Source organism: Ovis aries, chromosome 1 (assembly GCF_016772045.2).
Source record: "Ovis aries strain OAR_USU_Benz2616 breed Rambouillet chromosome 1, ARS-UI_Ramb_v3.0, whole genome shotgun sequence".
Lineage (NCBI taxonomy): Eukaryota > Metazoa > Chordata > Mammalia > Artiodactyla > Bovidae > Ovis > Ovis aries.
Genome location: NC_056054.1, coordinates 94,210,796 through 94,467,155, shown reverse-complemented (window position 1 = coordinate 94,467,155; position 256,360 = coordinate 94,210,796). Strand labels below are relative to the sequence as shown.

At 44.0% G+C, this 256,360-nt stretch overlaps 2 protein-coding genes and 1 long non-coding RNA gene across 6 annotated transcripts; 1 reads left to right on the top strand and 2 right to left on the bottom strand.

Moving 5' to 3' along the window:
• Positions 1–21,603: 21,603 nt before the first annotated feature.
• On the bottom strand, positions 21,604–72,023 carry CD101 (CD101 molecule). Of its 4 annotated transcripts, XM_042253104.2 has the most exons (10): positions 71,910–72,023; positions 70,200–70,340; positions 52,575–52,955; positions 50,802–51,218; positions 46,611–46,997; positions 42,028–42,411; positions 40,920–41,324; positions 37,236–37,646; positions 33,016–33,411; positions 21,604–24,682 (listed from the first exon to the last, which is right to left on the bottom strand). In XM_042253104.2, exons 1-10 carry the CDS (start codon positions 71,977–71,979, stop codon positions 24,444–24,446), a joined length of 3,231 nt encoding a protein of 1,076 aa, XP_042109038.1. In that variant the 5' UTR covers positions 71,980–72,023; the 3' UTR covers positions 21,604–24,443. The 4 variants fall into 4 exon arrangements, with proteins under 4 accessions (XP_042109038.1, XP_027829364.2, XP_060257654.1 ...); XM_027973563.3 differs by lacking the exons at positions 70,200–70,340; positions 71,910–72,023 and adding an exon at positions 60,871–60,972; XM_060401671.1 differs by lacking the exon at positions 21,604–24,682 and having other exon boundaries at positions 31,633–33,411.
• LOC121820077 (uncharacterized) lies at positions 41,098–47,305 on the top strand. The gene is made up of 2 exons (XR_006060549.2): positions 41,098–41,209; positions 46,831–47,305. It is a non-coding gene; the product is annotated as an uncharacterized LOC121820077 (long non-coding RNA).
• An 87-nt stretch (positions 72,024–72,110) lies between the features above and the next one.
• Positions 72,111–155,794, bottom strand: PTGFRN (prostaglandin F2 receptor inhibitor). The gene is made up of 9 exons (XM_042253106.2): positions 155,437–155,794; positions 118,980–119,348; positions 115,775–116,188; positions 109,489–109,869; positions 97,786–98,211; positions 92,864–93,283; positions 83,301–83,408; positions 77,340–77,645; positions 72,111–75,571 (listed from the first exon to the last, which is right to left on the bottom strand). The coding sequence occupies exons 1-9, from the start codon at positions 155,483–155,485 to the stop codon at positions 75,405–75,407; spliced, it is 2,640 nt and encodes an 879-aa protein (XP_042109040.1). The 5' UTR covers positions 155,486–155,794; the 3' UTR covers positions 72,111–75,404.
• Between the last annotated feature and the right edge of the window lie 100,566 nt (positions 155,795–256,360).

Here is a 256,360-nt window from a genome sequence, read left to right as displayed (position 1 = left end):
TGCCTGGAGAATTCCAGGGACGGGGGAGCCTGGTGGGCTGCCATCTATGGGGTCGCACAGATTCGGATATGACTGAAGCGACTCAGCAGCAGCAGTAGCAGCAGGGGCTTTCCGGAGGAGGGAAGCTTTGCGAGGAAGGAACTGGTCGACTCTACCTTGCACGCATTTAAGACCTCGAGGCATCCCTAGAGGAAGCAGGCATTAGAGACTGCAGAGAGGAGCTCTACAAAGACTCTCTTCTTCCCGAGGCCGAGAGCTCCTAGAGCTTCGCGGTCTTAGGGATGCCAGCCGGGTCCTAGCGCTGGTGGGCGCTCCGCCTCCGCGCTCGAACGCTAGGGAGGGGAGTCCCAGAGAAGCCGCCGCCTCGGGAAGAGGCACTGGATTTGCATGTGGAGGCGAGGCGGGGTGCGAGTGAGGGCCGTTGGGGCGTCGTTTAGAGCTAAGCGGTGAACTGACATGTCTGTTGTAGAGCGGGCCTAAAGACTTCTCTAGAACCCACGACACAGTCCTTACCCCTACACGTCTGTCTTGACAACCTGGTGGGATGGCGCAGCATTTTAAAGACCCCGAGATTCAAAAGTTTGATTGAGTCCCCCCAGGTTAGAGAATTAGTGAGTGGGCAGTTGGCCGACGGTGCTCAGAAAACTGCCTCCTGTGTCTACTGTGTGTTCTCCAGGCACTCAGTGTAGGAGACCTGAGTTAGAAACGTCAGAGTGGAAACAACAGGAGCAATAGACCGCCTTTGGTGAAAGGGAGTTTTATACTGTACATTTTGTATTGTCAGACTTTTTCTATTAGTATGCGTTTGTAATATTAAAAATCGAGGGTGTAATTAAAAGAAAGGGGACTATTTGAAATCGTAATCGGATCTCTTAGTCAACAAAAAGGGAGGAGGAATAGGAATCAGACATGGCAAGAGAGACGGCTTAATCGTACAACTATTGAGGACCATATGTACAGACATATGGTGTGGCGTGTGTAACTGTATTTACAGAGACGGTAGGACAGGAGAATCTGCAAGTTCTGGGAAATCTGAGCTATATGGTGAATGTAAATGTCGTAGGGAGCCAGAGGACGGGAGACAAACCTGAGAACAAACAGTTCTTCTTGTTTATTAAGAATTAAACAAGTTCTTAATAAATAGCTTTTTGTATACCCAATGTGGACTAGGTGCTTAGGAAATATACAATCCATTTATTCACATATAAAGTTTAAAACGGCTGTTCTAACCACAAAGAACGTGTTCAGTATTTGGAGGAGACTGATCTAGCACATACTGAACACTTAAATAACAAGGTAATAGCATTTGAATGGCATGATGAGTGGACATCCCAGTAAACTCTTAGGATTAAAGATGTGTCAAAGCAAAGTAGAGTAAGTTTATACATAATTATCCCTTCTGAAACACCTATACATAAATGTAGAAATAGGAAAGGAGTAAAAAAACAAAGAGAGACAGTTTCATTATACCCAGGTTGTAATTCTTGCATTGAGAGACTTCTATTCATATATTTAATAAATGCTACACTTTGAGGGGGGTTCATGTTTGGGAATGCATGTAAGAATTAAAGATTTTAAAATTTAAAAAATAAAAAACTAAAAAAATAAAATAAATGCTATATTAGGAAAAGTAGACCATGAACATTGGATTTGCAGGACAAGGGGCATGATAATCTAATTATTTCTTTAAAAATGCCTTTTTGAAACAAGACAAAATCAGGGCATCTTAAATGTCCCGTTAAGGAGGGACCTCTTCCTTTTTCAAGTATTCAAGCTAGTGTCTCAGGTCAAACCCCATGAAAGGGTGCACAGCCAAATCACAGAATGGGGGATTATTTCTCCCATAAATTTGGTCACAGTCCATGGGGGTGCAAAGAGTCGGACACCACTGACTAACACACATAGAGAATTATACAATATACACTTTTCAAAATATATACATTAGTATGTGTATATTGTTTATATCCTTAATTAGCCTATAGACTCTTGGAGAGCCCTTTGGACACAATGTGCTTTATGGACCCTTATTTTGAGTAAAGTTGAGACTTTGAGTTTGTTTTGCTTTTAAACTTGATGTATTCAAAAATGAATGTGTAGGCTAGGTCCTAAAGCTCAGTGGTTTAAATCCACAGGTTAATGAGCCAATAAATTATTTGTGCATGGAGGTGGTCAGACATAAAGTATGTGACGGAATTGTTCTAAAACTCGGTTGTGGTAATGGCTGCACAACTATATACATTTCCTAAGACTCGGGGAACTATGCATTGTAAATAGGTGAATTCTATGGTGTCTGTTCTTCAGTAAAGCTGTTAAAAACAGTGTATAGGCAATACCAAAACATCTGCAAGGAAAAGAAAATCTCGGCTCAATCACCTAAATGTTTCAGCATCCTAAAGGCTCTTTAGTTTTAGATAGTATTAATCCTTAAGCAGACTGGTTCTCTGACCTGTGGAATAAAATCCAGAGTGGTACAAACACACATTTTAATTCCTGGGAAATAAAGCAGTTGGATATTATCTAGTCAGCATTGTGCTGTGTGGCATATATTAAACATGAAAGGCATCTATAAGATACTGGTGGTGAGGGTATCAGCTGGAAGTCACCCCTTGACTTTCTTGTCGCTGTCTGGTTTTTCAGTCACTAAGTCATATATGACTCTTTGTGACCCCATGAACTGCAGCACACCAGACTCCCCTGTCCTTCACTATCTCCTGGAGTTTGCTCTAACTCCTGTCCATTGAGTGAGTGATGGAAATAATCAGCAATTCTGTTTTAAGTTATTTGTAAAATTCACGTTCTATGCAACTGATGCCTCCCAAAATCTTGGCTTTCTCTGCCCACCGAAGCCAAATAAAAAGTATGGAGAGAGACTTTGGAGGAAATAGAAAGGTGGCTTTAATCCTCAGCATGTGGAGGGGAGACAAAGCAGACTCAAGCCCCCACTCCATGAGAAATCTGAGGGATTATATGGATGAAGGCTCGCAATCAGAGGTTGGTGATGACCAAAGATGTAAGAATCTCTCATTCTTCCTTTTGCATTGTTTCAAAAAAATGGTCACAGGCTGGCGTCAGGTAGCCTGGTAATTGGGTCCATCGTCTTCTGTGTATTGTACTGTGGCCTTCTTTCTATTAATGTAATGCAAAAAGAGAAAAACTACAAGGGATGATCTCCAAGAGAGTGCTGTAAACGTGAGCACCAGATATAGGATGTAATTAGCATAGAGTTAAAAGAAGTAGGTGCAGAATGTAGCTCGTGCAGCGCTAGAGGGCAGAAAAGCAAACTTAAGTTATAGACAATAATTAGGAATGGTTATAGTGAAAACTAGGAATGATCAAGCCTGCTCACTGTTCTCTCTGTCTTCTTTGTTCTCAGGAAAGAATAGAAAAACTCATTCCTCTTTTTCACCTTTTCACTGTTTTAAACATTAAGTTGTCCAAATATGCCTCTCCAATTAGCTGATAATCTAAGTTTATTGTGATTTTATATCCCTCTAGGTTTTTGCTCATTGCTTTGGGGTGGGGTGGGAGGGGTAACTAATTTTAAAGAGTAGGTAAAGGATTTTTTGTCCCTATGTAGCCTACTTCGGCAGTATATTTTGAGGTATGTGCTTTAAAAAAAAAAATTTATTTATTTATTTTTGGCTGTGCTAGGTCTTTGTTGCTTCATGTGGGCTTTCTCTAGCTGCAGCAAGCAGGGGTTACTCTCGAGTTGCAGTGCGCAGGCTCCCCATTGCAGTGGCTTCTCATGTTATGGAGCACAGGCTCAGTAGCTGTGGTTCCTGAGCTCTAAGGCATAGATAGGGTCAGTAGCTGTGACACATGGGTTTAGTTGCTCCGTGTATGAGGCATCTTCTGAGAGCAAGCGTAGAACCTGTGTCCCCTGCATTACAAGATGAATTCTTAACCATTGAACCACCAGGAAAGCCTTGAGAATAAGTGCTTTTACAGATAGCACTTATAAGTGATTTTAATTCACACAGCTACCCTGGGAGCAGGTATTCCTTTATCCCCATTTTAAAGAATGGAACACCAAAGTTTAGAGAGCTATTAGCCACTTTCTTACAGAGCCCCGCCTGAACTTTGGGACCAAAAGATTAATCTTTTCCTGGCTCAAAATCACAAAGCTGACATCAGACAGACCAGGAACTGGAAGTCACTTTGGAGGGACTCCTATCCCAGTTCTTGCCACCACAGTATTTTTAGGAAGCATAAATTGTTCAGTGATGCATTCAGACATTTAACCTATACATAGCCGAGCATTCAGATATTGTGTTACACAGATGCAGCTCAACAAACCCAAGGAAACTAAACAAACCAAGTCCTGCTGTTTTATAAATGATCACTAGGTAGCAGCATGTTAACGTAAAAACCGAACACAAGGTCCACTTCTGTGTTCACCCTCTTTAGTGATAAGCAGTGGTGATTCAGTTTCATTTTATTTTGTGCCTTTCAAATATATGACCATTTTAAACTTTACCATTGACAGAAGCATAGTCAAGATGAGACTATAGTAAGGACAAATTTGGTTATTTGGAAAAGGGAAGAGATTTTACAAATTCTTTTGTTGTGCCAATATTTTCTGTTAGGTTCCAAATGTCACTGGTGTTAAATTATTATCCCCAAAATGGCTCAAACCCGGCACCCCTTCTCTATTTGTGTTTTTCATTCAGTATACTAGTCAGTACTTTTTTTAGTAAATTTATAACGTTGTGCAACAATCATCACAATCTAGTTTTAGCCCATGTCCATCATCCCCAAAACTTCCCTCAAACCTGTGTATACTCAACCGACACAACACCCTTGTTCTCAATGAATTGAAGGTTTTTGCTTCATCTTGAGAAAGAATTCAGAGTGGTAGCAGGGAGATTAAGAATGTAAAGTGAGAATTTATTTAAACTGGAATATGCTCTCAGACATTTCATGGCAAATAGATGGGGAAACAGTGGCTGACTTTATTTTTCTGGGCTCCAAAATCATTGCAGATGGTGACTGCAGCCATGAAATTAAAAGATGCTTACTCCTTGGAAGGAAAGTTATGACCAACCTAGACAGCATATTGAAAAGCAGAGATATTACCTTGTCAACAAAGGTCGGTCTAGTCAAGGCTATGGTTTTTCCAGTGGTCATGTGTGGATGTGAGAGTTGGACTGTGAAGAAAGCTGAGCGCCAAAGAATGGATGCTTTTGAACTGTGGTGTTGGAGAAGACTCTTGAGAGTCCCTTGGACTGCAAGGATATCCAACCTGTCCGTCCTAAAGGAGATCAGTCCTGGGTGTTCATTGGAAGGACTGATGTTGAAGCTGAAACTCCAATACTTGGCCACCTCATGCGAAGAGCTGACTCATTGGAAAAGACCCTGATGCTGGGAGAGATTGAGAGCAGGAGGAGAAGGGGACGACAGAGAATGAAATGATTGGATGCATCACCGACTCAATGGACATGAGTTTGGATAAACTCCAGGAGTTGGTGATGGACAGGGAGGCCTGGCGTGCTGCGATTCATGGGGTCGCAAAGAGTTGGACACGACTGAGCGACTGAACTGAACTGAACTGATGCTCTCAGATGGAAAGGAGGCAGACGGGTGAGGAGTTGCTGTCCTGGGTTTCTGTGGCAAGCCAGTTTTGAGGGGCGTACAAATGAAGGGACGGGATATTTCACTGGAGAAGGAGGAGTTTGGGGATCACACTGTCATATTCCCTGATTTTCATCCCAGCTCCATCTTCCCAAAGGGAGGAGGGATTTTTGTCTTTATAGAAGCGTTGGGCTTCCCTGGTGGCTCAGTGGTGAAGAATCCTCCTGGCAGTGCAGGAGACACAGGTTAGATCTCTGGTCTGGGAAGACTGCGCAAGCCACAAGCCATGCACCACAATTACTGAAGCCTGCGTACCCTAGAGCACGACAAGAGGAGGCGCCACAGTGAGAAGCCTACCACAACTAGAGGGGAGCCCCTGCTTGCTGCAGCTAGAGAAAAGCCTGCACAGCAGCAAAGACCCGGCACAGCCAAAATACATAAATACCTAAAATTTTAAAAAAAAGAAGAAGAAGCAGCAGCACCGCAGTGTCAGTGCGTGATGGGTGCTTCTTATCTGCAAGCCTAATTTTACTGTAATGAGATCATAATGAGCAACAGGTTACATTCCTATGCAGGAGATTGCCACCTTCCCTCACCTTTCTTTGTATGTTTCCATGGCACTTATCATCCAACATCCGGTGTGTTTTCCTGTCAGTCTGGAGGTTTCTGCTTTTCTTTGTCTGCCCCTGGACCCCTGCTGTTTACAAGCTGTGATTTCCTGCCACCCAGTCCCTTCCCCCATTTCTCTGCTCACACCTAGCTACCTGCCTGCTGTAAGAAGCCCAACACCAAGGCCGCCACTGATCTGTTTTCTGTGTTTATAAATACGCCTTTGGGGAACATCTCTTATAAGTAGAGTTTATAGTATGCAGTCTGTTGCCTCTGTTTTCTTTCATTTAGCACAATGTTTTGGAAGTTCATCCATGTTGTAATGGACATCAGTGTTTCACTCTTTTTATGGCTGAATAGTATTCCATTATATTCATCACCAGTTGACAGATCTTTGGATTGTTTTCCCTTTGGATTTATTAGGAATAATGTTATGAACACTAACAAGTCTTTATGTGGGCATTTGTTTTCATTCCTCTTCCGTAGATACCTATGAGAGGAGTTGCTGGTCAGGTGGTAAGTTTATGTGTAACTTTTTAAGAAATTACCAAGCTGTTTTCCAAGTGGTGGTACCACTTTACAATCCCAGGAGCAACATATAAAGGTTCCAAGTTCTTCACATCCTTACCAACACTTGTTATTGTCTTTCTTTTTTATTATAGTCATTCTAGAGCTGTGAAGGGGTATCTTATGTCAGCCTTATTGTACATTTCCTAATGACTACTGAGGTTGAGCTCCTTTTCACATGCTTATTAGCCATCATCTTCATCTCTTTTATGTTGGTCTTGAAAGGCTTTTTCCTTTAAAGGTTTGTATGAAACAAGCCAAAAAGCAAAAATGACAATTGCTGTTGTTGTTGATCAGTCGCTCAGTCATGTCTGACTCTTTGCAACCCCATGGACTGCATACAGCACGCCAGGCTTTCCTGTCCTTCACCATCTCCTCGAGTTTGCTCAAACTCATGTCCATGGAATCCTTGATGCCATCCAACCATCTCATCCTCTGTTGTTCCCTTCTCCTCCTGCCTTCAATCTTTTCCAGCATCAGTGTCTTTTCCAGTGAGCCAGCTCTTCACATCAGGTGGCCAAAGTATTGGAGCTTCAGCACCAGCATCAGTCCTTCCAACGAATATTCAAGACTGATTTCCTTTAAGATTAACTGGTGTGATCTCCTTGCAGTCCAAGGAACTCTCAAGAGTCTTCTCCAACACCACAGTTCAAAAGCATCAATTCTTCAGTACTCAGCCTTCTTTATGGTCCAACTCTCACATGCATACATAACTACTGGAAAAACCATGGCTTTGACTATACGGACCTTTGTTGGCAAAGTGATATCTCTGCTTTTTAATATGCTGTCTAGGTTTGTCATAGCTTTTCTTCCAAGGGACAAACGTCCTCTAATTTCATGGCTGCAGTCACCATCTGCAGTGATTTTGGAGCCGAAGAAAATGAAGTCTGTCATTGTTTCCATTTTTCCCCATCTATTGCCACAAAGTGATGGGACCAGATGCCATGATCTTAGCTTTTTGAGTGTTGAGTTTTAAGCCAACTTTTTCACTCTCTTCTTTCACCTTCATCAGGAGGCTCTTTAGTTCCTCTTCACTTTCTGCCATTAGAGTGGCGTCATCTGCATATCTGAGGTTATTGATATTTCTCCTGGCAATCTTGAATCCAGCTTGAGCTTCATCTAGCCTGGCATTTTACATGTTATACCCTGCACATAAGTTAAATAAGCAGAGTGACAACATACAGCCTTGACGTACTCCTTTCCCAATTTGGAACCAGTCAATTTTTCTGTGTCTGGTTCTAAGTGTTGCTTCTTGACCTGCATACAGGTTTCTCAGGAGGCAGGTAATGTGGTCTGGTATTCCCATCTCTTGAAGAATTTTCCACAGTTTGTTTGGATCCCACACAGTGAAAGGCTTTAGTATAGTCAGTGAAGCAGAAATAGATGTTTTTCTGGAATCTCCTTGCTTTTTCTGTGATCCAACAGATGTTGGCAATTTGATCTCTGGCTCCTCAGCATTTTCTAAATCCAGCGTGTACATCTGGAAGTTCTTGCTTCATGTCCTGTTGAAGCCTAGCTTGAAGGATTTTGAGCATGACTTTGCTAGCATGTGAAATGAGTGCAATTATACAGTAGTCAGAACATTCTTTGGCATTGTCCTTCTTTGGGATTGGAATGAAAACTGACCTTTTCCAGTCCTGTGGCCATTGCTGAATTCCATCCTGTGGCCATTTTCCAAATTTGCTGGCATTAATTTTTATTAACTCAAGGAGACCAAAGAAATATTAATGCATAATGTTAATGTTTGTATATTAAGTAAGAAAATTGAATATATACTATAATGTAGTTCTGTGGGAAATATATATATATATATATATATATGTATATATATATATTTTGGCTGTGCCACCACATGACATTTGAGATCTTAGTTCCCTGACTAGTAATGGAACGCATGCCCCCTGCGATGGAAGTGCAGAGTCGTAATCACTGGACCACCAAGGAAGTCCCCTGTGAGAAATATTTTAACAAGCTATTAACTTTTTATAATTGAAGTATAGTTGATGTATAATGTTATATAAATCGCAGGTATACAATATAATTATTAACAATTTTAAAAGGTTATATTCTTTTTTTTTTTTTTATATTCTATAGTAATTATAAAATGTTGGCCATATTCCCTGTGTTATACAATATGTCCTTACAGCTTATTTTTTTTAATATTTGTATAATTAGTTTATTTGCCTGTGCCAGGTTGGTTCTTATTTGCAGCATGCAAACACTTAGTTGTGGCATGTGGGATCTAGTTCCTGGACCAGGGTTCAAACTCAGGCTTCCTGTACTGGGAGCTCAGAGTCTTAGCCAGTGAACCACCAGGGAAGTCTGCCTTGTAGCTTATTTTATACCTAATAGTTTGTACCTCCTACTCTCCTACCCCTGTGTTGCCCCTTACTTCTTCCATTTTTTCCACTGGTAACCACTAGTTTGTCCTCTATATCTGTGAGTCTGCTTCTTTTTTGTTATGTTCACTAATTTGTTGTATTTTTTAGATTCCACATATAAGTGATGCCCTACAATGTTTTTCTCTGACTTACTTTGCTTACCGTGATGCCATCCAAGTGCATCCAGGTTGCTGCAAATGGCAAAATTTTCATTCTTTTTTATGGTTGAGTAGTATTCCATTGCGGAAATGGCAGTGGCACTCCACTCCAGTACTCTTGCCTGGAAAATCCCATGGGGAGAGGAACCTCTTAGGCTGCAGTCCATGGGGTCGCTAAGAGTCAGACACGACTGAGCGACTTCAGTTTCACTTTTCACTTTCATGCATTGGAGAAGGCAATGGCACCCCACTCCAGTACTCTTGCCTGGAGAATCCCATGGACGGGGGAGCCTGGTCGGCTGCAGTCCATGGGGTCGCTAGGAGTTGAACACGACTGACTGACTTCACTTTCCCTTTTCACTTTCATGCATTGGAGAAGGAAATGGCAACCCACTCCAGTGTTCTTGCCTGGAGACTCCCAGGGACGAGGAGCCTCGTGGGCTGCCGTCTATGGGGTCGCACAGAGTCGGACATGACTGAAGTGACTTAGCAGCAGCAGCAGCAGTAGCAGTATTCCATTGTGTGTGTGTGTGTGTGTGTGTGTGTGTGTGTATCATATCTTCTTTTAACTTCTTTTAACAAACTATTAACTTCCAGGACTATATTCCATTTATATACCTCTGAGAGATTGGATTGGGTGCAGTTTTCATTTTCTACTGCTCACATGTATTGCTCTTATGACTTAGAAAAAATCCAATAAAGATCTTAAAAGCAGACACAAAGGAAAAATAACAAAGAAATACACAAAATTAATAATGATGCCAATTGAAAGTGGAAGGATTATTGGTAGTTTTTTTCTCTTTCTCCCCCTTTTACTATACAGCCTGCAGTATTATGATACTGTTGGGTAAAGTGACTGTGGGAACCACATCTCCACGCCTCACCACAGCCCCTCTTAAATCTGCTTAGTTCTTTTTTTTTTTTTTTTGGCTTAGTTCTTAATCTAGCTATTCAATCCTGACCTTCCAATAATTGATCCTTTATTTTATCTTTTAAAATTCATCCCATTTCCTTCTTGGTATCTAATTTCAATTTTATAGCAAAATCCCACTTCCCTTAACTCTATTCTAGTTATTATTTTGCTTAATTCTAACCATATCCTCAGTTCCAACTGTAAATATTACTAGAGAGCAAGGACATTTCTCACTTGTTTTCTAAGAACTTTACCTCTTTAGAAATTATAGGTAACCTAGAGTCTCAAGGTTATCTATAATTTCTAAAGAGGCAAAAGGTCCTAGAGTCTCAAGGATGGCACCCCACTCCAGTACTCTTGCCTGGAAAGTCCCATGGATGGAGGAGCCTGGTAGGCTGCAGTCCAGGGGGTCTCAAAGAGTCGGACACGACTGAGTGACTCACTTTGACTTTTCACTTTCATGCATTGGAGAAGGAAATAGCAACCCACCCCAGTGTTCTTGCCTGGAGAATCCCAGGGATGGGGGAGCCTGGTGGGCTGCCGTCTATGGGGCCGCACAGAGTGGGACACGACTGAAGTGACTTAGTGGCAGCAGCAGAGTCTCAAGGTATCTGAGGCTCTGAACTTGTTTGCTGGAGTTCACCCTGAGTTGCACTTCCTCTGGAAGGCAACAAATGACACTAGGGTAGATTCCATGTTCTCAAGTTGAGAATGAATACACTGCCCAGTGCTCCAAAGGCTTCCGCCAGGATGTTTTGAGCCTCACTAGTGGCAAAAGTACTGGAGTGGTTGCCATGCCCTCACCCAGGGGCTCTTCCTAACCCAAGGATCGAACCCACATCTCTTCTGTCTCCTGCATTGGCAGGCAGGTTCTTCACCACCAGTGCCGCCTGGAAGGCTACGGAGGTCCTTCCTAATTGATCTCTATCTCAGCGCCCTGTTTGTAGTCAGTTGTCTGCTTACCTGTTGGTTGTCTGTCTCCGCCATCAGTTACATAGGTAGGTGCCGAGAGAGCAGCTTCTGTTCTGCTCACCACTCACTATATACACAGGACATAGAATTTCAGTATATACCTTTTAAGTGAAATAAATTAAACCATAGAGTGGAAGAGACCCCGAAGTCACCTAGTGTGTCCTCCCAATTCCCTCCACATCTTTCCTTTCACATGAGTTCAAGATAGAAACTTCGAGTCACAGTAAATGCTGTATTTGGATATCTCAAAATGTCAATTAATTCTAAAGTATATTGAGTAGAAATCTGTCTTTCTGTCTGAAACTTCCCTTTACTTGTCATCTGGAGGTACACATAATAGACTTAATTCTTTTCAATGTCACTTTCAAATATTTGAATATGACTATCTCTTCCTCCCCACACTCCGCACATATTCTCATTCCTCAGAGATACTACTGCAACTGCTTCAATTACTTCTCCCCCCAACCAGACCCCCTCACCAGCATTTTTCAATGAATCTTTGCTTCATTTGAGGCATCTCAAATAGAATTCAGTATGAAGAATACTGTGGGGTAATTATCTCCCCCCCCTTTTTTTTAATATGACCACTTTATGTATGTAATAAAAGCTGCAAAAATTGTTTTCTCCCTTTTCCAACAAATGTCATGCTAGTAATTTATATCAAGAGTGCAATCAGCCAAAACCACTGGTTTCATTTCTCATGCATGTACTCAAGTCTTCCTACCTGGTGCATCTAATTGCTTGAACTTAACTATGGCTTCCATCTTTCATCTTGTTAGTTCTGATCCATCATTCTAACCTGTCTAGATCTCTCTGAATCTTGTTCCTGTCAGCTGACTTATTAGTGCTATCTCATGGCTCTTTGTCAACTGAACCCTTGACAGGCTTGCTCATTTTGACTTTATCCAAGTTGCCAGTAAAAATGCTGAACAACGCAGACACATTAGCACAACCTGGACAGATCTCTTCCAGGTAAACATGGCGCCTTTGACATCACACTCTGGGTTTGGTCAGTCAGGCATGGAGTCTCATTAATGCATATTGCTCCTTTTTGTTCAAATGCCTCACTGCAGGCCATTCACGTTCTATCTGTATAGCTATCCCTTGATGCCCCAGCCTGCAAAGCATAGGAGAAAAGGAAGTGAGGCAAATCTGGGTGGCTTTTTTTTTCTTGGTGAGCAGCACAGGAAGTAGCCTAGAAGCCGCAGGGGGATGTGGTTCTTCAGGATGAAGGCTTGTGCTTTGCACTGACCTAGTGATTCATTCAGTCACACCATCTCCTGTCTCATTGATTTGCCTCACAGCACCTCTCACTTCTCATATAATCTGCCACCTGCTACTTCTCTCTCTTGGTCCTCTCTCAAGATTTACATGCATTTGGATGAAGGCTAGGAAGTTCTAAGGGAGTGATTTGCTACAGTCCAAAGATGAGAAGAAGAAGAGCTAGTAATCCTTTTGATGAAGATCTGAGACAGCCTTCCTGGGTAGCCCAGGATATCCCCTTCAAAAGATGTAGCTCTTCTTAGCTCTTCAGTTCTTCTTTATACTTTCTCACCTTCCCTTTCCTGGACTGACTCCCACCTTACTCTAAGCAGAAGTTGACGGGTCTGTTTCCACACACAGTAGACGGAGCTTTCTCTACTATTCGGGAGACACAGTGAGCCTTGCCTCAGGGCCATGGGGCTGCTGCCTCTCTTGGCACCTGAAGGGTTTCTTCCTGAAACCTTTTTCCTTCAGAAGCCACCAGCACCTGGTGCAGGGCATCAAGAGAAGAGCTTGGATGGGGCCGGGGCTGTGAGGGTCTTCCTTCTGTACTTTGTGGCTTTAATTTCTGCTTTCTTGCTCTATGTGCTAATTGCCCATTTCTTCTCTCCCATTCCTCTTTTTTCCTCATTTTTCCCCCACTGCACCTCCTCCAACCCCTTGGTCCAGAAGAGACAAACCCGACATTAATGATTGGCTGTGGAGGATGATCTTCCAGGTTCTGTGTATTCTCACCCAGAGCTCTGCAATAAGCAGTCACTTTTCAGCCTGCAACTTTTTTCATGATGACATCATACCTGCCACTTCAATCATCACCTATTTGTGATGGAAGAGCTGAAGCATGGCTAAGTGGAAAGTGGGAAAATGCTGCAGGTTTGAATGGCTTTGCTTCTAAGTTGTACACCCTACCCATGTGTGTGCATGTGCAATAGAAAATACCAAACATGTAGCACTCAAATAACTTTCTCCATCTGACACATGTAAACAGGCATGAAGAGCTCAGGTACAGGGCAAACCGCAGTTCAGGTCATCACGTTGCACTGTCAGATCTGCTGTGGGCTTAACTGTGTTCCCTCGAATTCTTATGATGAAGCTCTGCATCTCAGTGTGAGGGTATTTGGAAGTGGGGCCACTGGGAGATAATTAGGTTTAAATGAGATCATGAGGATGGAGCCCTCGTGATCACATTAGTGTCCTTATAAGAAGAGATACCAGAGAGCCTCTGTCTGTCCATCTCTTTCTCTTAGTCCTGTGAGGACACAGTGATAAGTTGGCAGGAAAAGGACCCTTGCTAGCGACCTGGCACCTTGATCTGGGACTTCCAGCCTTCAGAACTGTGAGGGAATAAATTTCCATTGTTTAAGCCACCCAGTTTATGGTATTTGTTACGTCAGCCAGAGCAGACTAATACAAATTCCCAAGCTAATTATTTGCTTCCTGCCATAACATTTGTTTTCCAAATGTGCCATTTGCACTGAAATCTACATGTAAATTGAATTAGCTAATTAATACAGGTATAAAATACCTCAGGATAGGAGTCCCTGGTGACTTTATTTCCCATTAATTCCTGTATATTTATATGTCTTCCCTTGGAACTCCTGGATTAAACTATATCGGCTTCTTATTTAACTGTAAAGCACTCAGACAATTTTATCTAAATGTTCTCCTGTCCCTGTTACCTTGATATCCTGACTGTTTCCTGAAACTTTACACCTATCTATCCCTAAATTAGCCTCTTGGACTGTAGGCCAAAAAAAATGATCCCATTTTGTAGCAAAGCCCATGATTTCATTTCATTTCCATACCCTGTCTCTCTGCTGTTATGTTAAAAACTTAGGACTTAAAATGTAAGTAACTGGTTTCCTTTCAGGAAAAGGGTTAAAATGGCCAATTTCTCGATGATGATAAGGATGATATCTAATATTTACGAGTATTCATTTAATCCTTATGACAAATGCTATGAAGTAAGGGATATTCTGTCCATGTTTATGGATGAGGAAGTGAGGGAAAGAGATTAACCACCAAAAATTACACATCCAGTGAGTGATGTCATCAGGATTTGAATTTAGACATCTAAATCCAGATCTCACATTCCTGACTACTAAGCTACCAGATGTATTCATTGGGCATACCATCTAAAAAGACCCAAAAGTCAAAGTAGAAGACCCTAAGAGGGAGTTGTTAGCAGCCTGGATTTTGTTTCACTGCAGTTTACTTCTCAGGAGGATTTATCTATTTCTTTTGTATAGAAGGGTTACTAAATATCACCTTGCCATTTAGCCTTCTGTTGCCAGATAGGAAGTCTCCTGGTTTACTTCATTTGAAAGATTCATGCTTCATACCATACTGAATACTCTCCATCAATCAAGAAAAATGTTTAACAAACTCACAGACATAGAGAACACACTTGAGGTTGTCGAGGGCAGGTCGAGTAGAAGAGGAATGGATTGGGAGTTTGGGATTAAACTACTATATAGAGAATAAATAAACACAAGGTCCTACTGTATAGCACAAGAAACTATATTCACTATCCTGTGATAAACCATAATGGAAAAGAAAATGAAAAAAATATATATATGTTTAACAGAATCAATTTCCTGTATAGCAGAAATTAATACAACATTGTAAATCAATTATACTTCAATATAAATTTTAAAATAAAAATAAAAATTTTAAAAATTCACTTGTTTCAAATGAAGAGTTTAGATGTGTGTGTCAGGAGCTGACATTAGACAGAGCCAGTAACCCTCATTCATTATGGATGCTAAAGGCCAGTCCATAGGCACTTCAGACTTCTGTAACACTGCTCAATTTTTTGCTTCCATAGTGATGCTTTTTACACAAGCATCCTCATTTGCCAATTTTAAGGCTAGAAGATATTTGGCCCACACATGGGAAACAAAGGGCACCCTAACACTTGGATCCTTTTATTGGGCTGACTCTATCTTGGATATTGAGAACAGAAGAATCTTCAAACAATTTCCTACTGCTAGCAGTGTGGTACAAATAGCTGTTGTTGGACAGACCATTAAACAATACAAAGATTCCCTTAAGACAGACTTAAGAACTCATAACATCTGCCTTTAGTCATGGGAGACTGTAACAAAACATGCTCTCGTGTGTCTATTTGAACAGCATCATCAGGCGGCTCAGAGTAGCCATTTAATCAGCATGCACTGAGCTGAATGGAGATCTGTGGGAACCAGGGCAAAGAGGGCAATGGGATCCTCTGCTCCTCCAGGCCAAAGTGATCTCCCCTTTGTAGAGCTAACTGGCCTCAGAGAGCAAGTGGCAAAAAAGCACATGGCATTGTTTTCTGTCCCAACCATCCTCTTACTACCTTGTAAATATAGATCTTCGCTGGTGATCAGTGGAATCTCTACAGCTAGAGCAGGCATGCTGTGCCGGAGCATCATTTTTGGAGGCCAAGCTTGTGCTCTGCCCCTTAATGCCTGGTGACCTTAAGCATAATGTTTAACTTCTTTTTCCTGGTTTGTGGTTTAATCTCCATTTTTTGCAGGTTGGTCATAAAGATCCAGTCATCATCACTCATGAACCCCTTTCTTCTTTCCTCCTTGAGGAAATGGATGATGTCAGTTATTTCTGCATGGGAGCCTGGTGGGCTGCCGTCTACGGGGTCGCACAGAGCTGGACACGACTGAAGCAACTTAGCAGCAGCAGCAGCAGCTCCTAGTGTATGTCTTGGCTTATGTTAGACATCAAAAAGTGCTTGTAAAATGCGTGTCTCGTTTCTCGCATATTTTAAATACCTCTCTATATGTTGGTCATCTAGTTGATTCTTAAATGTTCTTTTAAAGAGAAAGATTTTTTTTTTAACTCAGGTCTAGGGTTATTTACATATAAGCTATCTGTTAAGTTATGTATTAGTATTATTAGTATTAAGTTCAGTTATTTACATACAATAAAGTACTCAGTCTTAAGAGGACTCATTCTTAAGTAAATTTTTACATCTCCATGCAATCATGGAACCACTACTCAGATAAAGATAATAAAAAGCAATTCAGTTGCTTCAGAAGTTTCCTTCATGCTATTTGTAGTCAAGGCTCCCCTTGCTAGGGAAAATCATTATTCTGACTTCTGTCACCGTAGATTCGTTTTGCTCATTCTTAGACTATGTACCTTGCTGGGTCTGGATTCCTTCATTCAACAGTGCTGTGAGATTCATCCATATTGTCATGTACATCAGTAGTTTGTTCATTTTTTCCACTGTGCAGTATTCTGTGGTTTATATAAACTGTAATTAATCCACTCACCTAATGATGGACAATGAGTTTGTTTCCAGTTTTTAGCAATGACGAATAAAGCTATAAGTATACTTGTGTACATCTTTTGGTGCATGTAGGCATTCATTTCTCTTGGGTAAATGCAAGGAATGGAATTACTAGGTCATAGGGAGAAGGCAATGGCAACCCACTCCAGTGTTCTTGCCTGGAGAATCCCAGGGTCGGGGGAGCCTGGTGGGCTGCTGTCTATGGGGTCGCACAGAGTCAGACACGACTGAAGCGACTTAGCAGCAGCAGCAGGGTCATTGTATGTTTACTTTTATTAGAAACTACCAAATAATTTTACAAACTAGTTGTACAGACTTATACTCTCCTCAGCAATGTATTGAATTCCAGTTCCTCCAAATTCTTACATGAGCATTTCCTTTTTTTCAGTTTTATTTTTTGACCACACTGTGTGGCATGTGGGATCCCTCGTTCCCCAACCAGGGATAGAACCTTTACCCCCTGCATCGGAAGCATGGAGTCAAGCACTGGGCCAGCAGGGAAGCCCCTGTCTTACGAGCATTTGATATTGTCAGTCTTTACAGTTTTAGCCATCTTGATGTAATGAATTTGAGTTTTCATTTGAGGGTTATTTATAACTTATGAACTTATTAATAATTCCTTTTCCAATGTGGTCCTCCATCTTAGTAAGTGGTTTAATGTGATAAATATGCTTCTAGTCAAAACATCTCTATCTGGCAGTCAGAGCTGCAGAATGAGGTGCAGAAGGAGACTTGAATTCAAACGTGACATGGTAGGAACTCCAAATTTCTAACAAGTAAATTAAATGTAAAATCGAGTATTGAAAGATAAAGTAAATAGAACACCAGTTAAGATAATGAACAATGTAACTCTCTCTTGTCCGTACACTTATCAGTAGGAAGTTTGGTTAACAAATATTTACTAAACGCTTCCCAGGTGGCTCTGTGGTAAGAAAAAGAAAATCTGCTTGCCAATATTGGAGCCATGTGTTCAATCCCTGGGTCAGGAAGATCCCCTGGAGGAGGAAGTGGCAACCCACTCCAGTATTCTTGCCTAGAGAAATCCCATGGACAGAGGAGCCTGCTGGGCTAAAGACCATGAAGTTGCAAAGAGCTGGACAAGACTGAGTGACTAAGCACACATATTAGCTACCTCTGTGAGCTTGATAGAATACTTGAAAGTTTCTGATAATTTTGTTCAGTGCTCAAAACCTTCACAAAATTGGTATTATCTTCATTATATAACTTGGGAAAGCAGAGATCGTTTGCTGAGGTTGACTACCTTGCTTTACCGTGGTACAAGCACAGCACTCACCCCAAACCCCCTCCATCACCCAAGCTGCTGCTTTTTTTAAGTTTATTTATTTTTAATTGAAGGATAATTGCTTACAATATTGTGTTGGTTTCTGCCATACATCAGCATGAATCAGCCATAGGTATACATACGTCCCCTCCCTCTTGAACCTCCCTCCCACCTCTCAGCCCATCTCACCCTTTAGGTAGTCACAGAGTACCAGTTTGAATTCCCTGAGTCATACAGCCAGTCATCCATACTGGCTATCTCTTTTACATATGGTAGTGTATATGTCTCCATGCCACTCTCTCCGTTCATCCTATCCTCTCCTTCTCCCACCCTCCTGCCGCCTTCTGGTCCACAAATCTGTTCTCTATGTCTGCGTCTCCATTAAGCTGTTGCTTTGTCAGTCCTCCTAAAGGACCACTGTTCTTTCCCTACTAAATAACACTCAAATGACCCACCTTGTCCACCAAATAAGGTCCAAGTTCTTTTTAAAGAAAAGTTATTGGAGTATAGTTGGTTTACAATTTGTGTTAATTTCAGGGGTACAGCAAAATGAATCAGTTATACATATACATATATCCACTCTTTTTAAGATTAAATAATCTGAAATAAGCCATTACAAAGTAATCCCATATAAGCCATTACAGAGTACTGAGTAGAGTTTCTTGTCCTACATATGTGTGTGTGCTAAGTCACTTCAGTTCTGTCTGACTCCTTTGTGACCCTATGAACTGTAGCCTACCAGGCTCCTCTGTCCATGGGATTCTCCAGGGAAGACTACTAGAGTGGGTTGCCACGCCCTCCTCCAGGGGATCTTCCTAACCCAGGGATTGAACCCTCATGCCCTATGTCTCCTGCATTGACAGGCAGGTTCTTTACTGCTAGCGCCACCTGGGAAGCCCCTTGTGCCATATCAGTTCAATTCAGTTCAGTTCAGTCGCTCAGTCGTGTCCAACTCTTTGCGACCCCATGAATCGCAGCATGCCAGGCCTCCCTGTCCATCACCAACTCCCAGAGTTCACTCAGACTCACGTCCATCAAGTCAGTGATGCCATCCAACCATCTCATCCTCTGTTGTCCCCTTCTCCTCCTGCCTCCAATTCCCTCCCAGCATCAGAATCTTTTCCAATGAGTCAACTCTTTGCATGAGGTGGCCAAAGTACTGGAGTTTCAGCTTTAGCATCATTCCTTCCAAAGAAATCCCAGGGCTGATCTCCTTCAGAATGGACTGGTTGGATCTCCTTGCAGTCCAAGGGACTCTCAAGAGTCGTCTCCAACACCGCAGTTCAAAAGCATCCATTCTGCGGTGCTCAGCCTTCTTCACAGTCCAACTCTCACATCCATACATGACCACTGGAAAAACCATAGCCTTGACTAGATGGACCTTAGTCGGCAAAGTAATGTCTCTGCTTTTCAATATGCTATTTAGGTTGGTCATAACTTTTAGAAGGTCCTGATTAGTTGTTGTTGTTATTTAGTTGCTAAATTGTGTCTCACTTTTCTGCAATCCCATGGACTGTGTAGCCCACCAACCTCCTCTGTCCATGGGATTTCCCAGGCAAGAATACTGAAGTGAGTTGCCATTTCCTTCTCCAGGGGATCTTCCCCCATCCAGGGATCAAACCAAAGTCTCCTGCATTGTCAGGCGGATTCTGTACCACTGAGCCACCACAGAAGTACTTCTTATTAGTTACCTATTTTATATATAGTAGAGTGTGTGTGCGTCAATCCCAAACTTCCAGTTTAAGGTCCAAGTTCTTACCCATGTACACAATCTCTTTTCCTGCCCCTCCCCACCCTTAGTTAGAGTTTGTTACATTTCCATGTTTGTCTCTCATTTCTCCCCTTCATAAATCTGACCCTTAAAATCAAACCAAAGATACTCTACACGCTGTGCTCTACATGGAACTATCTCTGCCCTCAGACTACTGTTTACTCCAACTCCTATCAAAATATTTCCTGACATTTTGAAAGTTTAAATGACACCTCTTTTGTGAAATTGTCTCTGATTTCTCATTGCCCACAGCACTTCACTGCACTGAGGGGGAGGTAAAAATTGAAACCTAGCATGATAGAAGTCTGAACTGAGCCTACCAGGAATGCCAATTTCTCCAGACCTGTCTGATGAGTGGGGAGCCTCCCACGAGCACAATCTGCATGATGCACCTGCAGGAGAAAGGGGGCCTGTGATGAAGACGTTTCAGGGCTTCCTGGGAGCTGAGAATGGGGAGTGAAGAGCACAGTGCGAGGTTTGTTTCCCATATTGGTTCCAGATTGGCCAGCGTTTAGGCCCTATAGAGAAAAAGGAGACGATGAGTGAATGCTAAGGGAGCAGTGTTCACAGGAGAATCTTTAGAGATATGGGGGCAGAAGCAACCTTGGATCTGTCTGCAATCCAAACAGAGTGTCATGCAAAGACAGAATGAGGTTGGGCACTCTCCCAATCTTAGAGTCCAACTTTGGCATCTCGTGGGCTCCAGCATTGCAGGGGGAGCCCATAGATCTGATCAGAGCAGTGGGAAGTCCTGTGGGAAGGGACTTGTCTGTGAGTTCATCTGAATTCCCAGAATCTGATGGAAGCCTCACAAGTGCTTTAAGAATGCTTAATAGATGGCCAAGACTCTGTGTAAGGACTTCCCTGTAGCTCAAATGGTAAGAATCTGCCTGCGATGCAGGAGACCAGAGTTCAATCCCTGGGTCAGGAAGATCCTCTGGAGAAGGAAATGGCAATCCACTCCAGTATTCGTGCCTGGACAATTCCACGGACAGAGAAGCCTGGCCGGCTGCAGTTCATGGGGTCACAAAGAGTCAGACACAACTGAGTGACTAACACACACACACACACACACACACACACACACACAGAAGACTCCGTGTAAACCTGGGGCAAAAGCCTGTAGAGTTTGGATTATTAGTGTTGATTCAATTTCATTTATGTGCACAGACAAGGAAGGCCTGAAAAAACTTGGGTTATGCAGATGTTCATTTATGACTTGAAATGGTTTAAAACTTATCTTCATGTAAGTATCTGATTTGATCACCTCATAACAGCCATATGAGGCGGAATTAATTATCACTAGATTTTTCTGATATTAGTGGATTTGCGCACAGTATTGGTTGTGGAAAGAGTCTAGACTTACTGTCAGCAGGCCTAATATTGAGCCCTTTCTCTTCTACATATGACTGGGTGATCCTGGATAAACCCAACCTCTCTGAGCTTTAATTTCTTACCGGCAGGAGAAGAATAACAGTTCATTTCGCATGGGGATGCTGTGGACCTCTGAGATGATGAATAACTCCTGCGCAGTTGTGAGAAATTGTCATGGCACATGACTTTCTACCAATGGCGTTCCCCTTCTGCCATGAATCAGTTGTTTCCGTCACTCCAAATCTTTGTTGTGACGACATTTCCATACATGTCTCAAGAGACTGAAAATACCAAAAGGAATGTATTCAGGCCTTATTCCTCTGTGTCATCTCATCCTGCAACTTAGGATGGTGTGGAATACCTCAGGGTGATGTGTTTCTCATCCTCAGTGGGAATGTGCAGGAAAGGATTCATGCTTCACTCATTCAGAACTACTTGGACTAGACACCAATCCGGAGAGCCTAAAATTATTTATTAAAGTCATCAGCTATATAACAGAGACAGATATAACTGCTCAAATCAAGCTTCCTAGGAACATAATACATGGCTAAGATAGAACATAAGCTACTGAAAGAGAGCAGGGAGTGGCCGGTTTTTTCCATGAAGGGTCAGATAGTAAACATTTTAGGTTACTGTGGCAACCACTTTATTCAGCCATTATATCATATCAGCAGCCATAGATAATATGTAGGCAAATGAGAGTGTCCATATTCCAACAAACTGCATTTTGAAAAACAGGTGGTGGATCCGCTTTTGGCCTGCAGGCTACAGGTAGCCAACTCCTGAGGCAGAGGTTTGTCCCGTTGCCCAGGAGGATTTACTGACACAAGAAGCCAAAGCGGTGACATAAAAAAGTTGAAGTCACTGAGTGAAAGTAAAGATCTCTGTGAAGTTTAAAAAACTAAAAAGAACAAGCCCATAATCAGAGAGAGTCCATATAAAATGCCTACTGAATTGGATAAAAACAAATTTTATTCTAAAAAATTTCGGAGAGGTAAAAAGAAGACACACAGGTTTTAGCTGCCAGGAAACTACTGTGGGCCAAACAGCATGATGTGACTTCTTAGAAAATCTAACGCGCTCCAGCCTCCATTAAGGAAAGCAGAGCATCCAGAACAAAACAAGGTGATCATCCCAGGGGGGTGGGGCTATGTCTGCCCAACTCACAATAGCAACCTTCACACCCAGGAAGCGCTCACTGGACAATAAATCTGTTCCAGGTGGAGCAGTTAGATATCTGAGTGTCTGTTGTGTGCAATCTCCGTGCTGAATTCAAATGTGAAGAACTGCTGTTTGAGCTGAGAGCTGAAAGGCAGTATCCAGGTAATGTGGGAGAACAGTGTTTGGGGGAAAGAGTACCTGGGCAGGGGCAGCACTAGAATCTACTCTGATTCTCTGATGGAGCTCCATTCCACTCTTTCCCTTCAATATCCAATTAAAATAAAAGTTTCTGGAAAAAAATGGTGGGGGTATGGAAGGCATCACACTTTCTAAGATATCTTAACATTAGCTTTGTTTTTGGAAAATATTGTTCCCTTCACCTGAGAGAGAAGAAATAAATGCACTGACCTGTTTAAGAAAACATTTGGAATACTTCAAATAGGGCTACAAAGGAAGATGAATTCAAAAAACCCATAGGTCTGCAGTGGGAGTTCTCATAGTCACCCATAATCCCCTTGCAAAGGAACTAATTACGTTTGGAGAAGACGTGTGTGCCTGATAAAATAATTAAAAATAAATTGCTCTCCTTGGAAATCCAAATTAACGAGTGTTAGAGCAACCCTGTTGGTCACATAGATAATAAATAGACATGTTTTCTCAAGTCTGTTAGGTGGCCCTGATTGATTTCCAATTCTGGCTACAACAGGGCCTGAGCAGCTTTTGAAACAAAGGTGAGGGGACCTCAGGCTCAGTGGGGACAGTTGATATCTCTTAGGGGATGGTGGCTGAAAGTCATCAGCCATGATACTCCCCATCCCCCAGCCCCTGACTTTTCCTGGCTGAGAATAGTGGACGCAGAGGAGCCAGTTTGACCCACTACTTCCCCAGAGCTCCTAGTCACTGCCAGAGCAGGGCAGGAGAGAAGCACTGCTAATCCTCTGCCCTCACAAACCTACCACAGCCCCTTTTCCTGCCACTCAGTGCTGTCAGGTCAAGGAAAACAAGGCCTTTGGCTAAGAAGAGCCAGGAGCCAGATGGACCTTTGGGTATGGGAGGAAAGGGAGATTTGAGGCCTTGGGGAGCTGACTGAAGCACTGTTGCAAAAATTAAAAAAAATTTTTTTTTTACCAATGACTTACTAAGTCTTATGGAGAAAAAAGAAGAAAGAAAGGCTACAAAATACTTTATCATTCCATTAAGGAACCCATATTGATTAAGCACCTACTATGCCGAGCTTGCTTGTGAGTAGCTAGCTTTCAGAGTAGGGATGGCGATGGGGTGGAGGAGAAGATGGGATTTCTGTCTTCAGGGTTGTCACAGTCTGGTTGGGAGGCACATTTGATGCGAATGAAGGGCACATTCCCAACTTCTCTTGCCTTGCTGGCTTCAGGTCCTCTCCTATGCCTCTGATTTGGAGGCAAAGATCACCTAAAGCCAGGGTGGCTGGACCGCTGAGTATTCTCCAGAGAATCAGTGACCTAAGAGAGCAAGGTGGAAGAAGCATGGTCCTGGAATCTGCCATAGGATCTCACTTCATCCCCAGCAGCTGAGTGAGGGAGGTACTCTTCTCCTTACAGGTCTTCTGGATGAGGAGCCCAAGCCTTGGGAGGTGTGGCAAATGTAAGACCTAGCTCCTGGGGGCGGAGAAGGCAATGGCATCCCACTCCAGTACTCTTGCCTGAAAAATCCCATGGACGGAGGAGCCTGGTAGGCTGCAGTCCATGAGGTCGCGAAGAGTCAGACACGACTGAGCGACTTCATTTTGAATTTTCACTTTCATGCATTGGAGAAGGAAATGGCAACCCACTCCAGTGTTCTTGCCTGGAGAATCCCAGGAACAGGGGAGCCTGGTAGGCTACCATCTATGGGGTCGCACAGAGTTGGACACGACTGAAGCGACTTAGCAGCAGCAGCAGCAGCTCCTGGGAAAATGCAAGGGGGTGATTAGATGAAATACAAAGAAACTCTTAACTGTTTCTGGAACCACAAACAAGCTCAATACATGTTTCCTCTGAGTCCTGGGTAGTTTACCCCAGGCCACAGACTCAGAGAAGGACAGAACCAGGGGGCACGCCTATCTTGGGCAGTCCAGTTCCAAAGTCTTTCCTCTTTGTGGGCACCTCTCAGGATTCAACTGTCTTCATCATGGTTGTCTCCCATCCTGTTTGTGGTCCAGCCTCCAGCCCCTTTCAAGTTCACCCAGAGGCTCTGTTCTTTCTGCACGCTTAGACTCAGAGCTGACAACTTCTTGGCCTTGCAGTACAGGCAAAGGAGGGATATGAGCAGAAAGAGGAGTATGACGAAGGGGCAGATGAATAGGAAATAGACTAAAGGTGCTGACGAACAGATCCTGGAAGGAAACGTGGACTCTGTACCAAAAAGGAAGAAAATAAAGAGAATCATTAGTCTCCAGCTTATTTGTACTCATCAATTATAAACACTTCTGGGATTTATTGTTACAGGAAACTATATGTACAAATAACAGGGCCAGATAGCAGGGGGCCCCTTAAATCACACTCGAGGAGCCAAGGAAAGGGAGTTGGGAGAAGAAGGCTCTAGGGCGGCTTCTTCCAGCCCAACTCCCCCTCACCCAGCAATTTCCAACCACCAGAGGTTCTGGTGACCTACTTAAAACTAACAGCCAGAAATGAAAACAAAACAAAAAAGAAAACCTCTCCTTTAATCTTCTTTCCTCAGAAAAGATATCTATAATTCAACCCTCGTTCCCAACTCTGTTGCCGATCCTGAATTTTTAACTGAGTTATTCCCACTGCTGCTTCTGAAACACACACACAAGCACGTGCGTGCACACACACACACAGACACACACACACACATTCTACACTGTCCTTATATAACAAGAGTACCCACAAACAAGAAACACCATCGCTTCCTAAATCTCCAAATTGCCCTCTCATCCCCTGACAGCCCTGCCTCAACCCCATTCAGCCCCTTCACCTCTTCCTCTTACTGCTGCCTCTACCTGGTGAGCTCTCTGATCCCCTATCATATCCTCATCTGTCACATCCTATAGCTTCTGGGTCCTGCCGGCCTCACTCTCCATCACGTTGGCCTTCCTACCTTGCCTCAGGCACAGTTTTCCTCTTCTTTCTATCCTCTGCCCACACATACCTTTGTTTAGACTTCTTTCATTCCCTTTTAACCATCTTTGTCATCACAGTGACTCCAGTAGGTCTCACAGTGTCCTTTGTTTCTATAGCCCCTACAGTGCCTAGCACATGTGCCTTGATAATGCTTACTGATCTGAATTAAACTGGCTGGCCTGCAACCTCATGGGCAAAGGCTACTATACAAAGGCATGCTGAAGCATCTGGCAGCTGCAGCCCGCGGGGAAGTGCTATCAGCACATAGACTCGCAGAGCACACACCAGCAGCCCCGAGGGGTTCCTGGCCCAGCTACCAGGAAAGTAAAGGCGAGCGGACAGGGATTTAGTCTCTCAGTGCAGAAAGACACACGCTTAAAGAGACACCAACTATTAAATGCAGTTTTCCAACTACGTTTATTTACAACAGGATATTCAAAATCAGGGCTGTTCTGAAAAATCTGATATTAATGGTAGCTGTGCTTTTATTGGAAAATTGCAATGACCTAAGCACTTTCTTCTTCAGAGGTAAAACTATAGGATTCATGGGATGACAGATGCTTAGAGATGAAGACAACAGGTTGAGATGTCCTTGTGACCAACCTCATGCTGCAAGAATTCCATTTTTGGCATTGCTAATACATTTTGTACCTTGAAAAATGTCTCTTTGTGGGAAGTCAAGAAAGAATCTAAACGTGGGTACAGCTCCTGTATTTGTAAACTTCCGGAGGAGAAGCCCCATGTCTTACGCATCTTTTCCTCCCATGTAGCACTTTGTTCACAGGTCATCAGTGGAGATTAAAGAATGAGACAATTGCATGAGTGATCTGCACACACAGGAACTCAGGGGTCACTGCCATGATGTTCCCCAGAGTACAGATCATCTCTGAACATAAGGCTGGCAGCTTTAAACAGGGCTGACAAGCAGCTACAAGGGTTTACTCCCTGGCTTTTCTCTGGACTCATTTATATTCTCCACCCTAAATCTAATTTTTGGTTTTAAAAGGGTGGGCAATGATAAAGCTAGATTTTGAATTCTTTCTCACTCCTTTTCACATCCTTCCTGACTCTTCTCTCCAAGGCCCTCCTATAATAATTCTTCTAGGTCTTATCTGAGTACATTTGAAAGCATATAGTTAAGAAAAAGGTACAGAATGCAATGTTAAAAAAGAATGGTGCTATAGAGACCAACAAGCACGAGTTCTGGCCTTGCTACTTCACAGTATCAACTTTGTCTCAAAGATAGCTGGGTTCAAATCATGGCTCTACAACTTACCATTATTGACTTTGGACACGTTACTTGTCCTCTCTTTCTAATCATTAGTTTCCTTGTCAATCAAATGAGGATAATAATTTCCAGAGTTATAATGAGATAATGCTTAGTAAAGCATTAAACAGTGCTTGGCACATTTGTTGAATCAACAAAGAATAAATATCAGCTAGAAAGCTACGAACAAAGTTAGGAAAATCACAAGCAAGTTTTCCCCAGGAGACTAGGCAGAAAAGAAGGCTGCAGGCCTGGCTCTGTCCTTCCACAGCCCAAGCCTCTCCCTTAAATCTCTGATCTCTCTGTCCCCAGGGCAGGGAGACATTCAGTTGAGAGTCAAATGATTACTTGTGAGACTCTGGCTTCCTTTTCCAACCATGGGAAGCAGAGAATTGGGAGGTAAGAGTCCCACGGCACCCATGTGTTGCTGTTGCTAGGATGGAGACATGCTGATGGGAAACAGGGCCGGCACAGAGAAGGTGGAAAGAAACTTGGCTCTTGGATTTTTCTGCCACTGAGACTCTAACCTTCAGCATGAAGGGACTGCCAGAGGGCCTGACTATATAAATGGGGAGGAGGCTGCTTGACTTCGAGCAACCTGTCATCCAAGGACAACAAAACTGACCCCTCACAGTGCTGAATTGGCCCACAGCTAGAAGCTGTCAGCTCCAGTGCTTCTAAATGACCTCTCCTGGGAGGGCAGCACTTGCTCTGGGTCCCACAGTCACTGTTCCCACCATCTGCCTCTCACCCATATCTGGATGAGCATTAGTGACATTCAAAACCATTAGGTCTTGGCATTTTGAAGCAATCCGAGTAAATGCCCTGTGCTCCAAGCACAAGGCCTGTAAGGCAGAGCCAAAAGTGTAATGAGAATGCTTTATCACAAGGTTTAGTTTGTAACTTGTTTCTACCTTGCAGCCAAGCATATCATGAGGAGTGTTCTTGTCTGATACTACCCCAGATAGACTGACTTTGGGCTTCCCCGGTGGGCTAGTGGTAAAGAACTAGCCAGCCAATGCAGGAGATATAAGAGATGCAGGTTCTATCCCTAGGTTGGGAAGATCCCCTGGAGGAGGGTATAACAACCCACTCTAGTATTATTGTTTGGAGAATCCCAAGGACAGAGGAGCCTGGCAGGCTACAGTCCATAGCATCGCAAAGAGTCGGATACAACCGAAGCAACTTAGCATGCACACATGCATACAGACTTTGGAGAAGAAAGGTTGAGGATAATGAGGGGACTATCACCTCCCCCGCAACCCCAGCCCACGCTTGGGCAACTGACATGCCAGGTGTGGCCACGCGGGAGAGGTGGCTCCTGCCAAGAACTGAAGGCAAGGTTAGGTAATGTGATACAAGCACATCCCAGAATAAATGAGCCCCTGACAGCATTGGTTTTAACTCCATTAAGACTCGCTTGCCCATTCTTTCATCAGGCATTTGTTGAACTGAGAGCTATGTGCCAGTCCTTGTTGAAAGCACCGGGGTAGCATTGATAAATGACATGTCCTCTCCAGAAACATCAGTGTGATAGGGGCTCAAGACTCCTATGAGGACTTGCTTTCTAAACATATCCTTACCACCCAAAAGCTGGGAAATAGTAACAAACACCATACTACCACAAATAATCCAGCACCCAGAAAGCCTTATAACCTTGCCTATTAATTAAGCAGAGAATTCTCTAGAAGGAGATACAAAATGACTCAGGTAGTTGTTAGCCCCTGCGTTGCCTTAGTCATAGCTAAGAAAGTAAGATGGAGAGGAAAATGCAAGGTGAGATCCACCAGGGAAACACTTCTCCATTTCCTGCCTTCACAGGAGTCACATGCTTCATAGTTTTATTAAGTAGCCCCAAACTAACCCAACCCAGTAATGACAGAGATGGTAGAAAACCATTTGAGAAGTGAGAACCGGTAGCCTATTGTATTTGACCTGAACTTTATTAATATACAGAGCTGGTCCTGACCAGGAGGGCAGCTATACTGATTCAGTAAGTGTATTTGAGCATCTTCTGTGTGCCAGGCACTGTGCTAGGGCTGAGAACAAGACACTCAGTCTTTGCCTTCCCAGAAGGTATTGTCTGGCCCTGATGATGGATGTTAAACAAGCGTGATGACTAAGAGACAAAAGTAAGTCACTGAGAATGTAGCAGTTAAGCTGGTTGGTGAAGGATTAGGAAGTGTTGACCAGGGACAGATAACATGAAGGAGAATTCCAATCAGGAGGTGGTATAAATTCACTCAAGATGTTGGACTGTCAATCATATCCACTCTCTTCTAAGCTTCCTCTTCTGATTCTCCAATGGCTCTGTTCTCTCTAGAATATAAACATGCTCAAGTCCCTACTAACTTCAAACCAAAACAGAACAAAGCAAAGCTTCAGTGAACCTCTTGCCTTTTGTTCTTGTCTTCTCTCCCTTTACATCAGAGCTCTTGAAGGACTTTCTTGGCGGTCTCATGGTTAAGAACCCACCTTTCAATGCAGGGGACATGAGTTTGATCCCTGGTTGGGGAACTAAGATCCCATATGCTGTAGCGCAACTAAGTCCACACACTGCAACAAGAAGTCCTTGCACCGCAACTGGAGAAAGCCCACAAACCTCAGTGAAGGCCCAGTGCAGCCACACACACACACACACACACACACACACACACACACGCAAGCTCTTAAAAGCATGAGCTGGATTTGATGTGTCCACTTTTTCCCTGCAGTCTCATTTTACTACTTTTCTGTGATTGTCCTATGTTGTCAAACCCAAGGATATTTTCCTATTTTTCTCTTAATTGATCTCTTTGCACTAGCTGAATCTGTTGGCTCTCCCTTTCTTCTTGATACCCTTGCCGCTTTTGGTGTCTGTGATACCACCAAACCCCAGTTCTCCTATCTCTGGCTACTCCTTCCATTCTTCACAGGCTTCTCTTCTGCAATCCTCTGAGAAATAGTGGCATCTCAGGGGTCCATCCTTGGGCATCATTATAGGCTGTAAGTTGATGATTTCTAATCTATAACTCTGGCAGAGATCTCACTTGGAAATTCCATAGTTTATTGGATAGATCTCCCTAGATAACTCACTGGTACTCCAAACTCAATTCCAGCCCAACTTACTCAAAATTGAACTAATCTTCTTTAGATCCTTTTCTTACATTACCTCATCTAGTGACTGTCCCCACTATACCAGAAACCTGGTATTTATTCTTGATTCTCTTCTTCTGCTCATTCAACCCTCCACATACATACATAGGCATGTGATCTCAGTCACTTTAGTCATGTCCAACTCTTCATGACCCCACGCACTATAGCCTGTCAGGCTCCTCTGCCTGCAGGATTCTCCAGGTAAGAATACTGGAGAGGGTTGCTGCGCCCTCCTCTAGGGGATCTTCCCAACCCAGGATTGAACCCGTGTCTCCTGCATCTCCTGCTTTGCAGGCGGGTTCTTTACTGCTGAGCCACTGGGGAAGCCACATACAGATAATCAGTCTCTAAATCCTGAAGACGCCATCTCCTAATATGGAATGCAGAGTGCTGTCCTCTCAGCCCTCATGGGCACTGACTTCATTTGGGCCTTCATCTTGTCTCTCCTGGGCCCCTACAGTCAATTTCAAATAGTTCTCCCGGCTCTGTGCCTGCCTCCCTTCCAATTCACTTTTAACATTGCTCCCAGGGGGAGCTTTCTAAAATGCAAATCTGACATGTCACTACCCTGCTTGAATTTGTTCAATGACACTCTGTAACTTCCATGATAAAGCTCACCTCTCCTGGCTCTGTACAGAGAACCCATTTGACAACAGTACCCTTTCCATTTCCTGAGTCTCCTCTCTTGCCATCCTACCACAATTTCTCTGATCATCTTGCATATCCTTTCCTTTTCCCAAAACATGTGCTTTCCTTTGTACAGGCCCCATGCTCTGGGAACATTCCCAGATCTCCTCCCCACCTAGCCCTGCCGCTGCTCCCTCCTTAGTATCCTGAGACTACTTCAGTCATGACTCCTATCACGTTGGACTCTCCTTCCCCTACCAGCCTCAGCTCTGTGGGAACAGACTCCATAATACATTGTTTTATGTGCCCTTAGAATCTCAGTCCATGGGGTCGCTAAGAGTCGGACACGACTGAGCGACTTCACTTTCACTTTTCACTTGCATGCGTTGGAGAAGGAAATGGCAACTCACTCCAGTGTTCTTGCCTGGAGGATCCCAAGGATGGGGGAGCCTGGTGGGCTGCCGTCTATGGGGTCGCACAGAGTCGGACATGACTGAAGCGACTTAGCAGCAGCAGCAGAATCTCATACGGTTATTTATTGAACAAATTAAAATATCTTGCCACATAAATGGATATATACAAATGTAGATGTGTGTGTGTGTTAGCATGTCTGGAGGCATAAGGGGAAACTGAGGTAACATTTGTTAAGCACTTACAACGTGCCAGGGACTGTGCTAGATGCTTCATATGCATTTGTGTTACGACCCTCATTTTATGAGAAAGCTGAGTAACCAGGGGACGGCTTCACAGCTAGTAGGGAGGTGACAGAGCAACAATTTGAGCCTAGGCTTCTCTGATTCCAAATACTGGAATTTCTATTATCCCACACTGTCTCCCCAAATACCGGAAAGGAACAGTCAGGTAGAGGAAGTGAGATGCTGTATTATAAAGATTGACTTGGGAACACGGAACTATACTTACAATGAAAACCCTCAGGTTCTTATGGCACAGGCTTCTAAGCGCCTTCACTTGTGAAGAATACAAAGACCATTTGGTTTGTAATGCTTTTTTTTTTCAGAGTTCATTTTTTCAAAAAACCTTACACCTGCTTTCTAAGAATTCCACAAAGATGAGCAGTATACACACACACACACACACACACACACACACACACACACACACACACACTTGCTGTGAACAATCCCATCTGTCTCAGGAGGGATGTGCTTTTTAGTCATAGAATATATGCTTTTTATAGTTATTATCTATTTATTCTACTACAGAAACTGCTGAATCTACAGAGCCCAGGAATTCCAGTGGGAAAACATGCACAGAATATGCTCAGGGTGGGGACTTCCTACAATTGTTGGAATGGAAGAAAAGCTGATAGGAAAATCAGCTCTGCTTGGAAACTTGGGAAAAGATCCTGCTGAAGAACAGTCAGGGAGAGAGAGTAATGGACTCCGGGGAACAGGTTAGATAACTCTGATTTCCACTCCAGAAGCCTTGCTGGGGCTGGGATGCAACTATTACTAGTCTGAGACAATGCCATTCATTCTCAGTAGCCCTTGTTCCCACCTATGGACTGTCTCCAAAGCTAGCTGACACTGTAAGGAGGTCATCTTTATTGATGCTTTTTACTCTTCCTGGCGTGGGGCACCAAGACCACATCCCTGCCTCTCCAGTGATCCTCTCTTACTGCAAGCGCAACCTATAGCTCAGCTCTCGCCTTCTTCTTAAACCCCACCAGAAAGAAGTTGCTCGAAGGATGAGCAGGCTATGACATCTACCCCCTCATTGATCACCTGGGAAGATTCAGTGGTCTGGCTGGAGGAATTTTTTGCTTAATGAATGCCTGTTATATGCTTGGCACTGCACTGGCTGGAAGGAACCCCTCTTCTCCTTCACAACCTCTTATTCTGCATGCCTCCTGAAGCTGAGTGCTCAGCAGAAGAGACTGACCATCCACACAGAGATGATCATTGTGGCCAATGGTCTCAAGTACCTGCATTTTTGCTAGAGCCTGTAAACAAGTTCTATGGGGCACACTTCCTCCTGTGATTTCAATTAGGAGAGACACACCCACTGACTATCATGATCAAAGATCTGGTAGTTTGTTGCGCACATCAGTAAGAAGCTTGGCACTTATTTATTGAGAAAGACTTTTTGTTTGTGTGGTTGGTTTTTGCCTCAGGGAGCATCAGGGAGCGTTTAGATGTAGCTGATTTTGGTTGAACAAGGTTACAGACAAAGTCAGCATGTCTCTATTCCTCACCCCACTCTCACCACCGGTCAGTATTCTGAGATCAGAGTGTCAGCTAAGAGACAAAGCTGTCTGCTTCAAACATTATTTGGTTACTTAAAGGGATACAATATTGATGGCTTTTTTGTTTATGAGGGGAAGTGGGGGAGGAGGTCAGATGCCCTTGACATTTAAACATCCATGCCAAAACCTCATGTAACCTTGTCTGTCTGAATGAGTTACTATTGAGAGAAATGGAGAAGTCATTTTCTTTCTGTAAACTGTGTTCAGCCTGAGAGGAAGCAAAACATAGCAGGGCAGGAAGGCATAGGAGCAGAGACAGAGATTCTCCTGACTGCGAGCCGTGGCAGATGAACCTCTGGTTACCTGGCCGCAGCACCCTGAGCACCACAGGCTGTGACTCGTCTGATGCTTGGCTGACCCACTTGCTTGGGTTGCTGTGGAGCCGCCACTCCGCCACCTTGCACCAGTATTTTCCAGCATCCTTCATCTCCACCCGCTGTAGAGCCAGGACAAAGTCGGCAGCGGATGAGCGGTAAGAGTGCAGGCGCTGCCTGAGCCCCTCTTCACCATATTCCAGCAAGCCATCACGCTGCAGGTGCACCAACATCCTGCTTCCAGAATCTTCTCTCTGCCGGTACCACATCACAGAGAACAGGGAGGCAGGGTTGATGGCACCCTCCAGGCTGCAGCAGATGGTCGCCTCACTGTGCTCGGAGGCATTTTCTGTCCGGGACACTTTGGAGATGCGCACCTTACTTTCTAGGAAACAAAACAGCAGTGAATTTGAGAGGAAGCCAGACTCCAGATTGGACACCTCCTCTGAAAAAACTACTTTTCGTTGAAGTGATGCTGTCTGATAACCTTTAGATATCAGGTCCTTCATCTTTAACACTTTGCCTTGACCCCTGTCCTTCTTCCATATCTGCCAGAACATCCTCTGCTGTGAATCAAACCAGCCACTTTCATTCTTCAGCCCACCTCTTGTCCACTGGCCCTGTCACTGAAAACCACCCAGGTTTGCGGGAAGCTCTGCCCTGCTGCTTTTATCAATACTTCTCCCAGGTCAACTCTCCCTTCGGCTACTTAGAAAGGTCATCTGAAACTTCCAGTCCTCTCCTCAAGTCCTGTATTCCACCACTACCCCCCCCCTTTTTTTTTTTAGCAAACTACCCTCTTCCCATATACCTAGATATTAACCTCTGGTATGGACACAGGAAGAGAGGAGGTTAGGTGAGAGACTGAACATTTTCATACATGTGTTAGAACATCACTCAAGGGACTTCCCTGGTGGTCCAGTGGTTGAGAATTCATCCTGCAATGCAGGGGACACAGGTTCAATCTCTGGTGGGAAGACAAATATCGCACATACCACAGGGCAGCTAAGCCCAGGAGCTCTAACTACTGAGGCCACACCAAAAGATCTTGTGTGCAGCAACTAAGATACCACAGCCAAATAAAAATTTTTTTTTAAAAGAATACCATTCAAGGAGACTATTTACATGACTAGATTAGATTATGTTTTTAACAGATTTTGACATTTGCTTTTTTCTAAATGTTCCCCTGTTAAGCAGCAGGTGAGGACCTGAGGCTAGAGGAGTCACAAACAAAATAAAGAAATTATGTTGTTGTTGTTCAGTCACTAAGTCTTATCCAACTCTTTGTGACCCCATAGACTATAGCCAGAGAAGGCAATGGCACCCCATTCCAGTACTGTTGCCTGGAAAATCCCATGGATGGAGGAACCTGGAAAGCTGCAGTCCATGGGGTCACTGAGGGTCAGACACGACTAGCGACTTCACTTTCACTTTTCACTTTCATGCATTGGAGAAGGAAACAGCAACCCACTCCAGTGTTCTTGCCTGGAGAATCCCAGGGACAGGGCAGCCTGGTGGGCTGCCGTCTATGGGGTCGCACGGAGTCAGACACGACTGAAGCGACTTAGCAGCAGCAGCAGACTATATCATGTCCATCTCCTCCGTCCCCCACTATCTCTTGGAGTTTGCTCAAATTCATGTCCACTTAGTCTGTGATACTATCTAACCATATCATCCTCTGCTGCCCCCTTCTCTTTTTGCCTTCAATCTCTCCCAGCATCAGAGTCTTTTCCAATATGCTTGCTAAGTCACTTCAGTCATGTCTGATTCTTTTGCGACCCCATGGACTGTAACCCATCAGGCTTCTCTGTCCATGAATTCTCCAGGTAAGAATACTAGAGTGGGTTGCCATTTCCTTCTCCAGAGGATTTTCCTGACCCAGGGATCAAACCTGCATCTCATATGTCTCCTGCATTGGCAGGTGAGTTCTTTACCACTAGCACCACCTAGGAAGCCCCCTTTTCCAACGAGTATGTGCTAAATTTTCATCTCTACTACAAACATATTTATTGGTCTATCTTTAAAAGATTAACTGTGTCTGCTCCTAGATTCTTTTATAGTTACATCTTTACTCTCTCCTCTTTGTAGAGAAGTGTGTGAAATATTAGTTGACATGGTACTGTCTCTGCTTTCTCACCTCAAATTACTCTCTACCTTATTGCCATCAGCTTTCCAATCCAATCACTATGTTCTGGCCTAGGTTCCCTCCCAGTAAAGGCGCAATTTCCCAACTCGAGACCTTCCAGGATTTTCTGTTCTCTCTGCAGTTTTTGTCACCAAAACCAATTTTCTTCCGAAATCCTCTCCTCCTTTGATTTCAGAGAAAACATCCCCGCCCCCTCCTACAGCTCTGACCAGTCCTTCTCAGTGTCTTTCCCTGGGGCCTCCTCCTTACCTTACTTCCTACACCAGGGTAACCAGCTAGCTAACCCGAGCCAGCCACACCCAGCCCACAATTATGTTTTATTTGACATCTTCAGTATTTTAAAAAGAATTTGAATTCATTATGGACAGTCTCAAAATGGGTGACGCTGCCGAAAAAAGAGCTCAGGCATTTCTTGATAGACTAAAAGATTGGACAGCACTGGTCCCTCATTTCTGAACAGGAAGCACTGACTTGAGCTAAGAAATGGTGTGCAATTCATTTTTTTTTTCATGATTTTTTTGATGTGGGCCACTCTTAAAGTCTTTATTGAATTTTTTATGATATTGCTTCTGTTTTATGTTTTGGTTTTTTGGCCAGGAGGCATATGGGATCTTAGTTACCTGACCAGGGGTGGAACCCACACCCCCTGCATGGGAAGGCAAAGTTTTATTCACTGAACCACCAGGCAGGTCCCTTGGTGTGCACTTTTTAAAGGGGTGGGCACACATTATCAAGATTCAGCCTGGACAATTGGAAGAAAGGGATGCCAGCCACATAGATGGAGCACTGAGTGGGCCTAAGCCTTGTGGGACTGAGCAGCAACAACAGAAAGCCTGTGGGATGGCCCAGATGATAGACAGTATCATGATGGTACGGGACATGAAGATGATTAGGAACAAGTGGAGTGTGAGGGTCTCCGGGGCAGCCGAGCAGAAATGTGCAACAGGCAGTTGAGTGGCAAGGCCTGGAGTTCAGGAGATGGGGGCTAAGCGTAAAACACTTAGCGCTTGTTTCACTGAAGGTGGTAGTCGGAATCCAGGCAGTGTTTAGGAGGTTCTGAAGGGAGCAGAGAGTAAGAATAAAAATGGGTTCATGTGTCCCTGAGGAATGCGCACATTGAGCAGGGAGAGGAAGAAGGGCCTGAAGGGCATGGAGAAGGGGAGCCAGAGCAGAAGGAAGAGACCCTCGCACTCAGCTACTGTTTTGCCCCTACTGCTCCCAACTGACTGTGAGCTCCTCAAGACTCTGCCTTATTTATCTGTGGAGCCCTAATTGCCTAACACAAAGCAATGTTCATTATAATCTTACTTTTTGATGTTACGTTGAAAATAGAATTTTAAGTGCCAAACTAGATTAACTTATTTGCATTGTGCTTTTGGATCTCCACCAGTTCCCGAACCTTAGATGTGACATTCATTTAATTTTAATCAACATTGGAGGTGACCTAACTAATGCTGACAGATCTAATCAACCCTGCCCACGTTTAGACCACGGCACTCTTGGACCAATGCAAATGAATGGAACTTCTATTTCATTTTTAAAGATCTCCTGAGGGGAGGAGATGCCCTCAGTAAGCCATTCCAACAGTTAACTACTCTTATTTGCCTTATGTTGAGGCAGCCGTATGTTGAAAAGCAATCTCTCCACATATCCCTATAGAGTTGTACAGTTTCTGTTCACAGTGGGAGAAATATGCTTTGTATTACTCTTTCTCTGCCAAATTATAGTAGAGCCCCACTGGAATGACACAGCTTGTTATTATAGAGAGCTGGAGATACGATACCCTGGGTAGCTGCATAGACCAGGCTGCCAGGCTGAGAAGCCAACCATTCAAAGGGATCTTGTTCCCATTTAAACTTCTCCAAATCTGAGACTGACTCACCGGAAATGACTCCTACTCCTCTGGTGGGCTATTCCGTCCTGCAGTCACTGTGCTGGTGGCCACTGTCCCTATGACTCTCGGTCATATTTTCACCCGCATATTATCATCCCATAGAACTGTTGCCCAAGAGAAGGGGGTCATTCTACAGAAAGATGCTAGAGAATATACTTGCAAGGTTTACCTGTGGGCCTGAGTTTCAATTCTGTGAGACCTGATGTCTGTTCTCCAAGCTTGTGCCACGTGCTATTTGTAGACCAGAGCCATTCCTCCACAGCACAGCGATATTTGCCCTGATCGCTGTCTTCCACATTCAGAATGTGTAGCTGAAACAAGTCTTGGGAAACTTTCTCGGCGTGGAATTTCTGTTTTCTCTGTGTGGTCTGAAATTCATCCCCATATTTTACTATGTGGTTGTGGTCCACTTCCAGGATCCTCAGCCAGGGTGCATCGGTGGAAATGGGAGAGAAGTACCAAGTCACGACCAACTGGAGGTTTCCAGGGGATTGGGACAGGATGCTACACTCTATGTCAGTGTTGGAGTTGATGGAGATCTCTTGGACTTGACTGCTTGAATTCACCTTCAGTTTGCTCTCTAAATGAGAAGAACAGTACAATTACTTTTGTTACTTGGCTAGAAAATAGAACTTGAAAGTAGAAGGGACATTAGAGGTCAACTAAGGCCATAGCTCCTTGGAGAAGGAAATGGCAACCCACTCCAGTATTCTTGCCTGAAAAATCCCATGGACAGAGGAGCCTGATGAGCTATAGTCCATGGGGTCGCAAAGAGTCAGACATGACTTAGCAACTAAACAAGGCCATAGCTCCTAGATCTACCAGATGTGTGAATTCTCTCTTTAGTAGCCCCACCAACTGCTCATGCAGCCTCTGAACAACTCACTAACAAAGCACCCATTCCATCTTTGGACATGCTGCCACTAGAGAATTCTTTCCAATATCAAGGTGAATCTTACTTTTTCATAATTTCCACCCACTGGTCCTAGTTCTACCCTGCCCTAAGAGTGGAATGGGGAGGGGAGGGCAGGGAGGAAGTATCAAGCCAGAAAGCCAATCTCTCCCACATGAAAATGCTTCAATATTAGATAACTAAAAAGGACCTACTGTATAGCCCCAGGAACTATATTCAACATCCTATAAAAAATCATACAGGAAAAGAACATATACACATAAAACTGAATCACTTTGCTGTATACCAGAAACTAACACAACATTGTTAATCAACAATATTCCAGTATAAAATAAAATTTAAAAAAGAAAATTCTTCAATATTTAGGCACAGACATCTTCTCTTTTAGAGCACCTCATAAATCAAATTGAGAGAAAGTGGCCCTTGGATGCTTTGTCTGGGTGTTTGCTATCCAGAATACTCCTTGACCCATAATTTGCCCAAGTCTAGTTGTACCTGCCTGCAGATATGGGTAAACAAGAGGAAGCTGTATGTTCACTATTAAAACTGAATGTCTCTTTGCAGTCACTCAACTCTGGGAACATTGTATGGATAGGGAGTCAACTATCCTTTAACCCCAGAGCTTTTCTGCTTTGTCAGAAGATGAATGGCAAAACCTGGCTTCTAAATCTTATTCTTATCTTCTTGCTGACATCACAAATTATACTTTTGTGCCCGCTTACTGATGCTGCCAGTAGGTCTCTTTACTCCTCCTTCAACAAACATTTATTAATGCATACTATTTTATGTGCCAGACTATTCCAGGCTCAGTGGATCCCTCCCCTCAGTTTCTGCCTAGAGGGAGAGACTAATACTGGGACAGAGGCTGAGAGATTATAGGATTGTGTCACCCAAGCAGGACAGAAGTCTGCAAAAGTGACTATCAGAGCACATAGCAGGACTGTGTAACCCAAATATGGGAGTGAGGCTTCCTGGAGGAGATATCTCTAAGCTAAGTCTTAAGGGTTAATAGGAATTAAGCTGATGGAGAAGAGGTAAAGGAATTCCATGCAAAAGAAGCAACTTGAACAAAGACTAAACATGAGAGAGAGCGTAGCGTGTTGGAGGAACTGCAAGTAATTCAGTGCGGCTGGAGCTCAAATTCAAGATGGAAAGTGGAAAGAGATGGTGCTGGGAAGACATAAATATTCCAGATCACAAAGGACCTTGCCTGCTATGTAACGCAAGTTTGAACAGGAGTTGGATGTAGTTGAGTAGTGGATGACTCAGGTTTCTTGCTTGGATCACTGATGGGTGGTGGGGACATAGAGAATGATATCAGAGGAGTAGCTTTGGCAGGATGGTAATGGTGTTTTTATGTTCTGACATGTTGAGTGTAGACATGTCTTGAAGGCAATTGCATGAGTCTGGAGATCAGAAGAGAAGTCATTCAAGATAGTGAATTTGGGAGTTGTCAATATATAGCATAAATCCCTGGGTAGGAATAAACCTACTTCGGGAGACTGTATAGAATGAGAAGAGAGAAAGTTGAGAATGAAGCCCAAAGGGCTGAGTCAGTGCAAGAGGAGGACTCTGCAAAAGAGAATGAGAAGCAGCCATGAGAGGGCTAGGAAGGAAACCAAGAAAATCTTGTGTCACAAGGCCATGGAAAAAGAAGTTTTAAGAAGAAAGGACTGAACCAACAATTTGAAATACATCAGAAAAGACAAGTAAATTAAGGCATGAGTTAACCAACAAGGAGATGACTACTGTAACCAAAACTATTGCTCAGTAGCTGAGAGAATGATGGTTACCATGTTTGAATATCTGCTTGGTTTGTCAGACACTGCACTAGGAACATGTCAGCATCTTTAAATTGCACATCAGCAATTTACCCATGGAGTCAATAGGCTTGGACAGATTCTTGATCTGTCGGTCGGCTGCACAGGCAGGGACCAAGATCTAAGTGATGTCAAAGCCTCTTGAACACTCCACCTTAAGAGGATGGAAATCAGGAAAGAAGATACTGGCACAGCAGAATTTGGGAAGTTGTGTCTTACTTTTCATCTCTATGCTCTATTACCAATTGTATGTTGACTATAATCATAAATTCTCTAATTCTTATACATTAACACATCAAAATGAATGGCTAAGTGTACTGAACGGAATTTGCATTATCCATACCACTAGGAGAGACATTCTAAACATTTAATGACTGGCCAGGCACAGGCAGGGACCAATCTGAAGGAATGCCCCAGCACTGGAGCTGATCCTGGAAGCCCCCTGCTGTGCCGTGTGGTGTCCAGCTGCTGAGCGGTGGAGACTTACAGGATATGAGGAAGGGGCCACAGTTATTATTAGTGTGGAACTATTCCAATGTTTCAAAAACCAGTGTGGCCATTTCGTGCATATTAGCTCTATGTTAATCTAGATCACTTTGCATGTGTGTGTGTGTGGGGGGGGGGTGGGTATGTTTTTTATTCTGGTTAATTTTTTAAAAATTGAAACATAGTTGATTTACAATGTTTCAGGAGTACAGAAAAGTGATTTATATGTTCTTTTTCAGATTCTTTTCCATTATAGGTTACTCTAACCTGTTGAATATAGTTCCCTGTGGTATACAGCAGGTCCTTGTTGTTTATCCACTTTACATATACTAGTGAGCATCTGTTAATGTTGTTGCTGTTCATTCACTGAGTTGTGTCCGACTCTTTGTGACCCCATCGACCGCTTTCCTATCCCTTACCATCTCCCAGAGTTTGTCCAAGTTCATATCCACTAAATCTGTTAATACCAAATTCCTAATTTATCCCTACCCCGCTTCCTGGATATCACTTATATATTATACTTACTTATAGTACAAACATGGGGAGAAATTATTTTATGCTTTAATTCCATAACTTTCCCCAAACGGGAAGAATGTTTTTCAAAAAAGCGGGATTAATTTCAAGTAGTGTTAACCTGGTAAAGTGACAATGATCCTTAGTGGGTGAGAGGTAGCAGAAGCCTTCACAGGACTATTTCTTGACAGAGAATTTCTGTCATAAACTTCTACTTTACACTGATAAACTCCTGCTTCTTCCTCAGTGGCATCATGGATTAGGAGCCGAGAATGAAATGGAGACTGTGAAATCTTCGTCTTCCTTTGGAACTGGGGTAGGCAGCTCCCCCATTCAATAGTGCCATTGTGGGTGATTTGAAGAAACAGATCAAAGGCTCGAGATCTGGCTGGCTGGAACAGCCATGTCACGGTGAGTGGAACCCTGAGGTCAGAGTAGCCAACCCTCACTATGCAGGACAGGTCAAAGGTGTTGGTTAATTTCACTTGTGGTAGACGGCTCATCAGACTAACTTGCAAACTTGACTCTGTGGGCAGAAACACAAAACATGATTTCTAACATGTTTATCAAATCGAGGTACAGTGCTTCTAAGTTTTCCTAGTTATCACCTCTTCACACTGAACCATGTGTTCACACACTGGGAGTATCAAATATTTGGGGGTAGAAATTGATTCACAGTACAGGCTGTCCTGAATTCTGACCCCAGTTTTCTAAAGTTGAACCTCCTGTAAGAGTGTTCTCAGCAGAGACAACAAACAGGCAGTGTTTCTCCAGTCCACTGCTTAGACAGCTGCTACTGAGGGGGTGGGGCGCCCAGCCCTGCTGGCCGGCCTCCTTCCCTTACCCCGCTGCTGGGTGAACTATCACTGTTTTACACTTGCTACTGGAGATTCCGCAATCCCAGGCTGCAGCTGTCAGAAGCCTGAAGGTATGAGGCTCCGCTTCACTTGGCATATCTCTTTTCTAAGTCTACTCCAAATGATTCGATTTTGTTGTTAGCCTTGAATAACAACTTATAAGTTGCACCCTAAAGACCATCTTTATAAAGATGACTAAACTTCAGAGACCAGTTGGCAGACTCGGTAACCAGAGACCCTGCTCTGTATTCTGGGGTATACGTACTGTAACTAGAGGATTCAGGATGACATGCAATCAAACTCCATGGCATCCCACTACAGAAGGAAGATACTGACGATATGCAAGTTCAGCAAAGGCTTTCCCTGACTCACCGAGGGGCTTTACAGTGATCGACACCATCTGAGTCCAGCTCTGGTCTCTGGCCTGGCTCCGGGTCCTCTCAGACACTCTGCACTCGTACATGCCACTGTCTGTGATGGTGGTGGAGGTGATCTCAAGTCGGAAGGTGGCCCAGTCCGTTTTCTCCAGCCTTGCATTTCTGAGGTTATCGAGTTCCCCATATGAAGCACCGAGCTTCACAGTGCCATCCTGCTCCATGCCAGCCACAAACACCGGCTGTGTTTGGTTTTGTGGGACATGCCACCAGGCCACAGTCAGGAGATTCTCAGCTCCATCTGCCTTGCAGAGAAGGGTTAACACCTCTCCTTCCCACACTGCTTGCTGCCGGTTCTTGGTAGACACGACCACATTTCTTGCTGTGGATTACAGGTTTTAGAATAAAAAGGTATTTTGAGTAAATGAAAAGTTTTCTATTAAACAGTGAACTCTCATTAATTAAGACTTGACTACTTTGAGACAAATCCAATCAAATTGTTCACTCTTGTATCATCCCCCAGAATAAAAGATTTAATCAACACTTAAATAGTAGAAATGGCAGAAAGAACACCAGAAGAACTAATTTACATGTGAACAATTTACAGTTGGCCCTAAGTTTTAGTGATTTTTTCCTTAGGAACATCTAGTTGGGAAAACACATGGTAATATTTTGTTAAATTAATTAGAGTTGGTGTATGAGAGTGAAAGTAATGAAGCTGTGTTTATTTCAATGTTTAGTTTTCTGGAATTCAGACTTTCACAGTTCAGAATGACTTTCCCCTCCTTACTTATCTTTCCCTAATTAGTATGTATCTGAACAGTGAAAAAGTACTGTTAATTATATTTCTGTTCAAAATACTGCCATTAAAAAACAATTACTTGAAGAGGGCGTGGAGAAAAGAGAATCCCCTTACACTGTTGGTAGGAATATAAACTGATACAGACCCTATGGAGAACACTATGGAGGTTCCTTAAAACACGGAAAATAGAACTATTGTGTGACTCCAAAATCCCACTCCTGGGCACATACCCAGAGAAAACCATAATTACAACAGATACACGCACCCCAGTGCTCACTGCAGCACCATTTACAATAGGCAAGACATGGAAGCAACCTAAATGTCCATTAACAGAGAAATGGGTGAGGACATGCGGCACACATATACATGTAATATCACTCGGCCATAAACAGGGATGAAGCTGCGCCACTTGCAGAGACTGGGACGGACCGAGAGCTGTCATACAGCATGAAGAAAGTCAGAAGTTGAAGAACAAACACTGTGTATTAATGCATATATGTGGAACCTAGAAAAATAGTACGGATGAACCTATTTGCAAAGCAGAAATAAGCACATAGATGTAGAGAACAAGCATATGGACACCAAGACGGGAAACAAGGGGTGGGATGAATTGGGAGACTGGGATTGACTTATACACACTACTATGTATAAGGACCTCTGTGGGGGCACAGAGAACTCTACTCAATGCTCTGTGGTGACAAAGAGGGGATATATGTATAGGTATAGCTGATTAGGTTTTCTGTATGGCAGAAACTAGCACAAAATTGTAAAGCAACTAAACTCCAATAAAATTTTTTTTAATTAAAAATTTCTTCTTTTAAAAATTATTTGGGGGAAAATGTATGCATATATAAATATATATATACTATAAATACAGATATACTTCCCCCTCAAGTATTTAAAAAAAAATATATATATATACACCTATACACACACACACACACACACACACACACACACACACATATATATACATTTCTCTTTTTCAAATCATATATTCATTCATATATATTGTTGGCTGAAGGGAGAGCCTTCCTATACCTGAACTACAGTGTAAAACAGTAAGTGTTAAGTCTGGCTCCCAGATGGAAAATTCAAGATGATCAGAAATGTGGACATCCTTTCAACAGATACTTCCTGTGAGAGGCCTTGTCCTGGGTGCTTTGTGGGCAATGCAAAGATCCCTCAAGCTCATGCATCCTAGGCAGCCCAGCCTCATGCTTAAGGCCAAGGTCCCTGGAGTTATTATAGAATTACCCTGGACAACAAAGTGAACCTCCCTGAGCCTCAATTTTCTTTCCTGTAAAGGAAAGAAGGTAATAATAGCGCCTCACTTTTGCACTGTGAGAAGACTAAGTGAACAGCACATGCAAAAGGCTTACCCTGCTGGCAAGGAAAAGTGCCCAGCAAAAGTGAGCTACTAGCATTAGTGTGTAATGATAGTCCCTTCATGAGAGCAGAGGTGTTCAAAGTCAGAAAAGGAAAGTAAAATGAATTTTTTTTAATTTATATTTTCTAGACTCGTGGGATCTTAGTTCCCTGACCAGGGATTGAAACTGGGCCCTCAGCAGTGAGAGCACGAAATCCTAATCATTGAACCACCAGGGAATTTCCAGGAAAACAAAACAGAACTGGCTTTTGAAATCTTAATAGTATCTAAATGAATTTGCAGATTGATCTTCTCTGCTGAGGAAGAGTTCTGTCTTTAACAGCTTTATGGATGAACACAATGTTACCAAGACAGAAAGAAGGCTAATGTCCACAAATTAATATATATCTACCTATTACATATATATGTATATAACATAACATATATATACATATATAAACCTTGCTTCCAAATTTGGGGTATTAGAAGCATTATTACACTTAATTTTTTTGAAGTTAAAAATAGACTCATAACTAAAGTCTCAAAATTAGAGGGGAAATTATTAGTCACAATCTTACACTTCAAGTATAACCATTATGATAGGTTTCGAGCAGTTTCAGTTTGAAAGAAAAACTGTGGTTTCCTTACTTTATTGTGGTCATTGCTATCTCCGAGTTAGAAGTGACACACTCACCAGGCATGTGTAAGGTGGGCATGCACAGTGGTAGGGAAGTACCCTCTTCTGTTTAAAACATTCAGGGGATGATAAAACTGCTCATACTTGAAGTAACGGTCTGCGTTTCAAAACCAAATGTTCAATAGGATCTTTAATAAATCTGTTACTAACTTTTTCTGTTTCTCCATAAAAAGAAACAGGTTGGACTCCGGCCTGCACAAAGTATTATTTTTAGCTTGGGCAGACCACCTACTTGATAAGCTTGTGATCTATGTGCCCCAAAGCACACATTTTGGTCCCTTTGGCACAGATTCCTATGTCCTGAGTTTACGAAAGGTTTATAGTTCTGCTCCAGTGGAGATAGATACACAAGGTTGAGATTTAGCTCTGTGTAAATAGGTAAACACGCCTACATAGTTTTTTCTTAATCCTAGCAAGAAAGACCAAATGTTTAGTGTAAAAACTAACACCAACACACTTCCTGGCTCACCAATCTAGGCCGAAGCTGTGCATCTTCACTCCAAGCAAATGGGGTGATGGAGAAGAGCATGGAAGTGTTTGTGTCTATGGAGATGCCTCCAATAAGCGAGTACAACAAGGACATCTTCATTTTGGGTTTGTTATTTATTTATTTTTTGGTTTTTGCTTTGGGGCAATTCATCTTTCTAGACTTTGAATTTAATACTCAGCCCAGAAAATCATAGTATTGCTTGTGGATTTATCAGTTTTCTCTCCACACAAAAAGCACTGATTATTCAAACATGCTTAAGGTCACACAGCCTTCAGAAACTTAACAGGAGCTGAATGGCCTTCCAGATAATCACACCCAGCCTATCTGACCCAGATAGGCATCTCGCCACATCACAGCAACATGCAGGCAATAGAGTCTGCCCACTCTCACTTCTTTTCTTACTCTGAGTCATGGGTTGATGCAGAATTAAGACTAAGTATCATTCCCTGTATCAGGTTAAGAACACAGAGAACTGACGAAAGACACTTGAAAGATGCTGAAAAAGTGGGAGGGGTAATGTGGGTGTTTATTTCTCAGGAAAGAGGCAAGTATAAGCTCTTTTCTCTTAATCTACTCAAAATAGACACACACACAAGGAGACAGGGGGCTTCATGAACGCAGGTATTCTCGGCTGAAAGAAAACCCAACACACCAATCAGAAATAATAGCAAATAGAATCAAGAATCTAAGATGGCAAGAAGGGACTTAACGACAGTGAAATTAGATTATTTTATAGCTGAGGAAGCTGAGAATTAGTAAGGCGAAGTACATGGAGTATTCATGGTCACAGACCATTTATCGGCTTAGGAGTAGGACTCAGGTCTTCAGCTATATGGGTGCGTGCTCAATCAATTTATTTGTGTCCAGCTCTTTGTGACCCCATGGACTGTAGCCCACCAGGCTCCTCTGTCCATGGGATTTTCAGAGAAGAATACTAGAGTGGCTTTCCATTTCCTCCTATAGGGGATCTTCCCAACCCAGGGATCAAACCTGAGTCTCCTGGTTTCCTGCACTGCAGACGGATTCTTTACCCACTAAACCATCTGGGAAGCCCCCAGGTTTTCAGCTAGTTTGGGTGCTTCCCTTTATTCCACTCCACCTCAAAGTGACCTGATTGATACCTGACTTCAGGAGACCTCCCCTGTGTCCATGAAGGTATCCAGTACTCACAAAGGAGGACGTTGAAATGCAGCCCAGCCATGTCTGGCCCCAGCTTCACATACCTGCTTGCTTCCAAAGGTGCACAAAGCTGTCTGGCGACTGTTTGTTCTGCAGCACCTGCCAGGAGCCCATCTGGGCTCTTGTTACCTCTGCCACTGCACATCTGTATGCACCTTCATCCTCTGGGCCCACAGAGAAGATCTTGAGAGAGAAAGACTTGGGGCTTAACTTTGAAACCTGGAGCTGTCCTTGACTTGCTCTTTCTTGGTAATCTTTCTTCAGATCCAGAACTCCGCCAGCATCAATGTGGGCCGTTTCAACATCATTGAAGAACCAAGTGGCCTGAAGGTGTGGGTCCTGGCCACCACCCATGACCAGGCAAACCAGTTCTAAGGATTTTCCTTCACGTACCGTGCTCTCAGCTCTAATGTTGACTTGAAAATCTCTCACTAGGAAACAAAAGCAAGGCAGATATTTAGAGAGGCCATTGCACCTATTCCTTTAATACCAGAGAGAGATGCGATCTCCTATCAGGATAGTACAGGGATTGAATTTAATGTGGGAGATCAGAGATAGGCCAAAGAAATGCCTAGAATCAAAAATGCCCTTGACTATTTTTTAAATCATCTGGAAAGAACAACATATGTGATCTTCTGAATGCAATACTATTAAGCAAGATGAATGCATGGATGTGTAAAGTACATAGTAATGTATATTTTAAAATAAAATATTTTATACTATGTTGAACTGACATAAATTGTGATTTCTTGCTCTCATTTTTGGATGAGAACATCCAATGGAATTTTCCTAAGTTAAAAGCATATGTGATATATGGCAAATCCACAGCTAACAGCACACTTAACAGGGAAAACTGAAAGCTTTTCGTCTAATATCAAGAATAAGACAAGGATGATTACCCTCACCACTTCTATTCAACGTGGTATTGGAAGTCCTAGCCAGAGCAATTAGACAGAAAAAGAAATTAAAAGCATCTACATTGGAAGAAAAGAAGAAAGACTCACTGCTGGCAGATGACATGTTCTTACATATAGGAATCAAAAGAAAAAAGGAAAAAAAAAAAAACCATCAAACTCCACCAAGAAGCTGTTAAAACTAATAAAGAATTTCAGTAAAGCTGCAGCATACAAAATCAACACTTGAAAAAATCAGTTAAATCTCTATATTAACAGTAAACTATCAAAAAAAAATCAGAAAACAATCCCAAAACAATCCTATCAAAGAGAAGAACATACTTAAGGATAAATTTAACCAAGGAGGTAAAGAGATGTACAATGAAAACTGTAGAATACTGATGAAAGAAACTGAAGATGAAACAAATAAATGAAAAGATATCCCATGTTCATGGGTCAGAAAAATTAATATTATTAAAATGCTCATATCACCCAAAGCAATCTACAGATTCATTGCAATCCCTATCAAAATTCTAATAGCATTTTGAAATAGATAAAAACAATTCTGAAATTCATATGGAACCACAAAAGACCCTGACTGGCCAAAGAATTTTGAGCAAGAGTGGTAGGTTTCACATTAGCTGTTTTCAAAAGGCATTACAAAGCCACAGTAATCAAAACTATGATACTGGCATTAAGACATATAAACCAATGAAACAGGATAGAGAACCCAGAAATAAATCCATGAATCTTTGTCAATTAATCTTCAATAAGGGTTCCAAGAACACACAACAGGGAAAAGATAGTCTCTTCAATAAATGGTGTTGAACCAACTGGATATCCATATGCAGAAGAATAAAGTTGGATCCCTATCTCACAGCATATTTAAAAAAAAAAAAAACTCAAAATGAATTGAAGATTTAAACCCAAGACCTGAAATTGAGAAACTACTAGAAGAAAATGAAAGGGGGACTTCCTTGGTGGTCCAGGGATTAAGGCTCTATGCTTCTACCGCAGGGGGCATGGGTTTGACCCCTGGTCAGGGAACTAAGATCCCACATGTCATGCAGCATGGCCAAAGAAAAAAAGAAAAGAAAAGAAAAGGGAAACCTTCCTGACATTAGTTTGGGCCATGGTTTTCTGGATATGACCCCACAAGCACAGGCAACAAAAGCAAAAATAGACAAGTAGAATTGCATCAAACCAAAAAGATTCTATACACAAAAGAAACAATCAGCAGAGTGAGGAGACAATCTATAAAATGGGAGAAAATATTTGCAAACCATGTATTCAAAAGAGGTTCCTATTCAAAATGTATAAGAAACTCATATAAGTTAATAGCAAAAAATTCCAAATAAGTTGACATAAAAATGAAAAACGATCTGACTAGGTATTCTCAAAAGAAGACATACAAATGGCTAAAAATATGGAAAGGAAGATGCTTATCACTAATCACCAGGGAAATGTAAATCGAAGCCACAAGATATCACGTCACATGTTAGAATGGCTGTCATCAAGAGGCCAAAGATAGCAAGGGTTGGTGAGGAAGGAGAAGAAAAAAGAACCTTTGTATACTGTTGGTAGGAATGTAAATTGGTATGATCATTATTGAAAACGGTATGGAGGTTCCTCAAAAACTAAACGTAGAACTTCCACATAACCCAGCAATCCCCACTTCAGGGAACATATTCAAAGCAAACGACACAGCGTCTCAAAGAGATACCTGCTCTATGTTCATTACTCATAATATCCAAGATACGGAAGCAACACAAGTGACTACCAAAGGGTAAGCGGACGAAGAAAATGTATACATCCACAATGGGCTATCATTGAGCCATGAGAAAAAAGGAAATCTTACTCTTTTCAAAAACATGGATCAACCTGGAGGACATTTTGCTATGCGAAATAAGCCAGACACAGAAAGACTGTGGAAACTAAAGATGTTGAACACGTGGAAGCAGAGAGTAGACCCCTGGTTGCCAGGGCTTGTGGGAGTGGGGTAAATGGGGAGACGTTGGTCAAAGAGTACACAGTTTCAGTTATGCAGGATGGATAAGTTCTGGAGATCTAATGCTTACAGTTAGTAATACTGTGCGGCGTTACCTGAAATTTGCTAAGAAAGTAGATCTTAAGTGTCGCCACATACACGACGCAACCATGTGAGGCGATGGATATGCTAACGAACTTGATCATAGTCACTTCACAATGCAAACAGATATCCAAACGCAGTACTGTACACCTTAAACATATACAAATTTTCACTGATTTAAATAAATAAATTTTAAAAATAAAGACTTTTACATTAAAAAAAATCTTTTTCAAAGAAAGGGGGAAAAAAGCATACATGTGTCTCCACAAGACTCCCCGTGTATAATTTGGACATATAACGCCATCAGGACAGTTTTTAATGGAACAAAATAATACTCCTCTTTAAGATAGAAAAAAGAAAACTTCAATCAACCATCACTGGATCATTGCTGTTAGCATGAATGTTTATGGTTTTAGATCTCCTCCTAGTGGACCAAAGCTCATGTGGAGAGACCAGGAATTACAATGGAGGCTTCCTGCTTGCTCTGGTGAAAATGCCAATGAATCACGAAGAGTGAAATTGTTGCAAGGTAAAGGAGTCAGGCAGAGGGAGCACTGACAAGGCTTCGCATTGGAAACTGGGGCTATTCTGAGGCCCAACTGACTGTGGTGAGAGGGCCTTGGAGAGACACACCTGTCTTCAAACACCAGCTCCACTTCTCACCAGCTGAGCAAGCTTAGGCGGACCATTAGCTGGGGCTTTGGGTCGTGTTTCGAAAAGTGGAATTTGACAACTTGCTCTGAGGCTGGTTGTTAGGACTACGTTAGATAATGCAGCTGAAGTGCTTACACAGAGCCTGGCAAAAATGGCAACAAAACTATTTCCCTGTATGGTTTGTGGAATCTAACTAACAGTCAACAGATGTTGTCCCATATAAAACCTCCCGTGGACATAGCCTGTGGACAGAGCCCCAGATGAGTATCTTTCTTATTTATGCTCCAAAAATGACAAAAGCAAAATTTATCCAAACTTTCTAAACAATCTTGTTTTATATTCAACCAAAGATTTTAAAATAAAAATTGGGAGTTCCCTAATGGTTCTGTGGTTAAGACTCCATTTCTGGTGGCCCTGTGGTTAAGACTCCAGGCTTTCACTGCCGAGGGCATTGATTTAGTTCCTTGTTAGGAAGCTAAGATCCCGCAAGACATGTGGCACAGCCAAAAAAAGGGGGAAAAAACCCCCAAAGAAACAGAAAGATATTCCCCAAATACCCACCACTAGCATACTAATGAAGTTCCTGAGAAGATAATTACCTGCCGGCTGGACCCTGAGGGTTGTTTGATCTGTCTGCTTTTTCGTGATGGAAGTCCAGGTTTCATCAGGATCCTGAATCCATTCAGTTGCCTCACAGAACAGCTGACCTTGGTCCGAGGGCTGGAGCCTCCCCATGGACAGCCTGAAGGTAGTGATCCCAAGCTTGTCGAGGCGCACATCACCAGCTGCAAACCTCTCTGTAAACAAGGGCCCAGGGAGCAACGTAAAATCTTTGGAGAGGGAAATAATCTTGCTGGCTTGGCTTCCTTCTCCATCCTTCATCAGGTACCAGGTGATGGAGAGGTGGGTGTGTTGAGCTGTGGCTTTGGACACCTCACAGGTAAGTTCCAACCGCTCACCTTCCTCCTTGTTTAGAGTCTGGGGCGCCATGGCCACCGAGAGGGTATCTGGAATAACTGGACAGAGAGGAATGACGGTAATTGACTTAGTATCAATTAGAGGCTTAGTTAGACTAGCCTCTCTAGATGAAGGTGGTGGCCTGACCCACCATCTGTAAAGTACATTCTTTGAGTTGGCTTCCCATCAGCCATATGCTTTACCTATTACCAACAGGAACACTGGCATCTATGTACATACAGTCTACGGAACCTGGCAAAGCTCTTGGTTCGCTGTTATGTTTTTAGCATAGTCTGTAACCCATTTAGCTACTCAGACACAGGTTTTAAATGGGAAAAGCACCCGGAGCTAGAAGACCTATATTCTGATCCTATATTTGTCCCTATTTGACTCCATGAACTGGAACAAGTCACTTGTTTGGGCCTTCACCCGCTCCTTTATAAAATAAAGTTTGGAAATAATCTGTTATAGTTTCTCTTTCAGGGCCAAAATTCAACCCTTACCAAAGTTTTGATAACCATCCTATACCCTAACATTCTCTTCCTCCTCAAAGGAGATCACTCAGCCTAAGTTTATGTGAAAGCAACATTTAGATTCAACAATGAATGTTTATTGAGCCTCTACTCAGTGCTAACCACTATGCTAGGGAGTGAAGTAAATGTTCTCTTACATTGCTCAGGGTAAGATCAGAGACGGTCATATAAGAAGCCGATTACCACATAAACTGAGTGGGTGCTAATAACAGTGGTGTGAATAGAACCACAAGAAGGAACAAAGATGGGAATATTGCCTGCAACAGTCAGAACAGGTTTCACAGGAGAGGAAATGTTTAAACTGGGTTTGAAAGTATATGTAGGAGTTTGCTAGGCTGAAAAGAAAGTGATAAGATATTCTAGGCAAAGGGACAAAACAGTAATTTCAAATATGATCCTTGCCACATAGGAAAATACACCAGAGAATGGTAGTTTGAGAATAACTATTTCCACACTAATGACTTACTTCCTATGATATTCAGTTCGGTTCAGTCGCTCAGTCGTGTTATATATAAATGTATTATATCAATACCAGCTCTTCTATCAAGCTAATATTCTGCTTCCAAGAAGAGACACGAGAACTCTCAAAACTTTGTCTAATGCTTTGTTATACTATCAACTATGGATAGCTGTGGGCAAGGCCTAGGAATACCACATCATATCTAACTCTTCATGACAAACTTGATTGGGAAAATGAATTGAGAGTTTTAGAGAAGATGAGATATCTATCTGTGACAAACTCCAAAATATCCAGAAGGGTTCATGGGCTCTTTTGCTAAAACAAGCAGAACAATATAAAGCCATGTCACAGTGCAAGGCATTGTGATGATGGAGACTCTGGTTTGTCAGGGGTTGGCTAGCAAAGAAGGGCACACAGCTTACCAGTAACAGTAGTCTTCGCACTGTAGGTCCCGTAGTATTTTTCATCAGTGTTGGGTGTGAAACACTCATACTCGCCAGTATCCTTCATCTGGAGCTTGGAAATGTGCAAAAAGACTGAGTTACCCTGGACCCTCTCCACGTAGATTTCCCTACTTTTTACCCGCTTTGCATACACTACATAAGAGAAGGTGTCGTCCATGGTGCTAATGATCTGGATTTCTTGTGTCGGGGCTGTCGGCAGGTAAACAGACCACTGGAAATTCTGCTCAGAAGGTCCTTGGTGGCCAGTTACATTGCAGCCGATGCTGATGGGGTAACCTTCAGCTCTGAATAGCGGTCCTTTCTGAACTGTTACTTCTCGCTGGCCAATGCTGAGCTTAGCTTGCAAGTAGGAGAAAGAAAAGGGAATAAAAATAGATTAGTGCTCCAGTTCCCAATGTGCCACAATATGTAGCTCCCTGTATTACAATTCTAGAAAATGAGATCACAGGTTATTAGCTGTAATCAACTCAAATGTTCAATACCTTCTTCAGGCTGAGGAGCAGTGGAATGGCTTGATGAGTTAATTGTTCTTTTATAATTCTGATTTCTAGAGTAATCTCTAGTCTCTTAAAAAAGAATAGCTTCATCAGTGTAGCATGACCACTTCTATAAAATGCACCTACTTACCTAAGTGCACCTGAAGTAAATATGATGCATGATAATTCACCTTTTATGTTATTTTATGGAAAAATTCTCAGTATACTTCCTCGAGCCTCCAGTTCTTACGGACCTGCCATTGAGCTGTCCTAACAGAAATGATTGCTACTGTATAGGTGACCAAGCTACTTGGGAGACCACTCCATGGCGCTGGCCCTGGTGCTATGACTTTTCCCACTGGTTGGTTGGAACTGTTTGTAGCTCCCGGTGGGGTCTGGTGCAAGATTAGCTAAACTTAGCATCTGAAGAAGCAGCAGTAACTCCTTTCTATACCATAGAGGGTTTTTCATTTTGTAATTTTTTAAAGAGCCACTACAGCTTTATTGAAAAGCTTCATAAAAGATGACTGTCAAGTCCAACAGGATCCGGGATCAGACTTAGTTTAGTTGCTCTCTTATTTAAAGCTTTCAGTTGGGATCATAGTGGAATGCTTCACGTTAGGACAAATCTCAAGTATTAGGTTTAAAGGAGAAAATATTATTTAGGAAATAAATATTTCCTTTGACATACACATTTTCAAAATCAAGACTTTTTAAGAAATTAAAGTGTATTATTTCTTATGTTAAAGTGTTTATTTCTTACGTTAACATTAAACGTTTATTTTGTGTTACAGGAAGAACAATGAACAAGTGATAGAGAGACCACAAAGGTGAGCTAGGTCTTTCACTCAGGGCCTAGGGCCCAGGGGAAAGACATCAGAAGAGTCCAACGGGGGTGGTTACTGGTATTACGGAATCACAGAGTGGAGTTCATAAGCAGGAATGGAAGAAGCAAGAGCATCTGCTGAATTTTGTGAATCCACAAGGACAAAGAGTAAGGGAGACCAGATTGGAGAAAAAAGTGAGAGAAAGGAAAAATGACATTACAGAGACCATGGTAAGGCTAAATTTAGAAATTTTAGAATGAAAACAATTCTGGTAGGAGGGGACCCGCAAAAACAGGGAGAAAGCGTAACTGGTCACGATGTAGTCAACTAAAAATTGCATATGGATACAATCAATGCAAAACTGGGAAACAAACATCCAATCAATCAACCAACTGTATACATTTCTGGTAATCATTTAAAATATACTAATTTATTCATAAATCCCAGTTAAATGTGAGACATATACATTAGGCTTTTTTTTGTAATAAGCACTTAGGAATAGAAGTTAGAAACTATGAGAAAAAATTTTGTTACGTTAATTTTTTTCAAAACAGGACTTTTTACTGAAGTATAGTTGATTTACAATGTTGTGGTAGTTTTAAGTGTACAGCAAAGTGATTCAGTTAACATACTCATATATCTATTCTTTTTCAAATTCTTTTCCATTATAGGTTATTATGGGATAGTGACTATAGTTCCCTATGCCATACAGTAGAAAAAATTTTTAATATTATTTACCAAAAAATTATTCTACAGAGGCAATTTAAAACATTGTCAGCAATGCTAGCCATTCTTAGACATACATCTTAAAGAAATGTGAGCACTGCTCCAGCTTACACATGGAAAAGCATCCACAGCAGCACTGTTCATTGCAACCCCAAACTGGAGACTACCTATATGTCCATCAGCAGTAGAACAGGCAGGCTGTGGTACAGTCATAAAACGGAATCTTATACAGAAACGAAAGTGAGTGAATTGCAGCTGGTTGCAGAAACATGGATCACTGTGTTTAAGGAAGGATACTGAACACTTAGAACCTTTTTGACTATATACAAAATGAATATAAAATTTAAAGAAAGGCAAAAAACCCCCACACTGTATTGTTTAGTGATGCAAACGTAAGAAGTTAAACATTTTTTTTTTTTAAATAAAGCTAAGAAGTAGTTATCATGGAAGCCAGTAAAATGATTGTGTGTGTATCTGGTGGGGCACACAGCAAGGTAGATGGGTGATTCTAGGGTCCTAGCAATGTTCTATTTCTTCCCCTGCATAGTGATTACATGGGTCTTACTTTTTCCTTATTTATTAAATTTCGTAGCTGTGTTTTATTAACTTTCCTTTGTAATTAATTAAGTTTGGGCTGTGTTGGGTCTCGTTGCTACAAGCAGGCTTTCTCCACATGTGGTGAGAGGCGGCTAATCTTTAACTGCGGTGTCTGAGCTTCTCATTGCAGTGGTTCCTCTTGTTGCCAAGCAGGGGCTCTAGAGCATGGGTTCACTTGTTGTGGCATGTGGGCTTAGTTGCCCTTGCAGCACGTGGAATCTTCCCCAATAAGAGATCGAACCCATGTCCCCTGCCTTGGCAGGTGGATTCTTAACCACTGGACTACCAGGGAAGTCCCTTTTCTTGTGCGTTATATTTGCACAGTAAAAATGTTTTTAAAAATATGATTTCTGAGGTACCACCAATATGTTTATGTCAGGGGATGTTTCCACAATGTTATTTTTTATGCCTAGGCGGCATTTACCCCACATTTTTTATGACTTTTCAGAGAAATGGGTACATTCAAAACATTTTATTGTGAAAAGTAGTACTTTATTTTCTTCTGTTTCAGTTGCTAATTCAATTAATATTTACCCAAAGCGTCTGCCTGCAATGCGGGAGACCTGGGTTCAATCCCTGGGTTAGGAAGATCCCCTGGAGAAGGAAATGGCAACCCACTCCAGCACTCTTGCCTGGAAAACTCCATGGACTGAGGAGCCTGGTAGGCTACAGTCCATGGGGCCACAAAGAGTTGGACACGACTGAGTGACTTCACTCACTCACTCAACCAGTTATAGTATTTCTGATGCTTCAAGGACTAAGATATGAAGATGAGTTTAGGATAGTCTCTGACTTCTCGACTTTACAGTTTAGTCAAGTAGGGTGGTTGTCATCTCTCCTGGAAAGATATATGATAAATGTTCTTTGAGGAATTTGAAGGAAGGAGAGATTACATCTTAGGGGAGGAAAATAAGTAAGGTGTATGGAAGAGAGAGTATTAAAAATGGACCTTGAAGAAGGTTATGACAATTTAAGTGGAGAGAAAGAGTATTTTTCAGTGAAGGAGACTTCATGAAAAGACTGTATAAGTAGTAATCAAAAGAATTGTTCAGGAAATAGGGAGTCATTAGTTGGATTCGGGGGTGGGTTACAAAAAGATTAATAGAAAGAGGTAAGATTGGGCAGGAATTTTGAGTCCAAAGCATGAAGGGCTTAACTGTCATGTTTAAAAGGTTGGGCTTGATTGATAGACAATGGGGAACCCACTGAAAGTGTTTTAAAATTCTTAGTAAAATTAACCTGATGGTGTGTAGGAAGATGGAGTTAGAAATAGATATCAGATAATTACAGAAGCTCAGGAGATAAGCGATGAAGGCAGTAGAAATGGAAAGAAAGGGTCTATAATTTGAGAGCCACTGTGGAGATAAATCTATAGAGTTTTTCAGCATCTTAGATGCTTGGAGGTCAAAGGGGTGGATGGAAGACAAGAGGAAATCAAAGATGATACCAGGTTTTGTAAGGGTGACTGGGAGTAACAGTACTATTAACAGGAATAAGGCTATCAGGAAGAGGTACTATTATGTGTTCAGGGGTGAAGGAGAAGATAAAGAATTTAATCTTGGAAACATTAAATTAGAGTACTATGGAATAAACAAGAAGGAAATCCAGCAAATATTTAGAAATATTATTGAAATAAATGTCAATATCTGTGTCTCTTTCTTTACTTTAAAATCTACTCTTTGAAAATATTTGTCATCTAGTTATCTTAAGAACTCTGTGATATTCCCATATTTAGCAATTGCAAAGTTGTAAATGTTGGAGCCAGACTTGAACTTGGATTTCCAAATGTCAAATTCCTGACTGTCTCCATTGCTTCTTCACTGCTTCCTGTAAATGCCTGTTTGTAACTAAGGAGAGTTCTGGGCTGTAGATGCTGATTAAGTCATTTACACGTTAAGTAGTGGAAAATGTTAGGGGATATAAGAAGAGAGCTAAAGAGAGATTATTAGGGGATCTCTCTATGTAGGAAATAAGATGAGAAACGCATGCTACAGAAAGAAGAATCAGGGAGGTGGGAGGGTAGCCAGGGCACTGCAGCTTGAAAACCAAAGGAGCAAAATGTCCCAAGAAGAAAGAGCTTGTCAGCACTGCTGAATGATGCTGAGAGGGTCAGGATTCAAAAGGCAGAGAAGTGTCCTTTTAATTTGATGATGAGGATGTCGGTGGTGATCTTTGTAAAAGAGATTTCAAGAGAGCAGAAGCAGAACATTTCAAGGGTAAGAAGCAACTGCAAGAAGCTTAAACTAAACTACTTCAAGAAGTTTCATGTAGAAGAGAAGAATAGGGTGATAGTTAGAAAGAGCAGCTCAATGGGGCAGAGCAGTGAGGGCAGATGGACATGGGTGCCTCTGCATGTTTATGGGCAGAGGAGATGCAGAGGGGAGAGATGGATGAAGCCAGAGAGATGACGATGAATGCAGTAAGGTCTTAGTGGAAGCATGAGGTCAAGAACTTGATTGGGAGGGTACCACTTTCTCAGGAAAGTGAAGGAGACAATGTGAAGGATTCATAGGTATTATGGGGGTACAAAGGAATGATGGACAGAGGCCAGTTCAAACGGTCATGCATGGGGAATCATACACTTGAAGCATCTTATTATAAATCTATTTTCCGTGGGATGTTGCACATATCTCTCCTCCAAAAGAGGAAAACACCTTAGAGGACTGGCCTGTTGCTTTCTCTTTTAATGGACAGAGGGTTAGGTACCTCTGGACAGCAGATTCTTGCTGACTGATGCACACACAGCTTAACAATGACATACTGCATCAGAGTCACACTTTTGATACATGAGGAATTTCCTGATGGTATTGGCTTTTTTCAAAAACATCACTGGCTTTGCCAAATTTTCTATTTCAGTGTTATTTGAATTGAAGTTATTTGATTGAACTATATAAAATGGTCAACACCTGACCATTTTTGATATACAAAAACAGCAACTTCAAATACTTCCACCTTATACAAAACCTAGTTGGAGAACATCAAACACAGCAAACAACTTCTTTTTCTTTACCCATACAAAATCTCTGCATGCTTGGAGGCTGAAAGCATTTTCATCCATAATTTAGTGGATTTTTTTTTTCATGAATACAGTCTTAGTAGGACAAACAGTATGCCCTCCCCAGGACCCTCCCAAGTTAATGACTTTTATTTGTAGGGCAGCTAGTTAGGGTGAGGGGTGACAGACCAAGAGGACAAAGTTAAGTCCAAGGACTCATCTATCCATGACTTTAACCTCATCTGGCCCCATATTCTAACAGGATTCATCAGTCTTTACATATTTTTTTGAACTTTTAATTTTATATTGGGTTATAGCCAGTTAAACAATGTTGTGACAGTTTCAGGTGACTAGTGAAGGGACTCAGTCATACATATTTACATTTACATATTTATTTTTTAAAATTAATTAGGACTAGGTAAACATTTGCTAAGCAATACAAGTGCTCAACGGATCATCCATCATTTAGTTTATTGCCTTAATTTCTCCCCTCTGTATTTGTAATGGCAAATATCAGGCTTGCAACATCTTTTTCAAGTTACTTTCTGATTAATGTGTTTTTCACATAAAAACTGTGGCTCTACCCAAAATTAGTATTTATGCAATCTAAATTTAGAAAAATAAATATATAACCCAGTTTAGGTAATGGTTCAAATGATCTAGGAAAAGCCTGGCAGCTTCCCCTTTTTGAACCTTGGTTACTTTCCTTTTCCCAGGCCCCCATCCACCCACCCCACCAAAAAAAAAAAAAAAAAAGACACAGAATTTGCAACCATTTGACTTGTTGCACAATGTAAGCCCAGTTTCCCCATATGCAAGCCAAACACACAGTTCAGAGACACAAGGCACAGACACTTGAGAATCACACTCAGATACCTGAATAGGACAAGTAGGAACATGCCAGGCAAGTCCCCAAAGGACCCCCCAGTCCTCCTAGTCATCAGTGCCTGCGAAGCCAGTCTGGCGGGCAGCAATTAACGAGCATCTGGTCCCAATAACTTCCCCTGCAGGCTGTCTATCACCTCCATCAGGCCCCATATCTGACTTTCCCCTCTCACTACCCAATGTCCTTTGAGACATGCTGCTGCTGCTGCTGCTACTAAGTCACTTCAGTTGTGTCCAACTCTGTGCGACCCCATAGATGGCAGCCCACCAGGTTCCCCCGTCCCTGGGATTCTCCAGGCAAGGACACTGGAGTGGGTTGCCATTTCCCTCTCCAATGCATGAAAGTGAAAAGGGAAAGTGACGTCACTCAGTCCTGTCCAACTCTTTGCAACCCCATGGACTGCAGCCCATCAGGTTCCTCCGTCCATGGGATTTTCCAGGCAAGAGTACTGGAGTGGGGTGCCATTGCCTTCTCCATTTGAGACATGAGCCCAGTTCAATTCAAGCCAAGGATTTCTTAAGCGTCCCTTTGAGCTGAATGCAGCACCCTTTTTGTCTATTAGCCACAGCCTTGGTTACTCTAAGCTCTTTTAGTTCCCCTATTGTCCAAATCCCTTCACTAATTCCATCTAGTCACTCTAAAGCAGAAGTTTTAAACCTGAGTCCACATGGGGGATTAAAGGGTTTGTAAACTTGGGTGGAAAAACACCCTACATCTTTATTTTCACTAACCTTAATGGAAATTCAGTATTTTCTTCAGCTATGAAGGTAGACAACAAACCAAGATATTTTCATATCACATCTATTGCGGAGTCTTGAAATATTATTCACACTCATTACTAAATTGAAATTTGGTGGTTAATAGACTACCTCTAGATCTTATCATATAATGAATAAAAGAAAATAAATGACTACATCATGATTTACTTTAAAATATTTTGATAACTGCATTTCAATCTGATTTTTCCCTATAATCTTATATGTTTTAATTTATGTATTTAAAAACTGTTCTAAGATGGGGGTGAAGATGAGCTTCACCAGATGCTCAATGAACCCATAGCACTAAAAAGTACCTGCTCCCTGCTCTGTCTGCTCTGAAACTATTTCATGCCCTTCCTGGTTCATCTGTTCTCCATCACCCCCAAATTTCTACTTCCTCCACCCTGTTCAACCATATACAAATGCCCCTATGCTCATTGAGGCCCTTCCACATGCCCCTCAGCAGAGCCATGTGACTCTTCCTGCCCCCTTCTCAGTTTTACAGTAGTCAACGCCCACTTCAGCTCACAGGTGAAGTCAGAACCTTCTTTCAAGTTAGCCTAAAACTATTACGTGCTCTCATAAGCCTTTCATCTAGCCACATCCCCAAGGTGTATTAATCTAGACAAGCTCTTATCAGGCATCCCCGGTCAGTCTGAAGGGTTAAGCCTCATCCTATCTCCAGGAATCAGTTAGCGCAAGAAAATAAGGTGAAGGCAGGGCCAGCAAAACTGGCAGATCTAGCAACACACACAAATATAAAAACCAATGGGATCAGGTTCACAGGACTCAACCAAGCATTGCACCACCTGGATCTCAAGGTCATCTAGGTAGCCAAGAACATCATCAAAAGTCAAAATGATTGCCAGCACCAGAGATGTGTGCCATTGTTGTCCCTATAGAGACCAAACTGTCCCATTTTATCACCTTACAGTCTCTGTTTGACTAGTTCCTGTGACAACAGCAACATACAGAATTATGACACTTACTCAGAAAAAGAAAAAATGATGCCACATGTGGGAAGCGTGCCATTTGGACCGATGTAGACCTTTCCTGGTGGTGTCACTGAAGTTGCTCAGACGCTGAGTGACAAATGCTGTGCTCTCACTACAAAGATAAAGAGGAAGCAATGGTGCGGTTTCCAGCCCACTGAGAAGCAGAGATGGCCTGCAAAGGGCAATACAGTTTGCTTTATATGGCTCTTTGATAATCATTCCAATTCGGTGTGAAAAGTTATCTTCATGGGCAGGTAACCATATATAGATACAAATAAGAAAAGATGGCCTCCTCCTGGCTAAATATATATAATTAGGTAATAATGAGGGAATTAAAGTAGACAGAATAAATAAAACAATCAAGAAGAAATGTTCTCTTCTTAGCCCTTATCTTGCCTCCCATCTTGGGAGGAAAGGGTTGAAAAAAGAGAGAAACACAGCTGGAAGACAGGGACCTGGGGAAACATGAGGTGGCGGTGATGCCGGCATGCTCTAGAATCAGGCTGCCTGGGTGTGCACACAGACTATGTTTTTAGTAGTTGATCTTAGAAAAGTTAGTTAACATTTCCTAACTCTCATCTACACAATAGAGATACTGTGTACATCCCATAAGATTGCTGTGAGAATTGAATGAACTAATTCACTGAAAGTGAAACATCAGAAAAACATCTAGTACATAGGAAGTGCCCAGTGGATATCAAGGAACATTTACGGGAATCTTCAGCTGCTCAGTGTGGACCTGGCCACTAAGGATGGCCCTGAATCCAGGCCAAATTAATCCTAGTACCTGAAAACAAGACTGTACAAGGGACAAGCTTACTAAGGATGTTAGTTCTCCAGACCAAGCCTCTATTTAGATATGTCAGGAATGGTCTGGTATGCTTCAGGCCACAGTTACAGCAGATCCCTGCTCCATCCATCCACCGACCCATCCAACGATTTCTTTTTTTAATCTTCTGGGTGCTGTGGTAGGTGCTGCACATACTGGGTTGGACAAAATGTTTCTTTTTGACCAACTCAATACAAAGTCTTTGTTCTCAGGAAGCTTCCACTTACTCAGATAACCACAAGGTAATTTTGCAAGCACAACAATCAATGGGGTACCTCAAGGGAGTCTGGGAAGTGAGTGGGTGAGAGGAAGGGTCAGGATTGGTTGGGTCACCTGAGGCAACCAGGGAGGAAGGTTGGGGGGGTGGCCGGTGAGGTGTGATTGAAGAGACAATCCAGCATGGATTGTGATGCATCAGCTGTGCCCTCTTGGAGTAAAGTTAAAGGCTGGTGTGAAGGGAGAAGGTTCTATGGAGGTGGGCTGGGACAGACCTGAGTTGGCCATGCACGCCAGGCCTAAGAAATTGGTCTTAACCTTATAGAAAAGGGAAGCTATTAAGAGGTTGCTTGTTGGTTTGTTTTTTAAGTAGGAAAATGGCCTGGTCATGTTTTTCTTTTAAGCTGAGGACCAAGATGAGGAAGGGAGGCAAGGGTAGAAGGAGGAAGGCCAGATACAGCCTTTCGCAATTTTCTGTAGGAGCAATGGTAAGGGCCTGAATTAGGGCATTTAACATAAAGACAGAGCTGGAAGAGATGATGAGGTCATGAAATACTTCACGGAGCACCTGCTTTAGGATAAGCACCTTACCAAGTGCCAGAGACACACATGGAAAAGTGCAGCCTCTGATCTTAGGAAATTTTGATGGTGGAGCCTGGTGCAGGTAAACAGGAAAGAAAGAAGAACATGACTGGCTATCACATAAGGTAAATTCAGGGAGGCCCGCTAGGAGAAATACAGGTGGCAAAGAGACATGGAGAACTGAAGAAGAGAAAGAATGTATCTAATTTGAGTAGAATGGGAAGTCAGGAATCTTCAGGGAAAAGGTGGCATTTTATGATTTATTTTCCCAGGGGGAATTAGAGTAGGGTAGGGTAAGATTCTACAAGCTTTCATCTGGAAGCCTATAACTTAAAAAAAAATTATTTATTGGCCATGCCACACAGCACGTGGGATCCTAGTTTCCTGAACAGGGATCGAACCCCTGCCCCTTGTAGTGGAAGCATGGACTCTTAACTACTGGGCCACTGCGGAAGTCCTCGAAGCCTCTAACTAACTTCTTTTTTAATTTTAATATTTTCTTTCCAAGTTTTAAAAAATTGAGATAGAACTGACACATTACACTGTATTAGTTGAGCTTCCCTGGTGGATCAGTCAGTAAAGAATCTGCCTACAGTGCAGAAGACCTAGGTTCAGTCCCTGGGTCAGGAAGATCCCCTGAAGAAAAAAATGGCAGCTCACTCAAGTATTCTTGCCTGGAAAATCCCGTGGACAGAGGGGCCATGGGATCGCAAGAGTTGGACACAACTTGGCAACTAAACCACCAGCCGCCACCACCACCACCGTTCCAGTTTTAGGTGTACAACACACTGACCGCCCTTTGGTTTTATTCATAAGCAAGGACACCGAACAACAACCACCCTTCTCCATGACAACATGCAAATACTAACATCTTCAGTTAAAAGGCCCTGTGCTTTCCTTTTTAAGGTACTATGCAGTGCTTGGGGGATAAAAGAGGTAAAAAAAAAAATGGGCCCTGCCCTCCAGGAAATTGGAATCTAGTTTGATAAAGAACTGTAGATAAGAAACGGTAGGGAGGGGGGTTCAGGATTGGGAACTCATGTACACCCATGGCTGATTCATGTCAATGTATGGCAAAACCAATACAGTATTGTAAAGCAAAATAAAAATTAAAAAAAAGAAAGAAAGAAAGGAAGAAAGAAACTGTAGTCATGGAAGGCAGCCTGTGTTGGGTATCCATTTTATGACTCAGGCAGGACTACTGCAGGCAGGGGGCAGCCAGAGGTCATTCAGAAAAGGCTGATTTATGTGGTTTATGTTAGGTCTTTGGAGATCTGGAATGATTCAAATAGGGAAGAGAGAAGAAAGGACATTCCCTAGGGAGAAATGAAATGTACAAAGATACTGAGGCAGGGATATACAGGTTGCATTCAGGGAACAATTAAAGGGCAGCTTACCTGGAAAGGTGATTTCAAAATACTTCTCCAGGTGGTTAACTATAGTATCAGTAGGGCTTGAACTACAAGAATTTTTTTTTCACCATTTAAGTTGTAGAAGTCATGGGTTATGCCCTAGGCTCCAAAGTTAACTGTATCAGTTAGCTATTGCTGCATAACAAATAGCAAGCTTTGGTGGCATACAGTAATAGTACAGATTTTTGTTCACAAGCCTAAGGATCAGCTGATGGGAGCTGGATGGTCTAGGATGGCCTTACCTTGGATCCCTCTCACAGTCCTCGGATAGGCTAGCCTGGGCACATTTTCGCAGTAATGTCAGGGGTCCAAAAGGACTAGCAGAAATACATCAGTACTTTTAAAAGATTCTGCTTGCATCATGACCACTAACATCCTCAGATCAAAGCAAGTCACATGGCCAAGTTCAAAAGCAAGAGATGGGTTAACAGACTCCATCTCTTGAGTGAAGGAAGCAGCAAAGTGGCAGAGCAAAAGAAGCAGAAGGGAACTGGGGCCATCAATGCAATCAATCTGCTACACGCACTGAACAGAGAATTATGTTAGAAATCAGCGCTGACCACAGAGACAGTCATTGCCAATAATGCAGAGGACCCTGTATTCCTGAAATACACACAGCTAAGTAGCGAAGTGAAAGTTACTCAGTCGTGTCTGATTCTTTGAGATCCCGTGGACTATACAGTCCATGGAATTCTCCAGGCTAGAATACTGACGTGGGTAGCCTTTCCCTTCCCCAGGGGATCTTCCCAACCCAGGGACTGAACCCAGGTCTCCCACATTGCAGGCAGATTCTTTACCAGCTGAGCCACAAGGGAAGCCCAAGAATACTGGAGTGGGTAGCCTATCCCTTCTCCAGTGGATCTTTCCGACTCAGGAATCGAACTGGGGTCTCCCACATTGCAGGCAGATTATTTACCAACTGAGCTACCAGGGAAGCCCAACTAAGTAACGCTATAGCAATTTTTCACTCCTGGCTTTTGCCAATTTTTTTTCTTTCCATGTTAGCGGCTCTGGTTTCTGCCAGAATTTAACATTGACAGGGTGATGCTGCTTCTTTTCTGGAAGGAAAAAAGAAGCTTTATGTTATTAAGGGGAAAAGAAAAAATGAGAAGAAAGAAAAAATAGAGCCAGCGAGAGAGACAGTTATTCTATTACCTTGGGAATCACTGTAGTGCATGGCAACTGTATCAGTTGAAAGGAATGTAAAAATGGAATTCCTAATTCAGATGGAGGGACAGGGCCAGTGATAGTCAAAGCAACATAATGATGTACTAAAGAAAAAAGTCTTTTCTTAAGTTCCTAGAAGATTAATTAAAAGTGATATTTTTTTTTCAGGTTTGACATGTTCAAATATTAATTCCACAAAATGACAAAAATTGCAAGTATCACGGATTCCTAGCCTAAGCATTCAGGCCTAAGAAATATTTAAATGAAGACCTTTTACATGTCAAGTTCTGTGTGAGGCATTTTCACATATGAAGTGTTACAGAATAGCTTACGTCATTAATCCCATTTTATAGATGAGAAAACCGAGGCTCGGAGGAATCCATTAACTTGGCTAAGATTGTACAGCTAGGAATGGGTGCATTCTGCGGCTGCCTTCTCACTTTTGGCTCAGTGCCCTTTCTGTTATACTTTCTAGCTTGCCATTCACGATTTTCAGAAGGCAGAGTATGTGGGACAGTGAATGACAGGAGGACAGAAAAGAAGATCCTGAAGGGGTGAGCAGAAAGCTGGCCCTTTCCCTACTTGAGCTCCTGCAATTTAGGTCAGTGATTGCTACCCACATGGGTGTAGGTCTTACCAAGGTACAGGGAAGCCCCGGGTTCTGAGCCTTGTTCCTCCATGCATGGAACGGCACTGTGAACTCAATCAATCAGTCCCTCATACAGGGAAACTGAGGCTTAGAGCGGACTGGGTACAACTTGGGTCCTATGATGGAGAACAACTCTCACGTCCTTTACTTCTCACCAGCCTGACTTCACCAGGAGCTGACAATTAGCTAACTGAGGCTGAGTTTTTCAAGGTGGGTGGCAACTCCTATCTGTGGGGGAAACCTTAAGTAGATTCCTGTGGGCAGAGGCAAAGACCAGGGCACAAGAAGGGCATTTCCTAGCCACACAATCTAGGCAGGTTAGTTGATTCCTCTGAGCCTCAGTTTTCTCATCTGTAAAACGGGATTAGCTAATACCTATCACGTGGTGTTGGAGAAGACTCTTGGGAGTTCCTTGGACTGCAAGGAGATCCAACCAGTCCATCCTAAAGGAGATCAGTCCTGGGTGTTCTTTGGAAGGAATGGTGCTGAAGCTGAAACTCCAGTACTTTGGCCATCTGATGCGAAGAGCTGACTCATTGGAAAAGACTGTGATGCTGGGAGGGATTGGGGGCAGGAGGAGAAGGGGGACGACAGAGGATGAGATGGCTGGATGGAATCACTGACTCGATGGATGTGAGTGAGTCTGAGTGAACTCCGGGAGTTGGTGATTGACAGCGAGACCTGGTGTGCTGCGATTCATGGGGTCACAAGGAGTCGGACACGACTGGGTGACTGAACTGATCACATAGTGAACGTGAGTTATTCTATAATACTGTAAATGTGAAAGGAAAGGGGGGTGAAGGAGGAGATGGGGACTAGGAGCTGGTGGCAGCAGAGAAAGAGCAACAGGTGGGACTCCCAGGCCATCCTCTGGGTTCAGATATACCCTTGGGAAGAGCTACTTCTTCAAGCCCATATCAGGGAGTAACTGACAATGAGTTCTGATTTTAAAACAAGAAGCGGGTATGGAGGAGTGCTCAAAATAGGCCCCAAAGGAAGAAGAAAGGGGGAGAAGGGACAGGAAGTCTGCTTTATCTGGGCTTTAGGTACAGGTGTGCCCCTGACACAGATGCCCCTTCAGGGTCTCCTTGGCCCATAAAGCAGCCCAGGTGCCTACTCCCTTACTAGTCACCTTTTCACCATAGTTTCAAACTGCCTCCTCTTCCCTCCCCTCTTCAAATCTGTGAGTTTCCCCATATTCTGTATTCTGCTTGATTTCCTAACTAGCCAGCACTTGAGCCCACCGTGATCTGGGCTTGACTTCACCCAAACAGCCAAGATCACAGCCATGGGCAGTGTTCAGCTCTCCCTTGACTTGGTCCTGTGGCATGAGGTATGACCGACCATTGGCATACCTGCTCGGAATTCTGTCCTTCTCGGATACCGCGGTCCTGCCGGGATTTTCCCTCCCCGCTTCGGAAGTTCCTTCCCAGTGAAGCCCTTTCTCCTCACGCTGCTTCCCATCTCATGCCCTGTCTGTATACTGACAATCACTAATCTGTCTCCACCCCCAACTTCTCCCGTAAGCTCCAGGCCGATTATCTAACTGTGCTGAACATTTCCACCTGTAGGTCCTGCAGAAAACTCAAACTTGCGTCCAAAGCTAAAATCATTGTTTCCTCCTTCACTGGTACTGTTGTTCATAGTGGTTGAGTGCACCAACATCCACCCAGACCCGTGGCTGGCCTCCACATTCCACATCTACTTATACAGTCCTGCCAGTTCTTCCTAAAACCTTTAATGAATTCACTGTAGCTGCTGCTGTCACAACTGAGAGCTGTGATTTTTCACCTGGATTAATGTAGTTCAGTTCATCTTCCAGCCTTGCCTGCACCCAGCCCCCACTCTGCTAATCTAAAATGCAAACATAGCCACACACTCTCCTGAATAAAGACTTTCAGGGGTTTCCCTGTGGTCCAGTGGCTAAGAGTCCGCCTTGCAGTGCATGGGACACAGGTTCGATCTCTGGTCTGGGAAGATCCTGCATGCCGCGGAGCAGCTAACGTAGGCCACAGTTACTGAAGCCCGAGCATCCCAGAGCCTGTGCTCCACAAGAAGAGAAGCCACGGCAACGAGAAGCCCAGACACAGGAACAAAGAGTGAGACCCTGTTCACCACAACTAGAGAAAGCCTGCGTGCAGCAATGGAGATCCACCACAGCCAAAAAATAAAATAAATCTTATGCCTTGCCCCCGCCCCCCCAAACTTCTAGATGACCAAGTCCCATCTCCTGGACTGGATCTTCATGAGCTGGTGCTTGAGAACTCTCCCATCACCTCACCTTTCAGACACAGAACCACTGTGTTTCTTTGAATGGGTCTTAATATCCTCTCATACTGTCCCCTCTGCTTGAATGGGTCTTAACATCCTCTCTAATTTTGCATATACTATCCCCTCTGCTAAGAACCCTCCCTACCTGATATATGCCTACTTATTTAAAAAATTTAAAATTTGGGTTTGCGTCTCCTATGCAAAACCTTTCTTGACACCTTAGAAAGTGCACCGCTCCTTCCTCTATCTCTGCCATGAACTGCTATAATTTAACTTATTACACATAATAAAATGAATGATTTACATGCCCATGCCCTCTCCTATAAGTCCATGAATTTCCTAAGGGCAGGAATCAGTTCTTACTCATCTTTCTATCTCTTCAAAAAATATTGAATGGCTAAAACAGTCAGACACTGTAGCCGGTGCAGTGATTTAGAACATGTACACACTTTGGAGCCAGAAAGACCTAGGTTCAAATCTTGAGCAAATTAGTTTCCTTAAGCCTCGATTTCCTCATCTCTAAGAATGGGGACAATAATAGGAGAAACTCCACTATCTGACACAATTAGAGCTATCAGTTGATCAATTAACAGAAATGTCAGGTAAAGATGAGAATTATCAAGACATTCATGTATTTTAAAAATTTTATTTTCACTTCAATCATATAGTATGTATTTGCTCAACAATCTCTTGATACAGGCCCAGGTCTATTATCTGGAGTCTCCTCTCTTTTTTTTGCATAAACTAAACCTATCTCCTCTTCTACAACTTTCAGGTTTGATTTCTTTAAAACGGAGTAGGAATTAACAACAACAAAAAAACCAACGTTTGTAAAGTCAATGGAGTACAGATCTTCCTATGCTTTTGTGATTTATAAAAACGTAAATTGTTTATAGTTGTTTTGCCTGGACTTAAATTGACAGCACTGAAAAAAAAAAGCAATTTGCCTCTATCTAGTCTTTTCAGGGAATTCATCTCCTTTTCATCAACACATCTTTCTCTGGCACTCATATTTCATTGATTTACATATTATTCAACGAAATTATATAATCAAAGTAACCAGTACTGGTGGCACAAATACACTGGCAAACAGAACAGAAAGGACTCAGGTGAGCATTACTCCCCACCCCTAGTGGAGCCGAGCCAACCAGGTGTACAAGCCCCAAGCAGTGAGTGTATTAATCATGTCATTTTATTTCTGGTTTTTGATGCTTTGACATCCAGAGCCTGGAGACACTGCTCCTCTCAGGACTGACCAGTTCCTAGAAAAAGGAAGTCATTGCGATTTGCCTGTGAGCATGCCTTCCATCAGCTGGTAAAGAATCTGCCTGCAATGCAGGAGACCCCGGTTCGATTCCTGGGTTGGGAAGATCCCCTGGAGAAGTAAACAGCTACTCACTCCAGTATACTGGCCTGGAGAATTCCATGGACTGTATAGTCCATGGGGTTGCAAAGAGTCAGACAGGACTGATCAACTTTCATTTTTTCACTTTCACGCCTTCTGTGTGCAAACCCCTCCTCCACTGAGCTCTTACACTCAGGACCACTGTTTCCTGCTCAGATCACCCCAAGGCCAGGAACCAGATGTGTTGAGGGGAGCAGGGGAATAGCTGGAGTATTAAATTAGGCATACGCAGACCATGACCTATTGAACAAGGAGGCACAAACCACCCACATCGGGTCAGCAAGTTGCTCCCTCAGCATCTGAACCCCCACCCTGAGGAAGTGAAACCCAGGGTCATTTTGATTGAAGGCGCAGTTTCAATAGACTCACACAAAGAAAGTTAAGTCATAAGATTTATTACTTACAGACCCCAGAAACCAGGGCTGGGGGACCAGCAAGCCAGGGGAAAGGCAGTCCTGCGACATCCCAGGTGTCCAGTGAGCAGGAGATAGCAGGCTAAAAAGCACCTATTACTTGTCAGGTGGCTGCGGTGGAGGCTGCAGGCTCAACTCAAAAGGGTTATTTTAAAAGGAGCCTGGGGAAAAGCAAAGTGGGGACGTGGGGCAGGAACCGTAAGCTCAGGTCCTTATCTAAACGTTCAGGCTTTGGCTGTGAGCAGCACTTTTATCCTGTAAAATCCTAGGCAGCAACACAAAATAGCTGTTTTCTCAACACACGTGATAACTAGGGACACTTGCTATGCCCCAGAATCTGCTGAAATTCTCCAAACTAATCAATCCGAAGCCAGCTTACCCTGACTTGCCTGTTCCTTCCTGTGAAAACCAAAACAAGGGCTGCAGTCCATGCTTTTCTCTTGCTCCCTCTGCTGCCTGAGGGACGCTGGCGCTTCCCCGTGTGGTCCCTGGGGTGTGGTGTGACTCCTCTTCCTGGGATCTGTGAGTGAAAAAAGCTATCTTCTCAATGGGTGGCCCTGCTTCACCGAAATAATAAAACCTGTATTTTGAAGCGGTGTGCTATGCACACTGGTCTGTGGGTAAGAGGACATGGGGTGGCTGTTAGCTGGAAGATCCAGTTACATGAAGAGCACGTAAGAAATCTGCAGTGGTCACCTCGGGTGACCTGAGGCTCTTGCCCGGGTGAGAGTGCATGCATACGCATGCTCAGTCAGGTCTGGCACCTTGCGGCAAGAGTACTAGAGTGGGGCGCCATTCCCTCTTCCAGGGGATCTTCCCAGCCCAGGGACTGAACCCGTGTCTCCTGCATCTCCTGCACTGGCAGGCAGATTCTTGACTGCTTGAACCACCTGGGAAGCCCTTGTGCCCTCGCCCAGGTGCACAGCACATCAAAGCATCCCAGTGTTAGCTACTGTCACAGTGGGAAGAGGTCCCTGCCCTCGGGCCACTTTCAGACGACCAGAGCATCTGTCAGGGGTCTCTCTTCTAGCCTAGAGGGGCAGATAAAGGCTCCCTGTGAGACTAGACACAGAAGCAGGAGTTGGAACAGGTGGAAAGAGGTTTCTGGATGAGCCAACAGCAGCTGCCAAGCCCTCTAGGAAAGGACATAAGTGGGAGGTTTTCTGTGCTGAACACAATGCCTTGGCCACAGGAGTTGTGTGAGCAAGTTTTTATTTTTCTTTTAATATAAACTGAGGCAGGTACAGGCTCAGCAAGAGGTGTGGGACTGCTGCCGACCAGCTCTGACTGTGTCAGTGTTTTGATGTGAGCAGAATCTTCCCTCTTCGTGGAGAAGCATGCAGTGTTGGGTCATTTCCCACGGGACAGCGTTCATTGTGCATTCATAAACCTCTAGTCCCTACTATGGGGTTTCCCTGGTGGCTCAGTGGTAAAGAATTTGCCTGCCAATGCAGGAGATGTGGGTTCGATCCCTGGTCTGAGAAGATCTCCTGGAGAGGGAAATGGCAACCCACTCTAGTATTCTTGCCTGGGAAATCCCATGGACAGAGAAGCCTAGCGGGCTACAGTCCATGGAGTCAAAAAAAAGCTGGACACAACTTGGCAACTAAAAACAAGTCCCTTCCATATGCCTGGACTGGGGCCAAGCCCCAGGCGAAGTTGGTTAACGAGGACACAGACCCAGCCTCTGAACACCTCACAAGTGAGGTGGTCGGTCCCTGCCCAAGACACAAATAGGGAAGGCTGGCCGAGGCTGAGCGGCTGCTCCTGGGGCCAACAGGGAGGTGGGAGCCCCAGCACTCTCTCCTATCCTGGACTCAGAAGCCAGCAGCCTGGGGAAAGGATTGTTTTTACATAATACAGGGGCCTGTATGGACCTGTATGGACCTGTTTGGCTCCAGACTGGGTCATGAGTCAGAAAAGCTGTTCTGTTCCAGGCACGACATGGTCACAGAACTTGGGTGTGTTTCCTCATCCGCAGAGAGGAACAGCCTCTAACTTCTCTCTTTCCTGGCAAGGGTCCTATAAGGTCGTGAGAATGCAGGGAGAGACCTAGAGACCATCCTCAGCAGGGGGGCCCAGCCCTCACCTTTCCACTTGGTGGAAATCTCACTACTGGTCCTGTTAAATCCATTTCTTCTTTTATCTTTGGTGAACATCTACAACACTTTCACGGGACTCCAAGAGATGAGGAGGTGCTCAAGTGGCAAGGGAATTCAGCCACAGTCCCTTAGGCGGAGGAGATGAAAGGTTAACAGAGGCTGAGATCAAGTTCCTCACACAACTTCAGTTTAAATTAAACTTCCTTTAATGAAATAAAAAACAAACGGTGCATTGCATAATATTTTGTGGTCACAGTATAAAACAATACAATTAGTTCATATAACATTGGATATGGACAAAAATACACAAGACCCTTTCTTTTGTCTATGTAAAATTCGGCAGATCTGTATGTGCCACGCTAAAAAAGAAAGAAAATCAACTTTTTTTCTCCTAGTGATCTGCACATAATATTTATCACTGAGAATTTGGTCAAACAGCGGAGGAGAACTTACCCAAATCCCAGTTCCCTTCTTCCTCTGTTGTCATCGGTGAAGGTTAAAAAAAAAAAAGGGTTTTCTGAAAGTAGCAAGTTGTGTAGTATTGCTTATTATTCCTGCTAAAGAGGCTCAGTCTTTGGCGCACAGATGTCAGTGACAAAATCATGGCTGCAGGCAGTCTGCAAAGCAAGAAGCAAGAGCCACCAGGGAAAACAGACAAGGGTCTGGGCAGGAGAAGCCACTTTGACCAGGATCTTAGGGAAAGCCACATAGATAGGAGGGGAGAAAACACACAAATAAATACGTTTCTAAATTAAGATTTTAAATCCAGTTGGTGAGTCAGAGTTCCACTGTCCCATGAAAAATCTGAAAAGTTGTTAAAAAGTCAGAGCTGGCATTTTCTTTTTTTTAGAAAAGTGAAAAGTATATGTAAACATTATAAAGTAAACAACAGAAAGGACTTTGCAGGTGTTTATCTGAATATAGCTTAGGCTCTTTCTGGGGATATTTTTATGATCAGAAGAGGAAAAAAAAAAAGTCAAACTCTCTATCAAGTTTCTTTGTGTTACGCAGTGCACTTTCATCCGTGGCAGTCGTGGCTGGGTCCTTGCCTTCAGGCCAGTGCTTCTGCGGTAACCTTTTCCAGAAGAGCACTCAGCAGGGGGCCCTATTTGGTATAACAAGAGTACATCTCACACTCTGACCAGGGCACATGTTCCAGCCACGTTCACGTCCCTGGAAGGAAGGAGGTCCTTGGTACAACGCCCTGTGACTTCCTACTTTGTGCCAGCCCAGTGGATGCAGGGCGGGGCTAGGGGCTCAGTAGATGCCCTAAAAGCCCCAGCCTCGAACTGCAACAGCAGTGTGAAAGGAAAAGGTACAGTGTGTGAGCACGTGTTTCCTTTACTGCCTCTGGTGGTCTGCTGCGACCCGTCCACGCTTTTACATACACCTGGGGCCACCGGGTCACATCCAAAGCCAAGTATCCTTTCCTCCTTCCGAGGGCCTGCACTACAACAATCCTGAACCTTCTTTGAGGAGGCTGATCACTGTGAGGGCTCAGAGGGCACTGGCTGTTCTGAATGCAGCATCTGTGTCTATTTCCTGTTTGCACAATCACCTGTGACTCACCTCCTCTGAGACGGCACAGTTAGGAAACGGCATGTAGGAAATACCCGAATCTAGAGCTATCACAGCCTCTTCCCCTCCCCCTGGTCTTTCGTGCTCTGGTAGAGCGGACCTGCGGTACGTCTTCCCACCACAGATGCTAGGCCCGGAATTCCTCTGTTCTGTTACCATTAGTACAGAATCTAGTTTCAATTAAATGAGGGGTCCCCTCGGTGGGCAAAACCAAAAGGAAAAATTTGGTGGCAATCTGCCGTCTGCGGGGTGACTTGGTGATATGCACAGAACGAATCCTGGGCAACAAAGGAGGGAAGTAGAAGGGAACATGGTTGGGAGCAGTCCAGCTTGTCCGGCCCATTGTGACAGAGAGCCGCACGTGAACGGCCATCATTTTGTATTACTTTATTGCTCAAAACAAACGAATCTTTTTTTCCCTTTTGGAAGACAAAGTGGTATTAGGTCCTTCAGAGCCAGGGTAAAAGCACGCAGAATGCAATGTGGGGACTGAGTAACCAGTGAGCCTCAGGAAACCCCACTGGGATGCTTCTGAAAGGCCAGCGCTGCTGCGTAGGGGCAAGACACAGATCTTTCTGGGACCACTGTCCTACTCCTGGTGCGAGTGATCGGGCAAAGCGGACCACTCTCAGATCTACTTTGTAGGCTGTTCACACAGCAATAAATTGCTGGGTTTCCTTTGTGTTCCTAATAGGAAACCAAACACACCACAAAGTATACCCTTTCTCACTAACCCCCTGCAGGGGATTTTTTAAAAGACTTGAAGGACTGACAAGGTCACAGAAAATGCATGGTTCTTCTGGGTAATTTCTGATTCTGTGAAGTCAGTCTTGCAAGCAGCAATTTGACTTCACATTAAAGAGCCCAAGTGGTTCGTGAAGGACATGGGGTGTCAGTGGTTCCCCCTGAAGACCTACAAGGCTTTAGCCTCTCACAAAAGGCGGGACAGGGAAGAGAGGTGGCTCTGTCCACCTGACACACCCCTGCACCACTGACCCTCTGGCACAAACTGCAGAAATCGAACTTCCAGGATATCCCCCTTCTGCAATCTCTGGGGCCCCCTGAGGCATGGTACCCTCGAACTATGGGAGTGACTGTTCCTTTCCTTGTCTCCGACGTCTTCTTTGCAGGCCTTCTCACTGCCCTGGACAGAGGGGGCTGTGCATTTTTCTTCATACTCATTCTTAAGGCTAAGGTGGCAAGATAAGGTGCTTGGTGGAGAGCCAAATTCTCAATTCCAGGGCCATTTCAGCACTCGCACATAAAGCAAATACGAAAGAAGTGGAAAGGGGCAGAGAAGCAGAAAACCAAAAAACAAAATGCATTTGGGCTTGATAGGAAGTTACGGACTGCAGGTTTAGATTTTAAATGTCGCCTAAACCCCCTGGAAAATAGGGGGTGGGGAGGGCAGTAAAAGCCACACATTAGCCTTCAGCACTGGTCTGTGTTGTCCTCGGCCGGGGCAGAGGGTCGCCTTCCGCAGCTCTCTTAGCACGTGCCTCCGACTCGGAAGGCGTACGGATCTCACCCGAGACAAAGAACTCTGAACGCCTTCACCCCTTTCTCACTGCAACCCCTCAAAACAAAAGGTAGAAACACACACAAGTCAGAGATCTATAAGCCAGTAGGAGAAAAAAACTAGAGGTTAACCATTAAAAAGCCGCCATCGGGAAAACACACACTCGATTGTTCCATCAGAAAGTGCCGTGGGAAGAAGAGCCGTGTGCTGGTAAACATGTCTGCGCTCAGGACTTGACATGCAGAAAAGAGAGAGCGCCGAGTCCCACCTGAGATTAGAGAGGACTGGTTTTTAGTGTAACACACTTCGCGCTAAAAGATTGCTGTCCTCATCTCGCCCGAACCGCTCCTCGACCGTCCCTCGGTCTCGGCCTTTCTGGCACCAACTAGTCCATCTCCATGGACATGAGCCGGCGGCGCTCTCGCCGGGTCTCCTGGACTTCCTTCTTGCAGCACCAGTGGGAGCTGCAGTACCCAATGAGGCAGGACAGGAGCCCGATGGCCGCGGACAGGCCGATGCCAATCAGCAGCGGGTACTTGAAGGCGTTCAGCACTGGGAGGGAGAGACCAGAGGGACAGAATTAGTGATGCAAATCGCCGGGTGCTGGGGGGTGGTGGGGAGAGCTCAGGGAAGACCACTGCCTCCCCCCTTCCACTGCCCGGGGTCTCCCCTAGGAGTCTGACCTCAGGGGTCTTGCACCTAGCACAGGGCTTGAGACAAGAGCAGCTCAGCCATAGGTGTTCAAAAATAAGCAAATATATCCCCACCTAATTCCATAGCAGGCGGGGCGGGGGGTAGGGGCGGTGGGGGTGGGGGGGGGGGGTGGAGGGAACCCAGAAAAAAAAAATTTCCTTCCATATCTCTGAATGTCAACTTGCTTTTTAGGGTTTTGGCAGGAGATTGATTTTTAAAAGTCAGTATAAGGGCACCACACATTCAGCAGCAGATGCATCCTTAAAAAAAAACTTCATAAATCAATTCTATGCATCAGATAACTGAAGTGTACTAGGGGAGCTATTTTAAGTAACACTATAGTAAATTATCTAGCAAAGTGAATAATCACTCCCTGCTTGTTCAGTAAATCTGGATTTTCATATGGAATGACTTCAAGCAAGACATTTCTAAGAGGCAAATATGGTATCACTGACTAAGTTGCAGGAACACATACAGTTCAGATCCTGCACCTACAAAGTCCCTGTCCCCCAAATAACCAGCAAACCTTGGATGGAAGCTGGCACCATGGTTGTCTGCCTGCCATTTAGCACAACAGCCCCATGAGAGATTATTATCCCATTTAACAAGAGAGGACACAAAGGATTAGAAAGACTAAGTCGACTGTGGAAGAGCTGGGGCTCCAATTCCAGTCCCCACCAAACTGACACATCGTCAGCGAAACGCACTTGACGGCTCCTACTTAATCCTTCCAGGCACCTGGACTTGGATTCTGTCCATGACTTTTTTCAATTTATACTCTGACACTTTCTGCAGAGAAGACAAGTTTTCCGTTAACCAAGGAAAATGTGCCCCCACTCCAGGAGGCTCAGAGAGCAGAAGGGTGGGGAGAGGGCCCCCTGACCACTTAGGCTGACTGGTGGTCAGTGTGAGCCAACAAGGCGGGGAGCTCCCCCTCCTATCTCAGGGTTCTGTGAAGAACTCTCCCTGTGCAAGTGAATGGGAGGAGCCCCCTTTCACCAAAAGTAGGACCAGTAAGGAGCTTTCCCAGATGGCTCAGTGGGCAAAGAATCCACTTGCAATGCAGGAGACAAGGAGACTCGGGGTTCGATCCCTGGGTCAGGAAGATCCCCCAAAGGAGGAAATGGCAACTCACTCCAGTATTCTTGCCTGAAAAAGCCCATGGACAGAGAAGCCTGGTGCGCTGCAATACATGGGTTCTCAAAGAGTCAGACACGACTGAGTGACTAGCACAGCACAGGACCAGTAGAAGGGTGAAAGGGGCAGGAACTCACTCACAGCCCCTCCAAGAGACCTTGACCCGCTCTCTGGATGTTGTTCTCTGCCCCTGCCTGGCAGAATCCATGCCAACCCTAGGATACAACAAAGTGACTATGTCTAGAATTTATAGAATGCATTGAAAATCTGTCCAGTAAGTTTGAAAAATCATTTCCCAGTGGTGCCTCCAGCACACCTGGTACCTAAGCTGGGAAAACAGCAAGGGCTGAGTGTGCACGCCTGAGCCAGGCCAGAGAGAAAGCAGGCACATTCCTCAAAGGGTGAGAACCTGGATCCCATCAGCGGTGGCAAAGCGTGCGGAGAAGACATTCCCCAAACACTGAGAAGGTTATTTGTGTGTCATTCTTACCATCCATCTTCACAGTTATAAAGATGGGCTTGGACTGGATCTCTGCCTCCTTCTGCCAGGAGCCTGTGGGTGCCTTCACCCACGGAGTCACGGAGCAGTAGTAGTTGCCAAAGTCCTGGTCCTCGGAGCCGTGCACTTGCAGCAGGAATTCCAGCATGCTCATGCGCTCCAGGCTGAGGCTGCTCTTCCAGTCCCTCTGGGCCGTGTTCACAATCCCCTTCCGATCCAGTGACGATAGGAGGACAGGAGCCTTGTCCAGGCCAAAAGAGTGCACCGCAAACCAGGACACGTCAAAGGCCATATCGTCTACGGATGACCAAGCCAAAACCCTGGGATCAGTGGCACAGGCAGAAGTTCCAAGTATGGATAACACACCTCAGGTGGGGTTAGTGGTGAAGAACCGGCCTGCCTAATGCAGGAGACATAAGAGACCTGGGTTTAATCCCTGGGTTGGGAAGATCCCCTGGAGAAGGGCACGGCAACCCACTCCAGTATTCTTGCCTGGACAATCCCATGGACAGAAGAGCCTGGCAGGCTACACTCCACAGTGTTGCAAAGAGTCAGACACAACTGAAGCCTGACTGGGGGCCAGCACGGCTCTGGGGACCTTAGGTGTCCCCGAATCCTCTCAACAACCGTACATGAAGGTACGGTCACATTTTCTAATCTCTGGAGGGACCCATTAACCTTGTTTGAGATCACACAGCCAGGAGTTTGCAGAGCATGTGGCTTAACCCAGGAGTTCAACTGCAGAATCCAGCCTTTTAACCAGGCCACTGCCACCACCCAGCTGAAGGAGCACAGCCCCCACATGTCTCCTCTACAGAACTTGGGATGGAAAGCTGGTGTGTGGTGACATAGAATGCTCTCTCCCCCAAAAGAAAGCAGGGCCCTTCAGCATTTCAGGCAGAAGAACCCAAGACTGGAAGGACACTAGTTGTAAGCAACAATACAGACATAAAGTGAATCGTTCAGAGACTCTGTATGATTTCAATATCGTTAGATCATGAAATTTTTGCAACTTGTTTTATGTCCCTGGATATGTTCCAGTGTCTCCTAGTTTATAGTCCATGGGAACTTGAGTAGAATCGGTATTCTAGTATTGCATGAAAATTGTATAAATCTTATTTATGTTGAATTGGCTCAAAAAAAAAAAAAAGATACAAGCTTTCAGTTATAAGATAAATAAACAGTACTGATGTGGTATACACATGATGACGATAGCTAACACTGCTCCGTGATGTATATGAACATTAAGAGAATAAATTCTAAGAGTTTTCATTACAGGGGAAAAAACACTTTTTCGTATCTATGTGAGATGCTGGATGTCCACTAAACTTATTGTGATAATCATTTCATGATGTATTTAAGTGAAATCATTATGCTGGGTACCTTAAACGTGTACAGGGATGTATGTCAATTTTATCTTAATAAAACTGGAAGGAAAAACGGAAAAAAATAATAAAGTGAATCGTACAAAATGGAGAGTTGTAAACAGTTTAGATTGTATCATTCACTGTGATTTTTTTCCCCCCTGAAGTGCTTAAGTTCAAAACAAGAGGAAAAAAATGTCAAGCTGAGAAAATTGAACACGGTTTAACAGTCCCAGTGAGTAATCCTGTGGAATCGTAAAGTACTCTGCAAAATTAAGGTTCTAACAGCCTCAAATAAATTAATGTGGGCACAAGAGTAAGATGACTTTGGCACAAGTGGTAATTCTCATCGAACGTGGAAATAAGAGTGCACATCCTAAGCCTCTGACCTCTTCTTCTGACAGTTACCAAGTGATACCAGCTGTGTCGGGTCTGAGAGTCACCCAGCAGGCAAGAAAGCAGGCCACAAACACTGCTTTATCTTAAATTCACTTGACAAGACTTTCTATACAAATGTTAAATGACACAATTTTTATTAAACAAAAAGTAATATCCATTTAGTAAAAATACACTAATAACCTCAAAAAGCACATTATAAGGCAAATAAATCATATTCAGATGCTTACACAGAGAAAAAGAATGTAAGCAAAATTAAAAGCAAGAATTTTTTTTCTTTTTTTCAGGGCGGGGCACCACGTCTCTCAGCTTGTGGGGTATTAGTTCCCTGACCAGGGATAGAACCCTGCAGTGGTTAAGCACGGAGTCCTCACCACCGGACCACCAAGGAATTCCCCCAAAGTGAGAATTTCTACAAAATTGTTCAAATGATAATTCCTTTTCAACTCACAATAAAAATGTTAAGTGCCCAGTTGCTTTAGTCATGTCCGACTCGGCGATCCCGTGGATTGTAGCCTGCCAGGCTCCTCTGTCCATGGGATTCTCCAGGCAAGAATATTGGAGTGGATAGCCTAACATGTTAATGGCTGCAGGCAAATCTCAACTCTACAAGTGATGTCAGCTCTCTACTCTGAGGCACCAAAATGTCATTTTTTTCCTTCCCATCAACCCACCGAGGCACTTAAGCAAAACATTTGATTGTTCCCAGCGTGCAGGCCATCTCTTGCCAAATGACCAACTCCCTGAGGGCAGAGGGCGTGCGGTCAATGTCCTCACATCCTGGCCAGTGCCTGGGCAGAGTAGATCACTCCCAGGTCCTCAATGAAAACCAGCTCAGCGCTGCTGTCACCTGCAGACACGGGGTGTTACTGAAGGCAGAGAGTCACAGCTGTGTCCGTATTACTTGTGCCCGGACTCTAACCCCTGTCCCACCATGCCTTACAGTATGGTGGCCAGGCTGTAGAGTCAGGCTACTCAGGCTAGAATCCTAGCTCTCAGCCGTGTGACCTGGTTGAGTCACTTAAGTTCACAGTGAGTCAGTTTCCTCCTCTCTAAAAGGAAATTACAAGAGCACCCACGGTTAGTCACCTGTATAAAATGCTTAAAATAACACCCGGAAGGTAGTAAGTGCACAGTAAAAGGTGGCCGCCATGAACATCCTTATCTCTGCAGTTCAGCATACACACTCTGTACTAGGAGATGCTCTGACGGGAAGGGCACTGCCGCCTGCAGCAGGTGTTCCTGGCACTCGGCCCTGACCAGCTGGAGCGCTGGGCTCCCAACTGCTCTAGGTGTCGGCTGCTAAGCTCTCACACCTGAACCCTTCTCCAGTGGGCTGTCCTTAGCTGTCAGAAGCCACCTCCAGGAGAGCCCCCCTGGAGGTGAGGAAACGCCACCCCTCCCCAGCCATTCACTGTGGGCAACGACCAACAACTGGGGAGGGCAGGTATAAGAGCCTTAGCTCAACAAGGTCACGTTCTGTGGTATAGCCCATGCTCTGGGGCGCACCATAGGGGGTCACACTTGTTCTGAATTCCGATCTTGGCCTGGCTTCTTTCCTAGCTCTCCCTTGATTCCCTCAGTCCCTCGTAGTTTCCTCCTGAGGGCACATCTTCAATTAATCACTCGAACGCTTGTCTCAGGCTTTGCTTCTAGGGAATCCGACTTAAGACCCCGCCTCTAAAGAGCTGTGATCCTCCCCACCCCTCCCCCTGCGCTGGCACTTGGCCCACTTGGGCCACAAGTCCTTTCCAGAAGACAATTCCTTCATAGCCCATAGGAAACGTGAGGAAAAATGAAACCACAACTTGTGTTTAATTATTCAGAATCTTGTACCCATGTAGTTCAAGAGTGCAAAGTTCTAGAAAATTGTGATGTGTAAGATAACAGCTACCTATAGCTTTTGTAATTACATTGCAATTACCTATGAAAGTGAAAGTGAAAGTGAAGTCGCTCAGTCGTGTCCGACTCTTTGTGACCCTATGGACTGTAGCCTACCAGGCTCCTCCACCCATGGGATTCTCCAGGCAAGAGTACTGGAGTGGGTTGCCGTTTCCTTCTCCAATAGCTTTTACAATTACATTGGAGGGAAAGACTTACGTTAAGGGCACAATTGGTGACCCATTAATTTATAAGAAAGACATTGAAATGTTACATTTTTATATATTTATAAATGAGCTTAATTTTTTTAATTTTTTATAAACAGAAGGATTGTTGGGGAGGGATAGTTAGGGAGGACATATACACTCTGTTATATTTTAAATGGATAACCAACAAGAATCTAGGTGGCTGGTGCTCAATTGTGTCCAACTCTCTGCAACCCCAAGGACTGTAGCCCACTAGCCTCCTTTGTTCATGGGATTCTCTAGGCAAGAATATTGCAGTGGACCTACTATAGAGTATATGCAACTCTGTTCAATGTTACGTGGCAACTTGGATAGAAGAGGAGTTTGGGAGAGAATGGATACATGTATACGTATGGCTGAGTCCCTTCACTGCTCACTTGACACTATCACAACATTGCTTGTTAATTGGCTATAAACCAAAACAAAATAAAAAGTTTAAAAAACATTTTTTATAAATAAAGTTTAGAGGCAAAAATAGTATTAAATTATTTTAACTTTTGCAAAGGACCTCCCTGCTCCCCCTTTCCTGGCAGCCTCCCACAGGAGTAGTGGCTCCTTCCTGACCAGAGGACAGAGCTGACCGATCTTTGTTTTGGATGTTTTTTTTTTTTTTCTTTTCCTTTTCTTACATTTTCCATAAACGCTTCTCCTTTTTTTTTTTTTTTTTTTTTTAACCTGTAAAGCTCAATCATATTTAAGTTCCTGACAAGAGTCAATCTTGGTATCAATCAACTTGTGCAGGGTTCAGTAAACTGTAGCCTGCAGGTCAAGCCAGCCCACCACCTGTTTCTGTAAATAAAAGTTTCACTGGAACACAGCCAGGCCCATTTGTTTATTCTCTTTGGCTGCTTTCCCTCTACAACAGCAGAGCAGAGTAACTGCCTCAGAGATCATATGGCCCACAGAGTCAAAAAAACTGAAAATACTCCCTACCTGGGTCCCTTCAGAAGAGGTTTGCTGACCCTGAGCTAGACGCACCTGGACCTCCAGCTGGGGGCCATGCGGGAGTCAGACCTCAGTGGGTGGAGGCCTGGGCCTCTGCTCCTGTTGGTCCCTCAAGATCAACTACAGCCCGCTCTCAGTTTATGGACGGCTTGCCGTTAACACAGAATGAAGACCTGCTCCATTTCTACCCCAGGGCCACATGTCCAGTGGTCTCCGCAAAGAACTCAGCGAGCTCTGCACAATTTGGCCTTTTCAAGGTGCAAATCTGTGTGAGGTCATCAATCTGCCTATGATGGAGAAGGCAGTTCAAGACACCGGAGGTAAGAGCATGGGCAGCCCCTAGGCAGGGAGTCAGGGTCTCCACAGGCTCTGCAGAAGGCAGAGACACACCTGCAGACATTTAATATTCTTTCAAACCCCGAGGATCTAAGTGAGAAGCACAGCACCTCATACTAAGGGCGCCAAGCAGAAAAGGTGTAAGGCTGCTGGCCCACAACTCTTGAGCATCCTGTTGGCCCTGCTAATATCTTCTGCAAAGAAAAGATTTACAAAGATTTCCTAAAAGTTTAAACTGCAATAGCATACCCTGGTTACTTGCCACTCATTTACTCTGCTTTGTATTTCTCCAGTGTTAATCACTATCTGATATTACACATATGGTGATTTCTTTCTTATCTGTTTAATAAACTAGGCTGCAAGCTCCATGAAAGTAGATGTAGAATATTTTGATCATGCCTCTCTAATCCCAGTATCTAGAACAGCATCTGTTTATAGGAGTTCAACAACTATTTGAAGGAATAATCGAAAGACAAAATGGAAGGGAGCTGGACTCTTCCAGTGGGTTGCAAATCAGCCTGAATTAGCCCCTGAAGTGGCCACTGGATCACCATGAGAACTTACATTCAAATGTCTAGCTGTGTTTCCAAACCATCTAACAGATAGTGGCATCCATTTTAACAAGTCCTCAGTAAATATTTACTGAATACAAAGGACCGAGCTAGGCACTTTGGAAATAAATAGCCAATCCAATCCCTGACCTTCACATCTGTAACACAGTGGGGATGATATAAGTAACACTTAGAAAAGCCATATGAGGAAGGGGAAAGGATGGAGAGAGGTACCTGGATCCAAGGCTGCTCCTTCGACAGTGATGATACAGAACAATTTAATGAGATCTCCCCGGATGACCGACGGCGTGTCCGAATGCACAGAGGCATTGAATATAGGACCTGGAAGAAAGTAACATCACTTCATGATCCTCTTTCTCACTTTTGTTTAAATCTCATTCTTGGTGCACAAATGTGCATCCAAATGTGGGCTCCCTTTCCCTTGGAACTGGGCTAGAAATCCACAAAACAGGTTTTTAAGTCCACAAAATAGATTTTTAAGGATGTTTTTCTTCTCTGCAGAGAGACATGAATTAAGCTACTTCCAGCTGAGCTTTACCTTAAGATTCCAACCATAGTCTCATTTCGAGACCACCCCACCTCCCATCCTGGTACAGTCGGGGATGTTTCTGGCTCCACACAGTTCACTTCCAGGCCAGAACGGCTCAGAGATCAGAGGGCTTGGGACTAAGTCAGGGACGCTTTTGGTCTCAACAGACTGAGTAGCTTCATTGTGCCGGGTACTGGCAATGGGCCCTGTTGTTACGAGGCTGACATCCAGCAGGGAGATGGGCAGGCCAACAATGATGATGTTGCTACAAGGTTCAGCTGAAGGCGATTCCAATCTGCTGGGGGAAACTGAGGCAGCTTGGAAATTCCTTTTAAATACCACTCAGACAGGACCTGTCCTGCCTGCTTCACTGGAATCCTCCCTCAACACCCAGTTCACTTTTATAAACGACCCCTTTACTTCTCCCAAAGGCCAGAAGATGGTTCTACACAAACCATGCTGACTCCTCGTAGTATCACTGATTCACTGCAAGGCAGGGCTGTTTCAAGTTTGTAAGTTGTAAGGTAATGAGCGTATGTGTGGGCAAGAAAATATGAAGGGTAAAGTAAAAATAATTTAGGGCTAGAAGTTAATAATATTTACCATAGAGTCAGTTGGATGCATTTGACTGTAGGGATAATTATCATTGTGTTGTTTCATTACTAGGCACAAATAAATGACTTATTATATCAAAAAAACGTATGCCTTGTATGGAAGAAATCTGTGGCTCCAATCCCCTCCTGAGGCAGAGAGAGGGGCTAGGTACTGCATTCTTTGGTTTTAACCCTTTGACAGCTTACTTCTTAGGTGAGATTTAGCAGCTTTAAGCTAATCTGATCCTAAGAGCTCAACAGTTACCATATCCCAATTCTAACATCTAGGAATAGGCAAGCCTGAAGATGATTCCAGAATACCAATGCTATAGGATTTCCCTTGCGTTTTCTTGAAAACTAAGATAGATGGCCCTGGACACTGATTCTGAAACTCATTCGAAGCTAAGAATGTACATGTAACTACCTTTAAAATCAGATTATCAGGAAGGAAAAGGTACTTTTTAACATCCAAAAGAAATGACTGTGAGAAAGAGAGTAAAAGGTCATGTGAACCAATGAGGCAAAGAATTGAAAAGGCTATACTTTTATTTCAACATGAGTAGTAAGATGAATTCAACAGAGGGTTTTTCTAACACCGAGGTCACGAGTAATCTGTGTTTTGCTGGGAGAAAGGCGAAGGATGGTCGGAGAGCATGGAAACCTTGAGGCATCAGACGGCTCTGGTGGGTTCTGCTGAGCACTCAGATTGGGCCTAGAGGATGGAGGACACAACAGAATGGCAGTTCCAGGACACAGGGAATGGGATGAAAGCGAAAAGGACAAGGAAACTTCACCCCCTTCTGGGCATCACGTCCCTCAATTAACTCGGCTCTCGGCCACGGTTTGCTCAGGTCCTTACCACCCTGGATTTGCTCTGTTTATAGCAGTGAGGTGGGAAAGGATTACGCCCGTTGCTCTGAGCTGGCTCAGTGGTGATGACTGGGGGGACTTCATGCCATTTATGGTCATCTATGAGGACAGGTTAGTAGCAACCATGGTGAGCAATGGGGACTAAATTTTTTTTCTCCAACTAGAAATTTCATGGTTAAAAATAGAACTATACTATGGGGCTTTCTTAAAGTGTTCCAGGCGCCTTCTCAGAGAACACAAGATAATAAAACACAAGGAGAGCCTCATAGTGGATTCCGGTTCCTCTTTACTTAATTAGAAACAGCAAAGAAATTTGGACATATTTTCTTTACCTTATTTGGACAAATTTCCCTACCTAATTTGGACAGATTTCACTCTCTTTCCTTTACATTTCCAAAGAAACCCAAAATGCCTTCTGGCTCACAAGTCACAGCTCTCATTTCTCCTCGTGGCCGTGGGAACAACAGAGGATCTGCGCCATTCTCACCACACAGACGAGGACCAAGAAGAGGCCTGCATTGTGGACTGTTCACAGCGGTGGATTTCCTTTGGACGAAATCAGCAACTCACTGTTAATACGGGTCATTATCCCAGGCTTAGAAATGTTTTTATTATGGTCAATTTCTGGGTAATGCTGCTTTTGTGAGGGAATGTGTCTGGTTAACTTCACAGATGACAAATTATGGCACAGATAATCTAAGTGAACAACTAGGGCCACTACATGTCCCCAGATTCCTATCTGTAGAGTACACGGACCACTTAACTTTTAAACACAAACATGGACACAAACCGTGCTCCAACTCTAGCCCCTAAGAAAAGACTGTAAAGGACAGTATTTCTGTGAAAGCCCAAACTGCAGACCATCTGCATGTCATCAGCAGGGAAGTGGTTAGCCAAATTCTAGCAGGTGTAGTCATTAAAACTGGTATTGACCTATAATTTTTTATAACATGGAAAATGCTTATCTTATAATGTTAAAGTGGGGGAAAGCAGGTCATAAAATTGCATATACAGCCTGATTTCAAAGTCATGAAGAAAACACGTAAGGGAAAAATTCTAAGATAACAAATACACTAATTAGCAGTCTTTGGTAAAATGAAGGGTGATTGGGTGATTCTTCCTTGTATTTTATTTCCAAACTTCTCTATTAAGAAGAAAAATGTTATTATTATTCTTTTAACATCAAATATTAAATATTTAACATCATCATATTTAAACCATATAACCACATTTAAACCCCTGATACTTTGAGTCAGAAGATGTCACAACTCAGTAAGGCCCCTTGGGGAAACACGGTCGTTATACCAAGAGGTAAGTGTGCTGAAAACAGAGGACAAAAAGGTGGGCAGGAAAGACCTCTCTGTTACATGTATTTTACTGTGTGCCAATGATTTTTAGGAAGTGAAAGCTCTTCAGTGTCAAGTCAATATTCTCATGGAGCTATTCAGGGCTATTGCAATGTGCTAGGTGTTGGATTTGATGCAGCTCCTCTTAATCAAACTGTGAACCCATGACAACTCCATGGATTTAATAAAGCAAAAACCTTAAGCAGTCTATTCAACCTGTAAGCTACAGTGATTTTATCTGTTATGATGAGATTTAAAGAACTGGGTAAGTAGATTCAATACCTATTCCTCACCTAGAAATACATATAAAAGATTTTATGTCTCCCTTCTTCCTCGTAATAGTTTTAAAGAAACATCAAATAACAAATATAAAACAAAATGGAATAAAATCCTATAGACAATAAAAACAGAGAACCCAAAGAACAAATACCCACATATTCATCTGAATCTCAATAGTCAGAGAGAAAGCATTTGATAACACCCAACACTAATTCGTAATAAAACATTCAACAGATTAGGGATGAAAGAAAACTTCCTCAACTCAATATTTGCTGTCTATGAAATACCCATAGCTAGCAAGATACTTAAAAGACACTTAACAGGAAAAATTCCCTCAAGATCAGGAAATAGACAAGGATTCCACTTGCGCCACTACTGTTCAACACTTGACTAGAGATTCCAGCCAGGACAATTAAGCAAGACAAGTAATTAGAAGGCACTAAGGGAAACTGAATATAAGAAGTAAAACTACCTCTATGCGCAGATGACATGGTCCTGCATTTAAAAAGCCTAAGCCACCGACAAAAACAACAACAACAAACTATTAGGACTAATAAACAATTACAGCAAGGTTGCAGGATATAAGGCCAATTTATAGAAGTCAGTTCAGTTTCTATACACTCACAATAAATAAGCTGAAAAGGAAATTAGGAAAGCAATTAATTTACAGTTGCATCAACAATAAAATACCTAGGACAAATTTAATGAAAGAAGTTCAACATTTGTATGCTGGAAACTACAAACACCATTGAAAAATTTTAAAAGACCCGAATAAATGGGAAGACATCTCATGTTTATGGATTAGAAAACCATAGTGTCAAATGGTAATACTCTCCAAACTGATTTACAAATTTGGCACAATCCCTATCAAAGTCCTAGTTATCTTTTTTGCAGATATTAATGAGCCGATCTTAAAATTCATTTGGAAATGCAAGCGGCCCATAAAGCCAAAACAACTTTGAAAAACAACAAAAGCAGAAGAGTCACACTTATTTCAAAACTTACTAGAAAGCTATAGTAATGAAACACTGTGATTCTGGTACAGGAAAAGATACAAGGATCAACAGAATAGAACTGAAAGTTCAGAAATAAATCCTTTTATTTATGGTTAAATTATTTTTGACAAGTGTACCAAAGTCAGTGGGGGAAAGAATATAGACTTTTTAACAAATGGTGCCAGGACAACTAAGTATTCATACCACAGACAAAAATTAACTCAAAATGGATCAGAGCCTTGAATGTTTGAGCTAAAACTGTAAAACTCTTAGAGGAAACCAGAGGTGTAAATCCTCACAGCCATGGATTAGGCAATGGTTTCTTAGATATGACACCAAACCCACAAGCAACAAAAATAAACTAGAGATAAATTGGACTTCATCAAAATTAAAAACTTGGGTGCTTCAAAGGACACAATTAAGAAAGTGAAAAGACTACACACAGAATAGGTATTTTCAAATCACATATTTTGTTAAAGGACTTTTGTATTCAAACTATGAAAAGCTCCACTAGCCAACAATAAAAAAAAAGTCAATTAAAAAAGGGGTAAATGGTGTGAATAGAAATCTCTACAGAGAAGATACACATATGACCAAGAACTGTTAATATCTGAAAAGATGCTCAACATCAACAGTCATTAAGGAAATGCAAATTAAAACCACAAAGAAATACTACTTCATATACACTTGTTGCTGTTTAGTCACTAAGTCGTGTCTGACTCTTTTTATGACCCCGTGGACGGTAGCCTGCCAGGGGCCTCTGTCCATGGGATATCCCAGGCAAGTATACTGGGGTGGGTTGCCATTTCTTCTCCAGGGGATCTTCCCCAATCCAGGGATCCAATCCTCATCTCTTATGTCTCCTGCATTGGCAGGCAGGTTCTTTACCACTGAGCCACGAGGGAAGCCCTCACATATACTAGGTTGGCTATAATTAAATTTAAAAAAAGATGGAGAATAGCAATAACTAACCCGTGAGAATGAGGACAAATTGGAACCCTTACACATTGCTGGTGGGAATGCAAAATGTTGCAGCTGCTTTGGAAAAATATTTGGCAATTCCTCAAAGAATTAAAGAGTTACCTTATGACCCAGCATCACTCCTAGGGGAGAAATGAAAATTTAATGTCTACACAAAAACTTGTACACTAACATTTATTCAGCATATTATTATTATAATGGCCAAAGGACGGAAACAATCTAAAGGTACATGGACTGATCAACAGCTAAACAAAATGCGGCATATTCTCACACTGGAATATTATTCAGCAACAAAAGGAATGAGTTATTGACACATGATATAATATGATAGACCCTGAAAAAATGCTTCAGCAGAAGAAGACAATACAAAAGCCCACATGCACGTTTCAAATCATATGAAATGTTTAAAAAGGCAAATCTATAGAGACAAACAGCGGAACAGCGGTTGCTAGAGGTAGAGGTGGGAGTGATTATTAACAGGCACAGAGTGTGCTTTTTTGGAATGGTTAAAAAGTTCTAGAATTAGATACTAGCAATGGTTGTACAATATATATCTGTGAATATACTAAAAACCATTGAATTGATATTTTGAATGGGTGAATTTTATGGTATATTAACCTTATTTCAATAAAGCTATTATTAGAAAATAAATAAGAGACACTTGTATTTTCTCTGTTCTTTCCAATTCCAAGGGTTTAAAATCAATATTCACTCTTTATTAATCTAAAGGTTGAGAGATGATTAGATGCCAGAACAGAAGCTAACACAACACTGTAAAGCAATTATCCTCCAGTTAAAAAAGTGAAAAAAACAAAAAAAAGACTATTAGATGCCAGAAGATTACTTCACTATACACTATAAAAAGTTACAATAATACAAAATGCTACTAAAATAAAACAAACCTAAGGTTTAGTTTATCTTTAATATAAATGCAATTCAACAAATATCTTGCATTCATTGTACTGATTCAATTAACACTTGAATCTTTATAGGTGAGTATGATTTTACACATCTAGAAATTTCTAACTGGAATCCAGGGCAGATTTAGTGAAAACATTCAGTGTTGAACTCAAAAGTGATGATCCTTCACTTTGATATTCTAAATAAGATTGGGAATTTAAAAATTTTAAATCATTTACCTGCTGAAACACACGCAGATTTGTCAGAGGAGCTTAATGAATTATACAGATGAATAAGAAACATTTCCATTTGAGAATATGGATGCATGCTATTAATAAAAAAGAGTAGATCTTCCCAACTTAAGGCATAAAAACATTTGACTTACCAAAAGATAAATTATTCAGAACAGACACCAAAATGCTCCTGTTTTAATTAACCCTTTCATAACACTGCTAATAATTACTCTTAACAAAGCAGATTGACAAGACACAGTCACATATACCACCAGAGCTCTGGAGACTCGACTAATTGGAAATCCTTTCCTAATCCAAAAGCAAAGGTGAGGCCCAAGGTTGGGATACTCACTCGTGTATGGAAATATTGCTGTGATAAATCAGACCAAGAATAGCACCTACCACCTTCAGTCCTAGGGACCTCAAAGAGTGAAAGCTATGGGCTGGATAAAACTTGGGTCTTAGCTTTGAATCTTTCACTCTTGGCAAGTCATTTAATCCCTCTAGAGGCCCAGTTCCCTCTTATCTTTATACTCTGCCATGTTCCCTGAAGGATTTGACATAGCCGTGTGTCAACTGATCTGTTTTAAAAATGAGGGGGTTGGGTTTCCCTGAGAGGCCAGTGGTTAAGAATCTGCCTTGCAACGCAGGGGATATGAGTTCAGTCCCTGGCCTGGGAAGATTGCACATGCCGCAGGGCAACTAAGCCTGTGCTCCACAACTACAGAACCTGTGCTCTAGAGCTGGGGAACCGCAATTACTGCAGCCTGCACGCCTACACCCTGTGCTCTGCAACAAGAGAAGCCGCCACAGGGAGAAGGTCACGCAGGGCAACTAGCTAGAGAACAGCTAGAGAACAGCCCCCACTCTCCACAACTAAACAAAGCCTGTGTACGGCAACAAAGGCACAGCACAACCAAAAATAAATACACAAATACTGGGGGAGTAAATGAGGGTCAAAGTAAAGGTAGTATGTTCACACAAAAACCTGCACCCAGATGCTCACAGCAGCATCACTCAGAATAATCAAGGACTGGAAACTCTCAAATGTCCGTTAGCTGATGAACAGATAAACAAAATGCGGTGTACTCACGTAACAGAATATTATTCAGTCATAAAAATGAAGTGCTAATGATTTATTTTGCATGAAATGCTCAAGTACCAAAAGGAGGGAATATGTGATTTTCCTGTGTTTGATTCTTTAAAAAACAATCAGTAGTATTTGTAGTTGTGAGTTATACAGGTTTATGTGAAGAGAGCACAGTTTGCTATAGCCACCAAAAAAAAAAAAAGCCTTGCTAACACTTTCCAAGCACTTTGAGATTCCTAAACTTATTTTCTGATATACAAAATGTGGTATTTACTGGCATTATTTTGCATTTCTCAAGACAAAAATGACATTAAGTAAAAGCTGTGTGTAAATTTGATTCACAGGTACTTAAAAATTTAAACCTGCAAATGAAACAAAAGGTCCCCAATATTCAGACAATGATATTTTCTTTTTCTGACTATGAGTTTATATCTCATTTATTTTATAAATGGTTTAGTTAAAGCAGGCTTCAATGGCGGCTCAGATGGTAAAGAATCTGCCAGCAGTGCAGGAGACCTGGGTTCAATCCCTGAGTTGGGAAGATCCCCTGGAGAAGGGAATGGCAACCCACTCCAGTATTATTGCCTGGAGAATCCACTGGACAGAGGAGCCTGGTCCACTACTGTCCATGGGGTCGCAAAGAGTTGGACACGACTGAGCAACTAACTCTCCTTTTCTTCTTTAAAGCACTGTTCCTTTTGACATTCAAGTTTTCATTGTACTACATTTTTCATGTAAGACCAAATCCAGAACTTTTACAGTGCTTTTTTCCTCTCAGTGCTGCTAAAAAGAAAAAGCAGCTAACATTTTGAATTTACAACACGCCAAAGATGACACAGAAATTATTACATTTATTTTTGTTCTTGTTAAAACTCTATGAGCAACATTTACCAAGATAGCATGTTAAATTACTGGCATTCTCTAGGTACTAAATAAAAGGCTGCAACTCTCTAACATTTATATATATATATATATATATATATACATATACAACATTCCCTAGTGGTCCAATGGTTAGGATTCTTGCTTTCACTGCTGAGGGCACAGGTTCAATTCCTGGTTAGGGAGCTAAGATCCAACAAGCTGCAAGGCACAACCAAAAAAATATAGACATAGAACAACAACAACAAAAAGAGTAATTAAAAAAAAAAAACCCAGAACGAAGTACTGATATATATTATTACAATGTGGATGACTCTTGAAAACATGCTACATGAAAAAAGCCAGACACAAGACTATATACTACATTCCATTTATGTGAAATGTCCAGAATAGGCAAGTTCATAGAGACAGAAAGGAAGTACGTGGTTGCCAGGGGACAGGAGGTTGGGGAGCAGAGGGGGAGGACTGAAGGGTGTTAGCTAAGGGTGCAGGTTTCTATTGATTGTCATGAAAATGTTCTATAATTGATAGTGGTGATGGTTATACAACTCTGTGAATATACTATACATTTATATTTATAGTGTAGTATAAATATTGGGTTGACCAAAAAAGCTTGATTGGGTTTTTTCTGTAACATCTTATGGAAAAACTTGAATGGACTTTTTGGCCAACCCAATACTCTAGTATAGTATTTAAATACTAAATATACTATGGTATAGTATATTCGCTGTTGGCTCAGTGGTAAAGAATCCTCCAGCACATGTAGGAGACTCGGGGTCAATCCCTGGGTTGGGAGGATGACTTGGGGAAGGAAATGGCAACCTACTCTAGCATTCTTGCCTGGGAAATCCCATGCACAGAGGAGCCAGGTGGGCTAGAGTCCATGGGGTCACCAAGAGTCAGACACGACTGAGCACACACATAGTATGTTTAAATACATACTATATATTTAGATGGGTAAACTGCATGACATGTGAATTACTTCTCAATTAAGCGGTTTAAAAAAATTGAAGACATTGGATCAAAACCCTCGGGTCTCTTCCAGTCAGTCTATGACTTACCAAGTTTCCCTGCTCACCTGAGGTTTGGAAGTCTATCTCAATAGGATTGGAGAGACTGGTTGCTGCTTCTCGCCACAGGCTGCCCCTGACAGGAGACCAGGCTGTCACCACACAGCGGTACAGGCCTGCATCTGAGACCTGAGTCTGGTACATTCGATAGCGAAATTCATCTTCCTGCACTTTCTCTAACACAACACCATCCACCCGCGATGCATCTGTCCAGTTCTCCAGCTTCACCACGGAATCCTGGTCCAGGGAGATGATGTACTTGGTTTCGTTGGGACTGGAGAGGTCCCCAACAGGTTTCTCAGCCGTGATGAGAACAGAGTAGCGTGGCGACTTAATATTTTTGGAAGACACTTTGCAAGTCATCTCGAATGTATTTCCAGCAGCGAAGAAAGGCTTGGGTTGCCTTGCCTTCACCACAAGCACGGAATCTGCAATGAAGTACCAGAAAGATGTGATTTCTAACAGGATTAGCTAAATGGATATGCATCTGAAAGCACAATGTCAAGGAAATAGAAATTTATTTGCAAATGGCCGCACAATAGCATTTAGGAAAATCTGGAAACTCAGAAAGAAACTAGCCTGTGTCAGGAAGCAGACCGAACACCACCACGCTGCAGGAGGCAGAGCAGTCTGCTTCGATTTAACAGGTGTGAGGGAACAGAGGATCGATGGGTGAGAATTTGCTCTTAAGGATTTTCAAGTCCTTGAGAAGTCTCACCCAGAGCGAGAATTTGGGAAGCTACTGGTGCCACCACGGATGTGAGCGAGAACTTGCTTCTAGTAAAGTGGGGAAGATGCAGCTCGAGGCAGTTCCACCTGCCTCTCCCCACTGGGGCTGCCCTGGCTGCAAAGATAGTAGCAGAGCAAGTGAGAAACGGGTTCTACCGCTGTTTCACCATATGATGGTAACATTATAGAACACGTCATTACTAATGTGACTGCAACATACATGCGTGGATCTGTGTATGAAGATATGACTGCAAAGATGCATAGTCATTTCTAGAGATGCAATTAAAATTTAATTAATTTTAATTCTGAACCAGCATCCAAAGCTACTATCTTAAAGATTTAAGTGTGTTACTTCCTGTCTCTCTGTCAAAAAAAAAAAAATTAATCTCTAAGCATATACACATTAGAATTAATCTATATTATAATATTAATAGCTCAATGCCAGGCACTTGGAAGATACCTAAATGTTTGCTGAGTGGATGGATAAATGAGTTAAATACAACCCTTTTACCCTTTAACGATATAATTCTGTAACCCACCCAGTTACAAAACAAAATTTTTATGTTGGGGTTTTTTGAGGAATAGTTGTTCCACCAAACTATTAGGACAACATGTATGTTACAAGGGTCTCTCCAGAATTACTGATTCCTGAGGTTCCACTGAGCCATTTACATTCTTTCTTGAAGCTTCAATTTGTGAGATTAGAAGAGATAACTAGAGGTTAAACAGGAAAAGAGTTCAAGGACTGTGTCCTCAGGCATCTAATGTTTGAGGGTCAGAAAAGTAAACAGAAATCAGCAAAGGAAGCTGAGAAGAGGTCAAGGTTGGAGAAAAGCCCAGAGAGGATGGTGTCCCACAAACCAAGGAGAAACCAAAGTATTTCCAAGAAGAGGGAATGATCATCGTGGTAAATCCTACTAAGTCAAGTAAGATGACTAACCATTAGATTTTGCAATATGTCACTCACTAGTCATCTGGATCAAAAGCTAGATGAGAGGAGATTAGAGAACAGGAGGAGGGAAAGTGGAGACACTGAGGACAGACAAATCAAAGGAAAGAGACAGAAAGGGGTAGGCAAGGGGTGTGGAGAATAGAAAGACGGAGGTCGGGGAAGCAAGATCAAGATTCAGCTCAGTTCAGTCCAGTCGCTCAGTCATGGCTGACTCTTTGCGACCCCATGGACTACAGCACACCAGGCCTCCCTGTCCATCACCAACTCCCAGAGTTTACTCAAACTCATGTCCATTGAGTGGGTGATGCCATCCAACCATCCCATCCTCTGTCGTCGTCTTCTCCTCCTGCCGTCAATCTTTCCCAGCATTAGAGTCTTTTCAAATGAGTCAGTTCTTTGCATCAGGTGGACAAAGTATTGGAGTTTCAGCTTCAGCATCAATCCTTCCAATGAACACCCAGGACTGATCTCCTTTAGGATAGACTGGTTGGATCTCCTTGCAATCTAAGGGACTCTCAAGAGTCTTCTCCAACACCACAGATCAAAAACATCAATTCTTTGGTGTTCAGCTTTCTTTATAGTCTAACTCTCACATCCACATATGACTACTGGAAAAACCATAGCTTTGACTAGATGGACCTTTGTTGGCAAAGTAATGTCTCTGCTTTTTAATATGCTGTCTAGGTTGGTCATAACTTTTCTTCCAAGGAGCAAGAGTCTTTTAATTTCACGGCTGCAGTCACCATTTGCAGTGATTTTGGAGCACCCCCCCCCCAAAAGTCTGTCACTGTTTCCCCATCTATTTGCCATGAAGTGATGGGACAAGATGCCATGATCTTAGTTTTCTGAATGTGGAGCTTTAAGCCAAGCTTTTCACTCTCCTCTTTCACTTTCATCAAGAGGCTCTTTAGTTCTTCTCCGCTTTCTGGCATAAGGGCAGTGTCATCTGCATATCTGTGTTTATTGATATTTCTGCCGGCAATCTTGATTCCAGCCTGTGCTTCATCCAGCCCAGCATTTCTCATGATATACTCTGCATATAAGTTAAATAAGCAGGGTGACAATATACAGCCTTTCCTTTCCCAATTTGGAAGCAGTCTGTTGTTCCATGTCCAGTTCTAACTTGCTTCCTGACCTGCATACAGATTTCTCAGGAGGCAGGTCAGGTGGTCTGGTATTCCCATCTCTTTAAGAATTTTCTACAGTTTGTTGTGATCCACACAGTCAAAGGCTTTGGCATAGTCAATAAAGCAAAGATAGATGTTTTTCTGGAACTCTCTTGCTTTTTCGATGATCCAGTGGATGCTGGCAATTTGATTTCTGGCTCCTCTGCCTTTTCTAAATCCAGCTTGAACATCTGGAAGTTCACAGTTCAAGTACTGTTGAAGCCTGGCTTGGAGAATTTTGAACATTACTTTACCAGCATGTTTGAGATGAGTGCAACTGTATGGTAGTTCGAACATTCTTTTGCATTGCCTTTCTTTGGAACTGGAATGAAACCTGACCTTTTCCAGTCCTGTGGCCAATGCTGAGTTTTCCAAATTTGCTGACATATAGAGTGTAGCACTTTCACAGCATCATCTTTCAAGATTTGAAATAGCTCAACTGGAATTCCATCACCTCCACTAGCTTTGTTTGTGTGATGCTTCCTAAGGCCCACTTGACCTCGAATTCCAGGATGTCTGACTCTAGGTGAGTGATCACACCATTGTGATTATCTGGGTCATGAAGATCTTTTTTTGCAAGATTAGCTTAGCTTTAATTTAAAAAGACAAAAAAAAATAAATAAATAAAATGACCACAACAAGAGATCTAACAGCATGTTAATAGGCCAACGGGAAACAATGGGAGTGATCTAGAAAGATAGGTGTGTTGAGAGGATAGGCTGCGTGGAATTGAGAGTATGGCGGGCTCTCAGCTATCAGAAGTGAGATTTCTAGCGTAGGGTGTAAGCTTGGGAGTGAATAACCCAAACAGGACAAAGGTCACGATGACTAGAGAAGGGGACACAAGACGGAGAATGAAAGGCTCCTCAACCTCAGATGCACCTGAGAACCATCCTGGCTGCATCTGAAAACTTCAATGCCCAGGTTGCAAGTAACCTCAGGCCAGTTAAGACAGAACTTCTTGTGCGACTTCAGCTTCAGTACTTTTTCAAAGCTCCTCGGGTGACTGCAACGTGTAGCCAAATATGACCCAGTGCCTATAAGGATCATGAAGACAGCAGGACAGAGGGGCTGTGAAACAAGAGTGAGCATCTCCACTCACTGCCTGGGGAGGACCGAGGAGTGATGGCAACGAGAGGAGGTGGAACCATCTGACGACTGGAGACCTGAAGCTGGATGTTTTCAGGGAGGAGGGAAAAGGGCCTGGAGGCTGCAGTGAGGGACGAGGGGCCTGCCCTATCTAGACTGGGCTACACAGAGAGAAGAAAACAGCACCACCCAGGAAGACTCCAGGGAAAATGGTGTCCTTGGGGAGAGCTAGGTGGGGCGTGCTTACTGGGAGGAAGAGAAAGGAATATTCAGAGATGAGGTCAGGAAGCAAGAGATTTTGCCAAGTACTAGAGGGCCCAGTGTGGGGTTTGGGGATTTCAGAGGCATGGCAATGAGGCCACAGAAGCATGTGGAGGGCTGTGAAGGAGGACCCAGGAGGCCTGGCCTTCCTGCAATGATGGACTAGACCGAGGATAAAAGCCTCGACCAGTCTGATGTTCCAAGACACACCGGGCTCTGAGCATTCAGGAGGAGGCTGCATCAAAGAAACTGGTTCCCTGAAGTTCTTGTCAGCTCTCCCCAGGAACGGTCTCTCTGAATGGGTGACTGGCCGCTCAGGGGCAGGTGCCATGGCCTGGGGCTGCCCACTCACTCTGGGATTATCTCGAATGTGCCTGCGTCCAGCGGGAACTCATGGACACTGAAACACCCCCAAAGGACTGTGTGAAGTTTGGCTTGAGACCAGCCAATGGGGCAAGAGTGTGGATGGCTTCTCTGGGCACCTGTGAGCTCCCACGAGATGATATTCTATCTCCAACCAAGCCCCAGCCCTCTCATTAGGACTTATCCCTCTCAGCGTCAGCCCTGCAAGGGGATTCACACTGAGGACAAAAGGAACTGTCTCTCGACTGCATTTCTTAGATTCCTCGTGTAGAGGGAGACCTGCAGGGTGACTGTGAATCTGAAATGCAGAGCAGGATGACCGAAGCCAAAGCAAACCAAAAATGTTCATGCACGAGATGAAAGCGCCTACCTTCCAATGCCCAAAATATGTTGATGGGCTTGGAGAAGACGTCCTTGCTCTTCACCCAGCTATTGTTACGCTGTTTGGTCCAGGCAGACACAACACAGTAATAATTGCCCCTGTCTTCCTCTGTAGTCCTTTGGATCCGGAAATTGAACGTGTTTGGGTGCTCCTTAGAAAAAATGAAGTCTCCCTCCCGGGCCCGCTGCTTGCTCCGCTCTCCGTACTTGAGTGTCCAGTCCCCATTCATGACAGCCAGGAGCTCGCTGGTGACCACGTCGTCACTGCGCCGGTTCGCTCTGTAGTACCAGGACACTGTGAAACGGACGCTCGCCTCTGGGTTCTTCACATCCACTATCCGGCATTCCAGCTCGGTGAGGTCGTCTGAGAACTCAGGGGCCTTAGAAGCATTCAGGTACACCTGATAGTCTGGTTCTGAACAAGAGGGGGCCAGGATAAAAAAAAAAAAAAAATCAATCAATCAAATCAGACACAGCAATTTCCCAAGAATTAACAAAAGGAACAAGACAAGCACTATTCTTGTCCTGATGATTAAATGCCCATCCTACCAACTACAGTGAAAGAAATAGAAGTCTTTACAATGCACAGGAAGGATCCTCTGAGGTCGTCACAAAACTTGATATCACAAGTTTCGTTATCACAAAACTTGACAAGCACTGGCCCCACTATGACCTTCCCAAGGCCAGAAACTAAATATCTCCAATCAGAGTCGTTATCTTCCCAGAGGGTTGGGGTCAGCTGTCAGTTTCCCCTGGAGGTTAGTCTTTAGAAAATCTCTTAACTGGTATCCATGCTCGACCAACATGTCCTCTAGCATGCCAGGCAGTGCCCAGAGACCTCCAAAGCCCCCACTGGAAAATCTCAGAATCTCAGTACACATTTTGTTCTTGAGGCCAGTCAACCCCCCTTGGCTGCGGTTCCTGCCATCCTTGGCTTTGGCCTAAAGGTAAGGTCCTCATTTCCCCATGAGTGTTGGTTGCTCAGTCATGTCCACCTCTTTGCGACCCCATGGACCGTAGCTGGCCAGGCTCCTCTGTTCATGGGATTCTCTAGGCAAGAATACTGGAGTGGGTTGCCATTCACTTCTGCAGGGGATCGTCCGGACCCAAGAGATCGAACCCAGGTCTCCTGCATTGCAGGCAGATTCTTTACTCTCTAAGCCACCAAGGAAGTCCCCATGTATAGTCATACTTAAACTCCCCAAATAGCATTTTTTTTTCCCACTGACACATGTAACTCTCCCATTCAATTCTGCCAACCGTGAAGCTAGCTCACTGTGATCCTGGCTCTAGTACAGCCTGCTCATGATGACCACTCTGCTTCTCGCCAGGCAGGTTCTGACGAGGAAGGGAGGGAAGTCAGCGTTCTCCTCATGTCCCTACCGCCACTATCACAGTCCGGTTATTTTTCACTTGTATAAAAAGCCCTGCTGCTACGAGGGTCATGTAGGCATCTAATCCATTTTTGCAACTCAACATTTCACAGCCTCCCAGAAACTCCTACCGGGGAGCCTTCACACTTCCTTCCCTCCACCACCACCCTCTCTGGGTGTCACACCTAGTCATCTGAAGTCCTCTGTTCACCGCAGTCTCACACCTCTGGTGACCTGTCTGCCAAGGCCTCTCCTCTTGACTTCCTACAAATGCGCTCTCATTCTTTCATCTCCTCTGTGCCCCCTTCCTGGGTCCCCAGAGTGTGACATCCTTTCTCTGTGCTCCCATAAGCAGCAACTTACTCCCTGCTTGAAGGTCTTGTCCCCAAGCTCCAAATACACAGCCTTCTATGCAGTAGTCACTTGGTGTGAAGCCTTTTAAAAAGGCTACATTTTTCTCCTGTAGCACTTTGCCAGTTACGAGACAAATAATTCTACCTACACAGAATTTTCCATTTGCCAATACGATATTCACATCACCTCCATCAGACAGTTTAGTTTTATTTAATGTTGCTTTTATTTACGACTCATACAAATTATAAACTGCTGAGGTCAAGGAACTGTTCTTTTGTGATTTATACTTCTAACGAAATGTATAACATCATGACTTCCCCAAGAGTGATTCAATGGCCAGGAAATGGAAAGAACTCAAAATCCTAATTCCCTCAAATGTCATATTCACAAGCATTTAGTTGCAAGTGAGGCTGGACCCCGTCCCACAAAAAGTTCAATCACTGCTGCTCTGCCTGCCGATGAGAGAATGTCCTCAGTGACATGGATGTTACAGAGAAACACGCTAGAATGTCATCTGCCACCTTGTCTCAGAGGTGAATGTGTTGAAGATGCATCGCTGGGGGGTTTCCTGGCCCTGGGCCGAGTGCTAACACACACATTGCCTCTCCAGCAACTGCTGACTCTGGAGCTGACACTGAAATGTCACATGCATAAGGCAAGGCTTTCCCAAACGACCCCACATCCAGGGTTTCAGATCCTTCCCTCATGTCAGAGTTTGGCACGGCAGCAGGGGTGAGGACAAGGTCAACCAAGTTTACTTAATGCGGAAAGGACAGACTTGAACAGGTCGTGCGTGCAGCAAGACTGCCCTCCTCAGTCCTGGCAGGACCAACCGCGAACACCGTATTACTAAGAGTCCTCCCGAAGCAGGAGCAACCTGCTGCGCTCTGAGCCTTCCCATGGGTCACCACACTAACCTGAACAACAAACCGTGAAGCCGTAAAGAGCAGTGGTGAGGAGCCAGGGGTCTGGAAGACAGACTGGGTCTGAACCTGACTGTGCCATGACTGGCTGTGTGACACTGGGCAGATTACTCAACCTCTCTGGTGGCTCATCTGCAAAACTGGGGAGAATAACAGTAACATCTCATGATGTTATCATGAGGATTAACAGTTAACATACAGGTGAAAGTGCTTAGACTGGTTGCTTAGTCCTGGGGGTGGGCGGAGGGAGGGTATACTGGCAGAGGCAGGTGGGGAGCGAGATGAATTGGGTTGCAAACATGTTATTGCTGAGATCCAATGGAGACACCAAGTCAAGATGCCGAGGACAAAGCTTGATGCCATCGTTTGAACCTGGAGACTAAGAAAGAGCTGAGGCCAAAGCAGGGGAACGATCACACACACTCCCCTCCCCAAACAAAGACAGCCAGCTCCTCCCCTTACCTTTCCAACCACTGCTCCTGGAACCACACCCCATTCTTCACTCCCCTGTGCCCATTCCCACTCTCCATGCAGATGGTCCCTAAGTCTCTCAATTCTACCTCCTCAGCATCTCTGCCACTCCTCGACGTCCAGGGCTCACACATAGTAGGTGCTTGATAGATATTTGTGCATAGAAGTGAAAACCTCACAACCGCCACTCCCATCCTGGCTCTCTGCCTCCAACCAAGACTATCGTGATAACCTTCCAACATGCCTCCCAGTTCACACCAGCACCAGGGCATCTGTTCAAGAAGGCTGCCACGGCTTTTCCTCTCATCTATTGAGTTAGGGCTTCCCGGCTGGCTTAGCAGTAAAGAATTCTGCCAATGCAGAAGACGGGTTTGATCCCTGGGTCGGGAAGATCCCCTGGAGAAGGGCATGGCAATCCACTCCGGTATTCTTGCCTGGAGAATCCCATGGACAGAGGAGCCTGGAGGGCTATAGTCCATGGGGTCACACAGAGTCAGACACAAGTGAAGCAACTGAGCGCGCACACACGCACCGAGTTAAGAACACACTCCCCAGCCTGCTATTCAAGGCCCCACAGAACGCGAGTCTAGCCGCTCTGTCCAGCCCCACTGCCCACTTCCCTCAGTATCCACTCTGGACTCCACTCCCTCATTGCCTCCTCCGCCTTCTTCCTGCTCTCGCCTCTGCCTGATCGCATGGGACACCTGCTGAGTCAGGCGCTGAGTAAATGGCTGACCAGACTCCTCTCCTCCGCTCCCCACAGAGCGTCTAAGTCTGTGTATTCAGATGCGGAGCGAGGACAGCACAGGGGTTGCAGCACGTGTGCATCTGGCCGCAGGGATCCCAGCTTGGCAGGAGAGCAAAGTCTCTTCGTTGACAGGCTCGTCTCCTTGTTCTCTGTTAAAACTAAATCTTAGGTCCCCAGAGGAGGAACCTAATTAAAAAACAAACAGACACGTGGATTTTTGTGAACTTACAAGTTACAGTGGTTTAAAGCAGTGGCCCCTAATCTTTTTTGGCACCAGGGATCAATTTCGGGGAAGACAATTTTTCCATGGACTGTGAAAGGGGGGAGGTGGTTTTAGAATGACTCAAGTATATTACACTTATTATGCACTTTATTTCTAACCCAATGCCACTGGCTATCTAACAGGATACCAGTCTGAGACCTGGAAGTTGGGGACCCCCTGGTTTAAAGGACGCACAAAGGTCATCTGAACTATCCCCTAGCTTTGGAGATCGTCTTTCAGACTTAGACTCCTAGAGAAGATAGGACTTCACTGCATCAGACTGGTAGGGGTGTGCGTGGGTTCTTATTTCCTTTTCGTTTTGGTGCATGTGTGGAAACCTTCCTTTATTGCTGTTTCACAAGTTGGCAGAGACTGGGCCTGTTCCTCATGGTCCAAGGTACACAGACCTCACTCTGAACAGACAGAGACAGCCTCTCCTACTGGACAGGAAGGCCTCCTTTGAACTCACCAGCCCATCCCACCTCCACTTCTTATTCAGCAAACGTTCACAGAGACCCTACCACCTGCCAGGCTCCCTGCTCTCTAAGGACTCTCCTTGAACATTGCCTTGAATTTCAGTTACATGTCTGTTTGCCTCATGGACCTTCATTAGGGCCCTTCACTGGGTCTGGGACCCCCTACTTGATTCATCTGTGTGTGCTGTGCATACAGTGCCTTGTACATAAAAGACAGTAACACACTTGCTGAATTGGACTAAATTTAATACTTTGCATAAAAATGCTCATTTTCAGCATAAGCATTCCACTACTGATTACTGCTATATTCTGCTTGATCTCATCAAGAAATCATGTAAGAACGTAATGGTGCTTATGTTTAAAAAATGCTTATCAGTGAAAGATGCATACTAAAGTATTTAATGGCAAAATGACATGATGTCTGGGATGTGTTTTAAATTCGTTCAGAAGGAAAAAAAAAGAGGGCAGCAGGGGAAAAAAAGAGAGAGAGAGGAACAGGGTGTGTGTGTGTGTGTGTGTATCCAGGGTGTGTGTGGGGTATGTGTGTGTGCACGTGTGTGTGCACGTGTGTGCGCGTGTGTATGCACGTGTGTGTGTGCATGCACGTGTGTGTATCCAGGGAGTGTGTGTGTGTATCCAGGGTGTGTGTGCACGTGTGTGCATGCACGTGTGTGTATCGGGGGTGTGTGTATCCAGGGTGTGGGTGTGTGGGTGTGTGTATCCAGGGTGTGTGCATGTGGGTGGGTGTGTATCCAGGGTGTGTGCATGTGTGTGTGTACATCCAGGGGAGGGAAGACAGATAAGATTAGCAAAATACCAGTAATTGTTGAAGCTGGTGGTTTGTTCTACTCCTGTGTAAACTTCTGTTTCAAAAGCTTAAAACAAAGAGCCCACCCACATAGTCAACCCTTTCACAGAATACTGAGGCCACTCTAAGGCACGACATCACTAACCTTCCAGAAACAAAGATCTCCCCCTATCCTGTCTCCCAAATCAACCTGCTCACTTACACATCACCTCCCAAAGCTTTTGCCTCCCATAGTGCAAACCCTATCACCTCCAAGAAAGACTTTATTTTTTGATTATGGATTATTAAACTCCTTTGTTACTACTTTCAAGACAATGAAAATATTCAGGATTATTGGCTAGTGTGTAAAAGCAGACATTTTGTGCCTACTGCATGCAGGACCCTGAACTGGGGGTTTCCATGGATTACCTCCTCCTTTTACTCTCACAATCCTGTGTGGAAAGTACAAGAACACTAAGAACTGGAATGTGTGCAGGGCCTCCTGTAAGCCAGGGACCACGCCATGTACTTTCCTTACAATCTCATTTAATCTTCAGAATATCCTTATGTAATAGGTACTACTTATTTACGTACATTTCCTAAACGAAAACAAAGCTAAAATCAGAGCTCAAAGGTTAAGTTCAAAGACTAAGGTCTTGCATGGTGTAGGGGAGCAGAATCATAGGAGAGGCTCCTGCTCCATGGCCTGGCTTCCACTAGCGCCAAACTGCACAACATCATTACACACCCAAAGATTAATGCTTCTTAAGGTCAGCTCCATCCCAGAAGACAAGAGTGATGATAACAGCTGAGGCACTAATCCCGAACTGTGTACAGTGCCATGTTCTAATACCCACTTTGAAGCTTAGTTAACTTGGGAGAGCTAATTAGATGAACAGGCTGCACGCACATGTCAGAAGAAACAGCAGGAACTGGGCCTTGGCTTCTACCAGTGCCGATTTTACCATCCTGCTGGGCGGGTACTTTAGAGGCAGCTGAATGAGCTGACTGTCAAAGAGCTGCCACCATCATCATTGGTATGTGCATGCATGCTCGGTTGCTAAGTCGTCTCTGACTCTCTGCAGCCCCATGGACTGTAGCCCGCCAGGCTCCTCTGTGCATGGGATTTCCCAGGCAAGAACACTGGAGTGGATTGCCATGTCCTCCTCCAGAGGATCTTCCCAACTCAGGGATCGAACTCACGTCTCTTGTGTCTTCTGCAATGGCAGGTGGATTCTTTACCATACATTTAAATATTCTCTAACATTTAAACAGAGAAGACTATAAATAAGCAGCTGTTATTGGGGGTGGGGGGCGCTTTATCCCACTTAGGAAAGCGGTTATTATGAGGTTGCATTCAGCATTATGGATTTCAGGGCAACAGAGATAACATTATTTGAATGGGATACCAATGCCCCACACCCAAAGTCACACTTGTGCCTTTGTTTTTTCTTTCTTCACCCTCACTCACCCCTCCCAGAAAAAGAAGAAAAAGTTATCAGATTTGGCGGGGGGGGATAAGGGCTAGGTGTGCTCAACTCGGCTCCTCTTTGGATCCACACATTCCTCGCTCTCCATGTCCTAAGACACCTCCAACGGCTTATTTTTTTCCCACGACTTATTTAGTTAAGAGCGTGATGGAGAAGAGCATGTTCTATATCGACTCTTCCTCCAAAACACCAATCAGTAACTGCCACTGCCACCAGGAAAATGTACGGAGCACGTGTAAGTGCCAGGCACTGCCCTAAGGCACTTCATATGCAATATCCCACAAAGCCAAGAAAACCAAAGCTTAGAAACCACAGGCATCAAGCCCGAGGCAGCAGGCCTAGAAGGTGGTGGAGCAGGACTCCATCTCTCTTTGGCCTTCAGAGATAGTCTTGGACAGACAGCAGACTGTAGTTGCCTGTAAAATTCTGCAGATCTAAACCTTATCTTCTATAGACGGCAAAGAACTTTCAAATCTCTCCCAAGTACTTAGCAGATTAACAGCTCTTTTTAAAGAAAAATAATTACCTTCCTCACTGGCTCTCGGCTGGAAGAGGGGACAGTCCTCGAGTGGAGAAGAATGCAAATTAAGCGCTTAAGCTGGAATAGCAGAACTCGGCTCTGCCTCCTCCCGCTCTCCTATCTGAAGCCAGTAGAACCCTCTCCAATTAACACCACGGAAGTCTGGGACTTCGGGCAGACAGCTCAACCATGAACTGATTAGTATCCAACTCTTGCCAAGGGCTCATTTAAGACATCTGATAGCAGAGAGAGATGGCTTAATATGCAGAATAACCAGTCATTCCTCCAGATTCTCTATAGTTTTAGCCATGTACTAAATGGGATAGACACGAGGCAACATTTGTCCTCTATAGTAACTCAGCTTCTTACAAAAACTCCTTCACACACTTAAGGTTTATGCCCTTGGCTTTTATAGGGAATGGATATAAGAAACATCCATTTAAACAATCACCTAGAGTTTTTGTAAAAGAACAATAGAAAGCACTGTCCGTTATGTTATCCGATGCCCCTTAAAGAAAAAGCACGTGATATATTCAGTGCCAAGAAAAAGTTTGTTTCTCTTTTGTTTGTTTTCCCTCATCAGAATAGGACTGCATAATCACATCTCTTTTTGCCTCAACTCTCCAAAACTTCAGAGGCAAATTCAGTGCTCAAATGCAATAACTAATTCATCCCAACCATCTTGCCATATCTATTCTTTGATTTTTTTTTACCCCTTTTGATCTTGATTTTATTTTTGTGCCTCCTGCTTTAAATTGGACTTTGTTTTGCAAGCCAACTTATATCTTTTTCCCTTCAAAACTAGGACATCCATCTTAAGTAAAGAGGCTTTTCTTACCCTCTAAGAAAAATCATAGTCCTCCCAGATGCTACAAGTGCTCTTGGACTTCACAGACCCATTCATGTCTTTGCCCTAATCTGTCTGGTTAATACGGTGAGAAGACCCCAATCAGCTTCAACCCCTCACCTACTTAGTGCACCAACCCCAAGCAAATGAGAACAAGGACCACCCAGCTTTTAGGATTTTATGCTCTTGAGCTTCAGGAGTCAAGCTGATTCCCAAAGTCAAAATGTTTCCACGCAGGATGACAATACTTGGGACAGACACCCCCCTCAAGATAAAAACACTTAGTATAGACTTGACCCACAACCATAATTCTGTCCAAGCCATTCTAAACAATTTTTTTTGAAATGAAACAAGCATTAACCACTACGTAGATTCTATTTTCCAAAGAGAGCTGCAGTAACGTTTCCCATTTCACACATCCTTTTTGCAAAGTGACCTTGCTAGTCTCCCATTAAGAGATGGGGTCTCTTTCTCTACTCCTTTGAACTTGGACAAACTCTGTAGTGGCCCTGGCCAATAGGAAACAGTGGAAGTGTGTTGTGCCAGTCCCAGGGATAGCTTTTAACCAGCCTGGCACTTCCACTTCCTGTGTCTTGGCAGTCAGCTGCCATAAAAGGAGCATTACTGTCCCGAGAAGACAGTGCCATAAAAAGCACCACATGGAAAGGGTCTGGATGAGACACCACGTGGGGACAGAGAGAGATGCCCCAGAATATGGTGACACATGCATGAGAAAGCCATCCGGAAGGGCATCCCCAGCCCGAACTGTCCTAGCTGTCACCATGGGCATCAGAGATGAACCTGGACTCGTTCCCGAATTCCTGACCCTCAAAACTGTAAGCAAAACGAAAATCGGTGGTTTTCAAATGGGGACTGGGACAGTGTCTTAACTCACACTATTGTGAGGATCAAATATTTAATGCATGAAAAGCCTCTGGCCCAGTCCCTGGCATGCAGTAAGTGTTCAACACATGGTAGTGATCATTGTTAATTGGTCTAAGTAAGGAAACTGAGCATTTTGAGTCATACCTGCATAGGGAGCCGGCTTTCTCCAGAGCTCTTTTGTGACAACACTCCACAGTCACACAACATAAGATGACCTATATAACCAGAACACTTCCTGTCTTATCGCCACCTCGGCTACCTCCAACAGGTCGCGTGTGGCATGGGGTCGACATGCGTATGCACACACGCTGTAAACCTAGAGAATGGCACACAGTGTCAAGCCATGCGTGATCTCTGCCGGGCAGAGAATCCTTTCGGGAGGTCCTGGGGGACGGTCTACTGCTGCGCTCATGCCCAGCTTGCCTTCTGACAAATGTCCAGGGAGCTTTGTGGTATGAGTTGCAGGCACACGGAAGGAGGGATTTAAGGAAGACAAGAATACCGCTTACACTCCTGGCAGGTTTACCCATGTGCCTCTGAATATTCTGAGCTGAACATTACTGCTTCCTTTGCAATTCTTCTTTTCCGATGCACATATTTTAACATATCCATGTGTAGGTGCTGCCTTATCTCCCCATCTGCCCAGTGTTTACCAAGTGTCCATTACTTGCAAAGGTTCAGGATGGAGGTGGGAGGGTAGGTCAGTCAGGGAAAAGCGCACTGACAGCTTTCACAACAGCAGTACTGAACCCTTAGGAGAATAACTGAACCTTTCCCGGCAATTTAGTCTCCTTATTTCTTCCCGCTTTCCGGAGAACACAGCCACCAACAAATCCCTCCCAGCTAAAAGAGCCCATTCCCTCCCAGAGCTCCCATCCTCTTCCTGCCAGTCCCGCCATCTCCCCCCAGGGTAGGCTGGGATCAATGCAGGAGGACTTCAAAGAGGCCCTCAAATTGGAGTGCAGGCAGCACTTTCTTTAAAAAAAAAGAGAGAGAAAAAAAACCCCGCTGGAGCTGTGATCCTAAGTCAGTGGGGGAGGGGTGCAGGAGGCAGGGGTGGGGTCTGACAGCAGGGCACAACGAGGATTAGGGCTGTGAGACATATTCAGCTCCAGAGATGAAAACTCTTCTTTCAGTGCTGACAACATCTGTTTTATTTTGAAGGTTGCTAAGGAGAGTTCTAGCTGGGCTAACATTGTTCCAGTTCAGTACTTCATAGTGAGTCTCTTTGCGCAGGGTTCAGGCGGCAGGAATAAAAGCTCGCCAGATAAACCCTGCTCCTTTCACTCTGCAGATATCAAAGAATCACTTTCCTACCAGGGATGACTAACACCCCGCCTCGTCTCGTTCTGAATTGGACGGACCCTCTGCTTACTCTCCTATTGCTCTTCCTCTCCCTGCCCCCCTTCTGTCCCCACTTGCCAACTCCCCATCTCTGCCAAATAATGGCTTATTAGGAGGAAACAAGACAGTGAATGTGCCACTAGCCTGGGAGAAGATTTCAATGCAGAGACAAGAAAGGGCTGAGGAATGAGCTGGGGCTCATGGAGTGAGGATGCATGGCATTAAACAAAGGAGGAAATGGTTTCCTAGCCTTTAAAGATCTGTTTTATCTCCTAGTAGAGCAATGCCAAATGCCTTCGTGTGGGCTTAGAATGGTCAGGGGACAGTAGAGAGATCAAGTTCAAAACAGGCAAGAGGCTGACCAGCAGGCCTATGTCCATCTTTGCAGCAATGGATGTGGGAAGCAAGGCCCTCCACACTCCACTTGGTCCCATCCTGCCTAAGTTCACTTGCAATTAATTACAAGATGGTAACAAAATTAGGAAAAGCACTCAGAAAAATAAGAGATGGGGAGGATGACAGTGGTAAAAAAACAAAAGAAGAAGAAAAAAAGGATATGACAATGACCTTCATATATATGACAAGTAGCAACTGCATGAGTGGCAAGGTGGGCAACAGTTGAGGGCCACTCTGCTTCTCCCCAGGGAATCAGACTTGGGGAGAGGACCCTCCAGAAAAGGTGGGGAAACAGGAAGGCCCTTACATTTAATTGCTATCTGCAAAAAGAAAAATCATTCTGGGATGCCAGGGCATTCAGTGAAAAAACTGTGTTCCGTTAGCTGAAGGAATTCTTTTTCTTCCCCGGGCTTTAGAAAAGCAGCAGCTCCTCCTACCAGAGAATACCTAGGCATCTAGGGAAAAGAGAGGGAGAATGGCAATGCGCTCCCTCCAACAAAGATCCATTTCAAGGAGCCAATCAGCAGGACTCCCGACCTTGCAAATCTCTGACCACAAAAGGAAACTGTATCCTCTCAAATGAGGGTATTGAGACAACTGAGGCCACATCATCTAAACATCCCCCTTGACTGCCAGATTCTGTTTCAGCCAGTTTTGCTTTCTTTCCTCCCCAGCTTGGGATCTATCCAGGAGAAAGTATGCTTGTCGATATCAAGAATGCCACAATGCAAAACACACAGCTCCTTGACTCCTCTCCAGATCCCAGGGGAAGGATTAAGCCAGAGAGGTGAAGAGCCACCCTCCAAAACCACTTACCTAGCCAGGTCACAGTCACGGCAGCCGGAGCCGACACGGCCTCCGCCACCTTGTGCCAGGTCCTATTGTGTCCGGGGGTCCAGAGTGCCACATGGCAGAAATAGTAGCCAGCATTTTCTTTGCTGACATCTCGAACCAGTAGATGGTAGGAGCGTGCATCCATGTGACTCAGGGCCACACGAGGAGAGCTGTGCACCAGGGAGTCACGGTCCAGCCGAGCCAGCACACGGGAGCCAGGCAACATGCTGTCGGGCGTCCGGCTGAAGGACCACGTCACCTCAGGTCTGACATCGTCCGCTCGGTCCGTCGTGATGTTGCAAGCCAGGCCCAGGTCCTTGCCTTCAGCTACAGACACATTCCTAGCCACAGCCGCTCGGAGAACTGGAAAACCAAAAACAAGGACATTGAGATAATCTCAGTTACATCTGCTGCTTCCACCCCATCCCCTTAGATCACCTCCTTTTACCTTCTTATGTACGACATTCAAGTTAGGAGTCTTTGTGCAGTTTTATGTGCTTGAGAAATGTACTGAGTAAATGAACGACATATTTCTTTTTATTGCATTAAAACAATAACAGCAGCAAACACTTGTATAGATGCTTCTATATGCCAGGTACTCTTCTGAGTGCTTTATAAATATCATCTTCAAAACAACCCTACGAGGTGGTTCTATTATCATCTCCATTTTACCAATAAGGCAACTGAACCACAGAGAAGTGAAGTAGCTCGTCCAATGTCACACAGCTACTACTATGTGGCAGGGTTAGGATTCAAATTCAGGCTGCCTGCCTCTAGGGACTCTGCTCTTCAGTGTTATGCCATCATTACGTACATTATCATTTGAAAACAACTCTGTTGAACATCACAAAACTAAATTTATATTTTCTCCACATGCATGATAGACTTGGGTGACTTTCAGAGAAAGGATAAGTCAGCTCTGGCTGGTACATACTGTCATTCGGGGGCTAGGAGACGGAGGGTGGAAGTGAGGGTAAAACCATCTGCTGGGTGAAACAGGGTTGGGGATGTAAACAGAAGACTGGGAAAGGAAAACCAGACCACATGCCTAGCAGGTCAAGTCTCCCAAATGCAATGTACCTAGAGCATCATTCATGCTGTTCTACAGCCCCACCCTAAAGTCAAGGATAAAGGATATTCTAAAACCAAAACACAGTGATTTCTGGACAATGCCGCTGCCCTCTCTCATTAGTGTGGATAATTAAAGCAAACAATATTTAGATGAAGCACTGAAGGATTTGGTGTGACAGTCCCCAGGCAGATCTGGTTTCAGCATTCCCCTGTCAAAGCTTTTTATATGGCAACATTTTATTTTATTCAAGGGATTTTTTTTTGCAAAGAAGTTGAACATCTGTAATCAGAGTAGAAAACATTCCACACGTGGTAATGCTCTGGGAACAACTGCTTAGATGATGAGGAGCCGACACCTCCCAGGGATTCAAGTGGAAGCACAGAACAGGCCTGATCTTCCAGCCAGGGTCGCTCAGCATCAGCTACAGACCTGGGTCAGCTCGGCGACAGATGCTGGCACTTGGTTCAGAAAAGACCCAACCTCCCGAACCCATGTGCTTTGAAGTAAATGACTTTCATTATAGATTTTTCCAAAGACTGATGATATTTCAAACTAGAGTTTCAGGTCAAGTTCAAGCTTCACTTTGATGAAGACAGAAAATGAGGTAGGCATAGTATCAGAAAAAGGAATTTAAAGTCTAATTTCTCACCACCACCCGCCTTCTTCCAAATTCTTCCTCCTCCTTCACCCCTTTAAAGGAGCCAAAAGCAATATGAGCTATCATTTGGGAGGAGTCAGGAAACTGCTGCTCAGAGCCCATGCTGCCGTCTGAACCGCTCTGTGTGCAACCATGGCTAGAGAACCTGGAATACTACCAGAGTCGCTCTCTGCCAGCCACCACCACAGCAGCTGTACAAGAAGGCCCAGGAGGGAGCCAGCCGAGAAAAGAAGCAGACAGCAACTGCGGACAGTATGCATGGAGAAAACGGATCCTTGCATTTAGAAACATCAGCATCTCTGTAACAATATAGTTTGCTTTCTAATTTTTTTCTCTGCAAGTGGCTAAATATCACATCACTCAGCACAGTTTTCACATGTTCTATGGGATTGGAGGGTTCACTACTGGGACAAGATGAAGTGTGGTGAAGGGAAAAAGGAATCAGTTCTAAGGACTCATAGAGGGGACTTCAGACAAAGTCTGTGATGGTATAAGCTTTCTCCTACTGGATATAACTGACCCTATAAATTAAGACACCAGGCTCAGCATTATAGGGGGGTTTACTGCCACCTACATGGTACAGTCCCACCATGTAAGTCACTTTGTGCCATTTATCATAAGAATGCAATAAGAATAGTTAAGAAGTTAGCTATGGACAACGTCATAGCAGCACTATTTACTATAGGCAAGACATGGAAGCAACCTGTGTCCATCAACAGATGAATGGTTCAAGAAGATGTGGTGTATATAGACAATGGATTATTACTCAGCCATAAAAAAGAATGAAAGTTGGCCATGTGCAACAGCATGGATGGGCCTGTAGGGGATTACACTTAGTGAAGTAAGTCAGACAAAGACAAATATTATGTTTCTCCTTATAGATGAAATCTAAGAAATAAACAATATAACAAAAACAAACAAAAAGGCTCACAGATGCAGAGAGAAAACTAGTGGTTACCAATGGGGAGAGGAGGAGGTGGGGGAGCAAGATAGAGGAAGGGGGGACTTCCCTGGTGGTCCACAGATTAAGAATCTGCCTAGCAATTAGGACTTGGGTTCAATCCCTGGTCGAGGAACTAAGCCCTACAACTAAGATACAGAGCAACTAAGCCTGCATGCTGCAACTACTGAGCCTGCACATCACAAGGAAAGATCCTACGTGACATATTGAAGATCCTGCATGTTGCAACTATGACCCAACACAGCCAAATAAATAATACAAATTAGTAAATACTCTTAAAAAAAAAAAAAAGATAGAGGCAGGGAGTCAAGAGACAAGAAGTACTAACTACTAAGTAGAAAGTAAGTAAGATTCAAGGATGTAATGCACAGCACAGAAAATGGAGCCAATATTTTAAAATAACTTTAATGGAGTAAATGGGGCTTCCCCGGTGGCTCAGATGGTAAAAAATCTGCCTGCAGTGCAGGAGACCTGGGCTCAATCCCTAGGTCAGGAAGATCCTTTGGAGAAGGGCATGGCAACCCACTCCAGTATTCTTGCCTGGATTATTTCATGGACAGAGGAGCTGATGGGCTACAGTCCATGGGGTTGGACACAAATTAGTGACTAACACTTTCACTTTTAATGGAGTAAAATCTATAAAACTATTGAATTACAATGTTGTGAAACTAATCAGTTCAGTTCAGTTGCTCAGTCATGTCCAAGTCTTGCAACTCCATGGACTGCAGCACGCCAGGCTTCCCTGTCCATCACCAACTCCCAGAGCTTGCTCAAACTCATGTCCATCAAGTCAGTGATGCCATCCAACCATCTCATTCTCTGTCATCCTCTTCTCCTCCCGCCTTCAATCTTTCCCAGCACCAGGGTCTTTTCCAATGAGTCAGTTCTTCACATCAGATGGCTAAAGTATTGGAGCTTCAGCATCAGTCTTCCCAAACAATATTCAGGGCTGGTTTCCTTTAGGATGGACTGGTTGGATCTCCTTGCAGTCCAAGGGACTCTCAAGAGTCTTCTCCAACACCACTAATATGATATTATAAATCAAATAAACTCCAATTTTAAAAAAGAAAAGCTAGCTAGGGAGAATGCAAGTGTTTAAAATGAGAGAAAGACCATCACTCTAGTGTGGTGGTTCTTAATCCAGGATCCATAAAAAATCTAAGGAGTCTGTGACATGGATGTGAAAATAAATTGCCTTTCTTTTACTAACCTCTACCTGAAAGACAGCATCTCCTCTCATTATGAAACTAAGCAACAAACCAGTGTAGTACTATCTGTCCCTGGGATCTTGCTCCCAATAGAAATCACAGATATTTTCACATTACAGTTCAATTGTTGCAGATATCTTAAAATATTATTTATATCCCTCACTTACCAGAAATTACAGTAGTTGTTAGGTCTGCCACTCTATCTTATTATTTAATGCATTAATAAAACACTGGGCTTCCCAGGTGGCTCAGCGGTAAAAGAATCCAATGCAGGAGATGCAGGTTTGATCTCTGGGTCAGGAAAATCCCCAGGAGTAGGAAATGGCAACCCACGCCAGTATTCCTGCCTGGAAAATTCTGTGGACAGAGGAGGGCTATAGTCCATGGGGCCGCAAAAAGTCGGATACAACTGAGAGACTGCATACACACACACGCAATAAAACACTATATTATTATATAACAAATTTATCTTAAATATTTTTGATAACTATTTTAATGTTATTGTTTTCCTATGTCATCCTCTTTATGTATTTTATTAATTAAAATATATTAACTCTGAAAAGGGCTTGTGAGCTTCAAAGGACTGTCAAAGATACCTATGCACAAAAGGCTATGCACCCTCAGGCTTGAGTAAGAGCCAGATGCTACTGCCTGCCTAACAGGCTCAGAATGTTCAAGTCTTATAACTACATTCTGGGTTTTGTGGCTTGTTGGAAATTTTTAAACAAACAAACATTTACAACTGAAATTTTTGCAGTTGCTAAATCTGAAACTCTTAACCCTTTCTCCTATTAAAATAGTTGTTTGATACAAGATGAACATCCAAGGTTTCTTATGTCAGATTCCTGACAGGTCATTTCCGAAAAGGCAGGTGACCTGAATCCATCTGGAAAGTGATTTCGGCAGCCAGGAGAATCACGATTGAGTGCAACCTGTGGCCCCTCTTGTCGGCGAGAACACCTCCGACCTGCCTGACTGCCACAGTCAAGAACATTAGTCCTGCTTTTACCAAATTCAGCTCTCATGCTGTGGTGTAAATTCAGGGGCAAGTGCTCAGGACAACACGGCTTGCAGAGGAAAAACACTTCCCATGTGTATCGTTGTCCGCTCTCCTTCCCAGCTTAGCAACATAGCAGCCATGCTCCCTTGTTTATAGTCAGGAAACAAGTCCAGCCAAGGTCTCCCCAGTTTCCAAAACAGGAGACAGCAGCAACAGCACAAAGTACTCTGTGATCTGGCAATGTCAGACTCCCAGCAAACCATCATCCGACCACCCGCAGCAGGGACATCCCCCTGAGAAGGTCTCTTTACACCTTCCCTCTGCCGAGCCAGAAGCTCTGTGAGGCTTGGGCACGATCCTCAAGCATCTCTGACCCCAGAGCCCAGGACAGAACTCAGCACGCAGTAGGTTCTCTACTCATGCTTGCTGGACACTGGAGGCAAAAATGGCATATTTTTCATTTATTTTTATGGATTTTTGGAAATATATTTTGCATTTCTTTAATTACTTCTCTAGTAAGAGTAAGGTTTTTGGTTATTGTTTTTTAAAAAGATGGTTCACAGATGAAAACAACTCCTTGCATATAGACCCCAGAGTTGGATGCTTCTGAGGTTTGTGTCCTCAAGGAGATAAGAAGAGGCCCAGCCCTAGGGAATCCCTCACCTACAAGGGGATGTCACATCAGAGGGGACCTGAAAGGCAGGCCTAGAGGACCCAAGTCAGACAGAGGTTTGGGGATGAGCCAAACAGGCCCCCAACAGCTGTGGGGAAGGGCAGATCCAGAGATTGGGAAACACCAAACAAAATGAAGCCATGGGAGCAAGGTGGGGGCAGCCCCACCTCAAAGCCCCTCTGAACACCAGGCTGGACCTTGTCCTGGCACTTAAAGGGACTTAATCTTTCAGTCACAAGATTCTCTTAGTGTCTTATGTAACCTGCAGCTTCCCGTGGGTATGAATCCAGAGAAAAAGCAGCTGCAGAGCAGAGCTCAGCATTTGGCACAAAACAAATGCATCCTTTCCAAACCATCAACACCACCCTATACCCTCACCCATCAACAGGAGGTCTTCCAGGAGGAGGAGAAATCTTGTCAGAGAGGAGTAAGGCTCTGGCCTAGTTCTTTACCCGGCTTCCCTGATGGCTCAGTGGAAAAGAATCAGCCTGCAACGCAGGAGACCCAGGTTAGATCCTGGGTGGGAAAGATCCCCTGGAGAAGGAAATGGCAACTCACTCCAGTATTCCTGCCTGGAAAATTCCACGGACAGAGGAGCCTGGTGGGCTACCGTCCATGGGGTTGCAAGGAGTCAGACATGACTGAGTGATTCAACAACAACAAACAGCCTAAAACATGCAATTTTCAGAAGCTCACCTGTTGGCTGGATCACCACGGTGCCCACATCCACGGCTTTTTCTTGAATTTCTTGCCAGCTTCCCTGCTCCCCGATCCACTCGCTGACGATGCACCTGTAGGAGCCCTGGTCGGAGGACAGGGCCCGGGACACGGAGAGGCGGTACCCGTCGCTCCCCACGGTGTCCAGGCGTACGTCCCCGCTGCGGTAGCGCTGCTCATAGCCAGGGCCGGGTCGGAACCTGCCTTCGTGGGTCAGGGAGAGGATGCTCCGCCGGGCGGGGCCGCGCCGCACCTCCCACTGCAGCGCCAGGTGCGTGTGCAGCGGCGACGTGGTGGAGGCTGAGCACCGCAGCTCGAAGGGCTCGCCCTCGCGCAGGCTGGGGCCCGGGGAGGGCTGAGGGCTGGCGGCCACACGCAGGGCGTCAGGTAGCACTGCGGGGAGAAAGCAGAGCGGTCAGAACACTGCTGCCCCAAGCACTGGGCAAGTGCCCGCCAGCCTCCAGGTCTTGAGGGACAACTTCTTCCTCCCCTCCCCTGCTCTAATGCCCGGATGGGCCCATCTGCCCATTTCACTACATCTCTCATCTCAGCTGACATTCTGACTTGACAGAAGACGTAGCACTAATAAGACCCCCCTGCTAGAACTGGGTGGTGCAAACTCCCTTTGGGAAGCTGTGTCTTAGGCTATACTTCTGTCACCCTTAGGCAAGTCACTTAAACCCCTCTGTGCCTCGGTTTCCTCATTTTTATGGGATGACAACTAGACCCATCTCAGGAAGCTGACTGAGAATTCAACTAGATATAAGGGAAGGTTCCCAGGACCACGCTTGGTACTCAGTGATAACCAGCCATGACTGTCCAACATATCTTTGCTGGGACACAGGCTGGAGTAGGGAGCCTGGGGGATCTTCTAGAAGCTAAAGCAGTGTAATTTGCAGAGCACTAAAGTGTGGGAGAACTTCCTGCACCCCCAGGTCTTGGCAATGCCTAAGAATAACTAGGTTGAGAAGAGGGTATCTGCAGAGAGGTACCCTGGGTTAAGATTTCCTTAACCCATCAAGGAAAACCAAAGCCTCAGTTATTTAATTATTAGGACCCATTGGGAAAAGGCCGGGTTTAGATCAGGCAAGTGTTGGTGAGAGCTACTGAGGAAGGGAAGCCACACTTGATATAGCAGGGATGAGGCCCCTACCAAAGAGACTACAGGAACCACCATTTCTCAGGTTTGCCTAAGGCTGGCTGAGAGAATCCCCAAACACCACTGTTCACCATCTCCTTGGGTTTTCCTGCCATCCTACACTGGGAAATGAATTCAATGTCCTTGAAAAGGGACTACTTTAAATAACAGAAAAAATTGCTACATTTTTAGGACATATCCCAAAGTCTTATCTCTAATACATCAGTCTGTGCGTCCAGCTAACACGACTCAGTTCCCAAGACCAGTTATCTCTGAGGCCACGGATACATATAGTTTTAAGACCTGTGAAGCTGAAGGCCAGAAAGACCCTAGATCATGCCTGGCAGCCACCAGAGGCTCTATCTGGGCAGCCAGCCAGTCTCTTTCATGGCCATCCATCTGCTTTCCTGACCCTGAGGAAAGCCTCTCCTTGCTTCTCCTTCCAAAGACTGGAGAAGAAACAGAAAGATCCTGGGGCAGAGGGCAGGAAGTTCCTCCCGCAGCCTCCAGCTCCTGAAGATGGGCCTCGCACATGGAGACAAGTGTGTATCTGATCTAATGGAGGTGTAGCATGTCATGTGTGTGAGGACTACGGAATCAATGGATCACTCAACTCCAATGCAAGAATGCCTTATGAGACTTTGTTCCAAAAAAACATATTTGATTTTTGTATAGGAATGAGAAGAGGTAATGGAAGAGGTAGATTTGACATTTTAATGCTTGCATAATGGAAGTGGCTGTTTTTATCCCCTCATGAGTCTAGCTGGGGAACAGAATCTGGAATATGGTAGGAGTCAAGAAATCATTACAGAAGGAATGAATGCCTGAATCAACCCCTTCTTTTTTAATATCATATCATGTAGATTTTCTGCTTTCTTGATCATTTAATACACTACTACCCTGACATAATTCTTTTTGGAACAAGGCAACTAAAAGTATAATTAAGTAGTAGTAATAACAACATTAATGTTTCTATTTTGCTAGCCTCAAATTAAAATTATTTGTTCTTGCTCATTTACCAATTAGCTGTGTGATTTTAGGCAAGTAATTAACCTATGCTTTTCCATCTCCTTGTGTGTAAATTAGGGAAATACCCTGCCCTCTCTTCTTTATTGGGTTGAGAACTGAATGGGTGAGTAAATCAAACAGAACTTAAAAAATGAAAAAACAAACAAACTCAAATATTCCAGCTATGTTAGGTGTGATTACTTGCACAGTTAGGCCCACCAGCTTGCAGTGACCACATCATGCCTTCTCTACATGACCCATATGACTTCTAGAAAACACAGGTACTTAAATCATGAAGGGCACAGAGAAAGAAAGCCATGAGCTTCGAAGTATCTCTTATTCCCATAAACATGAACAGTGTCCACGTGACCGTCATCCTCGCATCCCTAACTTGACTGAGTGCTTACTATGGCACTGCTGAGGCTTTACACGTGCTAATTCACCTTGGGGGTTTCCCTGGTGGCTCAGTAGTAAAGGCTCTGCCTGCCAATGCAGGAGACGTGGGTTTGAGCCCTGGGTCAGGAAGATCCCCTGAAAAAGGAAATGGTAACCCACTCTAGTATTCTTGCCTGGGAAATCCCAGGGACAGAGGAGCCTGGCAGGTTACAGTCCATGGGGTCGCAAGAGTCGGACAAGACTTAGCGACTAAATAAGAGCAGTTCACTTTGACCTGTATGGGAGGCACTGTTTTCCAGAGGAGGAAGCTGAGGCATGGGACATACAAACGGCCAGAGAGGTGACAAACGAGAGAGCCAGCCATGGAACTAAGCGCAGGCAACCTGGCTCAGAGCTGGACTCTCCACCACACACCATGCTGCCTCCAACTCACCAGCCACGAGACAGTTCTATTCACCAGGGAATGAAGAGGGGGACCTCAGAGGCCCTCTGGCCCATCCTCTGCCTTTCATCAGGTAAGATACTATTACTCCCTTGGACAGAGGAGGGAGTAGAGCCCCAGGCACAGTCACTCACGGTGGGGTGGCAGAGGGAAGTACAGTCCCCTGGCACAGCAATCCCCCTCCTCCCCCGAGGATGTACCTTTAACCTGCACTGTATCCTCATAGTTGCCCTGCATGGTGGCGTCCGTGCTGGGGGTAGAGCACTTGTAGTGGCCCTGGTCGGGGTGCTGGACATTCTTTATGTGCAGCTCCACCGCGTCGTTGGCCGTCCGCCGCAGCAGGATGTCGCCCCTCTGCAGGCGCTCGCGGTACTGTTGGGCTGGGAAGCCCGCTTCCCAGGTGCTGGCAAGCTCCACGAAGCTGCTACCCGAGGCCGAGAAGCTCCAGTCAAAGTTCTGCTCGCTGGGGCCATCGTAGTCACTGACGTTGCAGGGGATGACCAGCTCGGTGCCCACTACCCGCACCAGGCTGCCCGCAGGGACCCTCACCACGCGCCCTCGGCAAAGAGCTGCAACGACAAGAAGTGAAAAGAGGGAGGCTTGAATCCAATAAGCTCTTCCTGAAATAAATGTGGCAAGCCTGTGGGCGCTTCAGCTCCCAGGCACATAATGGGAAAAGTAACACTGACCAGCGTGCTGCCAGAGTCTGTGCAGAAGAAGGTTCAGCCCACCCCAAGGACCCTGAGCCAGGAATAGCCCCCTGCAGTGAGTATCTCTCATGCACCAGTCTCCTAGGATCAACAGGGAGGAAGACAGGTACTAAAAGTAGGCTAACTATAAATTTGAAGAACTTTCTCCCTCCCGTCACTATTTAACCTACTGTGATCACTCAACGTGATGTGGAAATATTTTAGGTTTTGTGTGAAAGAAAAGGACACAGCTAATCAAGTATTTACATTTCTGCCCACCCTATATCAACCCTCTTCCCTAGAGACCATTCCCCAGGGCTCCTGAGACCTGATTTACAATGATGGATGCCAATTTTTTAAATCCTGAAGCAGCCTGCTGATAAAATGATTTAACTCTGGTTATCTGACATTGCCTATAAATTAATTTTAAAATGTGACGACTCTACCAAGTATTAATTTTCTATTTTCTGGCTCATTTCCTTCTCTCTACTCTTCACCCTGATCCAGATGCAGAATGAGGCTAGGGAAGCACAAAGAGAGAGAGCGCGTGCTCTGGCCTGTTGCTGGGCATTGGGAGGAATGCAGCAGCTTACTGGGGATAGGCCGGGTGGACAACACCAAGAGTTCACTGGCATCTCCCGCCCCAAGAGCACAGACCTCTCGGGCCTCTGGGCGGGCCCTTGGGGCCTGTCATGGGTGTCCTTTAAGATAGCTTCTTTGTGATGAACTTTGGCACATTCTCTGTAGTGAGTTTACTACCTGTGTAAGCATTTCAATTTGGACCGAAAGAACGTGCATGGTTCTTTCCTGAGGTTCTATGAATATGCCCAGCATCAAGACATACAGGAGGAAGGGTGGGCTCTGAAATCAAGGGGTGTGTGTGTGTGTTAGTCTCTCAGCTGTGTCCGACTCTTTGTGACCCCATGGACTGTAGACCACCAGGTTCTTCTGTCCATGGAATTCTCCAGGCAAGAATATGGAATGGATGGCCATTTCCTCCTCCAGGGGACCTTCCCAACCCAGGGATCGAGCCCAGGTCTCCTGCGTTACGAGCAGATCTTTACCGTCTGAGCCACCAGGGAAGCCCTGAAATCAAGGGGACCTAAGTCGAAATTTGAGAGACTTCTTTTAGCTTTGGCTTCCTCAACAATAAAATGAGGCAAGAAGGAGTCATTGAGCTGATGAAATAAAACGGCTAGCTGAGACTCCATCATGTAAGAAGAGCTCAACCATAAGGGATCTTCTATTATTTATTTTCAATTTTGTGTTTCTGTCACTTGTTCTGGGTGGAGTTGTGTCTCCCTACCACCACCTCCCCATTCATATGCTGAAGCCCAGGCCCTCAGCACCTCAGAATATGACCTTATTTGGGAATAGGTTGTTGCAGTTGTGATTAGCTTAACCGTGACGAGGTCACGCAGAGAAGAGTGTGCCCCTGATCCAATGACCAGCATCCTTAAAAGGGGGGGAGAGTGCTAGGTGAGGCTCAAGGAAGAGATTTGTCTACGATCCAAGGAATGCCCTGCACCCCAGACTCAGGGACAGACACCGAGGCTGAAACCAGGTCCGAGTCCTCCTGGCTCATTTCTGCTGAAACTTCTCAGAAAGACATTTTCACCTCCTTTGGGATCAGGGTCTTAAAGGGATGCTTTGCTCTGAAACAGCACATGGGCAGCCCTCTTGACTAGATGAGAAAGCGGTCTATGGCAGAAGAGACTCAGGCCAACACCAGGAGAGGCGCAAGGAATGCGTCCTCCTGACAGATAGCCTCATCTGAGCCACTAGATTTGGCCACACCCTCTACGTCATTCCACACTTGCCCAGGCACACACATGTGCACGTCTTCCCCAGACATTTCAATTCCTTACAATTCCACTCACATTTATGGTCCTTAAGCTAATATCTGTCACTGGCAACTCAAGGCATTGAAATAAAACATACCTACCCAACAGTGAGGTCATCATCACCACAGTTCACAAAAGAAATAGGCGATCTTTTTTACATTTAATTTCAGAGATGACCGGATAATCCTAAATCTCACAGAGACCCTTCAGAAGGAAGGTCACAGTGGAGACCTGTAAGAGGGGTCACAGCCTAAGGCTTTTTTCCTCGTGCCCAGTGTCCTCTTCTGTGAAGTGGACACATGACCCCTTAGGGCTTTGTAAGGCTTAAATGAGCCACAGAGCCCCCATGACAGGGCATGAAATTCGGTAAGGCTCTGCTTTGCAGGTGGCATCTATAATAAACTTGATCACATTCATTCACTCTGCTTCCTCAGCAGGTTTACAAAGGAATTTCCTGACGTGTCAATCTTTGCAATTCCTAGCCCTTGTCAAGAGGCTGACCAGGTTAATAACCAGCTCAACAGGGCCCTTCGGCATGAGGCTATATTCCTTGTAAAGTCTCTGTCTTTATTCTTAGTGAGCAGAGCTTGGGGGACAGCCGGTTCATCTCAGCTCTCCAGTCTTGCTTCCACACACAGCTGCCCAAGTCATCTTTTAAGGCATAAATCATGTCACTTCACTGGTCAGAAGTCCTTCACGGCTCCTCATCACCTGCAGGATTCACTCTATCTTCCAGGTCCCCTCCTGTGATCCCCCTGGTTCAAGCTACCTTCCCTCTCACCTGAATTATTGCAACAGTCTCCCAACTGGCTGCCCACCTGCCCTCCACTCTCAACACGGCCAAGCCATCTTTTAACAACTCAAGTTGTCTGACACCTTTACTCTGTTCAAAGCTTCAGATAAAAGGCAAGACCTCACAGGACCTTTTGCTTCTCCACCCTCGGGCTCCTCCTTCCACTGTACTCTAGCCATCCTTAACTCCTAAGACTCTTGAGCGAACAGAACTACTCCAACCTCACGGTTTCTGTGCATTGCTAAGTCCAGAACATTCTCAGATGCTCACCATGCTCCATCAGCAGCTCCACATTTCATTACAATGTCGCCTTCCCTTTCCTGACCATCTTAAAATTGCACATACCCATTTGGCCACCTCATGAGAAGAGCTGACTCATTGGAAAAGACTGACGCTGGGAGGGATTGGGGGCAGGAGGAGAAGGGGACAACAGAGGATGAGATGGTTGGATTGCATCAGAGACTCAATGGACGTGAGTCTGAGTGAACTCTGGGAGTTCATGATGGACAGGGAGGCCTGGCGTGCTGCAATTCATGGGGTCGCAAACAGACACGACTGAGCAACTGAACTGAACTGATCCTTATTCTTGTCGTATTTTCTTGTCACTTATCAATAATACTCTACGTGTATCCATATATTTTTACTATTATTTATTATCCACCTCCTCCCACTAGAATGTAAGGACTATATGAGCTGCGATTTTTACCTGTTTCCTTTGCTCCTGAATGCCAGTGCCTAGAACTGGACCTGATAGCAGATGTTCAGTAAACATTTGCTAAATGAGTAGATAAATAAAAATACACAAGATCCTTCAGCGTTTGGACCATGGCTTCATCAGCTATCACTCTCCCAGCCCTTAGTGCTTAGACGCCAACAAAACAAATGGCCGTTCGTTCTCTGGAAATGCCATGCTTCTCTTGTGTGCCACAGACTCTGCTTCTAGGCCTCATTCATCTGGAATTGCCATTTCAACAACCTCTCAGCCTCTTGCAAGAAGCAGCTCCAGCCCCATCTCCCTTGTGAAGTCTGCCTCACCTCCCCAGGGGTCACTCAGGCACGCCTGCCTCCACATTCCAGCTCAACCTGCAGAAGTGCCTTCCATGCTGGCTATTTTACAGTGCCACTGGGAAAAGCCAAGCAGATATGAACAGATGCTTGAAAGACCAAATTCTAATCTAAAAAAGATAGAAACCTGAGTAGTGGCATACATGAAGATCTGGGCTGTCCTCTCATCTGTGCAAAGCAAGATTTTGAAGTTGAGAGAACAGAATTTCAACTTGCCAATAGCAAGCTGGTATTTAGCACATATTTCCTTTAATACTGTTAGATAACAGTTAATAATATTTAAAAAGAAATACAACTTGTGAAACATAGAGCATATGGCTCTTTCAGAATCAAAAAGAATATCTGTAAAGTCACACATTGCCAACTTTATTTAGTTGAAACCTCTTGTAACAGCTGATAACTAAAAGGAAAAAGAACAAAATTCTCCTCTGGTTTTCCAAATTCCACCAAATTTCACATGAAGAGTCCCAAACACTTTGGCACCTGAACTGGATTAGTTTCACGTTCTATAAAAATATCTTTATTAAGAAATAACTTAAAATTGTAGTTTCATTTGTTTTCAGAGGTCAATATAAGAAACCTTCACAGGAAATACATTTCTTTATTAGTCTTAAACGGACTATTGAGGGCACTACTGTGTTCAGTGACACAAGAAAACATGATAAGCCTCTTAAAATTTAGGACCTGAACTCCTGCTAATGGCCCACTGTGTGTTCTTTCCCCAGAAAATAAGAACTACATAGGCATCTCTCACCACTCAGGCCAGAAACCACAGCCCAAGTACCTTTGAAACTCAACACAAAATTAGGACACCTTAATAGCACATTTTGTGCGGTATATTAAGGCTCTGATGCTAAGGCTCTTCCTCATAGGCCAATTACTAAGTGGACCAGTACCATATCACCATGCCCCGACTAGACCAGACCTTCTTACATAGGTCTCAGAACCCTGCACTGCTTCCTAATTCCTGTTTCTAAAATTTCTGCCTAAACCTCCCAGCAAACACACACACACACACACACACACACCCCTGAATACAACTGTGACTGCTAAATTCATCATCTCTCTTTTCTCTGTTCCAACTTCCAAGTCTTGTTTTCCCCATCATATATAAAATTCGTGTGTCCTTTTGTACTTTGGGCTTCCCTGGTGGCTCAGAGGGTGAAGAATCTGTCTACAATGGTGGAGACCTGGGTTTAATCCCTGGGTCTGGAAGATCCCCTGGAGGAGGAAATGGCAACCCACTCCAGTATTCTTGCTTGGAGAATTCCCTGGACAGAGGAGCCCAGCGAGCTATATAGTCCATGGAATCCCAAAGAGTCAGACACGAATGAGTGACTAACACTTTCACTTTTGTACCTTAGCTTCAAGGAAATCTAGTACTAAATAAGATAGTGAAATATGGAAACCATCACAACTTAACTTTCTAATAATTATCTCTTTCCTCTATCTCTATAACTGCTTTTGCCATCTTTTGCGTCTCCTGCACTAGCAGGCAGATTCTTTCCCACTGCACCACCTGGGAAGCTGGGGAAACAAAACTTGAAGTTCTGAGTTCACAAAGGAAGGCAGACTGTAGTAAACACCCCAGAATGGATTACAGCCCTGGAGACGGCTATGCCTTTGGAGTAAGAGCAAAGCTGAAGAAAAAAACCTGCTCTGTTAATACTGAAATCTCATCTCAAAACATCTCAATTCCTCATTGGATGACAGTGAGTTTCTCTTACTCTTTAGCCTGCTAGGAAAAAAGGAAAGTACATCTTGTGAAGAAGATGGCATCATACAGAGCCTCTACAACTTTTCAATATTTAATCAAAACCTACCAGACACCCCATATGACAGCACCAAATGACTGAAAACAAAAGGCAACAAAACAGACAATAGAAACAGATGCATAGGGATCCAGACATTGGTGTTATTAGACACGGGCTTTAAAATAACTACAATTAATTTACCAAAGAAATAGACCACAGGTTTCATTTAACTTAATCTATTAAAATAATCAGATTAAAATTTAGAACTAAAAAAAAAAATCTAGAATTAAGAGCTCAATAAATGGGTTTGATATCAGATTAGATGCAGAGAAAAGAAGTCAGTATAAGATATCCAATCCTGGAGAAGGAAATGGCAAGCTACTCTGCCATGGCGAGCATTCCTGCCTGGAGAATTCCATGGACAGACAGACTGGTGGGCTACAGTCCATGGGGTCGCAACAGTAGGACATGACTGAGCACCTATCAGTCACTCATAAGATATCCAAACTGAAGCCCAGGGTGTAAAAAAGGTTAAAAATATAGAAAACAGTCTAAGAGACACATGAGAGATAGCAAAAAGGCCAAACATGTAACAGAGACCCAGGATGAGACAGAAAGAATGCGATAGAATTGGGCGGGATTAATTTCTGAAGAGATAATGGCTAAGATGTTTCTCAAACCGAGAAATACAGCATGCCACAGATTCAGGAAGTACTATGTCTTAGAGGCGGGGCAAATACGAAGAAAACCACACGTAGGTGCACAGTAGTAAAGCTGCTGAAAGGTAGAGAAGGGAGCAACAATGCAACGATGCTGACTTTCAGTAGAAATGATGCTCTTAAAACAATGTAATGACATCTTTAAAGTGATGAAAGAAAGTAACCCCCAACTGAGAATTCTACACAGAAACGCCAAAATACATTTTAAAAGGCAGGCAAAATAAATATGCTTTCAACTAACTCTCAACAAGGGAAAGAGAATTAATAAAAAGAAATAGTAATGAAATACCCAAAAGATACACAAAAGGGCATTCTTCAAATAAGAGAAGAATGATCCCAGATGGAATCATGGAGATGTACGAAGACACAAAGGGCAATAGAAAGGTTACGTGTGGGGACTATATGATACAATATTAATCATGTCTTCAGGAATTTAAAATATATGCGTAATTAAAATATATGACAACAGCAGCACAAAAATGAGGGCAAGAATGAAATAAATGGAGCCTCAATGTTTTCTAAGGTCTTGCATATGGTAAAAGGATCATCGGTAGACACTAATAAATCAACAACATATGTTCTAATCTCTAGAATAATCATAAAAATAAAAGAACAGATAACAAACTAAAGAGAGAGGGATAATAAAAATTACTTGATTAGGGACTTCTTTGGTGGTCCAGTGGTTAAGAATCCACCTGTCAACGCCCAGGACATGGGTTTGATCCCTGATCCAGGAAGATCTCACATGCTGCAGAGCAACTAAAGACCTGCATCGTGACTACTGAGCCGGTGCTCCAGAGCCCTCCAGGCACAGCTACTGAGCCCATGCGCTGCAATTACTGAAGCCCAGGCACCCCCTCCAGTATTCTTGCCTGGAGAACCCCATGAACAGAGGAGCCTGGCAGGCTCCAAACAGTCTAGAGGGTCAGAACCAGATATGACCGAAGCGACTTACCACTCATGCGTGCACACATCTAGAGCCTGCCAGCCACAACAGGAGAAGCCACCACATCGAGAAGCCCATGCACCACAATAAAGAGCAGCCCCTGCTTGCAGCAACTAGAGAAAAGCACACAGCAGCAAAGACCCAGCACCGCCAAAAATAAATAAATCAAGAAGAATCCAGCTGCCAATGCAAGGGACACAGTTCCAGGAACTCAGATCCCACACGCCTGGGGGCAACTAAGCCCCTGCCTAACAACTACTGAGCCTGCGTGCTCTGGAGCCCGTGCTCTGCCAGAAAAGAAACCACAACTGAGAATTCCACATACTGCAACTCGAGAAAGCCCGTGCACAGCAACGAAAACCCAACACAGCCAAAAATAAATAAATACTAAAATAACTTTTTTAAAAGAATCACTGTTCTAGTCCATTCTTAAATAAATCTAAAACATATATTTAAAAAAACTTGATTAATCAAAGAATCCATAATTTCAGCTAAAACAACATAAGCATTTTTCAAGTATTTACTTTGTAATCTGTTCACTTTGATTCATCACCAAATTTCTCTTCACAAGGCTGAGATAGAGTAAGAGGAGGAATAATAACACCCTATGTCCTCTCATATGCCAGAACATCCCTATCACTGAACCAAGGAACCTGAGACTTAGCAAGTTAATAGCTTGCATGAAAGTATGAAGTGAGGGACTCTAGGTTTATCTGGTTCATGCACTGCCCTGTCAGGACAAAGACTGGCCAGGTTGGTTTTGTCTTCAACTGCATTGTTGATATTACCACCTTCTGTTGATTTTGTCTTTGTGCTGAGTGGGAAGAAGGAACAGCTTGACATTCTCTATAAAATATTTCAAATTCTCCAAGGACAATGTAAATCAGATAGGCAGCAAAGTAACCAAAATGAGTTACTAAAGAGGAGAAATACATATTCTTGATATAAAGTAGACAGAGGAGAAAAATAGAAAAACAAGATTATTAAAAATAACATCCAGTTTCTTAAAAAAATTTTTTCTGACAGATTATCTTCATTATTTTAAGTGATACTAACTCTATGTCTTACAATTTCATATTCAAATAAGGTAAAGAGAACTTTATTCTAAAAACATATAGGAAGGACTTTTGGAAGCCTACTGCTCTTCCTTGCAGTACAGACAATTAATATGCAAGTGGTAACTGTTTCCAGATTTCTATTTGCCTACCTCTGAAGTACTCAAGAAAATAATTAAATGCCTTCAACTTTCTTCCATCACATAGAATAGATGGGGATAGGCTTGCTCCTTGGAAGAAAAGCTATGACCAACCTAGACAGCATATTCAAAAGCAGAGACATTACTTTACCAACAAAGGTCTGCATAGTCAAAGCTATGGTTTTTCCAGCAGTGATGTATGGATGTGAGAGTACGACCATAAAGAAAGATGAGTGCCGAAGAACTGATGCTCTTGAACTATGGCGCTGGAGAAGACTCTTGAGAGTCCCTTGGACTGCAAGGAAATCAAACCAGTCAATCCTAAAGGAAATCAATCCTGAATATTCACTGGAAGGATTGATGCTGAAGCTGAAGCTCCAATACTTTGGCCACGTGATGTGAAGGGCTGACTCATTCGAAAAGACCCTGATGCTGGGAAAGACTGAAGGCAGGAGAAGGGGACAACAGAAGATGAGATAGTTGAGTGGCATCACCGACTTGATGGACATGAGTTTGAGCGAGTTTCAGGGATTGGTGATGGACAGGAAAGCCTGGTATGCTGCAGTCCATGAGGTCACCAAGAGTTGGACACAATTGAGTGACTGAACTGAACTGAGGCAAGAAAAATCAGGCAACTTTTTCAGTGCAACCATTCCTGCAATGTTCATTTCAATAAGTGTTATTGGCAACCATGAGGAATCATTAAGAGAGACCAGCTAATGAAGACGAACTGTATTTATCCAGGCTCTTTCACCCCCTCATGATAGCCATGGGAAATAGATTTTATTTCCTGGGTTACCATCAACATTATTCTAAATCAAGACCTGAAGATACAGAAGATCTGCCAAGGATATTTGCAATTGTTTCTGTTATTGCTGAAATGTTATCCCCTCACTGAGCAGTCTAGAAGCAAACAATCTGACTTTCCAATCAGAGTAAGCTCTAAGAAAAGTATTGAAAGTTACTGAATCCAATAGTACAGGTGGAACAGCAATACCGAAACTGACGAGCTTGTGGTATTTTCACTTTGCCTTGTCAAATGACACTGAAATCCCCCTTTCCCAGTGCTTAGAAGCCCTTTAAGAAAGACTAGGGGCCTGTGGATTTCTACATGAAGTTTCCAGTCCACACATGATTTAGAAATGGATATACAAGGTCAAACCTATAAACCCTCATAGGGCCTTCACTGCAGCATCTGACTTCACAAATGCAAAACCTTTGTCTCTGCATGACTGCCACTGAGAGGTCTGGCAAGAAGGGAACACATCAGCTTCCATTTAGACAGTCCCTATGTGATGAAAATGCAGCAATGTACACATTAGACAAGTTACAGCCAGCAGAGAATGTGTAATGAAGTCACATATGGCACTACTTCAAAACCCCATCCAAACGCAAATAAGGTTCTACTAGAGTAGACCTCATAATCATTAAAAAAAAAAAAAAAAAGATTTAGCTAAGACCTTACAGAGATAAACTAGACAAATACAATATGACTTTTTAAACAAACAACTATTGAGCAAGAAGCCCCCTAGTTAGATGATATGTGAGAGAGGAAGGTAAATCAGCCTTGGACCTTCTTTTAAGAGACTTACGGTATACTGAGTTTTAGAGGCATATTGAGTTTTAGGGGCACGAGAAAAACTAACAGGAGGAAGGATATTTGTAACCAAAGAAAGGTACTAGCAAGTGCCAGGGGATCCACAGAAACTGAGGGTGCATCCCTAAAGAGATTAGGGAAAAGCTTCGTGCAGTGTCAACATTTGTATCGGGCCTCTGAAAAATGGCTGGGGGCTAGGGGTTGGGCAGGGGACACTGAGGAGAAAGGTGACCAGTGTTAAAAGCAGGAGTATAAGCAAAGGCCTAGAGGGAACATGCGGGTTGTGGTGAAGAGCAGGGCGAGTGGAGAGTGCAGTGTGAGCAGGCTGGAATGGACACACACAGGGGAGGCCAATCAGGAATCCTCAACGAGATGGGGGTGGGGAGGTTGGTGTAAGAACCAAAAGAAGAACAAGGGCGGGAGTGGAAAGGCAGCAGCTCTGAGAGCCAGGCTGCAAGAAGAATTCACTGACAGTCCTGACATGAGGGCGACGTCCCAGGGGAGCTGAGAGCTGTGGAGGGAATCCTGGGGAGAAAAGCAGCCAGTGAGACTCAGACGAGTTGAAAGGTCCACCAGGAATGGAAACCCGCGATATGTGAGCCCCATAAGAATGTAGAATCACGTGCTTGGAAAGGGGACTGGGTGAAGATCTCAGAGATATGGAAGTCCATGGAGTCACCAGGGGCCAGAGTACAAACAAGAGGAAAGGAAGAAAACCACAGAATCACTGCAAATTTCTATTATTTAAACACAAACAGAAGAAAAGGACTGAAAAGGGACCAAAAAAAAAAAAAAAAAAAAAGGAAAAAGGAACAGCAGCCAGTGAGGAAGAAAACCAGAAAAGGCTTATGTTCTAGCAGCCACCAAGGGATGCAAGAATTCCAAGAAGCAAAGGTTGGGAGTGACATCTACTGTTTTCCTTACAGACATACCCATCTATGGGTTGTCCAAAATGTCTGCATTTTGCCATAAGACGTTATAGAAAACCTGGAACAAACTTTATGGCCAACCCAATACTTGCTCCTGGGAGGCTGCACACTCCTAGGGCAGGACCCGGCTCCTATACTACGTGCATCTCGCACAGCACCTAGAGCAGAGTCCTATTATGTTTCGGTTTGGGAAAAAGACGAGCAACAGTGTCAACCAAACCTGAGCAAAGTGTCAATCAAACCTGCAGAAAAGTCAAGGAAGATGGGTGCTGAGAAAAGACTTCTGAACTGATGATCAAGTAACCACTGGTAACCTCCACAGAAATGCATTTACAATAATGTGGTGTGGGACTTGGCGAGTAACAGCTAGGAGAAAGGAACAATCCAGATGCAAGGAAGAGAGGGTACAGCCACGAAAGAGACCGCAAAGTAGGCAAGTGGCAATGAAGGGCACGAGTGGCAGTATATCCTGGAAAGTCAGCCAGCTGGTCCTCTAAGCACCTTCTAGGCACTGCGGACATTCAGCCAAGGGTCCCTGCTTGCAAGAAGCTTGAGCTCCAGTTAAGGAGAGAGTGGGGAAACAAGTCAGGAGGGCTGACAAATGCTATCAAGATAAAACAGGCTGATGCGCTGGTGACTGGGGATGTGGACGGGGAAGGGCTGCTTTTAGCCAGTGTGGTCAGGAAAGTCTCCTCTGCGGTCACCAGTGATTGCAGACCTGAATAAGGAGGAGGCAGGGCCCGAACTCCGGGGTAAGACTGCTCCAGGCAGAGACTAGCGAATACAAAAACACCAAGACTGGAGCAAGCCTGGGGTATTCGAGGGGTAGAAAAACAGACCAGCATGGCTGGATTATAATGAACAAGGGGGCAGAGGCCTTGGACTCTGGCTGAAACGGGAAGCACATAAACTAGGGAATGATAAAGCTTACTTTATCATAGAAAGTCCACCCTGGCTGCTCTGTGAAAGATGGACAACAGTGGGGCTAACTTGGATGTAAGGACGCCGGAATGGAAGAAGTTATGGTAAATCAAGCAAAAGATGATGGATGCTGGGCCTCAGCTTGTAGTACTGGTGACTCTCAGGAGTAGTCAGATCCAAAATATGTTTTATAAATAAAATAAAAAGATGCACTGCTATTTTGAGCATGGAGAATGAGGAAGACAGGAATAGGGGTGGTACAGGCTCTGGCTGGGGCATATGCGTTCATGGTGAAGCCATTCACTGAGATGGGAAAGTAACTGGCAGGAAGGAATTCTTATCAGACGAGACTAGAGCTCTTTTCCAGCCCTTTTAAGCTTGAGATGCTTATTGGACATGAGTAGGGAGATCCAACCAGTCCATTCTGAAGGAGATCAGCCCTGGGATTTCTTTGGAGGGAATGATGCTGAAGCTGAAACTCCAGTACTTTGGCCACTCATGCAAAGAGTTGACTCATTGGAAAAGATTCTGCTGCTGGGACGGATTGGGGGCAGAAGGAGAAGGGGACGACAGAGGATGAAATGGCTGGATGGCATCACTGAATCGATGGACGTGAGTCTGGGTGAACTCCGGGAGTTGGTGATGGACAGGGAGGCCTGGGGTGCTGTGATTCATGGGGTCGCAAAGAGTTGGACACGACTGAGCGACTGAACTGAACTGAACTGAGGACTGCAGTGGAGTAGGCAATGGGTACATATGTCTGAAGCTCATAGGGAAGGTCCAACCAGAGACAATCAGAGTCTTCAGCACATAGATGGTATTCAAAGCCACAAGTGACATGGGAGTCACATACAGATACACTGCATACACACAGAGGAGAAAAGAGCCAAAGACAGGGTCCTTACTTTTTTCAGAATTTAGGAGAAAAGGATGGGTAAAAATACAGCAAGGTTTTGAGGCAAAAAAAAAAAAAAAAGCTTGAGGAGCCTTAGGCTAGTCTCCAGTGTCACAGAGAAGTAGTAGAAAAGGGATTAGATCCTGGAGACTGTGGACAGGTTTAGAATAAGAATTAGAAGGAATATAATGGCAAACCATCACAAAATTATTACAAGGTTCACTGAGATGCATTAAAGACGCCCTAGTTGGTAAGAAAATGAGGTGGGCAGGATTTAAGATTTTGCAAGATGATAAAGCTTAGACAGCTGGATGGCATCACTGACTTGATGGACATGAGTTTGGGTGAACTCCGGGAGTTGGTGATGGACAGGGAGGCCTGGCGTGCTGCAGTTCATGGGGTCACAGAGAGTCAGACACGACTGAGCGACTGAACTGAACTGAACTGAAAGCATAGACTTAGAGACTATGGTTGATGTGGGTTACTCAACCACGATATGAGGACTGGCAAAGAAATGAGGCAGAGGGTCCTTAGGATGTTAACAAGCTCACTGCTGACATGCTGACCACCAGGATAAGAGCTCATGAACTCAAAGTGGATTGGAGAAAAAGGAATTTTCAAGATCAGGGAATAACAGTGAGGATGAAGAGTAGGTTCAACACATATGAGGAAACTTGTGAGGAGTAAAGAGAAGCAATTGTGGTCACAGAGGGAAATATCAGCATGGACAATCAAAGAGGTGAGAGAATTCTGAATGATGACAAGGTCCAGGTGTGGCCATTAAATCTCATAAAATGTGTTATTTTCTTAGGGGCTCAGGTGACCACAGAAGGCATTTCCTTAGCCCTCACTGACCTAAGATGGCTGCAGAAACACGAGGAAGGGGCCATATGACCAACAGACCACAGGCGTGAAGAAGGGCGGAGTTATCATTATGACTCTTTGTGACCCCAAGGACTCTAGCCCACCAGGCTCCTCTGTCCATGGAATTTCCCAGGCAAGATTACTGGAGTGGGTTGCCATTTCCTTCTCCAGGAGATCTTCCTGATCCAGGGATCAAACCCAAACCTCCAGTGTCTCCTGTGTGGCAGGCAGATTCTTTACCACTGAGCCATCCAGGAAACCTCGAAGAAGGGTGGTACAGGGATCTAAACCGTGTTCTCACTTAGCGTTTACACGACAGTTTCTGGCTCTAGTCTGCAATCATTCGCATCTGCAAATTTTCTTTTAGTCTTCGTAATGGAAGAGGAGAAAGAGTAAGTGTGTGTTTCTCCAGGTCAAACAGGAACTAGACGGTAGAAAGATTTTGTGCTTGCGACTTCCCTGATGGTTCAGTGGTTAAGAATCTGCCTGCCAATGCAGGAACATGGATTCAATCCCTGATCTTGGAAGATCTCACGTGCTAAGAGGCAACAAGGCCTCTGAGCCACAACTATACATGCCCTAGAAGCTGTGCTCCACGGCAAGAGAAGGCACCGCATGAGAAGCCTTGGTATTGCGAGTAGAGTGCTCTCTGCAACTAGAGGAAGCCCATGGGCAGCAACAAGGACCCAGAGCAGCCACAAATGAATAAATGAAACTTTAAAACAGACTTCACGCTCCCTGGGGATTGACAGGCTCTTCAGTCAGTGCAACTTTCCACAGCTTTTGCTGCTGAGATAACCATTCCCTCCAGCACTACAAGTAGGAAAGGCAAGGAAGACAGGAGATGCAAATGAGGAACACAGCTGCAAGTCACTTCTTAAAGACTGGATCATTAACTAAGTGAACTTCTTACCAGGGAAACCCCAGACCATGTAATCATGACATCACTCCAGCAATGTGGCCTTTGAGAGATCCTGAAAGGCTAGAGTCACCCCAAATCCTTAACTGTGCATTAGGACACGGTGCAGGTTTGTCCTGAGTCAATATGGTTACATGGAACTACACCTCCAAGAGTCCTCCTTCCTGTGCAGTTCCAGGTTCAGTTCAGTTGCTCAGTCGTGTCCGACTCTTTGCGACCCCATGAATCGCAGCACGCCAGGCCTCCCTGTCCATCACCAACTCCCGAAGTTCACTCAGACTCACGTCCATCGAGTCAGTGCTGCCATCCAGCCATCTCATCCTCTGTCATTCCCTTCTCCTCCTGCCCCCAATCCCTCCCAGCATCAGAGTCTTTTCCAATGAGTCAACTCTTCACATGAGGTGGCCAAAGTACTGAAGTTTCAGCTTTAGCATCATTCCTTCCAAAGAAATCCCACGGCTGATCTCCTTCAGAATGGACTGGTTGGATCTCCTTGCAGTCCAAGGGACTCTCAAGAGTCTTCTCCAACACCACAGCTCAAAAGCATCAATTCTTTGGCACTCACCTTTCTTCACAGTCCAACTCTCACATCCATACCTGACTACTGGAGAAACCATAGCCTTCACTAGACGGACCTTAGTTGGCAAAGTCATGTCTCTGCTTTTCAATATGCTATCTAGGTTGGTCATAACTTTTCTTCCAAGGAGTAAGCGTCTTTTAATTTCATGGCTGCAGTCACCATCTGCAGTGATTTTGGAGCCCCAAAAAACAAAGTCTGACACTGTTTCCACTGTTTCCCCATCTATTCCCCATGAAGTGATGGGACCGGATGCCATGATCTTCATTTTCTGAATGTTGAGCTTTAAGACAACTTATTCACTCTCCTCTTTCACTTTCATCAAGAGGCTTTTGAGTTCCTCTTCACTTTCTGCCATAAGGGTGGTGTCATCTGCATATCTGAGGTTATTGATATTTCTCCCAGCAATCTTGATTTCAGCTTGTGCTTCTTCCAGTCCAGCGTTTCTCATGATGTACTCTGCACAGAAGTTAAATAAGCAGGGTGACAATATACAGTCTTGACGTACTCCTTTTCCTATTTGGAATCAGTCTGTTGTTCCATGTCCAGTTCTAACTGTTGCTTCCTGACCTGCATACAGATTTCTCAGGAGGCAGGTCAGGTGGTCTGGTATTCCCATCTCTTGAAGAATTTTCTACAGTTTATTGTGTTCCACACAGTCAAAGGCTTTGGCATAGTCAATAAAGCAGAAATTGATGTTTTTCTGGAACTCTCTTGCTTTTTCCACGATCCAGCAGATGTTGGCAATTTGATCTCTGGTTCCTCTGGCTTTTCTAAAACCAGCTTGAACATCAGGAAGCTCACGGTTCATGTATTGCTGAAGCCTGGCTTGGAGAATTTTGAACATTACTTGACTAGCATGTGAGATGAGTGCAACTGTATGGTGATTTGAATATTCTTTGGCATTGCCTTTCCTTGGCATTGGAATGAAAACTGACCTTTTCCAGTCCTGTGGCCACTGCTGAGTTTTCCAAATTTGCTGGCATATTGAGTGCAGCATTTTCACAGCATCATCTTTCAGGATTTGAAATAGCTCAACTGGAATGCCATCACCTCCACTAGCTTTGTTCGTAGTGATGCTTTCTAAGACCCACTTGACTTCACATTTCAGGATGTCTGGCTCTAGATGAGTGATCACACCATCGTGATTATCTGGGTCATGAAGATCTTTTTTGTAGAGTTCTTGTGTATTCTTGCCACCTCTTCTTAATATCTTCTGCTTCTGTTAGGTCCATACCATTTCTGTCCTTTATCGAGCCCATCTTTGCATGAAATCTTCCCTTGGTATCTCTAATTTTCTTGAAGAGATCTCTAGTCTTTCCCATTCTCTTCTTTTCCTCTATTTCTTTGCATTGATCGCTGAAGAAGGCTTTCTTATCTCTTCTTGCTATTCTTTGGAACTCTGCATTCAGATGCTTATATCTTTCCTTTTCTCCTTTGCTTTTTGCTTCTCTTCTTTTCACAGGTATTTGTAAGGCCTCCCCAGACAGCCATTTTGCTTTGTTGCATTTCTTTTCCATGGGGATGGTCTGGATCCCTGTCTCCTGTACAATGTCATGAACCTCAGTCCATAGTTCATCAGGCACTCTATCTATCAGATCTAGACCCTTAAATCTATTTCTCACTTCCACTGTATAATCATAAGGGATTTGATTTAGGTCATACCTGAATGGTCTAGCGGTTTTCCCTACTTTCTTCCGTTTAAGTCTGAATTTGGTATAAGGAGTTCATGATCTGAGCCACAGTCAGTTCCTGGTCTTGTTTTTGTTGACTATATAGAGCTTCTCCATCTTTGGCTGCAAAGAATATAATCAATCTGATTTCGGTGTTGACCATCTGGTGATGTCCATGTGTAGAGTGTTCTCTTGTGTTGTTGGAAGAGTGTGTTTGCTATGACCAGTGCATTTTCCTGGCAAAACTCTATTAGTCTTTGCTCTGCTTCATTCTGCATTCCAAGGCCAAATTTACCTGTTACTCCAGGTGTTTCTTGACTTCCTACTTTTGCATTCCAGTCCCCTATAATGAAAAGGACATCTTTTTTGGGTGTTAGTTCTAAAAGGTCTTGTAGGTCTTCACAGAACCGTTCAACTTCAGCTTCTTCAGCATTACTGGTTGGGGCATAGACTTGGATTACAGTGATATTGAATGGTTTGCCTTGGAGATGAACAGAGATCATTCTGTTGTTTTTGAGATTGCATCCCAGTACTGCATTTCGGACTCTTTTGTTGACCATGATGGCTACTCCATTTCTTCTGAGGGATTCCTGCCCGCAGTAGTAGATATAATGATCATCTGAGTTAAATTCACCCATTCCAGCCCATTTTAGTTCCAGGTTAGAGCTGGACAAAAGGGAGGTGAGTACATGCAAGATTTGGGAGCAGAAAGGAAGCAGGAGCCATAATGCTCCGGGGGTCATCAAGGTTCAAGGAAGCTAGAGACAGATGCGCAGGTGTCAGTGGGCTCTAGTTTGTTCTTGCTCTTCTTTCTGCTCTGATTTTCTTCCCGAATATTATCTTTACTGACCAAAGTGGCTCCAGGACCACCAGCTAGAAGCTATGAAGAAGCAGTTGTCTTTGCATAAACTCTTATGTCAGACCATTCCCCCTCTCCATGGTCCTACTCTGCCTGGCTTCTCCATTCCTCAGCCAGCTTCAGCATGTCCACCGCTACCAGTGCTTCAGGAGAGCTGGCTTTTCCCTGACCCCTTTTCATACCTTCATTTACCCAGCTCCTCCCAAACCTGTACAGTCTAATTCCTCTACTAGATGTCTTATTCCATAATATTCACAGCGGCTCTGCTCCTCTGATGGAGCCCTGATACATAAGCCAAGTATCGAGCAGAAAGCTTTGCCCTCAAGAACTCAGTAATTGACAGAAACCACCTTACATTTATAGCATGGCTTTACAGTTAGCAAATCCTGTCCACATGATTTAATACCCAACCTTGAGAGGATTAAATCAGGAAACTGAGGTCCAGAGAAGTTAGGTGACCAAAGAAGGACACAAAGACACAGAAAGCACTTTGAGACAATCCTTACTGGTGGGTAACCGAAATAACACAACATGACGTGATTGAAACAGTTCTCTGTCCAAGGACCAGAGACAGAAAGAGCTGAGGCAAGATCTACCCAAAAGGATTATTTTAGAACATTCTGTAAAATTAACAGCTGCTAGAGGCCTCAGCACTGCCCTGCACCCCTTACTACTCAGCCATTTTCAATCCTCCCTGTGTTCAAACAGGCCAACAGAGCCTGCCAAGTTGTGTGTGAACACCTGGCCCTCCTTGCAGTCTCAAGTTTATAGCGAATGGGAGAGTCACATGAGTTTGAACATGCATCTGGGCACGAATGCACCTGGGACAACTGTTGGTAAAATTCTCCCTTGCTCCTTTCCTTGGGCAGCTGTGTCCTCTCCTTCCTGATTTTACCGTTTCCCATTTTCTGCTCTTCCTTTGTCTTGTCCATCCCTCTCCCCCAGCAACGCTTAAGCCTATCCTTGATATTTACAGACACACCACCAGATGCCGTGGGTGGTGGAGAGGCCCAGAGAGGGGTGCAGTATGGTAGACTGACTTGAAAATGACTCTGAGTTCACATGCCCTTTAAGGAACAGGCGGACTCTATCGAGCTGATATCTCATTCCTTCATTCAGCAGTTCTTTATTGCACACCTGCTGGGTGCAGAACCACAGCATCAGGTGAGTCAACACTCGGCCAAGTGTCAGCGTCAAGGGTGTTGGAACAATGTGGCAGACTGATAGAAAATCTCAGGGCAGGGGTGGGGAGGGATAAATTAGGAGTCTGGGATTAGTGGATACAAACTACTATATATAAAATAGTTAAACAACAAGGTCCCATTGTATAGCACCGGGAACTATATTCAATATCCTGTAAGAATCTATAATGAAAAAGAACCTGAAAAAGAATATATATATATGTACACACACACATACATGTGTACATATATGTGTACATGGGCTTCCCTGGTGGCTCAGGGGCAAAAAATCTGCCCGCAGTGCAGGAAACACAGGAGACTCAGGTTTGATCCCTGGGTCAGGAAGATCCGCTGGAGGAGGGCATGGCAACCCATCCAGTGTTTTTGCCTGGAGAATCCCAGGGACAAAAGAGCCTTGTGGGCTACAGTCCATAGGGTTGCAAAGAGTCGGACGGGACTGAAGTGACTGAGCTCACGCACATATGTATAACTGAATCACTCTGCTGCGCACCAGAAACTAACACGGGCTTCCCTGGTGGCTCAGACGGGAAAGAGTCCATCTGCAATACAGGAGACCTGGGTTGATCCCCGGGTTGGCAAGATCCACTGGAGGAGGGCATGGCAACCCACTCCAGTATTCTGCCTGGAGAAACCCCATGGACAGAGGAGCCCAGTGGGCTATAGTCCATAGGGTCACAAAGAGTCAGACACAACTGAGCGGCTAAGCACAGACCAGCACAACACAGAAACCAACACGGTATAAATTAACTCTACCCCAATAAAAAGAGAAAGAGAAAAGGAGATGAGTCCTCCAACAAGGAGAACCTTTTAAAGTATCAAGTAAATAAAGGACACAAGGGACTTAGGACAGGCAGAACTAGTGAAAAAATAGACGTTCACTCACAGTGAACATGCGCTGGTGCACAGCAGAGTGATTCGGTTACACATATATATGCGTGTATACTTGTTTGTGCGTGAGCTCAGGCTTAAACTCCTTCAGGTGACATTCCAGGCTCTTTCCAATCTTACGACTTTCTCTCCTGTCTCAACCCTTTCCTTCTGAAGCCCCTACAACTTACCCCCAACTCAAGCCACCGAAAGGTTTTCTTTAGGTAAGACCAGTTTCCTTTCAAAGTAATTATCCTCTAATTAAAATAAATACATTTCAAAAAAGAAGCCAGTTCTCAGCACCCAGGAAGTGATCACTCAGGAAGTGGTATCATCTCAATAATCTAAACCCCCAAATCTGCCACATCAGTTTTATTTTCACTCTTCTTTGGGGCCAGAGAAGCCAATGACCTGGATGCTCCAGATCCTTACAAAATATTCCCAATCCAGGCATGGCACTAAAACCTAAAAAAATGCATATTCTGTACAGGTAGAGAGGATACAGGTAGTGATACAAACAGGTGTAAAGGATTATGTCCGCTGTCCCACCTTTTCTGCAAGAGCACCTCTGTCTAAATTAGCCCAGAACACTCTCCCTTTTTTTTGAAGTTGAAGCATTTTTTCCCTAACACTCCTTAGACACTCTTTATTTTGGCTGCACAACACTGCTTGCAGGATCTTAGTTCCCCAACCAGGGGTCAAACCCGTGCCCCCTGCAGTGGAAGCACAGAGGCTTAACTGCAGGACCCGCCAGGGAAATCCCCTTGGACACTTCTTCCAGGCCTCCACATGAGACCGGCAGCTACAGGAGTTGAGGGTCTGTGACTACGTCCTTATATACCCCCGGAGCTCAGGTCTAATGCCTGGCACAGAGTAGATAATAAGAAGTCGTCACAAGCCAGGTCAACACATGCTACAGGCAGCAGCCCCACTGCCCCTTCCTGCAGACGTGCCCAGAGCTTGCCATCTATGAGAACAGTGGTGGCAAGGAGGCAGTATGTGGTTTGGACTAACCCAGCCACCAGGCCCTTGAAACCTGTACTGGAACTGAACAAAAGTGCTTCCCCACTCTGTGAGCAACTAAGATGAAGCCTAGGAAGAAGCAGATGCCAGTCAGGGATGGGAGAGGCTGTGTCAGTCCCACAAAGGCCAGAGTAGGTGGAGAGATGATAGTGAGAACACATGAATCATTTGTCTTCTACAGGAGCTGCAAGGGGAAAAACTGAGAAAGACGAAGAAGAAAGAGGACTTCCTCCTCACCTCTTCCTCTTCGTGGGTAGACTCCATTTTTTTCCTCCCCTACCCAACCCCGCTCAGTCATGTCCGACTCTTTGTGACCCCATGAATCGCAGCACGCCAGGCCTCCCTGTCCATCACCATCTCCCGGAGTTCACTTAGACTCATGTCCATCGAGTTGGTGATGCCATCCAGCCATCTCATCCTCGGTCGTCCCCTTCTCCTGCCCCCAATCCCTCCCAGCATCAGAGTCTTTTCCAATGAGTCAACTCTTTGCATGAGGTGGCCAAAGTACTGGAGCTTCAGCTTTAGCATCATTCCTTCCAAAGAAATCCCAGGGCTGATCTCCTTCAGAATGGATTGGTTGGATCTTCTTGAAGTCCAAGGGACTTTCAATAGTCTTCTCCAACACCACAGTTCAAAAGATTCATGGAGTTGCAAAGAGTTGGACACGACTGAGCGACTGAACTGAACTGACCCAACCCTACAAACCTCTGTTACTGGCAATTACTTTGAAAATGCTATGGTAGTAACAACAACAAAAAAAAACCAGTAAAATACACAAACGGAAGATAAAGATACTGAGGACACATAGATAAGCTCCATCCGCTTAGTGACTTAAGGCCCACAATACAAATTTTATACATGTATCTCATATATTCTTTGTACATGTCATATGTAGTATACATATATGTATATGAGATATATACACATTTTCTAAATACATAATTTAATCATTCAAAGACTCAAAGTCCTAAGACACTGGAGTAAACAGAAACAGACCTGGCCCCGCTTTTATGGTGCTTGTAGTCTGGGGTGAGACAGACACTCAACCTAGTAAGCAGATCATTATAAATCTCCGGCTGCGCTCTGAAGGAATGGGGACAGTGAGAGCCCAGGACACAGGAGAGGACGCAGCTGCATGCCTACGTTACAGGCAGTCTTCCCCGGGTCAGGATGCGTGCTCACCACTCCCAGGGCATGAGGCTTAAACCGGGCTCCAAAGAATCAAACAAACAGCAGTAACTCCAAGACAATTTATAAACATAACAGGGGCAATGTGTGCGCAGATTATACAGCTGTTTCTAAGGGCATGAAATGAGGGATGTTTGGGAAGCCTTCCCTTGTCGTCCAGTGGCTAAGACTCCATCATCCCAATGCAGGGGGCCCAGGTTCAATCCCTGGTCAGGGAACTACATCCCACATACCACAACTAAAGATCCTGCCTGGTGCAACTAAAACCCAGCACAGCCAAATAAAATTTCTTCTAAATTTGATTATATGCTTCTCTGTTCTGAGACTTAAAACACTGTCAGTGAACACACCAGAGAGAACACAGAGCTTGTCTTACCAGTGCCATTTTCTTAGGACCACAGTGCTGTGGGATAATTCCCATTAGGTCTGTGGATCCTGAAGGTACAGTTGGGCAGTGTATACCACCTCCTGCCTCTGAGACACTCCACAGACCCAGCAACAGAAGCACCATCCCCAGGTACTTAGAAGCCAGGTTCAACACTAAGCTTTCTGGGACTCATACTGATGTTCAGAAAGAACTAGTTTGTGGGATAAACTGTTATTAAAGTGGGACTCTGATGAATAGACCACATGATTGCATTAACCTTGGTCCCAGAGAGAGCCATCTCTAACTTCCCATCCTTCCTCTGAAACTTATCTGTGTCTCTTATCAGGCAACAGTCCTTTGAAGAAATGCTCTGATACACTACCTAAGGGGAACATCGGCAATTGTTTTATGAGCAATTTTCCTCATAAGAAACAACCAAAAATAAGATTATGGCCTGACTTACCACCTTAATTTAGCAGACTAGCTTCCTGTGGGCCCCAGTGGACCTTGCCAGCCTCATGTATGTGGGTTCTTAGCTGCTCTGGGAGCACCAAAAATGCTGCTGACACCTATCAGGGTGACGCTGCTCCCATTCCTCCCCTCTACCAACCTCCTGGCCCCAGAGTTTAATTCCCACAACCCCTGAGGTCTGTTTTCCTGTTCCACCTTAAGTCAGCTAATCCCCAAACAGAACACCACACGCACATGCTGATTTGCTCCCCATATCTGAGATGCTGCGCCGGTCATTTTCTCACCTGGAATGCTTTTTCCTGCTCTTGGCTCAGACAGCTTTCCAGATCCACCTGCTCCATGGAGCTTTATGATAAAGCAGCTCCCGGCCTTGGTCTGATCCCTGTAATTGTGACAGCCCCATATGCACAGCTGTCCAGTAATCCATCCACTCAAGATTTTTAAAAAGCACCCATAATCCATTCCTGCTGTTCAGCTGTACCTGGTTCAGTTTCCACTTTGGACTCCACTTCCTAATTCCTGCGTCATTTTCAGTGTCAGAAACATGATAGTGCTGGCCATTCAGTTGTGTCCAGTTCTTTGCAACCCCATGCCCACCAGGCTCTTCTGTCCATGGAATTGCCCAGGCAAGAATACTAAAATGGGTAGCCATTGCCTTCTCCAGGGGATCTGCCCAACCGAGGGACTGAACCCAGGTCTCCTGCATTGCAGGCAGATTCTTTATCATCTGAGCCACCAGGGAAGACCAGAAACATAGGAAAGAGTCCCGAAATGCTGCTGAAGTATGGAAAAAAATGAGGCCATAAGAAAAAGCAGGAGTGTTGTATATTAACAGTTGGGCACAATGTATTTATTCACAACTGTGTTCACTTGACCAGTGTGACCAAGCGCCTGTCATGTGCCAGGCTCTGGGCTGGGCTCTATGGTCTTCAGTTGGAACTTCCTGCATGGATTTCCCAATCAAAGATGATGGACTATAATGCCTTCTAATAAATAAGAAAACATTTGGGTGTGCCAGCCTTCAGAAAATGGAAAGATGAAAAGCTGTGCCAAAAGTGGTTTGGTTTTGCTCTTTTTAACTCCTCACCACAGCATAAGCCAAGTAGCAGCATGCAGGACAGACATTAAACCAGCTAACATTCTGTTCTGAGGACATCCTAGAGGGACAGTGCATCTATAAAGCACTATCCTCTGCTTTGCCTCCAGGATAGCTCATGACAGCAAGCCACTTCAAACACAGTGGAGAATTCACTCCCAGAGGGTCCTTGCTTCAGTCGTGTCCAACTCTGTGCAACCCAATGGACTGCAGCCCACCAGGCTCCTTTGTCCATGGGATTCTCCAGGCAACAATGCTGGAGTGGGTTGCCATACCCTTCTCCAGGGAATCTTCCCGACTCAGGGATTGAACTCACATTTCTTATGTCTCCTGCATTGGCAGGCAGGTTCTTTACCACAAGCACCACCTGGGAAGCTTGATGAGGGTCCTTGATGAGCCTCAGAAAGACCCACATCCAGGACATGGGTCAACACCACCATCCACAGGTGCACCTCAGAGTAGCCAGGAGGTCTGGGCAGCAGCCAGCATGCAGTGAGGACTGAGGTCGTAACACAAGCTCCTACCAACAATATGAAGTTTGTGATAATGTATCCTTTTCATTGCTATTGTAGCCAACATCATTTGCATCTTCCCCCTATCAGACTAAGACGATGAAAAGGAAGAAAGTCCACAAACTTTAGAACACATTGCTCAGCCAACTAAGGCTATGGATTGGAGATGTTGGAATTTCAACTCTCATACTCTGCAGGAGTGTGGAAATCTCCAAAGTAGTGTCAACATTTGGACCCAGCGAAAGGTGTCTGTGTCTCTTCTTGCTGTGGTTTGGGGGAGTCAGGAAAAGGAAAACCAGTGGTGCATAACCATCTACTGATTCAAGGTCAGTTCTAAATGGGGAAGAAAACACATATTCCTCAACTGAAACTTACTTGTGGCTGAGGTCCTCAACAAAACTTACACACACACACACAAAATCAGTAATAAGGAACAGTTTGCTGGGAATGAATGAAGGCAAAAGGAAAAGAGGGCAACAGGGGATGAGGTGGTTGGATGGCATCACCAACTCAATAGACATGAGTTTGAGCAAACTCTGGGAGATGACGAAGGACAGGGAAGCCTGGTGTGCTGCAGTCCATGGCGACTTAGCAACTAAGCAACAAACTGCCATCTAGAAACCTTGATCAGTTTTACTGTTTCTGTGGCTCTTCCCAGAGGTCCACTGGGAACCACAGATGGTCCACGGTAGGGACATCTCAGTAGCCCAGAGCACTATGAGGAGAGAGCCCAGTTTCAGGGCTAGGAGGACCTAGCTGCTGCAGCAGTGACAAACAGCAAACAGTTCCCAAGCCCTCCGAGGCACCACAGCCCCGTTGTGGAGAGGTGCCAGGCAGGTGAGAGATAAAAGGCCTAGGCTGCAGACAGGAGCGGTGGGAAAGAAGGGCGAGGACCCAGGGCTGGACCAAACAGCCCATCTGGCCCACAGCAAGGGTCAGCGTGAACTCAAAGAATTCTGGAGATGAACCGAGGCCTTGCAATCACCTAGCCCAGCCTCTTACTTTACAGAAGCTGAGAGCTATTCATCAACTTGTTCAAGGTCACAAAACCAGTGAGTGGAAGATCAAGGGCCAGAATCCCAGCCTCCTGTTTTAAAAGACGAGGACACAAATGTTGTCACATCTTAACTGCATCAATTCCTTTCTGTGTTTTCAAATATGTGTTTGACTGAGTATCTGGACTAAGACAGAGAGGGGGGAACAGTGCGCCGCGATGATGAGCCCAGACCCTGGAGCCAGGCTGTCTGGGCTTGAACCACAGCAGCTCACCCACTTACTGTGTGACTCTGAGTAAGTTACTTCACCTCTCTGTGACTCAGTTTTCTCTTCTATCAAATGGAGGTCATCATAGTTCCTACCCCATCGGGTTATATACCCACCCCGTTGGGTTAAAAGACCCTGATACTGGGAAAGATTTGAGAGCAGGAGGAGAAGGGGGGCAACAGAGGATAAGATGGTTGGATGGCATTATCAACTCAATGGACATGAGCTTGAGCAAACAACAGGAGACAGTGGAGGACAGGGAAGCCTGGCGTGCTACACTCCATGGGGTCAAAAATAGTCAGACACGGCTGAGCGACTTAACAATAATGGGTTATGAGGCCTACTGAAGAAGTTAATGAATGGAAAATATAGTGCCTGGCACAAAATAAGGGCTATATAAACGGCAGGAAGAAATTTTTTTTTTTTTTAATTTTGTATTGGAGTAGAGCCGATTAATGGGCTTCCCTAGTAGCTCAGGTGGCAAAGAACCCACCTGCAATGCGGGAGACCTGGGTTCAATCCCTGGGTCAGGAAGATCCCCTGGAGGGCATGGCAACCCACTCCAGGATTCTTGCCTGGAGAATCCCCATGGACAGAGGAGCCTGGCGGGCTAAGTCCATGGGGTCACAAAGGTTCGGACTAAGCAACTAAGCACAGCACAGCACAGAGCCGATTACCAATGTTGTAATAGTTTCAGGTGGACAGCAAAGGGACTCAGCCATATATATACATGTAAGGAAGGAATTTCTTGAGGAGGAATAACCCTCATCCTAATGTTGGTTCCTCCCCAGCACACCTGCTCCCAACGCCCATTCATCTTCCTCATAGGTTAAGCCTTTGTCCCTACAATACTTGGGACTAATGCTTCTAAAACCTCACACCTTTGTCTCTTAATCCATTCAGCCCAACCCAATCAGATGTTAGAGATAAACTGGCCAAAATGATGTGAGAAGTGAAGACTTTGGCTACTACCCACGAGGCCTACTGCCCCTCAGATTTGCATTTCTGAGACCCTGAACTCAGAAGTTACCTCTTCCAACCCTCACCTCCTACCTTCCTGGCCCACTCATGCCCTTGGACCTCAGAATCTCCTTTTTTTTTACCATCTTGTTCCCCAGGCCCTCAAACCTTCTGTGATTCACCAGGCCTTCCAGCCTGTCAGCTGCCAGTCCCACCTGGACCCCTTGGCCAATTGTCTCTGTGATGCTATCAGGACTTTTTATGAATTCCTGCACCCTCCTCTCATGGAGAGATCACACCATGTCCCTGTCTTGCTCCTCAGCTGCTGAACCTGGTAGAGGTCAGGAGACCAGGCTAAGTGCCTCCACTACAGACCTTCTTTCATGGCTAACTGACCACCTCCTTCATTCCCACAGAGCCCACCCCATCCCATACTCCCATACACCCATACTCCCCCTTGCGGTCTGATGCTCTGACCACGGCCTTTGCCCCAGAGTTCACCAGGGATGTCCAGACCACCAAATAGCCCATGTGTCAAGCAATCTTCCAGATAAGGCTATCTCAAAATTTAGAGAATTTGAATCCCTCTAAATCCCTCATTTGAATCCCTTAGGGATATGGTTAAACCACAGACTCGAATTCAGCAGACTGGACCAGGTCCTGAGATTTTTCTCAGGAGCTGTTGACACTCTTGGTCCCCAGACCCCACTTTGAGTAGTAAAGTTCTAGGGATTAATATGTTCTTGTTGTCGTTTTGGTCCCTAAGTTGTGTCTGATTCTTTTGCAGTGGACTGTAGCCCTCCAGGCTCCTCTCTCCATGGGATTCTCCAGGCAAGAATACTGGAGTGGGCTGCCATTTTCTTTTCCAGGGGATCTTTTCCACCCAGGGATCGAACCCACATCTCCTGCGTTGGCATGCAGATTCTTTACCATCTGAGCCACCAGGGAAGCCCAAGGATTTACATACATGAAGTTTAACATGTATATTTTCCTAGACATATTATTTTGTCTTCAAGACAAACCTGCAAGAGAGGTATTAGTGCCTTTTTACACGTGTAGAAAATGAGGTTCAGAAACCACTGCTGGAGGGCAGGATTCAAATGGGAGGCTGATTCCAAAGCCTGAGTCCTGTTTTTTTTTTTCTCTCCCTAAGTGACTTTGAAGAGCAGAAGTAGCTTAGAAGCACACATGTAATGCATTTATTTGTAATACAAATTATTGAAATCTTAGCTGATGAAGATAGGAGAAAGATGCATTGTAAAACTAACCCCAAATCCCCATGCTGGACATTCCAACTAAAAGCTGAAGGCCTCAAAGCAGCTGTCAGAGAGGTTAATTCCACCAGTCAGCGTGGACGAGGACACCCAGTGGGACATGAGACAAACTTTTACAAATGTACACAGAGAATGGAAGGGGACATATAGTGACCTCTAGCTTACACGTCTGGGGACTCTGCGGCCGCTCTCAGGGCTAAGCAGGCTGAAAGCATTGCAGAAACTAGGCGCCCCACACCTTGCGGCTCCCGCCCCGTCCCCACCACCTCCTCATTTCCATCCTCTCCACACACTCCAAAGCTAAGGCTTCTCTATCTCTCTGGTTTCCTGCAGCACTTGAGCACTCTGTCCGTGTATATGTTGTGCAGTGCTCAATCGCTTACTCATGTCCAACTCTTTGTGACCCTATGGACTGTAGCCTTCCAGGCTCCTCTGTCCATGGGGACTCTCCAGGCAAGAATACTGGAGTGGGTTGCCATGCCCTCCTCCAGGGGATCCTCCCGATCCAGTGACTGAACCCAGGTCTCCCTCCTGCATTGCAGGCAGATTCTTTACCAGCTGAGCTACCAGGGAAGCCCATATACATATATATATTTTATTTACTTGTGGCTGTGCTGGGTCTTCATTGCTGCATGGGCTTTTCTCTAGTTGCAGTGAGCGGGGGGTGTGGGGGTGGGGGGCTACTCTTCGTTGCAAAGCGCAGCCTTCTCATTGTGGCGGCTTCTCTTGTTACAGAGCATGGGTTCTGGGGTACGTGGGCGTCAGCGGTTTTCCTTCCTGGACTCTAGGGCACAGGCCCCACAGTTGTGGCACGTGGGCTTAGCTGCTCCACGGCATGTGGGATCTTCCCAGATCAGGGAATGAACCTGTGACTCCCCCGCTGGCAGGCAATTCTTTACCACTGAGCCACTGGGAAGCCCACTGACCATTTGTCCTTTAACAAATCTACAGCACCCACCTCTGCTTGGCTTCTGACAGTGATCTCCTGGTTCTCCTCCCTGGGACTACTCCTTCGAGAACTCCCCCTCCCATTTCCTGTCCCCTTGCTACAGGTATTCCCATGAACTCGCCCTTGACCCTTGCCTCTATTATCCAGTGCAGGTGGTGCTGCACTTTCTGGGGACACCACCAGCCACGCATTGAGTCCATCCTGTCCCACCCTTGGAGGGCAGAGCTGAGCTGGCTCTGTCCGATGCAGCATCCCCAGAGCTGAGCATAAATAATGCTTGGCCTGGAACTGGAGGTACTCTCTCAATATTCGCTAAATAAACCAATGAGTGACATGCCATGTCACTTAGCTTCTCATCTTCCACCTTGAAAGTACTCATCCCAAGGCCAGGCTGGGGCTCAGGGGCTGCAAGGCTCTCCCCCAGGTAAGAGGGAGAACAGCCAACCTCATCTGATCATAGCACATACAGGAAACGGTACTGGCTCTATGGCTGTCAGGGTAGACAGGGCTTCCGGTTTCGAGGCAGCTCTGACCTGTGAGTTCCAGGGGCTGAGGGTGTCAGTATCATGATACACCTACAACCCACTTGAAGCTTCCCACGTGGGTCCCTTAGCATGACCCACAAGCAGGGAAGTTTGGTCCAGTCTAACCCTAAGTAACAACAAGGAAGAACCATTATAAGGATGTTCTTGGCTCAGTATCACTTTTTTAAAATTATTATTTCTGGCTGTGCTGGATCTTCGTTGCAGCTTGTGAGCTACTCTCTAGTTGTGATGCTTCTGCTTCTCATCGCGTAGGCTTCTCTTGTTGCGGAACACGGACTTCAGCAATTGTGGCCCTTGGACTCTAGAAGACAGTCTTAGTAGTGGTGGCACACGGACCCAGTTGCTCCGCAGCATGTGGAATCTTCCTGGACCAGGGATGGACTCATCTCTCCTGCATTGGCAGGCGGATTCTTAACCAGTGGACCACCAGGGAAGTCCTGCTGTCACTTTTAAGGTCTGAGCAGTAACCCATCTGTCTGCATTGCTGCCTCTATTTCATTAGGATTCCAAGGTAGCACTCATTCTGAAAAGTCTCCTGAACCCTTATGTACAATGCTGTTCTTCACAGTTCTAAGGCAAATTCATCCTAGACAAGAGCAACTCTAAGCCAAACACTGTTTCTCCAAGGCCCTGCAACATCCTGAGAGATGTCAATGCCTTCACATTCAGCCACTTATAATAGTGCAAAGCAGGATGCACTTGAGGTCCCAGGACATCATATTTAAACTTGAATCCAGCTGCTTAGCGACTGCATAAGCCAGTACGAACACACTGTGAGTGTTGGGGGGAAATCAACACTTCGAAAAACACAAATCTGCCCACAGTGCCAGTATCTCTAGATCCTGGAAATTACACTGTTGGTCCATGAGAGTGTTAGCTACTGGGTCTAATTCTGTTGCTTCACAAAGACTACAGTTGGTATGGAGGAAAATATTCCAAGATCTAAAAAGCACTGGGTGTGCCAACTACAGCACTTTGCCTTTTCCAGAAGATAAATTATGACGAATTTTCTGCCAGTTCAAGTTATTTTCCCAAAGCAGAGCGTCAAATGGCCTTGCTACCCTGCCTTTAAGGAACCAAGGCAATTAAACCAAACAGCTATGAACTGCCCTGACAGCTTTCCCCAACTTCATGTGATAAAGTGAGACACAGACGCGCACTGACAGATAAGCACACACCTTCTTCAACTGTGAGACACAGCGCCAGTGTGGAAATGTACATTGAGTCTATGGGGTAGGAATCAACTCGGCAGCTCGGCACAGCAACAAAGTAGCCCTATACATGCCGACTAGCCAGACTGCCTTGTAAGGAATGATTGCCGATGACTAGAATTCCTATTCGGCAGGCTAATAAGAATAATTATAGCCAGGGCAGGCATTCATCAGCTTGGCAGATACAGGAATTCTGTTAACAAGGCTAAAATGAGAGCTGAGGACTCTCTGAAGGCCACAGCACTTCAAAGACCGTGGAGCTGGACTGATTGACTCGGGTTCCTCCCACCAGCCTTCCTCCTCCAGGGCTTTCTGGAGGAAGCCGTAGTTTGGTCCGTGTCCTCAGAGCAGGGTGGCGATGCCTTAGGGATTACAAAGCTGCCACATCTCTCAGGTGCATCCTGACACGGCCCCTCCCTTCAGGAATCCTGCCTGAGCTGCACTCACCCCAGACCTTCCTCTTCGTAACTGTACTTTTGCTTTCAAACCACTTGCATCCTTTTTCACTTAAACTAATCTTGCAGGGTACACAGCCTAAGATGATGGCGTACCTCAGTCAATCCTAGCTCAGCAGAGACCAAATTTGGGTCCTGCGGTCAAATCCTGGCTCAACCATGGATCAGCTGTAGGAATCCAGACAAGTTATTTAACTTTTCTGGCTGGCAGTTTCCTCATCTGAAACATGGAGAAAATAGCAGTACCTTTCTCAAACTGTTGTCAAGAGAATTCAATAGTCTGATGCTTGGTATGCATGTTATAAGTAGCAGCTATTATTACTCTGTGCCTGTTCTGAGTGGAACTCTGTGCAGAAGCTATGAAAAAAGCCCAAACAGGGCTTCCCTGATGGCTCACTGGTAAAGAATCCACCTACCAACGCAGGAGACATACGTTTGATCCTTGACCTAGGAGGATCCCACATGCCACAGAGCAACTAAGCTCGTGCGCCACTACTATTGAGACTGTGCTCAATAGCCCTAACTACCGATCCCATGTGCCCTACAGCCCAGGCTCCACAAGAGAAGCCACCGTACTGAGCAGCCTGTACATCACAACCAGGAGTAGCCTGCCCACTCGCCACAGCTAGAGAAAGCACTCCTACAGCAACAAAGAGCCAGCACAGCCATAAAAAATAAAATTATATATATATAAATCAAACACAATATTTAGTATATGGATACATGTACATTATATATGAGTGGCTATGCCTGGGCAGCGGGAGGGTGGGCACGTTCATCCTTTTACCTCATATTCTTTATAAGTGACACCGAGACAGCCAGCTGTCCCCCAGATCTGTTCTTCTCGTCTTCCACGGTGGTCAGCACACTGCTACCAGCTTCCTCTGCATTTCCCAGCCTCCCTGGCAGCTAGTGTGGCCTGGATCAAATCCTCTGCCCTGAAGTGTATGCAGAAGTGGTAGGAGCCACTTCCGAGCTTAGCCCAGGAAGCCTCTAGATAGCCCCCTCCATGCTCTTTTCCCTTTGTGCTACGCGCTCAGTCACTCATTGTGTCTGACTCTCTGCAACCCTATGGACTGCAGCCTGACAGGGTCCTCTGTCCAGGGGATTTTCCAGACAAGAATACTGGAGTGGGTTGCCATTTCCTACTCCGGGGGATCTTCCTGACCCAGGGATCAAACCTGCATCTCCAGTGTCTCCCACATTGGCAGGTGGATTCTTTACCACTGAGCCACCTGGGAAGCCCCCTATTTACGGGGCTGGAAAGGGGATGATGACAACCCAGGTGAACTTAGAAACTACAGGCTGAAGACAGCAAAACCACCATCAGCCTGGGAGCTCAGAATGCCCATGTGAAACAGCAGTCCCACCCGACCATTTCACTGGAAACACCTCCAACCCACTCCCCGGCCCCCCAGGAACGGCTAGGAAAGACACTTCTGTTGTTCGAACCGCTGCGCTTTCAGTCTATTTTGTGAGAACAATTCAGCCTACCCAATAGAATAATACAGTACCCATCTATGAAATTTGGATTTTAAAACAGATGCAATGTTTTTGTTGTTTAGAAACTATTTTGATGGGTTTGCAACTTTTTTAAAAAAGATGCACACGAAGAGAGAGAGTATCTTAATCCCTCTCCACAGTCTTCATACCTCCCACTCTCTAATTCATGCTGCACACTAGGACTGACCTCCTCAAACACATCACCATGCTGTCTCAATCTCACACTGCGAATCTGCAATGGCAGACCATAACCCACAGATAAAATGATATATACATGCCTTCATCCAGGCAGCCAGGATTTACCAAACACCTGCTCTGTGCTGGACACCCAGTATGAGCAATACTACAGTGAACAATACCAACCTGGTCCCTGCCTCATGGGATATAATCAGAGTGGGGATTTAGAGCAGGAAAAATCATCCACAGGGAGATAAATAAGTACTCTGATGGGAGAAGCACAGTTGTGCAGCAGCACCCACAAGGCCAACATCCAAATGGCAAGGACCTCAGCACTGCAGGAACAGCTTTGAGAATCCAACCCAGACCCACGTTTCCAATTTGCCCTCCTAGTGTATCCTCTGCCCTCCTCCAGTTTCATGGTACTTCCATGCCCTTTCTGAATGAACCATGTCCTTCCACTTATCCACGCTGGATGCCTTTCCCCGGAGCCTGGAAGCCTCTCCCATCTTTTCTCTCAAAATACTAATTATCCTCAAGGCTCAGCTCAAATGTCACCTCTTCAGCAAAATCAACCTCAATCCCAAGTCAAAATTAATCATCCTCTTCCTTGCTTCCTACCAGCACCTGGTTTCTATGTCAGGTATGTCATTCTGGCTTGTAGTTAGCTTTTATTATTAACTGTCTGCCCACCCCAACTGACCACTCAGTGAGACGCTATGTCTTGGTCATTTGTCTGGGACACTCTTATTGCCACAGTGGGGATTCAAGAAATGCTGTATATACAGATGGATGAGACATAGGCCATGGAAGTGAAAACCTGAAGCTGAGTGTGTTCTGCTGTGATCATGATAGGTAGACTCATTTAGAGAAGCTTTACGGAGGAAGCAGTTTTAAGGGGGAAAGGAAATAGGTAAGAGGGAAGAAGAAGGAGACACTTTCCCAGGTCATGAGAAATGGAAAGACCAGAAGGTCTACATACATTCAATGTAAAGGGTAGCAAACAAGTTCCTTAGAATGAGAAAGGCCCTACTCAGAGAGAAGTAGCAAGGAAGAGAATACAAGGGGCAGAACATCCTCAGAAGAAAATCATAAGGGATCATGGAATTAAGGTGCACCTCCAAAAACAATCCGAAGGGAGGCTGGTAGGAAAAGTCAAACAGGAAGATGTCAGATCTGTGTAGGGAGCTGTCAGAACTGGGGCTAGGACAGTAGCTTTAGATAAGGATGAACAGAAGATGCTGGAGTCTGCACTATAGGAAAAGCGACAGAGTTGAGGGACAGAGTGAATGTGGAGGTCAAAGAGAGGGACAGTAAGATTATGCCCAGGTTGCAATACAAGAGGAAAGATGATCTAGCTTATCAACATACTGGGTGGCAGGAATCAGTACAGCGTAGAGTATCACAGGGAGGGCATCTGAGAGGTCAAACTGAAGCCACACCAAGTGAGGTTCGGTATGGCAGAGTTATTACATAAACATGAAGTTCAGTAACTGTTAGGGGACAAGGCATTCACTGGTGACACCAGAGACATTCCCGGTGCATAGGTGACATGAGACGTCCAGCCAGGCAGGGTGCACTGGTATACCTCAAAGCTACCCCAAGCCGGGCTTTCCCCACTTCTGTTTTTGCTTTCGTTAGTCTCTCTTTGCCCTTTCTCTCTTTTCCTCTTACCATAGTTACTCAAAGACATTCTTTTCAAATTTCTACCTGGCCGCACCCACTTAACTAGTGCAAGGGTTGTGAATCACACAACTCTAGGGAGGGCCATTCACACAGGCAGAACGTGACAGCAGCTCCTAGAGTTGTTCCTAGAGTTGAGCAGTGTACAATCAGTGCAACCAGGGGCCGCGGCCCTGCCTGACCCAGACACATCAGCCAATTACGTAAAGGGTGTGGACTATCACCAGCAGTGTGCACCAGAGGGAAAACCTACAAGGGTCCCAGAGTGAAAGGAAGAGAATAAAAGCACTAAGATCTGAGAGCACAGAACAGATGCCACAAAATCAAGTGAAAGACGTGCAAGCTTTCTGCACCTGGTGGCATCTAAAGCAATGTGGTGGCTGGGTGAGCTCTCTTAGGGAGGCAGTTCCAGAAAACCCCTCAGAGGGGAAGGAAGAAAACACAGTAGCAGCTAGGAAGGCTGGCCCCCACCAGCGGCAGGAGTCACAGGGGTGGGGACAGTGTGAGACCCGATGCCAGGCTGGGAGTGGCAATGGAAGGCCTCCACTGGGACCCTCTGGCCGTAAGTGCAGTGTAGTCACTTAGCCTGTGTGCAGCTGGGGCCTGGCTAGGATAGACACCACACACTGTGTGGCTTTATAAAAGATTCAGTTCTGCCATCTCCAGGGGTGAGGAAGAAAATCCCCGCGCAGGTCACAGGATTCCTTCTGTTCTGGTTGACGCTGACTAAAGGCTTCAAGTACAGCTTTTAAGAGTCAGCCTCCCTGATCCACGGTGGCCACTTATTAAGCAGATGATTTCTGTGGCTGATAACCACTTGGTTATACTAATATAACCACATTATACGAGGTGAAGATGGTGTCTGTGTCTATGGAAGATGGGGGCGGGGTGGGGGGGAAACACCAAAGATTCCTTGGGTTGGGTGGAGGAAGCTGGGTCAAATGATCAGGAGGCACCGAGGTTTAGAGAGTGTGCAAGACAGGGGACATCAAGGGAGAAAAGTAACAGGTAGGAAAAGTTGAAGAAGCCAAGGCACCCAGGTCTTTGTGTGCAAATATGCAGCGAGGCAGCTTCTACAAGCGCTGAAGGAGAAGACTGAGGCAGAAAAGCTAGTTACAGCTAACACAACGGAGGGCCCCGCACACCCATTCTGACTGTAGCGCTCGGGGCCACCCGGTGACCTTCGGAGAAGGAAGTTGGTGGATCCTCTCGCTTCCCTGGAAAGGCAGCTGGGCGCGGGGTAGGGTGTGCGGAGCGCGGTTCTGCCGCTCTCGGCCATGGCGGGGCAGATGAAAGCCGCAGATTTCCGCTCGCAAGCCCGGGACTAGGGCCGGGACCGCAGGCACCTTCCGGGCCGGGAGTTCAAGGTGAGCCGGCAGCTGGCGACTAACAGGTAGGGAGGGCCGGGGGAAGCCGGCCGCGGGCCACTCCCCCCCTGCACATGGGGGCGAGGCTCGGCCTACAGGACGGCGACTCGCACCCCGCGCCCGGCTCCGGGCGGCCCCGCGCCCTCTCCCCAGCCGGGCCCTGCCTCCCGCGGACCCCGGCCAGGTCTCCCGGGAGCGGCCCCGGCCCCGTTGGCGCTCCAGGCCGCGCGCGGCAGCCGCGCCCCGCCAGTCCCCCCGCGCCCGGCCGAGCCCCCTGCGCCTCACCGGGCCCCGCGCGCACTCACCCAGCGACAGGAGCGCCAGCAGCAGCGGCCTCGGCGCCAGGCGCCCCATGCTCGCCGGGCGGGAGCGACTCTCCCCCTCCTCCTCCTTCCCCGCCGCCTCTCCTCCTCCTCCTCCTCCAGCTCCGGCTGCTCCAGAGTCAGCGCTCCTCCGCCTGGGCCGCGCGCCTGCTCCGCTCTCCTCGCGAGCCGAGAAATCCCAGCGCTGGGGCCGACGTGCGCCCCTCGCTCCGCTCGGCTCACGCCCGCCTCTGCCCGCCTCCTCCAGCCGGCCGGGCACCGGGAGCCGGGCGCCAAGGCCGCCCCGCCGAGCCAAGCTTGCAGCCCCGACCGCTTCCCGAAAGCAGGAGGGAAGAACCGCAGCACCCGCCCGCCCGCGCCTCCCATCCGGCGCTTTGCCAGCAACAAACACAAACTTTCCCAAGCCCCTCCCCGCTCCAGGTAACGGAGGCAGCGCTGGGACCACCCGCTTAAAGGGGAGGAGGCGTCGGAGCCCACCCAGCTCTCCCCCCTCGGGGCCCCCGCCCCGCCACAAACTTTCCTCCGACCTTTAAAAGTTGGCCTTGGAAAGACTCGTCTGGAAATCCCATCGCTTGAGCGCCATTCCTAGCCACCCCGCGTCCCACCACTCTGGAGTCCCCACGTGGGCCTCCGGGTCCCTCTGCTAACTCCCCGCACGGTCACCGACTCGTCCCGAACGAAGCACCCACCAACCAGCCGCTAGGACTTGGCTAAATATTATCCAGATAGGACTGAAAGAGATGAAGGGACTTAAACGCCGGGGATGCCAGCCTCCAAGGTGCAGAGGCGTGAAGTGTTTGGGTGCCTTGCCCGAAGATTCACAGCGAAGTGTCAAGACCAAAACCCAGATCTCACAGGCTCTGCTCACTGCCCTGTGGTTGGGTAGGCCTCGCCTCCCGTCGCCCACCTCCTTCCTTCCTTCTCCCGGGTGCCTATGGCACTGATTAACACTTACCACAAATAGACCCATGGTGGGGGGGTGCGGACGCTCAGAACCCAAGTGTATTAATAGCTTCAGTACTTCATATGGAATGTACTCTTTAAACTTTTTATTTATTGCTTTAAGTGGACAGAACTGGTTGCCAATAAAGATTCTTTTCTTCCCCTACAATGGGGCTTTGTGCTTTTAATTTGAATACAAAAGACCCAGTATTAGGGAGAAATTTTTAGTGTTCATTGTTTAAAACTTCTCAAGGATAATTCAAACACAGCACTGGTGTCCCCCACCCCAACCCCCCAGTGCCGCAGCCTCTCATTAATAAGTGCAAAACAAAGCACAGATGTTAGTGGGGAACTGCCCCAACTAGGGAGAGGAACTTTGCTTTTTACCTCAGTACATCATTATTTCCACTAACAAGTGTCTCTTATTTCCACTAACAAAAGTGCCTTTAGCCAGGTATGAACCCATCTGCAAGAGACTTAAAAATTTGTCCCTGATGGGCCAATAATGTGAGTGTACTTAATGCCATTGGACTGTAGACTTTAAAAACAGTTAAAATGGTAGATTCTGTGTTATATATGGGACTTTCTAGTTGCTCAGTGGTAAAGAATTTGCCTTCCAATGTAGGAGATTCCAGTTAAATCCCTAAGTTGGGAAGATCCCCTGAAAAAGGAAATGGCAATCCACTCCAGTATTCTTACCTGGAGAATCCCATGGACAGAGGAGCCTGGCAGGCTACAGTCCATAGGGTCGCAAAGAGTCAGATAATACTTAGCAACTAAACAACAACAAAAGGTTATATATGTTTCAACATGCTAAAAAAATTTTTTTTAAATTTATTTTTGTCACAAGCCTTTTTTCATGCTATTCACCCACCCAGCAGTTCCTTTGCATTTCCTATCCCATGGAATCCTCTAGAATTTCTCTGGGAAGTCTTTCAATTTAATTCAATCAGCCTTAAATGCAAGCCTCATGTTAGGCCTTGAGAGATGCTGAAGCTACAGAGAAGAGTAAGACCTGACCCCTCCAGAAGCTCAAATCTTTCCCTTTCTTAACTACCCACAGTGCTTAACATTTGAAGCACACATTCTGGCACTTGGTCACATTCAGTTTAGCCCATGCTACGCACTGAATGTACTGTGTCCCCCAACCAAACTCATATTGAAGCCCTAATCTCCAAAGGTATTTGGAGGTGGGGACTTCAGGGCGTAATTAAGTCCAGAGGATGGAGCCCTCATGCATGGGATTAGTGCCCTTATAAGTAGAGACGTGAGAGGCATTATGCCTACATCTATGCTGTGTGAGGGTACGGCAAGGAGGCATTTGTCTGCAAACCAGGGGAGGGCCCTCACCAGGTACTGAATGGGCCAGCATCTTGATCTTAGACTTCACAGCCTCCAGAAGTGGGAGACATAACTGTCTGTTGTTTAAGCCACCCAGTTCATGATATTTGTTATATCAGCTCAAGCTGACAGCAAACACGGTGCTCCCATCTCTGTCTAATAGTGGGAGAGAGAGACTGTCATGTGCTCGTTTTATGTCTCACATCACTGTAGAGTCGATGTTTGCTAAGAACTTTTGTTTAACAAAGTGCAAGTCAGGAAGTATGCTGTCACATGGCGGGTCTTCAGTAAATATTTGTGGAGTAAACTAATGCCACTTACTGGGCTCGAGCCTGGGGAAACAGAGGTGAATAAAACCGTTCCTGCCCTTGAGGTGCGTGCAGTCTGTGCATCCTGACTCAGCACGTGTGACAGCACTGCCAGATGCAGTTGTCAGTCCTGAGGAAGCTTGTCCAAAAAAGCTCAGTGGGGATGACTGTGAACCGAGTCTTGAACGACCAGCAGGTCTCTAGCTGTGAGGAGGACGGATGAGCCAGCAATAGCCATTGTGTGGAAGGTATTCTTCTCTCCTCCCTTCCCCACACCCAGATATTATTAAATTAATGGTGCATCTTACAGTCATTGAAACAGCAGTAGTTGGTTGAAATGGAAAGAAGAAATAAGACAGTCCAGGCAGGGCCAGAACAATGAGGACAAAAGTGGATGGTTTCTTGGTAGTGGGTAGTCAACTGTGTCATGTCATGAGAGTCAGCCCTAGATAACCGTTTATGTAGCAGAAAATGAGGCTAAATTAATCACTACAGGTGCTTGGACATAGCACCACACCCTTTGCACAGCCCTGACTACCAGAGGATGGAATATGTTTCCAGCTAAAGGAACATAGCACCTGAAACCGACCGACACAATGTGTTAAGTCATAACTCTGGAATGTGATGATGCTTTCATTATAAAAGACTTTTATTAATATTTCCCGAGTCAGTAACCCCATGTATAGGTAAGGCTTTTGCCCCAGACAATTGTTCCCAGTTTGCTTAGTCTGTAGGCTTGCCTGGGGCAGGAAGGCTCACTCTCCAGTAACTGATCCACACCCATCCCCAAGGAGGGGAGTCCCACCTCTGTAGGTTTCCTGCCAGATCACGGAGACCCTCAGAGGCTCAGGTTACAACAGCCAACCCTTACAGTCTTTTGATTACTGGGATCTGTCTGCAGGCGTTGCCCCTGAAAACCCCTGAGGGTCCCACATTCTCACTTGTAACAGGTGTTCCTGCTGAGATCAGTAAAATCACCTTACTGGTTAAAGGTGAACATGCAAATGTCAAAAGGTCCCAATGAATGAATTTGCCAGATTATCCTAAGAGTCACCCAGACCCTGTGAGTTACCTGTGCTGCTTCCGTCAGCCCGTTCTCTCTCTCTCCTTCCCTCGCTTTCTCTCTGCCTCTGTTTCTCTACAGATGACCCTGATGCTACTTTAGCAGAATGGCCAGCAAAAGAATATGTCCTACAGCATCATTTCCTTCCACTAATCATTTTCACTACGTTTCCTTTGTATTGGTTCCAGGTGTCTGTTTCTCCTATTGAAGTTAAACACGGGGATTCCTAATCAAAAAGAACTTTAAGATTTAATCACAGAATTAGAGAATGGAATTAAGAGTTTAAAAGGTAGGGGTTGGGGAGAGGAAGACTTCATTTACTGATGAGTGAACGTCATTCAGGGAGGCCATGAGGGAAGTTGTGGAATGCCCATCTGACAAGTTTCAAAAACAGAAAAGGGCCTTACGTGCCTGGAATGGGTTAAGTATGATCCTGCCAAAGGCTGTGCTCTGTGACCTCTGGCCTCAAAGACCAAAATGGGAGATAACAGAGAAAGTGTCCTTAGATGTCTAGAACTGGCCCTGATTCCAGACCAGGAGTGACTTCCAAGCATTTACTCCTTCAGCGACGCCGGGGTGAAAGTGTGAGGAGAAAAATAAGAAAATGGAATGAGACAAGGCTTTTGCAATAAAAGCTTTCTACAAAAGTGAGGCATTATTACTATATTAAGAGTATGCATAGCCCTTGCCCTAGAGGAGTTTATAATCTAGTTTAGTGTATCAAAAGACCTGAAATGCTATAAAGGAAGGGGGAGAAGATTGATGCCAAAAGAGCGAAGGAAATTGAAGGGGAGTAAGTAGAGAGAGAGGCACCAGTTATTGTGTGTAGTTTTGTGCCAATATGCTATCATCTGGGCTGAAAATACCTCCAACAATGAATAGAGACCGCAGAGTCCATTACGGGAAGGAAGTGTGGCCACATCACAGAAGCTGGAAATAGCTAGAGGGGGCTTAGGGATGCTGGAGGAGATACTTTACCAAGTTAAAGCTGCCAAGCATGATGCCCACCTGGCCTGACCTTGTGCCCTGGTCCCGAGATGGTATCCAGGGAAGGGGCTTTCTGCCTTTCCTGGAAGGTGCTTTACCCTGTTCTTCACACAGAAGCATGAGTGAGGGTAATGGGGAGTTGGTCAAGGGGCGAGGGGTCCCCGTTCCTGCATCAGACTTTCTCACCCACCTTGAGCTCTGCTTGAAGGTTCAAATGGAACAATGCTTTAAGTTCTAGGCACTACGTTTCAAAAACATTTGCAAACTAAAGTGCAACCAGAGTAGAGCTGCTACCTAAAATACAAGATACCCGATTGAATTTGAGTTTCAGATAAATAAGGAATGCTTTTTCAGTGTAAATACATCCCAAATATTACATGAAGCATACTTATACTGGAAAAGTATTCCTTATTTATCTGAAACACAAATTCAGCTGGACATCCCACATTTGTATTTGCTAAGTCTGGCAACCCTCATCCAGAGAAGAGTTACCTTATATGGAAATAGGCTCTTATGGAAGACTTGGAGAAGACAACAGGGAGCTCTGAGTAGTTATCTTTGGATTATGTGGAAGTTTGGCCTTTCAAAGGAGGAATACACTTGGTTCGGATGTTATGTTGAGTCACTGGGTAAAAATTGCTTAGAGACTGAACTGGCATCATTTGTCATTAGCAGTTAGTCATCAGTGATGAGGGGAGCTTTATTATTTGGTGTTATCCTCTTCTCTCTAAAAACCATTCAGTGGAAAGTTACATGCCTACCTGTAAGGGGGGCTGTGAGGGGATTACTGTACTGGGTGGGGACCCAGACAAGCTGCCTTGGAAGGAAGTCCTCAAGAGTGTGTGATTTATCTAAATCCAGCCAACTGTCTTTTCTAGTTCCTCTTCCAAAGTTAAGGCTTTGTCCCTGCTGTTTCCTTTTCTTGAGCTTCCACCCCTTAGGGTGGGCTGGTGTGTGCCCTTGCAGTTAGAGAATAGAGCAAAGTCTGTGGAAGCTTTGCACAAAACTAGGTCCTGGTAGCTCAGACGGTAAACATTCTGCCTGCAATGCAGGAGACCTGGGTTCAGTCCCTGGGTCAGGAAGAGCTTCTGGAAAAGGAAATTGCAACCCACTCCAGTATTCTTGCCTGGAAAACCACATGGACAGAGGAGCCTGAGGGGCTATAATCCATGGGGTCACAAAGAGTTGGTCACGACTGAACAACTCAGACAACAAGGAGGATTACTACCCCTGCTACCTACCTACTCTATGTGGGGATTCTGATTAGTGATTTTAAAACCAAGCCACCAGTTTTGATAGACATCTTCCCATTTTCATCCACTTCGTAGCTCATAATCACCTTCTGCAAGTCATTTAGTAGAGAGGTACTTTTTTTGATAACTTTGTCTCTCCTGGAAGGTGTGTAGGGAGTGGCATTTTGACAGCAAACCACTTCAGGGACACTTTACTGAATGGCTTTTCTTTCCCTGTGGCAGAAGCCTTCGGGGTCCCTGCTTCAGTATGTTTTTTGGGGGCCTAAAATTGGTACATCCATGCTTTATGACGTAAAGCTTGTGTGGCCTATCTCACCCATTTGCGTCTGAGTTAGAAAGAATACGAAGTTACTTTCCGAGGAGAATCTTGGCCGCCTGCCCACGGAAACTGTGGAAGTCTGCATCCCAGTCACAGTGCGTGTCTGGGGCTGGCCCCAGCATTTCGCAAGAGGATGGCAGACCCGCCCCAGGTGGGCTGATGGATGGCTGGAGCAGGTGCTTTTGTGCTTAACCAGCCACCTGGACCAGCCACCATCCAGATGATGATTTCAGACTTTCTTCTGCCCGATACTTTTAAGAGCTCAGCTGCATGAAACAATATTTCCGGAAGATTGCCTGACGTGAATATGGTCTATATGTTCCTTTAGGTACCCTGAGAACCTACCCCTGAATTACGAATTAAGTAGACCATCAGCGAGTGTGACACCTAGCTCTATCTTAATATCACCCCCATAGAGTTGCTCTTACTGAATTGCACTTTCGTCACAATGCCATCAGTCTGTATTGAGGGACGTCCTAAGGAGCAGCCCTAAGGACAGGTTTACAGACGCACTTCATCACTTCCGGCAGCAGCCTCTCTACTTAGGACCCATGGAGAAATTTTACCGTGGTCTCAGTGCTACAAAAACTTGTGCCGTATCTCAGCAACTGGTCTTTTTCTACCTTGTTGTTCAGTTGCTCAGTCATGTCTGACTCTTTGCAACCCCATGGACTGTAGCACCCCAGGCTTCCGTGTCCTTCACCACCTCCCAGAGCTTGCTCAAACTCATGCCCACTGAGTCAGTGATGCCATCCAGCCATCTCGTCCTCTGTCATCCCTTTCTCCTGCTGCCCTCCCTTTCTCCTCCCGCCCTCCATCTTTCCCTTATGGACTTTGTAACTGCTGTAACTGGCAGTTTTCCTTTTCATAACAGTGGTTAGAAAGCTTATGGTCCAATCTGTGGCCTTCCTCTAGCAGACAGGAATAGGACCTCCCCCATGAATTTTGAATTGCCTCACTTTCAGCTCCTCCTTATCACGCCACTATAATTGGCAAGGGAAAGGAACTCCCTTTCCCTCATTTTACCTTTTTTCATTTCTCTTATTATGTTCAGGTAGGGGCACAACATAGGAAGTGGTTTTCTAGTCTCCCTACTGTAAAATTCTATGCCACACCTCCTGCTCTTCAAGACACATTCTAACTCCTCATTTGCAGATTAAATACAATGAGGTAATAATCACAAGGAATGAACTCTGCTTCCAGGGAAAGGCTGGCTAGTGATTTGCCTGTGTCAGCCGCCCTTCAACTTGAGGACTGGTGGGATGAGGAGGGCACTGCAACCCATCAGAGTCTCGGGAGCTCCTGAGAAAGGACACCATTTTCAGGAGCAGCTGGCAGTTGGCCTCTCCTCTGCTAACCCTTGAAAAGTGCACTGTTGCTTGTCTGCCCTGATTAGCAAATCTTAGAATGAGCTTGCCCTCTCCAAGCACACAAGGGTTGGAGGGTTGGAGTGGTCTGAGAGCGTCCTGGGCAGATGGATGGTAGTTGACCCCAGGTTCTGTGCAGACAACAGCTCGAGCTCAGATGTGCTGGGCCAGCCAGACCCTGATCTACTCCGCGGCATCTCATTTCTCAGTGTTGCCGCCCTGTCCCAGCTCTGCACTCTCACACTGCAGCACATGGCCACCCCTTTAGGTTAGGTTCCCTTGAAAGCAAAACTGGAGATGTTGACTTGGGTGTGAGTGGCTGATTTGGGAAGTGCTCTCAGAAAGTAGTGCTGAGGGAGCAGGGGGGTAAGTCAGGGAAGGAGAGAGAAAGAAAGTGTGTTCTTCGAGGAGGCCCTGCTGCGGGCCCTCTGTGTCTCTTGTGCCTCAGAACCATCCTCTGGGGGACAGAAGGCTTAAGCACTGACCCTCTGATCCTCATGTCTTCACAGCTGAGATGCCTCTGCAGCTTCTGAGCCCAAGTCCTGATGCAGGCAGGTGGGCAGATGCAGGCGTGCTTGGGCTGGGCCACTGGCAGCATGCACTGAAATGCCCCACGTGGCTGTGTGGAGACCACGGGGAGCCCAGCACTGTGCCTGTCCCCCCAGGTTGCTGTCCCCCGCCCACCCGTGCCCTGTGCCTCTCTCTATCTCTGTATCTGAATGTGTCTTACAGTTGCACAGCTGTCCTGTGTTTTCCTCCATCTCCCTCACCAGAATGAGAAAAGAAGCTATGCTCGACTCACCCAGCACCGGTATTTGACACTTGGTAGGCCTGTTTAGCAAAGGCTTCCGCTCCAGCTAGAGCTGGTGTAATTTTATCCCTTATGTACTGGAACGCCACGTAAAAATTTTATTTGAAGGAAAAATCATCCAAAACCACTATCTACTCTAACCCCCTCATTTTACAGACGAGGCATTTGAGGCCCAGAGAGCCTAAGTAACTTGTTCAAGATTACACCATGTATTAAAGTGATTATGGAATATTAAAATGATTTCACAAAATATGCCAGATGCAGACAAGGGAACCGACTGGAGTTACAATGTGAGTTATTAGCACTTCAAATGGAGGGTATGACCACCTCTGTGCTGGGTTTCCAGGAGGAAATTGTTTAAAATAAATTAACTTGGAAAGTTCTTGAGCTCTGATTAAAGAGGTGAATGGCTGGAATGAGGCTCTCTCCTCGAGGAGAAGAAATTCATCCTCGATAAACACATTTTCAGGTAACGTACCAAGGACTTTGAGTCTGGAGGAACTCATTTAGCATTTTCTTCCTCCACCCTGTTCATCTCACAGTGGCAGCAGAGGGAAAATACTGTGTTTGTTTTTAATTTAAAAAATGAGATGTGGACGGTACTACCTTTTGAATAAATTGGAAAAGCTTTCTGTCAGCCCTCCCCTTTGCCTGAACATTCTTTCTCCTTCAAGACCACACCTTTGCTGCCATCTTGGGTATGTGTGTGACATGCAGAATGCCAGGCGTGGTCAAAGATTATGATGAAAACCAAGAAAAGTAAGATTTTATCACTTCTCACTGCAGGCTGGGCTTCCCCGAAGAATCTGACTGCGATACAGGAGACACAGGAGACTCGAGTTCAAGCCCTGGGTTGGGAAGATCTCCTGGAGAAGGGAATGGTAACCCACTCCAGTATTCTTGCCAGGAAAATCCCATGGACAGAGGAGCCTCAAGGGCTACACGCTGTGGGATCGCAAAGAATCCGACAGGACTGAGCACAGAAACTCAGGCACTGCATGCTAGTATAAGAAAGAGAAAAGAGTGAAACTTTATATTTTGTGGGGAAAGAATAGGGGTTGTCATGAGAACTACTTATTCCTGACAAATGAGAGAGTTAGGGTTTATTTGAATAGCCCTGCTTGTACTACACTTTTCTTATTTGCCCAGACATGGGTCAACATTACTCTAGAAAAGAGGGCTGGTGTAGCATTTACATGGTCTAAATTACAGTGACAAAAAAAGAACTTGATGGGTGTACGGCAGATCCCTGCCCCTCATCTGTGTGGTCCATTCTTAAAAGTTTTCTTCTGACATTCATCTGAGCCAGAAGCACTGGAAGTCAAAGAAGAAAGAAAGAAGTGGTGGTGGGTTTTTTCAGGTGATGTAGGGACCACATTGGAGTCACACAACATAGATGAACATTCACCCTCTGCCACTTATAAGAGCTCTCTGACCTGGCACAAATTGTTTAACCTCTCTGGGTCTTTTTCCACATCTGTAAGGTGGGGACAAAAATAATATTGTTTGGGGCATAACTGAGAAAGCATAAATAACATTTCCATGGTAGAAACTGTTGGTTTGTCACCCAACAGTGAGTGCCCCCACCCCCCACCCCCACCAGAGCGGACACCCAGCTCGCCACCAAAATGTATGTCACATTCCGCAGTGTGGAGTTATCACTGGCTCTCCTGCCAGGGACTATATTTCTAGCTCCCTTTCCAGGTGTTTATGTGGTGAGTGAGTATGAGCAGACATTCCACATGTAACTTTGAGGGAGCAGCTGAAGTAATTCTGTGGGTTCTTTACAGTCTCTTTCCCTCATCTGCTGGATGGAAGCAGACACCTAAGGTGTCAGGGCCACAAGAAGGGGAGGAAATAAGAGTCCCTGAATCTCCCCATGGAGGAAAGCTGCCTGCAACCAGGAACATCTGTATTGTCCTGCCAGGCTAGGTAGGAATTAGGTTTGAAGGTGTTTAGTCCCTGAAATTTGAGGGCTTACTTGTTAAAGCTGCTACCGTTACCATAAGTAATGCCCCTCCCTTCCTCATTTTCTAATAGAACCTCACTGTTGCTGAGGGGCCCACCCACTTCTACTGAACCATATACCTCAAGGGAGACCGCCTCCATCCCCTCAGGTCTGATAGGTAATTCCCGGTTGCTCTATAACAGGAGATCTCCAGAGCTCCAAGGTTAAGGTTCATAAATTCCATTCCCTTATCAGTGATTGGTTTAAGCATGAAAGTGAAAGTGAAGTCACTCAGTCGTGTCCGACTCTTTACAACCCCATGGACTGTAGCCTACCAAGCCCCTCCCTCCATGGGATTTTCCAGGCAAGAGTACTGAAGTGGGTTGCCATTTCCTTCTCCAGGGGATCTTCCCGACCCAGGGATTGAACCCAGGTCTCCCGCATTGTAGGCAGACGCTTTACCGTCTGAGCCACCAGAGAAGTGGTTTAAGCATGAACATGAGCAAAATCTGGTCAATGAGATGTGAGGGGAGGTCTTCTGAAGGGGAGCTGTTCTTGGAAAGGTTTTCTTTTTCTTCTATTAATATAGATATTTTAGCTTTCTTCTCATTACAGGGTTTTTTGGTTTGTTTTGTTTTATTTTCATTTTCTTCTTAAGATTTAGTGAGATGACATATAATAAAATTGACCAATTTAAATACACAGTTTGATGAGTTTTGCAGATCTAGACAGTCATATAACCGCAACCACCACAATCCTTATAAAAATTATTTCTTCTCCCAGAAGTTTCCCATGCTCCTTTGAGGTCAGTCTCCTTCCTCTGCACCCTGGTTGCTGGCAACCACTGACCTGCTTTCTATCACTATAGTTTCATATTTTCTAAAATGTCATATAAATTGAATCATACAGATATAGTCTTACATGTCTGGATTCTTTCACATAGCATAATGCTTTTGAGATTCATCCATGTTATTATATGTGTCAGCAGTCCATCTTTTTTTTTTAATTGCTGAGCAGTATTCCATTATAGATGTAACACAATTTGTTATGCACTCATCAGCTGATGCACACTTATGTTCTTTTCAGCTTTTTTGTCTATTATGAACATAGTTACTATGAACATTTGCAAGTGTTTATGTCGACTTTTTTTTCCTCTTGGGAAAATGGCTAAGAGTGATATTATTACATCACATGTTAGGTTTCTGTTTAAATTTATAAGGCACTCCCAAACTGTTTTCCAGATAACATTTTAAAATATATTATTTGGCATTTTTACCTGAAACATATGAGAGTTTCAGTTCTTCTACACTCTTGCCAACACTTGGTTTTGTCAGGAATTTTTAACTTAAGCTATCCTAGTGAGTCTGTAGTAGAATTACAATGTGGTTTTAGTCTGCATATCTCTAGAGACTAATCATGTGAGGTATCTTTTCATGTGTTTACTTGCCATCTGAATTTTTAAAATATGGTTGTTTCTCTTATGAATAACTTGTAGAATCTCATTGGTTTTGAAAACAAGTCCTTTATCAGCTGCCTGTTTTGCGGACATTTTTTTCCAGGTTCGTATTTGGCATGGTAGATCTTTTTCACCTTTTATCTTTACCTATCTGTGACTTTTTATTTAAAATGCAATTTTAACAGATTGTGTCTAGTTGGATTTTGCCTTTTTAATCTGTTCTGACTATCTCTGCCTTGTAATTGGATTGTTTGAACATTTACATGTAATGTAATTTCAGTATGGTTGAGTTTAATTCTATGATCCTAATGTTTCCTATTCATCTCATACGGTCTTTTTTTTTTTTCTTTTCTGCCTTTATTTGATTGAGTTTTGTTTTGTTTTTATGTATTCTGTTTTATCTCTTCTTTTGGTTTTTAGGTATACCTCTTTGCTATTCTTTTTAAAATTGGTTTCTGTGTTTACAGTCTGCATCTTGAACTTGTCACAGTCTACCTCATGTTAATATAAGTTACAAACTACTTCCATTTTCCTTTCTCCTCCCTTGTGCTATTGCTTTCATTAACTTTTTCTACCTTTGTTATAAATCTCAGACTACATTATTATCATTTTGTGGTTAGACAGTCAGTTACCTTTTAAAGTAGTCTTAAAATAAGGAAAAATGTCTCTTATTAATCCACACGATTACATCCTAGAGCTCTTAATTCCCCTGTGTGGTTCCCAATTTATATCTAGTATTGTTTTCCTTCCACTAAAAACTACCTTAACATTTCTTATTTGTGTTCTACTGCAGATGATAAATTCTCCAGCTTTTGTTTGCCTGAAAATGTCTTTATTTTGTCTTCATTTTATGAAGGATACTATTTCCCCTGGATGTAGAATTTTAGATTGTAAGTTTTTCTTTCAATACTTTAAAGATGTCATTCATTGTCTTCTGGTTTGCAGTGTTTTTGACAAGAAGTCAGCCCGGTCAGCCTTATGTTTGTTTTCTTGTACACAGTGTATCTCTTTCTGAGGCTACCTTAAAGAGTTTCTCTTTACCATTGGTCTTCAATAGTTTTTTTAAAGAATTTTAAAAATATGTATTATTTAATTACCTTTGGCCGCATTGGGTCTTCATTGCTATGCATGGCCTTTCTCTAGTTGCAGAGAGAGGGGGCTACTATCTAGTTGTGGTACATGGGCTTCTGTTTGCAGTGGCTTATCTTGTTTCAGAGCATGGGCTGTAGGGCACTCAGGCTTCAGTAGCTGTGGCACACAGACTTAGTTGCCCTCATGGCACATGGGATCTTCCTGGACCAGGGATTGAACCCATGTCCCCTGCATTGCAAGGCAGATTCATAACCACTGGACAACCAGGGGAGCCATCAATAATTTTATTATGATGTGTTTGGCTGAGATTTTCCTTTTATTTATCTTCTCTTGAGTTTATTAAAATTTTAAGACCCATGGCTTATAGTTTTCATTAAAATTTAAAAAAATTGGGCCACTATTTTTTCAAATATATTTTTTGACCGAAATGCCCTTTTTGTGCTTCTGAACTCCAGTTGAATGTATGTTGGTCACAATATTATCCCAAAGGGCACTGTGACTCTGCTCATTGTTTGAAAAACATCTTTCTGTCTGTGCTTCAATTTGGATAGATTTCATTGCTATGTCTTCAAGTTCATTGATCTTTTCTTTTGTGGTATTGATTATGCTGGTAAGTCCAAACAGCAAATTTTTCATTTCAGATATTTGTATTTTCAACTCTGGAAGTTTCTTTATTTTTGTAGTTTCCATTTATGTCTTCATTATCTTCATGTTTTACTTTGAAATCTTCAATATATTTATAATAACTGTTTAAATTCTTTTTTTTTTGGCTGCACCACACAGCTTGCAGGATCTTAGTTCTCTGATCAGGGATTGAACGTGGGCTCCAGCAATGAAAGCAGAGTCTTAACCACTGCACTGCCAAGGAATTCCCTTAAATTTCTTTTTTTGAAAATTTCACCATGATCTCATTTTTAATGTTTCTGCTGATTTTCTTCTGGTTAGGAGACACATTGCTCTGCTTCTTAGATGTTAGGCAATGTGAACATTATATTCTAGATTTTGTTATCTTCCCTAAAAGAGTGATAGTCTTTATATGGACAGGCGGTTAAGTTACCTGCAGATAAGCTTGATTTTTTTAAAAACTATTTAAATCGTTTTAATTCTTAGAAGTAATATATGCTTATTAGACAAAAGCTAGAAGTCTAAAAATTATATAAAAAAATAAAAACGACAGAGAATATAATCTTCCACCTATAACCACTGTTAATATTTATATATTTCCTTTCAATGTTTTTTTACCCTTTAAGGATACATTTCATTAAAAAATATATAAATAAGACCATAATGAGCACACAGGTAAGTTTCCTGCTTTTTTTTAAAACACAACATTCTCTCCTGTAATTAAAAATTTTTTATAAACTTACTTGTTTAGACTTTTATTTTGAAATAATTTTAGATTTGCAGAAGAGTTGCGAAGGGAGTACAGAGTTCCTATGTCTCCTTCATTCAGCTTCCCTTGATAGTAACATCTTCTGTAACTACAGTAAGGCATACCTCACTTTATTGTATTTCAACTGACTGTACTTCACAGTCATTGAGTTTTCACATTGGAAGGTTTGTGGCAACCCTGGATTGAGCAGATTTATCAGTGCCATTTTCCAATAGCATTTGATGAGTTCATGTCTCTATGTCACATTTTGGTAATTCTCACAGTATTTCACAAGTTTTCATAATTATTATATTTGTTATAGCGATCTGTGATCAGGATCTTTTATGTTACTATAGCAAAAAGATTGCAACTCACTGAATAGTTTGATAATATTTATCATTTTTAATTATTTATCAGATAGTAGTTATCAATTTTTAGCGATAAAGCATTTTAAAATCAAGGGGGGTGTGTGTGTGTGTTAGTCGCTCAGTCATGTCCAACTCTTTGCAACCTGTGGACTATAGCCCACCAGGCTCCTCTGTCCATGGAATTCTTCAGGCAAGAATACTGGAGTGGGTTGCCATTCCCTTCTCCAGAGGATCTTCCCGATGCAGGGATTGAACCCGGTCTCCTGCATTGCAAGTAGATGCTTTACTGTCTGAGCCACCAGGGAAGATAAGGTATATATATATTTAGACATGACATTATTACATACTTAATAGAGTACAGTATAGCATAAACATAACTTTTATATGGGCTGGGAAACCAAAAAATTCATGTGACTTGCTTTATTGTGATAGTCACCTTATTTTGACAGTCTGGAATTTAACCTGTAGTATCTCTAATATATGCCTGTACATTTTATCTTGAGTTTCCAGCCAGATTTAGCAAATAGAAACACAGAACACCTAGTTAATCTTGAATCTCAGACAAATAGACAATGTATACACACACACACACTTATTTTTTTTAAAAAAAGATCAATTCTTTTAAGGATTTTTGAATCTTTGTTATGGCAGGTAACCTTTACTCTAGGGTTAGTTTAGCCTTACTACTAATGCAAGATCCTTCCGAATCTCTATTGAATGCTCAGATATCCAGAGAAGACCCTCCAGTCCATCCAGCTGCTATACAAACAGCTGTTTTTCCTGTGTGAGAACTGGGAACTGTGCAGCTTCAAGACTTGTTTTATTGCCCAGTTTTGTACAGTTTTATTCTGAATTTATTCAGCTTAGTATTCAACCAAAGACTCAAAGTTTTCCCTGAAGCTGATCACTGGGGGTTCTTTCTCTCTGCGGCTTTTGTCTCTCTAACACTCTGCCCCCCATTTCAAACCCTACATCCCAGATTCTGATTGTGTCTCCCAAACTCAGAGAGGCTACCTTCTCTGCATGGGTCCCCTTCCTGCTCTGTGATCCAGAAATGTCTGCAGGAAGAAAGTCAAAGCAATTGCAGGGCTCATCTATATTTTCCCTTCTCTTGGGGATCACTCTGCTCTGCTTGTGAATGATGATGGAAAATAGTTTTTCATATATTGTATCCAGTTTGATAGTTGTTTGTGACAGAAATCAATTCCAATGTCAGCTACAGTTTCATAGCCAGAAAGAGAGAAGTCTCCTTTTTCTTATTAAAAAAACAAAGCAAAACACATACACACATGGTGTCTTCTTTCTTGGACGCTGCTGTGCTTGATCGTGATGATGGCTGTGTTAGCCAAGTTAAAGATGTGAGAAAAGCTGCCTTGCAGACAAAGCTAATATGACAAGAATGGCAGGGACTTCCCCGGTGGTCCGGTGATTAAGGGCCTGCCTGCCAATGCGGGGGACATGGGTTCAATCGTTGGTCCAGGAAGATTCCACATTGCAGGGCAACTAGCCCCGGGCACCCCAACTACTGAGTTCACGCTTCGGAGCCCATGCTCCACAGCAAGACAAGCCATTGCAATTAGAAGCCTATACAGTGCAATGAAGAGTAGCCCCTGCTCACTGCAACCAGGGAAAGCCCGTGCACAGCAGCGAAGACACAGCACAGCCAAAAATAAATAATAAAATAATATTTATTAAAAAAAAGGTATGGCAGGGACAAAGAGAGAATGCCTGTGTCCTTGGTAACATCATCATTCCACTGAACTAATCAACCGGGGAACCCCTCCCAAAGAAATATTGGTATATGAACAAAATTTTTTTCTTGATTTTTAAGCCAGTTGGGTTGCAATTTTTGTTATTTGATGTCAAAAGTATCGTAATTAATACAAATTAGTGTACTAATGAAATAGCAAATGCTCAGTACTTGTTAGTAAGTAATAAAAGATATACAGTTACAGAGCACTGTGTGCCATCTAGGTTGTGCACTGAGAGATTTATATGTATATTATCGCTCTTAGGGCTTCCCTAGTAGCTCAGATGGTAAAGAATCCGCCTGCAATGCAGGAGACCTGGGTTCCATCCCTGGGTTGGGGCTCATCTCCAGCTGTCCCTGGAGAAGGGAACAGTATTCTGGCCTGGAGAATTCCACGGACTGTATAGTCCATGGGGTTGCAAAAAGTCAGACACGATTGAACGACTTTGACTTCACTATCTCACTTCATGTCATAGCCAACTTAGTAGGTAGTGAGTACCAAGCCCACTTTACAGATGCAGAACTTGAGGCTGAGAGAAAAGCACAGTTTTCAAGCTTGCAGATTTAATCCAATCTCTGGCTTCTCTGACTTCAAAGTTACACTGTTATTTAGTCTTTCTAATACTGGTTTTTAAGTCCCTAAACTTAATCTAGACCATAGATCTTTTCATTAAAAGGAGAAAACTGATCAATGAAAAAAAGTGCCATTCAAGATGGGAAACCAGGACACCCAAATGTTGGCTCAGTCAGAAGAGAGAAAGTTCTAATCTAGTCCTGGATCCTAAATTCCCCTGCCTGCCATTTCTGAGGATAAAGTTTGAGTGCTTTCTGCTAAGTCAGGACAGCTGGCCCAGTCAGAATAAAGACCACCTGAAGCAGGCAAGCATCTGGGAATCAGAGTTAGGTCCCCAGCAGCAAAAGATCAGATGTGCAACAAGGCCGAAACGGCAACCAGGGAGCATTGTCAGGGCCACCCAACCTGAAGGAAGTTTTCAAGTCAGAGTCAGGGATACAGGAGGTAGGAAACAGAAGTTGCTGGGAAAAGCCCAGAGTCCCATGTCATAGCCCTGCTATCAGGAAACTGAACGATGCTTGTTTAGAGATGCTGGAAAGAGGGAAAGAGCCACAGCCCTTAAAGCTTACTCTGTTTGTGCTAGGAATGCCAAAGTGATAGTTTTAAAACTTTGAGAGATACAAAAATGGACTGCATTCTGGTGGATACAGAGTAAATCCTCTAGAAACTCTTAATAAGTCACTTAGTATAAGTGAAGTTTCTGAGAGCTGCTATCAGCAGAGAGAGAGAGAAATATATATACATATATGAGAGAGAGAGAGAAAGGTGGAGAAACTCAGGAGCAGGCAAGATGAGCCATACTGAGGCAGGGCAGCAAGCCCAGCCCTGGGGTCCAGTGGGTCAACTGCACAGGATCCAGTCGATCCAGTAGATCATTGCAGAATCTGCAATGACTGACTCTAGGCAGACTCAAGATGAGAATGGGCATGAGGCTGAAAAAGCACATTTCTGTTCCTAACTAGTGCCTTTCCCAAATAGGTTGGGCAATAAACCGGCATGAGTCATCAAGGCAGTGAAAACACGTCACCAACAGAAAGGAGGGTACCTGGAGGGATGGAGGGAGTGTGTGCATGTGTGTGTGTGTGTGTGTGTGTGTGTGTGTGTGTTGTAGGGATGTAAGCCAAGAGACAGAAGGAAGGGGACTCATCTTTCTCCCCAATGCCAAGAAGTCTGAAAATGACAATAATTTGGGTAGAACTGCCTTCAGAAGTGGGGAGGAGAGAAGAGACATCTAAGGCATGACAGATTGAGTAAAAAGAGCAATAAAAATTGCATTAGCTATGGAGGAGAACAAGGAAAAATGAAAACAGCGAATTTGCTGGTGGGGGAGGGTGGGACGGTGGATGCTTTTTAAAAAAATCTGTTATTTCAATACATAGCTTTTAAAAACTGACATCCTGTGTTTGAGAGTCAGGATTTCATCTGAATAGTCCTAAATCCCTGTCTTGGAATTTAACTTGCTGCCCCAGGGGCTGGTAGCACTTTAAATTGATCCTGAGAACAAAGAAGGGAGACTTTGCCATATTTTAATGGCCTCCAGCTGCCGGGCCAGCCCCTCCCAGGCCTTAGCCCTGACCACACCCTCAGAGCACTCTGCTTTTGGGCAGTCTGCGCTCCCTGAGGTTTGGCTGTGGCGGAGTTAGATCGGCTCCCTGGAAAATGTTACTGCCCATGTCACTGGTCGCAGAAGGCATTCTGCCTTTGGCATGAGGACCCTTGCTGGCTTTAATTTCTTAGGCTCTCCCATAGGGAGGGGAGGGATGGGGATGAGGGGAGCTCTGTTCTCCGCAACGGCAGTGTGGATAGGGAGACTTGCTGGAAGGCCTGTCCTGGTTGATCAATGAAAGCCTGAACTCCCCTTGCCAAGTGGTCCTTCCAGCCTGGGTAAAATGATGTGACATGTAGCCTGTCACCCAGCTCTACCTTCGTGGCATCTTACAGGGGATGTTCAGCCAGTTAACCCATTTTACAAATCATCAGATTTGAAGGTCCCTCCCCCCTTAAGCCCAGCAAGGAGAACCTGGATGCTTAGATCGCCTTTGTCCTGTATTAATTAAAATTTTTAACTTTAAAATTAAATGAAACACTGTGAAGGTTTCTCAAAAAATTAAAAATTATCATACCACCCAGCAATTCCACTTCTAGATATATTCCCCAAAGAGCTGAAAGCAGGTACTCATACAGATGTTTGTGCCTCAGCATTCACAGCTTCGTTATTCACAATAGTGAAAAGGCAGAAGTAACCCACATGTCCATCACCAGGTGGGTGGATAACAAAACCTGGTACATAGCGACCATGGAATATTATTCAGCCTTAAAAAGGAAGGGAAAACCTGACATACGCTACAACATCAGTGAACCTTGAAAATATTATGCTCAGTAAAAGAAGACAACCACAAAAGGACAAATAGGATCCTACGTACATGTGGTACCTGGGGTAGTCAAAGTGATAGAGATAGAAGAATGGCGGTTGCCAGGGGAAGTAGGGAATGGAGAGTTAATAAAGACATCAGTTGTGCTGATGCAAAGGTTCTAGACATGGATGTTGATGCTCATTGCCCAACAATGTGAATGTGCCTAATGCCGTGGAATTGTCCACTTAAATGGTTCAGATGGTAAATGTCTGTATATTTGACTACAAAAATTAAATGGAACGCATTAAGTAACTTAGTTATTCACTTAGTTAATGAGCATTTACGGGGAACGCATGTGCCAGTGTTGTATCACTAGACAGAATACAAAAAGAGAGTAAAAACTGTTACTGCTCTCAGAGAGGTCACCATTCAAGATGCCAAATACAGTCTAGCCAAACTAGACTCATTTCCTTCCTAGACACTGTCAAGGGAATCCATAGATAGAAATCCATCTTTTTTTTGCCAGACCTTTTAAAAAAATTCTTTTGTCTTAGTCTTCTCTACCTAGTCCCTTTCTCCCCTGTACTTACACACACCTGTGTGCCTTTATGAACCCTTAAAACATCATCGTGGAATCACCGGCCTGCCTATTTATCTCTTCTAGACTCTGATCTCCCTGATTCATCCCGCCCCCTAACACCAGAAATGCTGTATTCATGTATCAGAGAATGTGGGATGAGCGTTGCTACTCCAAATGCGGTCTGAGAACCAGCTGTGTCAGCATCACTTGGACGCTTATTAGCAATGCAGGCTCTGAGACCCCACTCAGACCTATTTAATCAGAATTTGCATTTTTATAGGTGCCCCAGATGATCTGATTGGATTCCCTGAGGGCTCGATGTAGAGTCTGCCTGCAATTCAGGAGGCTCGGCTTCGATCCCTGGGTCAGGAAGATCCCCTGGAGAAGGAAATGGCAACCCACTCCAGTATTCTTGCCTGGAAAATCCCATGGGCAGAGGAGCCTGGTGGGTTACAGTCCGTGGGATCCCAAGAGTCAGGCATGACTTTCACTTTCAGATGATCTGCGCAGTGCGTTCCAATTTGAGCAGCCTGGGGGGAGGGGGTAGAGGTTAACATGGGTGGGTGGGGAGCATGCACTTGGGTGTGTGTGTTCACACACACTTTTTTGTAGGGTCTGACCACCCCCCTAAGGAGACCCTAATTGTAGCCTCTGGAAGCATCCCCTACAATTATTCAACCCATCTCTAGATAGATTAACCGTAACTTTCTTCCCAAACAGTGACTGAACAGAACTTAAGTGACAGGTAGAAGAAAATGAGCCGTAATACAGAGAATTCCAGCCTGCCCGGGTGAGACTCCATTCAGCACAATGGAACAGTTACAGCTTCCTCCCGTTAAATCTTAATACCACAGCAAAGTTGACATAGTAAAATCCCTCGCCCAGTAAACATTTCTGCTTTCCGGCTGACTGTTTATTTCTTTCAAGGAAGAATTTCAAAGAGTCACATGGTTGTAAAGGTAAAATTTTAAGCTTCTACTTTAATACCTCCATTTCACAGGAGAGCAAACTGAAGACCAAGTGGCCCCTAGGATCAAGGCTAGGCTGAAGCTGTGAGCAGCCGGCAGATTAATGAATTGATGTCCCTTCAACTTGTTATTTTTGAAATATTTCTTCAACACTTATCTGGTGTTCCATGGATAAACTGATCTTCTATTAATAAAAATTATGTACAGAAATGGATCCTATTGTTAATTTATATCTACTGGCCGAAACAGAGTCTTCATACCAAAAAAACCTGGTAAAATATTTTCCACTTTTCTGATGTTCTTATTCTCACTTCTATTTTCTTTTATAATTTTCTAAACATGACAACTTCATCATGGGAATATAAAAGGGTTTGCAAGTTACATAAAAAGAATTAGACTACTTGATCTTAGTAAGTAGCACTATTTGCCCCTGTTCAGATTCAGTATTCATCTAATTGTGACTGCTAACTTCAGATATGGTTGCATCAAGCATATGGATGTGGGCCTTCTGTGTACAGTCCACAGAGGTAGGTCAATTTGGTAGAGTGGGTTTTTGTCTTTTTTTAAAAAATTGAAGTGTAGTTGATTAACAGTGTTGTGTTAGTTTCTGATATACAGTAAAGTGATTCAGTTATATATATATTTATTTATGTATATTCCTTTTTATATTATTTTCCATTATGGCTCATCATAGGATATTGAATAAAGTTCCCTGTGCTACACAGTCGTACTTTGTTGTTTATCTGTTTCGACAGATTGTTTTTAAATTTGCTACTCAAGGGTGGTGTGTGTTTTGAGGAGACAGACCAATAGTCACATGACTTCAGGGGAAATCTAAATTAAGTGGCAATCGTTCCAATTTATAATAGCAGTGTTCTGTTATCCTGGGCAGTTGCTTGGCTGGATCTTATTAATCCAGCTCTGACTGAAATCTAGGCGTCTGGGCATATCTGGAAGATTAAAGGGACAGGCTTCCAGGAGACTATCTGCATGAAGGGCCAAGAAGGGCCGTGGAAGAAAGGATTACTGGAAAAAGAGGCATCCTGATGAATCAGACCCACAAACTTGCCTCAGCACCTCCCATTTTCTAGTGGCAGCTCCATTTGCCCTAGGGACCTTGGGAATATTCCCTGGCTTCTCCCGCTTCCTCTCCTGTTCCAGAATGCGGCTCTGGCACTGAGGAGTAGTGAGCTCAGTGCTCTTTACCACAGGTACCAGGAGCAGGTCCCCCATCAGGGGACCCATGGAGACCAGAGAAGGAGAGGAGGAGCATGGAGGACGTCACCTGGGACTTGGAAGGACTTGTTGATGAGCACAGGCGAGCCTTCTCAGGGAACCCAGAATAGGACCAGAGAGCCAGCTATAGCACTATTAGGGTTAGTCTATTTATTTCCTAAGCTCTCTGTTCTGATGGAAGAAACAATAAACCAGGAGTCAGGACCTCTGCTGTTTCCTACTCAGGTGACCATTGGCATTTAGTGATCTCTCTGATCCTCATTTTCCTCTTTTGTAAAACAGGACTCTAATAATTGCCTGATCCCTTTCCAAGAATATTGAGTTTCATGTGATATAAAGGACTTAAAGGACTTCCCTGGTGGTCCAGTGGTTAAGAATCTGCCTGCCAGTGCAGGAGACATGGGTTCGATCCCTGGTCTGGGAAAATTCCGCATGCTGCAGGGCAACTGAATCCACTGACCCTGTGCACCACAATTACTAAGCCTGCTTTCTAGAGCCCACGAGCTGCAGCTACTGAAGCCACACACCCTACAGCCTGTGCTCCACAACAAAGGAAGCCACCACAGTGAGAAACTCATGCCCCGTACCTGGAGAGTAGCCCCCACTCACTGCAACGACAGAACGCCCGTCACAGCAACCAAGACCCAGCACAGCCATAAACAAACAAACAAACAAACAAAAACCTGAAAGTGTTTTGCTAACTATAAACAAAAGTAAGGTATTAACCAGAAGAAAGTCAACGCCCAAGGGTAGGGCCCAAGAGAGAAGGCTGTGGACTAAGATGAGAGAGGCACCTAGGAACCCAGAGTTAGAGATTTTACATTTGTGCTAAAGGAACAAAGAAATACTATGATACAGCTAACACCAGCTGCTTGGCAGAGGAGCTGACTGTGAACGGTGCCCCTGGAATTGTGTGACACAGAGCTCAGGTTCTTTGGGCCCCCACAACTCCTTGTGTTGCATTAAAACTTGATTGTGTATTTGAATCACCTGCACTAGACTTGATTTTGTTTGACTGTCAGCAGAGGTACTTTTTGCGGGGGAAGAAGCTAAGGAAGAATTATGAGCAATGGGCAAAATCTCTGAGTGGACATGCCTATCTGCATATTATCCTGGGTGGTGGCTGACAAAAGCTTAACCCAAGATCTCGAGGAGCCACATGTCACACCCTGTCTAGAAGAGGGCTTTCCCAGGCAGGCAGGAGGCTCTCAGCATTCCGTAGTCATTGCCATTATGTCATAGTCTCGGGTTCTTTGAGAGACAGGTAACGTACAGAGAAATACAGGTTACGGCATGCAGTGCTCCAACAGGCTCTGGGCCACACAAACCTAAGTAGTGACTTGAATGGTAGAAAACCTTCTGTAAGAAGTTAAAGTGGCCTTGGTTATGTTAGAAATCATTGTTAGCCTCACCAGTGGATCCTATCACAATGGAAAATTTGGGTGTTCTTTCAGGTTAGGAAGGGTATCCTTTCCTTGGGAAGGAATACTACAGAACGCTGTGCTAATCACATTTGGACAAAAAGTATTGCAGATATTTCCGTGTTCCACACAGAAAGCCTCAGCAGTGAAACCAGAAAATGCAATCTTGGCAGAAACCGCTGGGGTTCCTGGAAACCCATTCAGTGCAGACACCTGGGGCCAGATCCTTGGAGCAAAAGAGGTATTCCCTTCTTATCCTGGCCGGTGACAGCTGCTTTGTGGTCCCCTGCCCAGGGTCTAAATGGTTCAGTTGTCAATCAAACAACCTTTAATCAGTCGTCAAGCTCTAAATTTCCATGAGTCTGTCATCAAATTCTCCGTTTGTAACTAAGTATCCAAGGGTCTCTCCGTGACTCTATGGAAGTTACAGGGTCTCTTCTTCCCATCCCCCATTCTCCCAAGAGCTTATCTGTTTGAAAAACCAGTGAATAAAACTAAAGAGCATTCACATCTACTTAACATCTTCTGTTAAAGCCTTGCAAGCAAATTACTTTTCCAGATAACTGCAACTTACTTCATTAAGTGCCAAGGCTTTATTTGAATTTGTTTTGATGGAAATCTTTTCAAAATGTATCATACAGCTCTCTATTTTCTTTTCGTTTCTTTTTTTTTTTTAAATTAAGATTGGGGAGATTTATTAATCTTTTCAGGAACTCTGATATGAAGCACAGTAAAAGGCCACAGACCAGTAAATAAACATCACGGTTTTTGGCTCTTTCACGACTGCTGCTGCGGCCATAAGAGCAAAACACCCTTTTTCATCACTTTGAACGGAGGAGTACAAATGGCAAATGAAAAGCGTTAGTCACTTCTCTGCTTTAAAAGTTTAATAAAGCTTTAAGGGTTTGCTGGTTTAAATACTACCCATCTAAAAAAATAATAATTAAAATAATTTTAACATGAGATTTATATAGAAAGTGACTTGGTTTTGAAGGCAATGCAGTTGGTTCCTATGCCATAAGAAACTTACCCTCCAGATTTATGAGTTAGTAAAGTAATAGATTGTATTATAGGCCGAGTCCCATACATTTATATGTTATTAGCATTATCTTTAAATTTATAATATAAACAAAACTGTAGATCTATATTAGCTTTGTTTTCTAAAATAATAGGCAACTCATTAGCCAAAGACACCATAGTCTACAAAACAAAAGGCACATCTGTATAGACTCATGCTCTTATTCCCTCTATGATTGGGTTAGGTAGTCTACATTTTGACCAAATAATAAGTACAGTGTATTCTATTATTTTCATTCTATTTTTCACTTTTGTCTTCAGCAGCAAATTCTGGCATTTAAGACATGACATTTAAGAGTTTAAGAACAGTGGGTGTTATTTACAATTTTCCTAAATCTAAAAACTAGAAGATGGTCAAAGAGGCTTAAAAATCTGTATCACCACGCACCCCCATATGTGTGTAAATTCAATGCCTTCAAAAGTCTTGAATTCTACCTCTATTTTCTTACAGTTATGCTACTGAACATGATGTAGTCTTTATTTTTTTTAATGGAAACAAGTCTTTATTAAGTAACTTTTAACATCATAAAAATAAATAAAACTCTTGCAGTTCTCTTTACAGCAAATATATCATATCAGTGCTTTGGCTATCTTAAAAGCCCTTTACCATAAAATATTTGGTTTTAAAGTTTAGTCAAATAAAATGCATAATCCCTATGACTCCCACATATACATAAAAAAAGAGTGCAGTAAAATTAGTAAATACTGTTCTGATGCTGGGAGGGATTGGGGGCAGGAGGAAAAGGAGACGATAGAGGATGAGATGGCTGGATGGCATCACCGACTCGATGGATGTGAGTTTGAGTGAACTCTGGGAGATGGTGATGGACAGGGAGGTCCGGCGTGCTGCGATTCATGGGGTCGCAAAGAGTCGGACACAACTGAGCTACTGAACTGAACTGAACTGAAACTGTATTGATAATTTATCATTCTCAGTTTGTGGTTTTTAGAAACAGTACAGTTACCTAAACACATGTCAATTCCTTGGCTTATTAGTTGCAGTATACAGTGCAACAAAATACAAAATACATACTTGGTGAATATCCGTTTTATCTACAAGACAGCAGCTAAAGATTAGGTTTCAATACTGACATTTAACTATCCTACAGGCAATTAGCATTACCTCAGAAATGTAGCCTTTCTTTAAGTTACTATTCATTTGCAACCATTTGTTCAACAGATGTTTTGTACGTAGCTAGTATTGATTACACCCTCCTAATTCCTGGGAATACAATGCGCTGTACATAAATCCTGTCCTCTAAGAGCTTTCAGGCGATGGAGGAGATAGAGAAGTTAATAGGCAGTTGCTGTACATCAAGCTACTTCCCTGGTAGGGTTCCGGGAGAGGAGGACTTTAATCTTGAGGTCAGGAAAGGCTTCCAAAGGCCCTTGCAAGTGGAAACAGAAGTACCAGCAGAACTTAGTTGCAGCAGGAATGAAGCACTGAAGGGCATCTTTCAAGAAGCTGCTACTGCTGCTAAGTCGCTTCAGTCATGTCCGACTCTGTGTGACCCCATAGATGGCAGCCCACCAGGCTCCCCCGTCCCTGGGATTCTCCAGGCAAGAACACTGGAGTGGGTTGCCATTTCCTTCTCCAATGCATGAAAGTGAAAAGTGAAAGTGAAGTCGCTCAGTCGACTCTGAAAGTGAAGTCTGACTCTGTGTGACACTATGGACAGCAGCCCACCAGGCTCCTCTATCCATAGGCCTCTCCAGGCAAGAATACTGGAGTGGGTTGCCATTCCCTTCTCCATCGTTCGAGAAGAGAGAACTGCAAAAGCAAATGCCAGAAGTGCTATGAAGTTGGAGGGAAAACGCAGAGAAGACCAAGGGGGTGGGGGGTGGGGGCAAACAGTAGGGGGAATGTGCTGTGATGAAACCACAGGGCATCTAAGGCAGAGAAGGCTAGAGTCTGGAGACATGAACAGAACCAGGACACCAAGAGCTTCCTATGTCTTTGGATACCAATTGGATCTTCATCTTCTTTTCAGTCTGTGCACAGCACAGTTTGACTTATCAGCAAACAAACGTTAATTGGCCGCCTACCAGATGCCAGGCGTTGATAATAATAATTGCTAACCATGAGTGCTTACTATATGCCAGCCATGTCTCTATGTACTTTAGAAGGTTGCCTTTTTTAATCCTCAGGAAATGGGCATTACCCCCAGGGGATTTCCCTGGTGGCACAGTGGATAAGAATTCACCTGCCAATGCAGGGAACCCAAGTTTGACCCCTGGTCTGGAGAGATTCCACACACCAAGGACAGCTAAGCCTGTGTGCCACACTACTGACCCTGCATGCCTACAGCCCGTGCTCTGCAACAAGAGAAGCCGCCACAGTGAGAAGTCTGTGCACAGCAATAGCACCCACTCACCACAGCTAAAGAAAGCCTGTGCAGAGCAATGAAGACCCAGAGGAGCCAAAAATAAAGTAAATAAATAAATAAAAAGTTAAAAAAAAATACTGTGCCCATTCTACGGATGAGGGAAGTAAGATTCCAAGAATTTAGGCAGCTTGCTTATAGCTACCCTGTTCATCTGGCCCATGCCACAGTAGGGGCCACAGATAATGAAGACCTATCTAGGCAGATTTTTGTAAAAGTGCATGGCAATTTTTTTACGATCTCCACCATCATTTCTGCCTTACTCTTTGGATCAAAGCAGTCCCAAAGACTCTCCCAAGTAAAGGGGACTTTGACCTCACTACCGGATGGGAGGAGAACAAATGTCACATTGTCAGAGGAGCATGAAGGGTAGGAGATATTTTGGCTCCCATATTTGGAAAATGCAGTCTGCCTGGGAGTACCTTGGGAAAGGGTCCACAGATGGAAGGGCTTGACCCACTGCCTGGCCAGGCCCATTGTGCAGTGCACAAACTATAGAAACCCATGCAGCAACCTCGGGCCCATCAGTTTTGTTTTGGGAGACCCTGACCTGGGTGAATCACCGAGGGAGGGAGAGTTTTCTGAATTTCCATACTGAACCACCTGGGATCAATTTTACCTTACGTTGCCAAGGTCTTATTAGCAAGACTGGTGTGGCTAGGTGCACAGATAGAAATACTCAATGATGTGAAGGTCTCCAGTCTACCAAGCAGTGAGGGAAGCTGCAAGTGAGGGGCGGCTATCGGGGGGTGGGGGCAGATGGTGGGCAGTAGTTGTAGTGTTTGTCCCTGAGGGTTGATGATACCTGAGTCACTACCTCTCCCCAGTAGGTTGTATTTCATTAATTATGAACATAGTGGTTACCCTTCCAGAGCCTATTTGGGAAGGAGTATCTGGAAAAGACTGGAATTGCTGGTAGTACAGATGGAGGCTCAATGTATCCAGGTAAGCATTGTGTCAGCTGCTGATTTCTAGCCAAGATAAAAAAGCAAGAAATTGTAAATACACACACACCCAGGACTCACTGGATGGCTGAATCTGTTTTATTATAGCGAGTGGTCAGAGAAGTGAAATAGTGGAACAGAAGCTCAGATAGGTAAATTGCAGAGGCTCCTAAACATCAGGCTAGTATCTTCTTACCTAGACCAGTCATTTCCAAACAGTTTTGATCATACAGTCCAATTATATGACATCTTTTTGAGCACCCCTTGTTGAAATGAATACTCATCATGTATATACTAATAAATGGTGTACATTATACAAGATGAGAATTAAAGCAGAGGCCAGATAATTATTAAAGATAATCCTAATTATCTTTATTTAAAAATTTTTTTTCTAATTAATTTTTTTCTGTATCCCAACAGAGGAGCACACACACTTAATGTTAGAGGCCGCTGGCTCAGACAATGGGAAAGCTTTGAAGGGTCTTGATCCTAGAAGAGACGAGGTCAAGGCGGCATAGGAGGAAATCTAGCCCGTGCCGTGGTTTTGTTACCAAAGAGAATCTATTATTCAAGTGTGAACTCACCTGGCTCCCTCCTGGGTTTCCTCATCTCTCTCCTTTCCCAGCTCTTCAGGGTTGGAATACTCATTGCATTGTTCAAGCCGCTGAACAAATTGCATGGAGATCCATAGACCTGCAACATATCAAAGAAAGGAAAATTATGTCTCATTCTGTCAAAGTTTTTTCCTTGATCCAGCCTGAAAAGATACCCGGTCTGTCTTCCTTTGCTACCATGTGCTACAATTTCTCTCATCACCAAAATCTTGATAGCTCCCTTTCTCTGGCGGCTTGTGTTGGAACCTTGTGAATCACCCGGTGGGCCAATACTGCTGTTCTGCGTAGGCGAATGTCTGATAATATTGTGTAATATGAGTTCAGCAGTGTGAATACGCACAGCTGTCGAATGTTAATTCTCTCGGCAGGCTTTAAAACACAAGCACCAGTTAGTCCTGAAGTCAAGCTTTGGGATGTCTGCTCCTCTTGTTTGTCAATAACCCCAAGGCTAGGGGGTTGGTTGGAGTCCATTGGCTTACACTTTCCAACCAATCGTGGAAAGCCTGTCTGCCTGCCCTCTTTCATCACTGATACCTTTTGGAGGATGTGGTTATTTATTTATTCATTTTTACTGGCTGATGTTGGGAACCCAGGTTTAGCTGGTTTTTCAGAGTCTCTTAGGGAGGTGGGCTTAAGGTGGGTGGCAATGAATAAGCCACAGCCTTGCTGTGGTTCTAGGACCAGATTAGGGTGAGGCAAGTGAGGTGCCCAGGGTGCTGAGCTTTAGGAGGTATCAGTCTTAGCATCACCCCCATGCAGGGCTGACATCTGAGACAGATGCCTCTTCAAATCTTGCCTTGCTCTTGGAGTCCTTTTCCTCTCCAGAACGACTGTTTTTGTTCATTGTTCAGTGACTAAGTCGTGTCTAACTCTTTGAGACTCCATGGACTGCAGGACGCCAGGCTTCTCTGTCCTTCACCATCTCCTGGAGCTTGTTCAAACTCATGTCCATCGAGTTGGTGATGCCATCCAACCATCTCGTCCTCTGCCAGTCCCGCTTCCTTCTCCCTTCAGTCTTTCCCAGCATCAGGGTCTTTTCCAATGAGTTGGCTCTTCGCATCAGGTGGCCAAAGTATTGGAGCTGCGGCTAGACTGACTTAGTGCCTAGGATAGAGCTGCTGAGATGTGAGGAGATGGATAATTTTTTTTGCCAGGGTTTAAGCTGAATCCCATCTGGTCTAAGTATACACCAGACTCTGAGGTTTTAGTCCAGAGGGGCTGAGCCCAGATGGAGTTGGGAATGTAGCCCATGGTGATTCAGAGTTTTGAGTCTCTGAGGCTAGGAAAAATGAAATTGCAGAGATTGGGGGAGGAGAAATAATTCATGTCTCTTGTATACACACACGTCATTGTGGCCCGTGGTAAGTGGCTGGTGGCAGTTCCTTTGCTTGTGGGGAGCATCTGAGTCATTCACCTGCATCCTGCTGGCTTAAGGAGCCCTGGCCTTTTAAGCTCTGACCAGTGGGCCATCTGTTGCTGAGTTAAAAATGTTACTTCTGCAAATTGGCTGCTCTCTCTGCTTGGTTTCTAGCACATTGGCACCAACAGTTTGAGTGTAATTCCGTTTGCTCTTTCATTCCTTCCAGGTCCTTCAGTAAAGAATAGCATCTCATGAAATCCTTCCAGCTCACACACTTTTAACCTTTGAGTCAACTTTGATGGTTGGTCAAAGGGTATCAAAATGGCTCCAAATGCACAGATTAAGTAGCTCTTCACTGAACAGTTGAAGTATCCAAGAAAAGGACAAAAATGGAAGCAAAGATTGTCTTCTTTGCTTTGTTTTCTTCTTTTGAAATGGGGACAAGCTGGAAACAATCTAAATACCCAAAACAAGGAACTGTCTAAGTCAATCATGGTGCAGCAACTTGAGGGAATGCTATACAGCAATTAAAATAAGAAAATGACCTATGAAAATATCTTTATAATGTTAACACTTAAATCCAGGATACAGAACTATATGTTCACTGTATGAAATATGTGAGTGCATGAACAGAAGGAACATGCATGCATAAAATTGTTTGCATGGGTGTGGTGACATTTTTTTCTCATTTAAACATGCTTTTAACGATGTTATCTATATAATGATATTGGTGTCCAAAAAATTGCTAAGTACTTTGAAAAAAAAGAATCTGATGAAGACTAGGGATTAGTGTCGTTCAGTGAATGTCCAGACCCCAGTGTGACAGGCTGGAGTGTGGGCTCTGGTTTCTTCTTCTTCTTTTATTTCTTTTTGTTTACTTAATCAATTTATTTGGCTGCACCAGGTCTTAGTTGAGGCATAAGGGGTCTTAGTTCCCTGACCAGGGATTGAACCCAGGTCCCCTGCATTGGGAGCATGGAGTCTTAGCCACTGGACTGCCAGGGAAGTTCCTGGGCTCCGGCTTCTACTGGTCTGGGTTGAGATCCGATTTTGCCACTTTGTCGAAACATGACCTTGAGCATATTCTTATCTCACCTGTCAAATAGAGATAAGAATGGTGTCTGTTACATAGGCTATTACAAGTTGCTGTGAGTTAGTGTATGTAGAGTGCTTAGAAAAATTCCTGGCCCAGAGTGAGCACTCAGCAAATATTAGCGCTCGTGATTATACTGTGGATGCAAGAAACATCAGTCTGGGCAGAAAGCTTAAGTCAGAGGAATTTCTCTGGCTTGACCATGACCCATTCTCATAGGTCGTCTCTGCCTCTTTGCAGGATGATTCATGAGTATTTGGAAAGAGAGGGGGTCCTGGCTGCCTCAGCTGGCTGGCAAAAAGAAAGCCTCCCCACTGCCCCTGGCTACCACTCGTGCTGAGTCCTGCTGCCCACCGTGGAGAGGCTGGTTATCCCTCCCAAGGACAGAGAGGCAACTGCTGCTGAAGCTGCAGGGCTGGTGGTCAGGGTGGCAGCTACTGCAGACGCCCCAGCTGGGTCCATCTCCTGTGGATGCCCAGAGTCACATGCTGGCTGCCCCCTGTGAGTCTCCTGTGTGCGCCGCCACCTTGTCCTGGGGAGAGCATGGCTTTCACTTTTCATGTGTGTGCAGCCCACTCACCCTCAGTCCATGGGGACGGGGACAGGTCTGAGTGACAACACTGCTACTCTTCACCCTGCCCCTCCTCCCACCGCTGAGTCAGTGATGAGCCACGGACTGTGTGGGGCTGACTCTCCCTTTGTTCCCAGGAGGCCCCACCTGTCTTCTTGTCAGCCACCTCGCTCTTCCCAGCAGGACAAGCCCAGACCTGACCATATCCTCACGGGAGGACAGTTCTGCTCCAGCTGGGACCCCATGCAGCATGACACCGGACTGACATCCAACCTGGAGAAAACATCTGGAGGCAGGAATGAGGAACAGATGCCCAGACAGACCAAGGGCAGGGATGGTCAGCATGGGAGGCAAGTGACTGAGGCTGCTGCTGACTGGACACGAAGGGTGAGGAGAGGAGGAAGGATGAGAGGCAGCTGCTGAAAAGGAACAAGGGAGGTCCCCAGCAGATGCTAAAAAAAAACCCAAAACAAAACCTCAAGCTCATTTGCACACATCAGCTTCAATCTCCCCAGAGTATCTTCCTCAATCCTTACCTCTCCACACACCACCACCCCCCCGCAACCCCCAGATTCTGGCTTCTAATCTTCACAAAAGAAGAGTGTCTGAGGTTGAGGAGGGCAGGGGCTGTTCACTAGTGTGACTGTCTTACATACGTTGTGCTAGAGACAGACCTACTATTCAAATAATGCTTTCTTTCCCCTTCACCAGAGTGGGATTAGAAATGGGGACAAGTTTCCTTACTGAAGGGGAGGGGGTGTGTTTGAGGAACGCTGGATGTTGTGAAGAGGGAAGAAGAGACAAAGTAAAAAGCCCTGGTGGAAATAAAGTGCTTCACCAGGCCTGTATCCATTAAAGTAATACCATCGTTCCCTGGCAGGTTTATCACTCCCTTACAGCTCCTCAGCGTGGGAGCTGCGGCTCTTTTTAAAAATGAGATCGGAGTGTGAGCTGCTGCTCCAGTGTGGAAGGGCAGGCCTCCCTGTGTCTCCCCTTCAGTGACCCTCCCTCACCACCACCCCCAACCTTGGACTTCTCCCAGCCTCTAGGACCATCACTAAAATTCATTTCACTCTTTAATTAGATTTCATGGAGTAAGGGATTGGGAGGGGTGCTGGGAAAGGCATTCATATGACCTCTTTCTGTAGAGAGGGGTAATGCTGTTGATAGGGGAGGTGGGACAATGGTTGCCATGGAGACATATTCCCAGACATACAGACACACACTCATTTAAATGCCTTTTTTTTTTTTTTCCAGCGGGGAAGGATCCGGTGCCCTATTTTTAGTGTCAGATTTCAGCAAAACAATTCACTTTCATTTCATCACACACACACTGCTGGGTTTTAAAGTAGGTCACATTTTCTAACCATATCAAGAGCTCAGATCTGTCTTGCTCAAGAAGCGCAAGGTTCCACTGAAGATTTTACTGATTGAGACGGAGATCTCAGACTTGCCTTGATACGGTTTCCTTTCATCTCTATTTGACAGGCATTAGAATAGGCAGAATGAAGAGATGTAGGTAAATTTACATTTTAAAGACTAATACAAAATGTCTAAGCAGTGATGATGGTAAGGGGAGGCATAGAAATTAAAAACGACAAACTGGTCTGTTATTCTGTTATCAGATTATCACTGATAATTATAAAAAATATTCCTTGAGTGCCAATGTACACAGCCCATTGGGGAAGAAATAAGTCCTGACTGGTAGCTGCCCAATTTAAATCTTTAATCTTTATTCCAGCTTGACAGGGTATGCTAGAATATGTAAATCCAGAGTTTGGGGTTTTATTTCTGCTCCATGCCAAATTGCAGTTTTTAAGTGTTTTCGTCTGCATTTCTTGTTTCGTGCTCTTTGCCAAATTTCACAGCCCCTTGGTGACCAGAATACCCTATTGACTGGAATGAACGGGACACTCCCCAGCAGAATTAGCCTGAAGCAAGACTGTGAATTGGCCCAGAATTTCCGGTCGCCCTAAACTCACCCACTTCCCCAGATGGTGTCAGTGCCTCCTCTTCCTTGGGTTTGGTGCTTTCCGAGGTGGCAATAAATCTACAGTAATTTAGGAAGGATATCCCTCTCTTTCCTTGAAACTGGTTTTATATCGAGTCCTTTTGTTTCTAATGGGGGAGTTATTTTTACACTGGCAGAGAATGCTGGCATCCCTTTCTTAGCACGGAGTGGGGAACTGCCTGTGTGTAGAATCAAAGGGTACCCTGTGGTCCACAGTCTTCAAAATATAGTAGCCTGATAGAAAAAGGAAGACTGAAATGAAATCATCATGATAGAATACTAACAGTGTTATCCCAAGTAGAGAGAGATCAGTTAACTAATTTTCTCCTTCCTAACTTTTCGTATTTTCTAAACTTCGTTGAGCATACACTGCCTTATTAATTAGGAAGTAATAAAAAAAATGATAAACTCATACAGGCACTGGCTTCAGCACCCCAGGCTATGCAGTCAGCTATGCCAGGACACAGTCTTGCCCACCAGTGGGCCAGCAGCCTTTGCATCACACAAAGCCTGGCAGCCAACGGTGCCAGGGGCCAGCCCCACCCACCAGCACACTCACAGCAGTCAGTCCTGCCACCATAGCAGGGCATATGCACCCCACATATGGGGTACCCCTAAAGCATATAGTTCTGGTGACCAGAAGGGAGTGTGCTACTAGACCCCACAGAACATCTACCTAAAGCCACTTCTCTAAGACTCAGGGCTTCCCAGGTGGCTCAATGGAAAAGAATCCACCTGCCAATGCAGGAGATGCAAGAGATACAGGTTTGATCCCTGGGTTGGGAAGAGCCTCTGGGGTAGGAATTGGCAACCCACTCCAGTATTCTTGCCTGGGAGAGCCCATGGACGGAGGAGCCTGTCCACGGGAGCCAGTCCATTGGGTAGCAAAGAGTCAGACACAACTAAGCGCGCAAGCACACAGAAGCAGCAAGATCAGAAAATGTAACCAACCTACATTCTACATACAAATAAACATAGAGTATTAGGCAAAGTGAAGTGACAAGAGAATATGCTCCAGACGAAAGAATAAGATAAACCTCCAGAAACAGAACTAAGTAAAATAGAAATAAGCAATCTACCTGATAAAGAGTTCAAGGCAATGATCATAAACGTGCTGAATGGGTTGCCAATTCCTACCCCAGAGGCTCTTCCCAACCCAGGGATCAAACCTGTATCTCTTGCATCTCCTGCATTGGCAGGTGGATTCTTTTCCATTGAGCCACCTGGGAAGCCCTGAGTCTTAGAGAAGTGGCTTTAGGTAGATGTTCTGTGGGATCTAGAAGACTGAATGAACACTGTGAGAAGCTTAACAAAGAGAAAATATAAAGAAGACCCAAACAAACTGAAGAATATAATAACTGAAATGAAAAATACAATAACAGGAATCAAAGGTAGATTAGATGAAACAGGAAAGGATCAACAAGCTGATCTGGAAGACAGACTCGTGGAAGTCGTCCAAGCTAAACAGAAAAAAGAAAAGAATTTTAAAAAGTGAGGATGATTTAAAAGACTAGGGGGACAACATCAAGCATACTAACATTCACATTATATGTGTCCTAGAAGAAGAGAGAGAGAAAGGGGAAGGGAACTTATTTAAAGGAATAATAGCTGAAAACTTCCCTAACCTGAGAAAGGAAACAGACATCCAGGTCCAAGAACTACACGCAATTCCGAACAAGATGAACCCAAAGAGGTCTCCCAAAGACACACTGTAATTAAAACAGCAAAAATTAAAGATAAAGCGAGAATCTTGAAAAGCAGCAAGGGAAAAGCAGCTAGTTATGTACAAGGGAATTCCCATAAGGCTGTCAGTTTACTCTTCAGCAGAAACTTTTCAGGCCAGAGGGAGTGGAATGATATATTCAAAGTGATGAAAGAAAAAGCTACAACCAAGAATACTCTAGCATTCAAGCAAGAATACTAGAGTGGGTTGCCATTTCCTTTCCCAGGGTATCTCCCTGACCCAGGGGTTGAACCTGCCCCTCTCTCATCTCCTGCAATGCAGGTGGATTCTTTACCACTGCCATTTAGTAAATACTAAATGCCAAACATTGTGTGTGTGTGTGTGTATATGTTAATATATACATTATAAAATTACTATGCCCATTCTACATGTATGTATATACATATATGTATATGTGTATATATAATCATATCTGTACTGGTAGTTTTATTTTTTAATCTATATTCTATAGTTAAGAAAACTGAGATTCAGTAAGGTAATTTCCCTAAAGTCACAGAGGTAGTAAGTAATTGGAGTAGGGGATATTTGATCCAGGTTTTTGCAAAGCTTATGGTAGCTCCTTGGGGCTGTGGGGTTGAACTAGGGTATTGGACATCTGGTCCAGTCTCTCAGTTAAGGGATGAACATTGTCTAATATAGATACACTATTGTCATACACGTAAAACTCTATTCAATGAAAACTGAGTTTGACTACCTAGCAAAATGTATTTTTCTGCTGTGTAGATTGCAGGTAGGCTCCATCACTCTTCACAGCAAAAGGTCCTATCCTATAGGTTGTTGTTGTTGTTTAGTCTCTAACTCATGTCCCATTCTTTCACGATCCCATGGACTCTATCCTGCCAGGCTCCTCTGTCCATGGGATTTCCTAGGCAATAACACTGGAGTAGGTTGCCATTTCCCAGCCTATTCTCAGTAATGGCTGCTTTGTTTATGAAGACAGCCTCAGGTGGTCTGAAGCATGCTGCAGCTAAGATCTGGCACAGCCAAGTAAATAAATTAAAAAATATTAAAAGATTTATCCTAAAAGGTGATGCTGTGAAAGTGTTGCACTCATTATGCCAGCAAATTTGGAAAACTCAGGAGTGGCTATGGGACTGGAAAAGGTCAGCTTTCATTTCAATCCCAAAGAAATGCAGTGCCAAAGAATGCTCAAACTACCACACAATTGCACTCATCTCACGTGCTAGTAAAGTAATACTTAAAATTCTCCAAGCCAGGCTTCAACAGTATGTGAACCGTGAAACTTCCAGATGTCCAAGCTGAATTTAGAAAAGGCAGAGGAACCAGAGATCAAATTGCCAACATCCGCTGGATCATCAAAAAAGCAAGAGAGTTCCAGAAAAACATCTATTTCTGCGTTATTGACTATGCCAAAGCCTTTGACTGTGTGGATCACAATAAACTGTGGAAAATTCTTCAAGAGATGGGAATACCAGAGCACCTGACCGGCCTCTTGAGAAATCTGTATGCAGGTCAGGAAGCAACAGTTAGAACTGGACATGGAACAACAGACTGGTTCCAAATAGGAAAAAAAGTATGTCAAGGCTGTATATTGCCACTATGCTTATTCAACTTCTATGCAGAGTACATCATGAGAAACGCTGGGCTGGAAGAAGCACAAGCTGGAATCAAGATTGCTGGGAGAAATATCAATAACCTCAGATATGCAGATGACACCACCCTTATGGCAGAAAGTGAAGAAGAACTAGAACCTCTTGATGAAAGTGAAAAGGAGAGTGAAAAAGTTGACTTAAAGCTCAACATTCAGAAAACTAAGATCATGGTATCCAGTCCCATCACTTCATGGGAAATAGATGGGGAAGCAGTGGAAACAGTGTCAGACTTTATTTTTCTGGGCTCCAAAATCACTGCAGATGGTGACTGCAGTCATGAAATTAAAAGACGCTTACTCTTTGGAAGAAAAGTGATGACCAACCAAGGCAGCATATTAAAAAGCAGAGACATTACTTCTTCAACAAAAGTCTGTCTAGTCAAGGCTATGATCTTCCCAGTGGTCATGTATGGATGTGAGAGTTGGACTATAAAGAAAGCTGAGTGCTGAAGAATTGATGCTTTTGAACTGTACTGTTGGAAAAGACTCTTGAGAATCCCATGGACAGCAAGGAGATCCAACCAGTCCATCCTAAAGGAAATCAGTCCTGAATGTTCATTGGCAGGACTGATGTTGAAGCTGAAACTCCAATATTTTGGTCACCTGATGTGAAGAGCTGACTCATTTGAAAAGACCCTGATACTGGGAACGATTGAAGGAGGGAGGAGAAGGGGTCGACAGAGGATGAGATGGTTGGATGGCATCACTGACTCAATGGGCATGAGTTTGAGTAAACTCAGGGAGTTGGTGATGGACAGGGAGGCCTGGTATGCTGCAGTCCATGGGGTTGCAGAGTCGGACATGACTGAGCAACTGAACTGAACCGAACTGAAAAAAGGGAACAAAAGAAAGAAAAAGAAAAACCATCTCTCTCCCAGACAATAGGTGATAGCTTAGCTATGTTTAAAATAAAAAAAGTGTTGCTGTCTTTCCAAAATTTACTATTTCAGATAGCCTCAACTGAGTATCATTAAACCAGGGGAGGGATGGAAAGAGGACAAAGGTCTACGATTCAAAGATCTAAGTCTTCAGGTTTAAAAGCTAAGTTTAGATGAGATCTTTGGTTGATACTTGTGCATGGAACTGATAGAAGGCACATGGAGGAGATGCCTACTGAGTTTTTGAGGGAATTGCATGGCCAAACACACCATAAGCCTAACATGCAAAAGTCTGTGACTGTTCAATGCCTGAAACAAAACTTGTGTTTCCACATCTGCACCAGCAGGAAGTAGACTCTGAAAGCAGAGCAGCCCTCAAAAGGCACACTCGCTGTTTGCTGCCCCAGCCATGGCCATGGAGCGTAATGGACGCAAGAGAACCTCCCAGAGGCCAGTTGGCTGACCTCTTCTGTTTCAGAAGACAGTCGCCTCTATTTTTGCTCAGAAGGATTTGATCAATGTTTTAGACTGTGACTTCTGAGGGTTTCCTACTTTCTGAATGGCAGTTTTAATTACAGGTTTCCTATTCTTACTCCAACACTGTATATGTAATGTGACGGGGCCAGATAAGTAGCCTTTTAGTTTCTGGTTTGCAAGATCTTGTAACATCACATCTGGACTCACACAGGGAGATTACATATCACCCAAAATCTTGATTCTGAGCTGGAGACAATCCCAAGATAAGATTTGAGTGTACCTTCTTTTGGGGACAGAGTGCATCCTATGAAGAGGAAGAAGGGTACAAGTTTACTTTTAGGAGGTCAAAGGGGTAAATCATGGTAGAAACTGCTTAATTGCCCCAAAACATTAGTCTTCTTCAACTTTATAGCATTAGAACCCTTAATATTTAGCCAGGAGAGATGATCTCTTCTCTTTGTCTGTTTCTGCCTTCTTTTTCCTGGCTGAAATAGGGGTGAAGGGCTGGAGCTAAAGCAGCCATTTTGGATCATGAGATCATTTGGGAACTGGAGATTATGCCAGGCAGAAAATTAAGGAAAAAGAACTCGAATCCCTGCTACTGTGTAACACTTTACAATCTATGAACCACTTATCTAGCTTTATATGAAAGAGAAATAAATTTCTATGTTGTTTAAGCCACTGTTTTTGTTTGTTTGTTTGGGATCAGGAGAGAAGAGCAAGGATAGTTCGGCCTGCTTCTCTGAAACCTAACTAGTACATGAGAAATTACTTTCTTGAGTTATCTCAATTTCCCTGGAACAAGCATATTTTAGAGGCTGAAGACCAAGAAAATTCAGAGACACTATGAATTAAAGTAAATATGATACCACCTTTCCTTATGATACATAAGTTAGAGGAGGGCCCCATGCACAGAGTGTTCACATTCTGTTATACTACAATTTACATCATCATCAGTATCTCTAGGAGACACAAATACAAGTATCCCTTGGTCTCAAAAATTTGCTTCACACCAGTTCACTTTTAAGAAAGACCTACATTAGTACCTGTTTTCCCTAACCAAAAGAAATCTGAAGAGAAGTTTTGCTTTCTTGAACAATTATTTTACAGTGAGCTGTTTTAGAAGCAGCGTACACCTGTAGGAATAAGAATGGCACTGCCAAGCTCCTTCCAGGGGATCTGCACTCAGCACCAAACCACCATGGATGTGAACTGTGAGCATCTGTGCTGTATCTCAATTTATTTTGTGCATCTATTAGCAAGATGTGTTGTAGAGTAATTGGTTTTTGCTTCACACCACCTTAACTTAGGAAAGGTTTCTAGGAATTCTCTACTTTTGGATAGTTGGGGACAAGAATACCTATCCCTCTGTATTGAGACACTGGAGCTTCAGAAATTAAATTTATTTACTTCTCTGAGTTTTAGCCAAGGAGCTTGTCTGCAAAGCCCCCTTTTTAGATAATTGTCTGCCAAGTTGGTTTAGGAAAAATTGCCCAACTGGCAAGGAATATCTGTGCCTCTGGAAAATGACTCAATGATTCCAAACTGTTTAAAAGGTAAATCCATTCTTAATATCCCAACAATTGTTTAAATTTTGTTCCCATCTAGTTTGGTATAAATCTATTTTTTCTTAACTCCTAATATCCTCATTGACTTCAGTTTTTGTTTAGAAATTTTAATATTTGATTTCTTCCAAATGATATCTTATTAGTTCGATGCTGTTGCAGCTTACCTCTGATGCACATCATTATTTAATCACTTCAGTATAGCATTGATTTAATGATTTTGCTCTTGGTTACCAAAATATTGGGGCTTCCCTGGTGGTGCAGAGGTTAAAACATCTGCCTGCAATATGGGAGACCTGGGTTCGATCCCTGGGTCAGGAAGATCCCCTGGAGAAGGAAATGGAAACCCACTCCAGTATTCTTGCCTGGAGAATCCCATGGACAGAGGAAGTTGGTGGGCTACAGTCCACGGGTGGCAAATAGTCAGACATGACTGAGCGACTTCACTTTCACTACCTAAATATTACTAGTTTCCTTCCATTTCCTCTCTTGTACAATGATAGTGCTTGTTTATAAAATTTCTTTGAAATTACTAAGGGGAAAGAGCTACATCAGGATAAAGTGCTGTGTTGTTCTTCCCTTGGAAATATGCCTGGACTCAAATTTGAACTTGGGGTATAAATTGTAAAAGATTCTGCCAAGAGAATTCCAGTTCCGATAGGCAGTGCTAGATGAGTCTCTGCCTCCAAGCCAGGTCATTATGCAACTTGAGGGAGAGATGGGAAAGGAGAGTCAGGCAGGAGAAGGACAGGGTTTTTTATTCTATCATGAAGAAAACGAAGTTGAGTTCCATTTTCCCCTCTCTCCCTCCTTTCTCGCCTCCTCCTTTCTTCCTTTTTCCCTTCTTTCTAAAGTATCTAATTTCTTCCTTCCCACAACCTCTCCTCCCTTCCTGCTTTCCTTCCACCCACAAATACTTAGTGAATCTGGTGGCAGTTAATCTTCAGAGATGCTATCCACAGTGAATTGGAGAGGTCATATGCAGGCACTCCGGACCACAGACTTAGCTCAACTCGTAGCCAATAGCCAGCCATACATGTCAATCATGTCTTTTAGATGACACCAGCCCCATATGCTACCTGACTGCAAGCATGAAAGATTTCCATTGAAGGACCACGCAGCTGAGCCCAGTCACATGGGATAGTGGGATTTTAATGAACTGTTGTTTAAAGTCACCATGTTTTAGGATGGTTTATGGTGCATCACAGATCATTAAAATGAGCATTTATTTACTATGAGCCAGGTGTTGTTTTAGAATCTGGAGGTGAACAAAACAAAAATCTGTTCCTTTATGAACCCACATGCTAGTGGGAGAGATACGCAATGAAAAAGATAAATATGTGAATAATGAAGCCAATAAGAGAAAATAAAGTATAGTAGAAAAAGGGAGTATGAAGTATGGGAGTTTGGGAAAAGTTTGATCAGGTTTGCTAAGGAAGGCTCACTGAGAAAATGATTTCTGAGTCATGAACCAAGAGCAGGGCAGGTGTAGCTGGTGCAGAGTGCAAATGGCTGGTGATGAGGTTGAAGAGGGTGGGGGCACACAAATTTGCAGGAAAGACATGATGGCAGCTTGGATCTAGGTGGTGGTCACAGCAAATGGTGAGGAAGAGGTTGAATTCCGGCTTATTTTGAAACTATCAGTGATGATGGACTGAATTTGGGTTGGGAGAGAAAGAGAGGCATCAAGCATGATACCACGGTCTCAGCCGCTGGAAACTGAAGACACTATTAATTGAGATGAAGGACAAAATAGAAGGAGCTGTCTTGGGGAGAATATTTTGTGTTTATTAATTTCCTAATTTGTGCCCTTCCTCCCTCCTTTCCTTCCTTTTTTCGTTCTTGTTGAAGTGGGATGTCTCACTACCTAGTTTGAGATGCAAATTGTGTGCCCAGTCAGTTGACAGAGCACCTCATTGTTTGTATTGGCAATAGTAGGAAGCCCAAAAGGAGAAGCCGGTCTTACCCCTCTAAATCTGTAGCCACCATTTTATGTCTAAGGATCTCAAGAGTATAAATAAGAGTCCAGTCCAGTCTGGGCCTCTCTTAGTATGCTCTCTGGGCAGAGAGATGCTGGTGGCTGAGTAAAGTTTGGCCAACATGGATCCTATTCAGAATCTGGAAACTACTCAAAGTCCTTTCCTCTAGTATCAATCTCAGGTCCTTGGATGGCCTGCCTTGTCTTGCAAAAGCATCTTTCTGAGGGCTAGCCCATTCAACCAGAGCTATGCTCAGTGATGGATACTTTTGACCAAACTGCCAGGACAGTTCAGAACACCTGGTGCCCCTCCTTCTGTTGCTCCCCCAAGGAACAGTAGGCATCTCATGGACACCCAGCAGCAGAGATTTGGACTAAGGAGCGATATTGCCACAAGCTAACTTAGAAACTTGGCAGAGGAAAAGTTGGATCAGTGGTTGAGTCTCTCTGATGGAAGGTAAGAATTTCAGGTCCCAGGTAGTGCTAATGGTAAAAAAACTCACCTGCCAATGCAGGTTAGAGGCAAGACATGCCAGTTTGATCCCTGGGTCAGGAAGATCCTCTGGAGAAGGGAATGGCAATCCACTCCAGTATTCTTGCCTGGAGAATCCCATGGACAGAGGAGCCTGGCAGGCTGCAGTTCATAGGGTTGCACAGAGTTGGACACAACTGAAGCGACTTAGCATGGGAAGCAATTCCAGAGTCAGTCAAGCCTGGAGAATAGTGGTAGTACCTGAACTGCTCCAGATCCTCCAGTGTACGCTCTCTGAGTGTGCTCAGTCGTGAGGACCTTACACCCTAGCTGGTTTCAGGGCTACAGGGTTATAGTCCTGGATGTATTGCTAAATGTATAACAACTGGCTCCCCCAGGGAGTGGGGGTTGGGAGGAAGCATTGATTAGTAGAGTCTATCCATTTTTAAGGCGTAAATACTCTCACTATGATTGATTTCAAGCTAACAATGTGGACATCACTGAAGGCTGAGTTGGTAATCCATAGTGGCTCACCATTATGTACAAAATTTCCCCCATACAGCAACAATAGATGTAGATAACCTCCGGAACATAGATAATAGTAAAATGTGAGAAAATAATTAGTAGGTGATGACTTTCAAGGGTTTATTGTCTTTGTTTTTAATATAATTATTTAATTAAAAGTTTACATAATTCAATATTTAATGATTATAATTGGCTTGCACAATTTCTGAAAAATTTACCATCAATTCTTGCAAGCCATTATGAGTGACTTCCAAAATACCATGGGTTTATAGCTATTACCAGCCAACTCTTTCGTCCACATACACACACACACACCCATACCCACTTCCCTGGTGTCAAGCTGGCCAAATACAGTGAGTTTAGGACTGGTGCCAGCCTCTTCTGACTTGCTGGGGATCTGACCACCTGGTAATGCTTTCTATCAAGGACAAAGGAATGCCAGTTGCTCTCCTGCCTCCTGGGAATTTTATTGTCCAGACCCTGAGTCAGGCCACCATGAGATAACTCAGGGAGGCTCAGAGAGCAGGAACTTGAACTTTAATCCTTTCCCTCCCAGGAGGCATTGAACTCTCAGGCAAACAGGTCTTCTACTGCCACAAGGCCTAAGTCTGCTTATGAAAGAATGGGGGAGGTTTTCACCAGGAAGGGGTGAGAGAAGAGAGAAGGGAAAAAAGCAGCCTACTAAAACTTCTTCCCAAGGGGTTTCCCTGGTGGCTCAGATGGTAAAGAATCTGCCTGCAATGAGGAAGACCCAGGTCCAATCCCTGGGTTGGGAAGATCCCCCTGGAGAAAGGAATGACAACCCACTCCAGTGCTCTTGCCTGGAGGGTTGCATGGACAGAGGAGCCTGGTGGGCTGCAGTCTATTGTGCTGCAAAGAGTCAGACACAACTGAGCCGGCTAACATACGGACAAAACTTCTCCTAGGACAAAGGGCCTAATTGTCCTACATTTATGCAACTAAGGGAGATGATGAGAGACTTGTCACTGAGCAAGGAGTACCTGCTTCAGGATGATTCACTAGGTCCAATACTCCTACGTTATGTAAGCAACTGCAGGAAGCTGCTTAGAGGTTCTTCAGAGAATAAAGACACACTTTAATGCAATTTTCTGCCCTTGACTATAGAGAGAAGCAACTCCTGCTGCAGAAAAGCAAAGCACAAGTTTAATCTCTGTTGCCTCCCTGTGGGGAAGCCTCTGGTCTCCCTTCCCCTCTCTTTATGTCTTCTCCCCTCCACGACTTCCTTCCTTCTCAAAACATTTACTTGGTGCCTTTCTCAAAGCATGCTGCTAGGAAGGCCAAGAGGAGGAAGAGGACAATCCACTCTGTTTCCCTTCAATTCTTTCTCGACAAATCTGCCTGAGTGCTCTTTTAAAAATGCAAATCAAAATCTAACCCAACTCTTTTGCTTTACATTTCTATTCCATTTCCTTATCTTATTTTTCTCTTTTTGTCTTTGAGAAATAATGATTGGCTGGCTTCCCTTCTTCAGAGGTTAAAGCATCTGCCTGCAATGCGGCAGACCTGGGTTCGATCCCTGGGTTGGGAAGATCCCCTGGAGAAGGATATGGCAACCCACTCCAGTATTCTTGCCTGGAGAATCCCATGGACGGAAGGAGCCGGCTACCGTCCACGGGGTCGCAAAGAGTCGGACACAACTGAGCGACTTCACTTTCACTTTTCCTTTCTTCAATAAAAAGTCTGAACGAGGTAGGTAGCCAGTTTGGAGGAAGCAAGCTGGAGGAGCAGTGAGCTAGGGGGCATGACCTGGTGAGGTAAGAGACTGACTACGTAGAGGTAGTTTGGGATGGTGGGAGCAAGTTTACCACTGTTGAAGAAGGAAGGCACAAACATGGCAAGGGAAAAACAAAAATAAACCTCACAGTGCTGGAGTGAAACTGAAACTTGTCCGTGTTTACTACGGTTTAGGGACATACATAGATGGAGAGCTGAATGGAAAGAGACGTAACTGTGTGTATACATGTCCATACATTTATTTTCTAGCTCTGTCCAGTGAAAGAACTGGGATGACTGACACTGCAAGTAGCAACAAGTATTCTTAGTGCTCAGAACAGTGCTACTCAACACCGCTCCTTATAGGAACCGTGGTTTCCTTGGACAAATGGCTGATTCCAGGGTTGGGGCTGGGAAAGAACAAGATTGACCTGGAACATCTTGTACCACAGTGGAAGGAATTTCTCTAAGAATGATGATTACATGTTGAAACAACACAGAAATAATCTTGCTGCTGCTGCTGCTAAGTTGCTCCAGTCGTGTCTGACTCTGTGCGACCCCATAGATGGCTCCCCTGTCCCTGGGATTCTCCAGGCAAGAACACTGGAGTGGGTTGCCATTTCCTTCTCCGATGCATGAAAGTGAAAAGTGAAAGTGAAGTCGCTCAGTCGTGTCCAACTCTACGATCCCATGGACTGCAGGTGACCAGACTCCTCCATCCATGGGATTTTCCAGGCAAGAGTACTGGAGTGGGGTGCCATTGCCTTCTCTGGAAACAGTCTTGAAGGGGCTTCTATTGATCAAATCTGGGACAATTTGAGGGTCAAAATGAATAATGATAACCCACTGAATAAAACAGAAGCTATGAGCCTGTAGATACAGTCATGTGTATGGGTGTTAGTCCCTCAGTCATGTCTGACTATTTGTGACCCCATGGACTGTAGCCCACCAGCCTCTTCTGTCCATGAGATTCTCCAGGCAAGAATACTGGAGTGGTTTGCCATTTCCTTCTCCAAGGGATCTTCCCAACGAGGGATCAAACCCAGGTCTCCAGCATTGCAGGCAGATTCTTTACCATCTGAGCCATCAGGGAATCCCCAGATATAGTCATGGACATTAACAAATAAATGGGAAGAAATTTCTTACAGTAAAAAGTCAACCACTAAATGTAGAAGGAATAGTGGTATTGAAATACACCATTTGAAAATCATCAGTGTTAATAATTTAGGCAAGAAACATCAGTGGGTGGTGGTGAATATGGGTAACAGTCTGGTGAGGAGAGGACTCAAGGCACATCCCACATCTCCTGGGCATTCCTGAATCAGTGTGGGTAGCAGTGCCAGGCAAGGTTCTCTCAGAACTGTACCTTCATGGCTGACCTGGGTGTACACCTTTCCCTGTCTTCTGGGCTTTGCTTCTTTCCTTATTGCTTATGACCTTTCTAAATCACAAGGTTGAACTAAATTTTATATAAAGATTTTTTAAAAAATGGTTGCTGGGAGTTAAGCATCATATTGTAATCTTTTAATAAAGTAATGATGAAACAATAGCTAAATATTTATTTCACATGTGTTCTCCCATTTAATCCTCACAATAATTCCAGGGAGGACTACTCTCATCCATACTCTACATGTGAGGACATTTGGGCCCAAAGACATGAAATGATAACTTAATGAGAAAAAAAAAAAGAACTGGCTTTTAAATGCTGATAATGTGACTCAAGAAATAGGAGTGAGAGACGTGCCTTAGGCCCCCAAAGATGAAGTTTAAGCAACTAAGATTGCCATTGACCTGCCAAAAGAACTGATGCTCACATAGCTATGGGCACTTGTTTTCCAGCCACATTCATGTCTTCAAATGTAAGCTTTTTCTCTTGCCCCTTGTTAGAATGCCTATGATGGCCTAAACTAGGGGAGTGACTGGAAACAGATTACAGTGAGAGGCCAGCGGGAAAAGTCAGTCCAGGTGCAGGCAAATAAGGTATGTATTAGTCTGTAGAGAATTTAAAAATAATAATAAAACCAACTAAAAGCCATCTGGTTTGTATTATCACCATGCACCGCGGCGATTCTAAATAATGTCATTGGCAAAATGCTCCTCCCAGCCAAGGGCTGACTCTTACCCTCCACCACCTTGGAATGCCACTGATTGGATGAGATTCATCTTCTTCGATAGTAAACTTGATCCAGTTTTGATGTTCCAGAATCTGTAGTGCCTGGGTATAATAGATGCTCAGTAAACCTCACCACACACAGAAAAAAGTAACCTTGAACTCAGATATGTATGTGGCCCTTTAAAACTAGGCTGATGTTCCCCCAAAGACTGGCCTGGGCGTCACCTATCACAAAGGAAACTTGAGGCAACACAAGCCCACTCAGTTAAAACACAGAGGAAAATTGAGGCAATCACCCAAGATCTGTAGGCGAAGCTGGAGCTCTGCCTGAATGATATAGACAGCTGCCTTCATTTTTCACTCTGCGTTGGCAGTGGTTATCAGGCACACCACCAAGTGATTTTATTCATATATTTTATTTCCCTTCTTTGGAAAACCAGTGAAAATCACCTCATAATTCAGGCTATTAAAGGATCCATTAGTTCTAGTTGGGTTTAGGGTCCTAAGGGAAGCTAAGTGCTTAAGAAAACCCTCCTCCTACTGCACAGACACCCTCCAAACTCTCAGATTACCAAACCAGCTCATAATTGGGACCAGCTGGCAGGATGAGAAAAGAGGCCCCTTGCACCAAGCCAGGAATCATGTTACAAATTTCATCCCTAGAACGGAGTTCATCTTGTTCCCTTAAGGGTTAAGATGTGGGAGGTCAGAGGAAAAGTGCTTAGGAGCTGGAACGGAAGTTGGCCAAACAGATCCTGGAAGCAAAGGGTGCTCAGAGTAGCAACTATAACTCCTCCATTTGGCGAGGACAAAGCATGTATGAAATAACTTAGCTGACTCTGCAGGGCTATAGCATCAGCTGAATTTCACTTTGTTTTTCCAGAATTGGTGTAATTGATATGTTAACAACCCAATAGCTTTCCTTTTCCCTTATGCCCACTCAGCTTGGAAGCACAGACCTTCCCATCTGCAAACCAGGAATGGGGAGGATTTGAAGCGAGTGATGACTATGACACCTGGTATCTCCTGATCTCAAGTATTTCTTGAGATCTGCTTTTGCCTGCTTTCTCGATAGACTACCAGCACCTGGGCTCTGCGTCCCTCATCTCACTCCAGCCTGAGCCAGAACTACAGCTCTGCTTTCGGCAGCAGCTCATGAGGGCTGTCCTTCCAGCACTGGCACTGGGTCCTCCAGCCTGAACTGGGAATCTGGAGGAAATGAACCAAGCCCTTGGAGGGAGAGCACGCTTTTTGAGTACAGTCCAGTGGCAGCTGTGGCTGGTAGCGGCTGGTGGCCGTAGTGCTGGTGGCACTGTCCCAGCTGAGTGGTTTTCAGTGGTGTGACCTTGGCTGTCCTCTCTGGTGCCAGTCTTTCTTGGTTCTTGCCTATTGGCTGAGTTAGATTCTCCAGGCTTCCTGTCGATTCCACTAACGACTTGACGGCTTTCCAGTATTTTTTTTTTCTACTTAACAGAGTCAATTTCTGGTGTCAGAAACCAAGAACCCTGACTGGTACAGCATCTGTCCCTGCACAAGACTTAAGAGACTGACGCCAGCACTCAAGAGGGAAAAGGAGAGATCAAAGGAAACAGGAGAATCAGAATAAAGAAGGGGCGTTAGGCAGCAGAAAAGGCTGAGGCTTCATGGAGTGTGGGGCAAAGGAGGAGTCATACTAGGAGGGGAAAACGGCGGGAGGCGGAGGGGCGGGAGGTGGGGATAGGGAATTGGCAGATGAGGCAGAACAGCCTAGAAGGGGTCAGTCACCTTGTTAATACTTGTAATAGCAGCCTTGAAGGAAATTGCCAAGCAGCCTCCCTGAGGTATTTCTACATTTCTATTTCTGGCAGACAGTGTGGTTTAGATGGTTTTCTATGACTATTTCAGGAACAACAATTCCTTGATTTGGGTTTGCTTGTGGAGATAACGGAAGGTGTGAGGTTTTACCTCAGACATTTATCAAATGCTCTGCGTGCTTGGAAGCACACAGATGTATGGGCATGCATATGCATGCTGTGATGTGATAAATATATGCATGAAGAAAATGGGTCTCGGGCTAGTTATGTAGGAGGGGGCATTTTATGTAACAAGCCTATTGAATACCTCAAAGGGAAAACATTACTTACTATGCCATATTAGCATATCATTCATCTTCCTGGGAAGACAGAATGAAAAAATATTTAACAATTAATAGAAATCATAGGAAAAATTATGATTAAGTGCCATCTGCTGGCTTCTGTGGGTTTTATTTTCATACAGCTTCAAGCCTGTTCGCGTAATCATTGGATGTCTCTGTTGCTGAGAGTGAACTCGCTCATTGCATTATTTGGCCTATTAATAAATGCCTCATTGTGTGTATGTGTGTGTGCCTGTGTGTGTGAATGAAATTAATTTGGGAGAACAAATTCGCCCTACAAAAATCCATTTTCCTCTAAATTCTTATTTGAGAGAGCAGACGAGGGTTTATTTTAAAATTCTGTTTTCGTAGCAGATTGCAAAAGCTCTGTGTGCTTAGCATGTGTATGGAAGGGGAAGGCAGGGGGGATGGTTCTCTGAAAGTGACTTCTCTCTTCTATTCTACGGCTCTCCTCTGAGAATGGCTATGGTTTGCATCTCAAAAGCTCTGTCTAGCTTATGGCAGGTGAAAAATCTCCATGTCTCATTTTGATGACATTGCAACAAGCAAAGCGTCTCATTGCTCAAAAGTTAGTGGAAAGGGAAACAGGTTACATGCTAGTATATTTGACCTCTTTCCTTGTGTCTAGTTCTGGAGACTGGACTGGAATTCTCAGCAGGAAATAGGTCTTGCTGTTAGTAAATTACCATGACTTGTGTTTACATGGTGAGTCAACAGGCCTAGATCAGCTCTCCTCTCCAAGCAGACCCTTGAGCTGATTATTTATCCGGGAAACTCACATTCCAGATCCACTGTTTGCCTGTGATTAATGAGATTGAGTATCAGGACTTCCCAAGCAATAATAGTTACCATTAACTGAGTGCACACTATGTACTAGAAACTGTGGTAGACCATTTAGAAATATATATACATATTTATATTTAAAACATTTATATAGTCAAATACTTTGTTGTTATTCAGTCGCTCAGTCATGTCCAACTCTTTGCGACTCCATGGACTGCAGCAGGCCAGGTTTCCCTCTCTGTCCTTCACTATCTCGGAATCTGCTCAGACTCATATCCATTGAGTTGGTGATGCCATCCAACCATCTCATCCTCTGTTGCCCTCTTCTCCTCCTTCCCTCAATCTTTCCCAGCATCAGGGTCTTTTCTAGTGAGTCAGCTCTTACATGTTTGAAATTCATCTAGGAATTTCAATAATATGTAAAATCAAGCAAGTGTCCTTTACTATTTTAACATTACATTTGATACATAAAGAGTATAGATAATATATGTGTGTTATTACATATAACAATAAAATGAATAAAAATGAAACTATCACATGATTCAAGGTGGGAACCCAGAATATTACCAGTACTGCTACGTTGTGGTACATTCTCTATGTGTCTTAGTCCCATCTATCACATTTTTATGACATACATGTTATTCTCCTCAATACAGTTCAGTAAACTGAGGGTCAGAAAGATAGAGCAACTTCTAAACATTATCTATCAGGTGGCACTAGAGGTAAAGAACCTGTAGTAAACAGGGTCAGAGAGATAAAGTGAAGTGCAGTCGCTCAGTCATGTCTGACTCTTTGCTACCCCATGGATTGCAGCCTACCAGGCACCTCCATCCATGAGATTTTCCAGGCAAGAGTACTGGAGTGGGATTGAACCCAGATCTCCCGCACTGCAGGCAGATGCTTTACTGTCTGAGCCACCAGGGAAGCAACTTCTAAACATTATCAGGTGGCACTGGAGGTAAAGAATCTGCCTGCCAATGCAGGAGACATAAGAGACTTGGGTTCGATCTCTGGGTCTGGAAGATCCCCTGGAGGAGGAAATGGTAACTCACTCCAATATTATTGCCTGGAGAATCCCATAGATTGAGGAGCCTGGTGGGCTACAGTCCACCAGATCACAAAGAGTCAGACACGACTGAAGTGACTTAGCAGGCAAGCAAGCATGTTGGATTAACGGTTCTAATCAGTTTATGTCGTGTCCTCAGGCTATGTCATTATTTTGTGCTTCCCAGGTAGCACAGTGGTAAAGAATCCACTTGCCAATGCAAGAGATACAAGAGACTCAGGTTCAGACCCTGCGTTGGGAAGATCCCCTGGAGGAAGGCACGGCAACCCACTCTAGCATTCTAGTCTGGAGAATCCCATAGACAAAGGAACCAGGAGGGTTATAGTCCATAGGACCTCAAAGAGTTGGACATGACTGAGTATTCATGAACCAAAATGTTATCAGGGTTCAGTAATACCCACCTCCCCTCCCTCTCTGGAGGCAAGGCAGCCTCCTCCTCCCTCCCCCATCATAGGAGTGCCAGGCCACTTACTCTGCCCTTGGGCTTGTGAATATGTCACTCCTGGACTGAGGCAACATAATGTCCCCAAGAGACTGCCCAGGCTCTCCCCTCCCCAGCATGGTAGGTTCTGTTAGCCCTCGACCCACATCTGCCCCCTCCCCGTCCCTGGTGCTCACCATCCCCATTCACGCCCTTGCTTCTTCCCACAGTCGCCTGCAAGTCTGCTCAAGTGAGCCAGGTACGTGGGAACTGCCAGGGAGTGACTGCCTCCAGGAGTGGCTCTGCGTAATGACACACAGGATTTGGAGGATAAATACAACTGCTTCTTTGTCCTTGGAGTAGGATGACGCAGGGCAAGTTCTAGTCTGTCTCACATGATCTTCTAGCAGCATCCGATTCCTTAAAGCACTTCACACTGATTTCCTTTCATTCCCTATCTCACTTCTTTATGGCCAAATAAGCTATTTGTGCTCACATCTTGGGCTGAGGGTTGGCCTCCAGAAGAGAATTCAAGTTGGGTCCCTCAGTGTCTGTTCTGAGGATGCAGCTACCATGTGAGGCGGATCCTACATGGTTGCACTGTTCGCATCCCCTTCTGGGAAAGGCTTGTCGCCCCAGGGGCTGGAGTGCTGCCTGCAGACAGCCTTCCACGCTCAGCCACTGCGGGGATCACCTCGGGAGAGCCTCTTTGTCTGGGGTCCGCCCCGGGACTGCCGTGGAGGTTATAAGGACCCAGCCATCTTGGTCCAACCTGGGATAGGTCTAAAACACTACTCAAGCTGCAGACCCTGTAGGTTTGGCTGAGGTCATCTCTGGGACTAAACATCAGCTCAGTTCCTCCCTCTGCGCACGCCTATTTCCTCCTGCTCTTTTTCACAGGTGTTGATCCCAGGAGTGCTCCCTAACACGCCCCCGTATGTTAATTTCCCATCTGAGCCTGCTTTGCAGGAATGCCAACCTGCCACATGCCACCAGTCCACCTGGGTCCAGGAGCCCATTCTCATGGTGGACTTGTACTGAGTGACACTGGTTCTTTGTTGTATTAAGCTGATGATATTTCAGCGCTAAGGTGTGAGCACAGCATAACATAGTGGCTTTACATTTATCTGCCTCCAATGCCTGCATTCTTTCCAGAATCATTCTATTTCCTAAAACAGTCATTCCTCCCCTGGCTTTGGCTGGCAGTCCTAACATCTTGCATCTTGACTGCATTCTAGCTTGCCTCATGTAAGACCTTTGATCTTAATGGTCCAAGAGACTGCTGAGGTTGGCTATACAGGTCTAAACAAGAGGTTTCAGAGGCTTTAAGTGACTCATCTAGCTTCCCGCCCAGGGCAGGGACTTAGAGGCTGGGCCTGAGCCACCTGCCTGCAGGGCACTAACTCCAGGAGACTGGAGAATGTAACTAGTGCTTCTTAACACATGTGTGTGTGTGTGTGTGTGTGTGTGTTCAGTCGTGTCTGACTCTTTGTAACCTCCTGGACTATAGCCCACCAGGCTCCTCTGTTCTTGGAATTTCCAGGCAAGGGAACATGTTTATTCCACATACATTTTGAAAGCACTTCCTGTGTCCCACAGGCTGAGGACATGAAAATGGATAAGAAACAACCCTTGACCTTAGCCTTGTCATACTAGATAGGCAGGTAAGCTAGTACTTGCAGTGCAAATCTGTAAGTAACTAAACGGGTGCAGAGAAAGGGCCCAGGAATCTGACCAGAGGAATTCAGGGCTGGCATCATGGATAAGGTACCATTCGAGCTTGATGTTAATCAAAGGAGATCACTAGTAGAGCAAGTGCAGGGAAGAGAATTCCAAATAGAGAGAATAGTCTATGCAAAAGCACAGAAACATGAGAAGTGAGAAATTTCATTGACTAGAGCAGAGGTGTGAGGCCAGAAGAAAGGGTGGTAAGTCAGGCCCTGGGAACCCATTGGGCCTTTAAACCTTATTATGCAGACCAAAAGGATTTGTATTACCAGAATTTACTTTTTGGGAGCAAAAAGTAAGTTCTGATGATATGTATCACAGAATTAACATAAGCTATGTATCTTACATCAATTACTTCACTCCTTTCTTATAAGAGCTTTATAAGATAAAAAACATCATCACTGGACTTCCACGGTAGTCCAGTGGTTAGAAATCTGTGCGCCAATGCAGGTGACATGGGTTTTACCCCTGGCCCAGGAAGATGTCACACGCGGCAGGGCAACTAACCCTGCAACTATTGAGACTGCACTCTAGAGCCCATGCTTCTCAGCAAGAGAAGACGCACGATGAGAAGCTGGTGTATGGCGCCTGGAGAGGAGCCCACACACAGCAATGAAGACCCAGCACAGCCAAAAATAAATAAGTTAAAAAAAATTTTTTTAAGTAACAGAAGAAGTAATACTATATTTTAAAAAGAGAACATCATCATTTATGGGTTATTATGCTTATTGGAAAAAGTTACTTATGGTAGCAGAGTAGGGGATAAACTAGAATGATAAAACCTGGTGGCAGGGAGAATGGTTTAGGAAGCCTGTGACATTCCAGGAGAGAAATGGCAAAGCCCTGAGCTAAGGGGCAGCAGAAGGCAAAGAGAGAAAAGTTCAGATGTCTGAGCTGTTTGTATGGGACTTGATTGATTAGCTGAGGCTGGGAGACTGGGAGGCCCCATAAACCATGAAAGGGATCACTGGAAGGGAAACTCATGGGGAAGCATGTTGCATCTAAGATTTCTGCAGTTGTCCATGTAGAGATTTCTTGAGGAATTGGGCCTGGAGGCCAGGAGAGTGGCTCGGAGTGGAAATACAGATTTGCGATGCTCTCGCTATAGATGGTAAATGAGGACACGGCATGTGAGTATTAAAAAGAGCTTGTGCACTAGGGAGAGCAGGTCCCAACTCCGTTATTTACTGGTAGTATATATGATCTTCAGCAGGTTAATCTGTGACCCCAGTTTCCTCACTTGTAAACATGGGGATGCTAATACCAACCTAAGAGTTATAGCAAGCATTTATTTAGAATGTCTAGTAGCATGTTTAGAACATAATAAGTGGTCAATAAACAGTAACTAGTATTGGATAAGTAGATGAAATCACAGGGGGAAAGCGTGTACAATGAAAAGGAAGCAGGATGAGGCTGGAACCCTGGAGGATAGCAACATGCCAGAGGGAGGTAAAGAAGCAGAAACCAGAAAAGAGACAACAAAGGATTCAAAAGACAGGAGTGTCCTGGAAGCAGAAGAAAAAGATCATTTCAAGAGAATATGGATTTGCTGGTATCAATACCTATGGAAGCTACAAAAACCCAAAAATACATCATATAAGTATTTGAAAAGATGTTTAATCCCATTCATCAATGTAGAAGTGCAGATTAAAGTGATAATGAGGTACTATTTTTTGCCATTAGATTAGGAAAAATGATAAAGTTTAGTGTTGACCAAGGCTGCCAGACTCGATAGGAATGTATGTACATGTCATATTCTAAAGAGCAATTTGCCAAAATATATCCAGATTGTGAAGGTACATGTTCTTGACCCAGACATTACACTTCTGAGCATTTACAACAAACAAGTATCCCAAGATTTATCTTTCAGGATATTAATAATCACATTATTTAACACAGCAAAAGAAAGCTGGAAGCAGCCTAAATGTACATCAAAAAGGGACTGATTAAATAAAATGTAGTGCATCCTTACAACTTCAGTGGGGTGCTTGGAAGAAGGAAAGGGTTGGGATGGGGATGCAGAGGCCTTGGGAAAAAGGCATGACTATAATCACTGAGACTCTGCGCATGTGTGTGCGTGTGTGTCAGCGAGCAGGGGCCAGAGAGGAGAACGCCCAGTATAGGTTGGCAAGACTATGAAGGAGAGGCATGTTAAACATAGTTATGTTTAAGAAAGAGATGCCAACCTCCAGCAATGTGACCCTTCTCCCCAACCCCATCAACCTTTAATAATACTTTATTCATCAGATATATTTGGTATGACTGGGTTTCTTGTAAATGCCCCTTGACCAGGGGCTGAGTTTTGTCTCAAGCATGGCATGGGACCAAAAGAGAATCCAGTCATATGGATAAGGTAGACAGCCAACATCTGGGTCACCTATATATTTGTATATGTGTAAAAATTCTGTAGAGTTGGATGCAAAAATCTGTTATTAGGGTGACCTCTGGGAAGTGAGATTGGAATGTTGCATGGAGATAGACTTCACTTTTCAGGTTACATCCTTCCAGTCCGTGAGCATTTCCTCTTTAAAAACAGTTTTAAAAATTATATTGCTCAGACAATACAAATGGATAATAATGACAATTGTTGGACAGCTGAACGGAGTCTCAATTTTTCCCTCATATGATACTTGGGTGACTATGAAGACATCCAAACAATGACTCTCACAGAGACGTACCGCTAAAGAGATGGTATCTGCAAAGCTTTGAATATCTCATTTTCCTGAAATCATATAATTCAGGCATTATAGAAGAAGAAGTGTTTACTGTACTTCTCAGTAGCTTGTAGGTACTCAACAGATGTTTATTGGCTTTAATAATGTTTAAAATATTTAAATACTTTGTCCAGAGTTAAGCTATACATGATACATTTGACTAAATTTTCGGGGAACCATAACTCTGCCCATTGTGAACTGCTACTACGATAGTAATCCTCTACTGTGTGTTTGGCATAAATACTGCACCATTCTCCTAACCTATGTCCCAAGTGATCCATTAAACCAAAACAAGGCATTAAAGTTTCAATAAAATCACCCACACAATACTTAGTAGTCCCATATAAGCTATTTTCAGGACATTTGAGACTCACTTTTACAGCAGTTCTGAAATTTTCCCATTTAATTCAGTTCTCGAGAAGGGAGATGCCTTTCACAAACTCCAGAAGCCCCTGTTGAGATCCTGGGACTGCAATTTTCCATTTTGAAAGCAAAGTCTTTGTGGGTAATGCTGTTCCCCCAGGCAGGCTGGAAGCAGAACTGGAAATGATCACAGCTTGTCTGGCAGGAGAAGTCCTGTGCGGATGTTCTAAGTGATACCGACTTTCCTGGTTGCAGCAGCCAGACCCGCTGGGGCCAGGGTTCCCTCGCCGGATCCACCCTTCAGGAAAGAACTGCCTCCTCCGCTTCCCTTAGTGCAGCCGAGCTCCATTTCTACCCCCCTGGTGCCAATTTAATGGGTTTATGCATCTGAACAGGGCATCTCCATCTACTCCACTGAGGCTGCTTATAGCGTGATAGCTCAGAGGGGCCACCAGATTTTACTTTTGACTTTCTCTCCCAACGTTTTTTTAAGCTTTTTATTTTATATTGGAGTATAGCTGATTAACAATGACATTAATAGCTTCAGGTGGACAGCAAAGGGACTCAGCCATACGTATACATGTATCCATTCTCCCCCAAATTCTCCTCCCATCCAGGCTGCCACGTGACATTGAGTAGAGTTCCCTTTGCTATCCGTTAGGTGCTTGTTGGTTATCCATTTTAAATATAGCCGTGTGTATGTGCCGATCTCAAACTCCCTAAGTGTCCCTCCCTTCTCTCTCACAACATTTTATTATAACAATTTTTACATATTTGGAAAAGTTGACAAAAATGTGCAGGGAATAGCCACATACTCAGCATTGAGATCCTGACTTTGACATTCTACGCTATTTTGTCAAACAGCCAGGCCTCCTGTTTTCAGTACCATGGGTATTCAGCGACCTTGCTGGTCCTGGTGACCACGAAACTCTGTCTCTGAGCTCTACGGCAATTATAGACTTAAATGTACAATTTAATAAGTACTTATATTCAAAGAGATCCTAACATTTGTCCTACTCTTTGCGACTCCATGGACTGCAACCAGCCAGGCTCCTCTGTCCAAGGAATTCTCCAGGCAAGACTACTGGAGTGAGTTGCCATGCCCTCCTCCTATATTCAAAGGCATACTAACATTTAGTATCTGCTTTGTGCCAGGCCCCAAGCAAGGTACCAGGTACTTTTACACATATAATCATCTAATTTTTAACCCATGAAATAGATATTATTGTTCCTAATTTAGAGCTAAGAAAATTGAGACACAGAGAGGTAACGGAACTTCCAAAGTTATAGTTAAAACTATTCTTTTAAAAGAAATAATCATAAGTGAAATGTCATATATTTGAGGCAAATAGTAGTGTTTAAGTACTCCTCTTAGTGTTTAAACAATACGTTGGCAGAATTACATCACAATCATAAATGTGTGTTTCAGAGTGAGATGTTTTGAAGCGGTTGTTTGCATGCAGCCATTTTAAAATGGTTGTTTAGATACCTATACCAAGTCCCCAAAGAGGTTTGTTTTGTGTTTGGTTTCTGTAGTAATTGTTATTTAATGTTGGCCATTTTGGCTGTGGTTCTTCATTTCTACCCCCCCACCCCCGCCCCAGAGAATCAAAAGTGTCTCATTTGTTTTCCATTGTTGCTTGATGAAAATTCATGGGTATGGATGACTTAGTGCAAATAATCTAATAGAGAATTCTGGACAACACCAGAAAATGCTATGCAGTTTCATACTCATTTTACTAGCCTAAAATCAAGCCATAAAACTTTCAGTTATAAACAGCTGTTGCAGAGCCTCTGTTCCCACAAGCTACTAAATGACACATCAGGACAATGGCAAGTGTCCAAATGAGCCACGAGGAAAAGCATCTTAACCACTGTCTGTTAATAGTGATGTAAGAGATGGAGTTTGGAATGCAAGGAGGTCTACAGACAAGGAAGACAGGCATGCCAAAAGGAAGATTCACCTTGCCTGAGACCAGCCCCTAGAGCTCTCCACTTTCTTGCATTTGTATAGAGGCCTCTGCTTGAGAGGGCTTATCTGGTGGCTCTGATGGTAAAGAATATGCCTGCAATGCAGGAGACTCAGGTTTGATCCCTGGGTTGAGAAAATACCCTGGAGAAGAGAACGGCAACCCACTCCAGTATTCTTTCCTGGAGAAATCCATGGACAGAGGAGCCTGGTGGGTCCAAGGGGTCGCAAAGAGTTGGACACAACTGGGATACTAACACACAAACACACACACTTTTTGAAAACACACACACTGCTAGAAAACATAGATGTATGACAATCTGAAATTCTAAAGCCCTTGGGACTTCCCTGGTGGTCCAGTGGTTAAGAATTTGCCTTGCAATGAAAGGGACCCAGGTTTGATCACTGTTCAGAAACTAAGATCCCACATGCTGCAAGGCAACTGAGCCACAACTAGAGAGCTTGCATGCCACAATTAAGGCTCAATACAGTCAAATGAATAAGTAACCATTTAGAAATAAATAAAATAAATTTATAAGGCGCTTGACAATTAACAAAGCTCCTTCCTGGAAATTTTCAGACTTGAATTTCCCAACAACTAAAAAAAGGCAGGTTGAGTAGTGTTGCTTCTATTCTCCTAAGACAGAGAAGTTAAATGACTTAACCAGGAAGATTCAGCATTTCCTCTACCTCCCCAGATAGAACATGAGATTCAGAAATCAAGAACTTTGATCTAAATCACATTTCTGCTTCCTGCTAGCTCGAAGCCTTTGAGGCTCTGACTTAATGACTCTGAAATTGTTTCCGGTGAAAAGAGGATCATAAAACCTATCTCTTAGGCTTGAGGTTAGTATTTTTTTGTTTCGTTTTGTTTTTTGAGGTTAGGATTATGTTGTTATGCATAAAAGTGCTCTGGTTATTATTAATATCCAGAAAACATATCAACTCTGGTAACATGTATGTTATTTCACTAAACTTTTTATGATGACATTTTAAAATATACACTACAGTGTTTGAAAATAATGAATATATTTGTAATAAACCTCTGTGTACCCATTACCTAACTTTATCATTTATCAACGTGAGGCCAACTAAACTTTATTATCTTACTCTCTGCTGGAACATAAGGCCAACTAAACTTTATTATCTTACTCTCTACTGGATTCTTCTTATTTAGAATATTTATTTATTTGGCTGTGCCCAGTCTCAGTTGCAGCACTTGGGATCTTCAGTCTTCACTGTAGCATGTGGGATCTTTAATTGTGGCATGCAGACTCTTAGTTGCTGCATGTGGGATCTAATACCCGGACTAGGAATCGATCCCGCCCAGGCTCCCTGCATTGGGAACACAGAGTCTTAGCCACTGGACCACCAGAGAAATCCCATTTGCTGATTGTTTTTTACACAACCTCAGACTTTATGTCACTTCATTCAAATATCCTTAAATATATATCTGTAAGAGATAAGGGCTCTTTAAAAAATATATACGTCACCATTATCACATCTAGAAGAAATAAACAATAATTCCCTAATACCATCTAATTATTCAGTCAGTATAAAAATTCTGATTATCTCACAGTTATTTTATCTGAATCAGGATCCCAACAAGGTACGTACATCACTTTTACTGATATTTCTCAAGAGCTCTTTTTATTTTTTTATTTTTTATTTTTTAACTGGGAAGCTCTTTTTATTAAAAATTTTTGATCGAAATATAATTGATTTACAATGTTGTGTTAACTTGTTTACAGCAGAGTGATTCAGATATATATATATATATTCAGATTTTTTTCCATTATGGTTTATGATAGGATAGTGAATACAGTTCCCTGTGTTATACAATAGGACCTTATTTATTTTATATATAGTCGTCTGTATCCAGTCCGACTCTTTGCGACCCCGTGGACTGTAGCCTACCAGGCTCCTCTGTCCATGGGATTCCCCAGGCAAGAGTACTGGAGTGGGTTGCCATTTCCTTCTCCTCAAGAGCTCTTTTTAAATTTATATGATGATCTCTCTCCCTGTCCCATTTTTTTTTATTACTTGCAATTTATTTGAAATTGCAGAAAATTGAAAAGTTGAAAAAATTGGGTAATTTGTCCTATAAAGTCTCCCGTATTTTGGATTTGGCTATTGTATTCTCTTGATGTGTTTTACATGTTCTTCGATCCCCAGTAGTTTGTATTAATATAAACTAGTGATTTATCTGGATGTTTGATCAGTTTGAGACTAAACTTATGGCAGCAGTGTTTCATGAATGGTGCAATTTCCTATCCCATCACAGCGGGAGGCCATGTTTGATTGTCTTTATTTTTGTGATCTTAATGTTGATCAGTGGCTTGACACAGTGATCCAGGTATGTGGAAGACAAGATTTTCAATTTGAAGAGTTTTTTTTTTTTTTATGAGAAAGAAATCCAAGTTCCAAATATAAAATTAGATTCTAGGACTCAGAAAAGAATCACTGAAGTGAGGGCTGCTGAAATTTACAGTATATCTGCTTAGGGTAAATCCGCCTCTGGATTCAGGTGAAATCAGCCTGATTCATTTGTTATTAGGTTCCCCATCAGCTTCACTGAGTGGCTAAGCATCACTGATTATCATTGCCTAGATACGTTTTTTTTTTTAACTGCTAAGTATTTTAATTCTGTCATTCATTAAACATTTATGAGCTGGTCTTCTTCTATATAAAAGAACCATTCCATGTCAATAATTTGACTACCATGTGACTCAGTCAGGGTTCATACAGGAGACAGAAGCCACACAGTGACTTGAACAGAAAAATGTTAATATAAGAAATTATTAAATAGTAATGGAGGATTAACTAACAGGGATTAAGAAACTCTAAAGAATAGCAGATCCAGGGAATAGCTATAGCTCTGGACTGAGTCAGAGCACCCAAGGGAGTAACAAACTGGACAAGGGTCTCCCTATCCCTGAGGTTGGAGAGAGTGTGGCTACACCTCACTGGATAGTGGAGGGGTTTAAGCCAGGGCTGGCAAGCAAGACTACCCACTGGGATGCTGACAAAGCTCCATAGGAAGCCAACCAGAGTGCTGCTAAAACTCATGGAGTGTCCTCCACACTCTTGGCCACTGTCCATGGCAGGAGCAAGCAGGAATGCACAATGGAGCCAGAAAGAGAAACTCCTTCCTCCTGCAATGTCTTTCCAACAGCCTCTACTGATCAAAGCTTACCACTGGTGGCAATAGGAGACGTATTCACAGGGTCCAGCACCACTGTCACAGCACAGAGACAGGAACGGCAAATTAGGAGCTGATACAATAACCACTGACATGTCATCAAACGTTATTCATATCTGAAAGGCAGGATAAACGCTTTGTCTTTTCCCTTTACTAACCAGCTTTCTGAATGAGTTAGTACCCTGCAAACCTCCAAAGATTGCCTTAATGGTTTCTATTGCTGTCATTGTTGTTTGGAAACCATTATAAACTTAAAAATTTTAGCATATTTGTTGTGTCGAATTCAGCTATTCTTTTTGACTGGCAGCGTATATTTAAAGCAGAGCCAATGCATGAAGAATGCCTGTTTTCTCCTTTAGTGTTTATGAAAGACAAAACGGAAAACTATCTCAAAGCTTTTGGACACAGAAACTCTTACAGTAGAGAAACCTAGAGTACAGTGGAGTCAGAGCTGGGAGTTTCTTTTCTGTTGGCTCAAAAACTACTCTGAAGTAGCCCTATTTACAAGCCAAGATGTGGAGACAAGCTAAATGTCCATTGACAGATGACTGGATTAAGACGATGTGGAGCATATAAGCGATGGAGTACTGCCCAGCCATAAGAAGAGTGAAATAATGCCATTTGCAGCAACATGGATGGACCTAGGGATTACCATACTAAGCAAACTAAGTCAGAAAGAGAAAGACAAATACCACGTGATATCACTTATGTGTGGAACCTACAATATGACATAAATGAACATATTTATGAATCCAAACAGACTTAACAGACACAGATAACAGACTTGTAGTTGCCAAGTGGGAGCAGGTGGAGGAGGGAAGGGCTGGGGACTTGGAGTTAGCAGGTGCAAACTATTATATAAAGAATGGATAAACAACAAGGTTCTACTGTCGAACAAGGTTCTACAGCACAGGAAACTGTATTCAACATCCTGTGATAAACCGTAATGGAAAAGGATATTAAAAGAATACACATATATAAGAGGCTTATGGAAGCTTCCTGATGGAGAGACTGACTGAGAGGGAAGCTGGGTCTTGTTTTGATGGGCAGGGCCATGCTAAGTAAAATTTTAATCCAATTTTCTGTTGTTGGGTTGGAGGGGGCGAGGCTGTGTTTCCTCTCTGTTGTTTGACCTGAGTCCAAACTATGGTGGAGGTAATGAAGAGAAGGTCCTCCTTCAAAAGGTCCCATGCAAGCACTGCTACGCTCAGTGCCTCCAGTCCTGCAGCAGGCCACTGCCAGCCCACGCCTCTGCTGGAGACTCCTGAACTTGCCTGAGACTCACAGGCAAGTCTGCATCAGTCTCTTGTGGGGTCCCTGCTCCTTTATCCTGGGTCCTGGTGTGCACAAGGTTTTGTTTGTGCCTCCAAGAGTCTGTTTCCCCAGTCCTGTGTAAGTTTCTGGTGGCTCTATGGTGGGGTTAACGGTGAATTCTTCCAAGAGGGCTTATGCCACACCCAGGTCTGCTGCAGCCCCTGTGGGGCTAGAAGCCAGGCTTCAACAGTACGTGAGCCATGAACTTCCAGATGTTCAAGCTGGATTTGGAAAAAACAGAGGAACTCGAGATCAAATTGCCAACATCTGTTGGACCATCAAAAAAGCAAGAGAGTTCCAGAAAAACATCGACTTCTGCTTTATAGACTTATGCCAAAGCCTTTGACTGTGCGGATCATAATAAACTGTGGAAAATTCTTAAAGAGATGGGAATATCAGACCACCTGATCTGCCTCCTGAGAAATCTGTATGCAGGTCAAGAAGAAACAGTTAGAACTGTACATGGAACAACAGACTGGTTCCAAATCCTAAAGGGCTGTATATTGTCACCCTGCTTATTTAACTTGTATCAGAGTACATCATGTGAAATGTCGGGGTGGATGAAGCAGAAGCTGGAATCAAGATTGCCAGGAGAAATATCAATAATCTCAGATATGCAGATGACACCACCCGTATGGCAGAAAGTGAAGAAGAAATAAAGAATCTCTTGATGAAAGTGAAAGAGGAGAGTGAAAAAGTTGGCTTAAAACTCAACATTCAGAAAACTAAGATCATGGCATCTGGTTCCATAACTTCATGGCAAATAGATGGGGAAACAATGGAAACAATGAGAGACTATAATTTTTTGGCTCCAAAATCACTGCAGATGGTGACTGAAGCCATGAAATTAAAAGGTACTTGCTCCTTGGAAGGAAAGTTATGACCAACCTAGGCAGCATATTAAAAAGCAGAGACATTACTTTGCCAACAAATGTCCATCTAGTCAAAGCTTTGGTTTTTCCAGTAGTCATGTATGTATGTGAGAGTTGGACTATAAAGAAAGCTGGGTGCTGATGAATTGATGTTTTTGAGCTGTGGTGTTGGAGAAGACTCTTGAGAATCCCTTGGACTGCAAGGAGATCCAACCAGTCCATCCTAAAGGAAATCAGTCCTGAATATTCATTGGAAGGACTGATGCTGAAGCTGAAGCTCCAATACTTTGGCCACCTGATGAGAAGAACTGACTCATTGGAAAAGACCCTGATGCTGGGAAAGATTGAAGGTGGGAGGAGAAGAGGATGATAATGGATGAGATGGTTGGATGGCATCACTGACTTGATGGACATGAGCTTGAGCAAGCTCTGAGTGTTGATGATGGACAGGGAAGCCTCGTGTGCTGCAGTCCATGGGGTCACAAAGAGTCAGACACGACTGTGTAACTGAACTGATACGTGTATAACTGAGTAACTTTGCTGTAGAGCAGAAATTAAATGCAATATTGTAAATCAACTATACTTCAATAAAATAAAATTTAAAAATTACTCTGAAGCATGTGGGAAATATTGTCCTCAAACGCACACTAGCCATAAAGTAAAGGAAGGAAGCTTCGTTGATCACAGATAGTGAGCCTGTCAGAACTACACAACAGGTGTGTCATGAACCTGTTATACTTTCTGTATATTATGCTTTCTGTGTGTGCTATGAGGTGACAAAGGTTGGGAAACACTGGATTAAATGCTTGAGCAGATTTTATTGTCTGGAGTTGGCTAAAACATCTCTCACCTTACATGCCTCTTTTGGTTTTTTGCTTACTTCTTTATTTTATTTTTGTAAATTATGAAAATACAATAACACATTTACAGGATATTTGGAAAATACAGAACAAAGTTACATATAGTTCCACTATATATTACAATTAATTTTTAAGTAGATAAATTAAGATTTTTACTGGGAGTTTAAATATCAAACTTTCAAAAATTAATAGAATGACTATACAAAGAAGTAGAAAGATATCAGTCAGTTCAGTCACTCAGTCGTGTCTGACTCTTTGCGACCCCATGAATCACAGCACGCCAGGCCTCCCTGTCCATCACCAACTCCCGGAGTTCACTCAGACTCACGTCCACTGAGTCAGTGATGCCATCCAGTCATCTCATCCTCTGTTGTCCCCTTCTCCTCCTGCCCCCAATCCCTCCCAGCATCAGAGTCTTTTCCAATGAGTCAACTCTTTGCATGAGGTGGCCAAAGTACTAGAGTTTCAGCTTTAGCATCATTCTTCAAAAGAAACCCCAGGGCTGATCTCCTTCAGAATAGACTGGTTGGATCTCCTTGCAGTCCAAGGGACTCTCAAGAGTCTTCTCCAACACCACAGTTCAAAAGCATCCATTCTTCGGTGCTCAGCTTTCTTCACAGTCCAACTCTCACATCCATACATGACCACTGGAAAAACCATAGCCTTGACTAGACGGACCTTTGTTGGCAAAGTAATGTCTCTGCTTTTCAATATGCTGTCTAGGTAGAAAGATACAGTAGACCTGAAAAGCAGTATGAACCAGTTCAACATAATTAAGATTTATGCACTTTTCACACAACAATAGGATACAAATTCTATTCGAGTTCCTATAGACTATAAACTAGAAGACATTGGAACATATCCAGGGACATAAGACCAGGTGCAAAAATTTCCTAGTCTAAAGGTATTGAAATCATGCAGAATCTATTCTCTTATTACCATGGAATTATATTAGAGATTAATATTAAAAGATTTATATTAAAATATAAATATTAATAATAACCCACCTATTTTCAAGTGAAATATGACATTTATCAAGAGAGGTCATTGACACAGCCATTGAAGGCTTCAGTATTGTTAGAAGACAAAGAAAAAGCAAGGGGCTGATAGCAGAGAAGAAAGCCTTTAAATGAGAAATTAATATAAAATACTTTAAAAATCCCAATCACATGCATCTTTACAATGTGATTTTGCCACGCGTTCATCAAGAGGTGGAGCCTAATTTTCCTTCCCTTGAATGTAGTCTGTTTAGTGATTCATTTGTAACCAACAGATGCTATGGAAGAGATATATGACTTCCAAGGCTAGATCAGAGAAGGGCTTGCAGCTCCTGCCTCGATTTTTGGGAATGCCTGTCCTGGGGGAAGCTGGACATCAGGTGTGACGTCCTCCTGCCCTGAGTTGGCCAAATTGGAGAGGCCACATGTGGACTTTCTAGTGGACAGCTCATCAGCCAACATCAACTGCCACTCGTGTCAGTGAGCCGTTTTGCACGTTCAACCCAGTTAGCTGCAGCTGACATTTGACTGGAACCAGGCGAAAGGCCTGCATGTGAATTGCCCAGCCATGAACTGTTAAATAAAATGATACGGTGGTTTTAAGGTGCCAAGTGTTAGGGTAATTGGTAATTCTACAATAGTAACTGGAATAAAGCTCTAGAAGGACTTTCCTGCATAGGTAACAAATCAAGACTGTGTGCAGGCTGTGGACAAAGCATGTCACCTGCCATTCTAGTAAACAACGAACACTGCCACTATGAAACCATCAGCCCCTGCAGCCACCCCTACAATGGTGTGCCCGGAGGGGAATTTAGGATGGAGGAAAAACAAAATACTGTCCTTACCTAGTTGAGATGCATATCAAAGGAATAGTGTTTCAGTGAGCACAGGCTATTGCCTCTTCCCATACAATGAAGGGCTTCCCTGGTGGCTCAGACCATAAACGATCTGCCTGCAATGTGGGAGACCTGGGTTCAGTTTCCTGATTTGGGAAGATTCTCCGGAGAAGGGAATACTCCAGTATTCTTGTCTGGAGAATTCCATGGACAGAGGAGCCTGGCAGACTACAGTCCATAGGGTTGCAAAGAATCAGACACGACTGAGAGACTAACACACATACACTGAAAGCGCTAAAACTGAGATGTCTACTTTTTTTGTGATTAGCGGTAAGGACGGGGGAGCCTGGTGGGCTGCCATCTATGGGGTTGCACAGAGTCGGACACGACTGAAGCGACTTAGTAGCAGCAGCAGTAATCTTCTGATGTTCAACTATATAGATTTGTTCTGATTTTTGTTTTTTCACAAAAACTCCTATGTACCCTGGCTCTTCCATTACCTTGTTGAAGCAGCTCCTCAGAGATGTCTGCGAGGCTGTCTCTTGGGTTATTGTCCTCAGGAATGTCCCTGAATGAAACATAACTCATAACTCCTAGGTTGGGCATTTTTCTTCAGTCAACAAGGCCTATGTATTATAGGTATTCTGCAGGGGTGATTTTTTTTGAAAGGGGACCTACTTATAAGCTATGACGTGAGGATTCCTCGAGTCTGTGGCAAGCCCTGATCATTCTTCAGAAGTTGTTACGTCTTCGTCACCTGTCTCCAGTTAAAGGGCCAGTACACTTGCCTGGCCATGCCCAGGTATTTGCAGCTGTGCCATTCATTTGGGGTGATGGCAGGAGAAGACTAGTCACTTTCCTTCCAAAGGATCCTGGCAGTCCAACGTTAGGACTCTGCACTTCTAATGCAGGGGATGAGAGTTCGATCCCTGATCAGGGACCTAAGCTACCACATGTTGTGAGGCTTAGCCAAAAAAAAGAAAAGTGCCTTGTTGCCTTAGCCATCAGAAGAAACTACTGTCCTTGAGGAACAGAGAGAAGTGGAAGGAGGAATGTGGAATCTAGGGTCAAAAGACCAGGGTTCAAGTCCCGATTCACTCACATTCTAGCTATGTGACCTTGAAATTATGTAACAGCTTTAGCTTCAGTTTCTCCTTCTGAAAATGGGAAAAATAATCATGTCCCACAAAGATGCTGGGAGAATTATATAAAATTGTATGTATGAAACCGAGTTTCAGTCAGCCTTGTTTGAGCTTCTTTTATTACCTTGATGATGCCTTTTCATTTTGTTTTTATTTTTAAATTTTATTATTTTTCTTTTCTTTTTTGCTGCACTCGGCCTTTGTTGCTGCACGTGGGCTTTCTCGTGGAGAGTGGGGGCTGCTCTTCGTTGTGGTGCAGCGGCTTCTCCTCGCGGTGGCGTCTCTCACTGCACAGCATGGGCTCTAGGGAACACTGGCTTCAGTAGTTGCAGCAGGCGGGCTCAGTAGTTATGGCACACAGGCTTAGTTGCTCCACAGCATGGGGGATCTTCCTGGGCCAGGGATAGAACTCACATCCCCTGCGCTGGCAGGTAGACTCCCAACCACTAGACCACCAGGGAAGTTTCTCGTTTTATTTTTAGAAAATTTAAAAATCCAAAAAAGAAAAGAGCAACCATTCATGTTCTCACAACTGTGAATTACCATCATTTACATCATGAATTGCTTCTTTCAGGCTCCTCTGGTGGCTCAGCCAGTAAAGAATCTGCCTGCAGTGTGGGAGACCTCAGTTTGATCCCTGGTTTGGGAAGATCCCCTGGAGGAGGGTATGGCAACCCACTCCAGTATTCTTGCCTGAAGAATCCCCATGGACAGAAAGAGCCTGGCAGGCTACAGTTCATAGGGTCACAAAGAGTCAGATATGACTGAGCAACTAATCCTTTACTTATTTCTACTTTTTTTAAACTACTTTGTTCGTTGTTTTGGAAAAACTGAGATATATTGTGTCTATTATTAGAATGTCTTCAATCATGCAGAAAAATGTCCCTCAACACTGAGTGCTTCACAAAGGTGCAAGTGATCTGGTGCAGGGGACATGATGATCTCTGTGTCATTCTAATGTCCACATCTATGAGCCCTCACTAGCATCCTAGCATGGTTTAAATACTAGGATTTTATTAATACATAAGATGACATTCAGTTGTATCTATTGCCAATCCCCTGGTCTTTTGGATATCCTTTAACCTGGGGTCTCTATTTAAATACAGCTTTACAGCCCTGGCTGGACATTCCTATCCTCAAGAGGCAACATTCTCTATTATTTAGCCAAAGGAAAAACTGTCTCCATCTCTACCTTACCCCTTGCCTTTTTTTTTTTTTTTTTGCCACAAATTGTACTCAACTCCATATCCCACTTCCCAGGTAGCACTAGTGGTAAAGAATTCATCTGTCAATGCAGGAGAAGCAGGTTTGATCCCTGGGTTAGGAAGATCCCCTGGAGGAGGGCATGGCAACCTACCCCAGTATTCTTGCCTGGAGAATCCCATGGACAGAGGAGTCTGGTGAATTATAGCCCATATCGTTGCAAAGAGTCAGATATGACTTAAGCAACTTAGCAAGCACGTACTACATCCCACTGCCTGCTCAACCCAATGTTCCTTCTCACATATCATTGCTGTTTCAGAATACATAATCTGTTGTATCAAAACCAAATTTTACACATACATCTGTGTTTGCTAGCACAGCTGGAAAGGGTGTTTAGCACAGCAGTGGCGGCCAGGTAGAATCTCCAGTTCTACTCTCTTGAAGTTCCCGTCTGTGTGGGCAACACACAGGGATGTCCACATGGTTGACTCTGTACCTGTTTTGACTTCATACCCTTCTCCTGCCTTTGTGACCTCCCAGCATCTCCAGAGGGTCTCCTCTGCCTCTATTCCTTGTGGTCCCAGGAGCTGGGAAGACAGAGCCAACATCCACCCAACGGACAGGATTAACTACCCAAGAGTCCAGAAGAAGATGCATCATTCCCTGCTGCCTTAGAGAGGACTTATTTTGAGCTCATCTATATATTCCCTGGGAGTTCTTAGGGACTATATAGATGAACTCAAAATTAGGAGCTTCTTGCCTTCAGTGTTCTTACACGTGGGCTCGTAGGTATGAGATGTTAAAGAAAAAGTATTACTCTGTTTGGGCTTCCCTGATGGCTCAGCAGAAAAGAATCTGCCTGCAATGCAGGGCACTTCAGTTCAATCCCTGGGTCAGAAAGATACCCTGGAAAAGGGCATGCCAACTCACTCCAGTATTCTAGCCTGAAAAATCCCATGGACAGGGGAGCCTGTTGGGCTAAAATCCATGTGGCCTCAAAAGAGTTGGACACAACAACAAATTATTCTGTTAAGGAAAAAAATTATGAAACATATTAAAGCATGACAAAGCAGACTTTACTCAGGTGCAATGGAGTTTTGCAGTAGGAAATAGTGATTGGGCTCGACTCTGAATATAATGAGGAAGAGATAATTTATGACCAAGGAGCAGGCTGACAGAAAATTGCTACAAGGAAGCCTGAAGCGTAAAGAAGGGTTCTGGCTCGACTGGCCTACCAGGATTCTTGCTGAAGGCAGGCCAGGGTGATGGGACATCACCTAGGGGATGGTGGGGGAGGAGGAAGCCGATCCGATATTTTACATGATCAGATATCAAGATGGGAGTTCTTGCTAAGCTAACTAAGTAGGATTCTTGCTCAATTTAGGCAGTGGCTTTCCAGGTGGTGCTAGTGGTAAAGAACTCCCCTGCCAATGCAGGAGACACAGGAGACGGGTTCAATCCCTGAGTCAGGAAGATCCCCTGGAAGAGGGCATGGCAAACTGCTCCAGTATTCTTGCTTGGAGAATCCCATGGACAGAGGAGCCTGGCGGGCTAGAGTTCATAGACTCGCAGAGAGTCGGACACAACTGAAGTGATGTAGCACGTGATGAACACGGAAGCCCCTAAATCAGAACCCAGATGAGAAGACAGTTCAGAGGAGAGTCTTTGTCAGGAAGCAGGAGTCAATCAGAGTACAAAAATCTGGATATCTTGGATACCTTGACAAAAGATATCCCCAGACAGAAGGAGATGGAGAAACAGGATCAAAATAGAATTGCCTTAGAGCCTGGAGAGGCTCCTGTCTGAAAGCCTTGAGGAGAGGAGAGAGGGTTGTATGGGCTACTGAGTGGTGAGGAATGGGACCAGCCCATGTTTTTTGGGCTGAGCAGGAGGGCAGTGCTCTCTCCTTTTCCCAGGAGAGGGATTGTAATAGCTTTTGCTTTTCAAAAGGCAAACTAATTTCCTGGTCTAAGGGGGTGTAGGATGGAGTTTCCATTGGGGATCACCACGGAACATGGCTGTTTCTCTGTTGGTCATTTCCAAGGAGGAGAGGTGGGAACTGACTCAGCAGGAACAAGGTGCCCCAGGAGAGCCATACATTGTCTGAGCTAAAAGGAACAGATGGGAAGAGGCCATAAGCCACAGACGGGAGCACAGCAGTGAGATAATCAAGGACTGAGAAGTTATGGCCAGTTGAAGACATCCCTAACCTGGAGGAGAGGCACTCAGCCAAGTCCCTTAGAACTGGGCCTTGGGGAAGGCAGAAAACTGAAGAAGAATATTTTAACTCTAAATATGATATGTTTAGGGAACTTATCCTGTAGCGCAATGGATAAGAATCCACCTGCCAATGCAGGGGACACGGGTTTGATCCCTGGTCTTGGAAGATTCCTAATGCCACAGAGCATCTAGGCCCATGTGCCACGACTGCTGAGCCTGAGTGCTACAACTACCAAAGCCTGCATGCCTACAGCCTGTGCGCCGCAACAAGAGAAGCCCCAGCTTGCCACAACTAAAAAAGGCCCGCGCAAAGCAGTGAAGAGCAGAGCAACCAAAGAAAAGACCAGAGCAACCTAAATAAAAATAAATAAATAAATAAAATTTAAAAACGCTTAGGAAGGTAAAAGGTTACTGCATGTCTCTTCAATATCATACTGTATCATTGTGAAATCAGCCCACCTAAACACCATCTGAGAGTCTAGGGCAGTGGTCTCAAAGTATTGTCTGGAGACTTCTAGAGTTCTCTGAGATCCTTTTTGTGGCCCAGAATGTCAAAACAATTTTCACAATATGAAGATGCTATTTATCCTCCATATAGTCACCCCTACATTGGAATGTTGAGAGACGAGAAGTAAATTCTTCATTTTAGGCATATATCTAGACTATATTTGCAAACTCCCTATGGTTAGGTTGGTCCTGTGTGTTCTAGCCACTAGACAGAAGTGATGCCCTCCATTCCCACACGTGGCCCTAAAGTCCTATGGGTGACCATCTATGTGCTTCCCCACACAGGCTGGTTGGAATGAAACCAATGAATCAGACTCTCCCTGCCCCTGCCCCTGGCCCCGCCCCAGCCATTCATCCCCAGAGCAACCTTGGGAACAGCCTGTTGACAATGGCAGAGAAGGAGGCTGGATCTCTGAATCCCTGCTTAGAAGAGAACCACCCATACAGGAGCCCCACATCGGGATAAAAAGAGACAAGAAATAAACTTTTTATTGTGTTAAATCACTGAGCCTTGAGGGTTTATCTGTTACTAACACAATGAGCTTCACAATGGTGAAGATGGAGGCCACTTATCTAGAGTTAACTGCTGTTGTCAAATTCAATGCATGGCAAATGTAATCTGACAAATCCCTCGTTTGTTTGGCAGCCCTTCAGGTTTTGACATCAGCTGTTATTGTACCGCATGACAACTAGGCATCAATAATAAACATTTTACAAAAATGGCTGTAATAGCTTTTGCTTTTCAAAAGACAAACTAATTTCCTACTTTTTTTCTCCTCCAGTACCTACACTTGGCATCAGTCAAAAATTGCTTCTGATGCTATACACATTATCATCCTTAAAACCATGGGATTAATAGGCATAACATTTCTAGAACGTAGGCGTTGATGATCTTGCTGCAATCTAGGCTGGTCACATTATGACCGTGAGGAGGAGCACAATATGCCATCCCAAATATGCCCCCTTGGCACAAGGATTATTTTTAGCTAAAGGCATTTGAGAAGAAGCAGATACAGGAAAGCTCTCTGTTCTCCCTCTATTTGCCTCAAAGCAGGACACACATTTAATAAGGGGTCCCCTGTCCCTTCCCTACCAGGAGAGGCAGAAGTTAATTGCCAGAGATAACTGGAGACCCTTCTCAGGCCAGACACCAGCACCAAAGAAATCTACATAATGACCTCTGCTAAAACCAGCCCTTATTTACAATTACTTTCCCTTTATATTTGCCTCCCAGCAATTTCTTGCTCCTAGAAGCTCAAAGTTCTGGTCCTTGCTACTTCTCTGAAAGTTTGTTCTCTTGTTAAGATGCTTATTAATATAAGCCCAAGTTCTAGCCACCACTTTGAGTTACTCATAACTGAGCACTCCCCTGTGTAAGTGGAATGCACACGCTAGTAAACTACTGTTTGTTTTTCTCTTATTAAACTGTCTTTTGTTGGTCGAATTTGCAGAGCCCCAGACAATGAATATGAGATAGGTAAAGGAAAAATAGTTTTTTTTCCCCCCTACAACTGAAACTTAACTTCAGATCTGGGCTCCCTCTTTGTGCTAGGGAGAGATAAAGTGGAGCCTAGGAACACATCAACCAGGATGAGAAGGGGTTCAGTACTGCCCTTTGGGAGATGGCCAAGGGACTGAGAGAAAAAGAAAATTCCAGGAAGATGTGGTAACTGTCTTAACCTATTTGAAAGGCTGTCATGTTGAAGAGGGATTAGATTTATACTCTGGCCCCAAGGGGCGGAAACAGAACCAACTGACTGAAAGCTCCCAGTGTGAAATACTTCAAAAAAGAAAGAGCTTTCTAACAGGGCAGGCGTATCCATAAATGGAAGTGACTTGAGTGTTACTGCTGACTTAAAGGAAGAAAAAGGAAGGAGAAAAGAAGAAAGAAAGGAAGAAAAAAGAAAACCAGAGGCTTCTATTCAGAAGTAACAACACATTCTGATTTCATTTGAAGGTTGGAAGCAGTTTTCTGCCTTCAGTTAATTTTGAGTCAAACTGCTTCATTGTTCTGGGGAGAAAAAAACCTCCTGAAGAATCTTTGGTAATGCAAATACAGTACAATGACCCTTTTCTAGAATGACAGGTTTGAGACCCTAACTCTCAAGAGCTAAACTGCTTGCATAATAATGAAAAATATTTTCCATTTTTTTGTGGGAAAAGTTGCATCTCTACTGATTGAGCTTCTGGGAGAAAAATGTTTCCTAAATGCAGATTTGGAGTCTATGCGCTATTTATACATTATGACTTGTTCCTGTGGAGGTGTGTGAATGTGTGTTTTGTCTCAGCAGTTACCTCAGGAGAGATTCAGAAGATCGTGGGAGGACCAAGCTAGCCTGCCTTCATCCTGAGCTGGAGACACAGTTCAGACTATTTATGTCCCACTCGCTCTCCAGGAATGAGCGAACCAGACGTGGGCAAACTACTGGTATAGAATTTTTAGGTTTTGGTGGATTCATGTGGAGTCTCTGGGCCAGTGTTCCTCAGATCCTGATTCAAGGATAGATTTAAAGAATGATTTAGGAGACTTCCCTGGTGGTCCAGTGACTAAGACTCCGTGCTCCCAGAGCAGGAGACCTGGGTTTGAACCCTGGTCAGGAAATGAGGTCCTACACACCGCAACTAAGAGTTCGCATGTCGCAACTCAAGATCCCATGTGCTGCAAAATGAGACCTGGTGCAGCTCAAAAAAAGATAATTTAAAAAATAATTATAAAACAGACATGTCTGTAATCAGTCAGCAATCAGAATAGACCACTGATTTCAAGATCGAGTACCTGCTGTCTTCCAATCACAGCTCCTCTCTTTCCTCTGGAACCAGTAAGATGATTTTGTGATTATTGTCCCATTGCTTGTCTTTAGTTTCAACATCTGGGTATCAGCAAAGACCATTTTCTTACTTTTGTCTGTTTCTGAATTTTAGTTAGATTGATTCATCGTCCACGTCTTCTTCTTTGACGGGCTCCTTTTGCTCACGATTCACCCATGTTGATGTCTGTTGCTGTGGTTCATTCTTTCCTGGTTCATTCACAGTCTTATATTGTCACTGATCTGATCAAGTAGGGCCCCAACAAGGGTCCTCCTGCCTGATGTCATTTGAGCCAATAGAGTAAGACTGAGTTCTGTTCAAAAGCAAAGGAAAGTTTTGCTGTTTGACTGAGGAATGGAGAGGTGCGAGCTCTCCCACCGGTGGCCACGCTCTCCCGACAGGCTCTGGACCGGGCTGCTTTGTAGGGATCTTGTCAGCACAGAGGGGATGGGACAGAGCTCTCACGAGGAGGGCACAGGCGTGTTGCTTAGGCTCCAGATTACAGTGTGGGCGCAGCTCTCTCTCTGCACACCGCCCACTGCCAGGTTGAATTGTATGTTGTGTGCAGCTTTTGCACACCCCCCAAAGGGCCAGCTGTGGGGCCTCTACATGTAGTTCCCAGTGAGCAAGTGAAGCCAGACTAAGCACAAAGGGAAAAAAACAGGTTAGACCTTATTTTATTACCCAGATTCTACTTTTATTCCTGGGGGATCGTTAATGGGTTTTGCTGGTGAGAAATCCCCCCCTCTGTCTTTTGTCCTGCTCCTCCTTGAAGGGCACCGAGGGAGCAGGTCTGCCTTCTGTGACTGCTTCGCACTGATTTTGGAGTGTCGTGATTACCCGGAACAGAGGAGCAGAACTTCCTTCCAGCTGCCTTTAGATGTATTTGATGGTCACCAGGCCTCAGCCCTGTTTGTATCCCTGAGCAACCACCATTTATCTAACCTTTCGGAGACAAAGGAAAAAAAAAATATATAGGCCTGTAAGTCTTTTGCCTGAAGGCACAAGTGCGCCTTGGTGTAGAGGGATCACTGCCGTGGCCTGAATCTCCCTGGTCACACTTTGTTGTTTTTACGAAGAGAAGCTTCAGTTTGGAGAGTGGTTCCCATAAATAGTCGAGGGGTCTGGGGCCCCAGGTTGTCTGTGTGGAGGCTGGGGCTCAGGGCCCTCTTCACTTGAGCATGATGTGCCCAGAGTGAGCCCTGCAACTTCAGGGCAGAGAGGATGGTTAGGATCACCAAGTGGGCTCTTTTCCAGTTAGGGGTGAGCTGATCTTACTGATGCTACCAGTTTTCCAGGTTTTTAGGTCTACCCATTTCCTGGCTGGAAGGGGTACAGGGCCAGGTCAGTGGGTGCAGATAGCACCTGGTTACTGTATGCAGTGAGAGCTTTCACATTTTCTCTTCCCTGGAGGGCATACATGATTTGTTCCATTTCATGGGGGCTAAAGAGTCCCTTCTCTTGGGATTGGGGAGTGGGTCTACCATACAGGAGTTCAAGTGCTCTTAACATTGACTTCTCCCTTGGGGCTAACCAGATGCGGAGAAGGGCAATCAGAAGCAATTTAATCCAATTTTCTTGAGTTTCCTGACATAGCTTGGCTAAAGCATGTTTTAAGATCTGCCTGCATTTCTCTGCTGTCCAAAGTGATTGGGATCTCCAGGCTAAGTGCAAGTTCCATTTTATACCCAGGGCATTCATTACCTCTTCATCACTTGTGATACAAATACTGAAACGTAATTGTTTTAAAAGCTTTTATTTTGTCTTTGGGTATAGTTGATTAACAAACAATGCTGTGATAGTTACAGGTAAACAGCCAAAGGACTTAGCCATACATATGCATGTATCTGTTCTCCCCCAAACTCCCCTCCCATCCAGGATGCCACATAATATTGAGCAGAGTTCTCTGTGCTATACAATAGGACCTTGTTGGTTATCCATTTTAAATATAGCAGAGTGTACATTGGACCATTATTGCTTTGTAGGAATCCTGGGAGCCCAAACCTGGGGATTATTTCTTTTAGTAATGCCATAGCCACTTCAGCTGTGGGTTCAGTTCTGGCAGGGAATTTCTGTCTACCCAGAAAATTTGTCTACCAGCACCAAGCCAATTCATTAGAAAAGACCCCGATGCTGGGAAAGATTGAAGAAAGGAGGAAAAGGGAATGACAAAGGATGAAATGGCTGGATGGCATCACCAAGTCAATGGAGATGAGTTTGAGCAAACTCCAGGAGATGGTGAAGGATGGGAAGCCTGGCATGTTGCAGTCCATGGGGTTGCAAAGAGTCAAACATGACTTAGCAACTGAACAACAGCAAGAGCACCAAGAGATGCCTGACACTGACCAGTGCTCTCAGCATGCAGAGAAATCAGTCTGCCAATCTTCCCCGGGATATGTCCCTCCGGTCTGAATGGGCCTTACCTGGGAACCTCTGGGGCTTGGGGGGAGCTGGTGTTGGGGTTGTTTATTAGGCGGATGGAGCGTGTCTCAACTATCTGACTGATTATACTCTTCAAGCCAAGAGTTACCAAGACCTCAACTAATCAATTATTCAGGGCATCCCTCCAATAGTAAGTTGCTTGATGAGCCTCCCTGATGATTTGACAAGCTGCAGTTTGGGGAAAGAAGTATTGCCTATATTCATGAACCAGCCACCCATGGGCTCCTGGATCTCCACTGAAGCCCCATTTTCAGACTCTGTCTAAATCTTCCTTTTGCGTATGTTGGGGAGTAATTGGATGGATCTGGCCTTTGAGGTATGAGGGGTTGTTGCAGCTGTGTCTGTCTTATTGTTTCTCTTCATCAGCTCTGCATCCCCCTTTAGGTGACCCCTACAGTGAATCATTGCCACTTTTTTGGGAAGCTGTACTGCTTCTCAGAGCTGCAATATGCTTAAGCCATGTTTCACCTGTTTATTCTCTGCAATAAGCATAACTCTTTCCCTCCAAATAGACCTGTGTGCATTCAGGATGGTGTATTCATACGAGGACTCTGTGTAAACATGTAAGATCTTCCCAGTGCTGAGCTGTAAAGCTCAGGTAAGGACTATTAGCCAAAGTTCCTGGGGGTAGGCTTCTTGCTTCTACGACTTGGGTCTCGAAGGTCCCTATGGATCCTGCTAGCCTTTTTCCCACTTTCATCAAACTTCTCACACCTGTGAACCACTTCTCTTTGGCATTTGGGAGAGGCTCACTTCCTGGTTCAGGGTGACTGGATGGATCATGTCTATCGTTTTCTACACAACTGTGCTTTAGGGCCCCTGTCTCTGTGGGCAGCAGGGTGGCAGGATTTAGCGAGTGACAGGTTTTTGTTGTAGCCACTGGGCTGTCTAAAAGCATAAACTGAACTTGAATCAACCTTCCAGGGGGTAGCCGTTCTGTTCTCTTTGAACTTAGTAAAGCCTAAACCCAGCGTGCAGTCCCCACAGAGATGGGCTGACTAAACGCTGACTTTTCAGCCTCCTTTAGCTGTAGTAGCTGCCACTGGGCTTGCCAGGTGGTGGAGTGGCAAAGAATCCACCTACCAGTGCAGGAGATGCAAGAGACGTGGGATCAAACCCTGGGTCGGGAAGGTCTCCTGAAGTAGGAAATGGCAACCTGCTCCAGTATTCTTGCCTGGAAAATTCCAGGGACAGAGGAGCCTGGCGGGCTACAGTCCAAGGGGTGGCAAAGAGTCTGATGTAATTGAGCAACTGAGCACACACTCACACAGTAGCAGCTATTACCCACAGGAGGCCATCCCCCTGTCTAGAGAAATGAGGAACCACCCGAGCAAGGGGTCCCAGTTTTTAAGCTGATACCCTCAAAGGCTCTGATGCTGGGAGGGATTGGGGACAGGAGGAGAAGGGGACAACAGAGGATGAGATGGCTGGATGGCATCACCAACTCGATGGATGTGAGTTTGAGTGAACTCCGGGAGTTGGTGATGGACAGGGAGGCCTGGCGTGCTGCGATTCATGGGGTCGCAAAGAGTCAGCTATGACTGAGCGACTGAACTGAACTGAACTTCAACTGAACTGAACCCTCAAAGGCGAGTCCCCTTCTCTTATGAATATAAAGGTCAAAGGGTTTAGCTAAATCTCAGCGAGGGAAGGGCAGGGGCCTGAAGTAATTTCTCTCTCAATTCTTGAAAGGCCCTTGCACATTCTGAATTCCATTCAAAAGGATTATAATCTTTTCCTTTAAAATTTTCATATAGAAGCCTTGTTATGAGATCATAGTTAAAGATCCAGGTGGGGCAAAACTTGGCCATTCCCAGGAATCCCCTAAGCTGTCTTTTCTTTTTAGGAGGGGTGAGGCTTCAAATACCTTCTTTCCTCTCCTGGGATAGGCCTCTCTGAACTTCTATGAGAATAAAGCCTGGGAAGATCACCCTAGTTTGTGGTATTTGAGCCTTTTTCTTGGACACCTTTTATCCTGTATCAGTTAGGCGGTTCAGAGTGGTTAATGTTTTTATCAGAGGCCTCCACAGTAGGGGTAGTGATCAGAATGTCTTTCTCTTACTGGAGGAGGGTTCTCTCCTCCAGATGTAGATCTTTCACGCCCTTTAGGTAAAATTTTCCTAAAGATGGAGAGTAAACTTTTTAACACTTGGGGCAGGATTGTCCACCAGTATTGTGTTTGTTTCTTGTTTGGCTTCTGCCACTCACAAGCAAAAAAACTTTTGTGACTCTGGGGCTAATGGAATACAGAACAAGACATCTTTTAAATTTAATACAGAATAGCAGGTCCAGGGTAGAGTGGCCAGAGAAGTGTAGGGATTAGAGACTACTCAATATATATCCTCAGTGGTTCCATTGGCTGACTTGCAGCCCTGTACCATCTGGTATTCCATGCTGGGTTTCTTTATGGGGAGAATGGGGATATGACAGGCTGATTGGCATGGTCTAATAAGGCCCTGGCCAATGAGGTTCTGTATAACAGGGCAATGCTCAATAAGGCCTCCCAACAGAGAAGGTATTACTTTTTCTTGGGCCATATATGTCAGAAGTTGTAGATGGACTGTCACAGGACTGGCCCTTATAGCTTGTCCCACCTTTCCCAGGGCCCAAACCTCAGGATTTACTCCAGAGTGGTCAACCTGTTCTATCTGGAGAGCTTTGTCCTCAGCCATTAACATTATCATCTTGTGCCCTTGGCCTAAGAGGACACCAGTCACAAGATTTGACCCAAATAAGATCTCCAGTTTGAGAAATTTCCAGCACCAAGCTATTAAAGAATTCCTCAGAAGGCCAAAATAGTTAAGTTCAGTTCAGTAGCTCAGTCGTGTCTGACTCTTTGCAACCCCATGAACTGCAGCACGCCAAGCCTCCCTGTCCATCACCAGCTGACGGAGTTCACCCAAACCCATGTCCACTGAGTGAATGATGCCATCCAACCATCTCATCCTCTGTTGTCCCCTTCTTCTCCTACCCTCAATCCCTCCCAGCATCAGGGTCTTTTCAAATGAGTCAGCTCTTTGCATGAGGTGGCCAAAGTATTTGAGTTTCAGCTTCAACATCAGTCCTTCCAATGAACACCCAGGACTGATCTGCTTTAGGATGGACTGGTTGGATCTTATTGCAGTTCAAGGGACTCTCAAGAGTCTTCTCCAACACCACAGTTCAAAAGCATCAATTCTTCAGTGCTCAGCTTTCTTTATAGTCCAATTCTCACATCCAAACGTGACTACTGGAAAAACCATAGCCTTGACTAGACGGACCTTTGTGGACAAAGTAACGTCTCTGCTTTTTAATATGCTATCTAGGTTGGTCATAACTTTCCTTCCAAGGAGTAAGCATCTTTTAATTTCATGGCTGCAATCACCATCTGCAGTGATTTTGGAGCCCCCAAAAATAAAGTCAGCCACTGTTTCCACTGTTTCTCCATCTATTTCCCATGAAATGATGGGACCAGATGCCATGATCTTCATTTTCTGAATGTTGAGCTTTAAGCCAACTTTTTCACTCTCCACTTTCACTTTCATCAAGAGGCCCTTTAGTTCTTTACTTTCTGCCATAAGGGTGGTGTCATCCGCATATCTGAGCTTATTGATATTTCTCCCAGCAATCTTGATTCCAGCTTGTGTTTCTTCCAGCCCAGTGTTTCTCATGATGTCCTCTGCATAGAAGTTAAATAAGCAGGGTGACAATATACAGCCTTGACATACTCCTTTTCCTATTTGGAACCAGTCTGTTGTTCCATGTCCAGTTCTAACTGTTGCTTCCTGACCTGCATACAGGTTTTTCAAGAGGCAGGTCAGGTGGTCTGGTATTCCCATCCCTTTCAGAATTTTCCAGTTTATTGTGATCCACACAGTCAAAGGCTTTGGCATAGTCAATAAAGCAGAAATAGATGTTTTTCTGAAACTTCTTGCTTTTTCGATGATCCAGCGGATGTTGGCAATTTGATCTCTGGTTCCTCTGCCTTTTCTAAAACCAGCTTGAACATATAGAAGTTCACGCTTCAGGTATTGCTGAAGCCTGGCTTGGAGAATTTTGAGGCCAAAATGGGAGGCATCCATATGCATGGACTCTGGTATAACTGAGGGTCTGCCTTGAATGTATAATGGCCCATGCTTGAGATAGTCAGCCCCTTCTTAGTCAGAATAGCCCACCGGATGATACACAGGACCACTGCCCAGCCAGAGCAACCGTCATGCTAGTTCCTAACCAACTGGGTCCTCTAGAGACTGGTACAGCTGCCTGAGGGGGACAAGGAATGGGTAAGCAGAAAAAGAGGAGTTTTCAGACTTTCCTCTGGGTGAGAGCTAAAAGCACAGGGAATTCCCACAGAGTATTCTAGGTACCAGATCACTAGGGCAACTGGTATTCTGTGCTTATACCAGGAAGTTCTCTACCCTAGATCTCAGCTGATAAAGAATCACCCAAGGTTTGCCTCACAAACAGAGAGGGAAGGGGAGGTCAGGGGGTGACTGTTTCCTGTTTTGGCCAGTAGCTCACAGGGTTGACCAACAGGGTTCCTGTTCTTGTGAGAAACAATTGTTGACCCAAAGAGGTCAAGTCACTGGTTTCAACCTACCTTGGGACCCTTTTTCACTTGGGTGTCCCCAGTGCCTTTTCCTGATTTCAGATCCAGTTTCCTCCTTCTGATTTGTCAGGCAGTCCTCATTACCTGGGCCTTTTCCTGATCTCACCTCTTGGTTCATGGGGCTGGCCACTTTTCTTCACCAAAACAAAAGTAACAGTGGAGAACGCTACTGTTGAGCCCCGGGCATCAGCAAGGAAGGCAAAAAGCCCTGGTGGAGCTGCTCCCGCCTTGTACAGGAGCCAAGAGGACAGTACCACTGGCGAGAAAGCAGAGAAGACTGCCATGGCTCCAGCTCCTGAGGTCCCCACTGCCCCTTGGCATCCGGAACTGAGGGAAGACCAGCCAGAGGTAGTGGACAGACACATGTGAGTTTCGGTCTTCCATCCCCTGTAACGCCACAGTATGGTCCTCTCAGCGGAGTGCAGTCCAGGTTACTCTGGAGGCTGTGCTGTGTGTGCACCGCACCTGGGTATCAGGTTACTGGGAAGAGTTGCTCTGAATTTGATCAAATGCTACTACTGTTCTACCCTGTGAGAGTGTACTTAAAGACCAATGTCAGTCATCATCACGCGAACTTCCCAAAGCCTCTGCTGTCCTTCCACTAGAGCCAGAGTGAGCCCAGAGTGGTGGAAAGGTGTGAGTTAAAGGCCATGGTCCATCTTATCTGGGTTGCCAAAATTGGTTACTGATACTTCTGAGTTGGGCCCCAACAAGGGTCCTCCTGCCCAGTGTCGTTTGAGTCAACAGAACGAGGCTGAGTTCAGTTCAAAGGCAAAGGAAAGTTTTATTTTTGATCACAGAATGGAAAGGTGTGAGTTCAGACTCTAGAGTACATGCTCTACCCGCTAGGCGATGGGCAGGGCAGCTTTCTAGGATTCTTGCCAGTCGTGTGGGGTGTGGAGTTCCTGTAAGTCAGTTGCAGCTGTACTGTTCATGGTGCTCCAGATCACAGTGCCAGTTAGAGCATCTCTGCACATGGTCCACTTAGCTGAAATACTGGGTGTGGCCAGTAGCATTAGAAACAGTCTGAAGTGCTCAGTATAGAGCCTATGCATGTGGCACCCTAGGAGCAAAAGGAAAAGAAGGAGAACAAAAAATGTTAGACTTTATTACCAAGATTCCATTTTTATTTCCCAGGAATTGATGACAATACCACAGTTTATTTGTCCAATTTACAGTTGAAGGGAGGGGCTTCCCAGGTGGTGCTAATGGTAAAGAACCCGCCTGCCAACGCAGGAGACATAACAGATGCAGGTTTCATGCCTGGAGGAGGGCATGGCAACCCACTCCAGTATTCTTGCTTGGAGAATCCCATGGACAGAGGAGCATCCACGGACAGAGGAGCCTGGTGGGCTATAGTTCACAGGGTTGCAAAAAGTTGGACACAACTGAAGTGACTTAGCATGCACAGTTGATGGGCATTTGGGTTATTTCCATTTTTTGTTGTTGTTGTTGTTATTAAATCTTCGGTGAAATAGAATTTCTTGTTCATGTTTTCTGTTGCACACATGCAAGAATTTTTCTAGAGAAGTTGTTCTCAAAGTATGGTCTCAGCATCAGATCACTTGGGAACTTGTTAGAAAAGTACAGTCTTGACTTCCCCTCCAGACCCATTAAATAAAAAATGTTGGGAGAGGGCTCCAGTAATCAGTTTTAACAAACCTTCCCAGATGTGCTAATGGCAGAGTGAAGTTAGCATAGAAAACTATGCTCTAGGGTATGTCTTTAGGAATTAAATTGCTGGGTTTGTATTCAACTTTGTTAGACAAAATCAATCTGTTTTTCAAAACGACTATATCAACTTAAACTTTACCAGTTCTATATGAAAGTCCTTGATTTTCCATACTGTTATCAGCACTTGGTTTTGTCAGTCTTCTTACTTTAGATATTCTAGTTGGTATGAAGCGGTATTTTGTCGTTGCTTTCATTTCAATTCGCTTTGTAACCAACGAAATTGAGCAATGTATAAAACATCCCTAACAGGAAGAAGATGGCATACTCTATACTTGACTTAGGATAATTGTGTGTGTCTGTATGCATGTGTATAGAGTACTTTAATCTAGGTGTATATACAGAAGCTCAAGGCTAGCAGCTGTGACTCTGTTACAATCTAACCTAGGTTAAAAAGGTAGAGACAGAGTTCCATTGAGCAGACCACCTTCAAAGGAGCATTGCCCTTTGAAGAATATAGCTGGTCAAGGCAATTGCTCTCAGGGAGGAAAACAAGGGATAAATACCTTGTCCTCACTCTCATCCTTTTTCTGAACTCTTATGGGACTCCTCACAGGGATGGGATATTTGATGAATGTGGAGAAGCAAATAGAAGACATCTAATCTGGTACAAACATCTTTTTCATATGGTTTTAGCCATTTGAGTTTCTTTTGTGTGTGTGTATGGAGGTGCTACCACTGCGGGCAGGAATCCTTCAGAAGAAATGGAGTAGCCATCATGGTCAACAAAAGAGTCCGAAATGCAGTACTTGGATGCAATCTCAAAAATGACAAAATGATTTCTGTTCGTTTCCAAGGCAAACCATTCACTATCACAGTAATCCAAGTCTATGCCCCAACTGGTAACACTGAAGAAGCTGAAGTTGCATGGTTCTATGAAGACCTACAAGACCTTTTAGAACTAACACCCAAAAAAGATGTCCTTTTCATCATAGGGGACTGGAATGCAAAAGTAGGAAGTCAAGAAACACCTGGAGTAACAGGCAAATTTGGCCTTGGAATGTGGAATGAAGCAGGGCAAAGACTAATAGAGTTTGCACTGGTCATAGCAAACACCCTCTTCCACCAACACAAGAGAAGACTCTACACATGGACATCACCAGATGGTCAACACCAAAATCAGATTGATTATATTCTTTGCAGCCAAAGATGGAGAAGCTCTATACAGTCAACAAAAACAAGACCAGGAGCTGACTGTGGCTCAGATCATGAGATCCTTATTACCAAATTCAGACTGAAATTGAAGTAAGTAGGGAAAACCACTAGACCATTCAGGTATGACCTAAATCAAATCCCTTATGATTATACAGTGGAAGTGAGAAATAGATTTAAGGGCCTAGATCTGATAGATAGAGTGCCTGATGAATTATGGACTGAGGTTCATGACATTGTACAGGAGACAGGGATCAAGACCATCCCCATGGAAAAGAAATGCAAAAAAGCAAAATGGCTGTCTGGGGAGGGCTTACAAATAACTGTGAAAAGAAGAGAGGCGAAAAGCCAAGGAGAAAAGGAAAGATATAAGCATCTGAATGCAGAGTTCCAAAGAATAGCAAGGAGAGATAAGAAAGCCTTCCTCAGCGATCAATGCAAAGAAATAGAGGAAAAGAACAGAATGGGAAAGACTAGAGATCTCTTCAAGAAAATTAGAGATACCAAGGGAATATTTCATGCAAAGATGGGCTCGATAAAGGACAGAAATGGTATGGACCTAACAGAAGCAGAAGATATTAAGAAGAGGTGGCAAGAATACACAGAAGAATGGTACAAAAAAGATCTTCACGACCCAGATAATCACGATGATGTGATCACTAATCTAGAGCCAGACATCTTGGAATGTGAAGTCAAATGGGCCTTAGAAAGCATCACTATGAACAAAGCTAGTGGAGGTGATGGAATTCCAGTTGAGCTATTTCAAATCCTGAAAGATGATGCTGTGAAAGTGCAGCACTCAATATGCCAGCAAATTTGGAAAACTCAGCAGTGGCCACAGGACTGGAAAACGTCAGTTTTCATTCCAATCCCAAAGAAAGGCAATGCCAAAGAATGCTTAAACTACCACACAATTGCATTCATCTCACATGCTAGTAAAGTAATGCTCAAAATTCTCCAAGCCAGGCTTCAGCAATATGTGAACCGTGAACTTCCTGATGTTCAAGCTGGTTTTAGAAAAGGCAGATGAGCCAGAGATCAAATTGCCAACATCTGCTGGATCATGGAAAAAGCAAGAGAGTACCAGAAAAACATCTATTTCTGCTTGATTGACTAAGCCAAAGCCTTTGACTGTGTGGATCACAATATACTGTGGAAAATTCTGAAAGAGATGGGAATACCAGACCACCTGACCTGCCTCTTGAGAAACCTGTATGCAGGTCAGGAAGCAACAGTTAGAACTGGACATGGAATAACAGACTGGTTCCAAATAGGAAAAGGAGTACGTCAAGGCTGTATATTGTCACCCTGCTTATTTAACTTCTATGCAGAGTACATCATGAGAAACGCCGGACTGGAAGAAGCACAAGCGGAAATCAAGATTGCTGGGAGAAATATCAATAACCTCAGATATGCAGATGACACCACCCTTAAGGCAGAAAGTGAAGAGGAACTCAAAAGCCTCCTGATGAAAGTGAAAGTGGAGAGTGAAAAAGTTGGCTTAAAGCTCAACATTCAGAACACGAAGATCATGGCATCTGGTCCCATCACTTCATGGGAAATAGATGGGGAAACAGTGGAAACAGTGGCTGACTTTATTTTTTTGGGCTCCAAAATCACTGCAGATGGTGACTGCAGCCATGAAATTAAAAGCCGCTTATTCCTTGGAAGAAAAGTTATGACCAACCTAGATAGTATATTCAAAAGCAGAGACATTACTTTGCCGACTAAGATCCGTCTAGTCAAGGCTATGGTTTTTCCTGTGGTCATGTATGGATATGAGAGTTGGACTGTGAAGAAAGCTGAGCACTGAACAATTAATGCTTTTGAACTGTGGTGTTGGAGAAGACTCTTGAGAGTCCCTTGGACTGCAAGGAGATCCAACCAGTCCATTCTGAAGGAGATCAGCCCTGGGATTTCTTTGGAAGGAATGATGCTAAACCTGAAATTCTGGTACTTCAGCTACTTCATGCAAAGAGTTGACTCATTGGAAAAGACTCTGATGCTGGGAGGGATTGGGGGCAGGAGGAGAAGGGGACGACCGAGGATGAGATGGCTGGATGGCATCACTGACTCGATGGATGTGAGTCTGGGTGAACTCCGGGAGTTGGTGATGGACAGGGAGGCCTGGCGTGCTGCGATTCATGGGGTCCCAAAGAGTCGGACACGAATGAGCGACTGAACTGAACTGAACTGATGGAGATGGGCATGCTTATTCAAGATTTTGGTACTTTTTTCTACCACTTTTTTCTTGTTGATTTGTAGACATTTAAATATTTTGAATTTATGTCCTTTGTCAATTATTTATCTTGCAGATATCTTTTACCACTGTAAACGATTCTATACCCAAGCCAACGTGTATGTGTCTGTATATTTCAATCCCATCAAGCAGTTCTCCAACACCAGCTGGGTAACATAATTCAACTCAATACTGACACTGTCTAACTGGCAATAGCATCAGATTCCACAGGTTCAAGGCTCAGTTCAGTTCAGTTCAGTTCAGTCACTCAGTCGTGTCCAACTCTTTGCGACCCCATGAATCGCAACACGCCAGGCTTCCCTGTCCATCACCAACTCCCGGAGTTCACCCAGACTCACGTCCATCGAGTCAGTGAGGCCATCCAGCCATCTCATCCTCTGTCGTCCCCTTTTCCTCCTGCCCCCAATCCCTCCCAGCATCAGAGTCTTTTCCAATGAGTCAACTCTTCGCATGAGGTGGCCAAAGTACTGGAGTTTCAGGTTTAGCATCATTCCTTCCAAAGAAATCCCAGGGCTGATCTCCTTCAGAATGGACTGGTTGGATCTCCTTGCAGTCCAAGGGACTCTCAAGAGTCTTCTCCAACACCACAGTTCAAAAGCATCAATTCTTCGGTGCTTAGCCTTCTTCACAGTCCAACTCTCACATCCACACATGACCACAGGAAAAACCATAGCCTTGACTAGACGGACCTTAGTCGGCAAAGTAATGTCTCTGCTTTTGAATATACTATCTAGGTTGGTCATAACTTTTCTTCCAAGGAGTAAGCGGCTTTTAATTTCATGGCTGCAATCACCATCTGCAGTGATTTTGGAGCCCAGAAAAATAAAGTCTAACACTGTTTCTACTCTGTTCAAGGCTCAGTCCTGTAAAAGTCCAGTTCAGATTCCAGTCACAAGCCCAGCTTATTACCTGTATGTCTAACCAACTGGCTGTAAATCAGAGCTTTCCACCACTCCCTTCCTATGTTCAATTAATTTGCCAGAATGGCTTACAGAGCTCAGGAAACATTATGCTTACTTTATTACCAGTAATTATTTAAGGAATAGCTCAGAAACAGCCAAATGGAAGAGATACATAGAGCAAGGTATGGGGAAAAAAGGCTGTCCTCTCTGGTTGCTCCACTCTGAGAATTTCCATGTGCTTACCTCCAACCCCTCAAGCTATTCAAATCCCCATTCTCTTGGGTTTTTATGGAGGCTTCATTACATAGGCATAATTGATTAAATCATTAGCCATCGGCAACTGATTGGACATCTAGCCTTTCCCCCTTCTCAGGAGGTCAGGGGTTTGGACTGAAAGTTCCAACCCTCAAATCTCATGGTGGCTCCAGCCCTCATATTTAGGTGCTTTCCAGAAACTGCAGTATCATCATAACAAAATACACCATTGTTGCTCTTATCCCTTAGGAAAGTCTAAGGGTTTTACGAGCTCAGTGCCAGAAATGGGATGAAGAATATATATATATAATATAAATATTTCTTATAGAATCACAATATCACATCACTACGTAGCTGTCTTTTTTGCCCTTTTAATGGGGTCTTTTTTTTTTTTTTTTGAAGAATTTAATGAAATCTCTTCAGTAGCATGAGTTTTTTGCTTGTTTTTGTTTTTTTTTTTTTTCCACACTGTGTGGCATGCAACGTCTTAGTTTCCCAACCAGGGATAGAACTAATACTCTCTACAATGGGAGCATGGAGTTTTAACCACTGGGCCACCAGGGAAGTCCCCTAATGGTGTCTTTCAATAAACAGAAATTCTTAATTTTAGTGTAGTCTCAGTTATCAAAATCTTCGTGGTTAGTTCTCTCTGTGTTCTATCCTAAAAATATTTACTTGAGCTTTCTGGGTGGCTCATTGGTAAATAATCCACCTGGAATGCAGGAGACACAGAAGACAAATGTTGAATCCCCAGGTCAGGAAGATCTCCTGGAGGAGGACATGGCAACCCACTCTAGTATTCTTGCCTGGAGAGTTCCATGCACAGAGGAGGCTGATGGGCTACAGTCCGTGGGGTTGCAAAGAGTCAGAATGACTGAAGTGACTTAGCACTCACAAAGGCACACAACAACTTAAGGTCATGAAGATATTCTTCTTTATAAATTTCTAGATTATTTCTATGTCACATTTAGATGCAGAATTGACATACCTGGAGTTTCCACCTTTGTCATGGCAAATTTCCATATACATGTGAGTCTCTTCCTGGCTTCTATTTTCTACCATTGCAGCAATACCACGATGCACTGAGTGCTGTAGCATCACAATAAGTCTTGATTTCAAGCAGAGCAAATCCTTACCCTTTCTTCTGCAAGGGAGTTTGAGTTATCCTTGGGCCATTGCATTCCCATATAAATTCTAGAATGAGTCTGTCAAATTCCACCAGAAATTCCCAACATACCCTTGGGACATTGAATTGAATTCATAGATCAATTTTGGGAAAATATACATTTTTACAGCATCAAGTCTTCCTATTCATCAATATTGTATACCCCACTCCATTTCAGTTCAGTTCAGTCGCTCAGTTGTGTTCGACTCTTTACAATCCCATGAACCGCAGCACACCAGGCCTCCCTGTCCACCACCATTTATTTAAGCATTTAATTTTTCTTAAAAATGTTCATAGCTTTTCCTATGTAAATCTTACATGTCATTTTTAGATTTATAACTAGAGAGTTTTTATATTTTTTGTTATTTTTTTAAATTTCATATTCTAATTCTGTTGCTGAAATATAGACAAGCAAAAGATTATTTTTTGATAGCAATCTTGCTAGTTTTCCCTAAAAATTCTAGTAATTTATATTAAATTAAAAAAAATTCTCTGTATACAAGTGTGTCACTTGGAATAATAGCAGTTTAATTCCTTTTCCAATTCTTTTCATTTTTTTCAGTGCTATGTTAGACTTAATAGGCTTTCAGATACAGTGCTATAAATAAGATAGCAAACATTCTTATTCTAGTTGCACTGTAGTTAATTTATAAAATATTTTTTATGTTGAAGGAATTACAGCTAATTCCTAGCTTGCTAGGAGCTTAAAAAAAAACTACAAACATATGTTGAATTTAATTAAATGAGATAATCATATGATTTTTCCTGTTTTCTCTGTTAATTACATTTATTAATTTAAACCAATTTGCATTCTTGAATAAACCCAACTTGATTATGATGTGATATCCTTTTTATATATTGCTGGATTTAGCTTGCTATAATAATTTTTTGTTTGGGATTTTTACATCTGTGCTCATAAGTGGGATCAGTTTAATATTTTTCTTCCTTGTTATGAACTTCTAGATGAACAACTTTAGGACCCAGATTATGTGGGCCTCACAAAATGAATTGGGGAACGTTCCCTGGTTTTCTGTTCTCTGGATTTATATAATATTGACATTTTCCCACCTTAAGTGGCTGGTAAAATTTGCTGGGGAAGTCATCTGAGCCTGGAATTTCCTTTGAGAGACTTTCAATTATGGATTCAATTTTTGTAATAATTTGTGATTTAGAAGTTTTCTTTCTTTTGGTAGATTTTATTATTTTAGGAGTTCATTTCACTAAAAATTTCAAATTTACTGGCAAAAAGTTATTTATAATTTCTTATTGTCTAATAATCTATTTTAAATTATTTACAATTCTCTCACAGGAATTCAGAAAAAAGACGAGAGTGAAGTCAGAGTATTTCTTCCCAATTCCCTCCCTACAGGTGATGTTCCTTTTCTACTCCTGATATTGTTTATTTTTATCTCCTCTCTCTCTTTCTCTCTTCAATCAGTCTTGCCAGTGGTCTAACAATATTATTAATCTTTTCAAAGGACTGACCTTTCAAACAGGAAAAGGAGTACGTCAAGGCTGTATATTGTCACTCTGCTTATTTAATTTCTATGCAGAGTACATCATGAGAAATGCTGGACTGGAAGAAACACAAGCTGGAATCAAGATTGCCGGGAGAAATATCAATAACCTCAGATATGAAGATGACACCACCCTTATGGCAGAAAGTGAAGAGGAACTCAAAAGCCTCTTGATGAAAGTGAAAGTGGAGAGTGAAAAAGTTGGCTTAAAGCTCAACATTCAGAAAAGTAAGATCATGGCATCTGGTCCCATCACTTCATTGGAAATAGATGGGGAAACAGTGGAAACAGTGGCTGACTTTATTTTTCTGGGCTCCAAAATCACTGCAGATGGTGACTGCAGCCATGAAATTAAAAGACGCTTACTCCTTGGAAGAAAAGTTATGACCAACCTAGATAGCATATTCAAAAGCAGAGACATTACTTTGCCGACTAAGGTCTGTCTACTCAAGGCTATGGTTTTCCAGTAGTCATGTATGGATGTGAGAGTTGGACTATAAAGAAAGCTGAGTGCCAAAGAATCAATACTTTTGAACTGCGGTGTTGGGGAAGACTCTTGAGAGTCCCTTGGACTGCAAGGAGATCCAACCAGTCCATTCTGAAGGAGATCAGCCCTGGGATTTCTTTTGGAAGGAATGATGCTAAAGCTGAAACTCCAGTACTTTGGTCACCTCATGCGAAGAGTTGACTCATTGGAAAAGACTCTGATGCTGGGAGGGATTGGAGGCAGGAGGAGAAGGGGACGACAGAGGATGAGATGGCTGGATGTCATCACGGACTCGATGGACGTGAGTCTGAGTGAACTCCGGGAGTTGGTGATAGACAGGGAGGCCTGGCGTGCTGCGATTCATGGGGTCCCAAAGAGTCGGACACGACTGAGCGACTGAACTGAACTGACCTGACCTTTTATTTTATTGGCCATTTCTATTGTATATTTGTTCTACATTCCATAAATTTCTGGTATTTATTATTTTACTTGTTTTACTTTCCTTGAGTTCAATTGGCTGATCTTTTTCTACTTTCTTGTGATGAATATTGACCTTTCCTCTTTTCTGTATATGCATTAAGAATTTAAAATGTCCTTCTAAGGATTACCCTACAAATTTTGATGTATAGTATTCTTTATTTCAGTATTGACCCTCTTAAAACTCACCTAGCTTAAAACTCAAGGTTCAAAAAACGAACATCATGGCATCCAGCCCCATCACTTCATGGCAAATAGGTGGGGAAACAATGGGAACAGTGACAGACTTAATTTTCTTGGGCTCCAAAATCACTGTAGATGGTGACTGCAGCAATAAAATTAAAAGATGCTTCCTCTTTGGAAGAAAAGCTATGACAGACCTAGACAGTATATTAAGAAGCAGAGGCATTACTTTGCTGACAAAGGTCCATATAGTCAAAGCTATGGTTTTTCCAGTAGTCATGTATGGATGTGAGAGTTGGACCATAAAGAAGGCTGAGTGCTGAAGAACTGACACTTTTGAACTGTGGACTCTTGAGAGACCCTTGGACTGCAAGGAGATCCAACCAGTCCATCCTAAAGGAAATCAGTCCTGAATATTCATTGGAAGGACTGATGCTGAAGCTGAAGCTCCAATACTTTGGCCACCTGATGCAAAGAGCTGACTCACTGGAAAAGACTCTGATGTTGGGAAAGATGGAAGGCAGGAGGAGAAGGGGATGACAGAGGATGAGATGGTGGATGGCATCACCGACTCAATGGACATGAGTTTGAGCAAGCTCTGGGAGTTGATGATGGATAGGGAAGCCTGGCATGCTGCAGTCCACGGGGTCACAGTCGGACATGACTGAGCAACTGAACTGAACTGAACTGATTTGGTGATATTTATGTGTAGAGTTGTCGCTTGTGTTGTTAGAAGAGTCATTAGTTGTTAGTCATTAGTCGTCTCTTGTGTTGTGCTCTGACCAGTGTATTCTGTTTACAAAACTCTGTTAGCTTTTATCCTGCTTTATTTTGTACTCTGAGGACAAACTTGCCTGTTATTCTAGGTATCTCTTGACTTCCTACTTTTGCATTCCAGTTCCCTATGAGGAAAAGGACATCTTTTTCTGGTGTTAGTTTTAGAAGATCTTGTAGGTCTTCATAGAACCATTCAACTTCATCTTAGTTCTAACTATTTTATATTTTTCAGTGTGATTTAATCTTTTATCTGTAGGTTATTTAGAATCAAACTGCTTTAGTTTTAAACACTTGGGGGAGTTCTTCTAGCTATATTTTTGTTATTGACTTAGTTAAATTGTTTTGACTAGAGAACAATTTTTGCAAGATTTCAGTTCATCAAAACTTGTTCAGACTTGTCTTATGGCCAAACATATGGTCAATTTTTCTTAAATGTTTCATGCACAATTAAAAAGAATGTGTCTCTGCAGATGTTGTGTGCTATGCTCTGTATATGTTAATTAGGTCAGTTTTGCTGATACTGTTTTTTCATATATTCTGAGCCCTTTCTATTTTTAAAAATCTGCTTGTTCTGTCAATACTGAAAAAAGATATATTGAAATCTCCAACTATCATTATATGTTTGTTTGTTTTTTCTTACATTTGTCAATTTTTACTTTATACATTTTGAGGCTATTTTGTAGCTGTATATAGACTTAAAAATTTATATCTTCCCGGTGGATTGACTCTTTTTATCATTATAAAGAGTATCTCTTTGCTGCTAGTAAGGCTTTTTGCCTTAACATTCACTTTGTGTAATTTTAACATGGTAACACTAACCTTTTTTTTTGGTTAGTTTTTACACAGCACTTTTAAAAATTTTTATCTTTTCCATTTACACTTTCTATAGCCTTAGGTTTAGGCAGTCTATCAAAATAGTTTATTAAATCTGACAATCTTTGTTTGTTTTAATTGGAGCAATTACTCTATGTAATTTTATGTAATATATTCTGGTATATTTGTCCACGGGCTTCCCTGGTGGCCCAGTGGTAAAGAACCCGCCTGTCATTGCAGGAAACTTGGATTCAATCCCTGGGCTGAAAAGATCCCCTAGCGAAGGAAATAGCAACCCACTCCAGTATTCTTTCCTTGGAAATCCCATAGACAGGGGAGCCTGATGGGCGACAGTTCATGGGGTCACGAAGGAGTTGGACGCAACTTAGTGACCAAAAGACAGCAACATTTGTCCTGCCACCTCTATTGCTCCTTTTAAATTTATTACTGGATAGTTTACCCATATTTGGGCACTATTTAAATACATTGCTTACTCTATCTTTTAATCTATGTCTCAGCATTTCCACTCCTGAGTAATTTTGCACAGAACTCATGCATAAGTCCATGAAGGCATGTGCAAGACTATACATTACAGTACTATCCTTGCAAGAATTCTGAAGCAATCATGGAAGCAGAACTCCTCCTTTGTCCTCATGCAGTTATGAGTGTGTGCATTTCCTGCCATCTTGGGACAAGGCATTTTGCACACTGAAATAAACTGATATTTGGCTGATACTGTTTTTTCTTATATTCTGAGCCCTTTCTACTTTATTTTTTTAATCTACATGTTCTAGCAATACTGAGATATGGTATATAACAATAACAACAACTATAGCAAAGGACAGGTTTATGTGTCCTGTCATTTATTTTGGAGACTAGAACTAGAGCAGACAATTCTACCACTGACTTTAGCCATGCTGATGTCTGAAGGCTGGTGATCACCTTCTTCATTGGATAGGAAAATCATATAAAAAGAAAGTATGCTCTTTTCCCACTGTGAACTGATACGAGCTTGGTAGCATTGGTAACTCTGTACCCTATCAGGAAGATCCCCTGGAGGAGGAGGGCTTGGCAACCCACTCCAGTATTCTTGCTTGGAGAATCCCATGGACAGAGGAGCATCCACGGACAGAGGAGCCTGGGGTGCTATAGTTCATGGGTTGCAAAGAGTCGGACATGACTTAGAGACTAAACAACAACTTTTCCATTTAGATGCCCCTTGTGGTTTTTGTTTGAAAAACCAGTTCTTCTGGATGCTGACCCCTTTGCACTTCTTTGCATGTAAACTGCTTTTCTCTTCTAAATAACCTTGTCTCTGAGTTGTCTCATACAACATAATGTGGGGATGCAAACCATGGAATACCACTAGCAGTTATCAGGAAAGAGACACTGCATTGGCCAAAAATTTTGCTCAGATTTTTCCATGAACTTTTTGGCTAACCCAATACATATAGTTCACAGATATTTTAAAATATGATTTTTAATATAATTATGTATTATTAATTAATCTTTATTAACCATTGTTTAATTTAATTTATTAACTTAAATTTATTATTTGGGCTTCCCTGATGGCTCAGTGGGTAAAGAATCTGCCTGCAATGAAGGAGACACAGGAGACTGGTTCGATCCTTCGGCCAGGGTGATCCCCTGGAGGAGGAAATGGCAACTCACTCTAGCATTCTTGCCTGAAAAATCCCATGGAGAGAGGAGTCTGGTGGGCTACAGTCCAGAGGGGTGCAAAGAGTTGGACATGATTGAATTATTTTTATTTTTATTGATAATTATGAATCATTGTTTAATTTATTAATTTAAATTCATTATTTAATTTATCTCATCCTCACAGCAATCGTAGATATAAGCTTCATGTGGGCAAGGATTTTGTACCTGGAACAGTGCTTGGCACATGCAGGCCCTCAATAAATATTTGTGAATCTTTGTTGAATAAGTCCTCCTTTTACACACATGGTATGGAAAAACTAAGGGTTACATAACTTGCATAAAGTCACCCCGTGAGTAGGTGGCAGAGATGTGATTCCAAGACTACATTCTCATCAGCATGCTCATGGTCTCTAAGTGAGAATGGTACAGGACTGTTTTTTAATACTGTACAGTAAGATTGTCTTTAAAAAATAATGCATATTCAGGTACTCAAGCAAAACAAATTTGTGTGTGCATGTGGTAGAGAGGGAAAGGAGAGTTGAGATCAGTAATGAAGGGTAAAGAGCAAAATAAAGCATAAAGGGGCCTTGTCCACAGTGAAGATGATACTCACAGGCTGAGCAGGAGGATTAACTCAGCCCCTTGCACCCCTGGCTCCAAAATAATAACACCGATTTTGTAACAACAATAATAACAGTAACAATGATGGTGATGATACATAATGGGAAAAGGTGGGAAAGTAGAGATAGTAGGTAAAGGCAACGTTTTCACAAAGTTTTGCTCTTAACAAAGAATGAGGCAGTAGGTGAAGGGGAATGAGGGCTCAAAGAAGATCTTTTTTTTTTTTTTCTTTCTTTTCTTTAAAGATAATATCCTTATTGAGATATAATTAACATACCATGCAATTCCCTCATATAAAGTACAAAATTCAGTGGGTTTTAGTATTTTCACAGAGTTGTGCCATCACTACCATAATCAATTATAGAATATTCTCATGACCCCAAAAAGAGGAACCCCATTCCTATTAGCAGTCACTCCCAATTTTTCCCAACCCCTTCATCCCTTGGCAACCACTAAGCTTCATTTCCTTTGTGTCTACAGATTTGTCTGTTTGGACATTGCTATTAGTGGAATCATGTAATATGGGGCCTTTTGTGGCTGGCTTCTTTCACTGAGCATAGTTTCCAAGGTTCATCTATGTTGTAGTACATATCAGTAGTTCATTTCTTTTACTACCAAATAATATTCCATGTGTGGATATATCACATTTGATTTACCCGTTCATTAGGTGATGGACATTTGAGTCATTTCCACTTTCTGGCTATTATGAAGGATGCTGCTATGAAATCCATGTATAGGTTTTTGCGTGGACATTCATTTTCATTTTACTTGGGTGTATGCCTAGAAGTGGAATTTCTGGGTCATGAAGTAACTTTTCATTTAGCTTTTTTTGGAACTCCCAGACTGCTTCCAAAGTGGCTGTACCATTTTACATTCCCACCAGAAGTGTGGGAGAGTTCCAATTTCTCCACATCCTCCCCAACACTTTTTAATTCATTCTTTTGATTATAGCCATTCTATCAATAGTAGGTGTGAAGTTATGTATCATCGTGGCTTTGATTGGCATTTCCCTCATGGCTAACAATATAGAGCATCTTTTCATGTGTCTTTTTCTTTTTTAAAGATGGAACAAAAGTGTGTTGCAAATGGCCCAGTGGAGGGTAAACTTGATGACATGGGAGATACCGGGGCTTTACATGTGTACTCCGTGACCCTGTCCTCTCTCTTTCTGCTCAACAGCCAGACACATAAGGACTCAGGCATGCAAGGGCCTGGACATGTGAGGCCCTGGTTGAACGAAGACTGTGTGTGTGAAGACCCAGGGCACAGGATCCATTTGTGATTGGACTCCAGACCTCTGTGGACCTTATGAGAAGAACAGCAACCAGGGGCGCTCTGTAATGAAGGGACAAGCCCTAGGTCAGGAAGCAGCATCTACCCTTCATCATAAACTATCAAATAGCACTGGGAACCAATCTTATGGCCTTAGCTGGGGGGCCAGCCTTCTGAGGTCTCTGACTGTAAATCATCCCAAGGCTGTAGATCCTGCTGGCTGGGCCCGCCTGCCCTGGGAGGTGGGTCAGGGAGGAGGACAGACAGGCAGCGCTCCTCCCCCGCCTCTTCGTGTCTGTCAAAAAAGCACATCAAGATAAACGTGTTGAGTGGCTTTGACAGGAGAAGCCACACAGCGTTGTGAGATTTGCAGTTTGGCTATTTTGGAGTGATGGCAGGAATGGAGAAGGAGGAAGCGGGTCCTAATCCTGCGAACCTAGGAGGCAGCCGGGTCTGTTTCCAGCCTCTGCCGGTGGCGCTGGCTACTGCCTCTCCCTCCTCCTCCCAGCTCCATCTCTAAGCAGCTGGCCGGGGGGCTTTCCTGTCCCCTTCGCTAGCCAGCTCTGTTCCCACCCTGGCTGCCCCCACCAAGCTGGGAGAGGGTCTGAGGCAGTTTGGAGTATAGTCTGCTGAAAGCAGAGCGGGGAGAAGGGAAACGTTGAATATTAGCTTAGCAGGGAAGCTGTGGGGGACGGGGAGAAGAGCTGCATAAATCTGCATGGCTAATGAAGTCAGGACAGAGCGGGCTGGGAGCCCTGGGACAGCAGGTCGCGGACAGGGGGGAGCTGTGAACTTGAGGGGAAGAAGACACAGCCAGGGAAAGACTCTGCCGTTCTGGAGTAAGAGGGATTGGGAGAGGAGGGGGCGGGGGCGGATGTGATTTTCTAACAAGCGAGGAACAATGAGGTAATTGTGGGCCAATCGGAGTAAAGAATGGGATTTGAACCGGGGAAAGGGAAGAGAAAAGACCCCTGGGGAACTAAGAGTGCCACATTCTTGTGCCCCCCTTGAGACCGTGTGGGAGAGGACGGCGCTGAGCAGGAAGCCAGTCGGGGGCCCGTGCGGTTCAGTGTTAACCTTTGTGGTCCAGACTTCCTTTTGTGCTGTTTTCAGTGTGCTGAGAAGAATAGCCCCACGGGGCAGGGGCACAGCCCTCCCTGGGAGGTGGCCTCTCTCCCCACAGGCCCTTGCCTCCCTGAATCCTGGCCCACAAGGCAAGGTTCTCAGCTGGGACCCGTCCCTTGGCAGGTGACTTCCCCTCCCCGCATCTTGCTGACTCACCGGCAGGTGGGACTTGGAGCTTCTTTGGGTATCCCACCTTTCACATTCTTGACAGGTGGTCCTCCAGCCTCCACGGGAGCACTTCCAAAAACAGGGAGCACATTACCTCACAATGCAACTGTTCTAATTTTGGGCCTATTTTTTAGCAAATTATTCTTCTATATCAAGAAAAAAATATATATCTCCCTCTTAACTTCCCTGATTTTACTTAGAGTTGCATAGAATATATTCCATAGCTTTCTGACACAAGAGCATTCCAATTTGTAAACATTGGTAGGATTGCTCTCCTGTCCCAAGAAGTCTTTTGCTTTATAAAAAGTTCCCATTTTTTCACTCCTGTCTCTCAGGAATGATTTCCTTATCACTTGCCTTGCAAGTTGCTCTCCTCTGAATATGCATCCATTTTCCACTTAGTTATTTTCTTGTTTATTCTTTTATATTACCAATGTATTCCAAAAGAGACTTGACGTTTACAAGCCATAAATGATAACAGCAGTTTATAAAGCAATGGAGATATTAGTGAAGTGAAAATAAATGCAGGATATACCAACCCAAGTACACAGACATGTGCCATTAGGTTCTCAGAACTAAATTTGCCTTTTGAACTTGCTGACAACCAAAGCAAAAAGGAAAATATGGGTGGTTATACAGTTTAGCCTCCTTAAGAGCAAATAGGAAACACTGCTATGCTTGTGTCTGGAAATGAAAGAAAATTTTCTGAGTCTTCCTGAAAAACACACCCAACAATTTTCTTATGATAAATTCAATAATACACTCACTTGAACTGTTTCTTAGAAAGTTATCTCTCAATGTAGATCGAAGTCTTAACTCCAAAGGATAATTTCAATAAAAGCAGACACTCCAGTGTGCTAATGTGCCTCTTAAAATCTGGCAATAAAACATTTCAAATGCAATCTAACCAAAGAAAATTACTGCCTGTTTGGGAAAGCTATATTTCTATTAACACAGCTTACAATTGCATTAGCTTTTTGCAGAGCGCCACTGGTATTGACTGTTTGTTAGTGTCTACTCAAACTTACTCCTGCTGCTGTGACAGGAACTGAATTTAAGCCAAGCTGTCTTCATCTTATACTTGTGCAATTGATTGTTTGAACTTAAGTGCAAGACTATATTGTTTGTCACTACAAAATTCCATCCTGTTAGAGCCACTCCTATTTGTTCTATCCTATTGATAATTTTCTTGAAGAGATCTCTAATCTTTCCCATTCTGTTCTTTTCCTCTATTTCTTTGCACTGATCGCTGAGGAAGGCTTTCTTATCTCTTCTTGCTATTCTTTGGAACTCTGCATTCAGATGCTTATATCTTTCCTTTTCTCCTTTGCTTTTCGCCTGTCTTCTTTTCACAGCTATTTGTAAGGCCTCCTCAGACAGCCATTTTGCTTTTTTGCATTTCTTTTCCATGGGGATGGTCTTGATCCCTGTCTCCTATACAATGTCACGAACCTCATCCATAGTTCATTAGGCACTCTATCTATCAGATCTAGTCCCTTAAATCTATTTCTCACTTCCACTGTATAATCATAAGGGATTTGATTTAGGTCATACCTGAATGGCCTAGTGGTTTTCCCTACTTTCTTCAATTTCAGTCTGAATTTGGCAATAAGGAGTTCATGATCTGAGCCACAGTCAGCTCCCGCTCTTGTTTTTGTTGACTGTATAGAGCTTCTCCATCTTTGGCTGCAAAGAATATAATCAATCTGATTTCAGTGTTGATCATCTGTTGATGCCCATGTGTAGAGTCTCTTGTGTTGTTGGAAGAGGGTGTCTGCTCTGACCAGTGCATTTTCTTGGCAAAACTCTATTAGTTCTATTATTTCTTCAAGAAAATTAGAGATACTAAGGGAACATTTCATGCAAAAATGAGCTTGATAAAGTACAGAAATGGTATGGACCTAACAGAAGCAGAAGATATTAAGAAGAGGTGGCAAAAATACACAGAAGAACTGTACAAAAAGATCTTCATGACCAAGATAACCACGATGGTGTGCTCACTCACCTAGAGCCAGACATCCTGGAATGTGAAGTCAAGTGGGCCTTAGAAAGCATCACTATGAACAAAGCTAGTGGAGGTGATGGAATTCCAGTGGAGCTATTTCAAATCCTGAAAGATGATGCTGTGAAAGTGCAGCACTCAATATGCCAGCAAATTTGGAAAACTCAGCAGTGGCCACAGGACTGGAAAACGTCAGTTTTCATTCCAATCCCTAAGAAAGGCAATGCCAAAGAATGCTCAAACTACCACACAATTGCACTCATCTCACATGCTAGTCAAGTAATGCTCAAAATTCTCCAAGCCAGGCTTCAGCAATATGTGAACCGTGAACTTCCTGATGTTCAACCTGGTTTTGGAAAAGGCAGCGGAACCAGAGATCAAATTGCCAACATCTGCTGGATCATGGAAAAAGCAAGAGAGTACCAGAAAAACATCTATTTCTCCTTTATTGACTATGCCAAAGCCTTTGACTGTGTGGATCACAATAAACTGTAGAAAATTCTTCAAGAGATGGGAATACCAGACCACCTGACCTGCCTCTTGAGAAACCTGTATGCAGGTCAGGAAGCAACAGTTAGAACTGGACATGGAATAACAGACTGGTTCCAAATAGGAAAAGGAGTACGTCAAGGCTGTATATTGTCACCCTGCTTATTTAACTTCTGTGCAGAGTACATCATGAGAAACGCTGGGCTGGAAGAAGCACAAGCTGGAATCAAGATTGCTGGGAGAAATATCAATAACCTCAGATATGCAGATGACACCACCCTTATGGCAGAAAGTGAAGAGGAGCTAAAAAGCCTCTTGATGAAAGGAAAGAGGAGAGTGAAAAGTTGGCTTAAAGCTCAACATTCAGAAAACGAAGATCATGGCATCTGGTCCCATCACTTCATGGGAAAGAGATGGGGAAAGAGTGGAAACAGTGTCAGACTTTATTTTTCTGGGCTCCAAAATCACTGCAGAAGGTGACTGTAGCCATGAAATTAAAAGACGCTTACTCCTTGAAAGAAAAGTTATGGCCAACCTAGATAGCATATTAAAAAGCAGAGACATTACTTTGCCAACAAAGGTCCATCTAGTCAAGGCTATGGTTTTTCCTGTGGTCATGTATGGATGTGAGAGTTGGACTGTGAAGAAAGCTGAGCACCAAAGGATTGATGCTTTTGAACTGTGGTGTTGGAGACGACTCTTGAGAGTCCCTTGGAATGCAAGGAGATCCAACCAGTCCATTCTGAAGGAGATCAGCCCTGGGATTTCTTTGGAAGGAATGATGCTAAAGCTGAAACTCCAGTACTTTGGCCACCTCATGTGAAGAATTGACTCATTGGAAAAGACTCTGATGCTAGGAGGGATTGGGGGCAGGAGGAGAAGGGGACGACAGAGGATGAGATGGCTGGATGGCAGCACTGACTCGATGGACTTGAGTCTGAGTGAACTCTGGGAGATGGTGATGGACAGGGAGGCCTGGCGTGCTGCGATTCATGGGGTCGCAAAGAGTCGGACACGAC

What these genes read in the sequence shown, in the direction of transcription:
- CD101 (XM_060401671.1), bottom strand. Translation starts at nt 71,979, where the DNA reads ATGTTCACCAAAGATAAAAGAAGAAATGGATTTAACAGGACCAGTAGT. An exon ending in GAAGGAACAGGCAAGTCAGG is followed by an intron (nt 52,956 to 70,199) that starts GTAAGCTGGCTT and finishes CCTACTTGCAAG; the next exon opens with CTAAGCTCAGCATTGGCCAG. An exon ending in GCACCTTTGGAAGCAAGCAG is followed by an intron (nt 42,412 to 46,610) that starts GTATGTGAAGCT and finishes TGTAATCCACAG; the next exon opens with CAAGAAATGTGGTCGTGTCT.
- PTGFRN (XM_042253106.2), bottom strand. Translation starts at nt 155,485, where the DNA reads ATGGGGCGCCTGGCGCCGAGGCCGCTGCTGCTGGCGCTCCTGTCGCTG. An exon ending in GGATACAGTGCAGGTTAAAG is followed by an intron (nt 116,189 to 118,979) that starts GTACATCCTCGG and finishes TTCTCCCCGCAG; the next exon opens with TGCTACCTGACGCCCTGCGT. An exon ending in TATAACTGTGAAGATGGATG is followed by an intron (nt 75,572 to 77,339) that starts GTAAGAATGACA and finishes TCTCCCTCCCAG; the next exon opens with TGCTGAACGCCTTCAAGTAC.